Raw genomic sequence first — 288358 nt, forward strand, 5'->3', positions numbered from 1 at the left:
TCAAAAGTAAATCCTTCTGTGAAGCCTTCTAATTTTCCAGACACATCCCTTTCTTGTCCTCACAACTGCTTTCTATATATTTCTTTTTCAGTGGTGATCACATTGTAAACTGGATATTTTTTTCCTTTCACTTTTATTGAGATATAATTGGCATACAGCACTGTGTGAGTTTAGGGTGTACAACATAATGACTTACATATATTGTGGGATGATTACCACAATAAGTTAATACCCATCATCTCATATAGATTAAAAAAGAAAAAAGAAAAACTATTTTTCCCTTGTGATGGGAAATTTTAGAATTCATTCTCTTAGCAACTTTCAAATATATCATATAGCAGTGTTAACTGTCATCCTCATGTTGTACATTCCATCCTCCACACTTATGTATCCTGTAACTGGAAGTTTGTTCCTTTTGAACACCTTCATTCAATTCTCCTAACTGCTCCCCTCAACTCCTGCCTCTGGTAACAACTAGTCAGTTCTCTGTATCTGAGTTGATTTGTTTTTAGATTCCACATATATGTAAGATCACACAGTGATTTTCTTTCTCCGTTTGACTTAGTTCTCTTAACATAATGCCTTCAAGGTCCATCCATGTGGTTGCAAATGACAGTATTTCCTTTTTATGGCTGAATAATATTCCATTGTGTGTATATATACCACATTTTCTTAATCCTTGTGTTGTTAATGGAGCCTTAGGTTATTTGCATGTCTTGGTTATTGTAAATAATGCTGCAGTGAATGTGTGAGTGCAGATCTCTCTTCAACATGATGATTTAATTTCCTTTGCATGTATACCCAGAAGTGGAATTGCTGGAGCATGTAGTAGTTCTAGTTTTAATTTTTTGAGAAATCTATGTACTATTTTCCATAGTGGCTGTACTGGTTTATAGTTCCACCAGCAGGGCAGAAAGATTCCCTTTTCCCTACATCCTCACCAGCATTTGTAATCTCTTGTCTTTTTAAGAATAGCCATTCTAACAAGCATAACCTGGCATCTTATTGTGGTTTTCCATATCCCTAATGATTAGTGATGTTGAGCACTTTTTCAGGTACCTGTTGGCCATTTGTATGTCTTTAGATAAATATCCACGTCCTTTGCCTGTTTTTTAGATTGGATTATTGTTTTTTTGCTACTGAGTTGTATGAGTTTTTAAAATATATTTTGAGGCTTAGCCCCTTATTAGATATATGATTTGCAGATATTTTCTTCCATTCTGTCAGTTGCCTTGCAGTTGTTGATCATTTCTTTTGCTGTGCAGAAGTATTTGGTCTGATGTAGTCCCACTTGCTTGTTTTTGATTTTGTTGCTTGTCCTTTAGGTGTCATCTCCAAAAAAATCGCTATGAAGACCCATGTCAAGGAATTTTTTTCCTATGTTTTCTTTTAGCAGTTTTACGGTTTTAGTTCTTACATTTAAGTCTTTCAACCATTTCAGGTTAATTTTGTGCATGGTGTAAGATGTAGGTCTAGTTTCATTCTTTTATGTGAGTATCCAGTTTTCCCAGCACCATTTATTGAAGAAACTGTCTATTTTTCATTTGAGTGTTCATGATTCCCTGTCAAACACTAGTTGACCATATATGCATAGGTTTATTTCTAGATTCTCAATTTTAATCCTTTGGTTTATATCTCTTTCATTCCAGTATCATACTGTTTGGGTTAGTGTAGTGTTATAGTACAGCTTGAAATTAGGAAGTGTGATGCCTCCAGTTTATTCTTCTTTCTCAGGATTGCTTTGGCTATTTGGAGTCTTTTGTGATTTCATATAAATTTTAGGCTAGTTTTTCCTATGTCTGTATAAAAAAATGCCATTGGAATTTTGATAGGGATTGCATTGAATTTATAGATGGCTTTTGGTGGTATAGACATTTTAACAATATTAATCCTTCCCATCCATGAGCACAGACTATTTTTCTACTTATTTGCATCTTTGATTTCTTTCATCAATGTCTTATAGTTACAGAGTAGAGCTCTTTCATCTCCTTGGTTAAATTTTTTCCTAAAAATTTTATTATTTTTGATGCTATTGTAAATGGAAACTTCTTTTTTTCCCCCAGATCATTTGGTTAGTGTAAAGAAATTCTGCTGATTTTTGTATGTTAATTTTGTATCTTATAATTTTACTGAATGTGTTGATCAGATCCAACTGTGTTAGTGGAGTCTTTAGGGTTTTCTGTGTATAAAATCATCTCATCTGCAAAGAGCCAATTTTACTCCTTCTTTTCCAATTCTGATGCCTTTCATTTCTTTTTCTTGCCTGATTGCTCTGTCTTGGACTTTCAGTGCTATGATGAATACAAGTGGTGAGAAGGGCACACTTCTCTTGTGCCTGATTTTAGAGGGAAAGCTTTCAGCCTTTCACCACTGAGCATGATGTTAACTCTAGGCTTGTCATATATGGTTCTTATCATGCTAAGGTACATTCCTTCTGTGCCTAATTAGTTGAGAGTTTTTAATCATGAATGGATGTTGAATTTTGTTAAATGCTTTCCTGTGTCTACTGAGAAGATCATATAAATTTTTTCATTCTATTAGTGTGATGCATCACATTTATGAATTGGTGTGTGTTAAACCATCCTTGCGTCCCTGGAATAAATCCCACTTGATTATGGTGAATGATCCTTTTAATATGCTACTGAATTCAGTTCGCTAGTATTTTATTAAGAATTTTTGTATCTATGTTCTTCACGAATATTGGCCTCTAGTTTTATTTTCTTGTATTGTCCTTGTATGGCTTTGGTAGCAGGGTAATGCTAGCCTCATAAAAAAAAAAAACAAAAAACAAAAAAAACCAAACATTTAGAAGGTTCTCTCTTCTATTTTTTGGAAGAGTTTGAGAAAGTTTGATATTAATTCTTCTTTCAGTGTTTGGTAGAATTAACCAGTGAAGCCATTTGGTCCTGAATTTCTTCATTGGGAAGTTTTTCATTACTAATTCAATCTCCCTATTAATAATTGGTCTATTCAAGTTTTAACATTTTTTCCTGATTCAATCTTGGTGGGTTATATGTTTCTAAGAATTTATCCATTTCTTCTAGCTTTTCCAGTTTGTTGGCATATCACTGTTTATAGTAGCCTCTTACGATCCTTTGTAATTCTGTGAGATCAATTGCACTGTCTCCTCTTCCATTTATAGTTTTGTTGATTGGAGTCTTCTCTCTTTTTGCCTTGGTGAGTCTACCTAAAGGTTTGTCAGTTTTATTTATCTTTTCACAGAACCAACTCTTAGTTTTGTTAATCTTTTCTATTGTTTTCCTGTCCATTTTATTTCTGCTCTAATTTTTATTATTTTCTTCCTTTTGCTAACTTTAAAATTAGTATTTCTTTTTCTAGTTCCTTGAGATATAAAGTTAGGTTGTTTATTTGCAATATTTCCAGTTCCTTGAGGAGTGGGTTTATAACTATATACTTATCTCTTAGAAATGCTTTTGCTGTATCCCATAAGTTCTGGTATGCTATATTCCCATTTTTGTTTGTCTAAAGATAATTTTCCCCTGTAATTTGTTCTTTGAGTTATTGGTGGTTCAGGAAATGGCTATTTTTAATCGTTAGTAACTGTGAGAGAGATTGGCATGGGAGCTTAAAGATAGACAGGTGGGAAGTATTCCTCTCAAATGAATACAGGTGGAATATGAATACTGATTTGAGCAACAGATTATGGCAGAAGGGACACTGTGCCAGTTTGGGGCCTGTTAAGGGAGTGGCAGCTTCTAGTTAGGTCCGTTGTACTTTGACCAGGATGTTTGACTTTGCTGAGATCACTATGCTGTGAGAAAGTCCAAATGGACAGGTGTGTAAAGAGGCTCAGTAGAGAACTGAGGCCCAAGGTATGTGGCTGCAGCCGTCCCCTTATCTGAGCCACCCCAGCTGAGATCCAGACATAAGAAACCATTCCTAGTTAATCTTGTATTAATTGCTGACCCATAGAATCATGAGCTTATAAAATGATGGTGATTTTATGCCACTAAATTTTTGGATATTCATACGCAGCAATAGATCATTACAACAACCTTCACTATCCATGGATATTTTCTTGGTTCTACTCCTGCTACATTAGGTGCTATAATCTCACATTATTTTCCTATTATCTAAATACCGAGGGCTCAGACCTCTAATCCTTGTCTATCTGCACTGATTCCTGGAGAAATTTCCTTCAGTCTTAAGGCTTTAAATTCCATCCTTACACTATGACTTCCTAATTTACATCTGTAGATCTTACAGTATACCCAGTGGCCTCCTTGGACATCTCCATTTTAATGTCTAAGAGACATGTCACATTTAGCACATTCAAACTTAAGTCTTGATCTCCTTCACCAACACAGCAACTCTCCTACTGTTTTCCACCTAGATATATGGTACCAAGAGTCAACGAGTTTCTCAAATGAACATCATATATGTTACCTTTGATTCCTCTTTTTATCCCACAACTCACTTCAGTCCATCAGGAAGCACCGTTGACTCTACCTTAAAAATATATTCCATGCTGGGTGATGCTGTAAAACGTGGGTCACATCGTGTCATTTCCTGAAGTCAATCTTGCAAATGGCTTTTCTTCACACTTACAGCAAAATCTAAAACCCTTAGTATGACCCTGTATAACCTGGTTCCAGGTGACTTCTCCAACCTCACAGCCTTTCCCTTCCTTCCTTACTTTGTTCTAGCACGTTGGCCTTCTTCCTAGGGTCAGGCATCCCCAGCGGATCCCTGCCTCAGGGATGGAATTTTCCTTTTTCTTGTGTTTTCCCACAATTCACTTCTGAAATTCAGTCAGGTCTTGGTGAAAATGCCACATCCTCAGAATGTCCTCCTTGTCAGCCACAACTACAATAGGAACCCCTCTGCCCCTGTCATTCTCTCTGAAAGTTGCTTTATTTTCCAGCATTACACTTTTCACCACCTGAAATGACATACCAGTGTTTATTTATTTATTTGATTACTCGTTTATTGCCAGTACCATTATTATGTAAACTCTTTGAAGATAGGTTCTTTATCTTGTTCACTACTGTATCCCCAGTCCTGGAACAGTGCCTGGGGACACTACATACTGATTGACTAAATAAACTCCTTGAGAGCAGAGACTAGGTTATTCATCTTTAAATTCTTCCACTCACAGCCTTGAATACTTCTTGACAAAAATTAGATAGTCAAGGAATATTTATAAACATGTTGAAATCAAGTCTGGAAGTGATTCATAACAATTTCTGAAGCTGTCTTCTTTCAATTAAATTCTTTAATCAGGTCATTTGGGAGAGCAAATACCATCATTTCTGGTAGCAAAGGTTCTGGTTTCCATCTTCTTAAGTGCCCAGCAATTCTGCATGTTCAACATTCCTATTGCTGAGGGGCTCCTTGGGTAAGGTTCACTTTGTTTTGGTAAGTGTGCAAAAATTGTGATATTTGACTATCTTTGATGTTTTTGTCATCATTTGGAAGATACACTGACCATGCATAGAAGTATTCTGAGTGAATTGTTTCTTAGACTTTAGATGCAAATCTGAGTTATAACAGAACAACAGGGAAGAAGTGTTCTCTTGAGATGCATTTTCAGGATCTCATTTAATTGGTAAGGCAAGGCCCATTTATATTCCTGACTACATAGCATGCTTGTGAAAAGGTATATTTTAAAAATCAAAAACCTGAAATTCTCAAACATTAGTAGGGCCTCTACATGCCTCTTGAGCCATATGTATATTTTTAAACTTGATTTCTAGACAGAGAAATCTTCCTAGGGATTTCTTCGTATTCTTGTATTCTGGGGGAGTTCATGACAGCCTTGTGCTATCAGGAACACAACAGCATGTTTGGATCATTACTCTTCACTGATAAAGTTGTCTTTCTTAACCAACTCTACATCCCCTTTTGTATTTCAATTTTACTACAATATTAAACACTGAAGAAATGACAGTGCTAATTTTTCACCTACTTCTTTCATGTGCTTCCTTTATTTTACCAAATGAATTACTCAATAAATTTTGCGTATGGTTCATTAATCCTCAGTTGTGTGCCTTTATCCCCCCCCCCCTTTTAGAGGTAAAAATATGGTGTGCTGTATTTCTAAATAACCCCCCCCCCTTTTTTTGGTTGTTATTTTGCCTTTTCCCTGAGGTATAATTGGATTTTTCAGTCATATATCTCAAAATATATACCACCAACTGAGTTGGAAAAATGTAGCATTACAAAGTTTAAATGCAACAATTCTGTACATTCAAATAAAATATTACACTGAGATGTATTATCTTAGTCTGCCAAAAAGCCACTTTAGTGTTTCAGACAACAAATTGCTCATGGTACATTTTCTACTCCAACATCTTCCCGAACTGAAGAAAAATAAAAGGTACAATTTCGACTATCAGTAACGATTTGCTTCTTTTTATGGCACATTTCAGATTTTCTTTATGTGGGTGACTTAATTTCACAAAGTACGTTTTATCTTCGTGTCTACATGTACCTTACCTATCATGTTTCTGCAGTTATGAAAATGAACAGATGTCAAGCCTAAAAGCTCCTATTTTTGAATCCATGAATTATAGTGAATTATACCTTATTTCTTTGAAGCCGTGTTGTATAGTGTGAAGAGTAGGTATCTTGGGACCAGATTGTTCAGAATCTCATCTCTGCTCTGCCACCTCCTAGACTTGGATGAGTTACATAACCACCCTGTGCTTCAGTTTCCTCATCAGTAAAGTAGGCATGGTAATAGCACCAACCTCACGGGGATGAGTTGAGCTTTACTTGAAAAATATGTGTAAAATACTGAGATTATGTACTCTGTAAGTAATAGCTAGTTTTATGTCTAAAAAACTGTTTATCCAAAATAGAATATTTGTTAGATCCTTACTATATATCAGCTATTGTACCTTGCACATGTCTGTGGTCATGACATACATGGTCTGCATACTTTGAATTTAAAAGCTGTATAAAAGGTACAAAGCCACTTACACGAGCACTGCTCACCATCACCACTGCTACCATCCTCTTCCATTATCTCTTGCCTCCAAACTGGTGCCCACCCCATCCCCACCCTCTCTTCCTTTAGCCCTACAGCCTATTCTCAATGCAGCAGACAGAGGAATGTTTTTAAAAGGTTAGTTTGATCATGTTACATCTCTACTGAAAACGCAGTGTGGCCCCTATGTCACACAGATCAATGCTGATTCCTTAGACTGGTTTGCTGTGATCTGCTAATTCCTCTCTGCTCTCCTGTGCTCCTGCATACCTTGCTTAGTCTGTCCCAGCCAGACTGGCATCCTCACTATGTCGCAATCCCAACCAGGCACGCTCCCAGCTCGGGGTCTTTGCACTAGCTATTCTCTCTTCCCGAGACCCTCTTCCTCTAGAAAGCCACATGACTAATGTCCTTACCTCCTCAAATTTTTACAAAAATACCACCTTCTTTATGAGGCCTACCCTGACTGCTCTATTTAAAATTGCAGTCTGCCTCCTGCCCCAATATTTTCAAACCCACTGAATATGCTCTATTTTCTCTCTTTTCCCATAGCACATACAACCTACCAGAATATTTATGATACCTTGGTTTTCTGTCCCCCCCCCCATCAGAATGTTAGCTCCAACACGACAGGATTTGTTTTGTTAACTCATATATCCCAAGAATGCAGAGCAGTGCCTGACACTTAGCAGTACTCAGTAAATACTTGTGCAAATCAAAATTTTCAACAAATATACTAGGTCAGAGTGTTTCAATTCAGTATGTTCTTTTTAAAATAAACAGCATTAGGGAAGAAAGAAAGAAAGAAAGAAAGCAAGCAAGCAAGCAAGCAAGCAAGCAAGAAAGCAACTTTACATTTATTCCGAAGTGTGTCATTATACAGAATAATATTAGGGTCTATTCATATTGATAGACTTTTTTAGTCATTTATGTTCTTTTGAGTATCTTTAAAGTTGGCAAGTATTGATCTTTATGGGATAATGTCATTCTTTGGAAACAATCAAAAGTGACTATGTGGAAATGAATAAATTGGTCAAGACAGTATTTTCAGGAAGGAAGGAAGGAACTCAAATAATAAGACCAATTAACTTGAGACACTAGCGAGTTGGCAGTTTCAAAATACTCTGGTCAGTGAAGGAGAACACTGGTCCACATCCCAAAGATTACTTTGAATATTGACATTTATTTTGATATAGAAGACTCATAAGTTTTAAAAATCTCAGTAAATTTTAGTTTTCCATACATAAAAACCAATAACATGATTCTATTATAGGGATTTACCAACTCAAAGTTCCCCCATGAGCTCAAAATAAACATTTTAAGGCTTACACATTTGGATCAGGGCCCAAGAAGACAGTATAATATAGCAGAAAGAGCACATGCTTAAAGTCATGTAGACCTCAAGTCATTCCCCACCTTAACCTCCTTATATTGTGTGATGTTGGAGAACGAACTTAAATTCTGATTCTCAGGTTTTTTCCACTTGTAAAATAAGCATAAATATCCCCAGCCGACAATAAATATCACACAATTAAACATGGCAGAATGAAAAAGTACATATAGTAGCAAGCACCAGGGCCAGCTCAGGAAACCCACAAGTAAGCCACTAATCCTACCAGCTGGTGGGTAGAGGGTTTTGTTCACATTATCACAGTCAGTCCTTGAAACAAGCCTGTGAGGTAGGTTGCAGTAATTTATCTTGGAGGTAAGGAAATTAGAATTTTGGGAGCTTAATACAAACAAGGGTTCATTCACTTCTCCCTTTCCCGTTGGAACACTGAGTAGATTTTATTAGCTTCAAGAGTACTGTGAGAATAGTCTATTGGTGCATCTGTGGTTTTCCTCCGACAAGACGTAAAACTGAAGAAAGCTGTTAAGTAGATTTAGTAGAAATCCAATCTACAAAATGTTCTGTTTCGTTTTAATTTAGGGCAGCGTGCATTTTGTGTGTATAATGTGGATTACATTAGCTATTCAATTTATATCTTCAACATACATGGGTAGGTTACTTTGCATTTTGGTGCTTGTCTCTCCAGTTGTATAGATTTGGAAATCACTCATCAGTCTACTCGACATCTTAAAGACTGAAAGCAATTGTAAAATTCACTAAAATTATTTTGGAAATAGATATGATAGTCAGTGTTTTGTCCATTCTGGAAAAGATCCAGAAGTTAAGAGAAATATGACATGGAGAAAATAATGGAATAGCTGAAAATCTGTACAAAGAAAGACACACATTTGTTTAGATTTAATTTATGTCATTAAAGTCATTAGTTTTAAGAGGAGTGTTTTCATTTCTCTGCCTGTTCATAACGATGCCAGCAGGTGTGATATTAAGTGGGAGTGGATTCTCTGATTTTAAGCTTCTCAAGATAATGTACAAACGTTTGTCCCTGGAGGTACCTTTGATATGCTCTGGGGCACACTCTTCATAGACGAGGACACTGGGACTCAGAGAACAGAAGTGTCATTCCAAGACCACTCCATCAATAAGGGATAGAACAGAAAAAGAGCCAGGGCTCCGGCCACCTACCCCTTCTTGTTTGCTTTCCTATACCCTACAAAATTTCTCAATAAAATCAAATCTATGAATCTTGGACTCAAGGCAGGCTTGTAACTGTCCAGGACAATAGTAGAAAAGTGTGATGAGCAGTGCCGAACTGGTGAGATACCAAATGAGGCCTTTCTTCATCTTAGGGGGAAAAACACCTGGGAAAAAAAATTCCACTAACGGCTTCCAAATGCCCTGAGAAGCACCTCTTGACTCTTGACAGGCACAGATAAGATGTACAACATTTATAAGACACCGAAAATTCAGGGGGTTTTTCAGAATTAGCCTGGAGGTTAAAGACCTCTAGATGTTGGCCAAAAAAGTGAGTTAACACAGATTGGAAGGTGAACGTCTTGCTATTTAAAGGTTGCCCAGGTAGAATCAGATGCTTGGTTTTGCCCCCCATTGGCCTTTGAATCCTTCAGGAAAGAGACTGAGCTTTCTTGTTTTCTAACAGTCAAGGCTTAGCATAATGTTTTTTTTTGCCACAGTGCCTAATAATTAATTACGGATTAAAGAAATGTCAATTGCCTCTAACACAGAGGTGGACTGTGTTAGAAATTATCCCAACAAATGATAAGATCACAGCTGTTTATTAGGATGCTTTCAACCATCACAACATTCAGCCTTTTGGCCTTTTCCATAGATAAACCTCTGTCCCAGAGGCCATGGGTATAACTCCTCACTGAGGTGCTTCCAAGCTGTCCTCTTTTTTCTGAATAATCAATGTCCCCCTGTGAGGAGTCAGAAAAAATTCTAGGCTTCTGCAAGTTTACAAATATTTCAAGAAACTTCAATATATCAGATTCCAAATTTTAAACTGCTGAATTGTGCGTGTGAAAAATAATTATTTTCCAATACTATTTTCCAGGTGATTCATTTAAAAATGACTTTGTCTAATGTGATGGTGTGTGAATAAGAATACAAGTCCTCAGGGCAGGCCTGGGAAGAATCCTGTACGTGGACTTTTAATAAGCCCCCTGGGAATCTGATGTATTTATTCTTAATACATTAAAAAATGTATGATCCAACACACTTATATTTAAGGAGGCATCCATTGTATGGAAAGCTTTTCTTCTTTTTCTTTGCCATTTCATAGCATCAAATCTTCCTCTCTAATTTAAAATATTCTTCCCTGACAACCATGTACCGTCAAAGCTTTAAGAGTTCATTGCTGTTTGATTTTAGAAAATCGGATGTACAAATGCAAGTTTGATTATACTAAGTAAGGAAAAAAATTGTATTAATGTTACTATTAAGATGGTTGTCAAAGACAACTGACCTTAAAAATCATGATATTACAAATGAAACCAGACAAACAGTCCCTTGAGAAAAAACAAGAGCAACAGAGGGAGAAACCTTGGGCTTATGTGGCCACAAAGTCAAAGTGAGATTTCCTGAATGTCAAAGCAATGAAGCAGGCTGTAACGTTTTTATTGTGAAAAGATTATCAGGGATCAGCCTGTATATTGGCCAGAATGACATAATTTCCTTTGACCATTGAGTTCTTTAGGCCAAACATGTCAGTAACTGCTCTATGCAAGTACTATGGGGGAGGATTATTATTAAAAGGATTTTTAAAAATATATTACCTGTTTTGAGATAGAAATACACTCATGTCAAAAACAATCATTGTCTAGTATCATTGCTATTACTGTTTTCTGATATTGCTCCTTGCTTCTGATACTGTTCTGAAAGCTACTCTTTACATTTATCCTGGGCATTTAAAGTAAGTCAGGGAATTTTTATAACCCTAGATTATAATGACATTTGTCATTACTCATGGCTTGTGTTGCGTGAATATAAAAGTCACCCTCAGGGAATGTGGGAACAGGTGAAATAAAACATCAGAGTTTTGAGGTCTCGGGAAAAAAAGATATATGAATTCCAAGCTTTGTTGTCATTAAGTAGCATCATAACGTATACTAAAATTGCATGTAAAATAGGGCAGTGTAGTTAACATTTATCATTAACAGAATTCCAAAGCAGATTTTTCAAAATATGATTTTTCACTCATTAGGTAAAAGACAAAATGTTCTCGGTAGAAGGCAGCAGAGAGCTCAGAGAGACTGGCATCTTTTATTTTGTTTTCGTAGCTTGTATTTCTAATTAGCCTTGTAAGAAGGGAATCTTGCTTGCAACTTGAAAACATTTATCACACATTTATCTGAGCATGACAGAGGCTTGTGAACTAGTGATAGCAGAATTGGGTAGATTCATACCTGGCTGAACGACTTGCTGGACTCTGCCTTTGACTTTTTCTTGAATTATCTCATTATCTAATTGACAAATCACAGAAAATGGAAATGGATATCTTATTCATTCATTGACAAAATCTGAGGCCAACAGTTTTCAACAATCTGAAACAATAGAGGTTTAATAGCTTGAAACCTACAGGATATATACAAAAACTTCTACTTGAAGTTCACCTGAAGAAGAGCAGGATGGAGATACCATTTTTTAGCACAATGTGCACCAGGAGCAAAAGAGTTCTACTATGCAGTTTGTAAAAGTTTTTGCTGCCCTAGGCTACAGAAGCAGAAGGAAAAGGAGCTTGATTGTCTTGTTACAGCATTTTGGAACTTCACCTTTTATACTTTATCAGTGTTGGGCATCAGACCCAGGAAGCAAGTATCAGACTTGAGTATATGCAAATAAGAATGGCTAGGGTGGTAGGTGAAACCCAAATTGTTTCACAGTGTAAATGGCTGAAAGAATTGGGGATACTTGAGTGGGAATGAATGAATGTGATACTGTAAATGTGGAACTGGACTTCCTTCAATATGCCCTAGTAGTGGGCAGATCTAGGGTTCAAGGGCAAATGCTAAAGGGTGGATTCTAGTTCAACAGAAGGCAAAAATTTTAAAAGATTTGATGTAATTGAATAGGGCAACTCAAGTTGTTGTTCAAGAAAATATTAGACTCAAAATGGTGGAGACGATAGCACTGAATCATCACATCAAATAAGGCTGTAGATTAGATCCCTGGGTTTTTTAACTGCGCCCTCTGGAGTATTCACGTTCAAGGTGCACCTGTGGAAGTGTTGGAGGATGGGAGATATTTCCTGGGTAGATGCCTCGGGCTCACAGTCCACTTCTGTTTGTTTGGATTTCGGTTCCTTACAAGAATGTTTTTTTTTTTTTTTCCTAAGCTAAAGTTTCCATGGTTGAAAAAAAGAGAAAAGGAAAATGATTAGATGATAATTTATCTCTTCTAGACTTCGGATTCCACCTTGTTGCAACAACTGAGATAGTGTTTTTTAAAAAAATCTGAAAAAGATACCTCTTTAGAGAGTTTCAGAAAATTATTACATCTCCAAGTTTGTGCACCCAGCATGCTCAAAACCTCTCTCTCTCTCATAAGGAAGTATGCATTTTAAGAACCCTCATCACTCAGGGCTGAGTATTTTCTTTGCTGATTTGTCTCATATATGACTATGATCCTCCTGCTTGTTTAAAAAAATTTGTTTTACAGTTCAAATGTCCTTTTAAATGAACTTTATGTAAAATTAAGCTAAATATCAAACACCCAGTTATCCCTCCAGGGTAATCAGGAGAGCTGCTTTCCTCCAATCATCAGTCTAGTTCCAGGTCACCAGGTACAGAGTCAATCCAAGGAGGGACTCAGGTGAACCCAAAGCTCAGAGTAAATCCTTTTAGGTCAAGACTGTGTGTGGATATGTATCTCCGCATTTAAAGCTAAAATACCCCCACTTAATTGTATCTGTTGTAACATTCTGTCTAAAGTCAATAACAAAAGAAAGAAATTATTATACAGTTATCAAAAATGGAATCAATCATGTGAAAGGTGTGTCAGTCCCTAAAAGCACATGCTTTCAGCAAATACTTACTGAGCACCTTTCATCTGTCAGACGTGGTTCTAAGTCCGACAGACACACATAACCTTATGAAGGTTATATTCTAACAGGGAAATTCAGACAGTATACAAGTAAACATGTCAGGTGGTAACAGGTGCTATTGAGAAAGTCAATGGGTGGAGAACCGTGGGGGCTGCTGTTTTCTATAGATGTAGGAAAAAATAAGGTCAACAAGCAACAGCAAAGAGTGCCTGCGTCAGGATGCTTGTGTGGGAAGAGTAGGTGGCCCGTTTCCATAATGCTCAGGCCTCAAAGATTTCGTGTCGAGCACGTGCCAGCTGCTGCTTTAGCAGCTCTCTTCCTTCACTGTGCATCTTTTGTTTTGTGGTTTGGTTTCCTTTTGACTTCCTGGAGATACCCAGGGTTCTGCAGGACTATGTTACCTGCAACTCCCCCAGCCCCTCCACTGAGTGAGCTTTTGCTAAAATAGCTCTAAAATGGTTTTACTTCTCTTCTTCTTAGCCCACAAACATGCTTTTTCTTCAAAATTCTTTTCCAGTCTATATACATTTTTCTGCTGAAGAACATTCACTCTCATATCTTCACTTTTTTATAAACATGTTAACTCTGTCACTGATGTATATGACCTTATTTATTTTTTCTTTCTCTACATAATAAAATAGTAATGAACAGCTAAGGACAGCATCTGCTTCCTTAAGAAAGGACTGGAGATAAAATTTGTTTTTCACATTTTTACTAATTTTTTTAAAAAAATGATAAATCCAAGAAATGCTCTGTATATCATAGGGGAAAAATGTATTCGTTTGAATTTTTCAATTAATCTCTTCAAACAAATATTACATTGTATTGATTAAGAAATTATATAGAGAATGATTGTCATTGGGAAAAGTTGCATAAGTATAAAAACAAGTTGTATAAATAATATCATTGCTTAAAGTATAAAGTAGATTGTTGGTAAGGTTTATATTAGACTGTGGAACAGACACCAGAGTTATATGTAACATTTCCAGTTTTTAAATAAAGAAGTGTATAATGACCTCTCTCCTCCCACATCTTGTTAAATGCTTTTGACTGTGGTGTCTCTGTCCAGCAAGCATATGTTATTTTCATTTTTAAGCATCTGGAAAAGGTGAAGGGACAAAGAGATGATATGGGAGCCTTTTCTTAAGAGTTAGAGGGCATTTGAAAATATGTTAAAGCATAATCAGGAATGTGTTACTCAGAGTGGATTTAAAGATCCCATTCAGTTGTAAGAGTCTTATAAAATGTGTTTTGTTGCTGTTGGCTTATTACTGATACTTAAGTATTTTATGATTCCAGATTCATTCTTCTGCGTTACTATGAAAATATCTTTGGATGGTTAACACATCAATCTTTGTATATCTATTAGAAATAAGAGTTAATGTTATGATTTATAGTGTGTACTGTGCACTCACAAATAGCCCTGTATTATGTCTAATTTTGAATCAGTTGACTTTGACCTAGATTCACACCTGAATTTCAGGGCATTAAAAAAAGAATCAGTAGGTTAAAAGCCACTTGAGGAGGTAACATACTGAGAGGAAAGAGCTCTGAAAAATAGATAAAATTAAAAAGAAGGACCTTTGGGTTAGGCCTGCCATGTCATTGAGGTGATTCACTGTCATTTCAGGCAACTCAGTGAAGGCCTCTGGAGCACCGTCCCTCGTGGGTGTCAATCCAGACTGACAACTGTGAATGCCTCGGAGACCAAGTAAGTGTGGAAGTGGCCAGGGTGAGACAAAAATGGGGGGAACCCTGGTGAACTGGAGACACATGGCCTTCCCAAAGGTATGAAGCTCAAAATTTTGAAACCTGGTGATAGCTGTGGTATCCCTTTTAACTCAAACACTCCGTGCATTTGTGCTGGGTTCTCAAACCAAGTCAACATGTGTTTATGAGGTATCTGAAGTATGAAACCTTGCTGTGACTTGAGAGAGACAGCATGAAATTGAGTAATGGTTTCTGCTTTTGCAGTGTACAGTTTAGCTAAAGAGATCAAACAGGGCAAGGGGATAAAGAGGATAGTTTTTCAAGTGTCAGGGAAAACACACTAATTATTTAACAAAACATAAGTGTGTATCCTCTCAAAAACCGTGGGCACATGTCACCAAGCGCTGGAGGCATTTTAGGAATGGAAATACCCTCTAGCCTGAAGGGCTGAGGAAAGACTTCCCTGAAGAGGTGAAGTTCAAGACTCGGGTGTAAGATCTGGACTGGGACGGCACAGGGCGGCTTCCCAAGAAAGGAGTTTAACTTCTGGGAGACCTGCTGTAAGCACTATTAAGAGTCTGGCTTTTTTGTTTCTTGGTTCATGTTAGTGGTGGATTCTTATTAGGAAAATGAGTGGTAAAATTATCACTTAGACTCTTCAGAGTATTCTGATATCAACCAAGCATTTGGTTGTGGTGTATACATTTTGGCGTTGAAAATGGAAACTTTTGCACAGATTTACTTAGTTAATAAACACATTCATTTGATCACAACAAACTAAATGTATCACCATTGTATTTGCATCTTTATCCCACTAAGCATCTGTTTTCTCTACACTGTTGTCTCTAGTTATAATCTTTCTTTCTTCAGCAAAACATCTTTCACCACTGTCTCCAAATGCCAGGAAATGCAGGATGATGAAGCAGGATGTGTCCAGAGAGATGATGTAATGACTAACACTGGTATTAGGCTTTTTCATTTGCAGTGCTTTTCACATGCATTTGAAACATTTATTCCTTTAAGGAATTCCATAGCATAAGTTGTATCCTTCATATTACAACAGAAGAAGATTCAAAAGAGAAGACATTTTCATGTCTATTAAGTGTGATTAACACAGTCGAGCACACAGTAGGATTGCTATAGAAAGCATTACAGTTAGACCTGGAAGATAGCATAGTCCATTACCTCTCTTGTCATTCATTTATTCACTTAGTACTTATTGAGCACTTCCAACTTCCCAGTTAAGTTACAAGCACTGTTTTAAGTTACACAGTAGTAAGCAAGACAGACAAGGTTATTATTACTTTCTACACTCTATAAAGGAAATCTGCTCATAGTTTACTTATCTTAGGACTCAGACCTTTGGATTTCCAAGCTGTGTTCTTTCCCCTATACTGACTGTATCCACACAAGTATTTGGTTGAATACTTCTGATGCTAGCTCAAGAATCACTTTGATCCAGGGAAGATAAAATAAATGTTCCTAAAATAAGGTGAGATCTCCAAAATACGAGTTGAATACAGATAAAACAAAAATCACAAGATGTTTATGATGGGGGTAAATGCTCAGGGCAATTCTCGCTGCCAAGAATGGATCTTATTTTGTTTTCATGGTTGTTGTGTGACCAAAAATCTATGTACTCAGATGCATTTTGCTCTTTGTTAGCCTCCCATTATGTTACACCTCTGTTTAACTTGGGAGCCCTATGTTACAGAAAGGTGTACTGCAAGAAGAAAGAGGACTGTGAATAAGGTACAAATATAAGAAATAAAGGTGCCTTTTGTTTGTGTATACAACTGCCTTTCACAGCAATGATACTGCATACATCTTTGTCATCATTTCACGGCAATAATATAATGGGAGGCAAATATTATTACTCAAACTTAAATGACAAAATTATCTTAAATATTACTAAGGCTCACCTAGGGATTGTTTCTCCTGAATAAGCATATAGAAAAGACACTTTATTCCAGTTACTCTAGAAAGATCACACCTGGTGCTAAACGCATGGTTCAAGAACCACGGTGCATTAGCGTAGCAGTTAGGTTATTAATCATGGATGTCAAGTCCTTTCTGCTAATTAACCTTAATTGAGCTCTCTGTTATGGAAGCACCATTTCCAATGAAGCAACTTAGCAGTAATACCAAAATAACAGCATGGTAAAACCCAGGATTAACACTGCTTTCTGTACTTGAATACCAATGCCTAATGCACTTTGCTGTAGTACAAAATCTTATATCTTCTATCAAAGTTTAAAAATTACGTAGAGTGAAAACTGGTAGAATAAATATAAAATTTGCATAAGAAAATGACTTAGGAAAGCATTTTTGATACAACATATGTGTCTGTATTTTATATTAAAGCAACTAGAATATGCCATTTATAATACAAAATTTTTTTTTACAGATTCCAAGATTAAAATCTCATATTATCCATTAGTTAATGTGACTGTAAACTTAGTCATGCTTGAAACTAAATCTTTATTTCATTTATGTTCAGTATTATTTTCAATAGTACCACAATATGTCCATTAGAATAGAATTCTGCAATAGGCAGCTTTATTAATCTGCCTGGAGAAATGCAGTGCAATTAATTCTAAATTTGATAACAAGCAAGCACTTCAAATGTTCAATAGGTTATTTATTAAAAAGAAAATCAAAAAGAAATAAGCTTTACTGCCAATGAACAGAATGCTTGGATTTAAAAATGGCCAGAAGGCTACTGGTATTAATAAGCTTTGTCAAATTCGTTTTCAGACATGCATGGAGGAGTTTGTACTATTTTTTTGTTCATGTCACAGTGTCTGTCAAGAGAAGAGCTCAGATACCTTGGGGAAAGCTTTCTGATGTGCAAGTATTTGAAAATAAAAAGGCAAAGACAGACATTTAGCTGATTCACAAAGGAACGGAAACCCCTGAAGAATCTTGAGAAAAATTAAAGCAGTAACAATGAAAGTGTTAGGAGAAGGTTTAACCATTGACATAAATTTGGGCAAGAACAACAAATACAAATATTGGTGATAAAAGTGCTAGAAACTAAAGTTTAAATTAGCATGAATAAGGGTTTACACAGTACGAATGAGGCAACCCAGGTCATGAGTGTATGTATCTCACGGACCGTTCGTTGACGCTGTATTTAGAGCTAGAATGTAAACATCAAACAAGTGGCCCAATTTCACTAGCTAGTAACACACATTGTCAACAACGTTTGACCATAGGATCTTGATGAATATGATAGAACACTCCTCTAGGCACCTGAAACTTGGGTTCAGATAACAGTTCTGCCATGTAACAGGTGGGTAACTAGGGACAAATTACTTAAGATCCTTATCTTTCACCCACGATATCCAGTAGATCTTTCTGTGATGACGTCAGTGTTGTACACGTGTGCTGTCCAGTGAGGCAGCCACTAGCCACACGTGGCTCTGGAGCTCTTGACAGCTGGCCAGTGCAACAGAGGCACTGAATTTTTCATTTTAGTTACTGTAATTAATTTAAAGAGCCACAGATGGCTAGGGTCTACTAAATTGGACAGCACAGGACAGCCTCAGGTGGTTTCTTCTGTGAAATGGCAATGGTAATAAATCTGATTCAAATACGATGCTTCCAGTTGCAAGGGAGAGAAAACTCTGCTCAGAATTTAGACAATAAAGGAAATGTTACTGGCTCCTTTTCACTGAGAAGTCCAAGAGTGGGAAGTGTTGAGCAGAGTTCAATCAGGGCATCTCTATTTTTCCCCCAGTACTCTTGCTTTCCCTTTGTTTTTGTGTCTGGCCCCTGCCCTTATGCTGGCTTCACTGATGGTCGCAGTCTGGCTGCTGGAAGCAGCAGGAGTTGTGCACTTCTCATTCATGTCAGTAGGAGAGTGAGGAAGAGCACTGCCTCCCACATCCACTTAAAAGACCTGGGCTTTGCTCTGACAAAATCAGTCTGAAACAGATCAGCAGATCCAGGCGAAGGCTGTGTGTTGCTTGGCTTGTACCTGGTTTCCTGCCCATCCCCAAACTAATTACTTGGCAAGCATAAGGAGATTTTTGATGAATGTGGGAACTAAAGGTTGAATTGGGAGAAATGGTGTTTTCTCAAAGAGAATCTGGAAGCTATTAGGCAGTAGGAAGATAGGGAATGAATGCTGGATAGGTGGCTGATCATTTTAATGTAATCAGTGGCATGTGGATAAACCACCTAACAGCGTCTAATATGTCATACGCCTGGTTCACATACCACCCTCTGCCCGTGTACCCTAGGCAACTATCTCAACCCTTCCGTGTCTTAGTGTTCTTACATGGGAATAGGTGACTGTTAGGTTCCTTCCAGCACTTAAAAATCTGTTAATGTTGGAATGTAACCTCAGGGCATAGGAATAGGTGTGTCAAAGGAAGGTTAATTTCATTGGAAGGCAGTGAATGGCTACAGCCAACAAAATACAATTGGGTGCCCTGGAACCACTCCATGGAGGTGGCCCAGGTGACAGTCTGTCAGCAAATAGAGGAAAGATGATTTACTGTGCCCATGTCTCAGGTTCAGCTTCCAGTCCTATCTCTGTTACCCTCAAGCAGATGAACAGATAATAACAACCAATAGCATGTAGCCTTTAGCTCAATGATGTGAGAGACTCATCTGAGGCCTGCCCCTGAAAATTGAAATTTAATTTTCTAGACAGGGATGCAGGCATATTTTTTTTAAGTGCTTTTAATGTGTAGCAGTAGTTGAAAAGTACTACTCAAGTGATTTTCAGATAAACAGGAAGTGGAATCAGGGGCCTATGCAACACTATTCGGTGTCTAGTAGCAGGCTGTAATTAAATGATGTGAAGATAAGATAGCAAATAACTAACGTTAGAACTATGCAAAATTTCTTCAGTGGAAGGATGAAGAGCACAAAAATAAATACTTTTTTAAAATCTGGAAAAAAACCGCAGATAACTGTTTCTCACTCTCAAGATTTTAAAATATCATGAATTCTATAAGAGATGAAGATTTGATATTTTGTTAGCAGAACTAAGGTAAGAAATTATGGAGGAAAATGAAGCCATAGCAGATATTAAAACCAAATTAGAAGTCAGAGAGAGCAGATCTGGCAGAAAATCAAGTCAATAACATGCAAGAAGTATTTAAAAAGAACAGCAGAGAAGACAGAGAAAAAGCACCACGATGGAAGTTACTAGAAAAGATGAGATTGGGAGAACAAACAGTGCATGTACATGGAGGGAACATAGTAACATTTGTTAGTATAGACGATGATTTTCATTAAATGAAAGAAAGTGTAACTCCTCAGGTTTTGTAGGTCCACCGTGTGCCAGAAAAAAAAGATTTAAAAATTGCGAATAATGAATCATATCCTTGTTAATTTCATTATATTTCAAAGATAACCAAAAAACCTTAAAGTCCATGTACCTTTTCTCTATTATATTTCCATTTGCCTAGGCTGATATCTTGTAATACATAGCTATTTGATGAATATTTGTTGAATAAACAAATTTTTTAAAAAGGTTTATTAGTAAAATCACTTATTCTAAAATATTAGATTACTAAAGATAATGATGCACTTTTCCAATTTTGTAGGAGCTGAGTCATCTATAAATTTATCTAGAAATTTTATTCCCACATTTATAGAAAGAACTACATTTTCAAATAGTGTACATTCATATTTACTATTAGTGTACTCTATACATGTATAGTGTTAACCCATGCACTTTTTTGTACACATGAATTTAAAGATCTAAAGAGAAAATTAAAATACATAATTATGATTAAAATAAGTCCTATGATCAGAGAAAGAAATAAATAGGAGGACATTCTGTACAATTATTTTTTGATCATACTAACAAGTATCTCCACTTTATTAACAATTTAAAGGAATTGCTATTTTATCAATTAATTTTTAAATATTTTTTCCATTTCACCATAATTCTGCTGTCCTTAGGTGAATCTTCTGTTCTTTATCAAACTTCTTAAAAAATTGATTTTATTTTAATCATTTCTTCTGTGTAAACTTTGTCTCATCTCATAGGTTTTGATAAGGAACATTTTTATACTTCACTTGGCTTTGGGGGTTTTTGTTTTGTTTTGTTTTTATTTAATAAGTAGATATTCCATTCACACTTACTATAATGAGGAAAATATTTGGCATTAGTTTGATTATTGGTATTTTTGTTTTTTTCTTTTTATGGTTCTGAAGTATTCCCTTTATACTTCTTTTGTTCTATGATCTGTGTTTGCTCAGTTACACCTCACCCCTAGTAATTTGGAGTATATTAATTCTGTTATTTGTTTTATTATTAGTTGTTTTTCTACATCATAGTGATGTACTTTCTCAATTTACTGGGTTCTAGCAACAACTAGTCTATTGATTCTCTTCCATGGAAACTCAAAATACAAGCCATTTTTAGCAAATGATTCTCAAAAACTGGTGACTGAATGAAGAAACAGGCACTTCCATGTACATTTCATGGGAGAGTAAATGTTCAAATCCTTTTTGGAGGCAATTTAGCAGTTTTTCAACTGTTGATACTCCATGGCCCAATAATTTCAGTTTTAAGAATCTAAAAGAGATGCAGAAGCGCAAAAAGATGTTTGTACAGTGGTGATTCCATTATGAAGAACCGTGTGTGTTATGGAAAAAAAATAGAAAAATATAAATACATATCCACTTGAGGATTGATAAATATACATGTATGTGTATATGTGCATGTGTGGTGTGTGTATCTTGATAAAATACATATCTTGATAAAAATATATATCTTAAAATGATAAGAAAAAGTGTTAGCCATCATTACTTTTGGGGAGAAGCATAGAAATAAGAAGTAACAAGAGGAAATTATATTTTATGCCATATTGTTTTAAATGTTTGCAATGATACTATATTAACAAATATCTTTAAAGTTATTTTTTAAAATACTAATTTGGAAAAATAAACATTAAAATATAGCCAGGAGAATTTCAAAAATGAAGAACAATGGGGTGGAAAGAATTTGCCCCAATAAACATTAAAGTAGTATGCTTGACAAAGAGATCATTTTGGAAAAGATTTGATTACTAACTCACACCATAAACCTAAGTAAATTTTAGATTTATCAACTATTACAATAACAAAACGTTTATAAAATCAATAGAAGGAAATATTGCTTGTTACTTTAATTATTTTGGGTTTGGAATGGTCTTTCTGAACACGAAACTCCAGCCAGAAACCAGAACAACAACAACAGTTACATGGTTTGACTACATAACAATTAAAACATTCTGTGTGAACAACATGCCATATATAGATTGTAAAAGACATAAAACAATTTTTCTAAAAAGTATTTACAATATCAGTAGTAAAAAATTAATAACATAATGTGCAAAGTGTTCTTACCAATTAATAATAAGAGATAAATGTGCCAAAAGAAGAAGATAAATGGCACATGTGTGACATCTTTCCTGTCTTTGTAATTGCAAATCCCAAGGTTTTGCCTTCAATGATCCCAAAGAGCTTATGGCACACAACCAGAATTCCACCCACCATAGATTTTCATACTTTTCTCAAGAGGAAATTAAACTTTAGAAGCTTAACAGATATTTGTCCTTCCTTACACAAAGCTTCCCTTAGCAACAGAATTTTTTCCAAGAGGAGAGAAGAGTAAAACGTTTTGGCGTTAATTTAAACCAATACTGCCAATTGCTATTTTCTTATTTCCTCTGGTCATTCTAGATAGTTGAATATTGGAAACTTGAAGACAAACGTGTTTTCCTCCCTGATGCCTTCCTGTATTTGGCAAGCACTGATGCTGTTCTGGGATTCTTGGGACCAATAAAATTTCATTTGCTCATTCTTAATTGGAGAGACATTTCACAGAAAGAACATCCACCTTTTTGTTGTTTGAGCAAAATAGCTCATGAAGCTTGCTCTAGATAACTGATGAATTTGGTCAGATACTGTTTTTAGCAAGTCAAGATATTAGTGAAAGTATAGAACTCAAACCCCTGTTTTGAAATGTTTGCTGGAGGTAGTTAGGGATTACCACCGAAGCATTTACCATAGTAGGAAATACTTTAATGAGTGCAAAAGATAAGCCCTGGCAGAAAGAAATCATGATTCAACAAACATTTTTTGAGTTTATACTGTGTGCCAAGTTCTCTTCCAAATACTATGAGACAAAGCCAGCAGACCATATAGAGGTTAGCATGTGAACAAGGAAGACATCAGATGGTATTAAATGCTGTGGAATTATACTGATGCCAAAGAGAAAAATGTCAGTTCTTAGTCACTAGCATTTATCATGTTTGTTTATACTTCACAGTAAATATGTATATATACACATACATACGTACGTATGTACTTGCAAATATTTCAGAGGGTTTACCATGTTACCAAGAATGTTGTTAAGCATTTACATATATTGTTTCACTTGATCCTCATACTGATCCTAACTTGATAGGTATGGATCTAGATGTAGATAGATGCTTGCATAAGCACATTTTTATAACTTGCTTTATGGTCCATTCTAGATTATAATTTCATGGAGAGAAGAAATCATGTCTTGCTATTCGTTTTCTCTATGCTTTTTTCTTTTTGTTCTTTTTAAACTTCAATCCCTACCCCTTCTACCAACATTAAATAACCCATCTCCCTACATGAAGATTTCTTCCTCCAATTCCCAGCAATAAGTAGTGTTTGGGAAGACATATCCAGCTAACTTTCTGTGCATTTATATAATACATATGTCAATGTTAACGTTAAATAAGGGGGAGGGTATAGCTCAGTAATAAAGCACATGCTTAGCATGCACGAAGTCCTAAGTTCAGTCCCCAGTACCTCCATCAAAATAAATAAGTAAATAAATAAACCTAATTACCTCCTCCCAAAGCAAAAACAAACAAAAATAAACATTAAATGTATTTATAAATAAGGATATACTGACTTGTAACATGCTTTTTAACTTAATAATAGAACTTGATGGCTTTGTTTTTCTTTATCAGTCTGTATGTGACTATCTCATTCTTTTTTAAGATTTACGTCATTTTCATTGAGTGGGTGAGAGATACTGTATTAAAACCTTTCCAAGGGATGGACACTTAGGACTTTAACAGTCTTTCTCTGTATGAGCAGTGTTGTAGAAAACACCTTTGCATATACATCTTTGTACTCACGTGGGCTTATTTCTGTGGGATGTATTTCTTCAGGTGGAATTGCTAGAAATAATGGGAGGCCATTTACCTTTTACAGACACTGTTAAGTTGCCTTTTATGTTTTTGTCAACTTACAGTTCTACTAACCTTTCTCCATATCTTTGGCAACGTTTGATAACATAAATTTTTTTTTGCCATTTTGAAAATTTTTACATTTCATTTCTTGTATTTCCAGTATAAGTGTGTATGGTTATATACCTTTTTCTTCTGTGAACTGTTTGTTCATATTCTTTACCTATATTTTATTTTTCTTAATGACTTGTTGGAGTTACTTATATATTCTAAAACTTGGTCCTATGTATATTCATTATATTACAAATATGTTTTTCTCAACGTGTCTTTTTAACAGTAGCAAACACACATACTGTGGACAAGCACTGTCTTAGATACTTTACATATTAACTCATTTACTGTTCGCAATAGTCCTATGAAGAAGGTTCTGTTATTATGTTCATTTTACACATAAAAAACTGAAGCATGGAGCAGTTCCATAATTTACCAAGGTCACATAACCAAATGGCAGAACTCTTTTGGAGCTCTGACTCCAAAATCTACTTTTAACTACTCAATTATCTTCATAGTATCTGTTAGAAAATTCAAAAACTGTATGTAGAAATAAATCAGTTTCCTTTTCTTCCTTTATAGAATCTGGGTTTTGTAGCTTTTATGAGAAGACTTTTTACCACATACGAGTTATGAACATAGTTTTCACAAATGCTTTCTATGATTTGGGGTTATTTTATGCTTAGCTACTTAGCTAAAATTCTTTTGGTGAATGATGTGAAATCTGGAAATATTATTTTTTTCCAAGTGGATAGCTAATACTAAAAAATTTATTGACTGGGCTTTTTCTCTCAATTGAACATTCTTTATTATAAACTAAAAAATTATCTACGTGTGGGTCCACTTCAATACCCTGTGCCTTTTGCTTATTTGCCTGTTCCTGCACTAGAACTTAAATGTTTTCATTACTATAGTTGACAGTATGCTAGATACTGTGTAAGGGAAGACATCCTTACTGTGATTATTTCTTTAAAATTTTCATGACCATCCTGCATTTTTTCCTTTCAAATGAACTTTCACCCTATGAACTCCTTTATGAAACATCCTGTTTTTATTTTTGGAGGAATGTACTAACTATGTAGACTAATTTGGGGAAAACTGTTGTATTAGATCTTTCTAATCAAGAACATGGTTTGAAATCTGCTATATCCTTCAGTAAAGTTTAATACATTTTACTATTGTAGATTTTTCACATTTATTGTCAGTCTTATTCTTTAGCATCTTTGGTTTTGTTACTGTAAAATTTTTTTCTTATGGTGATATTCTTATTTTTCCATGATGGTTTCAAATTAGCTGTTGCTAGTACTTGAAAAACTTTTGAGTTTATTTGTTTACCTTTCTTATTTCTTTCTCTTTTTTTTTAAGGATGATTGAAGTTTAAATTTTATTACAGAGTAGTAATTGCCTTTCCAAACAAGTTTTTCAGTTTGAATTTCCACTGGCAGTACAGGGCAGAGCCCACTTCCCAGAGTCCCATTTTATTTGCCCATTTTTCTGTAGGTTTGTTTATCTTTAATTACTGTATAAGAGTTTACACACACACACACAGACACACACACACATACACACACTGGATATAAGTCCGTACCAATTGTGTCTTTTGAATATGTTTTATATATTTCTGCCCCATTTCTTACTTGCCTTTTTGGTGTTTAATTGAAGCATAGTTGATTTACAATGTTGTCTGAGTATGTGGTATACAGCACAGTGACTCAGTTTTAATGCATGTATTCTTTTACATATTCTTTTCCATTATGGTTTATTACAGAATATTGAATATAGTTCCCTGTGCTATGCACTAGGACCTTGTTGTTTATGTTATATGTATATGGTAGTTGTATCTGCTAATCCCAAACTCCTAATTTATTCCTCCCATACTCGCTTTCCCCTTTGGTAACCATAAACTTGTTTCCTATGTCTGTGAATTTGTTTTTGTTTCATAAATAATTTTATATCATATTTTAGATTCCACATATAAGGGATATCATATGGTATTTATTTTGTCTTTCTGATTTAGTATAATAATCACTAGGTCCATCCATGTTGCTGCAAATGGCATTATTTCATTCTTTTTATGGCTGAGTAGTATTCCATTGTGTCTGTGTATGTATGTGTGTGTGTGTGTATATACATATATATATAATGTGTGTGTGTGTGTATATATATATATCACATCTTTATCCATTACTCTGTCCATGGACATTTAGGTTGCTTCCATATCTTGGCTATTGTAAATAGTGCTGCTGTGAACATTGGGGTGCATGTATCTTTTTGAATTAGAGTTTTCTCTGAATATATGCCCAGGAGTAGGATTGCTGGATCAGATGGCAACTCTATTTTTAGTTTTCGAAGGAACCCCCACAGTGGCTGCACCAATTTAGATTCCCACCAGCAAAGGGAGGTCTCCCTTTCTCCACACCCTTTCCAGCATTTACTATTCATAGGCTTTTTAATAATGATCATTCTCACTTGTGTAAGGTAATACCTTATTGTAGTTTTGATTTGCATTTATCTGGTAATTAGTGATGTTGAGCATCTTTTCATGTGCATATTGGCCTCTGTATGTCTTCTTTGGAGAAATGTCTGTTTAGGTCTTCTGCCCATTTTTTGATTGGGTTGTTTGTCTTCAATATTGAGTTATATGAGCTGTTTGTATATTTTGGAAATTAAGCCCTTGTCAGTCTCTTGATTTGCAAATATTTTTTCCCAGTCCATAGGTTGTCTTTATGTTCTGTTTATGATTTCCTTTGCTGTGCAAAAGCTTATAAGTTTGAATAGGTCCCATTTATTTTTGCATCTATTTCTATTGCCTTGGGAGACTGACCTAAGAAAACATTGGTACAAGTTAATATCAGAGGTTTTGCCTATATTCTCTTCTAGGAGTTCTATGGTGTCACATCTTATATTTGTCTTTAAGCCATTTTGAGTTTATTTTTGTGTATGATGTGAGGGAGAGTTCGTTGATTTACATGCAGCTGTCCAGCTTTCCCAACACCACTTGCTGAAGAGACTGTCTTTTCTCCATTGTATATTCTTGCCTTCTTTGTCATAGTGACCACGACATAGGTGTGTGGGCATATTTCTGGGCTGTCTATTCTGTTCCGTTGATCTTTATGTCTGTTGTTGTGCCAATACAATGTTATTTTGATTACTGTAGTTCTGTAGTATCGTCCAGTGCCTTGGAGGCTTATGCCTCCAAGCTTTGTTCTTTTTCTTCTTTGACAATTCTGGGTCTTTTATGGCTCCACGTATATTATAGGATCATTTGTTCTAGTTCTGTGAAAAATGCCATGGGTAATTTGATAGGTATCGCATTAAACCTGTAGATTTCTTTGGGTAGTATGGCCATTTTAACAGTATTAATTCTTTCAATCTAAGAGCATGAGATCTTTCCATTTCTTTAAATCATCTTCAATTTCTTTAATCAGTGTTTTATTGCTCTCGGCACGTAAGTCTTTCACCTCCTTGTTCAGATTTATTTCTAAGTATTTTACTTTTTGATGCTGTTTTAAAAGGGGTTGTATTTTAACTTTCCCTTTCTGTCATTTCATTGTTAGTATAAAGAAATGCAACAGATTTCTGTATGTTAATCTTATATCCTGTTACCTTGCTGAATTCATTTGTTAGTTCTAGTAGTTTTTGTGTAGAGTCTTTAGAGTTTTATATATATATACATACATACATACACACACACACACACAATATACTACATATATATATATATATATATATATATATATATATATATATATATAGTATCATCATCTGCATATAATGACATATAATGACAATTTTACCTCTTCTCTTCCAATTTGAATACTTTTATTTCTTTTTCTCTTCTGATTGCTCTGGTTAGGACTTTTAATACTAGGTTGAATAGAAGTGGTAAGAATGGACATCCTTGTCTTGTTCCAGATTTTAGTGGGAAGGCTTTCAGCTTTTCACTGTTGAGTGTTATGTTGGTTGTTGGTTTGTCATAAATAGCTTTTATGTTGTGATATATTCCCAGTTTTTGTCATGAATGGTATTGAATTTTATCAAATGCTTTTTTTCTGCATCTACTGAGGTGATTGTGTGGTTTTTGTCATTCTTTTGTTGATGTGATGTATCACATGGTTGATCTGCATGTGTTGAACCATCCTTGTGACCCTGAGATGAATCCAGCTTGATCTTGGTGTATGATCTTTTTATGCATTGTTGGATTCAGTTTGCTACTGTTTTGTTGAGAATTTTTGCATCTATATTCATCATAGATATTGGCCTATAATTTTCTTTTTTGGTATTGTCTTAGTCTGGTTTAGGTAACAGGGTGATGGTGGCTTTATAGAATGACTTTGAAAGTGTTTCCTCCTCTTCAATCTTTTGGAAGAGTTTGAGAAAGATGGATATAAGTTTTTTTGTGTGTGTTCTCCACTGAAACCATCTAGTTCTGGAACTTACATTTGCTGGGAGTTTTTAAATTACCAATTCTATTTCACTTCTAATGATCAGTCTGTTCAAATGATCTGTTTCTTCCTGATTCAGTTTTGGTGGCTGTATGTTTCTAGAAATTTGTCCATTTCTTCTAGGTTGTCCAACTTGTTAGCATATAATTGTTCATAGTATTCTCTTATGGTTTTTGTATTTCTGCAGTATTGGTTGTTATTTTTCCTCTTTTGTTTCTTGTTTTGTTTATTTGGGTCCTCTCTCTGTTTTTCTTGGTGAGGCTCGCCAGAGGTTTATTGATTTTGTTTACCCTTTCAAAGAACCATCTCCTGGTTTTATTGATTTTTTTCTATTATTTTTAATTCCTATTTTATCAATTTCCTCTCTGATCTTTATTATTTCCATTCTTCTGCTGACTTTAGGGGGGTGTGTTGTTTTTCTTTTCTAATTCTTTTAGGTTGTAGGTTGTTTATTTGAGATTATTCTTGTATTTTGAGGAAGGCCTGTGAATCATCCATTCATGACAGAAACTCTTACCGAACCACCCTCTGTGCTGGTCCCTGTCAGTTCTGCTTTCCCCAGTTCGGCTGCTGCTCTCTCCTCTAAGCCTCTTAAGCTCCCTTTCTGTGCTGATCTCCTCTCCAGTGAAGGGGCTTCCAGGGTAAGGAAACCTGTCCTCTTTCACAGCTCCGTACCAGGGGCACAAGTTCCAACCCAATTCCTTTTTTTTTTCTTTCTTCCTACCCAGTTATATCGTGATCTTTCTTGCAAGTTTGGGTCTATGAGCACTTCTGCCAGCATTCAGCAGGTATTCTATGAGAATAGTTTCACATATAGATGTATTTTTTATGTATTTATGGGAAGAGGTAAATTCCATGTTCTTCTGTTCCACCATCTTGATCCAGCTCCTACCTTTCTTATTAATACTAGGAGTTTTTAATTTAATTTTCTTGGATTTTCTAGATAAATTATTATATGGAAAAAATGACAGTTTTGTCCCTTCCTTTCAAAACTTTAATATATACATTTTTATTGCTTTATGTTAGTTTTATTGCATTAACTAAAATCTCTACTGTATCATTGAAGGGTATCAGTGATACTCAATATCCTCTTCACATTCCTGACTTTAACAGGAATGGCCCTAAGGCATCAAAGTATTAGAAATCAAATTTTAATGTATGACTTCTCATATACAATATATCAAAATTAATCATGTTGTTTCCTGTAGATTTTTAGAAAATACCCTTTATCAGGTGTGGAAAGTTTCATATATATGAAACCTTATTAGATAGACTAATTAGTACTATTTGTACAAAAAATAATGCTTCAATGCATTTGTTTACATACCTGTTCAAGAGGGTCCCTGGGATATATTCCTGAGAGTTGGTTTCCTGGATGAGTTACTTACATACTGCTGGTCTGTAACAAATGTTACACACTATTCACCCCAAATTTAGTAGTTTAAAACAACAAGCTTTTTAAAAAAATCTCAGAATTCTTGTGAGCCCTGAGCTTGGTAGCAGTTTAGTGGGGTGTGGTCCAGCTCTAAGCTATGTCGGCAGTTGTCTTAAATCTCACCTGAGGAGGGACTTATTTCCAATCTCACTCACATGTCCAAAGGCATCATTTTCTCACCACAGGGATCTCCCCAGAGGGCCAGTTACAGTGGCAGCTGTGTTCCCCCAGAGTGAGCCGTGCTCAGAGAGAGTGAACCATGAGACTGTCCAAGATGGAAATCCCAGTCTTCTGTAACCTAATCTCAGAAGTGGTAGGCAATATTGCTGCCAGATTCTATTGGACATACAGACCAACCAAGGTCCAAGGGTAACCACTGTCCTGGTTTGCCTTGGATTAAGGGATTTTTCAGATTTTAATAATGTGACTTTCTGGCCTTAAAAATAGTTAAGTCCCAAGTACACCTGGATGGTTGGTTACTTTACCTGGTACAGTATGGATGGGGATTATACAAGGGTGTCAATACTAGGAGGGAGAGAATCAGAGTCATCTTGGAAGCTCACAACCATACTAGGTCATTAATTATGCCCAAATGCAGTTTCAAAAATTATTTCCAGATTATCTTCCAGATTGGCTACCATAATTTTACACTCCCACCAGCTATCCATGAGAGTACATGACACAAGTCATCTAAAAGAGTGAAACACTGGATTCTTATTTATTAAGGTTTATCTCATATTGTTCATCTTTTCTTTCATTATCAATACAGTCTAGAAGTTCTTTTCATGATATTCTAGCTTAATAATTTACTCTTCATTTGTGTATTTTCTGCTATTCAGACATTTGCATAAAGATCTAGCAAAGTTACAGTTCTGCCTATTTTGATGTATAATATTATAAAATATTTAATAATTATCTAGTTACAAGCCAGTTAATGTCAACATAGACAAAAGGAGAGAGCAAGAGAAGTGAGCTTTAAAAACTTGTATGAGAAAACAAATATTGAAAATAAACTGAGTTTTCATTTCAAGAAGTTAGAAAAAGTAAGAATAAGCCCAAACTACCAGGAAATAAAAAGTGGTAAAGATAATTGCAGAATTCAGTGACATTAAGCTCTGAGACAGACAAAAAGAGAGCAGAGAATGAAGAGACATTTATAAAAGTTAAAGGCTTTTGTTTGTTTTAATTCATTCTCTTTTGCTTACTCCCAGATCCCTTTGCCCCAGCAACCATGATAATCATTCTATTCTGTTTAATGTGTAATTTTTGTTTATATGTATTCCTGTAAATGTGTGTCCACTATATTTTATTGATATATTTCCATAAGTTTTGTCTAACTCTCCTCCTCCATGAATATCAGTGCAAAGAAGATCTTGAAGATCCTCATACATGCTCCCTGTGGATTCTCTATCTCTCTCATCTATTTTTCTATAAAAGGAAAGGGAGGATTTATATACCCAGAGGTAGAATTGCTGGATCACTAAATATGCTTAGTTTGTATAATTGGGGTCACACTGATCTCCAGAGGGACAACTCTAGTCTGTACTCCCATCATCAGTGAATGAGATTTGCTTTCCCTCTTCATTCTTGTCAACACTTGACCCTGCCCAAAACTTGCTGGTCTAATCACTGTATAATAATACCTTATTATTAAATCAGTTTGCATTTCTATGATTATTAATGATGCTGAGTATTTGTTTACATGTTTTTACTGGCTTTTTGGATATTCTAAGCTTTTTCTTTTAAGATAATAAAACAAACCCTTGGCAAAATTAATCAAGGTAAAAGAGAGAAAGTTAAAATAAACAATACACAGAGTAAAGAAAAGATGTAAGTACAGGAGGGGAAAAAACTAAAAACAAAATTCTAAAAGTTTTAGAGAGAAAGACAATCAGATAAAAGGAGATAGATAAATAAATAAATAAATAAATAAATAAGTAAGTAAGTAAGTAAGTAAGTAAATAAATGAAATCAGAGTTTTGGATTTCTCATCATCAACACCAGATGCTGGAAGATAATGTGGCAATATATTCAATGTTTGTTGGAAAATGACTTTGAATCTAGAATTCTGTCCTCAGTCTAATTATCCTTTGGTTGTGAAGGTGAATTAAAGACATTTTCAGACATGGAAAATCTGAAAAGTGTACTCTCCTTAGACTTCCCCTGAAAGAATTACTTACGAGTAACTGGCTCCTAGTTCCCTATATGTGTGACTCTACCACTGCCCCTTAGGACAGTCCCCACCCCCTCCTTGGCACTTGTCTTGACTCCTTCCTGCATAGGAAACAAAGGAGAGAAAGAGGGTGTTTCTGTAGATTCAGAGCAAACACAGCTGTGTCCTCCACCAGGTTGATTCTGTTCTAAATATGCTTGATGTCTCAGCAGCGGAGTTAGGACATATTTAAAAGACTGCTCTGCTTTCTGCTAGCTCTTCCAGAATTTGGCATCTGCTTGTTTGTCCTTCTCACATCTTTGACCTACTGAATTCATATTTTAATAGGCTCCATTCTGAGCTGACATCTACCTTACGCTGTTCCACAGGACAAAATGTTATTAGGTTAAAAAAAAAACCAAAAACAACACTGTTTTGAGGCTGACAGAGGTAAAGGGACCTTCCCTGAGGAATTCCCCAGGTTTTACTACATCATTGTGCGCCTGAAGTTCCCTCTAAGAAGGGAGGATAAAATGCAACGCAATGTTACCAAATAAATTTGGTCGTAAAGCCATAGGGCACAGAGGTGATCCTGCAGGTTTAGTGCTTTAAAGAACCGCTTTGGAAAATTCTGATCTGGAATTTTGTGGCCTTGACTTTGACTCTTGTTCTTTTGATGTGCAATATCAAAACATTAAAAACTCCATCCTCTATTCTCCACCCAGTACCTAGTGAACAGCGTACATACAGTAAATGTTCCATAGAACAATAATTGAATGAAGGAATTCATTATTATAAAAATACTTTAGGAGTTGGATATGAATTTTGTGGTAAGCCATTGCTTACATTTATTCTGGAATGTAATTTCACTCAGAAACTGATCGTTTCCAGAGGGGGAAAAATACTAGGCGCTTTCTTTTTTTATTGACATATGGTTGACATATGATGTACAGTATTATGTAAGTTACTTGTGTACAGTATAGTGATTCACAATTTTCAAGGTTATACTCAATGTATAGCTATTATAAAATATTGGCTATATTTCCCATGTTCTATAATATATCCTTGTAGCTTATTTTATATGTAATAGTTTATACCTAATATTACCTCTTAATCCCTTACCCCTATATTTCTCTTCCCCCTTTCCCTCTCCCCACTAGTAACCACTGGTTTCTTCCCTGTACTCTGTCTCTGTGAGTCTGCTTCTTCTTTGTTATATTCACTAGTTTGTTGTGTTTTTTAGATTCTATGTATAAGTCCATATTAGTGATATCATACAGTACTTGTTTTTCTCAGTGTGACTTATTTCACTTGGCATGATACCCTCCAAATCCATCCATGTTGCTGCAAATAACAAAATTTCATTCTCTTCTCTAGCTGAGTAGTATTCCATCATTTTTGTATACCACATCTTCTTTATCCATTCATCTGTTGATGGACACGTAGGTTGCTTCCATATCATGGCAACTGCAAATAATGCTGCTATGAACATTGGGGTGCATGTATTTTTTTCAAATTAGTGTTTTTGGTTTTTTCAGGTACATACTCAGGAGTGGAATTGCTGTATCATATGGTAATTCTGTTTTTAGTTTTTTAAGGAACCTTTTGTACTGTTTTCCACAGTGGCTGCACCAGTTTACATTCCCATCAATGTACACGAAGATTCCCTTTTCTTCACATCCTCACCAACATTTGTTGTTTATGTTACTTTTGCTAACAGCCATTCTGACAGGTGTGAGGTAATATCTCATTGTGGTTTTAATATCCCTGATCATTAGCAATGCTGAGCATCTTTTCTTGTGCCTGTTGGCCATCTACATGTCCTCTTTGGAAAAATGTCTTTCAGTTCTTCTGCCTACTTTTTAATTGAATTGTTTGTGTGTTTTTTCTTTGAAGTTGAATATATAGACTGTTTACATATGTTGGAAATTAACCCCTTATCTGTCATATTCTTTGCAAATAGTTTCTCCCACTCAGCAGGTTGTCTTTTCATTTTGTGGATGCTTTCCTTTGCTGTGCAAAAGCTTTTGAGTTTAATTAGACCCTGTTTGTCTATTTTTGCTTTTATTTCCTTTGCTTTAGGAGACAGATCCAAAAAAATATTGCTATGATTTATGTCAAAGGGTGTTCTGCCTATGTTTTCCTCTAGGAATTTTAGGGGCTTGGGTCTTACATTTAGGGCTTTAGTCCATTTTGAGTTTATTTTTGTACATGATGTTAGAGAATGTTCTAACTTCATTCTTTTACATGTAGCTGTCCAGTTTTCCCAACACCACTTATTGAAGAGTGGTATCTTTTCTCCATTGTCTGTCTTCCATCCTTTGTTGTAGATTAATTGATCATAAATGTGTGGGTTTATTTCTGGGCCTTCTATCCTGTTCCATTGATCTATGTGTCTGTTTTTTGTGCCAGTACCATACTGTTTTGATTACTGTAGCTTTGTAGTATAGACTGAAGTCAAGGAGTGTGATTTCTCCAGCTTCCTTCCTCTTTCTCAAGACTGTTTTGCCTATTTGGGGCCTTTTGTGTTTCCATGTAAATTTTAAAATTATTTTCTCTAGTTCTAGGAAAAATGCCATTGGTATTTTGATAGGGATTGCATTGAATCTGCAGATTGCCTTGGACAGTATGGTCATCTTAACAATATTGATTCTTCTAATACGAGAACACAGTATATCTTTTCATATGTTTGTGTCATCTTCAGTTTCCTTCATCAGTGCCTTACAGTTTTCTGAATACAGTTCTTTTACTTCCTTAGGCACATTTATTTCTAGGTATTTTATTCTTTTTGATGTGATGATAAATGAGATTGTTTCCTTAATTTCATTTTCTGATTGTTTGTTGATAGTGTATAGAAATGCAACAGATTTCTGCATATTAATTTTGTCTCCTGTAACTTTACCAAATTCATTGATGAGCTCTGGTAGTTTTCTGATGGTGCTTTTTGGGTTGTCTGTATATAGTATCATGTCATCTGCAAACAGTGACAGTTTTACTTCTTTTTTTTCCAATTTAGATTCATTTTATTTTTCTCATATGATTGCTGTGGCTAGAACTTCCAATACTATGTTGAATAACAGTGGTGAGAGTGGGCATCCTTGTCTTGTTCCTGATCTTAGAGGAAATGCTTTTAGCTTTTCACTGTTGAGTATGATGTTAGCTATGGGCTTGTCATATATGGCCTTTATTATGTTGAGGTATATTCCCTCCATGCCTACTTTCTGGAGAGTTTTTATTATAAATGGAAGTTGAATTTGTCAAAAGCTCTTTCTGCATCTATTGAGATGATCTTATGGCTTTTATTCAATTTGTTAATGTGATTTATCACATTGATTGATTTGCAGATATTGAAATATCCTTGTGTCCCTGGGATAAATCTTACTTGATCATGGTGTATGATCCTTTTAATGTATTGTTGGATTAGGTTAGCTAATATTTTACTGAGGGTTTTTGCATCTATGTCCATCAGTGATATTGGCCTTTGATTTTCTTTTTTTTTTGTGATATCTTTTTCTGGTTTTGGTTTCAGAATGACGCTGGCCTCCTCTGAAATTTTTTGGAATAGTTAGGCCACTTCTAATTTCATGATGTCCTGTCTGTGAAACAAAATTCACTAAAAGCCCTTAACTCTGTAAACGTAGTCAAAATCCTCTACTCTTTAAGCAGCTTGCTGTTGCAGAAGGCAATGGTCATTTTCTTTAGCTTCAGGCACATCATCATTCTGGATTCTTGGGCCTTATCTGCAAAACAATCTGTATTGATTTAAATTTGCATTGTGCTTCATTATATAAGTCTGAAATATTTATATATCTATTAGGTTTACCGGGCTCAGCACTTGGATTTTATGTTTTTAAAAGTCAGAGTCCATATCTTCCGTTTCCTCTCTACCTTAACGTACAGTTTTTTTTTTCTCTTCAAGATTGATGTGTTCTTTAAAATTGCTCAGATTTGTAATGGATTTGTATCCATTAGGATACAAGTATATGGGATTATAAAATGGAAAATTACTGTCAATAGATTCTAAGTAAATGGAAGGGCTGTTCTGAAATTTAGAGGGTGATTATAACAAACACTTGCAACACCCAGCTGAAAAAACAAAACTCCTTGGTTTATGTGACCATCAAAATATCTGATCTGTTTTGGAAAAAATAATGATAAAATTAAAGTAACCAGGCAAAATTCATGAATTTGCCCTCTCTACTATTTCTTTTCCACTACCTCCTTTTCCAAAATACCAGAAACTTTTGTTTCCCTTATCAGCAAGAAGCAGACAGTAAGGTATGGGGTCCTACAGAACTGACATGTTTAGAGCTTGAGAAAATGACTTCTCTCTTAATTTGTAAAACTGTGCACATTGCTCCCCACCTCCTTGGGTTGATGTACAGAAGGATTACACAAGATGAAGTATGTAAAGCAAAGTGTGTAGCTCAGCGTGAGTGCTTTACAATGATTAATTCTTCCACTTTGCCACACACCCATCTCCATAGTGCTTGTTCTAAAAAAACATTTCTTGACAAAATGTCTATTTATGTTAAAAAGTTAACTTCCTTTCCTCTAAACAAACCCTTACCTGCATTCAGCTTCCTTTTCCCACTTTTTTCCTATTATTTGAACCGCATTTAGGCAGAAAAATCCTTATATAACATACCTCTGTGTTCTCAGTCAGTAGACTTCACGTAAGTCACTTGAGCCTTTTATTCCACTTTATTTGCAGTTCTAACGGTTGCAGAATTCACGAAGGATTTGGCATCCTAACCGTGGGGTGAAAGGTTGGAAATTTGCTGTTTTCAAATATTCTTACTCCTCTTCAACCTAGGTTTTTAAAGATTATTTTTCTAGCCTTTCTTTGTTGAAACAATTGAATGCTCACCAAAGTGCTTTTCATCATAGTGAATTAGACTTGGATAAACAAAAAAAAAATTGCAATTAAGAAAGCTTTCTGTTTGCTTCTATTTTTATGGACGATTGTAAAGTTGATGTGAGCTCTTACAGAATGTTCAGCTATGGTAGTTGGAATTGCACGCCCTAATTTCAGTTCACTGCCTCCTAACAGCTAAAAAATGCATGGAGCAAAGACTTTCAACTCCAGTCTTGGACCCTAGTTGCTCCCTTCTCTTTCTCCAAGTAAAAATTCCTGACACATTTAGCTCTTCTGAATCTGTATGTGCACATAAAGAGAGAGGTTGGGGAGAGGGAGGGGGCACTTTGAGTAAGGGAAGAGGTGGGGACAGAAGGGATGGGAGGCAAGATTTTCTGATCAGAACCAAAGAGATTACTAAAAGTGAGATGGGATAGCTAAATGAAGACATTTTCCTTTAGAAAAGCCACAAATTACTTTTTCAAAGCTTGAATTAATAGGCCCTTTACAACAGTGTTTCTCTGTGACTGTTCAGTTGTCAAAATGGAAATCTGTAGACTGTCAGTTCCTTTTTAGCTGGAAAAAAAATATATGACCACACGAAGCCCCTTTTAAGACATTCCTCCAGTGCAAGCATTTAAAATAATTTCTCAAAGGAAAGTACTATATTCTGAGTGAATAGCATGACATTATGAACTGCATCTAACATAAGATTTTGCTTCGACAGGCCCGTCAATGCTCCTTAGTTCCACTGTAATGAAATGAAAATCATGTGAGCTGGAAAGAAATATCTTGCTCACCCTGATACTCTTTATTAACTGTGGAATTGTACTATTTTCTTCACCATGGCAACAAAAGCACAGAGTGGAGTTAGCTTTCACCTTCTTTGCACAAGGTGATGGGGAAAAACAGTAACAAAGAAAAGTGAAGCAAACACAGATTTCAGGAAACAAGGAGTTAAGGAAGCCATGAACCCAGGCCAGTGTGAGCTCAATGACCAGCATTAAGGGCCCTATTCCAAACAGTTTCCTAGACTAGGCAATGTGACCCAGAGAAAAGACTTTCACTTTATATCTGATAAAATCCCAGAATGGGTGACTTTTAATGTCAGCCTGTCAACTGAAAGACCAATTTAAATGATCTCATTTTACATTAAGGTTAATGTCAGTGAAAAGATTTGATTGACCAGTAATCTTGAAATAAGGATCTGAATTACTCATATGCAGTGTCGTTGAAAAGCAAAAAATTTGTTCTCATCAGCAAGTACAATTCTTTCAGTGATTTTTTAGAGAATCAAAGCTGATTTGCATTATGATACATTTTAGCCACAACTGTTTTTCCCAGAAAATAGAGTTTGGCTTAAAATGTCAGATATTCTATAGTCTGTTCAATTTGCATTGTTCAACATATTCAAAGCCATTCATCTTCCTCTGACATTCTGAGGTCCATAATGGGTTGTCTTTCCCTAGGACATGCTGGTACAGGCCAACCTACCAGAATTGGGCCAACTGATTATTCCCTATTCAGGGAGAAGGGTCAAGAGTCACATTAGAGTTTTGTTTTGTCACCTGAGAAGCAATGTAAGAATTAGTAAATAAGTACTAGCTAAATAGGAATCAAATCGTTACACTGCAGCTAGAAAGCCAAAACATTTCATTAAATCACGGGACTTGACTGATGTGGAATTCTAAAGATTAAAAAGAAAATCAATTTGGCCATTTATCTTAAATAAACAAGGTGACAAATACTCTATATTGTGTTATTGGCACTCAGTTTTTAGTATCATGTTTTATTAAAAGCGAATTTGGTGCTTAAATTGAGGGGAAAGGTTCAAAATAGTATTTTAAAAATAGAAAACTAGGTTGCGAGGACTTTCAGAAAGACGTTGAAGAAAATGCCGATTTAAATAACTGCCCTCTTTGAAGCTCCAAAATAGCAAAAAGAATTCCACTAATAGAAATAGACTCACAGACAGAGAATACAGACTTGTGGTTACCAGGGGGGAGGAGGGTGGGAAGGGATAGACTGGGATTTCAAAATTGTAGAATAGACTACACTGTATAGCACAGGGGAATATACACAAAATGTTATGATAACTCACAGAGAAAAAAATGTGACAATGAGTGTGTATATGTCCATGAATAACTGAAAAATTGTGCTGAACACTGGAATTTGACACAACATTGTAAAATGATTATAAATCAATAAAAAAATGTTAAAAAAAAAAAAAGAAAAAGTAATGGTAGCAAAGTGATACTATAAAAGTCAAAATCGAATTGATGGTCACAGCATAATTTGGAGCAAACTGAGCATGTTAAGTGTCAGCACGCAGGTCCCATAAATGAGACTCTGGTCAGCACTTGGGGGAGTCAGTGAGGCTCAGAGTTACGAGTTGTTAAGCCCTCACTGCATACCAGGGCCTGCATCATTTCACTGACTCCTTTTAATAAGTGGGTGCTATTAGCTTCTTAATTTTATAGATGATAAAAGTAAGGTTTTTTGCCCAAGGTCGCATAGCTGCATTGCTAGAATTTGCTGAGATTTTAACGCAGGTTTCTTTAGCTATAAAACATTCCTTGAGTGACTAAGTAATACAGGCTTCCAAGGAGGAAGTTCTGGAGTACCTTACTTGTGACCCTGAACTTGGAAGGAGAGTAGTTGGAAGTGTGGTACACCATGGAAGACAGAGTACCCCGGTAACAAATGGTCCAGGCAGAGAGGGCTACAATAGCATGGGCACGTGGACGAGCAAGGCAGAGAAGGAAAAGGCAGTGTGAGAGCCACGTTCTTGTTTGTTTCCTTAGCGCCATAGTCTGACCAGGAGAGAATGGGCCTAGAAGCGAGTCTGGGTTGGAGAGAGATGCAGAATAGGAGGTCAATGCCCGCCTGCTAAGTGATAGACCAAAGAGAAAATATGAACTGAGCCACCGAGTGTAAAACTGCTGATCCATGAGACGGCAGGAAGATGTGGTCCCCCCAAACATAACTGGGCTGCTCAGAAAAGCCAGAAGAAAGGTCAAATCCAATGCGATTCCCACAGGTTGGGTTGTGTGCCCTAACCTGGTGGAGCTGGCTTGCCTTCCAGGCAGAGTTACAACAGATACAAAAGCACATAAAGAAGTCGTTAGATTTTAGTTGTTACATTAATTCAGATTCCAGCTTGGGTGGCTCGAGGAGTCTCAGAATCTCTTGCACTGGGTCCTGTGAAATCCAATTGTGTCCTTCTTTAGGAAAAACACATGAGTAGTTTCATGTCCAAAGTCATGGTGCCAATAATTCATATTATGGCTGAGTTCACAAAATTGATCGAGTTGTAATATAAGTAAGTTACTTTTAAGCTCTGAGATTCTTTCTAATCAAAAGTTCTATGATCCCTTAGGACTACCGAGTTTATCAGAAGCCACGGGCGGACTAGAATAATCTCCCCTTCACAAGAGATTAAAGATTTTGTGGGTTAAGTCTAGGCTGGAGAAGACATACCAGCTTTAAGTTTAGCACTGTGACTTTTACTTATACAACACTGATTTTGGAGGCTAGGAGACAGCTTTCAGTTTGAGGTGGTGTTGGATGTGCTCAGTGGTTTAACTGTAGCTTTTTGTTAACTTGCAGCAATTAGGTAGCAGCATAAAGATAAATTACAAATGTTTTTACTTCTAACAGTTATACACGTTCACTATATAATATTTAAAAATCATTGCATCAAGTGAAAAAAAATTAAATTGCTCAGCAGTATCCTCTGATAACTGTATTAATTTTTCAGTTTGTTTCTGTTACAGTTGTGAGACCTTCTGATCTCTCCCACTAAACAGTAAACCTCCTCATTATAGGAATTTTGTTTCTTTTATCTTGATATCCTTGAGCTTTCCATAAATGTTTTATAAATATAGACTTTCCTCTTGTAGCAACAGTGGACTATTGGTTTTTGCAAAGTTCTGCATCTTTTCTGACAACAACTCCTTGTGTTTGATACAGCTGTTTTTTACCTAAAACCACACTGAATAAGTATCGGAAGTGATATTTGATCTCATGGTTCAGATTTGATTATATACCATATTTTAGAATTGTGTTGATTAAATGCTCCACCAGAGGTGGCAGGGAACCTACTAAAATGATCCTACCATTAATGTGCATAATTATTATACCAACTAATTAAATGAAGGAAAAAAATGCATCTGAACGGAGTCAAGTGTGCTCTTTTCAGGAGCTTTAAACATTATCCTTATAAATATATGCACCCTTTTCAGGGACTTCTTCATGTATCCAAAGTCTAGCACCACTGCAAGTCCATCTCATCATATATTGTGAATGGATGGGGACTGAATACATTAATATTTATGACATAAAGGAGGATGCAAATATCATACACTCTTCATGACTTAGGAGGTGGCTAGCTGGGATAGAATGCATCATATTTTTCCCATTAAATTGAATGAGTTTTTTTTAATGCAATAGCTTTTCATTCGGTGGCAGATTTTTTTAGCAATAAATTAAAGTGGATTGGTGAATTCTTGAATTAATGAATTGCATCAAGAGGACACTGGCCTGAGCTAAGATTTAAGCATGTCGGTACTGAGGGGTTGACTGGACCCAGGCACCTATGAGCGTGAGTTGGTTTTTATGGCAGAAAGAGAACCTACTGGGAGGTAATTTTACATGGGACTATCCACTTGCAGAGACGAAACACAGTGAATGGAGAAGAGTGTATGATGAATGGTCCCAGCCCAGGCCTATGAAAAACATCAGAGCTCTTGGCTGAGAGGAGCAAAAGTGGAAGCTGAGGACAGTTCTCATGGGGACTTTGAAGCATTTTCCTCCTGAGGTGTGACGTAGAATGGGCTGATGCCTGTCCTTCATCCACCTTTTTTATTGGCACCCAGCTACCCCGCACCCATCCTGCACTGTGAGGGTTCTAGGGCACTCATTGGTGGTGGTGCTGGAAAGGGCATCATCACTGTCTGGGCAAATAGCTTCTACAGTAGGCTGAGTAACAGACCCCTAATACCCACATCCTAATTCCCGGAGCCTTGAGTGTATTATTGCTATGGATTGAATGTTCGTGTCCCCCTCAAATTCGTATGTTAAAGCCTTAGCCCCCAGTATGATAGTTGGAGGTGAGGCCTCTCAGAGACAATCTGGGTTAGATTCAGTCATGTGGTCTGAGCCGGCAGGATGTAATTAATACCCTTATAAAAAGAGAGACAGGAGAGTAGTCTCTCTCGCTCTCTCGGACTTCCCAGTTTTCCATACTGTGAGAAATAAGTGTTTGTTGTTTAAGCTACTCGGTTTGCAGTATTTTGTTAACAGTAGCTCAAACTGACGAAGACAGTTACCTTTGCAGACATGATTTAGTTGAAGATCTTGAGGTGGGGAGATTTTCAAGGTGGGCTTAGTGTTACTGCAAGGGTCCTCATGAGGAGGAGGCAGGAAGATTGGAGTGACAAAAGGAGGTGACAAAGGAAGCAGAGATCGTAGTGAGGTGCTTTGTAGATGGAGGAAGGAGCCATAAGACAAGGAACGCAGGCAGCTTCTAGAAGCTGGAAAATGCAAGGTGATAGTCTCTCTCAGGCCCCAAGAAGGAACACAGCTCTGCCAGTATCTTTTTTTCTTTTTCCATTTTTCTTTCATTTTTTCCCCCATTCTCTTTTTTTCTTCCAGTTTTACTGAGATATAATTGACACCGAGCACTCTCTAAGGTATACAATGTAATGATTTAACTCATATACATCATGATATGCTTTCCACAGTAAATTTAGTGAACATCCATCACCTCATACAGGTACAAAATAAAAGAAAAAAAATACCTTTTCTTTGAAATGAGAACTCTTAGGATTTACTCTCTTAAACATATGTGTCATATAACATACAGTGTTCATCAGAGTAATCATATTGTACATTACATCCGAAGTACTTATTTATCTTGTAACTGGAAGTTTGTACCTTTAACCACCTTCATCCAATTCCCCCTTCCCCCGCCTTAAACCATTTTAAGTTCAAATCTGTAGCTTCTGCCCATCAGCTCTGATTTTGCTCTTTAGACAACACAAAACTACTCCAGTCTCTCTTGTGGCATCTGCCAACTTCTTGATTTTAACCCCATAAAACCCATTTTGTACTTCTGACCTCCAGAATTATAAGTTGGCATTGTTTTAAACCACTGAGCTTGTGATAATTTGTTACAGCAACAATAGGAAATTACAGCTCTTCAGGACAGACACACATGGGTGGTGGTCAGCAGATTCAGGAGCACCCACTGGAGACTTGGTGGAAAAAACAGTAGTGCCCTGTCAGGGGACACATGGGAGACCTACTCTGGGACCTCCCAGAAAGTCTTGGGTCAGAGGACTTGGCAGGGGCCTGAGACTGTGTGTTGCATTTGGGGGCAGTGAGCCATCGAGATTGGAATTAATAACTACTCAGCAGTAAAAAGAATGAACTACTAATACACACAACATCACGCGTGAATCTCAAAAACAGAATGTTAAGCAATAGAAACTAGAAATTTAAAAATCCGGATTATAAGAATAATCATGTAGAATCTGTATGCAGATAAAGCAAATCTATGGTGATAGAAATCAGGTGGTGGTTGGAGGCAGAGTGAGGAGAGAAAGAAATTGACTAAATGGAGGCAAAGGGTTTCTGGGATGATGGAAATCTACGCTATGTTGCGTGCTGGTTACACTAGTATGTAAAACTGTCAGAACTAACTGAGCTGAACCCTCTAGACTGGTGCATTTTTTTGCATGTTAATTATATCTCAATGAATAAAAGAAGGTCCTTTACTCCAAAAAAAAATTTTTTTAATCGTAATTAATAATCTGGCCTTAGTTGTACACACAGACCAGTAAAGCAAGAGGACATTCCAGTTACAGAGTATTTCAAACTGAGCTGACTAGCAAGTAATCTTACTTAAGTCACCAGCCTCAGCTTGAACAGCTTACCTGTTATTGTTGGAAGCAGCGGGTCCTCATTGCAGCCCTCCCCTCCCCTCCCCACTATGATCTGTCATCCAGAGTCATTCACTTTTCCTACAGGGCAAATGAGGCCTGAAAAGCACAATCAAAACCAATGCCTCACTCTAGGGAAAGCAAACTGGTTTTCTGACACTCTTGGTGGTTTGGGGAGTTGTATAACCCGAGAGATACCACCTGAGCTCTGAATCTATGAGGTACTCATTCTGGATGAGAACTGCTACATATTTGGCAACCGGACTCAGTTAAGAGTACTTAAGGTTGAAGGAGGTGGGAGGTGGGGCATGGCCCTGGGTCATCACTGATAATTATAGCTGTAGCTTCCAATGGTAACAGCAACTGGGGAAAAGTTAGCAAGCTGTAGCAACCTCCCATGAGAACTACCTATGACTCAGTGTTCTCTCCAGTGCCTCAGTACTGGAAACAGACGTGCCATCATTTGCAAGAGATAAAATTATACTTGTGAGTGCAGTAGTCCTTTTAAACTCCCAAACTTTGCAAACTCCCCATTGCTTAATAATACTTACTGATAATTTAATGAACATCACCACTGCGTAGAGAAATTAGCCAAAATTACTACTTGCACTTTATTTGTTGTGAATTCCCAGGCTAGATAACTCATAGGGTTGCAATCACTCGACATTATCAGTTATCTAAAAATTATTAAGGGGATTTAGAAAAAAATACATATGAGTCATTGCAGACTGTTCCACGTACAATTATGATAAAAGCCCCTTACATATGCTTTATTATGCAGCTTATTTTAATAACACATTAAAACAGTGACTATTTGTTTTATTGTGCTATAAATTCTTTCCACTTGGCCTGCAAGTTCCTAAAATAACATTTCAAGATTAAAATGAATTTTATTTCCTAGTTTCTAATGGTTATAATTAAGAGGCTAGATTTTGAACCAGACTCTTCTCTAAAGGTGCATGGATAGGCATCAGTATGGGTACCAGTAATGTCAAGTGAGGGCCAGTTAAGGTTAAAGGTGTTTCTGGCTGAATTTCGGTCTAGTTCTTATTTTTCTTTTGACATCACAAGCACTTGCTACATCAGAGGACATTTGACATTATAGCAACACAAGTATGTTAGCACCCATGTAACTCCTTGCAGGGTCACGTGAAGGTGTGAAGATTGTGCTGGGAGCAATAATTGAGCTCATCCATACAACATCACCTCCAGGCACAACTGTAAAGTAGGAATGGTGTTTCTCTTCTTCTTCTCCCTTAGTGACTTCCCCTTCAGGGTTTTTTCATCTTTCACTGTACCCCGCAGAGATAGTAGTACCCTTCTCTGCTCTGACCCTTCTGGGGCCCTACTTGGCTCTTCACATAAATTCACTCTGTGTGTTTCCCACCATGACAGCAGAAAGCACATCAGTTCAGAGGTACATTGTCTAGCATATACGGCTCTCGAAATGCATGTGTTAGATAAAGGTGAATACATGCTTAAATAAATACATATGCATGAAGGAGCTATAAAATGAATAGGCTTCCTTCCCCAAGCATCATCTCATACTTGGGGTCCTTCTCTTTACTGACTTTCCCGTCTTACATTGATGCTCAAGATGACTCTGCCCACCCACCCACAGTTATATTATAGCTGGAGAAATACACACACACACACACACACACACACACACACACACACACACACACACACACACAGAAAGATCATAAAATATATTTAATGAAATGTGATATATGTGACATATAGTTATTGTCATATATTATGTACATGGCAACAGAAGAGTGCTATCATTTCCTTTGGTGGGTGGTAGGGCAGCAAAGATGCACTGAAATATAGTAGAACACACACATTTTAAGGGTCAAATGACCCTGGGCTTGAATCCCAACTACGTCCCTAATTCTCTAACGTGGGCAAAGTACTTAACATCTCAGTGTCTCAACTTCCTTATCTGTAAAATGGGAATGTTATTATGTACCTTTAAGAAAGTGTTATCAAGGCCTTATTTATAGATCAATCCTAAATCTCGCAGTTAGTCCTCCTGTTGAAGGAGGAGACTTATAAGTCATTCCCACAGCTATAGGGGAAACAAAAATGCAGAACATTGATATTCCTAGAGGAATGACTTGATGAACAAAAGGCATTTAGCAGAGCACATGGAAGGAACTCACTCCTCAGTGTTGCAACTGCTAAACAACCATAGGCAGAAGCTGGAGATCTTGTCCTCTTAGCAATGAAGGTTTTGATCTAATGAACAGATTCATGGGCAGAACCAAAATGGGACAGTCTAAGTTCAGCAGAGCCCGTACAACACAAACAACACAATTCTGTCAAATAGAAGAGAGAGAGAGTTTCTTAATCCTACTTGGTAAAGGGTTTTATCAGTTTCTAATGAGTAGATAAAAAAAAATTCAGAACATTGGATACTATTTTTAGTTCCATAATTGCTACTCCATGAGAAGCCATGAAAATTCCTCTGGATTAATTATTTCAACCAAGTTTTGTTTTCCACTCAGCTGCAGAAATAAGATTTTTCGTCTAAGAGTCTCCCACCTGATTGTAGTTCTAGTATCTCCAGATGTGTTGGCCATTCCTAAGGCACAGAAATGGGTTTTTATGTCCTACACAGAGAACTTTTTGGTCTCGTCAAGATTAGTTTTCACTCTAAAAGTCGGAGAAGGAGAATCAGTGTTAACTCCATATTCAAATAAGATCTGGAAACTTCATTGTAACTTCGTCCTCCCAGACTCTAGAGTCAGCAATCAAGTTATAGAGGAAATGGTGGCAAACCTCCAGTTTTCCACAATTTCACTTGTTTGGGCAGTCTGTCAAAATACATTATAATAATGGTTCTCAAAAGGAATCATTGGATAACTCAACAGTCATCCCTGGGGGCGGGGGGAAGTGGCATTTGGCAATATCTGGAGACATTTTTATTTGTCACAACTGAGTAAATGCCACTGGTACATAGTGAGTAGAGGCCAAGAATGCTACTAAAATTCCTACAGTGCTCACAATTCCGAAAAGAATTATCTGGTCCAAAATGCCAGTAGCGGTAAGTTGGGAAACCCTGCATGACAGTAACGTGTGCTGCATTTAACCACACTGACCCACCCGAGGCGGAACACCATGTTGTAACACGGGTTTTGAGTGTGGATTCCCTGCTCCTCCAACTGAGGTATCGTGTGTCATATTATAGGGATTCTACAGGAAGGGGATTCTTATGATTCTTCATAGATAGAAAGTTGCCTAAAATGACTGTCAATTTGAGGCTCAGTAATGTCAAATGAGTTTCAAAACATTTTTCACAAATATTGCATTGGAATGTTTTTATAGTTTTCTGAAAGCTGCATTTAAAATTTCAAGATCTGGTATACAGTCTCTCCTTGCAAGCTATCTGCAGTGCAACCTTAACAAAGGCCCTTAGCATCCATGAGCTTTGCTGCTTGCGTTTACAAAATGAACTGAAACATACCTGTCTACTTCAGGGGTGGTATTAAGCAAAACAAACAAAACTGAAATGGCATATGTAGAATCACTTTCATAAGTGTAAAATAAACATAAGATATTATAGTGTCTTTTTAATATATAACATTCCATTTGAGTAATCAAGCAACTGATTTTATGACCTTTTCTTTTTCAAGAATCATTACATCAATTTTTCAGATAATTTAAAGACCTTATACATTTCTAAAATAAGCACTTAGGATCTTAGACCACACCATCAATGTTACTTTATGGAAAGGAATACAAACACAAACTTCAAACTTAATTTGATGGAGTAGTTGCTATCAGGCACAATTTTAATTTAAATAAATGGCACCTTAGCTTTTATACTTATTTGCTTATATATATGTGTGTATATATATAAAATGTAAATATATATATATATACATGCCCCTTGGCTCCCAAAGTCAGGACAATTTTAATTTGTCAGAAAAGATGGTTGTTTTTTGAGACTTTAAGCCAAGAACTTGCTCTTATTGTACAATCACAAATACTGCTTAGAGGATTAAATCTATAATCAAAATATACAATAAAAAGAAATAATGCTAAGTACATATTATATACTGAGAAAAGGCAAGTTGATGTACTGAATAAGAAGTATACACTCAAATGCCTGTAGAGGACCAGGTATGAGGCAGAGAAGGGCATATGCCACTCACCTCTAAGCCAGTGTTGTCATGTGGGATAATTGGCCTCATACTTCCAGATCTTAGAGTTTTTAAAGAAAAACCAGAAATCTTGATGTGAACTTTCCATATTTTTAAAGCATCCACAGAGCAAATTTTGGCCAATGACTGTCTGAAACCACTATTCTAAATAAACAGTTTAAAGACAATACTTTTCACCCCAATGTCCCAATCATTAAAAAAGAAAAAAAGTTTGATGAGTGATCATTTCCATTGTTCCCTAGTAAAGTCCCTCTAAGGGACAAGGGCAAGAGAAATCATGGAAAGTCTGCACAGTAACCCAGAACCTGTCTTCAAGACCCTGATGCCTCGGCAGCCTCTTCTTACCCGCCATCCCAAAGGCCCTCAGGCGAGAAGACCAGGATCTCACAGAGGTCTGAAAATACTTGCCATAGAATGTAGCCCTCTCGTAGAAATAAACCATTTAATCATGTTTATGTCAGTTCCATAACCATTGCTCCTCTTGAGAATGATTCAGCTTTAAATTCAAGAGAAACAATCAGACATATGCTGATTCAGGTTAAAAGGAAATACTGCAAAGTTACAGTAAGTATTTCAACAAGTCCCTTCAAATAATCTACATTATGTATGCATTGTTTACTGAGCTATATGCAATATGCACAGTTTCGATAATTTATATAACATTTACTGCATAAGGTTTAATACTCCACTCTTAGCACCTTTAACAGCTATAACAACTGTAGTGTATTGGACATTTCAACCATGTGATAGTCAACCAATCAGAACGTCTATTAGAGGCATAATTTTGATTTTAATAATGTTGTCATATTCTCTAATTTGCAATCATTTCCATTGAATTCATATCTGCTAATATTCAGAGCACTTTCCCCGAGTTTTATGTCCAAAAAAATGCCTTTGAAACATAACAAAAAATTCATTCTGTCGCCACTTGTCTTTGGAAGCAGCTGTTGATGATAAATCCTGAATTATTCAACTTTGTTTCAGACGTGCACCTCAGCAGGATTACTATCGATCACTGTAGGGTTACAGGGAAAAAATAGTGAAAACCCCAAACCACTCTGAAAAAAATGCAGATTGCTGACACCTTTACAGCGTGTGCTGGAATTCAAACCAGCATAGACAAAGAACCACACAGATTGGTTTGTTTACTAGGTAAACATACACCCAACCAGTCCTATATTTCTTCCATCCAGATTCACCTCTCAAACCACCATTTTCAAGGCAAGTCTCAAGACCTCCAAATACCAAACACACAATAACTAACAGGACACTAGAGTGAAAATGCTAATTAATAAAAAGCAATCCAAGAGTCAATGTACATTATTAATTAATTATTGAATCTGGCACTGTAGAAGATGAGAGAGTAGTGGAAATCATGGTCCTTGCTCTCATGTGGAGATCTAGAAAAGGCTAAATACACCTGGGTCAGTCAGAGAGCTACTTACTGTGCTATGGCATTAGCAGGTAGCAGATACCCATAGCAGAGGGGAGAGGTCTGAAATGGTCAGAGACTACTTCTTGGGATACACAGAGTTTGATGTTTACCCTTAAGAATCCCTGCTTACAATTGCTTTGTTAGTTACAGCGAAGCCCAGGTTCTGAGGTTTATTTATCTTGCATGACGAAGTTAGCTATAAATCATATGATGTACCTAACTTTCAAAAATATGTGACTCTAAGGTTAGGTTTTTGGTTTTTTTGCTTTCATTTTACAAGGCAACCACATCATTTACTTCTGTTGTCATTTCAGTTAATAATAATACAAGGCTTACACACATTAAAAATAAATACTTTAATGTGACGTATATATGCTTAGTTTTATGACATGGCTTTGGTGGGATCAAATCCTAATTATATTGCTAGAGACTGAACTTCAATTTAATCTGCAATCTGTTACCCAGTAGCAGCAGTGGGCATGGTAGATAAAACCTACTAGGTCATGTGTCCTAGTGAATAATAGAAACATAAGATTAAATTATTTTTGTGTAAATTATAAACATGCCAGGATGGCATAGTGTATATGGTGTAGACATACATATATGCATATATTAGGTATATAATATATGTATACATATATATAATTATTAAAAGAAATGTACTTGTTTTATGATATTTCTTCAAATGTAATAAGCAGTTTGTGTATATTTAAGTGTATGTGTGTGTGTGCAGGTGTAGTGACCACATGAGAAAATCTTAGTATAATGCAACATATTTTTGAAAAATCTTTGGTGGGATAAGTGGGAGCAGGATAAGCAAGAACTGAAAATAATCAAAAGTTGAGAAATTCTGTCTCTTTCCATGAAATAACAAATGAAAAGGGAACCAAAATACATTTTATACATGCAAAGTCCAACATTTATTGAGTAATGTTTCCAGAAGAGAAACAGTTTTAAAAGCCTAAAATTATTATTTATAATATAAATAGCCAAATGCAGAAAGCACAAAAGTTTTAATAAATATTATTTTGTATAAATATCAACCAGGTTAAGTGGTTGGTAGTATTGTTCAAGTCGTCTGTGTATTTACTAAGTTTTTTTTTGTCTAATTGGCCTAATTGCTGAAAGATATTAAGATCTCCAAATGATCTAGAAATTATGTTTTAATTCTCTCAATTTTTTATTTCATATATTTTCATATATGTTTAAGCTCTATTAATTATATATTCATTTAAGATTGTTATATCTTCCTAGTGAATTGCTCCTCTATTATTTAGAAATGCCCCTATTTGTATCTGATAATACTGTTTGTCTCAATGTGTTCTTTATCTACTACTAATATATGCAGTCCAGCCTTTTTAGTCTCACTGTTCACATGGAATATCATTCTCCATACATTGACCTGAGGTTTATGTTGAAAGTACATTACTTTTAGATTACACTAGAGTTGGGTCTTGCTTTTTTTTCTTTTTTTTTTTTTAACCCATTCTGACCCCCTGTCACTTTTAACTGGATTATTTAGACCATTAACACTTAATGCAATTTTTTTATATTGTTGGCTTAAGACCTACAATTTCACTGGTTTTTGTTTGTTTGTCAACTCTTTTTTGTTCCCCTGTTCTTCCTTTCCTGCTTTCTCTAGGACAAACTGAATATTTTTTAAAATTCCATTTTTAATTTATTGACTTTTTAGCTATATATTTTTAAAATTTTATTTATTTATTTATTTATTTGGAGCAGAGAAAAGTTTATTGCTGGGCTGAGCATGGAGAATGGATGGCTTATGACCAAACAACCCTGAACTCCCCAGAGGGTTTCTTACCTATGCATTTTGTGTTGTGTTTTAATAGTTACTTTGTGTTTTACAGTGTACTTCCTAAACTTTTCACAGTTTACGTAGCTGTTATTGTTCTGCTTCATGTAAAAATATGAAAATCTGGCAAATATGTAGTTTGATTTAACTCCTCCCCACCATGTTACATGACCATATGTATTGCACTATGTATATTACAAATTACATAATTTAATCTTATCTTTTTAATAATAGTCATATGTATCCTAAAGGATTAAGAAGAAGCAATAGTCTTTTACATTGTCAAACATTGATTATTGAACATGAAGTTTGGAAGAGATGCAAAGAATGGGCTAACTCTAGCACACCACTGAAATGCAAAGCACTTCTTATTTCTGAGGATGAGTTCTCACTCTTCTTTACAACACTGGGTTTTCTCAGTGGCCCAAGAATATCTTCTGCCATTAGTATGGCCTAAGAATATATATTGCTTATTCTTCATGAGAAATTTTTATTGGCAAGCCTTATCTTTTAAAACTCTATTCAAGGTGTCTGGATCTGTAGAAGCATATACTTAAAAAGACTTGAGTATCCTCTATCTCAACCATTTCATTTTAGAGTTGCAGAAACTGAGACCCAGGGGAATTAAATGATCTAAGTAAAGCCATGTAACTAATTAATAGACAAATTTAGATTAGAATATAAGTCTCCTGACTTCTGGAGGTCAATTCTTGCCTGAAGTTTAGGTGTTTTTCATGCAGTAAAGGTGGTATCTTACACTCTAGTGTCTCCTTATTGTCACCAGACTGTAAAAGCCTTTTTAAAAAATCTGATTTTGAATGTCCTTAGGTGGGGAATAGGATATCTATAGATGCTTCAGTATTATCCACCTTTCTATTTCATTTGTGAAAGCCAATTTACATATTCATGTATCTCAGAAAACACTCAAATTTATAAGTACTCAATTAATGCCAAATGAAGAATCAGGATATCAAACACTTAGGTTTTCTTTCCTTAGATTAGGGTGAACAACTGTTCTGTTTTGCCCAAGACTGCCCTGATTTTAGAACTGAAAATTTTGCATTCTGAGAAACTTCTTAGTCCTGGACAAATCAGAATGGTTGATTACTCTTAGCTAGCCATTTTTTCCCTAAGTAAAAATATTTTTTTATGAAAATAATAGCCAAGTATTAATGATTAATATTTTCATCTCTCTGGTAGAATTTAAAAAATTAACACTGTATTGTAAATTGAAATTTGCTAAGAGAGTAGAACTTAACTTACTTTTGTTCTCACCAAAAATTATAAAAAGATAAATATGTGAAGTGCTAGAGGTGTTAATTACCCAGATGGGAGGAATCCTTTCAAAATGTACACACATATCAGTTCATCACAATGTACACTTTAAACATTTTAAAAATTTATCTGTTAATTATACTTCAATAAAGCTAAAAAAATAAAATAAATCTGGATTGTCTGAAAAGTAAAAGAATAACTTAAATAATTAAAACAGCTCTGTAAAATCTGTGAACCTTCTCTCAAGAAACTGGTAATGTAATATATCATGACCTAATTATACTCTTAGTTCATTTCTTAATCCTGAAGTGTACTCATTATGATCTGTTCTTGAGAATGAATGACTATACTTACTTTTGCTCCAGTAATAGTTCAGTATTTTGAGACACACTCTAGCCTTCAGAAAGGATCTCCGGTACCTCAAGTTCTATCAATAGCTCTCTGTGGAAGAAATCACTACTCTTCTTCAGTCCTTTTGATAAGTGTGCCTCCCTTGGAACGTTTTGCCCTGTGAGAACCTGCCAGTGATGCTCTTCTGGGTGGTCTTCCTTCCTACAGGAACCTCCTCTAAGACCCTAACCCCAATTTTTTTCAAGGCTAACTGATGTCATAATTTGTTTTGTTAGTTTGTCTTAATTAAGGTAAACTCTAGCTACAACCACTCCACCCTCAAGTTTCCAGAATTTAAGGTGCTCGTGAATAATATATGCATCCATGTATTGAACCCCTCCCTGTAGCTTTACCTGTCCCCTTCCCCTTCTCCAAGCTGCTTCAGGTCTCAGGTAGACCTTGGATTTCTCAGGGGAGTTTTGCCTCTCTCTCTCTCTCCCCAACATATTTTAAAATACATTTAAATGGAGAACAGAATACACTTTTGGCTTTGCTTTTTACTATTTAAAATAATGGTAGTGGCCACGTGGATGGATTTGAAAGAATAAGATAATATAGGTATGAGTAACACCAGAAGGAGGGAATGGGTGTTGGAGGAGGAGGAGAAAGGGGAGAGGTGAAGGTGCAGAGTAGAGAGAAGAGGAAATAACCCTTACCTTCTTTCTTATCTTCTCGCTCTGTCTTGGTAGAAGTCCCTGATTCTGTGTTTACCTCTCCATTTGAAATCTTCTCAATCTAAAGTATCTGCTATGTGATAAAATTGGTTTTTAAAATATCATCTTTATTTCGTGTGCCGTATCCTGAATATTGGAATGAGGTAGAACAGCAAGAATTTTGTATTAATTAAACTGCTTTTTAAATAGTTGCAAGTCGGACTTTGAAATTATGATGTAAATTTATGCAGAAAATGCAAATCAGAAGGTTCCTCAGTTTTGATGTAATAAAATCTGGTACTGTTATTATAAACTCCTACCATTTTCTCCCCAGCTCCATTGAAAGATGAAAGTGCCAAGCACTGTCTTTTTTCAGCTCTTCCCCTTGGAATTCCTGTCATTCTTATTTAGCATACCTTATTTCTTCATGGAAATAGCACTGTTTGGTTTATTAAAAATTCATGGGACACAATTTTCTCTTGAGTACATAGGGCCTAAGGCTTTCAACCACGTCTATGTTATTGCCTAAAAACTTACCTATATTTAAAAGATTCATGAATTTAGAGACTTACTATTGGCCAAGTGTCAGCAAAGCCTTTTTTAAAGTTATAAAACACAGGATTAGAAAAAACTATAGAGGGTCATTCATTCTGTCTTTACTCCTGGAAAAACTTGCCCTGCGTTAATCAAAACTGATAAATAACTAATCTTACTATTAAAAAAAAGAAGTCACCCCTCACTTTGGTATATAGATATTTCAGTGAAGAAGCCTATTTCTCATGGAATGATGCCTTTTGTTACAATAACAATTCTGTTTTTTTTTTTTTCTCTTACCAGATAGTTTTTAAGTAGCCTCTGTGCTTCAAAACTCCTCTTTCAAAATTTTCATTATTATGTTTCCTGATCTATTCTTAAAGTTTATTTTTTTAATTTTCAGAGCCTCAGGTTTCTAATTTTATTTGTGAACTTTAAAATACTCTTATACAAGTTATCTGGGGATAAAGAATTTTTTTAAAAACTCTAGATTTCTGTGTTGGAATGATCAAAATTATTTACGTATTCTTCCGTATTTATATTTATGTAAGTAAAGGGGCCTGCATTTGACCTATTCCTTTTCTTTTTAAAACATTATAATCAATTTTAATAAAACATGCATAACATAAAGTATACCATCTTAACCATTTTAAAGTGTACATTTCTGTGATAGTAGGCACATATAGTCCACATTAGGCAATCAAGATTTTAAATACCCAATTACCAACCTAGATAATATCTGACTTCTTTGATCCCACAGCTTTCAGTATGTTTCATGAATTTTATACTGTTTTGTATTGTTTATTTTATAACCCAAGCACCTAGCACAGAGCTTGCTAGTCAATAAATGGTAAAAGATTAAGGATTCCAATAAACTGAAGATCCGCAAAGGGATCATCAGAGTTTGGAGCCTGAATTTTTGTGAAATGAAGCTGAAAACCCAAACTGCTCTATTAAAAGCTACATTTTATAATCTGATTCTCATCAGCTATTATTAACATTGTCTAAGATTCAAATACTTCTTTTATTGAGTGTCTGCTCAATGGATCTTAGAACTAGATATCATTATTTCCCTGGGGACAAAGCCAGTCAAAATTACTCATCTAGATGATTCTATCATTTCATCCCTTCGGGGCTACAAGCCTATCTAGAAGAGAACATCTTTAGATGGCAGAGACTTTTACCCCGATCTGAAGTCTTAAAAAGAATTTAAAATCATATTTTCAGCATTGGCATTTTTTTAAGTCTAACATGAATAATTGCAATCACTTATTAAATACATACTATGTTCCAAGAACTGTGCTAAAAAAGCATTTTGCAGACCCCATTTCATGTAATCTTAGCAATAACCCTGTCAGGTCCTTACCTTCATTGTACAGATGAGGAAGCTGAGTCTTAGATTAAATGGCTTACCCAAATTTGCAAAGCTAGAGAGTAGCAGAAATGAGATTTCATCTAGTCTGTCTGATTTCAAAGCCTTGTTTTTTTTTTTAAACTATGTCAATATTTTCTACAGATTGATGACCTTCAATTCACTTGTTAATACTGATGAGAACTGAAGCTTTGAATAAGCATTAAAGTGAAAGCTAAAAAACATCTTTTTAAAAATGAGAGTACAGAAAGGCATTAGTTAAATTGCAATGAATAATTTGAGGGATGGAAGCATTTCAGTGTTGTGCTCAGTCTCAGAAAGTAGAGGACCCATATGGATATAGAGTACATTTCCTTGCCATTGAAGAGAATCATGCTTTTGTCATCACAGAAAGCTGACTGTATTTTAAGTGTATATTTATATGTTTTATATATTAATAGATTTATGTGATAATATTTTATATCTGTATTACATATAGATGTTTGAAAAAGATCGTATAACCATATTTTTTATATAATTGTGCTGAAAAACATGTAAAATTTACCATCTTATCTATTTGAGTATATAGTTCAGTAGTTTTAAGGATATTCACATTGTTGTGCGACCAATCTCCAAAAGTTCTTCATCTTGCAAAACTAAAACTTTATACCTGTTAAAACACAAGTCCTTATTGATCGCTCCCCACCCCGCCCTCCACTCTTGGAAACCACCATTTAACTTTCATTTCTATGAATCTGACTACTCTAAATACGTTGTGTAAGTGGAATCATACAGTATTTGTGCGTGTGTGTGTGTGACTGGTTTATTTTACTTAGCTTAATATCCTTGGTGTTCATCCATGTTGCAACATGTATCAAAGTTCCCTTTTTTAAATTGAATTATAGTTAATTTATAATATTGTGGTAGTTTCAAGTGTACAGCAAAGTGATTCAGTTATATATATATATATGCACATATAAATATTTTAGGGTTTTTTCCATTATAGCTTATTACAAGATACTGAATATAATTCCATGTGCTATGCAGTAAATCCTTGTTGCTTATCTATTTTATGTATAGTAGTTTGTATCTATTAATCCCATATTCCTATTTTCCCCTTTCCTCCCCTCTGTTCTCTGTGGTAACCGTAAGTTTGTTTTCTATGTTTGTGAGTCTATTTCTGCTTTATAGATAGATTCGTTTGTATTATTTTTTAGATTCCACATAAAATGATATCATATAATATTTGTCTTCCTCTGTATGACTTACTTCACTAAGTATAGTATTCTCTAGGTCCGTTTATGTTGCTGCAAATGGTAATATTTCATTCTTTTTTTATGGCTGAGTAATATTCGTGTGTGTGCGTGTGTGTGTGTGTGTGTACCACATCTTCTTAAGCCAGTTGTCTGATGATGGGCACTTGGAGTTGTTTCCATGTCTTGGCTATTGTAGATAATGCTGCTGTGAACATTGGGGTGCATGTATCCTTTAGAATTAGTTTTCGTCTTTTCCAGATATATACCCAGGAGTGGGATTGCTGGAACATATGATGGCTTTATTTTTGTTTTTTAAGAAACTTCCATTGCTGGTTTCCATAATAACTGCATCAGTTTATATTCTCACCAACAGTGTAGGAGGGTCCCCTTTCCTCCACACCCTCTCCAGCATTTATTATTTGTAGACCTTTTGATGATGGCCATCCTGACTGGTGTGAGGTAGTACCTCATTGTGGTTTTGACTTGCATTTCTCCAATAATTAGCGATGTTGAGCATCTTTTTATGTGCTTGTTTGGCCATCTGTATATCTTCTTTGGAAAAATGTCTGTTCAGTTCTTCTGCCAATTTTTTGAATGGGGTTTTTTTTTTCAATATTGAGTTGTATGAGCTGATTGTATATTTTAGTTATTAACTCTTTGTCATTTCCACCATTTGCAAATATTTTCTCCCAGTCCATAGGTTATCTTTTCATTTTGTTCATGGTTTTCTTTGCTGTGCAAAAACTTTTAAGTTGAATTAGGTCCATTTGTTTATTTTTGCTTTTTTTTTTTTTTTTTTTGCCTTGGAAGACTGATCTAAGAAAATATTGCCATGATTTATGGCAGAGGATATTTTGCCTATGTTCCCTTCTAGGAGTTTTATGGTGTTGTGTTTTATATTTAGGTCTTTAAATCATTTTTGAGTTTATTTTTATAAAAGATGTAAGATAGTGTTCAATTTCTTTGATTTACATATAGCTGTCCAGTGTCCCAGCCACTTGTTGAAGAGACTGTCTTTTCTCTATTGTATATTCTCATCTCCTTTTCATAGATTAATTGATCATAAGTGCATAGGTTTATTTCTGGGCTCTCTGTTCCTTCCATTGATCTATGTGTCTATTTTTGTGCCAGTACCATGCTGTTTTGATTATGGTAGCTTTGTAGTATGTCTGAAGTCTGGTGGGATTATACCTCCAGCTTTGTTCTTTGTCCCTTCCTTTTTAAGACTGAATAGTATCCCATTGTATTATATACATATACACTGTTTAACCATTTATCAGTTGATTTGGGATGCTTCCATCTTTTGGCTACTGTAAAAAGTACTACTGTGAACATGGGTATACTTTGCTTTCTATTATTTTGTGTATATATTCAAAAGTGGAATTGCTATATTGTATGGTGATTGTATTTTTCATTTTTCCAAGAACCACCATACTGTTTTATATAGCAGCTGTATCATTTTACATTCCTACTAATGCACAAGGGTTTCTATTTCTCCACATCCTCACTGACACTTTTTATTTTCAGTTTGTTTGTTTGTTTTTTAATAATAGCCATCCTAGTGGATGTGAGGTGATACCTCATTGTAGTTATGATTTGCATTTCCCTAGTGATTCATGATGTTGATCTTTTCATATGCTTACTGGCCATTTATTTATTATCTTTAGAGAAATATTTATTCAAATCCTCCGCCCATTCTGTAAATTGGGTTGGGCTTCTTTGGTGGTGAGTTATACAAGCCAACTGTATTCTTACTACAGTTTATATTTATACTTACAGCCTTCTATAAGAATAACCATAAGTAATCCAAGATAAGAAACCAAAACATTAAACAGAACTGAAAGTGTATTAGTGTCCTCTTCCCTTGTTAAATGTGTACACAGGAACCTTTTTTTTTTTAATGTAGACTGATTTAAAATGCATAAACATTTGGTAAACATAAGGAAGCATTTACTTTATTTTGATTTCTAATATATTCTTATAGTCACATGGCAGAATATTAGTAGGACTAATACTCAAATTAGAATAGATTTTAGATACCATCTAATCCAATTCCCACATTTTGCAGATAAGGAAACATTAAAGAAGAGAGAATATTTGCTACATAGATAATTAATGGCGCAACTGGGCCTGGAAGCCTGGAGCCCAGGTCTCCAATTGGTGCTGCTTTTCCACCTTCTGCACTGCTGTCCCTGAGTAGAATCAAGCTGAGCCTGTTGTCTTGGGAATTTACTGAATTAGGATCCCAAACACCTACGTTGTGTTCTTGCTCTTGCTACTTACTAGTTGTACTACCTTTAGCAAGACAGTCAACTGCAGTGATATTGAGTATTTCCCATCAGTAAACAAGCATGAAAACACTTGCCTTGTCCAATATCAATGGTGACTGTGAAGTTCCAAATGAGACAGAATATGTGAAATCAATCTGAAAATGTATGTGTTGTGTATTGGCTTAACAGGATTTCAAATCCACTTGTTTATGACTTAAGTGAAGTTGTTTTAGTCTGCTTGTTTATGACAAAGATGACAAAAACAAAGGCTTTTAGAAGTAAAGTTGTGATACAAGAATGAAGTAAGTTGTGCTGGGATGTCATCATCTCATCTGTGGTCCTAGATAAGCACTTAGTAGCTCAGCTGCTGAGGGGCCCTGCTGGGAGCTTACTGATAGGAACACGTGGAGAACCACCTATGGCAAGGGGACATTTAGACTGTAAATGCTGAGAGCTTGTGAGGAATATCTGAGAGAGACTGTTTCAGTCTGGGCAAAAGCTACTTTTTGCTGATATAGCTCTCTGAAGATCTTGGGATAATTTTTCCTGCTAATACCAGACTACTCTTGGTGGGCAATGATGTTAAGCCATGCAGCAGTCTTAGGAAGAGAAGGGACATCTATTCCAGCCTGGATGAGACACTTCCTCATAGGCGGTGGTGCAAGCCAGACAATGGTCCATCGAGTGATAACCCTCGAGCAGCCTAGCCTGCCCCCAACACCAGCGCCCTCATTCCCTAGCAATGTGCTCTAGCCATATGGGCTTTGATTTTTAACTGTGGCAGCTGGACATCAGCTCTTGGTTGGTTAAACCGTCTCTCCCAAGTCCCAGCTTATACAAAGGTACACCTCAGACTAAACTTGGTCTTTATTTCTTTAATCTCCCTATGTCTGGAACATAGTCTTGTATTATACTGTATGCAAGTAGAAGGCGGTATTACTATTAACATATAATTTTTGTTAAGTGATGTATTAGGATGAAGACCAAAATTGAGAATCTAGATACCTACTTGAATTTTAATCTTACATTTATCTCTAAGTATCTGTGCCTATAAAGTGGCTAATTTTACCTGACACATATGAAATCTTCAACAACTCTTCCCTTTTCTGTCTGGATTTCAGTCTCTTCATCTGAAAAATGAGAAAGCTGAGCTAGATGATAGCTACAGACCAATCCAACCGAAACACCTGTGACGCCATGAAACGGCATGTCCTGTATGGATCCATAGCACCTAAAAAGGCTTCTGAGTCTATTAAATGTGTATACCCTGGGCCATAGTAACATAGACATGGTCCTTATGCTCCATATCTAGGCAAACAAACAAAAAACCCTCTATTTTATAAAGCCCTGCTCACTAGATCCCTGAATTTCCATGTATTTCTTCCTCAAAGGTCACTTTTTCCCAAATCTAAAAGTAGAATAAGGGTTTCTCTCATCTTCTTACTCCCACAACAACAACAAAAAAACCCCCAACTCCTTTAAAGAGCATATACTGTGTGTTTACCTCCCAGATCACCTGCTCATGGCTGAGTAAATTTGGACAAGGCATTATGTCCCTTAGGACTTCGGTTCCATAAATGTACAAGGTGGGAGTATCATTTTCTACCTTCTAGAGTTATGGCCAGGACTGAGTGGGATGTCCTCTGTCTGGCACCTTACATAGAGCCAGACAGAGAGCAGATGCTCATTAAATGTTAATTTCCCTCCTTTCCCTCGTGGAATAATCACAATTAGGGAAACTGGGTCCACAAAGAAGGCCAGATTCCTTATAATAGGGATGCTGCTCATGAGAATTACTTAAGGAAGAAGGGCATCTAGCAAATTACACAAGTTTTTTCCCCCCCCAGTTGATGATTCATGGAAATGCTGGCTCCTTGGGGGGCCATGGGCCATGAGCCAGGACACATGGACACCTAGAGCAGGGATGCTACTGAAGAGGTAAGGAAGAAATATAAATGGAAGCCGAGCCTTCAAATCTCTTATCAGTGGACCAAGAAAAATGAATTGCTTTACAGTGAGTGAGGTCTGGCAGCTCAGAATCTAAATTTTCAAAAGGTAGCTGTGTAGAATCTTTTTCTTGAGGGCCAGGTATTTCTGGCATGGCTGAGGAAACTCTTTAAAGGAGTTAATCTGAGTCTGAAAGAAACAGTCAAATTAAATGGCAAATATAAACTTCACAAGAAGGCCCACACATAAAGGAACTCTATAGAGTAATTGTATTCATGATCATAGGCCTCTGTTAAAATGTAAGTGTGTTTAACCAATATCCATAGCCCTTCTCTCTGTCACCGTCTCTGACAAATGCACTTGTGGTTATTTCAAATGGATTTTTATTTAGAAAATAGTCCACGATAAATCTATCCAAACCAAATCATTGATCAAGATACTTGGATTTGCGGTAGATCAGTTTTGGACCCAGGATCCAGGATGACAGAATCCCCAGACTTTTTCACTGTCTGTTCTGGGTGCTGATTCTCCAAATCAGTTTTTTTCTGTCTGGGTGATGATAATTTTTACTCTAAGTGTTTCTTAACCCCAGTTCTGTCACATCTTGAGCTGGGTAATTCTTTGGGGGTTGTCCTATCCATTATGAGATACTTAGCAGCACTTCTGATCTCAAACCCCCAGATGCCAATAGCATCACACCCCTTCAATTGTGACCATCAAAAATGTCTCCAGACAATGTCAGATGTCCCCTGGGAGACAAAAAAATCATCCCAATGAAAATCACTGTCCCTAACAGAAGGAAAGGTGTGCTCATTTCCAGGTATAAAAGCTGCTTACCTATCTACTATCCTACACAAGGTGTTTGGTTCTCCAAAAAAAAAAAAAAAAAAAAAAAAAAAAAAATCACAAGGCATATGAAGAGGGAGGGACTACTTTGAAGAGGAAAAACAGACATGAAAGGCAGACTCAGGTATTACCCAGATGTTGGAATTTATGGAGAGGGGTTTAAAAGAACTATAATATGTTAATTGCTCTAATGGGAAAGGTAGACAACATGCAAAATCAGATAATTTCAGCAGAAAGATAGAAACTATAAAAATAACCATTTGAAAATGCTAGAAATCAAAACCAGAAATGAAGAATGACTTTAATGGACTCATCAGTCAACTGGACACAGTTAAGGAAAGAATCAGTTATCTTGAAAAGCTATTAAAGATCACACAAGATGGAAAGTAGCTTGTAACTTTGTTCTTTAAGTGGCAAACTTTAAAAAAAATCTTGTAAGTATTATGGAATAATGGGATTTATTCATTTCCATTTTAGTTTCGTATACTTCTCTGGGTCATACTTAGCTGTTATCATTTCTTACACTTTAAGGCCATCCTCTTTGATTCCTAAAGAATCAAAGTGCTTCCTAAAAAATTTTTTCATATATGCTCTGTGGTTAAATTTTATAAGTTCAATATTGTTTGTGGTTTATCTACACTTACTTGAAAATCTGGTTCAAAAATTTGAAGATCTTTCTTTACTGTCTTTTATATTTTCCATTGTTGCTTATGGGGAAACTGACTGTATTCTGATTTGTTTCTTTTGTAGGCAAGCTGTTTCCTTTTTCTGGATACTCTTAGAAATTTCTCTTTTCCCCTATTGTTCTGATTTCGCCAGGAATTGACAAAGTCATTTGTCATTAATTCTACATTCTTGGTGAGCTCTTTTAATCCAGAGATTATATGTTTATTAAACACTGGGAATTGTTCTTTGATTTTTGTAATGTTTTATTAAATATTTTCTTCTCTCTCTATTCTCTGTATTCTCCTTCTGAAACTTCACTGGAACTTTTCTAATGCTGGGTCTAATTTCAGAGTGTTGATTTTTTCTTAATTTTCAATGACTTTTTATTTGTACTATAAATTCTGAGAGATTTCTTTCATTTTCCAAATTATCAACTTGGTCATAAGGCATGTTCAGTTTACTACTTGGTCGGTCCATTCGACATATTAGTTCAGCCATCACTTTTTTTTTTAGACCTATGCTATATTTTTGTATTACTTTTTTTAAGTTGAAGTTTAGTCAGTTTACAACGCTGTGTCAATCTTTGGTGTACAGCATAATGCCTCAGTCATACATATACATACATATATTCGTTTTCATATTCTTTTTCGCCATAGGCTACTACAAGATATTGAATATAGTTCCCCATGCTATACAGAAGAAATTTGTTATATATCCATTTTATATATAGTAGTTAGTATCTGCAAATCTAAAACTCCCAACTTACCCCTTCCACCCCTTGCCCCCTGTTGGTAACCATAAGCTTATTTTTTTATGTCTGAGTCTGTTTCTGTTTTGTACAAAAGTTCATTTATGTCTGTTTTTTTTTTTAGATTCTACATATAAATAATATTATATGTATTTTTCTTTGTCTTTCCGGCTTACTTCACTTAGAATAACATTCTCCAGGGCCGTCCATGTTGCTGCAAATGGCATTATTTTATTCTTTTTTGTTGCTGAGTAGTATTCCATTGTATACATATACCAGAGCTGCTTTATCCAGTCATCTTCAATGGACATTTAGGTTGTTTCCATGTCTTGGCTATTGTAAATAGTGCTTCTATGAACATTGGGGTGCATGTGTCTTTTTGAATTCGAGTTCGCTCCAGATATATGCCCAAGAGTAGGATTGCTGGATCATGTGGTAAGTCTATTTAGTGTTTTTAGGAAACTCCATACTGTTTTCCATAGTGGCTGCACCAGACTACATTCCCACTAGCAGTATAGAAGGGTTCCCTTTTCTCCACACCCTCTCCAGCATTTATCCTTGGTGGACTTTTGAATGATGGCCTTTCTACTGGTGTGAGGTGATACCTCATTGTAGTTTTGGTTTTAATTTCTCTGATAATTAGCAATATTGAACATTTTTTCATGTGCCTATTGGCCATCTGTATGTCTTCATTAGAGAATTGCTCGTTTAGGTCTTCTGCCCATTTTTGGGATTGCAGCCATCATTTTAAAAATTTCAGGTATTATTTCTTCTCTAATCTTGAGGGAATCCTCTTCTATATTTTTACTTATTCATAGTAGTATTTTCTTACTTACACTGTAGATAAAAATTCTGTCTATTTCTATAAATGCATTAATTAGAAAATTTTGAAAATTCTCTTATTTTCTAAATTATTCAATATTTTCTGCCTCTGAGGTCAATTGCTCTGTATGCTTTGTTTTTGTTCTTCTCATTTGTGGATTTTGGTTTTGATTGTGATCATTGTTCAGTTTTAGTCTTTCCTATCTTAAAACATTTCTGACTCAAGGAAATAAAGTAGGAGAAAGGATGGGCTCACTTACCTGAATAGAAGATGATGGGTGGGTGGAGAAAATTCTCCCTCCTGCTCTGTCATGTTGTATGTGTGATAATTTGCATCAGCGTAAGTGGTTATGGTGATATTTGTTGAATGAGGGTAGAGCTAGTGGCAGCATTCTATACTGACTGTTCCTGATGCACAGTGTACCTAGGTTCTTGACTGTTCTACAGATCTCCTATTGATCCATGTGCTGGCTAAAATTCTTCCAAAAAGTCCTTCACTGTTTAAGGTTTCAGTTGTCTGAAAGAACTCTAACAAATAATGGATATCCTTCTCTGATGTTCATAGAAATGAACGAAGGACTACTTTATTAGACACAACTCTGGAAATTGTATGGATCCATGTCTCCCAGTGCGCCTCCATTTATGGGAGGGGAGCCTTCAGCTTCTGTGTGAGTGAAGAATGAATGTGGAGAGAAGGCTTCCCTATACAGGAGAAGCACAGTGCCCTATATTTGGCATTATAAAGAGGGCTTCACAGTGAGGGTGGAAAGTTTTAGTCAGTTTCACTCCTAAGCAGAAGTGCCTTTCTCTTTTTACCCCAGTCCTCTTCCCTTCCTTCTCTCCTCTTGTGTGTTTAGAAGAGTTCTGGTAACTGCTGTATTTCTGCTCTTTCTTCCAGTCTCTGCTCTTGGCCCCTTTATGAAATAAACAGGAACTGGGAAGGACTCAGTTATCCCATTTGTTAAGAATGTGATTATTTATCTTTGTTAAGAATGTGATTCTTTTATCTTTGTATTGATTGAATCTGAGTTTGTAGCTAGAGTATCTTGCCCTGTGGTTTCCTCTGATTAGATTTCACCACCAATTAATTCCACCCATTTTTGTCTTATAAAATGTCTATAAAGCTTGGATGTCTGATGCCACTTCCTTTCCAGAATTGATATACTTCATGATTGTTATTGTTATTATTATTATTTAAACACTTTTCTACATTCCAGTGGGAACTTGGGAGAGACGGGAGAGAGTATATGTGCTCAGTCACCGTCTGATTTTGCCATTACATGAAATTTCCAGTGATTCTCAGTCTTGGCTGTACCTTGGAGGGTTTTTTAAAAAATACTAGTGCCAGAAGCTCAGTCCCAAAGATGGTGATTTATTTAGTCTGGAGTGGAACCCAGGCATCAGTAGTATTTTAAAGCTCCCTAGGTGATTGTAATGTGAAGTCAAGTTGGAGAACAACTCTTCTAAGCAAATATATTGCCATGTTTAAAGAGGAGTGAATTCTCAAACTTTAGTCTCGTAAAAATACTCAGAGGAGATTCTGGGATTCCCTACTCAATATGCTGATTAGGTAGGAGTCTGATTATTGCTTCTACTTTAGATATCCTAAAGGGAAACAGGGACCTGAAATTTCCTTCACCAGTTTCTGAATGCTTCTGTTTCTTTCTGCCTTTATTTTTGTGCCTTCACCCTTATACCTATCAAAGGCAGATAAAGATACTATGACACAGCTTAAAAATCCTCAATGCTATGACCCAAGAAGCTACCCACCAACATTCAATTGATACTGACATTTAATATGTGCCTTATATGTTATTCCCAACCTGGCCCATCCCAGAAGTTCTTAACTACAAGGTGGTTTACCTTCCCAGGCCCATTTTAATGGCTCATTCTGAGGTTCCTTATTTTTCAAAGGTAGTCAGTTTTTCAAAATTAATGACCTATCAAACAATACAAACAATCACAGACATCATTTTCATCAAGAAAATTAGGGCAATTGTTTTTTCACACTTGAAAAGCAACCTTGTACTAATACTTTGCCATTTTTTTTAAGATGAAATTGATGAAAGGACCCAACTTACAACTCTTTACAAAGAATGTGAGTTTCTTGAGGTCAGAAAAGAACTCATCTTTATGCCCTTATGGAGTATAAATAAGTTTAGCACTTCTCTAAAATTAGAATATGCTTACAAAGCTCGAAGACTGCCTCTCAGAAGACACTGTAAAACTGAAGAATCTTTTTCCATCTTGGTGGTAAGGACTGCTGCACAGATTCTTAACTGACATGGAAGTAATGGGCTTCCAGGTAGCCGGTCACACTAAAAGTCGAATATTTTCAAATTTTATAAAAACTTATAGAGACATTAAATTTCAAGTTTTATTATAGTCTATTATCTAAGAGAGTACATTTTCCACAAACTAAAATTCTAGTATTTGTCTAAGATAATTTTAATCTCATGTCCTTAAAATCAGGAGATCCAAAATTTAAAAATTTTAAACACAGGTAATTTTAAGTGTTTATATTAGAAATATTAAAAAATGGAATATATCTGATTTTTATCCTGTTTTTAAACATGGATTCATATTCTACATAAAGTGTGTAGTCCCTTTTAATTATATTCTATTTAACACAACCACACATCTAATTTATTAACTCTTAATTATATAGTACAGAAGCAGCCAAAAAAACCAAAACTCTTCTGTTTATTGCTGGAAATTTTCCCATAGAAAGAAGTGAAGTGCAGAATGTTTTGAGAGCATGTAATTAAGAAATCAGTATCTAAATTTCACTTAAATAAAATGTGGGGCAAAGGCATATGTTTATATCCTTTCTATGAGATTCATAAAATCCTGTCTGGAAAACATTTCCTGGTGCACTGCAAGGTGGGAAAGTAAGATGAATTTAATTTGCATCATAAAAACTGGACAGAAACTATTTCAGAAAAAAAGGTGATAGTGACTGAAAGACTGGGCACCAAAATTTGGGGGAAGAGTGTGTCAAAATGTCTGAGGATAATGTCTATTGACTATGTAATACTGGTTTGTAAGAGCAACAACACATAGGATTCACTCACTCCTCTTTAAACTTGAGGTATTTTAAAAGTTTATGTCTAGAATTCAAAGGAAATCTATGAACAGCTTACATGATCACATAATATACTAATATTATAAATTAATAAGCTGAAACAATGCACAAAAGATATATGCAGTGAAAGTGTTTATTTCTTAACCAAATCTTTAAAACACCCTTAGCCCTCCTTAGCCCTGAAGGCAGTGAGCAAATATTTTTGCTCACAAATGAAAGAACATCTCTACATTAATTATTAAAAGGGCAAGAACAGGAACTCTTACAGAGCTACAAGAAAAAAAATCAAACAAAACCAACTTCATAAATTTTCAGCCGAATTTACCACCTGTGGCTAATAAAGTAGAGCCAGCGCAGAATCTAGCCTTCCTCACCAATGCCTCAGTCTCTTTAACTCTTTAAAAGCTTTATTTCCACTAGTTACTTTAACTGCACTCAGAATGACTGGGATTTTGATGTGCATATATACAATAAATGTATATATATGTATTTTTTTTCCTCATTTAGAAAGTATCAACCCTGATCCATGGAAAGTTATGAATGTCTTTTTATGTATTTGCCTCAGTAATAAGTTTAAAACCAGTGAAATTATACAATTCAATCTTTAGATTTTTCTATGTTCAAATTCATAATAGTGAGAACATTTGTAACAATATTTAAATTTCAGAAACATGGGATAAACAATATACTAGGAAATTAGCAAATTTCATAATGCCAGAATGTTTGACAAGACAAAAAATGAGAAGCAAATTCACTTCTTACAGCTCATTAAATATCATAAAATAATTTTTAATTGTTGACGCTAATAGTTATTGTGTTCTGCACTTTTTAAAACAAAATATTTGTTTTATATCTATGCATGTCAATTCAGAAAATTAAATGAGTATTTTTCTGTCAATGACTCATATATATTTTTATCAGGTAGTTTTGAAAATACCATACTAATCCAAGGGAAAAGCTTTGAGTAAGTGTGCATAGGGATCACGTATAATTTGTCAATAAAGTCCACTAAACATTCAGGCTTTGATACCATGTTTCGTGAGGAGAGAAATAAATATCAAAGGTTAAACACCTATAAACCCTATCTTAGGTGAGAAAAGAAGAAAGAAAACATCTTCCTCCAATCACTGAAAAGCTTGTGAGGTTGTTTAGACTTGAAATTTGACCTTAAGGATGACTTTTTGGCTTCTAGCTCTGTATGTTTAATAGCAAATTTATGGGACTATCAAAATACAACCTACTGGCATCACCAAGAAATAACAAAAATATAATATGAAAAAAAAAGATGAAGAAACATTGAGCTGGAATAAGAACTGACATTAAACAGCTCACTTAATATAAGGCAGAGTGAATGAAAAGAGAATTATGCCTGCAAATCCTCGTATTGAAATCCTACAAGAAAACCACCACCACTACAAAACGCACAAAGTGTCTTAGATATCAGGACAAAAATATTATGCTGGTCATAATTATGTGGCATTAAACATATCACAAAATACATAGGTAACAGTAAAAAGTTTTACTTGGACAACAGTTGATAGATTTAAATGTTTATAGAAGTAGTGAACAATTAAAATGAGTAAATTAGAAAGCTTTCAACTAAAACAATTTTTGAAAGGCAGTACAGTAGAATAAAGAAGCTAAAGGTGAAACAGAAATTGATGAATGGAAAGCAAAGAAAGAAGAGAACTCATAATAAATCTAAGGACTGGTTCTGTAAAATACCAATGAAATAAGGAAAGCTCATCGGGGCTAATCAAAAGAAAGAGATGGGTATACACACACTATAGAGACAGAGATAAGAAATGAGAGATCATGAGAGGGGAGGGGGGATCTGGCTGTATATCTGTATACAGAAGAGCATGGAGTTCATGGCACTGCTGTATAAAATTCTATATAAATATATTGGAAAATATATTTCAAATAGACGATTCTCTACCTAATTGATGGAAGAAAGAATGTATTTGGAAAGAAACAAGGAAATTGACTAAAACCTATTTTAGCTACTAGAAGAATATAACTCAGTTGAAAAAAAAATCTCCTAGATACCAGTAATAAGCCTTTATGGAAATATAATGGAAAACTGCCACTCATAATATCAATAAAAATTTTTTTAAAGTGATTAAACATAAGTTATGAAAATTTATATAAATATACAAAAGTTTTCTGTGAAGCAAAAAAAGTTTTAAATAAGTAGAAAAATATACAGTGTTTATGCATGGAAAAACTCAATATTAAATTTTTCATTCTTTTCAAATTGACAACAATGTTTAATGTAATAAAATTCATGTAACAAAGTAAGATTGTAGAAAACTTGAGCAATTGATACTTAAGTTCACCTGGAAAAATGACAACAGCCTGGGAAATTTTGTAAAAGGAAAGTTGAAAGACAGGAGTTATCCTATCATGTGTTTAAAGTGCATTATAAAACTACAATAATTTAACATCATGGAACTCCTGAATGGAAAAGAAAAAACCGTAACTGAAGCGCCATATTTGAAACAACAAAAATTTCAGAAACCAAATATATCTAAATATAAAAATTTAGTGTATCAATGGTGGCACTTCATCCCAGTGGGAAATTATCCAGTAAGTGATCTGAAACAATTAATATCCTGTTTAGGAAAAGTTAAAATAAATTCCTATCTTATATTGCAAACCAAAACTAATTCCAGTTAGAACAAAGATTTTAAAATTTAAAAAAGATTAGTGTTTAACCACATATAAACATTATGTTAAAAACATGAAACTCTAAACCTACACAATAGGAAAAAACATTTGCAACAAACATACCAAGCTGTTAGTAGTCTTAAAATACAAAAACCTCAAATAAACCATTCTAAACCATGTCCAACATTCCAATAGAAAAATAGTCCAAAAACTTGCACAGGCAATTTCCAAAGGATATAATGCAAATGATCAAAAATGTGAAAAACTGAGGTGGTCACTGCTGTCTTTGCATGCCTGGCATCTCTTTACTGTGGAACTGCATCCTCCACATTGTGTGATTCTGCTGGAACCAGCAACAGTAAACCATGTACTCCTGACCACTGTGTGTACATATTGTGTGACCTATGCTGTTCCAACCAAACTCTTGCCCAGGAACTGTCATCCTAAGTGAGACATAAAGGGGTGCAAAGTAATTGATGCCAAATCATTTAAAGGCAGCACCGTAGAAGAGAAGGCTCACAAATGCACACTCCTTTTCCATGTCACATTCCGTAAGTTATTTCCACTAACCCTTTCCTTATTTAAGGTATTCAGAATCTGTTTCTTTAAATCAAAAACCTTCAGTGATACAAACTGTTGAATCTCACTAATGATCAAAGAAATATAAATTAAAACAACTATCATCATTTTGTCCAAATGTTTAGTAAATATCAAAACAAATAATAGGCAAAAGGGTCTATGTATGAGAAAGAAAACTATGAAAAGCTTTCATATGCATTGAATTTTTTTTATATTTTGTTTTTAAAAAATGATATAAAGAGGATAAAGTGGGGAAAAAAAGAATTCATTTTCTAAGCTCACTTCTCGGACTGAACACAACTTTTTCCATTAATTTTTCAAGCAAATATTTTTTTAAAGCCTAACAAGGATTATGTATTAGGTCCCTTCGGGGAAGAGATGCAAACAAGGTTTAGGTAATTTCAGAAGATTTATAAACATGTAAACAGGGTTCAGAGAAATCAACAGGCAATAGTGCACTACCCTGGGGCTAGCAACAGCTGGAAGCCATTACTCCTGGGCCTGAAGCAGCAATACAGGGAGGGCCACAGAAATGGGGAGAGTAGCTGTTTGGAGCTGTGGCCTTCAGTAAGGTTTTGTCACCTTCCCTGGAATACTAAAACACTTTGGAATAAGAAGAGGAATATAAAGTGTCAGACTTAGATGAGGGGGGCTGAGGGTTGTTTGGAAAACCTAAAATATATTCTTAAATGTATACTTCATTCTAAAATCAGTTCACCATTTCTAAGTGGATATTATTTTCTGAAATCTGCATATATAATCTCTAATATTTTCATCTTTATTCTTTGTAAATATATGTTTTTCAATTAAAAATTATGTAAAATTTAGAAGATGGATTTGGGGGGAGAAAAGTATGAGCAGAGGGCCAAGAGCAATTCTGATTCCAATTTTGTGTTCTGGACAAAAATGATTAGAAGCCATATGTATTTTGTAATTGGGTTTCAGTGTCCCATTTTGATAGTTACCTAAGAAGGTAATGTCTGAGCTAAGACTGTATGGTGAGAATCGATCAGAAAATCAAAATAGTAAGTCCAGCAGTTTATTGGAGCTGACTAGTTACTAGCTCCTAAGAATTGACTGTTAAATTTTTAGGAATTTTGCAGGCTGGTTGTTAAACACAGTCTGTGTTTAAAATTAAATTATACTAAGTAATAATTATAACTACATTATATACAAAGGTAATAAATATTTGAAACCATCACTTTCTAATTGTTACATTATGTTTTTGCTCTTGAGGCTGTTTACAACTAATGAATCTGTATGGAAGGAATACTGTATAAGGACGCTACTGCTTTTCTTCCCCACCTCACATTTAATGATTTCAGACTGGTACCTTGGAGTTAGATATGGTGAAAGTCCTTTTTATACAATGGGATTGACAATTTTTTACAAATTAGAGGGCTGTTTTGTTTTTCTCAGAATCAATTGTTAAATGTTTACCAGCATACCGGTTGAAAAATGAGCAGTAGACTGGGAAAATAAAAACTTGAATACTCTAAGCAAAAAGTCCTGCATAAATAGTGAAGAAAGTGGTGTAGTGGTATCAGGAGTAGCAGCAGTGGTAGTAGTGGTAGTGGAGGTAACGGTGGTGGTGGTGCAGTGATGGTAATGGTGGTATTAGTTGTAAAACTATCTTATTAAGTGCTAGGATGCAGAGTCACATTCAATCCTCATAAAAACCCTATAAGGCAGATAATATTAATAATTTCCATTTTCCCAATAAGGGGACTGTTGCCTAGGGAGGTTAAAGAACTTGCCTATGGGCTCACAGCAGCAGAGCTGAGCTGTAATCCTGAGCATGCTGGACCAGATAGTTTAAACTCTTAATCACCGCATACTGGGTCTTTGGTATGATACACTGAAGCATCAATTTAGGGGGTGGGAAATGATGATAAATTGCCTGGAGAGGTGAGCAAAAGTCAGAACATAAAGCACTTGCAACAAAATAATAGTAATAATCCTTCCGAGAGTCCATTATATGGTGAGTAATAAACTAAGAACTTAATACACTTCACCACAGGATCCCTCGCAATTAGCAGTTAACTACCCTTCATTATTTTAGCATGACTTTATTGTTTTGATAAAAAAGCACATGTTCATTATACTGAAATAAAAAATAAGAAAGCTTAAAATATGCAAATACTCAACTGTGAAATAATTATCATTAATATATGAAAATCATTCTACACATCACTACACACATACATACAAATAGCAGGTGTTACATAGACAGATACATAGAAGTGTAATTCAGAGAAGTGATATTCTGAATCTATGTTCTTACTGAGCTTTTTATTTTACATTTTAAATTTATATTAAAAAATTGCAAAGATAGTACAGAGTCTTCTCATACACCTCACACCACCCAGATGGCTTCACTGGTGAATTCTATCAATTCTAAAAATTCAAGAAAGAATAATACCAGTGGTTCACAAACTCTCCCAGGAAATAGAAGCAGAAGGAACACTTCCTGACTCATCTGTTGAGGCCAGCATTACCCTAGTAATAAAATCAAATAAAGACATTACAGGAAAGAAAAACTATAGATCAATCTCTCTGATAAACATAAATGGAAAATCCTTGACAAAATACTAGCAAAATCAAATGTTTAAATACTGGCAAATCCATAATGTATAATAAGAATTATACACCATAACCTAGTGAGATGTATTCCAAGTATATAAAGCTGGTTAAACATTTTAAATATAATCCACCATATTAACAGGGTAAAGAAGAAAAACATCGTGATCACATCAATTGACACAGAAAAAAACATTTGACAAAATTCAATGCTCATTCATGTTGAAAACTCTCAGCAAACTAAGAATACCAAGTAATTTCCTCAACATGATAAGAAACATCAAAAAAAACCTATGGAGAGATTGGTAAAATTGGTGAGAAATTGGAGACTTTGCTCCTAAGATCATGAACACGGCAAAAATATCCTCTCTTACCACTTCTATTCAACATCTTACCGGAAATTTTAGCTAGGAGAGTAAGAGCAAAAGATACACGGAAAAGAAGGAAGGAGAAAATAAACAAAATACAGGTCAGAAAGGAAGAAATAAAGCTGTTCATATATGACATGCTTATTGATGCAAAAAGTACCAAGAATCAACAAAAAAGACCCCTTCTGGAACAAATAAGTGAGGATAGCAAGGTTGCAGGATACAAAGTTAATACACAAAAGTCAGTTACTTTCCTATGTGCTAGCAATGAACAATTATAAATTAAAAAGTTTTAAAGCAATGCCGTTTATAATAGCACCAAAAAATAAAATATTAGATGTAAATCTAAGAAAATATGTGCAAAATCTATATGTGGAAAACAACAAAATTCTGTGACAGAAATCAAAGATCTAAATAAACAGTCATGTTGTGGATTGGAAGACTCATTACTAAGATGTCAATTCTTCCCAACTTTGTTAATAGATTTAGTGCAATCCCCAACAAAATCCAAGGAAACGATTTTATAGATATCAATAAACTGATTCTCAAGTTTGTATGGGAAGGCAAAGTCTTGGGAAGCCAACATAGTACTGAAGAAGAAAACAAATCTGGAGGACTTTTCACTACCAGATTTTAAGATCTGCAAAAAAGCTGTAGTTATCAAACCAGCATGGTACTGGTGAAAGAGCAGACACCTAGGTGGACAGAACAGAGTCCAAAAAAAAAAAAGAAAAAATCCACACAAATATGGACGACTGATCATGGATAAAGCAGCAAAGGCAATTTAATGGTGAAGGAATAGGTTTTTTTCCAGCAGTGGTACTGGAACAGTTGGATGTCTATATGTAAACAAATGAATCTAGACACAAACTTTACATCATACACAAAAAATTAACTCAAAATGGATCATAGACCTAAATGTAAAATGCAAAATTATAAAACTTCTAAAAGGAAACAGTAGAAGAAATCTATGTGGCCTTATAATTGGTGATGAAATTTTAGACACACACCAGAAGCATGATTCATAAAAGTTAATTGGTAAGTTGGACTTTATTAAAATTAAAAACTTCTGCTCTTTAAAATACTGTTAAAATGAAAAGACAGAGTGAGAGAAAAGAGTAAAACACATATCTGATAAGACATATCAAAATATACAAATAACTCTTAAAATTCAACAATAAAAAAACAAAAATGGACAGATCTGAATATTCATCTCACTACATAAGACATGAAATGGAAAACAGGGATATGGAAAGATACTCAACATTGTATGCTATTAGGGAATTGCAAATAGATTAAAACAGCAATGAGATAACACTGCAGACCTATTAGAATAGCTAAAATCCAAAACAGCTGACAGCACCAACTGCTGGTGTGGATATGAAGCAACAGGAACTCTCATTCATTACTGGTTGCAAATGCAAAATGGCACAGGCCCTTTAGAAGACAGTTTGGTAGCTTCTTTCACCTTTTGATGTCCCACAGTTCTTAAATGTTCTGTTTTGAGGGGTCTTTTCTCTCTTTGCATTTTAGTTTGCAGGTAAGTTTCTATGGATCTGTCTTCAGGCTCACCTAATCTCACATCAATTATGTTGTCTTTTTTGATGAGCCATCAAAGATATTCTTCATTTCTTTTACAGTTTTTCTTGTCTAACATTTCCTTGTGATTCTTTCTTAGAGTTTCTGTCTTAGCTTACATTACCCATATATTCTTGCATGTTCCGTACTTTCTTCCTGGGGGCCCCTTAAAATATTACTCATAGTTATTTTACATTCCCTGTCTGATAATTTCAGCATCTCTAGCATATCTGATTCTGATAATTGCTTTGTTTCTTCAGACTGTATTTTTTCTTGCCTTGTAATTTTTTTTGAAAGTCAGACATGTTGTATCAGGTAATGGGAACTGAGGTAAATAGGCCTTTAGTGTGAACATTTATGTTAACGTGACTAGGCTTTGGGCTATGTTCAGTGTTTGCTGTAGCTCTACAGACCAGAGACTCCAGATTCCTCTAGTGTCCTTTGTTTTGCCTTCTCTCTTGGCTTTGGGCTTTCCTACTCCTTATCTTCCTCTGAGAGAGTCTGTGTCTTACAGCTATTTCAGCTACAACCCACTGTTATCCTACTGGAGTCCTGTTAGTGTGGAGAGAGGAAATGCTTTATCATTAACTCAATAAAATGTCATTCAATTAAATGTCGGTGTCTCAGGTTTTTAGTTTTTTTCCATCTTCTCTACTCCCTTTCCTGGTTGCAGATTCCTGGTCTATTTCTTTTAACACCCAAGGCTATTAGACAGAAAGCCTTGACCTTGGGTGAGAGAAGTTTGGAGGCACCTGGAGGTAGAGAAAGAGCATTCCCCCGGCAAGGGTAATGCTCTTCTAAGGCTTATAACATTTCCATTGTTATTTCTGCAGCTATTCAGCCATCATGTTCTATGAAACAGACAGTACACACATAGGCTTTTTACCCTGGCTTTTCCTTTTCTAATATCTTTATTTTGATTCATTTCGTCATCAGCTGGATTCGGCATTAAATGGTAGTTTGTTTGTTTTAAAGAAGGCTTTATATGCTGCGCTCCCTGGGTTGTTTTATGTTTTAAAATGTGGTTCTGAAGCTTTTATATTTTAATAATGTCATGAGCTCGTGGAGACATTCTGTTTCTCTCAGAACTTTGGAAATATTGTTTCTTTCTCCTGGCTCTGAATTATATTATGGAGAAATAAGAGAGGAAATTTGTTCTCTTTGGGAAGTGATAAAACATAACCAGGATATGTATAGGTGATGTTCTGTGTCCATTTTCCCTGTAACAGTCCTTTCTTTCAATCTTCCTTAATTTTAGGTAGGTTTTCTGTATGAAATCTTTGAACACTTTTTATATTCTATTTGTCCATTTCTTGACTTAGGTCTGGCCTCTAGACATAGTATCTTCTTTCCAATTGCTTTAATTCATTTGTTTTTTCTTATTCTATCCATTTGATTATGTCAAACTACTCTTATCAGTAATTTGAGTTTGTTACAGCTTTTTGTTCCTACTTCTTATTTCTTAATTCTATAACGATATTATTTGATCCTCAGTGTTTTTCTTGACCCTTTAATTTCCCCATTTCCATCTCATCCTGGTATCTTGTCTTTGGATTACTATTTTCCTGAATTTATGTTCTGACTAAATTCCACAGAGTAAAGCAACAGTGAGTAATGCTCCTTGTTCTCTGAGGTGTTTTTTTTCCCCCAAATTGGCTGACACTTTCTGAAGTTTATAACATTAGCTGTATCCCTATTTTAGTTTGATTATTGCTGAAAGGGGGGATTTTTTAATGGTTTTAATTTGGAGTTGTTGCCTTCATTGTTTTTCATTAACTTCATTTGGGAAATATTTGATTATCTTTTATAACATATTTATGCCTGAAACAGCATCTATGACACTTGCTTTCTCTTTATCCAAATTTTCTTTTCTTCTTCCGTTCCTCCTCTCTTCCTTCCCTTCTTTTGATTTTGAATTACATAAAATTCTAATTTTAAACCATGTTTGACCTATGAAAACAGCAGTTCAAACTATACAAGATACAGAATCATATTGAGTTGAAATTTCAAGCCAATAATCTGATGTTAATTTGCCAAATATCAAGATGGTGTTTAATCATATTTCTAAAAATCCTCCACTGAAAGCTCTCTTGTCCTGTGAGCTATGAGATATGGGCTGGTTGCTAAGTAAACTGAAACAATGTAACTGTGGGTTATAGGGTTGTGCAGGTTATGAGTACAGCATGATTTTTTTTAAATCCTACATTATTTTGTAATCCATGTGTCTTGATAAAGGTTAAGGAAGGCACTGGAAATTTATGCCCACTCTACTAGCCATTGAATTATTGACCCTAACCTGTTAAACTATATCTTTTATCTGAGATAAATGAATAAATGCTACCAACATAGGTGTATTTCCAAATACTTCTTTTCTGCTGATCCACTGATTCAAGAAGTACTTACGCCCTCATATGTGCAGGACCTAGTCAGCTAGGTCCACTCTAGCCTTCTTGATTTGCTGCCACACTGCTGCCTTCGGTTTTTAGGACTAATAAATTGATGTCCTACCTCAATATTCAAAAGAATTTTTCTGGAAGCTCTGCTTGCTTGGTAGAGAATCCAAAACTCAGACATGCCCCACCTTTACCTAGAGGATTCCACACCACTGCCCTGCCCTGATTGTCATTTATCAGGATCTTAAGTCCCCACATTGCTCCTCCTACTACTAATGTCATTGTGATTAAGAAATTGCAGCTCTGTTTGCTGTTTCCTTCCAACCTGTCTCCATGTAGTCAAGAAGAGCTCACTACTACCATTAGAACTAGAAAAATGAAGACCAAAAGAGAAGGATTAATATCCATTCTCTTTAAAAGAAAATACTCTCATTACTCAATAAAATACAGTCTTGCCCTAGGGCTTCAACAAGACAGTAACAGCACTGCAGAGTCTCCCACCTTTTGGTCCGTATTTTTGGCCTTCTTGTTTAATTACCAGAATTACAGGGTCCTAGTCTTTAAAGATAACTTAATCCAACTTCTTTTGTTTTGAAGATGAGAAATTAAAAGATAATGATTTTTTTCTTACATCTATATTGAATATAATTGACATAAAATATAGTTACTTAAAATGTACAATTTGGTAAGTTTAGGTATTTGTTTATACCCAACCCTCCTTGCCTGAACTCTCACCATTGGTGTGTTTTTTGTCACTGTAGGTTAGTTGCATTTTATAGAGTTTTATATAAATGAAATTATACTATACATACTCTTTTTTGTCTTTTTTTGTATTGCATAATTATTTGAGGCTCATCCTGTTATGAATCCTTTTTTTGCTGAGCAATATTCCCTTGTATGAATATACCACAAACTTGTTTATCCTTTCACCTATGGATGGAGATTAAAGTTGTTTTCAAGTAAAGTTGATGTGAATATTCGTGTATAAGTCTTGGAATATACATGCTTTCGTTTCTCTCGGGTAAATACCTACGAGTGGAATGGTTAGATCACATGATAGTTGGGTATTGAGCTTTCAAAAATAACTTTAAAGAAAGTAGGTTGTGCCACTTTCCATGGTATTGAAAGTGCCATTTCACATTCCCGTCAGCATTGTAAGAGAGCTCCAGTCCCTCCACATCCTTGACAACACCTATTATGCTCAGTGTTCTTATTTTTTTCTATCATTTTGTGTATCTCACATTTTTTATTCCTAATTTCTTCACTGTTTTCCTAGCATAAATTCCTGGAATCTGAAGCTAAAAAGATGACATTTGTTTTTCTTTGTAATTAAAGTTTTTTTAATTGAAGCATAGTTGATTTACAATATTATATTAGTTTCAGGTGTATAGCAAAATGATTCAGTATTTTTAGAGATTAAAAGTTAAAAGTTATTATAAGATAATGGCTGTAATTCCCTGTGTGGTATGCTTGTTGCTTATCTATTTTATACATAGCAGTTTGTATCTCTTAATCCCATACCCGTCTTGCCCCTCACCTCTTTCCTCTCCCCACTGGTGACCACTAGTTTGTTCTCTATACCTGTGAGTCTGTTTCTGTCTTGCTACATACATTTGCTTGTTTTATTTTTTTAGATTCCATATATTAGTGGTATCATACAGTATTTGTCTTTCTCAGTCTGACTTATTTCAGCAAGAATAATGGTCTCTAGGTCCATCCATGTAACTACAAATAGCAGAACTTCAGTCTTTTTTATGGCTGAGTAACATTGCATTGTGTAAATACACCACAGCTTCTTTATCCAGTCATCTGTTGATAGACACTTGGGTTGCTTCCACGTCTTGGCTATTGTAAATAGTGCTGCTCTGAACATTGGGATGCATGTATCTTTTTGAATTAGTGTCTTCAGGGGTTTTTTTTGTTTCTATTTTTTGTTTTTGGATTATATACCCAGGAGTGGAATTGCTGGATCATATGGTAGTTCTATTTTTATTTTCTTAAGGCATCTCCATACTGGTTTCTATGGTGGCTGCACCAATTTGCATCTTCACCAACAGTGCACAGGGGTTCCTTTTATTCACATCCTCACCAACATTTGTTATTTGTAGAATTTTTGATGATAGCCGTTCTGGCAGGTGTGAGGATATCTCATTGTGGTTTTGATTTGTATTTCTCTAATAATTAGCAGTGTTGGGCATACTTCCATGTGCCTGTTGGCCATCCGTATGTCTTCTTTGGAAAAATGTCCATTCAAATCTTCTGCCCATTTTTTTATTGTTTTTTTTTTATTGAGTTGTATGAGCTGTGTTTATGTATGTATGTGTATATGTGTATATGTACATGTGTGTGTGTATATATACATGTATGTGTATATATATATATATATATATATATATATATATATATATATATATATATATGATATTAACCCCTTGTTGGTTGCATCATTTGCAGATATTTTTTTCCCATTCTGCAGGTTGTCTTTCATTTTGTCGACGGTTCCCTTTGCTGTACAAAAGCTTTTAAGTCTGATTAGGTCCCATTCGTTAATTTTTGCTTTTATTTCTTTTACCTTAGGAGACTGATCCAAGAAAATATTGCTGCAATTTATGTCAAAGAGTGTTCTGCCTATGTTCTCTTCTTGGAGTTGTATGGTTTCTGCTGTTATGTTTAGGTGTTTAAATCATTTTGAGTTTATTTTTGTATATGATGTAAGGGAATGTTCTAATCTCATTGTTTTACATGTGGATGTCCAGTTTTCCCAGCACCACTTGTTGAATAGACTGTCTTTTCTCCATTGTATATTCTTGCCTCCTTTGTCGTGGATTAATTGACCATAAGTGTGTGGGTTTGTTTCTGGGCTCTCTATTCTGCTCCTTGATCACAAGCAGAGTCCAGGCTTCTCTCAGCCCTCCTGTTAGTCCAAACAGTGCTCCAACCAGCCAGAGGGGCTTGTCTCCCTCATGTAGGACCCCAGGGCTGGGGCATCCACTCTGTGACTCACTGCTCAATCCCCAGGGCAGGTCGCTGCCCATGTTTTCTCCCATTTCCTCTTAGTCGCTTTTCAGGGGGTACAAGTCCTTTTTCCTCTCTAACTACCCAATTACATGTGGATCTTTCTTACAGCCTTGATTGTATGGGAGTCCTTCTACCAGTTTCCAGTTCGTTTTTAGTGAAGATCGATCCACATGTAGATGTATTTTTGATGTGTTTGTAGGGAGAGGTGGGCTCCACATCCTCTTACTCTGCCATCTTCGTTTATCTTAGTCTTTAATTTTAAGCATTGCTGTGATATGTAATGATATCTCTTTGTGGTTTTAATTTTTCATTTTAAAAGAAAAATGATGTTGGACTTACTTTCATGTGTTTATTTACCGTCCACAGATCTTGCTTTTGGAAGTATATACTCAAATTGTTTGCCTAAATATTTACTGGACTTTTTTTTATTGTTGGGTTTTAAGAGTTTCTGATATATATATTCTGGATATAAGTCCTTTATCAAATATATAACTTACAGATTTTTTTTCCAATCTATAGATTGTCTTTTTATTCTTTTAATAGTGTCTCTTAAAAAGCAGAAGTTTTTAATGAGGTCCAGTTTATCAATTAGTTCTTTTATGAACTGTGCTTTTGATGTCATATCAAAGGACTCTTTGCCTAACCCAAGTTCATAGAGGATTTTTTACTAGGTTTTCTTCTATAAATTTTATAACTTTAGGTTTTACATGTAGGAGTATGATAAATTTTCAGGTAATTTTTATATAGGTTACAAGTGTTTTTCAAAACTTTTTTTCTGGATATGCATATCAAATTATTCCAACACCATTTTTTGAAGAGTATACTTCCTCCGTTGAATTGCCTTTGCACCTTTCAAATCAATTTTTTATACATATTCATATAGGTGATCTATACCTTCTGTCTGTCTACCTTGACACCTATAAACATTGTCTTAAATACTGTAGCTTCCTAATGAGTCTTAAAATTAGTTCGTGTGGGTCCTGCAGTTTTTTCTTTTCAACAGCGTCTTGGCTATTCTAAATCCTTTGAATTTCCATAGGAATTTTGGAATTATCTTGTCAATTCTACAACAACAACAAAAAGCCTGCTAAGATTTTGAATAGAATTGCATTGAATCATTTTGTGGAGCACTTACATCTTAACAATACTAAGTTTAATAGCATATGAACACACTATATATCTCTCTATTAATTTAGGTCTTTTATTTCTCTCAGCATATACTAAGAAAACAATTGATTACTAGTCCAGCCTGAAGCACTTTGGAAACACAAGCTTTTGCTTTCACATTCATTTTCATTTATTTTAACTCTTGTTAACCATCACTATCCTGTTCAACTTATCTTAAGCTGTTTCAGTCTAACCCCGCTTCCTGGACACACCCTCCATGACGAGTCTCTTCAGATAGGCTTCTTTAGCTATTCGCTACAGCTACCATTCTGCTGTTATTTCTCATCTCATTATGAGAAGTAATTCTCTGGAATTTGGTGGCGGGAATACCGCAAAGACAGGAATGGCAAGAGCACTCAGGTTCATAGTGCAGGTTTAATGTGTACAAAGCACTTTCAGGTGATGAGCTATGACTGAACCACCTCGTACCAGAGGCTCCCTGGGCTTTCTCAGTGAATCTGAAGCCAAAGTTCTTTAGGAATTGAAAGCAAACAGGTAAGCTGTGAATGCTCCAATCGCCTCCTTGGACTGTAGTAAGCATGTGAGAACGCGAAGGCTACATTAAAATTAAACTGAATTTCTAACATTCTTGTGAACCAGAGGCCAATCTGAGCCAAATATATCCTCTCCTGATTCAGTAAACCCCTTTCAGCCCCTTGGTTCACTATAGGAATCATAAAAACCAAAACATGGTTACTCTTTATTAGTAAACTACTGATCTACTTTCTTTTTGATCAAACACATAGGTCATTTGAGGACATTTTATTTATCAGAGTTGGAGAGAAGAGTCTAGAAACAAACTGCCTGTTCTCATAGAGGATTCTAATTTGTTATGTCAAGATCCCATTTTTCTTTCCCATCACATCCCAGCTGACCTCTGTGTTAAAACTTGGCCACTGCTGCTCTGAAGCAGAAGTTGAAAGCTGGAAGTTTTCAATTTTTTTTGTTTTTAATATTCTTTGTTTAACTTTGTTGTCCTTAGAGTTAATCTTCTGGTTTAAAGCAAATGCTATGTATGCAAAAAGACATCTTCATCATCACCATGAGACATTTTGGCTAAAACATACTGAGAACCTACTTTTACTCCCAAATATAATTTTATTTTACTAAATAGAAAATTTGAATTTAAAAGAATACAGTCACATTTGTATTGCTCACTAAGCATCTTTTAATTTTTGCTGTGCAGTGTGGTATTCAGCTTTTTCATATGGCTTGTAAAAATCCAGGAAATTCCACTGAAATGAAAAATAATTCTAATCTTGCAGAACTTTTCATGTTGATGGTCTGGAATGCTAGAATATTCTAGAAAATCTTAAACATTCATGCATCTTAATTAATTAAGATAACACCAATTAATTATATGGATAATATTTGAAGTTCAGGTAATAGCCAAATGTTTAACAAAACATTTTCACCTGTAATGCTTGGATAAAAGTCTTACAGAAGATCTTGAGTTTGCTAATACTTAATTTTACTTTTCTATGGCTGGAGTGTCTTCTTTTTAATTGCTTCATCTAGTAAAAACATACAACAAAATTAAGTCTCTAGTTCTTGTATCTTACCCTACAATTTTGTGCAAAATGCAATCCCTAATAATAGAAACACTCAACACAGCAAGAAGTAATCCTCTGTAAATAAGATAACCTTTATCCAAGTGGTCACTTAATTATGTTCAAATGAGAAAAAAATCTAAGATAAATTGGTACTGGGGAGTTATGTACTTTTGTGTCTCTGTGTTCTAGTTTTTTTATACTTGAAGTATAGTTGATTTATGTGTTATTTTCAGCTGTATAGCAAAGTGACTCAGTTATATATATATATATATATCATACATACATATATATATACACACACACATATACATGTATGTATATACCATATCTTCTTTAGCCATTCAACTGTCAATGGACATTTAGGTTGCTTCCATGTCTTGGCTATTGTAAACAGTGCTGCTGTGAACGTTGGGGTGCACGTATCTACTTTTCTATTCATCGACAGATAGATAGATAGATAGATAGATAGATAGATAGATAGATAAAGATAGATACACACACACACACACACATCAGGGAGCGTAATTCCTCCAGCTTCCGTCTTCTTTCTCAAAATTGTTTTAGCTATTCAGGGTTTTTTGTGTTTCCATACAAATTTTAAAATTAGTTCTGTGAAAAATGCCATTGGTAATTTGATAGGGATTGCATTGAATCTGTAGGTTGCTTTGTGTAGTATGGTCATTTTGAAAATACTGCTTCTTCCAGTCCAAGATCACTGTATATCTTTCCATGTATTTGTGTCATGTTCAGTTTCTTTCATCAGTGTCTTACAGTTTTCAGAGTACGGATCTTTTGCCTCATTAGGTAGGTTTATTTCTAGGGATTTTTTTTTTTTTTGATGCAATGGTAAATGGGATTGTTTCCTATGTGTTCTACTTATTTATGAGAAGAAGAGAAAAAGTTTAAACAGTTATTTAATTACATTATAAGGACATCTGAATTCAATAAAATCTTTGAGAAAGTCCAGAATTTTTATAGTAAGATATATATTACAGTTTGTTATTAATTACAAAGAAACTTTAGTATTTGGTGTCTTCTTTTCCATCGTATCAGTGTCATTTTGCAACCTAAAACATCTGGATACACAGAATCTGTGAATTAAATAAATAATAATATGAAAAAAACCTCTCTGCCATTATAAGAACAACAATAAAAATAGTTTAAAAAACCACAGAGACTCCAAGATCATCAGCTTCGTGGAAACAAGGATTTTTGTTTCATACACTGATGCACGCAAGCCGTCCAATAGTGTCTGGCACATACTAGGTCTTCAGTATTTATTGAATGAATAAACCTTGTGGACTATTTCAAGGTCTAATCAGAAATGTATGATTTTCATTCCCTATAATAAAAAAAAACGATGAAAGTTGAGCCACACATCACATATAGAAAATAGAAAAACAAAGGAGAGCTAAGGAAAGAAGTAAAAAGAAAAAATAAGAGAAGATAAAATAGACTTGATATTAGAGAATGGAAAAATCAGTTATTTTGATTAGAAAGAGAAATGGGTCTAGGGATGTTATACCCTCCCATACTGGAAAAGAACACCAATGAGAGTCATAGAAAAGAAAACTAATCTTCATTGGGATTAAGAGGCTTCTGATAGACTAACTGGAGCCCAGCATGCATTAAATGCCTGCACGTACCTGTTTGGGTAGAGTCTGGGAAGTAGGAAAAGAACGTTAGGAAGGAATACAAATTTAAAGCAGTAAGTTAAATCCTGTTGACTCTAAATAATTGGTGTATCATAATATGTATCCAGTATTGACTTAAAGCCCTGTCATCCCCATAAACACAAATACTATAATTCTCTACAGTAGGCTAACGGGAAGATGGTAATGAGCAAAGAATAAATGAGAACAGGATGAACAGACAATCCAAAGTGGAGATCTACCTCCACCTTATGTGTAAGGGAAGCTGTGAAGTCATGTTCATAACTGGTTGAAAATCACTTACACATTCACCTGAGGCTGGCTTTACCAGCCATGGATCCAAGTTGCTGGGAGAAGTAGGGCAGTCGCCATCTCACAGAGGGCCTGAGTTGCGGCTTCAGGGAGCTCTGTCCGAACATGATGCGATCCAGTGACTAGAGGTTTGAAGAACAGAGTTTTCCTTCACCTCTCACAATAAAGTACACACAAAAAAAGAGCAGAACCCCTAGCTGAAATTGGGCTGGGGTTTAGTGCATACGACAATCAAGAAATCATAACAGAAATCTGGTCATAAGTTAAGGTTTGGGAGGAGGACAGATGGCTGGTGAATGTATACAAAAACAACTACTTCGGGTACTCTGTGAGCCAAGCCAATTCCAACTCTACCTACTAGATCAAATAAACGTATGTCCACACTCACATGTAGAAAATCCGTGTAGAAAATGCACAGCAAGACAGCCTGTGTATTCAATGTCTTTGATACCCATAAATAGAAAGGTCCCATACCAAATACCCCTTGAACCATGGGTTGACCTGAAATTCCATGCCTATATTTTATGGGTTAAAAACATTACTAATTACCAATATTGAATAAATTAAGGGGGAAAAAATCAATTGTGAATGAATAAGCAAATAGCATATCTCATTGCTAATCCCCTCCATTGTTTTATGCCCGTATGACTCATGTAACATTTATAAAGCAGAACCTGGTTTTCCTAAAAAAATCCTGCAGAGAATTAAAGAATGCTTTCAAAATTAAAAAAAAAAAAAAAGAAAATAATTATTTTCTGCTCCTCTGAGTAGAGAATAGAACTGAGTAGGTGTAGTGTGCTGCCACCTTTATTTCTACTGGAGGTGACTGGAGTCACCCTGGACCATATTCCATTTTCTGGCCTTTGACTTGAGGCCCCTCACATGCATGTTCTATTTCCCACCACTCCAGAGTCACTGGTAACATGACAACTTTCCACATGCAAAAGTAAAATTAATAAACTTATATTATTTATGTCTGGGTTTTTTAAAAAAACATACATCAGAGGGAGCTTACACTATGCAAATGCTCAGCTGCCAACACAGCCCAGATGGGCTCAGGAACAGAGAATGATGTAGATCGGCAGGACCAGAGCAGTCTGTGGGAAGTCTGGGCAGAAGATCTGATGCATAAGACAGTAAAGGACTATTGAATGCTCCATGATAGATGTGCTTGTTCCCTTGCCCAGATGCCCTTGAATAAAGACATTTTGATCTCCAAGGCTGACCTGAAAAAAGATAGTTTAATCTAGTTTTGAAAGAATAGCCCTACTGCACAAACACTGGCTCACAACGTTAAAAAATATCAACTAAAATAGCAAAGGGCATTCATATCTCATTAAACCAGCTATCATATTTGATATTCCACTTAATTGAGTATTTCTTAATTTGTTCAAAATTGCACGAGCCTGCTGTGTTAAGTCCATTATTGCATATGGGAATACCCACTTTCAGAAGAGAGACAGAAAAAAGTGTTAACCTGCTTGCTCTTGGTTTTTTCTTTTCCCACCTCTACCTTATTCCCAAACTGCAGTTCACACTTACTTGCTCCCATTTCTTTAATTTTCTCTTCTTCTGCCGTTCTTTCTTCCTAGTTCTCATTTTCCTATGCTCGGCTCACTTTTCTTTCTATGGCTGCCTTAGGACTCAGCTTTTTTAGCTAGTTAGTGATATCACTAACCAGCCTTTGACTCCAAGAGACTCAATATATAAACAGACAACAGCCAGATCAAATATAAAAACATCTCTGACCCACAATCTACAGCAACCAGTCCAGGAAGCCAAACCACAATTTCTGTAGCAACTCGTCCCAAATAATCAGGACTTGATTGATAACTGATAACCTCCATATTTGTACCCACTTTGAACTTAGGGCCACCTGGAGAAAGCCAAATAGGCACCCATAACCAATCACATAGGATGCCCTACTTCTAATTTGCCTGCCTCCAGCCTCCCCCACACCAGCAGCCTCCAATCAGGGCACATCTGAAGCCTTCCTTTTCTTCCGGTATAAAGCTTTCCCACTCTGCCTGCCTTTGAGTCTCTACTAAAACACAAATGATGGTAGCTGACTCCCTTGCCATAGCAAGCCCTGAATAAATAGTCTTTGCTTGTTCTCATTTGGGTGAACTTTATTTCCACAGTTTTTTCGTTTCACAAAATTGCCAATTACAGAAATTCTTTGAATAAATACCACGGCCTTGGCTTTTCTGGAGGCATTAGCTCTCTAGCTCCTTCCTTCAATTCCTCACTTTACCCAAACGCAGGCTATCCTTTAGGAGCCTTTAGAAAGAACCTCTTTTTTTTTTTTAACTACATGTTTTATTAGACTGAAAAATGGTGAAATATTATTTAAATTGAATGTGCATCAATTCTTGTTCCTAAGCTAAAAAATAAAATCGTAAATTTGTTCCCATAAGTATAACAGGATGTCTAATAATGCTTACTTCATCTATCAATGAACATATTCTGAAAAGTCATTTGGTCTTGTGTCAAATAGATACTATAAAAATAGAATGGGCTTTTTGTCTGAAACTATTATGTAAGGCCTCAGAGTTTTCTAGTAGTTTAATGCTTTCCATTCTATTCACGTCTTTGTTGATGTGAAATGTAAAACGGAATAACCTTATATATGCATATTGGGACTTCTAACAGGTAAGGGTTTCCATGGATACTTTTATACAGCCAGAGTTTGTGTGTGACGAAAAGCATTCATTTCTACTTCTAAGCAATTCTGTTCTGATAAAGAACTCCTGCCAATCATTTCATACGTCTTGACTTTCTTAAAGAATAAAAATAATACGTATCATATGTGCTATGTTGTAAGTCATGAGATAGTCTGTCTCAGTAACCTTTCAATCATCTGGCCTATTCTAGGAGTGCCTTGTAATTTTGTTAAAGCTTGAAAAATCTAAGAAGGTTTTGTAAGCAAATTTTAATTAGTTTAAAGTATTGTCTTCTAGACCTGTATAAAGCATTTCTCTCTCTTTTTTTAAGGGGTGGTCATAATTTAGGCAGTTTAAATTACCCAATTACCAATGCTAAAAGAAAGGTTTATCTCTTACTTAAAATAGCATTTGGAACAGTTTAATCTTCTGTTGTATCTTGACTTGAAAATTTTCAAAAGTCTTTGACTGAATCTTATTTCCTGACATGCCAGCCAAATGAAATTTTCTCCTACCTTCCTATCTTTTGGAGAAACATCTCAAAAACGATGTAAGATTTCAGTTCATGGAGTAGCTGGAGCCCTGTGGTGGCAACAACTGAGCGATGACTGGCGGGTCACTTCTGTCCCCTTGCTGGCAACAGCAATGCCAGGAAAAGGCCGAAAGAATGTCCATCTGTTTCTAACAAGTCCACAAAAGAGCCTCAGGGGCTCCCAGTGCAGGCTGTCTGTAGAACCTTGGCCACACCCTCCTCCCACCCTCCTGATCTGTAGATCCTCCTCTTGCTGAAGGCATCTCTCAGGATGCCTTCCAGCCCTTCCTCCGTCACAGCGTCTTGCTGCTGAAGCAGATGTTTTGTTTCCTGACTCGTGCAATCATTCCCCTTTGCTTGTGGCTGAGACTCCTGGCTTCATTTTAGTTGTGTCATTTTGTATGTTTTTTTAAAAAGTTGTACACATTTTTGTTTGTTTAAAAGTAGTTACTTAGAACAGGAACAGAAAGGGGCTTAAGCTTCATCACCTTCCAGGTAATGCACCTCTAGAAGAACCATAGTAAGGCCTGACCCCCACCACTGCTAGGTTAAATTTTAAGCCCTATAGTTTATGTTCTTATTAGTGTTCTTACTTTATGTACTTATGTTTATTCTCTTATCTTTTTTATTGAAGTAGTCAGTTTACAATGTTGCAACAATTTCTGGTGTACAGCATAATGTTTCAGTCATACATATATATATATATGTATTCCTTTTCATATTCTTTTTCATTATAGGATACTACACGATATTGAATATAGTTCCCTGTGCTATACAGAAGAAACTTGTTTATCTATTTTATATATAGTTATTAGTATCTGCAAATCTCAAACTCCTAATCTATCCCTTCCTACCCCCTTCCCCCGCTGGTAACCATAAGTTTGTTTTCTTTCTGTGAATCTGTTTCTGTTTTGTAAATAAGTTTGTCTTTTTTTTTAGATTCCACATATAAATGATATCGTATGGTATTTTTCTCTCTCTTTCTGGCTTATATCACTTAGAGTATTTGTTCACTTTTAAAAGAACAAGGATCAAACTCCTTAAAATGTTATATGGAGTCCATGATGGTCAGTCACATTGATGCCATCCTTTGAAGTTTAATTTCCAGAAAGTTCCTTCCACATATAAAATAGTCTCTGAACTGCTGTTCTCCATTTCATTTTGTTCTTTCATGCTTCCAAACCTTAGCACTTTCTATTCCTTTGCCCAGAATGTCCTGCCAGCTCACCTTCCTCTCACCCTTTTTTCCCAATATTCACCCATCAGACTCCTCCTGATCATTAAGAGACACTGTTAGCATCAGCTCTTCCGTGAAGAACACAGAATACACTGCTTATACTCCCGCACTCCCAAAAGTCAGGAATCCTTTACTCCGCACTTCAGTACCTGTCCTGCATTCCTCCAGTGCAGCAGTGTCACACTGGATTACACGCCTTTTCTGATATGTCAGTTTCTCCACAGAAAACTCAGATCATTTTAGGGAGGTAACACTGGAATCAGGATCATGAGAATTGAGTGTGAGGACAAGTTTTGTCAGTCCTTCACTGTATAATTTGAAAACTGGCTGTTCTAAGCTATAAACCGAGGGACCTGGATCATATGACACCTGAAATCCCTCCCAACCCTAATGTTCTATAATTCTTTGGTTCTCAAATAGCATCCAGAGTATGTACGTGTAATAGTGTATTTTTAAATACACTATTTAATAAATATTTATAGAACTCCAACTATATGCCTAGAACTGTGCTAGATTTTTTTTGAAAGATAATCAATGTTTGCCTTCATGGTTTATAAGAATTAGGCCTATTTAGAGTTACCTTGATAGATTTAAGCAAACAGAATATTAAAATATAGGAGAAAAAATACTCAGCACACTGCAAGAATTATATGTTTTAATAACTGAAAAATGTAACAAGCTACTTCATATGGTGTAAGTCAAAAAGTCAAGATATTTGCTCAAATGCTTTCATTAACTGTGAAAATGTTTGCAGAAACCATGAGTTTTGATAAGACAAGTCTGTTGATACAGTTTTTATTTATTTCTCATGGCAAGATGTCTAAAAAAAAATCTAATTAACTTGGGTTCAAAGTGAAAGCATGTCTTTTCAGATTTCCACGAAGTCCAGAGAGAGAGAGTGTATGTGTGTGGGTGTGTGTAGGTGGGTAGGCTCTAGTGTTCCAAATCTGTATATTCCACTTGTTTGGCTTCTTTTGGTCAATAACAAATTCATTCAGTAAGCACATTTTACCCCTACTTCCTACAAAATACTGTGTTGGCACCATGGATGCAAAAGGTCACATGAGGCTCTGGAATCCAAACCTAGAAAAAAAAAAGGGGGGGGGGTGCAGGTCCTGGACAAATCAGCCCATGAAAGATCTCTGTGCACCCCTGCTCCCTAGTTCTCATCAACACCAAGGAAAATATTCACAGTAATAATAATAATATTCAATACCTTGCATTTGCAATTTGCCAAGGATTTTCATATCAACTCAGTAATCAGTGATGATAAGTTTTTGACCATCAATTTTTTCCATGATAACTTCTTCAAAACTTCTTTAACTACAGCAGAGTCAGTCATCTTTCATTTTGCATATTCACAGTTTGCTCTGCTTACCTCTATTCAGGCAGCTGTCCAGTGGGTAGGTATTATCATTTTCCTTGGTTCACCGAAGAGGAAAGGAGGAGGCAGAAGTGGTAAATAAGCTGTGTAAGTTCACACAGCTCGGAAGTGGTACCACTGGAATTTAAGTCCAGGAAATCTAACTCCCAAGTCAGTGCTGCTCAATACCGCATTGTCATTTTATCCTGGGGGAATTAGAACCTAGAAATTTAAAAAGGACACATGCAGCTTTGAGGGAGAGTTGGAGTCTATAAAGAGAGAACGCTTTGGTCTTGAATATGTGATTTATGGGCCAATTAGATGCATGCAGTTGAGCCTTGGGTCTTTTTAGTACCAGCCAATGAACCTTCTCCTCCCTTCTAAGCCAGCGCCTAGCACCCAGAGCTCCAGGCATCTTAGATTCTGAAAATGGATCTGTCCCTCTGCTGAGATTTGTTCCAGCCCAGAAATAGCTCTTCCACTTAAGGGGGAATGTAAAGAACTCTTAACAAACCGTAGTTAGTTACCCTGGGGGAGAACAGTCTAGTAGAGAAAACCAAGAGACTGTGTACAGAAGTTAAAGTATAACAAAGACTTAAACACCAGTGCAATTAAGAGCCAGTGAGTGTCACCACTGACAGTAGGCAATGCATTGTTCCACTGCTCAGAGAGGGAGAATCCCTTTGCAGTTACGCAGTGTTGAAGGAAATAGAGCCATGGGTTCAGCCTGCAAAGTCTGATGCATTTCACCAACTAGGGAGTGGAGGGGAACATTCTTGGTGAAAGGAACAATGAAAGCAAAAATGTGACATGAGAAATATGCTTTGCGTTCTCAAATGAGGGTCCTGAAATACCACTTTTGGAAAAGCAGGTTGGATTACAGTGGTGGCAGCAGAATCAAGAACGGTTCAAGGTGCAAGTTTGGAAATGAAAAGACAGAGCTCTCAGTGATTCCTAACTTGTGGAGCGAATCAAAACAGAAGCCTTTTTATGGGTACAGCATTCAGATTCTGCCATGGATCTGAGTTAAGAGATTCCTGCTTATTTGTCTTACTGGCGTCAAAACTGTTAGATGCTTGTAATTAAGTCACTTTTAGAATTCTGCCACCTTCAGCCACCTGGAGATTAATGTAGGCCCCCATATTCTGGAGAGGGCATAGGAATGCGGTGACAAATGCAGTGTATACTTTTATTTAATTGAGAAAGAATTAGCTGCCATCTTTCAATGTTTGCTTCCATTAAAAAAAAAAAAACCCGCAGATTTCTAAAAGGATATTTGGTGCATTAAAACAAATCAAAACAATGTAAGAAAAGACAAACACAAAACATTTTTTTAATTGCTCTGAATTCCACCACCAAAAAGACCTCCATTTTAAACATCTTACAAGTATATGCTTTCTTTTCTTAGGCGGATTGATTTGTCTCTTTACTTATTTATAATTTGTAATAAATGTGTAGATTTGCCATGGCATTATTTTTCTTTTCCTCATACTTGAAGGACCATGTCCAGACCTTTATTTGTATGATACTGTGCAGCAGTTACTGTATAACTTCTCACTATTCTCATTCACTCATAATCATTCTCTCTCTGTCTCATTTTCCCTCTGAGGTATCTGCGTGTGTGAGTATCTGTGTGTGTGCTTCTGTCTTCCTTCAGTGGACTTTCCCAGGGGAAGGAGACTCAGTAAGTAAGGGCTAAGGTGGGAGCATACTTGGTTCTGACGTCTCTCTTCTGAGATTTGGCTCAATGTCCTAGACCAGGGTTTTGTAAGTCTGGAGGTGCACCCGATTCTCGTAGAGGGTGAGGTGGGGTGGGAGGAGAGAATACCATTCTACCTTGGACCAATTTCCAAGTGCCGAGTGTCACAGAAGGAATTTTATTTCTGAGAGCATCAACTTCCTTTTTTATTTTCCTCATTTTACCTGTAGTTTCTGGTAGCAACTTCCACTGTGGCCCTATACAGGAGAAGACAGGGTTAATTATAGCTTGTTTTTCTGAATATCTAGGAATATTGTGAGAATATCAGGATTTAGTCAGTGCACCAAACTGACTTCTGGATTTGGAAGCACTTTGAACCCCACTTGTGCTGCCTTCCTTCTCCAAAACCTTCCACTCCCCTCCAAAACCTGTTTCTTTCCTTGATTGTGTTCCTGAAGCTTGCATGGTCACAGTACGTGCCCTCCCTTGTTTTTATTGTTAGAGTATATAGATATAATGCAGAAGTCCAGAGTCTGGTAATAACGGATATCCCTGGAACTATCGAGAACCTCTGTTCCAAGAATTCCTCTCGTCCAGCTTTTTATTTCTCTTTATGTGCTCCTCTTCTTAACATCAAGAAGAGAAATAGTTTCTCACTTGAGCCACATTTAGAATTGGGAGAAGCCCCAGCTAAGGTTCCAGCTAGACTCTTAAATCTTCTGACACTTTAACCAATGAGTGGCCTTTCTTCTTTTCTCAAGACTATATAAGAAGTTGATTTATTAGACACTAATCTCTCCTAAGATCCTTGAACTAAATTACGTTTTTCTGGGGCACGCTTTAGAGGATACTGCCCTTACAAAGACCATGGCAGAGTGTCAAGACATAATAAATAGCTGATTACAGTGTACCTACTCTGACAGTACTTTTAAGGAAACTGAATACCACTTATTTTTTTTAAATATCATAAAGGCATAATACAAATGTCTAGAGTTATCTGAGATTAAACAAATTAATCATTTTATGCCATGCTACAGAGGATTTGGAAAGGAATATACATTGTAAGTGAAGAATTAGAAGACAAGTAACAGTAATTCAGAGATGCTAAGACAAGTCAATGATGATTGATAGGTAATGAACTAAGGAAATAGTTATGCATTTAAGTGGTAAAATTAGATATTAGAAACAACCTAAATAGCCAACAATAGTGAAATATTTAAATAAATTTTGTAATGTCCATATAATGGAATATTACACAGCCATTATTTAGGTAATGTGTATATAAGATGATTTCAATTGTGCAAATAATATACATATTTGAATAAATGGGAAAAAATTACACTAACATTTTAGGAGGATTTATTTCTAGATTGTGGACTTTGGGATAACTTTCTTTTTTATACTTTGTGATGTTTAATGAACACACATTACTCTTAAAGGAGGAGATATATATTTTACATCAGTTAACAATAATGAAGCATCAATGAAAGAAATGTTTATCAGAATAAAGAGAGCTGGGAAAAGATTAAGATGCACTTTCAATGTAAAAACTGCAAACATTTTGCCAGGAGACCAAGGCTGTAAATAGATTAAAAAATGGAGCTTTTAATTCCTAGATATCTCTCTAGATGAAAAGAAATAAAGATTTTCCTATGACTAGAATGAAATGAAAAGTCACATTTTAACTAAGTAGTAGTTGAAAATGAGTGAGTACCAGTGAATGAAATTTAGAGTAACAAAATTTTAGAGTTAGTTAAGACTTCAGCAGTCATCGAATCCAACCTTTTGAGAGGGTCAAGAATCCCTTCTTTGGTACACTGGAGAAGTGGGCATCCAATTTGTTTGAATACCTGCAGTGGACACACAGCTGACCACCTTAGACACAGTCTACTCTACCCCTTCGCAATTCTAGGTGTTAGAAAGTTCTCTTTTATGTGGAATTGAAATTGGAGTCCAGTAACTTCCATATGTTTATTCTTGAAGAGTACTAAAAATGGGTAAGAATAAGTTTTTAAGCAGTAAAAATATTGATATATTTCCATAGAGGTTTGGAGAGAAAATCGGAAAGTTTTATACTTGTGAAGTCAATTTCAATTTCCTCTTCTTTACAACAGTGTTTCTAATATTTGATAACAGACCCCTTTTAAATCCTCCCTTTGCCCCAGAATGATTATCTTCCATAAGACATGACATGGTTTCCAAACCCCTGACAGCCCAGGGAATCCTCCTTTAGAAGCCATGTTGAACTGTTCTGTCAACAAATTGGTAAATCTGGGAGCTGTTTCCCGTCGTCTCCTTCCTTATGTGGTTCTGCGTTAGAGCAACCAAAAGAGGAAGCCGCGTAAGATTCAAAAGGCAGGAAGAAGTCGTGGTCATTATTTCTGCAGGCCTTAGCAGGCAAATGGAGTGATGGACAGATACAGAAGTGCTTAGAGGGTTTCACTTGGCCCTCACTCTCCTCTGCACCACATCCTCACTCCTGATCCTGGTACCCCAGAATAGCCCCAGTCCCCAACTAGTCACCTGGGGGAAGACACACTGACGTGGTAACAACACAGAGGGAACAACCAGTGCTGTCTCTTAAAGGTATAACATCAGCCACATATGCAATTTTAAATTTTCTAGTAGCCACATAGAAAAGGTAAAAAGAAACAAGTCAGTTTTAATAATCTATTTTATATAACCTAACATAATTAAGGATGTATTCTTTCAACACATAAACAATAAAAAATGGTTAATGAAACAGAAGGGAAGCCAGTGTACTAAAAACGGTGAGTGAAAAGGAAGGTAGCAGGGGACGAAGTGAAAATGCAACCAAGAACCTGTTTGTAGAGGGCACTGTAGACCACAGTAATGGTGTGGGATTTTCCAGGGTGTAATGAGACATTTGAGTAGAGGGATGGCATGAGCTGACTTCTACTTTTAAATAGTTTTGGTTGTTCAGTGGAGAATAAACTTTAAGGGAGCAAATCTGGACGTGGAGAGCAATGAGGAGGATTTTGCAGTGTCTTAGGTAAAAGATGAGGGGGGCTTGGACTAGGGTTATAGCGTAAAAAAGATAAGTTATGGAAAATCTGTGATAGTTTCAGGGTAGAACTGACAAAATTGGCCCATGGTTGAATGTGTGAGAGAGAGAAGCAAGACTTAGAGATGGTGCCTATCTTTTTGGATTAAGCACTTAGGGATGACAGTGCCGTTGACCATGAGGAGGGAGACTGTTACCGAGTCAAAACTCGGTATCCCATATATCCCATATATTTCAGGCTGTAGGCAACATTCTTTTACACAAAGGTGCAGAACCAGTGCGACTAAGCCCAGGAAACTGAGCACAGGGTTGAAGCCGAAGGAAGAGATCTAATATGGAGTCAGATTGGTTCTTTTCTACTTAAAAGACTAAGAAAAAAACTGTTTATTTTGTTTGGCTTTATCATAAAATATGATTTTAAATATTGATTCTTTGTCATTTTGATAAGCATATCATTAAGTCACAGACATAAATCTTGAACTGAGGAGAGCTGACTATAGAGTTTTATGGTTCCATTCAGCTTGATACCCAAGCATTTAACATTACATCCAGAACACAGTTAATTCATCTTACTCCACTACTTACTATCATTTACACATCTTGTCCATAAGTATAAAATTCATTCAGCATCATGTTTCATTTATGGCATTACTTTGATCTCCCAAACTAGTAGCTTCATTTCTTCCTTCCCTACTTAGCCTGGACCATTTCAGTGGGTTCTTGCCTATATCCTCCAGTCTCTCAACCCCCTCTTTCCGGCTCATCTGAGTCACCAGTCCCTAACCTGTGACTAGTCCAACTATCTGTTTGCTCAACAGATACTTCAAAGCTGCCGAATGCTGCTGGAGAAACACTGCATAACTGGATTGCTTGAACTTACCACATATTTACCATTTCCAGCCTCAACTCAGTCCACAGTGTTGTTGGGCAGTGCTTTCATTGCCTCTATTAAGATAACTTTCCCAATCACTAAGGTTATCATTTTATGTTTTTGCATTCCTCCTCGAACTTTCACTTTTATACACAGGAGAAAAAAAGTATTGCTTGCTGGAAAACAAAATGAGTACTCCAGGTAATTAATTTATTCACATTTTCTCCTCCAACTACAACATTATATATATTGACACTCATCCTCACCCACCACATTCAAACCTTCTTGCATTCATCTCCAAATGTCTCTTCCAGATGGTGCTGCATCATCAATTTCTCCCTCTTCATTGACTGCTTTTCTTTCCTCAGTAAATATGCTTAAGTCTCCTCTCATCCTAAAGAAAATCTTCTTCACTCCTTTGTCCTTCTTAAGCTACTACATCTGTCTCTGTCCTTCTTTCACTGCAGATTTCATCAGGAAGTTTCATAATCCACTATAATCACATCCCTCTGCTGAACCTGTTCTTCCCAAAGTCTTTAGTGACCCCCAGGTCTTAAATTCAACTATTTATTATACTTCTTTTATTCCATTTATCATCTCTGTAGCCCATTTATCATCTCTGTAGCATTTAGTGCTGTTGACCACAGTCTCTTTCTTGAATTTCTCATCTCTGGCCCTCACTCCTCTGATCAATTCTAGATATTCTTGATTGATCCATCTTCCTTCACAATCACTTGCAGATGGTACTTTGAGACCTTCCCACATATTTCTTTTCCTCTCGTGCACATTCCTCTCCTTGAGTGATGTTACTCACCTAGACAGTCTACTTTCACCTACCATGGTAGCTGAGAAAATGTGCTGTTGCAATCTCCTACTGTGAGGAGCAAAGTTGACTAAGAGCCCTACCTCCTGCCCTTACAGATCAGCCACCACATTGGCACCAAGGCCGTGCTTCCCCTGGCTGCTCCCAGTCAATTGAGTTTGATTGAGTTTGGTTGGATTCTAGTGCAGACTCAGGATGCTCTTTTGGCTCTAGGACTCCACTGAGCCTGGAGAAAACTTTCTTAGGATTGTGCTGCCATCTGAGACTCTTCCCATGCAAACCTCCTTCCTTCCCTCGCTCCTTATTACAAGTGTTAAACCAGCATTGTGGTCTAAAGGATTTCCCTGCCTTTCTTCTTCTCCCTCATGAATATTTCCCCCGATAATTCTCTTGCACACTTGATCTCAACTTGGCAACTACTTCTTAGAGGATCAGATTCCACCCACCAGTACACCGACAGCTGACAAATATATCCCCAGTTCCTACCCTGAGCTGAAGATTTATATAACTGATCACTCAATAACTTCTCCAGGTGATTCAAATATATCTCAAATTCAATACATTGCATATGAAATTCCTTATTTGCCATGCACTCATATTGCTTTCCAGCAATTCTTGCCTCATGTAGTTGCACCATCATCCATCCAACTGTTCTCTCCTGCTCATCATCCCCTCTTCCATGTGCTTAACTCAGGCATTCATTAAACTATTTGGGACGGGTGCCCTGTCAATTATAGACACCTGGCTTTCTGTCTGGCCCCTCTCCAATTCTGTACTCACAAAAGGCTCTCTACAAGCTGGCTCCCTCATATCTTTGCCTGCTTTATCACTGTCAGTCTTCTCGTCCACCCATCATTCTATACTTCCTTCCACTCACTAATTAAATATTCCACACTTGCTCATGGCTCTGAGTCCTTGAAGGTGCTATTTTAGTATCCTCTACTGTCGCTGTTGCTCAACTTCTACACATTTTTCAAGGTGCAACTCAAATGTTATTTACTTGAGGCTCCACTCCCAAACCAGCTACTACCATAGACAAAGATAGCAAATCTTCCCTTTTTATTATCTTAGGACACCTATAGACTCCAATTACAGCACTCTTTTCTTGTATTTTGCTACAGTTATGTGTATAATCTGTCCCTGTCACTATCTTCTAAGACTTTGAAGAATGAACTATGTATTATTAGTCTGTATCTGTCCAGTTCCTTGAATGGTGCCTCCATCATAATAGGTATTCAATAAATATTTGTGGAATTAACTGAAGCAGCAAAGATTAAGTAAAGTTATATATTGATTGGACTTTTCTTGAGAAATGCATGCTAACTTTTAATGATTATCTCAGTGTTTCTTAAATGCTTGAAAATAACCTACTTTTTTTTTTTTTTTTTTTTTTTTGCTGCCTCTATCAAAACAGATAGGTTTGAGGCCACCACTCAAAGTCTGAATCAAAACCCAGGGCTAAATCTATAATTTTCTTAAGAAAGAGCAATGTTAGCCAGACACAAACTTATTTGAGCAAATCCAGTGCTGATAGTATGAAGGTTTTTAAGGAAGAGTTTGTTTTGAGACATATTTGTCACAGAGGCAAGACGAGGGTGACATCAATCTTAGAAACTGGCACAAATACTCCACAAATAATTACTGAATATCTGCTATGATGGATGCACTTTTGTGCTGGATACAAAAGTGCATTCTGTTTGGTTAGAGAAGTAGAATGGGTTTGATGTAAGCTTTAGAACTGTGTTCAATGCTTTGAATCGGCCACAGATTGGCTGACTTTCAAAGCATGAGGCTGTCACTGACTGGTCAGCTTTCACAAATGTAATCACTGAAGCAAGGTATCATTGAGCAGGAAATTTTTAAAATCAATTCTGGTAATCTGTTAGAACCGTGGCTACAAAACAGTCAATAATTGATTAGACAGATGTAAAACCATTTAGGTGGAGGTTTCTGTGACACTATAGAACAACCAGTTTGCTATGAGCGGCGTGAGACCCTCTGACACTCCTGACTTCTTCCCTTAGTTCAGTTAGGGTCTCTAATGTACTCCAGGCTCACGAAAGCACAGACACACACATGCTTTATTCCTACAACCAGCTGATTAGATACAGGAATACAATAATAAATGCCACTGCTTGGTGTCACACAGTCTCCCCTGTAGGGTTTATCTTTTACTGAGAGGGATAGATCAGTGAAAATATTAGTGCAAGGAACTCTCTGAATTGGGGACTGTCTGTCCATAAGGCTGATTTTATTTCAGGTTTGTTAAGTAATGATCAACTTGAGAGCTGTAACACAAGAACTCATGTTTGCTGAGCCAGGTATTTTGAGTTATTCCAAACGAAGCACACAGAGAGCAGAAAAGTGAGCCAACACATATGTAACATGTTAATAATTCTTTACATATTATCAATTAATCTCCAAAACCACCAAGTAGGTAGGTGTTATGTTCTTATGTTCATTTCTATGAAACAAAGTGGAACTTAAAGGGGTTTAGTAAATTTTTCAATGTCATGAAGCTTGGAAGTGACAAAATTAGAATTTAAATACAGGTTTCTTTCTTTTTTTTTGTTTTTTAATTGAAGTATAGTCAGTTACAATGTGTCAATTTCTGGTGTACAGCATGTCCCAGTCATGTATGTGTATGTATATATATTCATTTTCATATACTTTTTCATTGAAGGTTATTACAAGATGTTGAATATAGTTCCCTGTGCTATAAAGGAGAAACTTGGTTTTTTATCTATTTTTATATATAGTGGTTAATATTTGCAAATCTCAAACTCCCAAATTTATCCCTTCCCACTCCCTTTCCCCCAATAACCATAAGATTCTTTACTATGTCTGCGAGTCTTTCTGTTTTGTAGATGAGTTCATTACTATCCTTTTGTTTCCAATATGAGTGATATCAAATGTATTTTTTTTCTCTTTCTGGCTTACTTCACTTAGAATGATGATCTCCATGTTGCTGCAAATGGCATTATTTTATTCTTTTTATGGCTGAGTAGTATTCCATTGTATAAATATACCACATCTTCTTTATCCAGTCATCTGTCAATGGATATTTAGGTTGCATATAGTGCTGCTATGAACATTGGGGTGTGTGTATCTTTTTGAATTAGAGTTCCCTTTGAGTATATGCCCAGGAATGGGATTGCTGGATCATATGGTAAGTCTATTCCTAGTCTTTTGAGGAATCTCCATTACTGTTTTCCATAATGGCTGCACCAAACTGCATTCCCACCAGCAGTGTAGGAGGGTTCCCTTTTCTCCATAGCCTCTCCAGCATTTATCATTTGTGGACTTTTGAATGATGGCCATACAGACTGGTGTGAGGCGATACCTCATTGTAGTTTTGATTTGCATTTCTGATAATTAGCGATATTGAGCATTTTTTCATGTGCCTATTGGCCATTTGTATGTCTTCATTAGAGAATTGTTTAATTCTTCTGCCCATTTTTGGATTGGGTTGTTTTTTTCTTAAGTTGTATGAGCTGTTTATATATTCTAGAAATTAAGCCCGTGTCAGTCTCGTCATTTGCAAATATTTTCTCCTATTCCATTGGTTGTCTTCTTGTTTTGCTTATGGTTTCCTTTGCTGTGCAAAACTCGTAAGTTTAATTAGGCCCCATTTGTTTATTTTTGCTTTTATTTCTATTGCTTGGGTAGACTGCCCTAGGAGAACATTGCTAAGATTTATGTCAGGGGATGTTTTACCTATGTTTTCTTCTAGGAAGTTTATAGTGCCTTGTCTTATATTTAAGTCTTTAAGCCATTTTGAGTTTATTTTTGTGTATGATGTGAAGGAGCGTTCTAACTTCATTGATTTACATGCTGCTATCCAGTTTTCCCAACATAACTTGCTGAAAAGACTGTCTTTTCTCCACTGTATATTCTTGCCTCCTTTGTCAAAGATTAATTGACCATAGGTCTGTGGGTTCATTTCTGGGCGCTCTATTTTGTTCCATTGGTCCATCTGTCTGTTTTTGTACCAATACCATGCTGTCTTGATTATTCTAGCTCTGTAGTATTGTCTGAAGTCTGGGAGGGTTATTCCTCCAGCTTCATTCTTTTTCTTCAGTTTTGCTTTGGCAATTCTGGGTCTTTTGTGATTCCATATAAATTTTATTATTGTTTGTTCTAGTTCTGTGAAAAATGTCACCGGTAATTTGATAGGATCTCATTAAGTCTGTAGCTTGCCTTGGGCAGTATGGCCATTTTAACAATATTGATTCTTCCAATCCAAGGGCATGGGATATCCTTCCGTTTCTTTAAGTCATCTTTAGTTTCCTTAATCAACGTTTTGCAGTTGTATAAGTCTTTCACCTCCATGGTCAGATTTATTCCTAAGTGTTGTATTGTTTTGGATGTGATTTTAAAAGGGGCTGTTTCTTTACTTTCTTTTTCTGATATTTCATTGTTAAGTGTAAAGAAATGCAACTGTGAATCCAGGTTTCTATTTCAATAGTCAAGAAAACATTCCCCCTGAACTGTACTCCCTGCCCCCAAGGAAAAGTGGAATACCTCCACTCTGAAGAAATCAGTCTGGAGAGAGCATGCAGTGGAGATTGGGGGAATCACTACCAGTCATCCAGACCTGGAAAAACAGTTGTGCTAAAATTTATATTTCTGAACCTCTTACTCATTGGCTGGGGTGTTTTGTTTTGTTTTTTTGATTACTCACAAAACAAAAACTAAAATATTCTTACATTTTAGAAAGTTACCCGAACTCCAAATGCCTGCTGTTCTCACACAAACGTTTGCTGTGCAGAAAGCCACACCACAAGAAATTGTGGTGTAATTAGGTTCCAGTTGGTATATATAAATGGCCACTTCAACATACTCATTTTTCAAAAAGCTACATGACTCAATAATGCCATCTCTCTCTCTCTACCTCACACATTTTTAAAAAATGACTGAAATAAATATACAAAGCTGTATCAAAATATGAAAAACAAATATGGCTAGCTTAAATTTATTGAGATTTTCTAGGAGTCATATGTGCTACTAAGCACTAACTTAAAACAAGGATAGGGGCATAAAAACAGAGAAGAATGGAGTTAATTATTTTTTTAAATGCATACAATAAAGTCCTGTTCACTAATGTTGGATGGATCACAAATTTGACTCTAGGTATTTTAAGTTCTATTTAAGAACAAAGATTTGGTGTTACTCTTAGTAATACAATTAATTCAGATTGGCAATTAAAAATGATAATGTAAAAAGTCAAAGACCGGAGTAAAAAATGATAGCACAGTTAGTATATAAAAGTTGAAAATAAAATCAGACCATCAGAAGAAGCACAACTTTTTCTTGATACTAAGCCAGTAAGCTAATTTCTTTTGTGAATATTCAGAAATATGGCATTGAACAATGGCCTTAAAAATATCTACTTCCATTAAATTGCTTGTATAGCATCTTCTGAATATCCCAGCACCTTGAGTATTTCAACATATTTCTACTGACAATGAGTGACAAACGTTGCCTAGCATATTCAGTATACTAAATAAAGATTCTGGTTTTCTAAACTATTTATTTTTGAATAGGTAACATGTAGAACAGAACACAAAGAACAGAGTGAAAGTCTCTCCTAATTGTGTCCTCCAGCACCCCAGTTCCCAATGGAAGGGAAATAATATTAAATACTATAATTTTAGAAAAGTTCTCTGAAATAAAGGAAGGCCTGGATCTGTAATATTGAATAGATCCATCTTTTATCTCAGAAAATCAATCCAGAACAGTCGACTGTGAGACATATCCTAGTAAGAGTATTGAACTTTAGAAGTAAAGATAAGAACCCTCTGTGTTTCCAGGCAGAATCAAAAAGTCACTTAGAAAGAACAGAAATTCAGGTTGGCATCAGACTTAAGGTCATCAACAATCAAAGCAAGAAAGCACTGCAACACCCCATAAACTTCAAAAAAGGAGGGGTAAATAAAAGATTTTATATACAGCCAAGCTGTTCTTCAAATATTGTGGTGACCCATCTTTCCTGGGGAATCTACTAACAGATGAACTTCATTTAACAAAGAAGTGATTAAGGGAACTAGCAAAAGAACTAGTACTGAGGATTAAATATACAATTGACCGTTGATCAATATGGAGGTTTGGGGTACTGACTATTCACATATAACTTCACAGTCAGCACTCTGTAGGCAGGTCCACATCTGGGGATTCAGTCATCCATGGATGGTGTAGTACTATGGTACATACTTAGTGGGGAAAAAATTCCACATATAAGTGGACCCCCACAGTTCAAGCACCTGTTGTTCAAACGTCAACTGTACATAATTGTAGATCTAAGACTAACAGGTAAGAATGAGAAAGAAAGCCTAGTATGTAAATATTCTTTGTCAAAGTCAAAGTAACACACACACACACAAAACTGAGAAATGAAAGAAAAAGAAAATAGTATATGGTCACTGACTGCTGCAAAGGTAATAGGTAGAAATAAAAGGAAACCATCTAAAGCTGACAATATAGTTGACATCTAACCAAGGACGAAAGGGACTAAAAGTATTAAAAGTATCAAAATAAGATAATAATTGTTTTAAATATATATCTTAAACACAAAAATATTACAATATAGTAGAAGTTTAATTGAAAAGCAAACAATACAGGCTACTTAATGAAAGTCACATAGTAAATAAACATAATTCTGTTACAAAAGACCAAACTTACCCGTCATACTGATAAATGTAAATAGGCTCAATTTATCTATCTAAAAATTTTTTTTAGATTGGCTTACAAATCAAAACCAGAGTAAGGAATATTCCTCAAGACACATGATGTCATTTCTTCCAAAAGTCATTGTCATTCCTCTGCATTTTCCTGCCCTGAGCATTTGCCAGTATCGGCTTTGTTCCTGTTTATACTCTACACTTGCAAAATATGTTTTTAATCCCTCCAATCTTACTATTCCAAATTAAGTCTTCCAAAGCAGTTTAGCATTGGATGTTTATTAAAGTAGAGGAAAATATGGGCAAATGTTGGGTTTTGAGGGAAAGAATCCATTATGTAATGCATTTTATTCTTAAATGCTAAGTGGTTCCAGGCTTTCCCTTTCTGTTTCTTATGGAATTGCATCAGCTTTTTAAGGCTAAATACAAGAGATCAGAAGAAAAAAAAAAACCACATCAGGAAAAGATACTTATTTAAAAATTATCTTAAAAGTCTCTATTTCCTTGCTATGCTATCACAGGTAAATCACTAATCTCAGCCTTTTCCAAAATTTTGCATCCTTCCTACATTGCAGATAATTAATAATCAGCTACTTTAAAAGCTATTTATAAGCAATGTATAGTATGGATGCTCACAATCATATCTTACAGAATTTTCACTGACTTTTACGTTAAATAACATTACCATATGGAAAAAAATAGAATATATAGATAGAAAAATAAAGCCCAATAATTAAATCAGCCACAATTCCACCACAACACTGTTGTAAATGTTTCCGTATATATAGATACATGCACAGCAGCCACCAGACCTGCAAGCAGCCTGCTGCCCCTTCTCTGTCTACCTCTTTGATTTGCAAATGGAGATGGAAAACGAGGCTCGGAAGGAAAAAGTCAGAGCAAAGGCTCTAGTTGCATCATAGGTACTGACACCTGGGGACCTTTAGTGCGGCTCTTACCAGGCCAGAGGGTTAAATACTGAATGAAAAGCATCCTTAGATAAATTGTAATCTACTTAGACTTTTAATAGGGAGTCATTTGTATCCTCCTAGTTTTCTATCAGAGAATCAGAAACAGAAAATAATATTTCTCTAAAATATTGATGTATGTGGTTTTTCAAATAATAAAAATTATAAGTAATAGATATTCAATGCAACAAAAAATTAGATGATACAGAAAAGTACAGAAAGAAATTTAAAATCCCACATTTATCACTCACTCTGCCACCATATTTTACATCAACAAATCATTTTGACATGTTTTTAGTGCCCGAGAGAACTGACCCTTAACTGCAAATATCGGGATGTTACCTGGAGAGGAAGTGGACCATTAACCTACTACTGTGTCCTCTCACCTTCTTAGTAAGGGTCAGCCAGGATTGGTCCTTGACTACAATTTAGTCACAATTATATTGTACAATGGCTAAGTATTAATTATTACGTATTTGATATTAAGTATTAATGTCTAAGTATTAATTGCTCCAGCTAAAATTTTTTTACCAGTGATATGAAATTAATTTGGTTACTAAATATCCAGCTTTCACAACTATAACATTTTTCTTAATTCCACATATTTATTTGAATTAGGCCAGATGATTCTTGAGTTTCCTCTAGCACTAAAATGTGGTGGCAGTTCCCTGAAAAGCAATGTAAAAAGAAACTAAGACAGCACTGTAAATAAGTTAGCTTTTTGTGAGATTTTCTCAAAGTTATCAAAAAATCAATTCAAGCGTTTTCTTCTAATGCATTTTGACGTTTACTCTTTCAGTATAAAAGCTGGTTACCATATGCAAAAGCATATTCTTAATAATTGATGTTGTTTACTTTGAATGTGATTACTCATAGAAGGCTGGAGAAATGAATCAATACTTGCTTAGCTTCTCCAAAATAAATCAGAGATAATTGTTAAAGTAATGCACATTAATTTAGGCTGTCAAATTAATTTCCCAACACCTCCTTATGCTACAAGAGTCTTAATTAAGAAATAACTAAGGTTGCCTTCCCTTATTACAGGTACTGCTGAGCCACTGGCTCTGAACAAAGTCATTTAACTCCTTTGATGTATGTGATTTAAAGAACACCAGAGAAAATCTACACCCCATTAGTTATGCTGTACATTTGTAAAGGGAATTGGCAGTTTGCAAAATGCTTCCATGCTCTTTCTGCAAACTGTGTCCAGTTCTGTAAGATGCAACATGGGCCTCCTACAAAGCTATTTCAGTACTGTGTGGAGCCCCACAGAGGGTCCAGTCTCAAGTTCCTTAATTTTAAGAGGATTACTGACTAATAGAGTGCCTCAGAGAGAGAAAAGTGAGTGATGTAGTCTATGGACATTATGATAAGAGGGAAGTTTGAAGGAATTGGGAAGATTTAAGAAAAGAAGGGGTATAATAATTGGAACATCCTGTCTTGTTTGAATGTATGGTATATGGCAGAGGGCTTAATCCTTTATCTTGTTCAGATGGCAGGATCAGCTCTGATAATTGATAATCACAAGGAAGTAAATAATGATAGAGAGGGCTGCCTCACTCAGGAGTGCGCTTCCTGGTACCAAGCTTCCCTTGAAGGACCACTTAGGAGGGGTGAAGGCTGACACTGAGGGACAGTTCTCCGAGGCCCACAGTCTCAGGCTTTCAAGCCTGCCTAGCATGAGGAAACCTGTCCTTCTTGGTCCATCCCACACCTTGACTCTTGTTACCAACATTAGATGGACATTTCAAAACTCCAAAAGACAGGTGACTTGTCAGAAGTCCTCTCAGTCCCTCATTACATGCCAAGCTATGCTTAGGGATTACCCAGTGCAGTTCTGTAGAACTGGCCATTGCCAGGGTACAGACCAGGCCGTTGGAGAGCACGTGTGAGTCTAAGGGCACCATTCCCCCTCCCCAGAGTTTAAGGAGAGCACTGCAGTTCTTTACAGGCTGCTACACTCTGTCCATCCACCTAGTCTAGCGCTTACTATATAATTCTTTGTTACTTTGTACAACATGCTTCTTTAAGAGCAGAGGCTCTTCTGTTTATCCTTATAGCACCGTAACTTATCCAAGTGTTGGCATTTATTAGATACTCAGCATGTGCTTAGTGGAGGAATAAATGTATTCCATTCCAAACAGGCATTGCCTCAGTGCAGGCACTACAGCAATGGCAAGATACAGAGAATTAAAATAAGGTTCAGTCCTTGCCCTTAAGATGTACTAAAAAATCAGAATAAATATGAATGAGTGCGGATACCAATAACGGGTGGAGTTTTGACTTTTAAGATTCCTTTCAACTCTAAGATTCTATAAATCCACCTTTCCTTCCTCAATTAAAATAGCTTCAATGCAAGGGCATGAAAAGTGTCCATACTCTTTTAGGATTTTCCTAGGTTTTAATCTACCGTAGGTAATACAGCTCAGCTTCTAGCAAATCAAATAATGTGAGGAGTCAATCTATAGATAAAGCATGAAGTTAGAGTTGGGAACAAAAGGTCTTGGTAGAAATTAGTGTTGAAACCATATAAAATGCTCTTTTCTCATATTGAGGAAAAAAAAGACTTTCTGGTTCTGGAATGTAAAGTGTATGGTAATTTATATACTACTGGAAGAATTCAAACTACTAAATCTATATTAAAAATAATAAACAAGTTCCTACTATATAGCACAGAGAACTATATTCAGTATCCTTTAGTAACCTATAGTGAAAAAGAATATGAAAAGGAATATATATATGGATGACTGAAATATTATGCTGTACACCAGAAATTGACACAACATTGTAAACTGACTATACTTCAATTAAAAAAATAAAAAAGACTGTCTGAAATTATTAAAAAAAAAATACTGACATAATGTTTACTCTCCCACTTAACATTTACAGATTAAATCTGTTCATTTATAATGTAGTTACTTTCATTGTTCATGTTTTACAGAGCATGAAACAGGACATAGAACGAAGTCATTTGCCCCTGGATTATGAAGTAGAAAGCAGTGCACATAGGTAGTGAAGCACTGGAGTTTACATTCATAACCACTTCACTGTATTGCCTCTTCTGATAATCTCCTAGATCACGATAAGAATTTTATTTCTTACATCATATTAAGATTCTTTCTGCTAGCTTTTTCATAATCCAGAATCAGTAACCCTTGATTAGCCTTGCTTCTGATGCATTCGTGAACAAAGACAAGCCTAGGCTTTGAGGGAAACTGCAAAGCAATGAAACAGAGCCCCTTAACAGGAAAACAGTTGCTGGGATTCTAGCCCCTTACTCAGTTTCTCTGGTATCATTTATGTAAACTCAGACAATGATCACCCTCTGTGCCCCATGCCCCATGCCGATGTGCGAAAGGACACAGTTGTATCAAATAATAACTGATTATTTGATTAAATGACAATGGACTACTCTACACAGTCACACACGCACAAAAGCCAACTAACCAACTGTTTTGCTAAACCATTTTGATTTACTGGGGGTTAAGTTGCTTACTCTGAAAAGCAAGGTGCATTTCAGTTTGGAATTGCAAGATCTTTTTTTTCACTTAGTTTCACACGTATTCTGTTTTTCACTTTGCGCTCTAAATAGTTAGCTAATTGGGACTATTTAACAGATTGTATATGTGGCTGCTGAGGGTAATTGTATCTTAACAACTGAAGGGGTTTTTACTTAATTTGTGAGTTGGTTCATGGTTTGGTTGAGAATGACCTTGCCTCCTACAGTTGGCATCAAAGAGTCAGGCAGAAGCTGAAGCGTTCCTGACTGTAGGAGGTGAAGCTCATTCATATTCCTTTGTAAACAAATTAACAGTTGCCAGTGTTTTCATCCCACAAAATCACCTTAGCAACATGGATGTAGAAACAGCACGAACCTTCCTCGGAACCTCCAGTTGTTCCCAGCACCAGGAGACAGCAACAAACCTGACCGGCAAAATTCTCCACTTATTTTCATCCTGAAAATGAGTGTCAGAATTTCCATGAAACATTATAGAGCCCAATGTTTAAAAAAAAAAAAAAAAAAAAAAAAAAAAAAAAAAAAAGCTCAACTACTCTCGTATATACAATAGTTATTTCTCAATAGAGCTTTATATACTTTTAAAATTTTTTCCTGACATGGTTTGACCAAGTTTAAATTAATTTTAGCCCAAAAAGAAAAGGAGGATCTATTTCCAAGTAACTTAGGAAATTAGGCTGGGCTACTTTGAATTGTGGGCCACTGATGATAGTTACCTTGTATTCTTCTGTGTGTGAGGAATATGAACGTTGCAGAGTAGAGAAAGGTACAGCCAGAGTCTAGTCATGAAGCCCACCTGAGAGCCTTGGGGCAGAGGAAACCTGGGGCAGGACAAACCTTGCCAGACAGCTGATGTCAGAAATCTGTACCAAATGTCTATGAATCTGTTTCTGTTTTATAAATAAGTTCATTTGTGTCTTTTTTGAAGATTCCACATATAAGTGATATCATATGGTATTTTTCTGTCTTTTCCTGGCTTACTTCACTTAATATGATGATCTCCAGGTCCATGCATGTTGCTGCAAATAGCATTATTTTATTCTTTTTATGGCTTAGTAGTATTCCATTGCATAAATATACCACAACTTCTTTATCCAGTCATCTGTCAATGGACATTTGGATTGTTTCCATGTCTTGGCTATTGTAAATAGTGCTGCTATGAACATTGGGGTGCAGGTGTCTTTTTGAATTAGAGTTCCCTCCAGATATATGCCTCACAGACACAGAAAACAAACTTATGGTTATCAGAGGGGAAAGGAGGTGGGAAGGGATAGACTAGGAGTTCAAGATTTGTAGATACTATTATATATAAAACAAATAAACAACATGTTTCTTCTGTATAGCACAGGGAACTATATTCAATATCTTGTAGTAACCTATAATGAAAAAGAACATGAAAAGGAATATATGTGTGTATATGGATGACTGGAACATTGTGCTGTACACCAGAAATTGACACAACACTGTAAACTGACTATACAGCTATTTATTATTTTTTCTCCCTTTTTAAATAGAAGTATAGTCAAAACAAAAAAAAAAGGGGGAATCTGTACAAAATGTCCCAGATAGCTGTGTTTTGTGTGCTTTCCTGTCCACTCATCCTTCCCACATAGAGAGGCAAGAAACCTGTTTATGGATTTCTTAGAGTTTTGTATGCTGCTGATCTTCACTCTAGACAAAGGAGAACTAGTTAGGCTGAAGCACAATGTATTTAAGACTGCCCCTGGGCCTTGGCCACCTATAGCTCTGTCTTCACTCTTTAGTGTCTTGTCTGTCTCTTTGCATTCCTGAAAAGTTTTATTCCTCATGCAAATATTCCACATAGTTCAAGAAACCAGTAGTAAGAATTTTATGTTTACAAATTTAGCAGAGGGTTTACACCAATATTCAGAGTGAAGGAAAAGCAGACCATCATAAGAAAAAGCACTTCCATGTCTTCACCACTGTCGCTCTTCAGTCTGTGAGGACTTGCATTTTCATTGCTGCATTAGTTCATAGAATGTCTAATTACTAGTGTCTGTGTTTAAAAGTTGTAAAAATATTTTTAATGGTTTTAATGAATTGAGATATCATAAGCGCTACTTACCCATTTTTCTGTCTTGCACTGGTGTGAGGAAAATCCACGCTGGCCTTGCTGGAGAGAGAGGCATCACGGCGTGTGTCCCTGGCACCCCATAGTAGAAGAACCATCTTTAAAACGGTACAAAGCCTGGGACTTTAAACACTACGTGAAATGCAAAGAGTAAAAACGACTGGATGCTACCGGTGCCCTTATAAACTGGAAAACAACTAGTGACACAGACCAAGAGCCTTAAAGAAGCTCTTGAACAATTTTGTAACACAAATCTAGTGTCTTAGGTTGGGTTCCCCAAGAAACAAATTGAGGCAGATTTTCCTTCAGGAATTTTATTAGAGAGTCCCCTTGCGAGGAGCATCTGTGGGGAATAATAGAAGCAGGGCTGAGTAGAGAGTGAAGTTGAATGAGGTCGCACGAGGGCCTCGGCAAATCCCACAATCTGAATCTTGTATAGCTCTTCAGAGAATCCCCAAATTTTATACCACCACCACCTCCTCCCTCTAGGAGAAGTTCCTAGAGGTGGGTAGCCATGGGGGAGGAGACCTAACATTGGGCAAGGCAGCTCCCATCTCTTGAGGCAATTCCTAGGGAAGGACTCAGCTGTGTACCAATATCAACCACACTCACAGCAGCTAGGGAAACGAGGGCCTTGGTCCTAACGTGGGGATCTGGGCAGCAGACCACAGCATGCACTAGAGTCCAGAACTTGCAAAATTCAGATCCACTTGGTTCATATAAGTTCACCATCTAGAATCATCTTTTCTAGGGTTCTGGCCTGATGCACAGGATGGAGGTTGGTGGGAGCAGCTACAGCCCTCACCACTGAAGCTGGTCTCGGGAACACAACATGGGATACGCATCTCCTTTCTTTACTCCATTCCCATCTAGGTTGTCTTCAGTCTCAAAAAGCACACTCCCTGGTCTAATCAGGTAATGCACGCCTTCATTCCTAAAAGTTCTGATCCTCTGATGACCATGCACTTCTTAAACTGTGGTGTTGGTACTTGACCATTTACTGTCAACATCTGGTAAGGAGTACCAAGAAACACCCCACTGGATCACCTGGTTAAGGTATTCCTGCTCCCCAACTGTGTCATCGTGGCGGTGCTACCTACTCCTGATCATCAGGGTCCATCAGCTCACCCAGGATGGCGGCTCCTTTCTTGGCCTCTGGCACATGGAATCTGAAGTGCTGGTTGATTAAGAAGCAAAAAGATCTTAAAGTCCTGCAGGTAAAAGCATTCATCTTCTGAGAACAGAACCTCTGGACCTGCAAAGCTTGTCATTGTAGTCAGAGGCACATCATAGTCAGGAGTGATAGTAAACTTTCCCATCGTGTCTCCTGGGGACACAGCACTATATAGTGGTCACTAACTCAGGATGTATCCTATATTCTGAGGATGGCACCCCATCTTTGCAGGGTATTATCTCCAAACTTAGGTTTCAGCTATACTTTCAAAAGGCAGTTTCATCGCCCTGTATAAATCTAGTCCCTTTTGAGTGGTATGGTCTGTTGTAGGAATAGTGTATTCTGTTGTCTTAAGTCCACTGCCAACCTCTTTTGCTTTAAAGTGGTCCTTGGTCTGCAGGTACAATACCAAGTCTGTGGATCCAATGTTCTGTAAACACTGGAGATGGCTGAGGCCCTACAAGGGGGAAATTCAAACCCATATCTGGAATATATACTGATTTCAGTAAAGAAAAATGGCTGCCTTTTTCAGGATGTAACTGACTTGCCACCAAGTGACTTCTTGGTCTCTTTAGAAGACGGTGCCCTGTCAGGTCTCTGTATTGTTCTTTGCTGCTGGCTGGTTGGATATCGGGCAGCAGTAGGTAGCTAGATCAGCCACAGTGACCGAGTCCGCGATGCTGACTGGACCCAGGCAGAGTTTCCATCCCTGACATCATGGATACTCTGTTCCCGCTCTCGTGCCAGCACTGCGGTTGCTGACAGCAGAGGCTGGCTGTCACGTGTCTGCCAGCAGCAGACAGAGCCGTTCTGTCTGTCTCGCTTTCAGTGCCTCTTTCATGGTAAAAGGAACGGCGGGTGTTCAAGTCCATGGACCTTCACGAGCTGTGCTCACTTCCAGAGGCCCATCCTAGGCCTCTTCCTCAGGCCTCCTTTCCCCCAAAGTTTCCATCTTTCTCCTTTCCAATTTCTGATCAAGCAGCCACACCCAATGCCACTGATTAGAAGTCCATGTACAGGTTAAACTGGGGCCATTTCTCCTTCCGTATAAATCAGGTATCCTGGTGCATGCCTGAAGCTCTGCCCGTGGATATTCACTCCTTACCTCTTTCAGGGCCGCGGCTGAATGGGACTATAATAAAGCAGTGGTCCACTTGGAGCTTGTACTTGAAGGTGGAGATTAACCACCCATGAGCCAAACTATCTATCACGCCCACTTCTTTAAGCCTTTGGATCTCTTTCCACTATCTGCATGGCAGTTTGGAATTTCTAGCTCAGCTGGGAAGGGCCATCCCTTTTACCAGGTTTCTACAAGCTAACAAGTAGCTTATTAGCACCAATTCCCAGGGTCCTTGCCAGCATCTTATGTCCTGTATCATTTCCAAATCAATAATTTCTCCCTTCTGCAACTTCGTACTCTCTCCCCCTTGACTCAGCATGCTCAGAATCCAGCCCTCCTAGCTCCTGACAGCACACGTTTTCTAAGTCCGAGGATAGTCCCTTTCCTCCCCTAACAGGCCCAGCACTTCCCATACCACGTTACCTTGTCTCTTGACTGCAGTCTTTGTTGTCTGGTGGCCAAGAGAAAACATGTCGGCAGATCAGAAGAGAGGAAGGTGCATGTTGCTTTGCAAAACAAGGCTTTTAAACTATTTTTCAAGCAAAGAGGGAGTGGTAACTTTCAGTGGGCATTTATGCAGAACCAGATTGTCCAGAAAAACCTAGAATTAAGACTTTTTTAGTGTATCAACTCAGATGTCCCCATCACAAATCTCAGGGTGTCACTCCTTCCTAATCAGAATCTGACATTAGCATCATAGACTTGCCTTGTAGGGGCAGAGAACTCAACTTTGTCCGGAGAGCCACTACGCTTACAATGAACTCTTCAGGTTTTCCTGACCTTTCATAGCAGGAGGCAGACATATATATCGCCACCAAGGAGACTATCTAACCTTCATATTTTGTCCTAAATTGATGATATATTGCCCTCAGCCTTTCATTATCGTTCTCCAGTGAGTATAGTAGAAAAAAATAATTTTTCCTCCACCATTTTGAATTTTTGCTGAGACTCCTATAATAAAAGACAGATTAATAAAAGAAAAACAACAAATTTACCATGTATAACTCATGGTATATATGGGAGATACTCAGGTTAAAATGAGTAATTTTCCAAGGTCAGTTAGAATTTAGACTTCAGAGCCATTTTAATAGGGAAAGGGGAGGGGCATGTGGGACTCTTAGGGAAGACTAAATGATTTTTAGGAAAGATGAATGAACCCTTAGAAGAACAGATGGGAGGTGTCATATTTGATGACAAAGTTTGGGTGCGGTGTCACCTTCTGTTCTCTCCTGTGACAAGGAAGAGAGAACAGACAGGGAGGGGATCTGTGACAGCTGAGTCCCTTTTAGAGGATCTATCTTTAGGCAAATAAGGGCACTTCAGGGAAATCCTCTCCCTGCATTTGCTGTTTCTTAAGTGCCTGTAGCTCAAAATAATCAATATACTAAAGCGTCGTATTTTACGGCAGCATATCCTGAACTCCTGCATCATATTTCGGAGTGGCATATTCTGCTACCCTTCAAAGGCATTGATGGAATAAGTCATCTGATTCTCCTTTTCTTATCATTACTGTTCTTCCCAGACCTTTATGATGCCTACGGTAGTTCCTACTCCCATACCAGTTTACCGCCTGTGGGAGTTTAACAGTCGCACCACTACAGTAGGCTGGGGGCTGCCCATAATCTACCCATCACCAGTGACAGGGTCCTTCCTCCCAGCCAACTGGTCGGTGACCCAGCTCCAGAGTCACCTGAGTCTCCTTTGTAGGCTCAGTCGTGGCATTAATAGCCTGAGGTGAGATTCCTCAAGAAACCGACCCTGAGCTGGAGAACTGCATCCAGGTGGTTTTTTGGAGATATTCTGAGGAATAACACCCATAAGGGAGTAAAGGAAGCAGCGTTGGGCAGAGGGAGAAATTAAACTGGAAGCAGTTGGAACAGAAGTCTCGGCTGGTCATGCGGAGAGCTCTGAAACTGGACTGGCCTGCCCAAATGGTGCGTAGGAGGAGGCTGGGCTGAGGGCGACTAAGGGTCAGTTTTGCAACTTCCTACATTGAAGAGTCATTGAAATGTGGGCTTCTTATAACACTGGCAAAGCAGCTCCTTTCCCTCCAGGGCAAGTCCTAGGGAGAGACTGCCTGCCGAGCGCTCTCAGCAGGCCACGGCCCTGGAGGTGAGGAGGAGAGCTTCGTTCTGAAGGGGAATCTGGGCCATGCACCGAAGACTTTACTTTCGGTTTTGAGTGTCTGATACGATTTAGGGGCAACATATTTGCTCTCTAATTTATTTTACTAGGTTAATATTTTTAAAGCTTGTAAACCCTTACCACAGACAATATAAGAGGAGCTAATTTTAGAGCTATGCAGGGCAAGAGGGAAAATTCAACCTAGAACTACAAACTACAGAAGACTCAGAAGTACATGACCTACATCCTAAATAATCAAGGATGGACTGTGTTGGGGAATCATCAAGTGCCTTTGTGCTAAGAGCCTAGTTTCTTATTTTATGAGTAGCCAGAAACTTGGATTTTTACAAGAGGAAAGGAACGCTCTGTTCTTATCTGACATTCTTGAGAGGCCTGTGGTAAAGTAGTTCATGGTGAGATTCTTTTGCAGTTAAAAAAAAAAAAAAGTCAGATTCCTGACTGCATGAAGACCTCGGATGAGCAAATGTAGTGTCAGGAGGTTTCCCTGGGGCTTATTCAAGTCTAGAAAGGGCCTGGAAAGCTTGTATACAAGGCAATTGTGTTTCAGAATCTTATTCTCTGTCTCATACTTGGGGGGGGGGTGTGTGTGTGTTTTACCATGATCAGGCAATGGCCAGCAATAAATAGACTGAAATAATGGACTAGGAAATAGGAGTTACAACTCTGATGATTTCTGCTATGATAACAAGAAGGGGAAAAAAACACCAAGCAGGGTATCCTAAAGAAAACCGTATAAGCAACTAAACAAAATAACCAAAGAGAAGAGGATGGAGTAGACTTCAGAATGAGAACTTGCATCTGTGCACAGTGGTAGTCTTAAATTCTGGCAAGAGGTGTTAAGGGGAACCTGGGCCAAAGAAAATGAGGGGCTCTCAGATCATTCTCAGGCTAAAAAGCATCTAATTAGGGTTTTTTTTTTTTTAATGAATTGACTTAAATTTGAGATGGAAATAATTATCTTTGTTTGGTAATAAAGCAACTTAGAAGTCATTGAGCTGTCATAACTGTGCACTTGGACTTGTCATGTTACTAATTTCCTCCCTTAGACATCCAGTTATAAACACATCTAATAATATTTAAATGCACAAAAATGACTATGTCACTAAGGTATTCACTTCCTCTTACCTTGTTTGTTCACTCATCCCTACTATGTCGCAGACATTGCCAGGTATAAGGGATAAAAGATGACTAAGAAACAATTCCTGTCCTCAGGGAACTCAGTGCAGTAAGGTACACAGACCTAAGTAAAGGTGATACCAGCTACAGGAAAATATAGAAGAGTCGTTCAATAGGACGCTTAGTGACTACCTACTATGCCCCAGGTTCTAATATTCATAAAATAGGGATAAAACATGGTACATATTCTCAGTGAACTCACGGGAGGGGATATCTTATCTGGACTCATTTGACTGAACAAGAGGGACATCTCATCATCAGACTGGTGATGAGTGAGCATGGGTGAGCTCATGATGGGTGAGCATGTATATGTTTTAGGTAAGTTTCATACTTAACGACTAATTGTCCAAGTGAAATAGGAGATTTTCACCTGCTCAACGTGCCAAGGGGAGTATTGACTTCCTCAAGTAGTACTCAGTGTAGGAGCTGAGAAGAGAAATTGTAGATTAGCAGGCTGGAATCATGCCATGAGGGCAGCGATAGAAAGGGACTATGAGAGCTGAGGAGATTGGCAAGAGAACAGTTCAAGTCCATAGATTCTTGTGTTCTTGATAGCTGAACACCATAGATCATGGGGTCTAAGCAAAGTCAGGAACAAAATGAAGGTGGCACATAGTTGAGAAATTGGAAGAAAATGAATCAATCAAGTAAATTTAACTTTTCATGAGGCCAATGAGTATACTGGGGTGACAGAGCAAGAGCTGGAAAGATGGGAGGTCATGGTTTGATGGTTAGTTGTTGAACTTTGATGTTTCAAAGGAGGAGACTCCCAAGTTACGACAGGGGTAAGTGAATATGAAGGCCTGTGGCGGTACAGAGATCAGAGAACCATGAGGGCAAGCGCATTGGAGAGGTCATCCATTTGAAGTTGAGAGTAAGCCAGGATGATGGTGGAAGTTGGGGTGGAGAGGAAGGTCGGGGGTTGGCTGCCCACCTCAGTGGAAGGATGACCATCACCCAGTAGCTCACTTGTCAGGGGTCCCTCAGAATCACATCAGTGGGTATATTCCCTTGCCTGGAGGAGAAGGTAAGGATGCTGGTGAGAATTACCTTCTCACTGGCCCAGTTTGATCTCCGCCCTTGTTATTCCTGTCAGAAAGATCTAAGGTCTCTAAATGAGCACCGAAGAGCAATCGTTCTCAATACAAGGACAGGAAGTTAGTGTAACCTCAAAGACCTTTTTACTTTATTGTGTTAATTTCCTCTTTAAAAAGTATTTTCTGCATGACTGTTTCCTAATAAGAAGGATGTGGGGCAACAGGAAACTCACTGTCTGGGTCTCAAAAAATCTTTATGACCCAGTTCTATCTCCTGGATGAGTTGTCATGCAGACAATTCACCTAACATCCCTCAACCCATCCCAGAAAAAGCAGGAGCATCTAGAAGCTAATCTGAGGCAGGAAAAAACACACTGTGTTAAAGAAAGTAAAAGAAAACTACTGAGATTAGAGAAAGACAGGGGAGGTTGCACCTCAGAGAGTGGTTAAGACAGTCAAATGCGTAGTGGGTATGAAATTGCTTCTGTACTGGAATACCCAGACAGGTATGTCATTGTGGTTTTTTTTTTTCCAGCAAGTGAGATGCTGAGAGTTACTTTAGCTTCCTGTGTCATTGAGGACACAGTTAGGAAGACAGACTAAGACTTTCAAACAGAAGGATTTAGTTACACAGCTTCCTCAGTTTAGGTCACTAAGAAATGACAACGTGGGACAAGGATTTGGGTGCAGGTGATGTTTTTGAAGGTATGCTCTTTAAGAAAAGCTTGTGAGGGAGAGAGCAAATCAGGTTGGAGAAGAGGAAAGGGCCAAGCAAGGATGCGGTCAGGTCAGACAGGGGGCGCTCTGTAACATAAACCCCACCACAAAACCGTCCCTTGCTTGACACAAAGTGCTCAGTGTTTCATAACCTGGACCCGTCATCACTGGCTGTGGCTGCTCTGTCTGCTGCCATGAGTTCAGTCTCAGAGAAGGGGGCTAGTTTTGAGCTCTCAGCAGTCAAGGCTCATGGCAACAGGGCGATGGGTACACCAGGCCAGTAAGGGGACTTGGAGGTGGCGTATCTCCTGCAAAAGCTGGTGGAAAAACAGAGAATCCTAAGAGGGGATGGTGAGGCCACCCAGAGTTTGACAAGAGCAGGTCATCTAGAGAGACGACCAGAGGAAGTGGTATTACAAGAGCCCACAAGCCAGGCCACTGAGGGGGAGGTAGACATGGTAGGCATGGACCAGAAAGAGCTGGGACCACAGGAAGAGGGGCTGCCTGGCAGAAATCAGAGCTATGGAAGAGATGCTGCCAGAAATGCCATGAAAATCAGAAGGAGGAGGGGGAGAGGAAGGAGGAGGAGGAAGGAGAAGGAAAAAAAAACTACACCATTGCTATCATCCCACCCCGTGACCCTAATCTTGCTTCCCATTGGATGAATGAACCTACCTAGAGCCTGGGGAAGGTAATTCCTTGCCATTCAAACCAGGGCAGAAGTTTGGAAACAGATCTCAGAGCCAACAGGAGGTTAACTGGGTGCCCCCTAGAGAAACTGAGGGCATCTGCCCTTAGGAAGGTGAGCTCCATTGTCTGAGAACAGTGTGTTCAGATATCAGATTCTCTGCATTTAGGGACTCTTTGGATTTGGGTAGGAAAAGCTTAGGATGCTGAGTCTCTGAAGCGACAGCCACCCAAATCAGTTGTGACCAGGAGCTCCAGAGCCAGTGTGCAACCTCAAAGCTTACTCTGCATAAGGAAGTAGATTTATAAGACCAGTTTTTATTAATTTCTGCTGACTATTTTGAGGATATATATACATCTCCTCTAACTACATACCTTTGCTACTTTCTAAAGGAGTAAAATTCTATTTACAGGAAATTGGTGAGGGCGAGGGTACCAGGGAGACTTAGAACTTTCAGTCATCTTCAGAAAAGAAAAGAGAATTTACAAAGCCGTTCTTGATCTTAAACCTATGTTAGCAACCCAACTTTGGCAATAGCATAGATGGTTCCTGGGAAATGGAAACCAAAATGATAGTTGGGAAAAAAAAAATGATATAAAAAGTAAAATAGGCCAAGAGAGCACACAGGTTTGGGAAATTAAATACCTTGCCTTTTTATCTTTCATTCCTCACGTAAAATTGATTCCTGTGTTTGAAACCTACTCTGAGTTTTGTTTTTTTTATTGATCACATTGCCTCTTGTCAAAAAAACATCTAGCAAGGTATTATCACATTGCTCTCCAATGCAACTATAAAAATGTGCATTGTGTGATAACTTGCAAGATACTCATCTACACCTAAAAGAAATGATCTATGGACATTTTGATGAAATGCTTTATCCCAATCTCATGCTTGGCTGGTGGTATTTTATAGGTCCATTTGGAAATAGGTTCATTTTTTTAAACTTTTTTTCAAGGTGGTGATGAAAAACAGGTCATTTATAACTTGATAATACCATACTTAGGTACTTCATTGTCTTGGGACTCACATATCTTGATTGAATTTAAAACATCACTATTTGAGTCTTCGTAAGTATTTGCAAGTCGATATTTCTCTTCCTATTAATGAAGATGAAAGGATTCTAGAGGCAGAAAATTATAATCAATGCAAGAGGTACTGCTTGTTCCCCTGAGGAGCCTACAAAGATCCAATCCATGTTTTCGCTCAAGAACTTTTTGAAGTGCTCGAAGCAACTGTTAAAGCATCTGGGATGTCTGGTGGTTTAAACAGTCCTTTCTGAGAAATATGAAACATTAACTTTCTAAAAATGGCATGATAGAAAGAATGAAACGGACTAATGTACAGGAGTGGTCTGAGGGTGACAAACAAGTGACATATGAGGAGGAGCGTGGTCTGCTTTTGATTTTTTCACTTTAAAAACTCCCCTTTCACATCCCTAACAGCATCATTCTTTTTTTTTTTTTTTTTTTCTGTTTTAATATCACATGATGGTGGGAAATGACAAGAAAGAGAATGCTGAGAAAGTAGAATGCTGTGGGGGCAGAGTATGGTGGGATTTTAAATAGAATAGAGAAGGCATTACCTCTCGTCCAGTGCCGTGGGTCCGCCGTGCACGGTGTAAGCAGCAGGGTCCTGGGCAGAAAGTCGTGTTTGGAGGTCATCTAGTCTCCCTTACATCCTTTAAGCGAAATTGTACCTGATGTAAGATAGAACATAGGAGACCTATGAGAAAAATCCCCTGACGTCACCCTGAACTATGGTGAAAGATTCTCTCCACTGCTACCCCATCCCCATTATCACAAAAGCTCCAAATACATGGTTTGATTTCTACAAGTTACTGAAACCAAGTAACCTGTGAATTTTCTGTTACCTCTCGGGTCCATCACCTTCATCAGCCAGGAGTATCTTTTGGGCTCCTGCCTTGTGGGACACACTGACCTGCACTATAGGGGGTGCAAAAGGGGGAGGGGAACGGGCTCTGCCAGCCAGGAGCTTCCAGCCTCCCCCCTCCATCTGACTGGCCTGCTACTCTCCCCTTCCTCCTTCCAGCGACTCCACCGTCCTTGAAGACTGAGCACAAGTGCCCCCTCTCTGAGTTCCCCAGTCATAGCTGCTCCCTTTCTGGAATCAGGAACCACAAAAGTAGAGAAAGGGCGTTACCATAGGCTAGAGTGTCCGGGAGATACTTCAGAAACAAACAGACATGAAAAGCTCAGCCTAAAAGAGTCAGCCAGAGTGGTTCAAGTATGGAGGGGTAGAACAGATAAACAGCAAGGTCCTACTGCACAGCACAGGGACTATATTCAATGCCCTGTCATGCCTATAATGAAAAAGAACATGAAAATATAAATATATACGCATAACTGAATCACTATGCTGTACACCAGAAATTAACACAACATTATAAATTGACTATACTTCAATTAAAAAAAAAAGTATGGAGGGGTAGGAAAGATCTTCTAGTGATGAGAATGATACATGAAAGGTACAGAGGTGTGAAATTAAAAAGCCAGTCTGTGTTCTGGTTAAACCATTGAGGAAAAAATTCTGTGTAGGAAAATAGTGATGGCAGGGATCAGTGGTTCTCAAATTTTAGATCAGTGTTGTCCAAGAGAGGTGTAATGCAAGCCATATATGCAGTTTCAGATTTTCTGGCAGGCACATTAAAAAAAGAAGTAGGTGAAATTCATTTTAACAATGTATTTTTTAATCCAACTTGCCCAATATATCATTTCAATGTGTGATTAATTTAAAATATCATCTATGTGATTTTCACATTCTATTTTTGTACTAGGTCTTCAAAGTTTATTGGGTGCTTGGCATTACAGCCCATCTCAGTTTGGACTGGGCCACATTTCAAGTGCTCAATAGCCACAGGTAGCTAGTGGCTACCATCTTGGACAGCACAGCTTTGAAGTACATCAGAATCTTGTTAAAACGCAGATTGCTGGTTTCACTCCCAGAGCTTCTGATTTACGAGATCTGGGGTAGGGACCAATCATTTGCATGTCTAACAAGCTCCCAGCTGATGCAGATGCTACTGGTCTAGAATCACACTCTGAGGGCCACGAGTTTAGATAATTGGTTCTCAAGCCTGACTGCAAGTTAGAAAAAAGCAAGGGGAAAAAAAAAAAAAAAAAGCCACCCATCCTCCAGGCCCCACAGCAGGCCACTTAAACCACAAACTCTAGAGGTCAGGCCCCAGGGGAATTGATCTTTTAAAAAGTTTCCCAGGGGATTTTAATTATTAGCCAGGTTAGAGAACCACAGAAGAGGGAGGAGAAAAGGCCAGAAAGATGTTTTAGCAAACAAAGGATGGCTAAATCGAAAAAACAGAAAAATACACTAAATCTTCTAAGTAACAGGGAGCCTCAAGAGGCCTTTAAACAGGGCAGTGCTATATAGTGAAAGCATTATTTTCTTGAGTTGCTTGCAATGGTAGTGACCTGTATCAGGAAAAGTTCAGAGAGAGGTTTAAAATGGTTCAAGAGTTCGATGAGTTTGCGGCAATGGAAGGAGGGGAAATAAGAGTTACACGTACTCGGTTCAGTTACATAACTATTCTGCAGCATGCTGGGCGAAGGGTAAGAGGCAAATACCAACAGGCAACTTGTGTTATTTGTTTAGTTCAGCAGAGAGCGATAATACAGCAGCCACCAGTGAAATGCCTATGAAAGCCATGTCAGAAAGGCAACAAGAAAGGTGGGATGGGGTAAAGAAACCACTAGGAATACATTCATCCTGTGAATGACAGAAGCTTCCTTTTGGTTAACATTTGCTAGGCCTGATCCCTAGGGGGCAGTCCCCTCCAGATAGTATCTGCCCCCTTGCTCATTCTTGCCCACACACTTACACTTAAAATTTGTTTTTTTCCCTTTTTTTTTTTAAATTGAAGTATAGTTGATTTACAGTGTTGTGTTAGTTTCAGGTTACAGCAAAGTGATTCACTTATTTTTATATATATATGTATTCCTTTTCATATTCTTTTTCACTGTAGGTGATTACAAGGTATTGAATATAGTTCCCTGTGCTCTACAGTAGGACCTTGTTGTTTATCTGTTTTATATATAGTAGTGTGTATTTGTTAATCCCAAAATCCCAATTTTTCCCTCAGGCCAGACCTGGAACAGTCTTTAGGACTCCTAGTATCTAGGCAAGAGTGTTCTTCTGTGTCTGAGTCTCTGGCTTCAGGCTGAAACTTGGAGAAAATGAATTATCAAAAGTACTTGAAGTCAATGGAAACTATAAACAAAAGCCAACACAAGTCAGTGGTTCCTGGAGAAACAGTCCCCATTTTGGGAAGACTAGAGATGGAGGTGTTGGTGGGTGGGTGAACTAGCATAAAGTCACGACGAAAACAAGATTTCACAGCCTGAAAGCACATTATCCATCAAGTACCACAGACACACACCCTGTGAGAGCAGGCGTGGACTGTTGCCAATATGCCACAGAATTTAAATTACATACAAGCACTCGGGAAAAGCCACAACAATAAATGACAGTCCTGGTATGTAGTGATTTCACATATCACCTCAAATGTGAAATGTAACTTACTGTGGTTTAGTACATGCTTTAACAAAAGAAGTAGCCAACAGAAAATATCTAAGGTACCGAGTATAGATACCAGCCAGTACATGTTTAAATCAGTTGTTTCATGTCGATTGTAATTTATATCCATCCTTCCTCCTCCCCTCTATGTTAGAATTTGCGCAGAGTCTACAAAGCCTGTTAATAGGAAGCTTGATAAGATTCTTAATGAGACTTTAAGACTAAGCTGCCATTACAGCTACCGAATCCTGGGTTCCTTGTTCTCCATCTTCTATTTTCTTTCTGTTCCCTTGGCATCACCGTTTCCTCATCTGTATTCTTAAAATATTCCCGCTGAGCCCACTAACAAATTGCCAAGCCAGACTGGCAACTTAATTGCATCCTTGAGCCTTAATCTTAATTCTGAAGATTCTTCTTTCTTTTTCCAACATGTCCCCTAAAATTGCTGGTTCAAATATTGTGATGAGCCAGAGATCCTATTTTCCTGTAAGTAAATTACCACACTCCCCGACCCATGGTCGGCCGGCTACAGCAAACCTATATGTTCCCCCTAGGAAATCATCATACTATCTTTATTGGTAATATCTAAACTCACATTGGCGTTTTAGCCATAAATTTAAAATCACTTTTGATTTCTGGGAGAAGGAATTATTCTGAAACCAGTTAACCTCAAAGATTCTGGATTCTACTAATCTCCATAGTCCTGTGAATGAAAAATACTGCAAGCCATATCAGTAAACAAAGAGTGCTGTGGCCATCAAATCATCAGCCACTGCCACTACTCCCACTTCAACTTTTCCAAGTCCAACTACATTTGGACGTAAAGCTTAAAATACACAGATGATGAGTAAGTTCACTATTTTAAATGACATTAATGAAAATGTTCCATCAAGCCCTTGCCAAGACAGAAGTGAATCAGAACATTTATACTGTAAAATTAATGAAATTAAAGGAAAAAAAACATTTCTTAAATCTTCAAATAGGAGTTAGATGTACTCTAAGCACTTCTTTAGGTGTTCAAGCCTGTTCTAACTCAGATAGGTCTAATAGTTCTAATGCAACGCAACTTGGCAAATATTTCCCAGAACAAGGTGAAATTCATTGGATTTCTTCAAGGTGCTATGTTTTATAAGTCTGGACAATGCTTTCATCAGAGCTTGAATTTCTGGAAAAGAACTGCTCTTGCTAGAACTCTGAGTAGGCGTTAGAACATTCATTCTGGGTAAACTTTTTTACAGTGTAATCTGTCAAAAAATAGCTACAGCAGATACAATATCCGAACTTACACATCATTAGTATTTTTTGGAGCCTCCTAAAAGAACTCTTGCAGGGATCAGCACTCATGAATATTAAACATAAAGGATAAAACTCTTGTAAGTAATCGCTGCCCTTTAAGTACTTTACTTGGTTAAGTAAATCTTTTGTATCTATCAGCTAATTCTCAACTGGATCTTAATTCTTTTCCAATGAGCTGGCTCCCCACTCAGACAGCATGCAGATCACAGCTTGGCTGTGAACCCACGCAGCAAAATTAAGCTGTGCAAATATTAGCCCACAATACGGAGCTGTAGGAAAGACCTTGACTTGTACTGTGGTGCGGAATGGAGCCCAGAAGTCTTTGGTGGGACTGCACCGGTGTATTATACTTCATGTTTGGGTTGATGGATAAAAAAAGAGAAAAAAAGGAAATAAAGTCTTACAGCAAATTTTGATTCAAATTCTAGAGAGTAGTTACTAACAGGAAAAAATCTACATCCAAAGCCTAACTACAAAGCATAATATTTAGGACTCCAGACACAAAGGAAAATTATAAAGGATGCCTTATTAATTTTCAGATATTTTTACCAGTCCTGTAATGAGGAATCTATAATATTAGTTATTGAGAAAGAAAAATAAGCCAGGCTACAGGCCATTCATTCTACCTTACTAGAATCCATGTTAGCTCTCTTTTTTCAGTTTAGGGTTTTTTGTTTTTTTTTTTGCTTCTGTCTAAACCAGAGCCCATCAAAGTATCAACCTTCACTCAACTGATTTTTATCACCAGGCTTGAAAGCAAGATGTATTTATTTATTTTTGCTAGATACTGGTTTCTAGAAAAACGTCTAACGCTTAGTAAATGCTCAGCAAATATATGCTGTAAAGAACTCATAACAAAATGGATATAGATGATATCACATGATCTATACAGAGTTAATGGAGACATAAAAGACTTTCTCCCATGCCATGACTTCTAAGTTGATTTGTGGGCCCTCAATGCTTGAATAATCTGTTTGTGCAGGAACTAAATCTGAATGTGGAGAAAAAGTAAATCCTACACTGGGACTTAATTGACTATTAAGAATTAGGGTTATTTATGAAACAAGCAAACAAACAAAAACCAGCCTGTATGCATCTTGTTAGTACTGCCAAACAATTCATGCAAACCTCTAACAGATTTTTTTTACCGTCCAAATACTACTAACTGGCCTAACATGTAAGTCTTTGCTTTAAAGTCTTTTTGCATCTGTGCCCTTAGAAACTGGTATTATTTATTTAAATTGACAGATGTTTTTGTTTTAATTTAAAATGTAACACAGTTAATGTAGAACACTTGGAATATAAAGATATCTTTGAAAAATTCTAAATCTTTAGTCCTCCATATGCAAGGAAAATATTAGCAATTTAGTTATGATCTTATTATTATTTCTTTAATACATAGAAATGACAAGGCTTACTCACGTCAGAACCCCTCTAGGGAAGCCTCTCTCTAGGGCTTCACTTTTTTGTATTGATAGTCAAAAATACGTAGGAAAAAAATTCAAGGACATATATCATGTGTTCAAAGTATTTCTGACAGTAGAATCCTTATTTTATTGTACACATTTTGTATTGTTTGAATTATTTAAATGAGATGTGTTTAAGAGAAAACACTTTAAAAGAGTTAAACAGTAACTTAAAATGAGGGTAATACCACCTAAAAATGTAAAAGTATTATACAGTCTAACATTATTTTCTCTTTTACTACTAGGATATCCAAAACTCATTCTATATTGAATTGTAGTAGCTAACCTAGAATGAAACTCATAAGGAAACTTGTGGGGTTTTTAAAATATTATTCTCATTATCACCTTTACATTAAATTTGGACACTTCTTACTTTATTTTTTAATTGTAATTTGCTTCAACTTTTTTTTGTTGTTTTTCAAATTTTTGTTTGGAGAAATAGATGACTATAAACTAATTAAAATACAAAACCAGAAAAAAATCTAACTTAGCTATCAAAACTCAGACGAACCAACCCATACGATATTTAAGACCTTATGAAGAAAGTTGCTTTAAGTATCAAGGCCTATTACCCCAGAAGATGCCAACCCCAAAATTAAAATCATATTTCACCAATTTCAGTAAGCCACGTTCACAGGCACTTGTCCCACCTGCTCTTTTCAGAATGTCTTTCTTCTGCAAAATTTCCCCCACCATCCACCCATGCCATCCAGAAGTCCCCAGGGAATGTCGCACATGAGCTGAGAAGCCAGCAACATTATGACAATATGCCTCCCTTTGGAGGTGTTCTTCCCTTTGGCACAAAGGCTAAATGGAAGCTCCTCCACACTCCCCAGTGCCAGCAGTTGCAGGGTGTTCCTTCCTTAGGTGAGCAGCCTACCTTCCCACCTCCTTTTCCTCCCGGTGCTCCTTCTTCTGTTTTTGCACTTCTGTTGAATTCCACCATTCCTTTGGGTGCTCCGGCTTCCTCTGGTGACTATACCACTTCCCTGAATTTCCTTCTGTCCCCTGCTGCCAGCCACAGCTGCCACCTCCACTGGCTTGACCAGCAACTTCTTTGTCCATTGGTTCAAGTCTCACCTGCCCGCTGAGTCCTGTGTTCAGTGCTGCACTGCGCTCCGTAGTGGAGACTAGAGAGGACCCCTCTCCCATTTAGGGTTATACTCTGTTAGAGGAGAGACAAAGAAATGCGCTTGTGACCTGATGGCCAGTTTACAGGAACACAATATTTCCTCTTTTTAATTACAGAGTGTCTCCTCTGGGGAATGTAGATATGAAGGAAGAATTGAGGGACTGCAACAGGAGATAAATACTGGGCTCTATGCAGCCTGTTCCCCACTTAGGCCCAAGGATTTGATATTGATTTCACTAGTTGTCTGACATCCTCTTCCCTGAGCATCAATTCTCTTCCAGCAGAAGCCCCATTCTGCCATGCAATTAAGCCTCAGGGAGAATGCCCATTAATTTCGCAGATACCACCAGAACTGTCAGAATTCCAAGGGTGTACCTGGCTTAGGCTCAAGCCAAAAACTCCATTAGAGATACAAATAAATGCCTTGAATAAATAAGGAGCAATCCCATATCTTTGAGTGGGAAACTAAATATTATTCACAAGATCAATTTTTTTCTAAATTAAGTAATAGCTTTAATCCATCAAGTGTTACCAGCATGGCAAACATAAAATAAAGTTATAGTACATTTAATATTTAAGTTAATATGACTCTGATCCCTATCTGCTCATCATGAAGTTACATAGTTACATGGTTGAGACCAAACTTTTCAGCCTGAATCTGAGCCAGGTACACCTCTGGAATTCTGACTGGTCTGGTAATGTGCCTTGATTATCTTCCCAAGAAGGATCTGGTCCCTAATTTTAATTAAACCAGATTAATAGGGGGGAAATATTCCCTTTATTCATAAACTTCTTATATGTTTTGGCTCATAAACTTATTTACAATTATATATTATAATGCATAATTATTAGTTATGTAATTATTGGCCACTAAGATTATGCCATTATCAGCAAAAGTAAATAATTCTTCCATTAAGTTGCTGCGTTTAATTTACTCACATGGCACTGGCCACATTTATTCTTTAAACTTCTTGGGAGTTTCCCTGAAATTATTTGTGATATGATTGACATGACATTGTATTAGTTTTAGGTGTGCAGCATGATTTGATATATGTATCCTGTAATTTAACTTATTTAACTACCTGTCTTCTTGTGTCCTATGGTACCTCTTAGTTAATCAGTTCAAAGATAGTCATCAACAAATGAAGGTTACAAAGCCAACCTGTTGAGAAGGGAAAATGTGAGTGGATAATAATCTGACTCTGAAAAGACTTTTAATAATCAACATATTCAAAAGTCAAAGAAGAAACAACATTTCAGTGAAGTGAAACTTGCTTTAGCTTAATTGGAAGCCTCAGGGTAAACCTTTAGTATTTTTGGAAACACTCTAAACTGAGTAGAATTCTAAAACATTACCAAGCTAGTTTAAATGTTTTAAAATGCCAGGAGGGAGGGGATAGAGTGGTCTTAAAAGTTTTTATAGATGGGTGGTTGATCTTTTCTAATAATTCATTAGAAAAATATGCTCAATCTTTCATGGTAGGAAAATGCCAGTAAAAAGAGAACCATCAGCTGCTCAGTTTTATGTTTAAATAGGAAAGAGTCTAATTGACTGCAGAATAAAAGATAGCATGCATAACCTTTTAAAAAATTATCAAAAGCATTGTCCTTGATGTTAGCCTGACATTATTCCCTTTGATTAGTCAAAAATAACGTTGTGGACTTCCATAGCACTTTTCTTCATAGGAACCAGAGAACTTGCCTTAAAAAAACGCCAGTCTCCCACTATATAAGGATGAAGGTGGAAGGGACTTGCATTCTTGCTAATGAATAGAACTGCTGTCTTTAAAACAAAAACAAAAACTAACAAGTCCACCTGTGGCCCACACTCCTCGGCCATCTCTATTCCCCCTCCTTCCTGTACCCACCTCATGACAAGTGATGGCCCTCCACACCCAGCTCAGTGTCTCTTAACAGGCCAGAGGAAAGCACCAAATCCAGCCACAAATGGCCACGATCAGGAAGCCATGTTAGCCTGCAGCTTTCTGCACCCTGGAAACCAAAGAAACTCCTCTTAGGCAGGAACAAGGACTCTCAAGGCATGTTGGTTCTTTCTTCCATCATTTCTCCATTTATTCAGCTAACATCTGCTGAACCCCTACTATGTATAAGGCTCTGTAATAAGTACCAGAAAATCAACACTGAGCGAGATCCACGAGGGCCCTGCCCTCATGAAGCTAACATTCTAGCTGGGGAGATCGGTATTAACTAATGAATTACCTAATTGTTAAAGTAAAATTGTGAAATATATTATGAAGGAGAAACAGTGGGTGCTGTGGAAGCAGAGATGGATGAATCTGACTGGAGGGTCAGAGATAGCTTCCTGGAGACATGTGATCTGGGCTCTGGAATAGCAGCAAGAATTAACTAGGCTAAAATAGGAGGAAGGATATTCTAGGAAGGCCACAGATTGTTCCAAGATCCTGAAGTGGACAGAAAAACAATATTGATTATTGTTGTATTTTGAGGAAGACCATGTGGAAGTATTTCATAAAAGGTAAAACACGGAAAAAAAAAAAGGTTAGTGATTACTTCTCCTGGTTATTACTACTGTTGTTATTGTCTGGTTTTAGTGGAGAATCGGGGCTGTATTTTTCTCTCACTGCTTTTAACAGTAAGTTAGATCACCCTTTTCTACATCTTGGCAATATCGTGAACAGGCACAGTAATTATTTAGAAAATTACAATTTAAGATTAAATCACACTTTCAGTACCATATCTAATTCAGGGTCTACTCCCACAATGCCACCCCTATGCTCTTATGCCCCCCTCCCCCTGCTCAGGCCAGATCTGTGGCTTGAGAAGGTTTGTTGGTCTTTTATTCTTCCTCGCTTACTTGATGTGGTACTGGCACTGTCGGGGTCATGGGGATGGAAGAGAGTTGGAGGACAAGGATATTTAGGTGCAGAGAGAGAGAGAGAGAGAGAGAGAGAGAGAGAGAGAGAGAGAGAGAGAGTTAAAGGAAAAAGTCAAAGTCTTACTTGTCTAGGGCTGTTATAATCTACCTGTGTCCTCAGTGATGACAGGTTCTAAATGTAGGCTCTTTCCTAGAGAACATTGAGGTTTGTCTGAAGACCCCCTCTTGGACCTCTACAGGGCACCATTCCCTCACACAGGTGATAACCTTTCCTGCTGACCTCTCATGACCCCTCTCAGCTCTGCACCTTCCACTCTCATCTCGGTGAACACAGACTCAACTAAGACCTTCACACCCCATGAACCATCTCCTTCAACAGGATCCTGTCAAGATGGCATAGTGGCTATTTTCAGTGGATTTACTTGACCCATAGAAATTTGCATTCGTGCTGTTGATATCAAAGTGCCCTCTTTTCTCCTCCCTCTGTAATGGACAGCTCCAACCTACCTCAGACTTCAAAATCCCGACCAAATGCAGGCAACAGTCTCTCTGTCAGTATACCTCCCCAAATGCTCTAAAGTTCAGGGTAGCCTAAGGTATAACAATGCATTTATGCAGTTCAGTAAATATCCAGCTAGGGAATAAAATTCCATTCTCTTCTCTTGAGGGGGGAAAAAACAACAGCACAAACAAAACAACATCAAAATTTTTAAAAACCTCTTTAGAAAGCCCCTCATCTTGTCTTAAGGGAGGGAAGAATATGACAAAGCAAACTTCCTCTTTAAATTTCCTATGTTCTCTTAAATAGGCTGAAGTAATGGACACAAAGCACTGGGAAACAATGGGAAAAGGACCATTTTACATTCTATCACAGAAATGTCAGTTATTCTTATTTGTTGTTTTCTTTTTCTTCTCATTATCATCATCATTTTTACTATTGTTGTGTTTATTATTTAGGGAACACTAAGGCACAAATATTGTGAAATTAAATTCTTTCCCACTGAAAATTGTATAGTGGATGCTGCCTAGAGGGCCCTACCCCAGCCTCTGGGAGTATTTCCAGCAGAGAGCCCTTAGTTGTCCACACACTTTGGAACTTGTATTGACTGAGGAGAGTCACCTCACCCAGAGTCACATCACATTCCCCATTGGGTAGTCTTCAACCAGTTACTGGTTGATACGGAGATATAAAGCCTGGTCCTCTTCCCTTACTTGGAAGAACTTGAAAGAGATACCTCAGTTCCACAGCTCCTCATGGGTCGGCTGAGGCATTCACTGAGATGACATTGTAGCCCAGCTTCTTCCTCAGTCCAGGCCTCCTTCACCCCATTCCATCCACATGGGTAGATCCCAAGACCACTCCTCACACAATGTCTGCACACTAATCTCCATCTCAAGATCTCTTTCTGAGAGCATCCAACCTGTGACAGACCATGAATAAGTAAAGAATAACCACTATTTCCACCTCTATTAAACATGCTGCTAAGGTCCTAGAACAATGCAAAGACAAGAAAAAGGAATAAAAGATGTAAAGATTGCAAAGGAGAAAATAAAATTGTCATTATTTACAGACAATGTGATTGTAAAGAGAAAATCCTCAATAACCTACAAATAAAGTATTAGACTCAATAAAAAAAAAACTTTAGCAAGATTCCTGGATAGTATAATTTTTATATTCCAACCAAAAAATTCAATTTGAGTCTTTCAAAATATGCCATTTACCAGAATATAAAAATAATCTAAGAATAAATCAAATCAATGATTTTAAGGTAATCATTCAAAAAAAAAGTATTATTGAGAGTAATTAAAGAAGACCTAAGTGAACAGAAAGATAAACCACAATTATGAATTGGAAGACTCGATACTTTACAAAGATGTCAATTCTCTTCTAATTATTATAAATTCAGTGCAGTGTCAATTGCATCAATCAGTAATTATCATGATAAAGCTGTGTAACAAGCCATCCCCAAACTCAGTATCACATGACAATAGTCATTTATTTCCCTTCCAGGGATCTATGGATTAGTGCTTGATCTAGGTGAGGTTCAGCTGGATCCACATTGGCTCTAGAAGAGAGTTAGACCAGGCCTGTTTCGTCTGTTTTTCATTGCTAGAATGAACACCTTTGAGTACTTTTCTGTTTGTGTATTATAACAATGGAAATTAAAAATTTTTTAATTTTTGTGATATTGAACTATAAAGTCCAGAAAAGGTTTTAAAGTTTAACAAATAGATTATATTAAAAAAAATTATAGGAGCAAGTATAGAACTTTTCCTATAAGCATTCAAAACCCTGAAATTAATTTTTAAGGATAATTACTCTTTATTAGACTATCTCTATAAATCCATAGCAGATTCCTAGGTTTCTTTTATGTCCACTAGCAAATATAATGAATTTTTATTTAAGGAAAAAATTAAAATTTTTATTACATTTATTAATTAACTTTTATTGAATTCTTACTTTATACCAGGCCTGGAGATAGTCAGCATTGTGGGTGACACTGTTTTATGGAATAGAGAGGGTACTTTCTCTCAAGAATCTAACAATTAGGTTGAGAAAAATAAAACAAAATGTTCAGAATAACTAGTTTGAGTGAGAAGAGGACTGTTTCCATCTGAATAAGGGAATATTTCTTACAAATACTTTATTTGAAATATCCATGAAAAATACCTACAGATTTGAAATGCCACTGCCTCACTGTTACATTTTCACATTGAAATTACTTTTAATGTGAATATAGCTGTCTTCTGAAATTTTTTTATAACCAGAGTAAACATGCTAATAATGTTTTGCTTTTTCACACCTCACTTATGAATTTTTCATATATGTATCAGCATATTCTACATTTTTGACTCTTTAATGGCAATATAGTGTTTACTCTTATCTGTTGATCACTCAGTTATGTTCACAATTTTTCAGGCTTGATTTATTTCCAAATGTTTAGTGTTAAAACTTTTCCATCTTCAAAAGTATGTATATGTGTGTGTATTCTCATTTTGGGTTATTTTCTCAGAGTGTATTTTTAAAATGTTTATTTTCAAGAGATTTAGATTTACCAAAAATTGTGAGGCTAGCACAAGAAATGTGATTTATTTCATGTGTATGCAAACCTTTTCTCACCGTGCAGGGGACCCTAGAGGGTGAGTACACTCTCCAAAAGGGTTCTCCATCCTGGAATCCATTGCCTTCAGAGATCCATGAAATTGCTAAAATCCTGAATCACCATGTGAAACTCAGATTTATTGCTACACTTGAGGCTTGAATCTTCCAGCTCATCCAAATAAGTTTTTCGTCCCTGCATATGTTGTAAGTGACCATATTTTTGGAATAACTTAAGTCGATGGTAAGAATGATTTTTAAAAATGACACAGGAACTCCATTTACTGAGAACCTAAGTGTCAGGCACTGTATTTAGACACATTACATATGTTATGTCATTTAATCCCAACAATAATCCTAATGGATTAAACCTAATGGAAGTAATGGAACTCTATTTATAAGGAAGAGAGTTCAGAGTATCTGGTTCAAAGTATCAAAGGAGTCATTGAATTCCTTGAGATTGTTTAGCTGCAAATCACACCACAGTTCTACTCCAAACTAAATAAAGCTTGAATCCAGGTCACAGTCAATAACTGTCTTTCATAATTTGTTAAACATATGTGCTATACCCAAGGGAAAAAAAAAACAGACTAAAATTATTGGACTTCTACTGTGGGTCAAATTTGTTGAAAACCTACCTTTATTTGTAGCCTAAATATGCCAATAAATTTAAAGGCACATGCAATTTTTAACCAGAGGACAGCTAATTTGCACACTTCACATGTTTTGTTTTTCTCAACAAAGACTAATCTGGTCATAAATATTTTATGAAACCTTCATGTGTTGTAGCAGAGTTTAATTTTCATACATACTAGAATTCAGCTGGGACAAAGCATTGTAATATCTGGGCTTTATATTTACAAAAGCCATTCGATGGCGAATCAACATTAAAATGGGCTTTAACATTTCCTGGGATGGCAGCGGTGATCTGTAGGGTAACTAAGGACCTAAGTTAGCAAGGAAAACAGTATCTTGTTCCTTTCATGTCTTTTAAGTCCATGCTTAGTTTTCCTAAATTTCGTATTTGAAAAACATCCATATGTTTTTTTTGGAGATTTTACTTTTAAACGCTCCCGTTTTATTTCTTTCTTAGCATTTATTTTAGTGAAGGCATATCTTGGCCACTTAAAAACTTTCAATTAAATAACTGCAAACAAATCTTTGGTATGCCAGAGAGAAAAAAATAGATTTCACAATTGGTTATGAAGCCCCACATCTGTCTTTTTAAGGGACTGATTAGGAAAAGACATATTCTTCTCTCTCTTTTGATCTAAAAAGGGTTTAAAGAAGTAAACAAAGCACAAAAGCTAGAACTGGTCTGATGGGAGCATTCAGAACCAAAGGCACTTCTCCCCTTAGGTGCTGAGCACCAGGAGTCAGGCAGAGTCCCGAGTATATTGTGAGAAACCGTGCGTTTTATGATAGAGACTGGAAAGTGTAAGAACAGGTGGCGTGAGTGAGAAGATTCTGCTTAATAGAAGAGGAGGAGACTCCTGAGAATTTGGGGTGCCATATGTTAATAACAGTTGCCGTGGTCCTCGTATTTGTATCTCTTTAAAAGTAGAGAATATGAATGAATATTATTCCTTTTTGGGTCCAGAGACTATAATAAGAAGGACACTGCTCCTGGATTAATTTAGGGGTGATAGCTTAATAAGCCTTACATATGTATCAAGAAAATTCTCTAACTTGAGTTTATAAGTTAAAATTTAAGGAGGAAGGATGTAGCTCAGTGGTAGAATGTGTGCTTGGCATGCACAAGGTCCTGGTTTCAATCCCCAGTACCTCTGTTAAAAAATAAATAAATAAACCTAATCCCCCCCCCCAAAAAAATAAAATTGCACAAAAAATAAAATGTTCTAAAAATTTTTTTAATTTAAAAACATATTTCCATGTCAATAATTATAAATCTTTATCACTTGTATATGCTGCAAAGTATTCTATAGTGTGAATGGAACATACTTATCATTCCTCTATTTCTGGTCTGATAGGCTCTTTCTAGATTTTCATTATTGTCAACACAATGACAAGTTATATAACTCTGAACATCTATCTTCCTATTCCTTTGAAAACCTGGTGAGTCAAAGATCTTGAATATTTTTAAGCTTTTGGATATACATTCCAAATTGTCCTCCATGGAAGTCTGTAACAATTTATACCATCAACAGCAGCATATGGAGGTCCTATTTTCTTACTTGGCGTATTTCTGTGACATAAATTAATGTGTAAATACATGATTATCCAGGATTTTTATCTAAAATGAGAGTGAAGCTTCACCATTCTTCCAACCTCCCATCCAAGCTGACATCCAGGAAATATAAATTGCCTGGGTTTGCTCAAATATGAATGGATTGTCTTTAATATGTGCCACTCAAATTACTTCCTTAGATGTAGGCAGTTCGCAGAGTCTATTTGAATCTTCTTGTCAATACCCAGACAGTACTCAGAAGAGCACAGTTCTGAACTTACCCTTGCAAGATGTCTTAGAAGTGTCTGTTCTCAGCTGCAGCATCCCTTCCTCCTTTGATCTGCAGGATTCCTAAACCTGTTTTGGCATAAAATGTGTCATGTGGTATGGATAGCTGAACATTGTCATGGGAATTCTGAAAATTAAAATTAAAGGGGCACAAAGCATAGAATAGTTTGCAAATATGTATTTCATCTAGAAGCTGGGCTTTGACACAAGTGTAACCTCAGCTGATGTTCTGGTAATTAAGCCTGTATTTTCTTATTTTCACCCCTTACCTCAAATTTTCTACAGATCTCCTTACTAGTAAACAAGAGTATCTCTGAGCATGTTTATTTTGGTAAAGTTTTCTTAAAAAAAAAAAAAAAAAGTCTTCTTTTCAACTGTAGGATTTCCCCAGTGTGTGGATTTTCTGGTGGATTTCTGCCATCTGGGTGATAGTTGAGACCTTTCCACAATACTGGGAAAACAAAGTAGAAACTGAAAATAAACTCTGCCGAAAGGTCAGGACCCAATAATAAAGAAATGAGAGTAAGCAGTCAAGGTAAAAAACAAATACAAAATAGAATACCCCATAATCGTACGTTAGTTCTTGCATTTTCTTTCTTAGCCAAATAAGAAATTACTGAACGAAAACGGCATAGAACAAGGGCAATCTTATGATGTTTTATAAATTAAGAAGTGAAATTTTAACAGCACAGAACGCTCTGGCCACAGATAAGGAACAATAAGGAACTGAAGTTGCCCTTGTCTTTTTTTAGTCCCTTAACCATGTGAGGGACCATGGGCGAAGCAAGGTGGAGAAAGACAAGCCCTAATCCACAGAGTCTGGAATCTGCCTCTTAGAAATTCAAGATGATTTACAGCTAATTTTACCTGTCTTAAAACCTCTCCACAGAGGAATCACACAGATCTCTAGGCAATTTCATGCTCACTACAGAGATGAGAAAGCTAAAACACTTAAAAAAAAAAAAATACAATCAATCAGGGAGAGAATTGGTCACAAAACCCTGCTTTTCTTTTCTCCTCCACGGGTCTCTGATAATTTGGAATCTGGAGTTTTTCTTTACTGAGAAGAATAAGAAAAGAGAACCTGTAGGAATATTTGCACCTACCTAAGTCTCCAGTTTAAATGAAATCATTATCTCAGAGGGTGTTATTCAATATTTTTCTTAGTTGGAAATATTTTTTCTATTTTTTTCTTTCTTTTGTTTGTGTAAATCCTTGGGTTTTTTTCCCCCCCCCCCGACCCCAAATCTTTAAGGAATTAAAGAACTTACTTGAAGTGCACAAACGAATTGAGATTTCCTAGAAAATAGAATTTTAAAAAATATTTATTGAAGTCGTGATTCATAGTCTCCAGAGCCTGACATAACTGCCCCCCGCCTGGCCCTTTGAACTCATCTCCCCCTACTCTTTCCCTTTTCTGCTCCAGATAGGTCTCCAAGCCTTCAATTCTCCACACTCCTTCCTGCTTCAGGCTTTTAGCCATCCTGTTCTGTCTGCTCAGAGGACTGTGTCCCCAGTTCACATGGCTGTCTCTTTCTTGTCATTTAGATTTGAGCTCAAATGTTCCATTTTTAGAAAGTTTACTTTGTCATTCTCTGGTCAAATGATAATTTTCAAAAAAAAAGTTAAAATCAGGACTCTCAAACTAATGCTGAATTAGTATTAAAATGTTTAACTCATTAATAAGAAAATAATTAAGATGATAAGGCTTGCTTTTTCCAAGGGGAATTTGTGGAATAAATGTGCGTATATCATCCAAAAAGGTATAATGAAGTGAATTTGCTATGTTAGACACAAAACTGGTTATATCCTATAGGACAATGAAACCATGAAATTTAGGGTTACATTCTCTGCCAGATAGAACCCCATGGGTATTTCAATTGGACAATTGTCTTCATGTTAATATGTAACTTTGCAGAGTCTGGACCCTAATCACTAGTAAATACCAAGTCAAACAAAGTTATATTCTTTCTTACCCTGTACCCTGAGCCCTCAAAACAATGCCTGACATATAGTAAGTGCTCAAAAGAGATTTGGGGGGATGGGGGTGATAGGGTGAACAACAATGTTTTAGTGAAAGCAGCTAATGCATGGAAATTAGAAAGCAGAGGAAACTGAGTGGTTGCAAAGCGAAACCATGAACAAAGAAGACAGAAAAATAGAAGGTAATAAATAATGGTGCTGAATAATATACATACTCTGTGTTTCAGAAGGACTGTCAGGATGGTAACATCCACAAAAAAGTGTAACTTCCAACTACTGAAAGTTTGACAAATACACTGGAAATATTTATGGCTAAATTTGATGCTAAGAAAGCGCTATAAAGATAGAACCCTTCTTAAACAGCATTTAGGAAGAAGTATAAAGTATGTTTTAATGTTCCTGTTACAGAATTTTACTATGGTGTGTTATGTTTATTCTAAGAGAAAATTATAGGTGAAAATATGAATGGACACTTGAAATTTACTTAAAGGAGAAAACCATTTTATTAAGTACTTACTGTGTTTACAGACTATCTCTCACTGTAATTTATGACATCTGGCCTCTGCTCTTCATGAAAACCCCTTTCTCCTAGTTTGATGAGTGGTAGATAGATCTGTTATTTACATATTTGAAAGGCATGGCATTAGCCTATGGTGGAACAAAAGAGGAGTTAGCACTTCTTTTCTGTTTTTTTTTTAAATTTTTATTTTTGCCTGAGTCTTATTAACTCACTAGTGTATTGAAGATGCGATAGCAATCCCCCAAAACATTGAGAATTGACTCACTCGCTCTCCCAGTGAAGTGATGACATTTTCCCCAGTAGTGTTTCCCTCTCTATTGTTTTCTCTGCACTTGGCTCTTATCATCCCAAAAGTTAACTCACGGATGTCTGAAAACAGACCAGGGGAAAAGAGGGGGGATTTTGTAAGACGTATAATTCTTTAAGGAATTTTTCAGCCTTTACCCCCAAACAGAATTAAACAAAGAGAGGAGGAAATATTAGATTGATAAGCCTGTTTTAAGTTGAGGGGTAAGTAAGAAGTAAACACATTTTATCCAATTCAAAATTCTTAACAATGAAACACTGTGTGTGTGTGTGTAGAAATAAACGAGAAGCTTGATGGTGTTATTACTTCAATTCCTGCTTAGTTTTATAAACTTAAAAACTGAGTTAAACATTATTTAACTCCTCTGAAACTTTGGTTGGCTTTGGGTTTGTAGGAAGAAGACTCAAACGATAAGGAACAGCTGCAGTGGAAGAATTTGCATTCCTTTCCATGCAATTATGATAAATATTTTTTTTTCTAATTAGGGGAGCAGTTAGTCAATGTTAAGCTCTTCCACTGAACTTTCATTTCCAATAAAAAGAAAACATAAAACAAATAATTACTAGAGGGCTTGGGAATTTTTATGGTGCTTAATCATTGACATGACATTTCTGTGAAAAATGGTTAGTTTCTTTTTGAGGAACTGAAAAGCTTTTTATAGAATCTCAAAATCTTCCACAAATAAAAAAAAAGAAAAAGCAAGTGGCAGACAAATTGTACCAGTATGACTTTTATGTAAAGTTTGAAGACATGCAAAACTAAACAGTATTTTTAAGGGATACTTGCATAAGTAGTGAAATTATTGAGAAAAACAAAGAAACGTCATCACAAAATTCAGGATAACTATCTCAATTAGCTTTTAAAAATGCCTTATATTCCTGTTTCCATTGTTTTGCTTCTATTATTATGGTACACTAATAACCCTAAAATTCCTTATGTAGAAATAGTTAAAAATGTCAAATAGAATGTTTTTTAATTGATGGACTAATAGCTTAAAAAGTTGAGCCTGTGCTCTGCATCCAGGAACAAAATAGAAGCAGAAAACCCCAGAGGTATGAAAGACTGAGTGTGCAGCCCAACCCGAGGACATCAGTGGGGTTCACACAGGTAGCCTGGAGCATGAGACACCTGAGCAGAGCAAGATAAAACGTTGGAACCCATCCCACGTAAAGCTGAGACTTTAGTAATATTACGTGTATAAAGCAAAATGATCTATTCAAAAACAATTCTAACCATGGTAGACTAAAAAGAAAACTGTCTAATCTCTGTGTTTCAGTTAACAGAAAAAAGTCTACACGATTTAGCAAGGACAAACCAGCCCACATGCCTAGAATCACATGTCCATGTGGTCTGAAAACATTCCAAGAAGTATCTTATTAAATAGTAGTGGATGACACAGTAGCGTCAGCACCCTAGCAAAAATAAATGCTTATTCAGTCTCAATCCAGTCCCCACAGAATAACAGCAATCAAGGATTTATAATTACCAACACACACACACACACAATAGAACAACAGTAGGAATCAAGAGCCACAACACAGCAAAACCAAAGACTTCAAATACTGAAATCATTAGATACTGAATATAAAATAAATATATGTTTACTATGTTTAAAGATATAAAAGAAATTAAAAAAAAGAGACGTTAGGAGAAAGAGACTATCAAAAATGTCCAAATACATTTGAAAAAGTGGAACTCTTATAAATAGATAACAATTAAAATAGATGGATTCAATGGCAGATTAAGCCAACCTAAAAAGAGAACTAATGACATGGAAAACAGACCTGATGGCATAATGTAATATGTACTGTGGGGGAAAGAAAGACAAGAAAAAGCAGAGCAGGGAAGGGAGGCGCAGGAGTACAGGTGGAGGAAGGGAAGCCGGGTGCTATTTTGAGAGCAACCAGAGTAGGTGTTGCTGAGAAAAAGGTGAGGAGCGAGCCAGATGGATAATGGTGTTCCAGGCAGAAGGAACAGCCGTTAGTTGAAAGATGAACCAAATCAGAGCAGTCACAGTACACAGAAATGAATGAATGCTGGGGATAAAACAAAGATCCTATGAGCTTCCAGAGAAAGAAAAAATATGGTCCCAAAGTTTATTTTCAGACTTTCAAGTCTCAAAAATTTACCTCCCTTGCTCCCTTCCCTTGAAAACCTTTGGGAAATATAGTCTACCAAAATAAGGAAATAAACCAAGAAAGAGGAAGTCCTGGCATAGAACAGTGCTGATCCAACAGAGGAGCATGATGCGGGGAATCCCAAGGATGGCGCAGAAGAAAGGTTCCCCCGTGGGGGCTGTGCACTAGGCACAAAGAACACCCAGTGTGGTTGGGGGTAGGTTTGACAACTCTGACAGGGACTTCTGAGAGAATACCAGACACGCCTGGCTCCTAAGAAGAGATCTAGGAAACTGAGAAAAGGTCTACAGCTAGACTTTTAAGTACATGGGGAAAAACAGCAAATGAAAAGCCAGAAGGCACACAGCAGTCCTAGGGAAACAACAAACTGTATAGAAAAGAGTGTCAGTCGTGGCTCCCCACCTGCCTCGGTTGTAAATGAGGCTCTCTGAGGATGCAAATCCTGCTAATATGATGTGGAGTAATCCTTGGGGACTGAGGGAGGACAGCATGGAGACTGGATGTGCAGTCAAGAGATAATGCCTGAGACTGAAAAATCAGAAAGTAGTAACAAAGGGATGTTATTTAGAAAAGAAGTTATCATTACCAAATTACCAAAATCAATCACCTGACAGAGGTAGACATGCACGCAGAGGGTGAAGGTTGTAGAGACAATGGAGAAGAGGAAGGCGTACTGCCACTTTTCTTAACGAAACTCTGAGTCTGTTAGTGCTTTTATTAACAAAATATGAGATCCCTATATATAAAAGCAAATTTTCTAGTAGCCACATTTCAGAAAAAGTCAAAAGAAACAAGTAAAATTGTCATATTATGTTTTATTTAACCAAATCTATCCAAAATACTTCAAGCAGTAATCATTACCAAAAAATTTATTTAAAAGGTATTTAACTTCCTTTTTTTTTTTTTTTTCATACTAAGTCTGAAATCCAGGGTGTATTTTATCCTTGTAGCACATCTAAATTAGGACTGGCCGCATTTCAAGTGCTCAAGAGCCACTCAAGGCTAGAACTACCTTATGCAACATTCTAACTCTGAACTGTACGCATGCATAATTTTGATAAGTTTTTTAAAATTTGTAAAGCACTGATATGGACAGTTTGTCCAGTCATTTTGTGAATGCAGAATGCAATAATGCCATCAAAACAAGGGGCCAGATCATTGAAAAGACCAGGAAAAATTGAATTTTTGTGAGCAAACCTCATGAAAAAGTGAAATTGTGGATTTTTCATTCCCCATCAGAGCAGGCGATCTCATCACTCCTATGAACTACTCTTTATATATTACATTTCACATATGTTTACAATCCATTCCCTTTCCCTTAGAGGTGAAGAAACCAATTCAGATAAGTGATTTGCCCAAATTTAATCAGTTAATAAGCAGCAAAGCTGGATTCAAATTCAGACAGTCTGACACCGCCAACCACAATCTTCACCACCGTGCACTGCATCACCATCTCAACATGTGGGTGATTTTCATTAAAGATGATACATGTCTAAGTAAGTGTATTACTCACTGTGATCTGAATGTAACGTTTACTCGCATAGCAGTGAAAAGACCATCAAGGTAATTCTACTTCTTGGTGAAGAAATTCAGAGGAAATATCCCTACTTTGACCATTTGGAGTAATTTGTGACTTTTTGTTTTGTTTTGGGAAGAAAGTAATTTAAGATTGATTGACTGATTGATTGAAATGGATGTACTGGGGATTGAACCCTCCCCCTACTTTTTTCTGTTTTGTATTTTTGTAATTTGTGACTTCGAGTGAAGTAATTTGGTTTCAAACTATACAGCCATCAAAATAAGTTTGAAACAGAAGAATTATATTTCTCAACAAACTGTCAGTGCCTTTCAGGAGTTATGCAGTTAGATGGAGTTTTTACAACTAATGAATCCAATTTAACAATAGATTCAACTATATTGACTTTCTGTGACTGTGTAATAAATAGCCCAGAAATGCATATGGCTTAAAACTACAAACACTTGTTATCTCACAGTTGTTCTGTGTGAGTCAGAATCAAGATGCAGCTTAACTGGGTGCAGTCAAGGTTTTGGCCAGGACTGTGGGCATCTCAAGGCTGCACAGAGGAGGCTATGCTTGCAAGCCTACTTGTGGCTGTTGAGGGTCTAAGGGCCTCTCTGACTGTTGGCCAGAGGCATCAGCTCCTTGCTGCATGGGCCCCATCTTTCAGCTACTTGTGACATGTTAACTTGCCTCCCCCAGAATGAGGGCTCTGAGGGGTAGGGCCAGACAAGCAAGCCAGGAGTCATGGCCTTTCTGTAAGCTAATCTCAGAAGTGACATCCCATCACTTCTGCTGTATTCTGTTCACTAAATGCAGGTCACTAGATCCAGCCCACAGTCAAAGAGAGGAGATCACAAAGGGCATGTATACCAGGAGGCAGAGATCAGTAGGGCCAGTCTAGAGACTGCCAACCACAATGATAAGTACTAATTCAACACTCATGAAAAGATGCAACTCCTTTCCAACATCCATTCATCCATGAGTAATCACTGGGCGCCTACTTTGTGCCAGGCTCTAGAAATCTGGGGAGCCAAACATATTCTCATGGCCTTCCCAAAACCTACAGTCTAATAACTTCAAAATTAAACACCTAAATGATTTTGATCAAAATGAATAAAATGTTTTAAACATCAAGAAAACCGTTCAAGAGCTTCTAACTGCCCTGTCTTAACTGCTGTGCTTATAAAGCAAACACCAGTGACCTTTTAGTAAAGCTGAAGAGTCACCTGGTCTTCCTAGGTCATAACTCTCTTATCCCCTCGCTTGTTTACAGACTTCCCAGCTCAGTGAGAGCCTGAGTGCTCTACTTTAATTTCTGTACTGACAATACAGCGTAAGTCCTGCAAATCAGACGTTTAACCTCGCACAGTGGTGGAAAGAAAAGCTGCTCAAGAATTTAGCCCCTTGACTGTCCCTCTAAACCATAAACTAACAGAAAATCTGTGAGGTCAGCAAAGCTCAATTCAGATCTCATGACCACTTTTTGTCCTCTAACCAAAAACTTAAGAAGTTTTTGACAAGCGCTGAAACAGGATGATTCAGTGATTGCAAAATAGATAAACACATGGTCAGCAATTGAAGGAGGCTGCAAATTTTATTTCTAGAGCTCTTGAAGTTCCTTCTGCTATCTTTATCAGGCTCTCCCCTCAGTGAATACTTCATATGGTGCCAAGTGTCCATATTCTTACACTCTTGATGTTTCTCAAGAGAGCTCACTAGTAAGTTTTATTGTCGTATTAGAAATCGTAACATCTTCAGATTTTTAAAGTCACCAGTTTGAGTAGATACACACACAGTAGCTTCTTATACGCACGCACACACACACAGCCCCCACTCCTTGTCACCCAGTAGAGGTCGCATCAGGCCAAGGAAGTTCCAACGTATGTCTTCATTGTCTCACTTCTGTCTTATTCATTAACAAAAGCAAAACTAATAACTAATATTTGTGTACGATCTACTCATTCATTAACTGCACTCGTAGGCTGGCTACAGATACAAGAGTTTGGTCACAGTCCGTGAGGCATTCCATGAGAATCAATTGGCCATATGGAATCTACGGTAACGAATAGCATATGTTTTACTGTTATTAGTGACAAGTGGCTTCCTGCCTTTGGATGGCACACCCACACATTTCGAAGCTGATTGTTTAACACTTACCAGCACACTGCTGAGTTGTGCTGGCCTGAGTAATGCTCACCCAGGTCAAAACTTCCCTAGCAGATACTGTTGATACACCTGCTCTAAAGAACCCCTGCTCTGTGTATCCAAATCAGCACAGGTAAGTCCAAAACAAGGAGAGGATGGTCAAAGCTCATATTTTAAGCCCAGCATCAACTTTTCTGTTTGGCTGCATGCCTTTTAGGACTAGCTGCTTAAAAATCAAATTCTTTTACAACGTCCGTGAATAGGCGTTCTCACACAGTAGTTCATGACAGTTCTACACATCTATGAAAATAAGCCTCGGGAAAATGGATTGGGTTTTAAAATAATCACAAATAATGATTCCACCTTTTTAAAAATGAACTTTTAAAAAACTGACTTAGATTTAAACTTCAGGAAAAATGGTCAACATATACAGACTTTCACACACAAAAGAAACATGGTTCTGGGGGAGTCAGGGGAGAGGAAGGCGGTTTGGGTTTGGGATTTGGCAGCACAAATTTGAAGGAAGGAAGTTGTTGAAGGTGAGAGATGCATTCTGTCTCAGTGAAACAGTTTGATGTCAAATTTGGGGAGGTAGATAAAACAATGGATCTACTAAATTATCTTTCATTATCTTGGTTGGCTGAAATGCAGACCAGTTTCTAGGAATTTTCTTTTTGTCTGTTTCAAATGCCGTATTCTATTGAACACACATGAAAAATGCCTGGGAAAACAGCAGAGACATGCACAATCCATAATAACAATAAAATAGAGCTACCTTATTGTGTTTAATTCGAAGCCCTCCTTTCGCATATTATTTGGTCCAGGATTTATTTGAAACCAGCCAGGGACTTGCTGAATTCCTCTCATGAATAAATTCCCAAGGCTCGGCATGAGCTGCAGGGCCCAGTCAGCTTTGTTCACAGCTGAGCCTCCCAGTTCCCTCTGCCTTTAGCTACTGTTTAACACCAGCTGTTTGTTCTTTCTGGTCCTCCTCCTTCTCTGCCTCCTCCAGGTCTCATTTTAAAAACCTACCCCATAGATACCCTTTTCAATCCCTGAGTTGCCTTGGCAACTCTCAAAGATAGGATAGCTCACAGCTTCCCAGTCTAATTCCATCACATCCCTCAATTGGTTTTGTGAAGTTAAGCCTTTTATGAGCAGTCAGATATTCCTTAGAGCTGGAATCAGGGGTTGGCTCACTCTGAATTGTGTTTAGAGATCCTCACGGGGTGATTTCCTGTGTACCTCCTCCACGCGCTCTCCTTGCAAGGTGCCTTTCCCTCACACCAGGAAGCAGAACCAGATTGTTATACAACCCATTTCCATCCTTCCCTCCATTCTTTTTCACCTTTACCTGGAAGGTTTACATTTTTCAAGTCTTTTGGCTGCCCTGCCCTTTGGCATCTTCTAAAGGTTGGCAAGGTTCCTTGGTTGGCAGTAATTATCAGGGTTGACAAGTTTTCAACTACAGGTCCTCAAATGAGAATCAAAATGTTCATGTCTGAAGCCAACTATTTCACTGTATAGGGTGTTTGCAGAGAACACAGAGATAGATCATTCTTTACATTTTGAGAGGAGAAAATCACCTCTGGCCCACCTTTTCACCCAAGAAGTGCTACCACACAACAGACGGTGCCGCCTGCCAACAAGGTCAGTCTAAATTACTTCATCTAGACTGGCTGAGGAAGGCTGCCCAGATGCAATTACCTGGCTCTTCTGATTTGTAGAAAGTTAGGCTAGCTTTGAAAAAATTAGGTGGGGACAAATTTTTGTCTTGATAATTTGACAGCCCTCTTTTGAAAATCTAGTTCTGATTTTTAAAGCATTTAACATAATAAGGCATAGAAACAACTAAGAAGATTGTTTATTGCACAAAATATGTGAATTCACTAAGCATTTAACATCACACTGAAGACGGTTGTATATAAAGAAACACCATCTTGAGCTGGCTTACTCTCTCATAAGACCAAATTGAATTAGATTTTTATCCTGTAATTTAGGCTGAATTAAACCAATAGTTGTCTATTATACATTTACAATGAATGCAGAAGCAAGGCAATGAACATGGAATTGTTGTAAAGGAACAAATCACACCTACAATGTGACAGATGGAAACATTTTCTTGAGTATTAATTCAATTTGGAGTGGCCATTTTGGGGCTGTCACTGTTGTGATACAGCAGACACTGCCTCTACGAGTCTAATGGGAGTTGTGAATTTCACACTGAACATCTACCTTCTTTTTAACTTCTTTTTTTCAAAATACATGTACACTACATATTTTTTTCTCTCTTTTTTTTTTTTTTTTTTGTGGGGGAGGTAATTAAGCTTATTTATTTACTTTTTATTGGAGGTACTGGGGATTGAACCCAGGACCTAGTGCATGCTAAGCATGTGCTCTGCCACCGAGCTATACCCTCTACCCTGCATGCTTTTGACAACGTGCTAAGCAGGCTGATCTAAGCAACATTTACTGCCTGCAGTGAATTTAGAGAAAAGAGACAGACCTCACGTCTTCAGTCTCTGAGGTGGTCATTCTGGAAAATTTTGCAATTCTGCTTTCCAACAATTTCTTAATCTTCAAAGAATTGAACACTTTGTAATTCTGTTGCCCTCACAACTTGAAAACAACAAACATACAACGGATTCAACAAAAATGATCTGTGATCATACAGGATTTGTTTACTTGTTTTTAAAGCCATAAGCTCATGAAAGATTATTTTTATTATGTCATGGCCTATGAGTGATAGTTTCATGAAATTTTGATATAAGACTGAGAAAAAACTGACATTGGCATTGTCCTGGAAAACCTAGCAAAAAATTTTCCAGCCCATCTCTTAAGTCAAAACTGTAAGTCAGATACTTCAATTTACTGGTTTAATCGTAGGAGGGACATTCAAAGCATATCATAAGGGAAATAAAGTTGCTGAAATTTGCTTGTATACTAAGCAATCTCTGTTATAGCACCTTACAGATTATTTCAACAAATAGAATGGTCCTGAAACTGTCAGCATTACTGAAAAGTGTGGTCATATTTTCAGACAGTAGAATCATTGCCCATTCCTCTCTTATGTATTAATAATTACAGGAGCAGGTTTCTAAGGAGATAACGTTTATTGTTTCTGTACCAGCCTACCACATAAAAATGTTTCCTTATAATGCTGTCTAGGTGGCTCTTGGTAGCATCCACTTGTTTTTAAGACTGATTTACTGCCGGAAACTCTTTCTCTGTGCCTCACTCCAGTCACTCTTTCTGTAATTTGTTCTTGTTATGTTTTCAGTGAAAGGAGAGGTTAGCAAGTTATTCTTCCTCGTATAGAACTCAGCATGAATATGGCTGCTTTTATTTTGAAAGGCAAGTAACACTCCCTACCTGCTGGTTTGTTTCTTCCGTTGTATGTCCATGGAGAAAAATAGGTTTTTTTTTAAAGTGTAAGTCAAGTCTTTTATATTTACTGAAAATGCTATCCAATTTAGTTTGTTGCGAAGGACATAAACAAGACTTTGAAGTCTTTCTGATATGAAGAGATATAAATCTCTATTTTATGATGAGCTCTTCAGTCCCTCTTGCTTATGTTTCCAAAGTAATAAAACAAAACAAAACATCCTTGCAAATAGCTTCTAACCTGAATATACATTTTTGCCACCCGTTACTCCAGTGAAGCCATTTATCATAATTAAAGATTGAAATTCCAGTGGGGTTTCTTTATGAAAGTGAATTAACTTTACAAAAACATCCTTAAGGAATTGTTCGAGGCTCCCTAGTTGTGTTAATGAGGTCATTTTTTTCTGTTAACATTTGGTGCAAACATGCCTTTATCTTAGTCTTCTCCATTTCCACGTCAGGGACGGAGTTGCCCCAGCCCAAACAGAGCCACAATCCTTGCTGACTTCTCTCCTCGGGCCTCATATCGAAATCCAAACAACCGGTTCATACTATATAGCACAGGGAACTCTATTCATTATCTTGTAGTAATTTATGGTGAAAGGAATATGAAAATGAGTATATGTATGTTCCTATATGACTGAAACATTGTGCTGTACACCAGAAATTGACAATGTTGTAAACTGACCATACTTCAATTAAAAAAAAAAAAAATCCAGCAGCAAGGCCTGTCCCCAGTACCTCTGATCACTTTTTACCACCTTCACTCTTACTGTCTTGGTCCTGTAACAGCATCCCCTCTCTCAGCTTTCCTACGGTCTATTCTCCACTCAGCACTCAAAGGGGTCTTTAAAAAATGTCAATCAGACCATGCCCTTTCCTCTGCTTTAAAACAGACCAATGGCTTCCTATCAAGCGTAAAACAGGCTCCATATTCTTGACCATGGCCATCACGACCTGGCCGTGCCTGCCCCTCCATGCTCGCCTCTAACCACAGCCCTCCGTGCTCACTTAAGCTGGGCCACCGTGGCTTCTCACTCATCCTCTCCTCGCACACTCAGATCACGGGCCCCTGGGCCTTTTTCTCACACTTCCTTCTGCCAAGAAGGCTCTTCCCGACCACTGCTTATTGCCATACCTCACCGTGCACCAGATACCACCTCCTCAGAGAGGTTGTTCCTGAACATTTTCTTTATCTTCCCTCACTTACTGAACTGTTTGTGTAACGTTTATTGCCATAGGAACTACGTTTTTTTTTTTTCCCTTGTCTGCTTCTCTTACTAAAATGGAAGTTTCATAAGCGCATAGACTTAGAATATTTTACTTCTGTGTCCTACAACAGTCAAGCAGAATCTGTTACCTAGGAAGCATTCAGTAAGTGTTTGTTGACTGAATAAACAGATGAGCACTTACCCTTTCAAAGATGGGTTCCACTTTTAAAATCCCATTCACTTGTTTACTGTGTCTTTCTTATTTACCTCATGTCTCTAAGAAACAAAAAAATTACTCTTGATTTACCCTAAAATATTTCTGTTAGCACTGTTAAGAGAAGAGAAGTGAACATTTGGAAAAAGCTACCTAATTTGTAGTGTAAAACAAAGTAATGTACAATCAGAAGTTTTATATAAAAAACAAATCACATTTTGAAGTAGGGTTCCTTCTGGAAACAGCCTAAATGTGCATCAACAGATGACTGGATAAAGATGATATGGTATATTTATACAATGGAATACTATTCAGCCATAAAAACTGACAACATAACGCCATTTGCAGCAACATGGATGCTCCTGGAGAATGTCATTCTAAGTGAATTAAGCCAGAAAGAGAAAGAAAAATACCATATGAGATCACTCATATGTGGAATATAAAACAAACAAACAAACAAACAAAGCATAAATACAAAACAGAAATAGACTCATAGATATAGAATACAAACTTGTGGTTGCCAAGGGGGCAGGGGGTGGGAAGGGATAGACAGGGATTTCAAAATTGTCGAATAGATAAACAAGATTATACTGTATAGCACAGGGAAATATATTCAAGATCTTATGGTAGCTCACAGAGAAAAAAATGTGACAATGAATATATATATATATTCATGTATAACTGAGAAATTATGCTCTACACTGGAATTTGACACATTGTAAAATGATTATAAATCAGTAAAAAATGTTAAAAAAAGAAAAAAATCATAGTATTTCTTATGTATTAGGTTAATTTCCATTATTCAAATAAATCTAAGTCTCAAAATCCCCACTTAAAGGTGTTTAAAAAATCTCCCTTTGATATTGACTTTAAGGCCATTTCTCTTTGGTAGTTTAAATTCAATAATTATGTCATTTGTCATCACCAAGAATGTTTTAAATTAGATATCCTATTAGTAATATGACAATCTAAAAACTGATGAATGTCAGTGACAAATAATTCTGATGTCATTTTTCTTTAATACACTCATTAGGGACCATCTATAAATCCCAGAAAAAGTCTCAGAGAGCCCTAGATAAATAGTGTATTCTCCCCCGATGGCAAAAAACTGATCAAAATTCTAGGCAGGTTGAGGCTTATTTTTCCTTTATCTGAATTGATCAGTCTGTTATTGTGAGCTTAAATCAAGGCACTTTGCCTGAGTTTTCCAGCACAATCATTATTGTAAATTTAATATGCAGAAAATGGTTTGAAGGGACCTAAAGTGACAAAACAATATAGGATCTTTTTGACCTAAAACTCTGGTTTATTAAGAATTTAAGTTGTGATAATAACAATGAAAATAATAAAAGTAATAATGTTTAGTTTTTGGGTACAATTAGGAAGAAAACATACTAAATTTAGTGGTTGCTCTAGTGCTCTGTCTCTGTGTTATAATTTTCACCCCCTAATAAATTAATGACTTGAAGTATTTTCTTTTCATCAGTGCATCCTGGCCTGATAACTATAAATCAGCATTCTCCCAAGTGTGCTCTGCAGAATGTTAACCTTCGAATGTTTAAAGATATTTTGCAAATAATGACAATATTAATGATGATGATGATGATGATGAAGTTCCTTATTGGGAAAGATTGAGCTAATCAAAATTTAGTCTCTTTGCTGCAGGACTTCTCAGAGCCTTGAATATGCTAAAATAAATTGTACATTTCCAAGAGGAATTAGATATCAATCTCCCAAATTATCTGACCACTGAACCATTATTTTAAGGAATATCTTTTGGATAAATGTTTCAGAAAACTGCTTCTGTAATTCATTATCTGCACACTTTTGCTATTTAGTTGTGACATTTCTTGGATGGTAGGGCTTTCCCATCGACTTTGTGGACAGTGATTTCAGGAGAAATGTGGTGATCATAACTGGTCTCTTCTACCTTCTACTTGACCTCTGAAATTCCAGTGCTTCATCATCTATTATTCATTGTTAAATATTATTCATTATTAAACAATAACTCAGTTATGTGGTCCCAGACCTTCTTAGTGACAAATCCGAAGTACTCTTTCCTTCCTTTATCCCATTTAATGTGGGGGTGTTGGGGGGTGGGACAGGTATCTGGTGCAATTGATCCCTCACTTATTGCTTGAAATTCTTTAATTCTTGGTTCTTCTACTTCTTTGAGACTTTTCTCTGTTTTCTGTACAATCCCATTTTCTCTGCTCCTTATATGTGCATCCAATTTTTGCTAGCCTTTTCTTTCTCTGCATTCTCTCCCTGTCTTATTCATATTTATCCCTTCAAATGCCATTATATACTGATGGCTCACAAAGCTAAATCTGAGATCTGATTGCCCACAAAACCTCTCCACTTGAATGTGTAACTTCCAATTAACAGCCCTCTTCACTATAGTGTCTAAAGAAACTTCAAATTCAAGTTGCAAAAAACTTGATTCATCATCACCCCACCCACCACTTAACAAACTTCCTAATCTTCACTGAGTGTTGAGTTCACAAAAATTATCATGGAAGATAGTGTGATATGGGGGGGGGACATTTAGCTTGGAGACAGATTGCTGGAGTTCCAGTTACATGGCTTCATTAATGACTTACATAACCCTGGGTAAATCAGTTCACAATTCTGGATCTCAGTTCTTTCATGTATAGAACATTAGATAATCCTCTACTTCTTTGTTGTCATCTTTCACTGAGTCTATTATCTACCTTCATCCTTGGAAGATTTTTAGCTCCTGGCTCAATGGCACTCTATCCAACACTATCCTTGGTGATTTAATACATTTGTATTAGCCTTCCAACATCCTTATCACTTAATTCTCAGAATTCCTTTACTCCAATGGTCACATCCTTAAATACCTCAGCCACTTGCTCCCTAGGTTGAATCGTAGACCTTGTCACTACAAATAAACAACCCCTCTAAAAATCTGAATTCCAAGCACTCATTCGTGTATCTTACTCCCTCCTCAGTTCTTCAGCTGCACTGAGACCTACAATCCACTGATCCAAATGCTTTTCCTAGGGCATTCCTCTCTGTCCTCCCCTCCAAAAAAAAAAAAAAAAAAAAATTACTTATCATCTGAGAAGACTCAATTCCATGGCCAAGTCCAATGGTATCCCCTTGAACCCACCCTGAACTCCCCTATCCTTCTCTTTTTTGTACTCATTTGGCTACACCCCTACCCTGGATAAATTCAGTTCTTCCCTTGACTCATTAATTGCTTTGATGCAGGTAACGTTGCTGGAGGAAAACATACAATTATCTAATATGTTAATTACCTATCTCCCCTTATTGGAATGTAAACTCTATGTGGGGAGGAGTTTTTTTTTCTACTGTGTTAAATGATATATGCCCGGCATCTAGAACAGTGCTTTTCATCCAGTAAGTACTTAATAAACACCTGATGAATGAATAAATCAAGCATATGTGCTCATAATTCACACATTTCATGGACTCAGCCTGTGAATATGTAAAAACCCATTTCTTCCACTGTAAAGAGCCCATATATTTGGGAGAGGCATGTCTAGCTTTCAAAAGGATTGATTAGTGAATTCTTTGTATTTCTCTTCAAAGCAGCCCTAAGCATATTTGCAAATTATTTAATCTAAAGTTAATATTTTCACTTTGATTTTGGAGCTTTTATATCAAATATGTGATGATTTGCAGGAACCATGGCATTTTCCTGCCTTAAAGCTTTGAAATAATTGTATCTTTAACTAATTCATTATTGTAACAGGGGAAGTTTAGGCTAGAACGTTACAATATTCATGTTTTAATGATGAGAGGCGGCCAGCAAGATTCCAGCATCCATAGCAGCATGAAGTTCTTCTTTTCATCTCTTAAGTGTCCAAAGGTGATCATTACTTTTCTTTACATTATTATATCAGAGTTTATCACAGAGGTAAAGCACATGTTCTAGCATTCAAGTGAAGTGAAGATATTTAAGGCAGAAATAGACACAGTTACCACTGAACCCCACCCCCACCCCCAGGGAACTTCCTCCTCCCCCAAATGAAGGAATTTATAGCTCTGTTCAGAAGCAAAGGGATTATAAACAAAAATCAAAATATTACTTGCTAATTAAAACTTTCAACTAGTTGGGAGGGAAAACAACTATGATATGCAATCTTAGTCATTAAAATGATGCCATAAAATCTTAGGGAAGTAATTGGAGTATCAGTGAGATCCAGACAAGTCCTAAGACGTTCAGCCTCACTGAAAGAAATTTTTTAGGCAACAGAATTTACAAAAGAGGGATAATGAAAGAGATAGAGACCCAAAGACAACACAGCAAAAGTTCATGTGAGAGTGCTAGATCTTTTTTAAAAAGGGAAGTTATATTGTTTTCACTATTTTTACATAGATTTAAAATATTTCATAATTAGAATAACTAAGGTTAAAAAAGAGAAATCATGAGATGGATTTAAAGAGATGATAAACTGTAGGATTAAAGGGCTTGAAGTCTAAGTTCTGCTTAAAGCTGTTTTGTCGTATGTGACTTGTTAGTTGTGTTAATTAACAGATGACTAGGAAAGGGCTCACCAAACAATCTATCCCCCAAAACTATTTTTATCTACTTATAAAATCTTTTCTGCATGCTTAGCATGCACAAGGTCCTGAGTTCAATACCCAGTACCTCCATCAAAAGTAAGTAAGTAAACCTAATTACCCGCCCCCCCAAAAAAAGATCAAAAAAAAAAAAAAAAAAAAAAAAGAAAGAAAAACCTTTTCACGTATCTGTGACCTAAAACTAATTCTTTGATGTTACTGGGTGCCATGTACTTAAGGAAAACTGGCTCTTATTTTGTAGGAACCAGTAGTCCATTGATTTTTATGTTACATCTATGATAAGACTCACCAATCTTATAGTTTTCATTTCCCCTTCCATTCTGCCAAAATAATTACCACAGCAGCAACATAAATAATAATAACAGCAACAACACCTGTCATACCAAGAACTGTCCTAAATACGACATATTTAATGTATTTAGTCCTCATATCAATCTTATGAAGTGGATACTGTTAGTATCCTTTTCTTACAGTTCAGAAAGCTGAGTTACAGGGAGATAAGAAATTTGCTCAGGATCATAGCTGGTCCCAGGTTTTGTGCTCTTAAATGTTATACTGCCTTTCGATCATGGCTCTAGGAAGTTAAGGAGTTTTTATTTACTATACACTATAATTTATTTATGCTCTAAATAGTTATTCTGTTTCACTCAGGTAGGTGTTAGGGATTTTAGTGAACCCAGGAAGAGAGAATTAAATAAGCAATAACACGAGATAAGAGTTATGGTGCTGGAAGTATCAGGACTTGTCAGGAACAGCAAGAAGAGCTAAGCCAGTGTAAGGAGAATATGATTTCTTGCCAAAGACAGAATTCATCCAAATGACAAAAAAGGCAGAGAGTCCACTATTCCATGCTGGTGACAGTGAGCTCTGAATGAGTGAAGCAAGAGAAAAGGTGGCCAGAGGGTGACTATGCATCAAACTCCAACCAAAGATAAAGAAATCACAAAGTATAAAAGCCAGCTAAGAGCATGCCATTTCCCCAGGGTCCTTGCAGGAAGTCAGGGCAAATTCAGATTTCTTATTGTGGTGGACACAGAGATGTACTGCCCAGAATCCCCTCCACAGAAGGACCTGCTGCCCAACTGTGTGAGGTCAGCAAAGGTCCAGCCATCAACTCCTTCCAGTCTGCCCCAGCTGTAAAGGATGACCTTCCCTAAATCACCTCCTTCACTATTTTTACATAGATTTAAAATATTTCATAATTAGAATAACTAAGGTTAAAAAAGAGAAATCATGAGATGGATTTAAAGAGATGATAAACTGTAGGATTAAAGGGCTTGAAGTCTAAGTTCTGCTTAAAGCTGTTTTGTCGTATGTGACTTGTTATAATTATTAGATAATTATTCCAAGATGAAAATAAGTGTAATTTTATAGTCAAGACATGAAACAACCTAAAAGTCAATTGACAGATGACTAGATAAAGAAGTTGTGGTATATTTATACAATGGAATATTACTTAGCCATAAAAAAGAATAAAATAATGCCATTTGCAGCAACATGGATGGACCTAAAGATTGTCATTCTAAGTGAAGCAAGCCAGAAAGAAAGAAAAATACCATATATCACTCATATGTAGAATCTAAAAAAAAAAAAAAAAAAAAAGACAAATGAACTTATTTACAAAACAGAAACAGATTCACAGACATAGAAAAACTTATGGTTACCAAGGGGAAAGGGGATGGGAAAGGATAAATGGGGAGTTTGAGATTTGCAGATGCTGACTACTATATATAAAATAGATAAACAAAAAGTTTATATTGTATAGCACAGGGAACTATATTCAATATCTTGTAGTAATGTATAATGAAAAAATATGAAAATGAATATATGTATGACTGAAACATGCTGTGCATCAGAAATTGACACAACATTGTAAACTGACTATACTTCAATAAAAAAAGTGAAAAAGTGTAGTTTTATTTTATATTAAAAGCAAGTAAACTCAGGTAATTTTCTTCAGTTTCTGGATTTTGATTTAGACAATCTGTTTGGATCAGATTACATTATGTGTATCTAAATCACACATGTATGTGAAATACCTAACAGTCTCCTGTCCTTTAATGATTATTTTGACATTTTTGTAAAAGTAATTTCTTGATATTGAGATTTTCTGTTTCAATGCTTGCCAAAAAGGAGTTGATTTATGAACATCCATGAACACATAGTTTACCTGAGCACAAATCCCCAAGGCTCCCATTGAAAAAACACCCAGATTTGTTTGTCACAGCTATCTTGTCCTCTGTTTCTTGTTTGGAGGTGACAGAAGTCAAGGCCCCCTGCCTCCTTTTGCCTCATTTCCAGTAGCTTTCCCCATCCCAACTTATCCTCATTCTAAATTGTTCCCTCTGAACTCATCATCATGAAATCAGCACTGTGTCTAAACTTATACAGTGAAAAACAAAAGTGAGAGAAGACAGAAAATAAATGAATAGAAATCCAGGAAATTATTATCCAAGGAAGGAGTAGAAGGGACTAGTAAAAAGCAAAAGCAGATAGATGTTAAGTGTAGCTGGGTTTTTTGGAACAGTTCAAGAACAAATCAAAACTCCCCCAAATCTCCAGGATCTATAATGATTTACCATAATTATTTTCTGAACGTAAACAAGAAGCAATCACTTATGTTTACAGCCAGACATCTAGTTTCAGCAAATTTGGATTTTCCCCCATTTCTCTCTCAGAAATCACCCAAAAACAGCAAGTAAAGGAAGAAACAAAATGCAAACTCCATGTTTAAAAATAAATAAAACCCCAAATCAGTACACAAGTGGAAGGGCTACTAAAAACAGTGAAGATCAAATAGGCATGAAGGAAGATGTGAAAGGAAAATGTCTAATGTTCCATATTCTCAGAAAATAGGGCAGAACTCATTCACTCTTCCCAAAAAAACCCAAAAACAAACAAACAAAAATCCTACATGATTTAGCTACATTTTTCTCTGACTTTCTATTTAGGCTAAATGAGACTTGAGATCTGGATGAAAAATCAAAGTTATTAAAATTTGTTTAGACTTAAAATTAACCATGTCTCTAGCTCAAAACAAAAAATAAGAAGTGGCTAAGTATAGAGAGCTATATTGCAAAATTACTCTTTTTTTTTTCTAATCAACTAAATAATGTCCTGTAAAACTATAAGACATACGAAATCCTAGGAAAAATATGAAGAAGTTAGCTTGCTTTTATATTATTAATCTTTACCTCTTTCATACAGGAGATGAGAAAAAGGAGGCTTACTATTTTGTAAACATTCTGATAGGTGTCGCGTTTTATGTATCCCATTGTTTGGAGAGTCACCTTGATAGGAACCGTTGAACTGAACACTGGCCTCCTCCAGCCACTGTTACCGTGCTGTGGTATTAATACAGTTCAAAGCTTGAGTTCAATGCCTCAATGTGCCCAGAAACTTTACTGAGAGGAAAACTCTCCTGTTTTCAGACTAAGCTACCAAATCAGCCATTTTATAAACCAACAAATGAAACTGAGCGACCATCTCTGCTGCTGAAGAGTGAATCCATATAATAACAACAAATAATTAGGTAGATAACACTGATGTGGACAAAGCTTTGGTGTGGTTCCAACTTTGCTGTATTAATGAATCCCCTCAAGAAAGGCTAATAAGGTGACAAGCCAGCCTGCCAGTTCTACCATGACTCACGCCCATACTGCCTTTCTCGGATATATTTAAAATACGGCTAGCTTGTATGTTTTTTATTTCCCCAAAATACTACATTAAAATAGAGTTAGAAAATCAAGGATATTAAATCATTTTTCTAAGCCCTCGAGCAACAATGCTTTTAGGATTTATATTAAATCATATTTCCAACAACCACTTCATAATAACCAGCACTTTAGAAACAAGAGATCAATATGCCTGTACTCCAAAAGAATCACATTGATAAATGCTTTTTAAATTAACAACCAGAAAAAAAAAAGCCCAACTTGAATATGGTTTCTAATTATTTGGGAACCCAAAGCTGATTATATTTTTTTAATAAGTTTTACTGCCTAAAATACCGTGGTTTATTAAACAAATATTTTTGAGCACTCACTTTGTGCCAGACCATTGGAATGCATCAATGAATTTAACGAAAATTCCTACCCCTGATCCTTATGAGGGAGCTACTCTGTATCTTGACTGTGATGATGGTCACACAAATCTACACACGTGATACAATCCCCTGGAACTGAATACATGCACAAAGCATTCATGGAACATTAGGGGAATCAGACTAAGGTAGATGAACTCATTCAATGGCAGCTTTCTGGTTATGCTATTGGCTCACTGTTTTGTATGATGTTATCACTGGAGGAAGCTGGGTGACAGTATATAGGATCTCTGCCGATTTTTAACATGTAATTGTAAGAAATAATACAATCATTTGAAAATAAAAGGTTTTTTTTTAAATTCCTTATCTTCAGAGCTTAAATTCTAGTGTCTGGAGACACAAAAAATAACAAACACAGTAAATGAATAAATTATAAAGTAGTCTAGAAAGTAATTAAGTATTATAGAAGAAAATCAGGGTAAGGGGAACTAGGTCTATTATGAAGATGGTATTTGAGCAAAGACAGAGCGGAGTGGAAACGCTCTGGGGAAAGCACTTAGTGGAGGAAACAGCATGGCAAAGACTCCACAGCAGGCGATGAACTTGAGCATTTAAAGAGTTACAAGGGGCCAGCTGGAGGAGAGGACAAGCCTCAGGTGATGGCGTCAGGGAATTATGAAGCACCTAAGTGCAGAGGCTCTTGGAGGCCACTGTAAGGACTTTGGCTTTTTCTCTGAGTTGGAAAGTCTATGGAAGATCAAGGATCTCACTGGCTCCCGTGTTAAAAATAGAGTGTAGGGGAAAGAAGAGTGAAAGCCGAGAGACCTGTCGGGAGGCTAATGCAGGCATCCAGAAGAGAGAATTGATGATTTGGATAGGACACAATGAGAACTATGGCAAAATCTAGCAATTTATTACTTTTGTATGGTGACTTGCCCAGCAGTGCTTAATATGACAATTGCAGTTTTCAAAGACTCACAATGTATTTCCAAGGAGAACTACATATAATCAGATTATGCAATGTCTATTTGTATAAATTACAAATTTTGCTTTTTGCAATAAGAAATCATAAAGATCCTATTTGTAAACTGTAAGTCTTTATGAAACACCAAACGCTTAAACAAAGTCTTGCCATATGAGATTCAGAAAACTTCTACTACCCTCACTTCCCTATTTTTTTCTTTTTTTTCTTTTCCATTATACCTATTCTGATTGTTTAGAATACAAAGGAGGCTTGCTGTCCACATACCTTTTGCTCACCTGATTGAAGCAGGCTAGGTCAGGACCACTGGCTGGGAACTCTGGCGCCCTCTACTGACTCAATCAGAGGGCCAACAAGAAACCAGATTCATCTGTCCCATATAATAAGAAAAATCAAAAGAAGAAAAATTTTCTGTATGTTATCCAAGTGTGGTGTTATCCAAGAAAAACATCTTTAAAGCTTTTGAAAAACACAGATGCCCGCACTGTCTATTGTTTAGAAACTGAACATTCTTACAGGTTGAATACGGTAGAGACTGAGCCCATTCTGTTTCTCTACCACTGTGATTTCACTCTGAGTAGATTACAGGTGCTTTATTGACTGTTTATATGGCCCATAAACAATACCTCCTTAAAATCATTAAAATATATGCACTTGCTTGCTAAAATTACAAATGCAATTTTGAAATAATTCAGTCTCTTCAGTATTCAAAAGCAGATGCCCTTTTGAAAATGTCATTTATCCTGAAGTTCTCCCAGCCAGGTGGAAAAGTTTTAACACAATTAAATGTGAATAAAGTGGAAGTAGAATAAAAATGTATTATGTGATAGAATAAAAAGCAACATTCTCCTTAAAGAATTCTTGAAAGCAACAGAAAAAGCTGCATATTCATACAGTGAAGATTGCTTCTAGTTTCTTTGTAGCAATATGATATTGACAATGAAACTGTTTACTCATATGACCCTAGATATGAAAAGAAAATAATCTCAGCATTATTAATTCTGTGAAAACCTCCACACTTTAACATCTTTCAACCTCAGGCTTCTGTTTTCCTGTTCCCAGACATCACAGCAGGGGGAGTCGCCTCCTACGCGAAGCTTTTCTTCAGCCAAGAGGTGCTTCCTATGATAGAATATTTCTTTATGCTTCTCTAGATGTCATAATCCCTAAGAAGTGAAACTAAATGAAGATTTTAAAATTCTCTGTAACTTCCTGTCCTGTTCACAAATCAATCTATAAAAGTAGACATGAATTTGACTTAAAAGAATATACCAAGTAGGAAAAAAACCCACATAACTCAGAGATGCAGATTCCACAAACTCAGTGTTTTTACACATTAACAAATAACTTGGTTATGCATTATTTATTTGCACATTAATTTTGTAAATGAATAATATACATACTGCATCACATTCAGGGTGATATAGGCTGAGGCTTTAAATTTGGAGCAATAAAATACTACGCTTTCTGGACACATTCATTGTATTGTCAATATTGACAATAGGTCTTTCTAAACATTTTGGAAATAATGCTTCATTTAAAAAATTGTGGGGGAGGGCATAGCTCAGTGGTAGAGTGCTTAGCATGCACAAGGTCCTGGGTTCAGTCCCCAGTACCTCCATTAAAATAGATAGATAGATAGATAGATAGATAGATAGATAGATAGATAGATAGATAACCTAATTACCTCCCCACCAAGAAAAATAATTTTTTAACTAATTAATTAAAAAAAGTGTTATAGAAACTGCTTCCTTTGGTTTATTCAGTACCTGGTATTTATAGCAGAAACAAGCCTTTCTTTTCAATTTTTAAATAATCAAAAAGAGAAGAAAATAATCTCTTTTGCTACTTTCTATTAACTGTATGTCTCCTCAGAGTAGGAAACGTGCCTTAAATTGTGTCTATATCTGAATAAATCTTTTACAACTAAGTACCTCAAACTGTCACTTCACTACTTTGCAAAGAAAAAATGATTTGATCTGTAGAGTTCAGAATTTATTTCTTCTCCCTCTTTGCTGATCTCCAAGCGAGTTAACACATTACAGTAATATGCTCCTCTTTTCCTGCCGCCAGCTCTATCCAAACAAAACAAATTACTGCACTTTTTGCTGCTGGTCAACCTTCTGTGTAATCATCATCACATGACATTTTTCTGTAGTCTCCAAAGAGACTCAGTTTGAGATGCAACTCCTACATGGTTATCACTCGGGCTCCATCTCCCTGTAATCTCATGACTACTCCCTCTCTGTGACCTTATTCCTATCTTTGCCGCTCTCTCAACTTGCAACCTATTAAGTTCGGGTTCCCAATTTGGAAGTCTGTACCCACACACTCACTCTTCTCTCCGCCTCTCCTATCATTCATTCTGCCGTCCCCTGCTGCCTACGATATGACTTTGCAAACATTATCTTCACACTCTGCAAATGCAACCTTGTTTTCCTTCAATTTCCTAGTAAATCAAATCCATATGCCTTACTTAAGAGCCTGTATCTCCCGTTCATCAGTCGATCCTCTCACGCAGCTTCTCAGATAGAAGTTCTACTGATTCACATCTCTCAAACATGGAGGCAGGAAGTCAGGAACCCCAGAGATTAGAGTCTGAGATTGACACAGGCAAGAGTGCAGAACTGATCAAGGGCTTGCAAGCTGTCTTATCAGCAAGACTTACTCTCCCCCCAGGTTCTCCACATATTCTCAGATTATAGTAGAAACCAAAGCAGAATATGAAGTACCAGTAGCTGATATGGTAACATGATACTGACTGCTGTAATCTGCCCCACTAACGGAGGAGCAACTAGACGTGGTGGCACTGCCTCTCTGCCATTTAGTCTTAAACTGCTTCTTATTATCACTCTTTGGAAATACAATATTGACAATGAAAGGACCTACTCATTTGTTTTTCTACCTTTGTCCCTTTACTCTGAGAACACTGCAGGTACTTCAATACTGTATTAAGCACACTGGTCCTGTCACGCTGGAGGTCATGTTGCGTCTGTTGGTATCACGCCAGGAAAGAACTGCTGTTGGCTTTACATCTCCTGAGTCGCCCAACGCAGTATTCTGAACATAATAAACTTACGTAGAAGGACAGTGTGGTGTGCACCTGCCAGTTCATGGGATTTTTGTTCTCCAACCCATCAACCCATGTTTTCGTGTGATTATCATTAAATAATGAATTTGCATATAACCCTTCCAATCCAAAGCACACACATGTGCATGAGTGTACACACAATTTTTTTTTTTTTTTGTAGTTTTTAATCTTACATCCAGGACCTCCACAATCAGTTTCTTGTTGATTTCTCTGCTCTCATTTCCCTTTATATCTCTACACAAATCAGCAATCGCAGCACGGAGAGTGGCTTTTCACCTTTGCCAATTTCTGGGTTTGGGGAATTCTAGGACTTCTTTATAAACGTCAAAGCCAGAGCAGACTAGAGAACGTGGATAAAACACTCCACATTTTTTAACCCCACAGTGACACCATCAAAGGTCAATAGCAGAAGCAACAGTGCCTGGAAATTCTCTTTCCTGTCCTCGTCTTATTTACTTTATTTGCATTTAATACAATAGCCAGAAGGCAAGAGATGCTGTTGGTGGGGCAAAAAGGGAGAATGTGCAGAGTTTTGACAGGTTTTTATCTAGACTTCCTGAAAAGTGCACTGTCTCTAAGCTACACTCACTCTTACAGTTAGAAGGATGTAAGCAGACCAGAGTTCTGCATGTTTGTTTTGTCTCTCCCTTCTCACAAAGTCTGGCTGACCTCTGGGCAGTTTTTTCTAAATTTATTAGCTTAACTTCTATTTCTAAAAGAGAAGGGGGAAAATACCATATAAGATGATATATGCTAAATTCCAACTGAATATGCATATTAAATTAAATAATTACTATGTGCGTATTCTTCAGAGTAACAATCCATCACAAAAGGTCAGGCCAAAATATATACTTAATTCACAGCTCCCGCAAACTACACTTGTAAATCACTTCCCAGAATCAGATTTTCCTTGAGAGCTACAGACTTTCAATACCACCCAGCTAACTCAATGTCTCTGTACTATGACTACGATTTTTTTTCCTTAGTGGAACATATGCCCTTGTATTGAGTGTTTTTTCCTGTGATAATGAAATCAGTTTGAAGCAAAACCTACTGGAATGTACCCTTCAGTCGCTGCTGTGTACACAGCATCTCAAAGGCTCAGAATAACAGGGAGCACTTACTGTGCTCCGAAGCCTGTGAGTCCGCCGGGGCAGCTCTGCTCCGCACGCCCAAATCCTCCTGGGACCGGCTGAGATGTGTTTCTTTTGCGGGCCGTGGCAGAGAGCAAGAGAGCAAAGCCTATCAGTTAAGTTCTATTCGAGCCTCTGCTTTGGTTTAAGTCGGCTAACAACCCGCGGCCAAAATAAGTCATGTAGCCAAGTTCAAAGGCAACAACAGGGGTGGAAGGGACTGGAATATATCCACCTTTAGAGAAAGAAATTGCAAAGCTACAGGCAAAGGAGGTGGATACAGGAAGAGATTTAGACCCAGGGCCAAGAATTCAATCTACCCATTTTCTAAATCAGCGAGTAAACAAAGTGCCACGGATGATAATAAGAGGAGGTATGCGTTCATATGACTTCGCTCATATGTGGAGTATAAAAACAAACAATAAATACTTTAATAAAAACACGTAGATACAGAACAGAGCAGTGGTTAGCGGAGGGGAAGGGTTGGGTGAGATAAAATTGGATAAAAGGGGTCAGCTGAGTGGAGATGGATGGACACTACAGTTTTGGTGGTGAGCACACCGTAGTGTATATGGAAGAAGAAATATAATGTTGTACACGTGAAACCTATATGATGTTATGAAGCAATGTTACCTCAATAAATATAAATGTTAAAAACAGGTTAGTTTAGAGACTTTAAAGAGTTAACATATTTTATATACAGCATCTTATTTAAGCCACACAACCATCCTGTAAGTAAATCATTACGAATAGAAACTATCCTTATGACGCGTGACAAACTGAGGTTTAGAGAGTTTCAGTGACTGGCCCAAAGGTATGCAGCTAGCAATCAATAGAACAGGAATCTTGATCAGTATCTACCTCTGTGTTAGAAATAAAATGTGTATGGGACTGAAGACATAATTTTTTAAATCTGAAATTACAAAAATTTAAACCAGCTAAAGCACACACACTTCCTTCTGAGAAAAAGGAGATCTGGCTTCCAGAAGCTCTCGATGTACACTTTACCTACTTGTGTCCAAAGAAGAAACACAACACCCGTCCACAACCCCAGCTACAGACGCATCATGGGAGGATTTTTGTTGGCTGGACTGAGTCTACCCCTAGACTGATAGCTGTGTTTGGGGGTGCAGGGTGCTGTGACCAGACCAGCCTGAGACAGGGACCTGCCCCACCAATCGCTGTAGCCAAGGAGTTGATTACAATGAGGTTCTCATAACAATTACGTGGGGCTGAGGAGCAGTGAGAGAGAGGAATAATGCTGGTCCCACAAAGAAGAGACAGATAAAACAGTTCATGATAATGATCACTAAATTGCAATAGCTATTTAGCATATTAATTTCAAAATGTTCTCAGTGGTCAATATACTTGTTCCTTCTCCAATGGTCAAAAATTATTTTTTCCTTCTTCATTAAGCAACCATATTCCAAGTGTTTACTTGATTAAGAGCAATTCTGTCTTTGAGAACTGTCATAATCTTAACGTGCATTGTTCCTGAGTGTTCTGACAATCAATGCTGGATTTGTAATGTGAATCAAATCTTCTTATATTCATCCACAGTACAGACCTGTCATTGAAAACAGGTATGGTGAAAATAAATTCTTTCAGGAATGAGCTTTATCAACATGTGGGAAGAGAAATATAAGAAGCAGCAGGAAAGATTACACATTTTTAGAAATCAAATTGTTCTATTTGTTTTAGCAAATCATATATCCTACAAGTCTTTAAGAGCCTGACTTCAAAGTTGAAGGAAGAGAATTTTATCTTGAACAAGAAATCCCTTTCAGACAGGATAATTTTTCTGCAGAGAGGAAAGGGTGTTTATTTTGATCCCACCTTCTGACCCTGGTAATATCACCAGCCTAGCACCATGAGCTGTGCCATCAGGCACGTGTGTACATGTGGCTAAAACAATAAATGTGTTGAATGTAGCAGTCTCGTCAGATTAGACCTGTGAGACATGTTCTCATTTTTCCCTTTCCCCTTTACCTAGGAGTCTGGAAATTTGAACATGTAAAATATGGGTATCTTCGCAGGAGAGCAATAATGGAAGGGTTCATAGAAAAATAGTCTGATCAGGTGAAACGGGCCCACGGTTCTGGGAGACTGACTTGGACACCCAGGTCACTTCACCTCTCTGAGTTGTAGTTCCTCTTGTTCAAAATAAAGATGAATTTGAATAATAACCAACTTAGAGGATTGTTGTAAAGAATAAAACACCTATTTTAAAAGTATTTTAAGTTGCAAAGAACCAAACACTCCAAAAGTTATGTAATAAATATATATTGTCAGATGACACGGCTGGTATTAATCCTAGCCCCATCAGATTTAAGAAATACAGGGTGACATTTTTTCCCATTTATAAGTGATAAGGGTGTCCTGAACAAATTAATAAGAACTTAGAAGGCTTGTTTAATCTATTTAAAGAAATGAAGTCATTTTTTGGAATGATGAAACAAATTACCAATTTGAAATGAATCATCCCTTTATGGAAACTGGTCAAAGCAAGATCTACCATTCTAAATGAAAAATTAACTTTGTTAGCAAATTCTAGTTACTGAATATAACTGCAAGTCACAAAAGTAAATTTCAAAAAAAGATAATGATATAATTATTGTCATCATTTTAAAAGTTTACATCCTATATGTAAAGAAATATTTATAATAAATGATATGCAGTCTAGTTTTTCTATATTATGAAAATGAATACAAGTATATATATGTATGACTGAAGCATAATGCTGTACAACAGAAATTGACACATTGACACTTCAAATTAAAAAAAAATATGAGGAAGGGTTGAATGAACGAGGGTATAAATGAAAGAAGATCGGCCATTAATTGATAATCACTGAAAGACAGGGTTTCATTCTCTGCACTTTTATGTGTGTTTGCAAATTTCTACATTTGAAAAGTGTTGTTAACATTCAAGGTTCACACTTCCTCAAATTTGAAGTGGCTAAGTTCATACATGTGTGTATGATTTTGTGCGTGTGAATGCTTTAAGTCAATTTTCACGGGTACTACTTTCCCAGGAAATTGACAGAGATACTTTAACATAGGCTGGAATATCTAGCAATAATCGTACCATGATAATACATTATACAAATATATATAAAAAAAATAAAAGATATTTTTAAGAGAGAATGAGAAGAGAAATCATTAAACAAACAGCCTTGATGACACACCCCAGACCTTAGTTCCCTCGACAGTTTATAACTCCATGGAACACACTGACTTTGGCCTCTAGAAAGACTAGTACTAGTTAGAGCCCCACTGGGGTAGCTGACTCCTTTTTCCAAGCTGGCCTTCCAAACAGCACACACTGCACATGGGAGAAAAAGTAGGCAGGTGCTTCCAGATCTGTCCAGCAGAACTGCCACCAGGGACATTTTTTCTTACTTTCCTTAGTTTTTCCTCTCCTTCTACGTCTCCCGCAGCATACAACAAACATCCTTGACTACAGCCTTGCCACGTGAGATGTTCCTACTCTTGAGACAATTCCATACAGCAAAATGTGCGTCGCCCGCAGCAGGTCAGGGCTGAGCCGTAAGCGTGGGAAACAATGAAACCCAAGATGGACAGATGCCATCCCTACCCTCAGACAATGCGTTCTCTCAGGAAATGAGTCACTTTGAATGTACTGAGTTTTAAGCAGGTGAAGGGCAGGGAGCTATGGGAGTGCAGAGCAGAGTCACTGCCCTGCTGTGCGCTGGATTCCCGGGGTTCTGCTGAGCCCCAAGAGCCCCATGACAAATCTCCTGGGTTTTAGACACGTGGTAAACAATTCTGCCTGTGATATATCAAACTTTAAGTTGCACAATTTCTGATGAAGAAAACGTTTCAAATTATTCACCAATCAAGGTTTTAATTTCTTTAGATAATAATTAAAATAAATGAATGTACTTTTTGTGTGTGTAGCAGCATGAACCGATATTGTGGGGGTGTTGGTTCTTCTGGATCTTGCATTCTGACAGCCTGAGATTCTACCAAAGCCTGCTACTTACTTACCCCTTTCAGGAAAACCTCGCTGACTCCATCTGGACTAGCCTTATCCTTCTAGGTTGGCCTCTGCACCTGTGAATGCCTGTTGCCCATGGGTGATCTCTCAGCGCACCTGCTGTATAGTTATGTCAGTCTGAACTCTTGGAGGTTCAAGGAAGCAACAGTAGGAACAGCTGTGAATCGGCAATCAAATGATGTCATGATGACCTGGTCTCTTTTCATCTGTTACTTACAGTTCTCTCTGTCTGCGGTTCTCATTCCCAGGCTAGCCCTTTCTAAGTGTGGGAGGCTGCTAGTTGTCCCAAATTTGAAATCCAAAAAGAGGAGAGACCTTGTCTCAGTATTCACATATCAAATTTTATGAAAGGGCTCTGATTGGAATTGTTAGACTTGTGTTCTTATCCTTGAGCCAATTTGTGGGTTCCATGAAGTAAACACGGAGCGATGGAAGCGTTCTCTCTCAAAGACACACTTACTGCGCAGACAGAAGTGTCAGTGCAAGGATTTTATGAACATTTGGTTGTGTCCATCTCCTCTAAGGGACTACATGCTAGCCAAAAAGCTGTGTCTTACTAATCTTTTTATACTCAGTAAAGGGCCCACCCTTATTAGGTATTCAACAAATGCTGATTAAATAAATATGTAAAAGAATGTCAATAACCATCTAGGAAGAAAAGAGAGAGGAGGACAGACTGTGCTGAAATAAATTCTGAAGCACATCAGAGCGGATGAGTGCCGGGGTTGCCCACGCCAGACAATGCGCAGAGGATCAGAAGTGTTAAGTGAGAATAAGTAGCGCTTCACCTTTAAATCTTTTTGAAAATGTTTTTAAGAGGATATGCTGCCTTACTACTCAGCTGACATCAGACACAGAGAGGCTTCATTTAAATCTTTCTCTCTTTTTAATAACAGATAAGAATGCTCACGGGATGATTAAAATTGTACCATATCCCTTTAGTTTTGTGCTAACTCTGCCACCGAATCACTGAAAGTTCTACTCTGGGATGCGTTAGAGATCTGGGGCTCAAGGTACAAGCTGCAGAACCGGAAGCCTCACTGACTTCAGCTTAACTTTCAGAAACTTTGACAGTGAAAGTATTCAAAGGCAGAAAATCCTATGCCATGTGTGTTATACCCTGATGTTAAGTGTTTACATAATGAGAGAATATATCATATTACATTGGGGGCAGTGGTGACAGTTCAAGGCGCCCAGCAATCATAAACAGGACCACAAACAGAGTTTCAAGGAAGGGAGAGTGTGATTTAATCATCAGGTGCCCAGAGAGGTTGAGGAGACTGGAGCAGTACATGAGAGAATTATTTGTTACTGGGGACCTTTAAGACATGAAGGGCAGTTGAAACAGGAGCAAGTCATATGGTAAGAGAGACATTATTGAAGCCAAGTAGCCCAGGGTAATTTTTTCAAGATATTTAGTAGCAAAGAGTAAAGGAAGCTGCAGAGCTGCAGAGAAAGTGGTAGCGTTTTTTTAGTCTGTTTGTTTTCATTTGCTTCTATAAATAAGGAAAGGTTGATGGTGTTTGTAGGTAGAGGGGAAGGGCCAGTCAAGGGAGTGGATTATTTCAGGATAGAGGAACTATTTTGTGGAGGAAAACCCTGGAGAAGGTGAAAGGGGATGTGTTATAGCAGAGCTGAACAGATTACTGTAGGTAAGGAAGAAAAGCCAAAGGCCTGAGGAATGCATTTCTTTTATATTAGATCATTGTTATTTTAAAAAGATGCATTAGCCAGATAATTTCCATGCCCAAGTAATTCAGACAACAGTAAACAACCATTTTTACATTTGCATTCCTTAAAAAAAAAAGAAACTAAGATTATATTGGAAAAGTTCAATAATAAAAATGGTTTCTTCTATGTAGGCCATTATAAAATAAAAAGGGTAATATAAACATACAATGCACAGCGGGCAGGGTATGGCTCAGTGGCAGAGCACATGCTTAGCATGCACAAAGTCCTGGGTTCAATTCCCCAGTACCTGTATTTAAATAAACAAACAAACAAATAAATAAATAAATCTAACTACTCCCCCCCAAAAAAACCCAAAAAATCCAACCAAATAAATATAAAGGCATTAAAATCTGAAAAAAAAAAAAATATATATATATATATATTCACACACACACACACAAACACACACAAAGCCAAATACGGGAGAATTAAACATACTAAAACATTGGGAAAACAAAATAATCAGATTATTTAAAAATAGAATTCAGGAATCTCCATACTGTTTTCCATAACGGCTGCACCAAACTGCATTCCCACCAGCTGTGCAGGAGGGCTCCCTTTTCTCCACAGCCTCTCCAGTATTTGTCATTTGTGGACTTTTGAATGATGGCCATTCTGACAGGTGTGAGGTGATACCTCACTGCAGTTTTGATTTGCATTTCTCTGATAATTTGTAATACTGAACATTTTTTCATGTGCCTGTTGGCCATTTGTATGTCTTCATTGGAGAATTGCTTGTTTAGGTCTTCTGTCCATTTTTGGGTTGGGTTGTTTGTTTTTTTATTATTAAGATATATGAGTATGATCTAGCAATTCCACTCCTGGGCATATATGCAGAGATAACCTTGATTCAAAAAGATACATGCACCCCAATGTTCACAGCAGCACTATTTATAATAGCCAAGATATGGAAACAAACTAAATGTCCATTGACAGATGACTGGAAAAGAATATATATTTATACAATGGAGTACTACTCAGACATAAAAAAGAACAAAATAAATACATGGATGGATCTGGAGCTCATCATTCTAAGTGAACTAAGCCAGAAAGAGAAAGAAAAATGCTCTATGATATCACTTATATGTGGAATCTGGAAAAAAAAAAAAGACAAATGAATTTGTCTATAAAACAGAAACAGACTCATAGACATAGAAACACTTAGGTTATCAGAGGAGGAAGCGGGTGGTGTGAAGGGATAAATTGGGATTCAAGATTTGCAGATACTAATATATATGAAATAGACAAACAGCAAGTTCATACTCTATAGCACAGGGAACTATATTCAATATCTTGCAGTAACTTATGGTGGAAAAGAATATGAAAGTGAACATATGTATGTCCATGTATGACTGAAGTGTTATGCTGTACATGAGAAATTGATACAACATTGTAAACGGACTATACTTCAATAAATATATATATATATATATATATATATATATATATATATATATATATATATATATATATATATCACAGAAGAATTCATAATATTCAGAGTCAATGCCCCAAAAAACAAATACACAATATAAAATTAAAGGACATTAATACAAAGGACATTCACAGATGTCTGTAGCTGTTACTTACTGTGCTATGGGACTAAAACACTTACAAGAACTTAGCATCTTTCTTTAGGAGAGTGAATCCTATGCAGAAGAAACATGTAGAAAAGCAGGGGAAAAATACCTCTTTATTAATGTGTTCCAGGAAACAGCCTATCCACACCAATAGAAAAGCAGCAGTGGCGGGGGAGGGGTGAACTGATTATTCACCCTGGGGAGGTACAGCAGTTCTTTGAGAACAGTTGAGGGGTTTTTTTTTGTTTTGTTTTTTTAATTAATGTATTCAGTGCGCTAATGCAAATACACTTTTCAATCCAAAGGTTAAGTCACCAAAAAACAAAAATGAGGGTAGTAATTTGACTTTAACCCTTATGATGATGAAGGACAAGTGAGTTTAAGGCAGCTCTATGAGAATCAACAAAATATGAAACCATCCCCAAAACAAATAATGCATAACTGTTTATGGCAGTCCTCTCCATTTTTATTCCTGTGTTGGGAAAGGTTCTGGTTATATCACATAATAAAAATAAATCAGACAAACATGATCGTATTAAAGTGAGGGCATGAGCTCATCAGTCAAAAATGCACTATCGTTGTTTTCCAACTGGCTCCACACCTGGAAGCAAACTTAGTCACCGTCCTCATCTCATCATCACTGCCAGAAGTTTTGAGAAACTGCCTAAGACAGGAGCCACGGGACTTCAAAAGCCCAGATTCAAACTGATAAATAGCTGAACTCTACTATTTGCTAAAGGGTTCAGCATTATTTAGATCCTTTTAAGTTGGGGAAACTGCTTAAGATTCACTGTGATTGAATCTTACCCCTTCCAAAATATTGCTGAGTGCACTAAGCAAACCAATTCCTAGGGATTTCCCACATGTGATGACTGCCAGTGCCTCTATTAAGCTCCTCCTGCCTCACCAGCCTGGAGATCAAGTGAGGTCATGTAACAAAAACTCCCTCCTGACAAAAGATTCTCTTCAGGATTTCAGGTAGTCCTCAGGACACCCCTCCAAGTGTCCCCAGACAGATCAGCTCGTGTGCTTCCAATGCAGCCTCTATGTGAGGCCTGGCACCCATGAAGCCATTTGGGGGATGCTGGTCACCACAGCCCAGGCCCTACGTGAGATGCCAAAGGCACGTGCCCTCCTTTGAGCCTCTGACCTCAGAGGTGCATAGTTCCTTCCTTGCTCACCCAGGAGATCTCTTTTCTGCCTCAGTCTATGTTGAAGGTGAATATGTTATTTTCTTTTTTTTTTTTTTTTGCAATTTTTGTTTATTTATAGAAGTAAAATTGATTTACAGTGTTTCAGGTATGTAGCAAAATGGTTCAGTTATACATTTATATATATTCTTTTTCAGATTCTTTTCCATTATAAATTATTACAAGATATTGGAAGTAGTTCCCTGTGCTATACAGTAAGCCCTTGTTGTTTATCTATTTTATATATAGCAGTGTGCATCTCTTAATCCCAAATTCCTAATTTTTTCCTCATCCCCTAGAATTTACTTTCCTAGCTTGACCAGTTGCAAGAGTGAAAGGAGGCTGTAATTAATAGTTATTGAAAGACAGAAGAATAAACTTCACCTATCCACAGGCAAACCAGGACTCACAGTCAGCGACGTGACTGCTTTCCCACCCGGGGCGCGCAGGCCGTGGGCCTGGCTCCTGGCCCCTCACCAGTGCCTGAGCTAACACAGCTCTTTCAGCTCCCTCCTTTCCTCCACAGGCCTTGGGCTTAGTCTCTAGGGGTGGGAGGTGGGGGGAGGGCCAGGGAGGAGATGCCCTGTCGTCCTTTCCATTGTCCCCGAGTCTCACTCCAGCTGCCCACACACCAGCCTCCACTTCCTCCCTCCCCCAAGACACACCCACACTAAGATGTCCAAAATAAATCCAAAAATAAGACACCACTGGGTGGCAAGCCCAGTCTAAGCTCAGTAAGCAACACATTGACCCAATGGAAAACAAAAAAAGGCAGAGAGGATAACCTTTCCTCCACCAAGGCCAATTAATAAGTTTGCCTATTGTGAATGTATAGAAAGATCTCTGAATTACAGCCCATCTCTTTGTCATTAAATATTCCTCATTGCATCTGCCCTGTAGCTGGAAAATTTTACAACAAAGCAAAGTTGGTGAAATAATATCTATATGGCATTATTGAGCCAGGGTAAAGGGAGTTACACTAATGGTAATAATAATATAATAATGTTGTCTTCAAAAGAGAAGCTGAGATCAGAAATAACAATTTCCTACCAGGAAAGCATCTGTGAAACTTCTTTAATAATGATTATTTAAAATGAATATATCAAACCCATTTATTAACATTTATTGACTGTGGGTAACCCATAAAAAATTAATGATCACAGTCTAAGAGTTAAGTGTGTATATTCCACAAGAGATTCCCACGTCTTTCAATAGAGTTTTTAATAATAGCCTATGTAACAGTTTTCTGAAGCAGAAAGCTTTAGGGACAGATTACGACCCATTTGTAAGCACAGCGTATATAGAAAATAGTTGTAGTGGAGACCTTAACAAAGATATTACTTTGCTTTCATTTTGCATTCAAAATAAGACCATGACATTTGGTTAATTAAATAAACAGACTACTCACTTTAGGTTTGTTTCATTAATCTAGATTGTCCCTAAGGAACAGAGAAAATGACATTAAGCAAACAAAAAGCACAGGATCTTTGCACATGTTGGTTGCTCAATGAACGTGGTTTGATTTGATAACTTTGAAGTGTCCCCTCAACCAGACAGGCAATGTCACATCTCTTGAGATAGGATCCTGATTTTAGGCTCAAAAACTAAGGGCATCATTTCTGAGAGTGGAAGAGGCGTGCAATTTCTCTGGCTGCTTTTCTAGGCTCAACGAGAAGCTTCACAGGGATGGAGCCCAGCCCTGAAGTGGGGGAGAGAAGGGGCAAATGATAACATGAAGTCTGTGAATAATGGAACAGTTCAGTTTGAATCCAGATCCGGACAGCATGCTGCAAAACTGGAGTTCTTAATAGGAGCTCCCATGAGGTCACTGGAAGGGCAGTGTTATCAGGCAGGATACATCAGACCCCCGCCAAAGGAGTCTCTCCTCCTCTTCATAACTTCCCTGACTTTCTCAATGCCTGAAATTCCACCCTTAAAGCGTCACTGTTTTAGGTCATGAAGTCTTTTTGGTCTTCTAGAATTTCCCATCAAAATGAAAATTGCCCCTGGGAAGATTAGATATTTAATCCAGTATTTCCAGAAATATAGAATTACAGCCTCTCAAAATTCTTCATGAGGGGAAAAAAAGAAAGCTCTATGATCAAAGAAATTTGGTAACTGCTCCATACTTTGTTAACTCTTTAACCTTCACAATGCCAAAAAAAGTATTAAATAAAGGCTTTGATAGTGCAGATAAATATATATATATATATATATATATATATATATGTATATATATAATTGTTTTATCCCATATTTGCAAAATTACTTTAACTAGAAAATAATTCAAATATTTTCTGGCATCCAGATTACTGTACTATCAACTCACAGTGAATCAGCAGGGTCTGGAAACACGGACAATGTCATCAGCAGTTAGGGAGCCAGGAATAGTTACTGGGTGACTGGACCCATTGTCACTGCAGGTATCCACTGGATATTATTGAATAATATCAACAGTGTCAGTATTTTTCTAAATTTTTTACCACCATTGAAAAGCATGTATCATGGTGCATACATTTAAGAATTTGTCATATCCATTATTAGAGAAATAAGATAAGCCCCATGTAAAAGCTGAAGAAGGAAATCCTTGACTGACTAATGATTAGGTTCTACAGTATGCTTTTGAATTTGGGGAAAGAAGTGGAATTAAGCTAAACTTTGAGGTTTGGGTGGCATTTGAATGGGCCAAGGAAGGAGGGTGGAGGGCAGGGGGAACAATGAAAGCAAAGGAGGGGTGGTGGGCACCAGGATCCACTGCCAGAACAAACCATTCCTGAAGCTGGAAGAAAAACTAGAGCCACTACATTCAGTCAGTAACTGCATTCTGCAGCCCAGCATGGGGCTCACCATAGACCTGCTTCCACGGAGTCCTTCTCAATAGGAGATGCCTCGGGCAAGAGCTGCTGCCAAAAAGCACAGCTAGGACCCACTGACAGCAACCTGGAACCACCAGACAAGCCAACAGAAAAACTGCCTCTGACCAGCCACCGCCAAAAGGAACTATCACTTCAGGAAGCAGCAAATAAACAGGCTGAAGTTGCCTTATTACTCAAGAGTTCCAGCCTTCTCATGATCTCTTGGCAACACCCAAAATACATTCTGGTTTTGAACAGAGTTGTGGTTGTGAAAATGCCCTGCTCAGATCTCGTGCTGCCGGGAAACAGGATTGCCTGGTGTCCGGATGCCACCCCTCTGGATCCGCAGCACATCTGATCTCAGGCTACAGTTCCCGTGAGTGCTGCAAGCCAGTGACTGAGCATGCGGAGGGTTTGGGAAGCCCATTCCTGGGATGCAGGACTGTTCTGATGGCCAGTTTGGGTGCAAGATTTCCCACTGACCTGAACATTTCTTGGAACTGTGCTGAAGCCTGGGACTCTTCCTGTCCACCCTTCCTTCCTTCTCTGTCTCCTTCATAGGAGTCAGCCCAGCATTGTGATCGGAAGGCTCTCCTGGCCGTCTTCAGATGCTTCTCTTTATCCCTCCCCTTATTCTTCTCAGGCATTTCCCCTGATACATTTCCTGCACATCTAATCTCAGCTTGGTGTCTGCTTCTTAGGGGACCCCAACTAACACAGATACCCAGCTCTGACACAGGCCACTCTGAGGTTTCACTCTCTTGGAGTTTAGATGAAGTCTTTCTCTCTCACAAGTGTCCTGACCCTTTGCAATCACATAAAGAAGGAAAGGCTCTCCATCTCCCGTTGCCACCTTTCCCCGACAGTGACCGCCAGGCCCACATCTGCCCTTCTTCCTGAAAGAGGTTCGATTTGCAAAGGATCTTGTGATTTTATAATAGCAAAGAAAAGTTAATCAGCACTGGGAAATTGATCACTGAATAAAATGAAAGAGAATATACTGCAAAATAGAAGAACTTGTCTAAAATTATCTCTTGAAGAGCCTAAAAGAAGGCAGTACTAATTTTTCAGTCAGCAAATAGTTACTGTTTTTTTCATACTTAGTGTATTAATTAGATTCCGAGGGCTGCATGATAGAGTACCACAAACCAAGTGGCTTTGACCAGCAGAAATTTATTCTCTCAAACAGTTTTGGAGGCTGGACGTCTGATATCAAGGGGTCTCTCAGGGCCATTCTCTCTATGAAGGCTCTTGGGGAGAATCTCTTCTGTTTTTTTTTCTTAGCTGCCGGTGTTGCCAATAATCCTTGGTATTTCTTGGCTTATCATGCATGAGTCCAGTCCCTGCCTGGGTAGGCACATGGTTTTCTCCTTAGATGTCTTTATGTCTCCCTCCCTTATAAGGACACCAGTCGTAATGGATTAGGGCCCACCCTTGTGACCTCAACTTCACTTAAGTACATCTGCAAAGACATTATTTCAAAATAAGGTCACAGGTACCTATCTTCAGGGGAGATACAATTCAACCTGAACACCTGGGTGGGGGCATGTTTCTTTGAATGTAAAAATGGAAAACTGCATAATTAAATAAAATTTCTCAGTTGCTTGGGAGATAAGGAAACAAACAGTTCTACTTTGAGCTAGTGATTTGTGCTGCCAGTCGCACTGTGTCCTTACAGTATGTCTGATGTGTCCACATCCTCCACATCTTCAGATGCAGCTAGCAGCTGGCGCTTTGGGTCACTGCTGAATACTGCTAGACGGGAAATGAAACCAGTATGGGTCTTCTAAACATTGGCCTGTGGATGATATGAATTGATGGGCATGTTTATTACAATTAGTAAAAGCACTGCTGGTGTGAAGTAGTGACCTTTCTGGCTGAAATTAATTGAGTCCTTTCAACGACACTACTTGTACATGAATACACTTTCCTAATTCAGAGAAAAAAGATCTTAAAAATCACCAAATCAGCTGAAAAGGATTTCATGAAGCACTTTCTAGATAATAAATCACAGCACAGTTAGCCCTCACATATATATGACTAAGCATTTTGAGCAGCTTCCAAATTCCTGCCCATCCCATCTGCCACTGGGAAGTGAGTGCAGTAGGACAGGAAATTTAGCAAACAGTGTGGATGGGCTATTCAAAAATCATTCACAAATACCATTCTCCCTATTACAGAGGCTGTTAAAACCAAGAACTTGAACTCCTAGCTTTTTTCATGACTAGAGGTGGCTATGTGGTACACTTCTCACCAGTAATATGTAGGAAGAGTCACTGGGGAGGGCATCCACTCTCATTAAAAAAGATGGCCTCTTTAGGAAGAGTGTTCTTGCCAATTTGTCAATCTCCCATCTTCCTGCCAGGAATGTATATGTGATGTCTGGAGATGCAGCAGCCATCTTACGACCATGAGCTCAAAAGTTTCCACAGAAATAGGAGAACAAGACCATTGAAAGCAGAATAAAAAGCATCAAACTTGGATTTTAATACTGGATTGTGCAATGATTGAAATTGAACTTAGCTTCTATGACAGTGATTATCAACAGGGGGGCAATTTTGCCTTCCAGGTCACATTTGGCAGTGTCTGGAAACATTTTTGGTTGTCACAACTGTGTGAAAGGGAAGCTACTGGCATCAAGTGGAATAGAAACCAGGATGCTGCTAAACATTCTCCAATGCACAAGACAGCCTCTAGTAACAAAGAATTATTGAGGCCAAAATGTCAGTGGTGCTGAGATTAAGAAGCTCTAGTCTGTAGGTCTCAATTTCTTTAATGTTATTAATGTTAATAAGGGAATTTTTAAAGGATGACATCCGTGTTTCCTTAAAAAATAGAAGTTAGTTTGAATATTCCTGACAAGAGAACACTTGAATTACAGCATACCCACATGCCAGCAATTTAAGATATCTTTTAAAATAATTGTTATGAGACTAAGTAACAACAGCAAAAGATGAATATGTATTAAGTGAAAAAAAATCAATATAAAAGTGTAGGCATTGAATGACTACTACTATTTTAAAAAGGAAAGTGAATATAAGTTATATAAGAAAGTGATGATAATAATTGTATTGAGAATTTTTTGTGACTTTGTTCCTGTCTATTTTGCAAAGGTTATTTAATGCGATTATGCTATGTTTATAATTTGGAAAATAATTTTTAAGGTAATTAACAGGAAGATTAAAATACTCAGTGTTTACTTCTTTGACATTTGTTAAGTTTCTTCTTTACAAAAGCAATATACAGGCTAATGAAATCGTTTATGCTACTGGATACCATTTTTACTGATTCATCATGTCTCAGCAACATTCTTTTCTAGTTCTTTATGGCTCCCTAAAGATAGAATTCTTGTAATTCAACTCCTAAGACCATTCCTCTCTAAGGTTTTTTGAAAACATCAGAACTACCTGCAACACTGAAGTGACTAGGTGAAAATCTGTCACTGTAAAAGTTTACCTTTGTTTTAGATTCCTGTGGCTGCTGTAACCAATCGCCACAACTGGATGGCTTAAAACAGCAGAAATTTATTATCTTACAGTTCTGGAGGACAGATGTCCAAAGCCAACATCACTGGACAAAAATCAAAGTGTCAGCAGGGCTGCACTTCCTCTGGGGGCTCTGGGGGAATTCCTTGCCTCTTGCAGCTGCTGGTGGCTATAGGCACTCTTTGGCTTGTGGCCTCTTCACTCCAGTCTGTGCCTCTGTCTTCATATGTCCTCCTCTGTGTAATTTTCAAGCCCCCTTCATGTCTCTTTTATAAGGAGCCATGGGGTCACACTGAGGGACCACGCAGATAACCCAGGATAATCTGCCCATCTCAAAATTCTTAATACAATCTCATGTGCAAAGACACTTTTCGCAAATAAGGTAAATAAAAAGTTCCAGAGATTAGGATCTGGTATCTTTGGGAGCCAGTATTCAATTTACTAGACTGTTACATAAAGAAAATACCAATTTAATTACTAATCTCATTGATAATTGGAGTTTCCATTCATACTTAGCTAGAAATTAAAATCTGGCAAGATCATCCAGTATCTTAATCCTAGGAAGGCAGAGTGAGAGTGAAGGACCTATTATCCTACTAAATGCAAGAAGCATGAAGTGAGAAATTTGAGGGAAACTAATTTTTTTTTTAAACACATCAATAGAAAGTGTTTTTTAAATTGTGAATTGACTACTAAAATTTGTTTTACCTGTATCAACATTTGAATAATGGCCCCTTATATCTAGAAATAGAAAGCTTAATACTGTTTTACCACATTTCAACAAGTATGAAGTGCCCTGAAAACTAATTTGAGTTTTAACCTTAACAGCACAGTTCAGTAAACACAGACTGAAATGACTAAAAAGGCAAGGACTGTACTTATTTTGCTTGAGTTGACTAAGAAGCTGAAAAGATCTTAATTACCTTTCCAATTAAAAGATATTTTAGCAAAATTATGAGAGTACACAAATAAAGCCCTAGAGCTTTCATTTCTTCTCCCAATTTGGTTAGTTTAATTCTTCAGATTTAATTTCAGAATAACCCCAACGAAGGTTTAAATTTGGGGGTACTTAAATGTGATAGCTGTTTTTCCATTTCTGTTTTCGGCCAGGAATATTTCTAAATCTAAGTATTAATTTTCATAATACTTGGGATATGTTTGCTCTTGAAATTTAAGAGCCTTTAATGCTATTCATCTAGTTACAATTACAGACTTCCCCTGGTATCCAAACTTTCCTAAGCTTAGTGGGGGTAAAGTGATGAAGCAATTACCTTAGGACATGTCTTGCTAATAGATGCACAGAGTAAATCAAGATAAAGCAGAGACACCCACAGACACCGTTCAAAGCTATGGTGGCTTCCTGCTGAGATGGCCTCTCACTGCTGCTTGGCTCAAGGTGCGCGCTGCCACTGGTAAGGGCTGCTGCAGAGCAAAGGCTGAGTGCTATTTTCACTTTTTTCCTTTTTTTGTAAAAGAGAAAAGCCTCTTTGGATTTTTTTTTTTCTCTTAGCAAAAACAGGTACTAATGTAGGTGTTTTGTAAAAGCAAAGAAAAATCAAAGAATACTTGTAATCAGTAAAACCTACTCAATCCCTTATCAGAGACAGGATTTGCAAATATTTTCTCCCATTACATGGGCTGCCTTTTCACTCTGTTGCTAGTGTCCTTTGATGCATAAAAATAACATGACACTATTTTAAGCCCAACTCATTTGATCTTTATATTCACACTCTTGATGAGGTAGGAACTTTTATTATCATCCCCATTTTACAGGTGAGGATAGTGAGACACAGGGTTTAAATAATGTGGACATATCCCATGGTAATGACTGAGCTTAGAGTTAGGTCTGTTACGGACTGATTATGTCCCCCCACAAATTCGTATGTTGAAACTTTAGCCTTCAATATAATGGTATTAGGAAGTGGAACCTTTGGGAACTAATTAGGATTAGATAAGATGAGGGTGGAGTGGGATTAAAGGCTTTACAAGAGTCATGAGAGAGCTCACATCTTCTCTCTGCTCTCCTCGTGTGAGGATATGATGAGAATTTGGCCATCTGTAACCAGGAAGAGCCTCTCACTAGAACCCCCAGTGCCTGTGAATGTGACCTTATTTGAAGATAGAGTCTTTCAAATGATCCAGTGAAGATGGGATCATTTGGGCAGGTCCTAATCCAATATGACTGTGTCCTAATAAAAGGGCAAAATTTGGACCTGAACACAGACATGAATAGAGGGAAGACTGTGTGAATACCCATCTCCATCCAAAGAACGCGTGAGCCACCAGAAGCTAGGAGAGAGGAATATAACAGAGTCTCCCCTAAAGTCCTCAGAAGGAACCAGCCCTGCTGAGACCCTGATTTCAGGCTTCTATTCTTGTCAACTGCAAGACAATAAATTTCTGCTGTTTAAGCCACCTAGTTTGTGGTACTTCGTAATGGCAGCCCCAGGAAATGAAACACTTTCCAAAAACTTGGAGGCAAGTATTTTGTGAACAGTTTCTCAAAGTCACCACTCTTGTCCTAATTTTCCTTCTGAGTTCTAGGCATACAATATAAACAGCATCTCATGACTACCCAACGATGATCCTGACTTTCCAGAATATTACTCTTCTCCCATCTCCCTTCTTTCCCACCTTTGGCCGCCAACTTGCAACCTTGGTAAATGAGGTGTCTGTGGCCCCAGCCACTCTGGCTAAAAACCACAAAGTCACCTTTGAGTCCTCATTTTCCGCCTCCTAGAAGCTGTCTCCATTTCTGTAACGCAAGAATCACGTGTGGTCCGTTAGTTCAGGAGACCGGTATCAGATCCCCCGACTTGGCAGCGGTTGTATCCCACTCTCCGAGCCCTGTCTGCAGACTCAGCTCTACCTGTTAGTCCGAAGGACTGGTGGCGCTTTAGCCCAAACGCTGGGATGCAGACTCAAGGGATCTTTGCCGTTCTCGCAATAGTATTGTGACCCAGAATCTGGGCACTGGCTGTTTTGGTTTTGGATTTTTTTTTCCCCCATATTTCAATAACCAAAAGTTTTGTGCAGCATCTTAATACACTTAAAACTGGCTTTCTACCTAAACCCCAGCCCAGAGGCTAGAGTTCTGGTAACTGCTCACATATGTCTAAGAGATCTAAGAGATCTAAGATTCCAACTCTTGCTCAGATCTGCATCAGACCCATCATGGCAACTCAACCACCAGCTAGGACCCCACTGTTAGGCCACATCGGAGATTCAGACTCAGCTTCTTTGTCTAATTTAGTGCCACTGTCCATTTTCTTTTTTAATTAGCTCCAGTGTATTTAACAATTTGTAGTTCAAAGAGCTCACTTAATCTATTTTCTTATTTAATCCTAACAGCCTTTTAAAAAATCCAGAATTCTGAGAAGTGAAATAACTCACACGAGCTCGTGTAGTTAGCATTTGTTGCATCAACGCTCAGCTTTCCACCTCCTGGCTCTGAGTGCCACCATGCTCTCTGCTTTGCGAGACATTGCAGGCTCCCACGTTTCTGGAATCTATTGATCAGACAACTTTTCAGCCTGTGTCAGCTCCATGGGGGCGTCCAGTTCCAGGTCCCTATCTCTCCTCATCTGCCCTCCCCTGCCATAGACGACTGACCCGTGCTCTATTATACCCAAAGATTTGACAGATGACTGCTTTTGAAGTGACCTAAGACTAATGACCCCTCCCCCTTCTCAAAAAGCTGAAAACGATTTAAGAGATTGCAGAACAGCATAGCCCCAGAAACAGGTATGCAAGCTGCAAAGTGTAAGGTAAACACAATCTTCCTATGTAGAAGGCATATTTTCAGAGAAGGTTTTAAAGATGATATAATGAGATTCCATGCAGTGCCAGGGTGAGCTGCAATCGTGAGAGGAGAGGGCACAAATGCTGACTCCTGAGTAAGTGACCACCTAGGATGAATTTCTGTCTTCAGTGTTTTGTCTACTTTTCCATTTCAAGATGATGAATGTTAATCTTTTATTAATCCTCTCTTTCTTACTTAATACCAACAGGGAGCATGCTATTACAGTTGTTAAGGAAAAGAAAGCCAGGAAGTATATGAAATTCTCTATATTTTTAGATACTGGGGAGTCTATAGGTTTTGTTTTTTAATAATACTCCTTATATATTCACTTTTTAAACAAATTATGACTGAAAATGAGTGTGTCACTTTTCAATTTCCTGCCCTGCCCTGTGAGATGCTGGAGGTGGCGGGGGGTGGGTGGGAAGGCACAGAGGGGAAGATCATGGGCTCTGGAGCAGGACTGCTTTCCACAAGGTGGGAATCTTGCCCCCACCCCCCATCATTAGCAGTGACCTTGAGCAAGTTACTTAACCTCTCTTATTTTCCTCACTATAAAATGGAGCTATTAATAGTACGCTTGCTGCAGCGTTGTTGGGAAGATTAAATAATTCATGTAAGTAAAGTGTCTAGGACAGCACTTTGCCTATAGGACGGGCTATTTAACCATTCGCTGTCTCTGTGCAGAGGAATGAGGAAGTGGCAGTCCCAGGTCCCTGGAGGAATCATTACTGCAGGGTGGTCGGAGGAGAGTTAAAAATGAAGACTCCGGAAAGCTCACACTATTAGTTGCCATGGAATGTCTCCCTCCTCCCTCCTGTTATACAACACATGTAAATAATTAGTTTTTATAAGAGACCAGCCTTTCAACCTATTAAATAGGTATGACCCTCAGTGTTAGTTAGAAGATGCCAGCCACCTGACTTAGATACAGAGTGAACAAATACTGTTGTAGGAAGAGTAGTCAGTCATTAAGAAGAAAAACTTGGCAGCAGGTGTAGGATCAGAGCAGCTTGCCAAACACAATTTCTTGAAAAAGACAAGATGAAGGCCCATTATTATTTGTCTCCTGTGGTCCACTTATAATGGTTAACGAATTAAAGGTCTGTGATGAGCTATGTCTTCCTGGGTTTTCTCTGTATACTCTTAAAACTTACAATCTGAGTCAACTGGCACAGAAAGTCAAGAAAATGATTAATCAAAACAACAGCATCATTGTACCACATCTTGTGCTTCTGAGTTACTTTTTTACAATGAAAAAACAGTGCTTCCTATGACAGTGTCAGGTTATACAGACTCCTTAATATAATGTATACAGAATTATTCTTATCTTATCTACTCACTTATCAATTTTTATAAAAACTGAGCCTTCAATCAGAAACATTTTAACAAATGGTATTATATTATTTCTTTAGATTACAATGTAACTTAAAAATTTAAAAATTAAAATACAAACACTATTTAGAGATATAAACTAATGCTATATAAATAAAAATAAAGCTGACACAATTATATCAATTACCATGTAAAAATTATATAGGTACACTGTTAAGGAAAAGAAAGAGCCAGGAAATATATGAAATTAAATTTTTTGGTATAGTTTTAAATTATTATAATACTCCTTATTTATTCACTTTTTAAACAAATTGAAAATGAGTGTGTCACTTCTCAAAGTCCTATGCAGAGTTAGATTACAAGAGAAGCAATCACCATAAAAAATAAAGGCCAGGAATAAGAATTTATTTAAAGAGGGAAAAAAAAGGAGACATTGATTAAGTGAAATTTCACTGTCTTGATGAATTAATTTCAGTTTCCCCTGTGGTCTTGATATACACAATTTTGTGATACAACATTATCATATGCAGAGCTTTTAACAGACCACAAAGTCAAGCTGGGAAAGGCCGATTAAACTGGTTCTTTTTGGATTGTTAAAAGCAAGATTGAATGTCCAGTGGTGAGACTCCTGTTCTGATAAACTCTTCTTTATCTAAATACCTGCCTTTCTCCTAATCTCCTTGCCTCCACCAGCCCTGAAGACAGCAGCTGTGCCATCTGATAGGCGATAAACCCTTGTGCCTGTTTTTCTACCCTTGTTGAAGAAAACCTTTGAATTTGTAACTTGGACCAAAGATACATATCAAGCAATCTTTGGCTGCCAGGAATTCAAAAGTGGGCCATGGCAGCCGCTGCTGGAATCTGGTCTCTCTGCTTCTATTTGTTTAAAAGAAAAAAAAAAGTTTCAGCATGGAATACTTCACTGAAGTTTAGTGCACTTAACCAGAAAGATCCTGAAATACCTTCTGCAGAAATTTATTTAAACTATGTGGCAGGTCTGCTGAAGAAAAGCTATTCAAATGTTACCGATGATGCCCAAGATCCCATTACAGTTCTCACGTATGTTAACACAGTTTCTAACCTAACACCGCAAAGTGGATTTTGCTTTTGAGAAGTCAACTCAAAGGAGCCCCAACACCGAATCTCAAGTTAAAGTGACATTCTAAAGTTAGACTGATCAAAATTTGTTTTAGGACTTTTTTTCCCCTCAAGTTTTAAAAATGCACCTCATCTCACAAGAAATGTTAAAACATTTATTAACTTACTAGCATTCATTTCCATTAAAAAGCGATTAAAAAAAAGTTTTATTTCCACATTCCAAAGACCCAAAGATCAAGGAGTTGAGGGTTTTTACCTTCAGTTAGGCAAATTTATCCAGTGGGGAATTGTCTTCAGCAATTTTTCTTCCCCAGATTTGGCTCTTGCCTGCAATTTTTCTCCTTAGGCTGCTGTCCTGCTCTCCCTTCCTTCATTGTCTCCAAGCTCCCTTGACTTGGGACATCAGACTAACCTGACTGATGAATAAACCCATGGTCTCTGAAAAGACCCCAGGAAATACGAATTCAACCGGGCTCTTTCTAAACTTAACTTCTCCCCTGTACTCCTGAATAATTTTGCCCCCATAGTGGCAGTCAGTGGGTCACTGATTGTTAATTCACTGGTGACAAGTACATTTAGCATTTTTCTCCCTGGCATTTAAAACCTCTTGTTCTCCTTCCTTTATTAATATTCAGCCAAAATTTATTGAGCACCAAACATGATGCAAAGTGTTGAGGGCTGAATACCACAGAAATGATAACCAAAAGGGCCATGGTGCAAATAATGCAGAAGTAAATGGGAATGTTTCATGAAAGCAAGGACCATGTCTGGTTGTCTTTTTGGCTTCCTCAAGGGGCCAGTTTCCAGGTAACGAACATCTGTTTCGGACCCATTAAAAATTGGAGTGTAATCCCTGCACTGGAGAGACGAAATGAGTCCACAACGCCCTGTTTAGAAAGTTGAAATAAAACAAGGTTTGGGAAGTTGCTGTAATCCATAAATAATGAAATCTCTACTGCTAACCTTTGAAGATTTCTATCAAAATCAAAATAGTAATCAAGGTGAAAGTACTTTGCTAACGAGGAAAACCGCACAAATTAATGAATCATTATTCACAAGTGAGTAACCACTAAAAATACCTAATGAGATCTCTTATTCTTTTCTTTGAAAAATCAGATTGAAAGGGCCTAAAGGGTAAAGAAATTACCAAGGAGAAATCAGAAGATTGTTTAAATTTATCTTCCCGACAGGACCGCCTTTGAAACACTGGCATTTACTTTAGACTAAAAGTTGTTCATTTCTCTCTCTCTTTTGCATGTATTGAAATTGTTTAATTCTATGTGGCACATTTCAGAGTCTGTGTTCACTGCCGTTTAAACCCTCCTCTGCTCCCCAGATGTGGTAGACAAGGGAACATTGCAGGATCAGGCGCTGCCTTGGTCACTAGCTTTCAAACAATTTACAGCTGCCTTATTTTTTCTGTCCAAATTTGTCTACTTCATTTTACTATAGCCTGAAACTCTGCCAATTGGAAAGTCACTTGAGTTAACAAATAGACACTTCTGAAATTGAAGACCGCTCTGGCAGGGCTAAATTGAATACCTTTCAAGGGAATACACTATTTGCCAACTCGGGGCTAGGACCTGCAGGTAGATGAGGAAGGTATCTGTGAAGATGAAGAAAACACAGACCCTGCCCACCTGAAACCACCATCTGGTAGGGAGAAGAGGTGTACACACCGATAGTTACACAACAATGTGTTATATGTCATAATAAAAATAGATTATGATTTTTTTTTCAGAGTGATTTCTCAAGGTGTGAGCAAAGGCTTCACTATGAGTGTGACTTCAGAGCCAGACCTCGGAGGGTCGACAGAAGTTCCCACATCAGAGAGAGGGGTCAAAGCGTTCCACGCAGACGGCCTGGTCTGCACAAGGGCAAAAGGGCAGAAAAGGACCTTGCTTGCTTGGTAATAAGGAAACAAATGTCCTGGCCAGAGGGTGTGTAGTGCACGTGAGAATCACAGAGCTGATGAGAAGCAAGATCTGATGCGGAGATGACAGCCAGGCGGCCGAGGATTTAACAAGTCGAGTTTAAAAGATTAAATGATTTCTCTTCATCAAAGGTAAGACAGGGAAATGTTGGAACTGAGGTGACAGGCCCAGATCTGTATTTTCTAAAGAATATTCTGCCAACAGCACTTCTTAGTGAATCACATTTAATTTTTCTTAAGAACTAGCTAGAAAGCTATGCCCTGGAAATGGGAAGGCAGGAAGGAAACGTTAGACACAGCAGAATGTGCGATGCTTTGGCCTAAGGTTGTTCTGCAGATTTTGAACAAAACAGGGATTCAGCGCACTTGAGAGGGACAGAGTGGGAGGCAAAAAGAGATTTTAGCAAGTGTGAAGTTAGACATAGGTTGTTTTAGGGGGAGGGTAGAGCTCAGTGGTAGAGTGCATCCTTAGCATACACAAGGTCCTGAGTTCAATCCCCAGCACTTCCATTAAAAAATAATAATAATAATAAATAAACTCAATTACCTCCCCTCCACTCCCCCAAAAAACACATGGGTTGTTTCAAAGCAGGGTTGGCAAAGTGTGGCCTGTGGGCCAAATCCAGCCTTCTGTCTGCTTTGCCCAGTACAGCTAAGAGTGTTTCAACATTTTAAAATGGGTGAGAAAAAAAATCAAAAGACGTACAATATTTGTGACGCATGAACATTATACAGAATTCAAATCTCAGTATCTGTTAGTGAGGTTTTACTCTGACACAGCTGGGCTCATGTTTACACGTCGTCTCTGGCTGTTTTCACACCACAGCAGCAGAGCTGAATGCTTGTGACAGGGACGGTGTAGCCTGAAAAGCCCAAAATATTTACTACCTGGCCCTTTACAGGAAAAGTTGACAGAGATGTCCAAAGAAAGCTGTAAAATGTAGAACCTGGGAAGCCAGCCCTCTGCCTTCGTCCCATCACTGGGTCCCGGAAGGTATGTGTGACCTGCAAGTAATGGACATGTGTGTGCCCCCTGGGGTGCTGTAGAAGCTTTGCAAAGACTAGGGGGTTTGTTCCTCTGGTCTATTCAGGCTCAGGGATATAGTCCCTCTCTGACAAACCCCGTCCCTATGCCCCACTTTCCTGCACCAGAGATCCACCACCACCCAGAATCCATAACTTTGAATCTATCTATGAGCATTATGATTCAGCTGTCTTTAAACAGTTTACAAAAGGATTTGATGGGCTAGTTTGGGAATTTACGAAAATGCACTCCAAATTGCAGGCACTGATGTGCAAAAGGACTTCTAAATACAGCCTCTTGGTAAATTGTGGACCCGTATGTAGTGGCTTAGAGGATCGTGGAATTTTCATTCATGTGGTTGAGCCTAAGTCAATGTGACTTAACAGTGTTAAGACTCATAAAAGATGACTAGGGCTTGGAAGCACGCCAGTAAAGATTTCCTGATGACTACGTGCTGGCTAGTTCAGATTATTGTTGGAAAGCTAGTGAATGAAGCAGACAGGATGTAACACTAGAGATTAGTTTTATGAATTGGAATGTATCACTGATTTCAAGTTACATCTGGAAGAAAAGATATTGGGGTGGAGACTGCAGAAGGTGCAGATTAGTTCACAGGACTTAAATTAAAATGCCTTGCTTGATAAAATTCATATGGAGCCACTCTGTAGAAACATTTCTAGTTTTTCACACTTAAAAGCACTAAATTAAATGTTTTAGAATTTCTTTTAGTGCATTGCAGAAACACTTATATAGTGCTTATGAGGTGCCTAAAGCCAAGACTGGTCCTGGTGATACAAAAATAGATGAAATATGGTCTCTTTCCTCAAAAAAAAGTACTGTTACAGAGAGAAAACCAGAAGAGAAAAACTAACTAACTAAATAAATAAGGCAAAAAATTTCATGGAGAAAATCAAAGAATTGTCTTGTTCAGTTTTGAAATAAAGGGAGTAGTCATTTCAAGATAAATAGATGACTGGTATACAATGAAACACTACTCAACAATAAAAAAAAGAACAAAATAATGCCATTTGCAGCAACATGGATGGACCTAGAGATCATCTTTATAAGTGAAGCAAGCCAGAAAGAAAAATACTGTATATCATTCATATGTGGAATCTAAAAAAAAGGAAAAAGAAAAGAAAAGAGGACGCTAATGAACTCATCTACAAAACAGAAACAGACTCATATAGTAAAGAATCTTATGGTTACCAGGGGAAAGGGAGTGAGAAGGGATAAATTTGGGAATCTGAGATTTGCAAATGTTAACCACCATATATAAAAATAGACAAAAAAGCAAATTTCTTCTGTATAGTACAGGAAACTATATTCAATATCTTGTAATAGCCTTTAATGAAAATGAATATATGTATATATATGCTTGACTGGGACATTATGCTGTACATCAGAAATTGACACATTGTAACTGACTATACTGCAATAAAAAATAAATAAATAAAATTGATGGATAAAAAAAGATAAACATGCTAACATCTATAAAGCATCTGGGATTTCTTAGCAGAAGGATGCTAAGCCAATACAAAAATTATCAAAGACCAAGTCAATCTCTATCTTTAATTCCAGACACAGTAGAGGTGAAAAGACTTAGTACCTTTTGGTCATTGATCCTAAAGTTGGAGAGGGCAATCCGAGTCAAACCTCAGATTCGAGGGCAACTGGACCCACTGCAGATACCAAAATCCACGCATGCTCAAGTCTCTTATTCGCCCCCAGTGTCAGCAGACTCCGCAACTGTGGATTCATTCAATGACAGATCCAGGTTGTAACTATTACACGATCTGTGGCTGATTGAATCTTTGGATGCAGAACCCCGTGGATACCGAGGGCCTGTATACTTACTGAAAAATATCCGTGTACAAGTGGACTCGCCCAGTTCAGACCCACATAGTTCAAGGTAAGCTACCACCTGACAGTCATCAGAATCCTGACTTAGTTAATTCTGTATCCCCAGAAGTTAATACCATGCAATAGATGCAAAAAGGGCTTAATACATCTGTTGAAAAAATGATTTTCACTACTTTATTGTGAACCCAAATTTTGAATGTGTTTGGAAAATAAAATTCTGAAACTGGTTTTAGTCCATTCTAGCCTATGGTCAAAACAGTACTATTTTGGCTACATTAAGTTACAAAACAGTGTGAGGCCAGAAGCTTGCCACTGGCAAGTATTAACCCTCCGTATTGAGCAAAGGAAGAAAGTTCCAAAAACTCAACACATCATTTGAATTTATTATTCTGCCCCACCTTGATAAGTATGATGGGAACTTCCGAGACTCTTGTGAAAAGAAACTGCTTTAAAATATCCATCATGAGCATGATTAACTCTGTTAAATCGAACAATCATAATAATAATAAACTCTAACATAATAGGTGTAATATAATACAATGTGTTAGCATAATGATATATACAATGTGAAGAACAGGTATGTCCCAGACACTGTGTGATCACATTAAAAATATTACTTAACAATTGCTCACGATGTTTTAGTTTTATTGTTGTGGTTATCCACATTTACTGGGAAGAACAATGGTGCAAATAAACCAAAACTATTTCTTCTGAAACTTGGAATTAATTGCACAAATCTTCATTCAGCAACAGATTTTCTTTCCTTGAATTAAATCTGCCCTTGTTGGTTTTGTTTTTTAACTACTCATTCATTCATAAATGTATTCATTAGAAACATTCATTCAACCAAACATGTAGTGAGCTTAATCAATGAGGTCTTCCCTTGTATTTTTAGGACTGGACTAAACATTTAAATATATCTTGATCCCTGTCCTCAAGGAGATCACAGTCTACAAGGCAAGGCAGAAAGACAAATCAGATTAAGGTGACTGCCACAGCACAGGTATGCTTGGGTCCAGTGAGGTAGAGTTTCCAGTCCACAATTCATTATCTGACATACATCTCAAAAATGTTCTCCTAGAACAGTCTACTCAAGCAATAAAAATAAAAGCAAGAATAAACAAATGGGACCTAATGAAACTTACAAGCTTCTGCACAGCAAAGGAGACCATAAATAAAACAAAAAGACAACCTATGGAATGGGAGAAAATTTTTGCAAATGAAACCGACAAAGGCTTGATCTCCAGAATATATAAGCAGCTCATACGACTTAATCCAGTCCACAATTCAGTGTTAAGAAAAGCTTCCCTTAAAAGAGGCGGTGCTTAGGCAAAAATTTTAAGAAATTAGAAAAGTTTAGCTAGGTAAGGGAGGTGGGAGCCAGAACCATTCCAAGCAGAGGAAACATGAGAAAACATAACATTTTTCATGTCAAAAAAAAATGAAAAAACATTTTTGGCTGAAACAAAGGATACATGTTGGGTGTCTTATTTGGCTGCTTCAAAATATGATGCAGAGATAAGGATTCAGTCTATCAGTGAGGGGATCTGGAAACACTGGGAGGTCGCTGGGAAAGGAAAAGCATCCACATAGGTTACTTTATCAAGTCTGTTACCACTGTGGTAAATGTGGATAAATGGAGAATTCTGGGAGTTGACATAGGACATAGGCCTCAGAGTTATCTGAACAGAGGACAGGGAAGTTGGAATACTTATTTACGTGTCCATATTTGGTACCTGTTGGTTGAAGACAGCTAGAGAAGACCGACCTCAGGCAGCTGGAAGTCAGTCTCATTAAAATGGTAAGACCTTGGGATGTGGGGGAGAGGGGCAGAGAGGGAGCTGGGAACACCAACGCCACTTGCTGCGATTGGCAGGCCTAGAAACTAGATAGGCAGGGGTGGACAGAGAAGCGGTTTTCATATTATGCAAATGAGCTCTGCCCTTAATATCACAGCTTTTGAAATGTTTTAAAAAAGAGGTATGGGAAGTCAGGTAAGGGAAATAGGCTTTGTTTCATAAGGTTGGTTTCTGCTAGCTCTTTGCAGGCTGGGACAGAAGGCGCTACGCTAATTTAGAAGTTACTGCAGTTCTCACAAAAAGCATGCTGGCCTGAGCTAAGGTAGTGGCAGGGGGGATGTGGAAGAGTGGGAGGAGTAGGGAGAAATCAAGGTGAAGGAATTCTGAATTCCTGTGGGAGGAGGAGATGGAGGACTCAGAGATTCCAGGTTTTTGTCTCAGAAAACTAAGAAGGCAGTACCTTTCACCCAGATTGAGAATTCCAAGAGAAGGAGAAAAGTGAAGGAATGATCAATGAGATCAGATTTGGAAATTCTGTGTGTGCATCAGGCTGGATAAATCCAGAAGTCAGCACACATGTCTGAGCTGGAAACAAAGCTCTGAGCATTCTCAGACTATAAATGGTGGTTGAGCCCATGCAGCAGACACTATCTAAGGAGGCTCCAGGCTTCTCGAAGACGAAGAAGTAAAGGTCTAATGGGGAGCAAGGCAGGAAAGCAATGATGGGACGGAAGCATTGACATAAAATGCTGCAGCAGATTTAAACTTTAGGGGAAATGAGAAAATTCTACCCAGAGAGTCTTTTGATCTCAAACATAAAGGAAGATTAAGTACTTATTAGTAGATGACTAGGGACTGGAGCATTCCTGGTAGGATGACCTGTTGCAAAGACAAGTTTAAGAGGGCAAATCGTGGAACTTGAGATAAGCTAAAGCAGGCTAAAGTTTGCTTTTCCTTTATCCCTGAAGAAGGCACTCCCTGAAAATGAATACGAACTCTCTGAGTGCAGGAACAATCTTCTAATCCCCAGTAACCAGCACATATTAGGTGCTCAATAAAAGTTGGTCAGAATGATGGGGTCTGTTCAGATCAACTTGATCAACAAGAAACACTTGCCATTAGGTCATTTTATTCACTCAATAATTATTTAATTCAACTACTATACAAATTGCAAGTCCCCATAGCTATTCCTTAAGGCCAGGGGCCCCATCAGAACACCCAGCAGGCAAACAATGTTTACCATGGTGTCCTTAGTTAAGGGAAACAATAGTCTATTTAAATAAAAAGACATCTGATTCAGACTTTTATTTACATAAACAGGCTCTTCCCTTAGTCCTGATTAGACAAGTCCTATTATAAACATATTCTGTCTAAACTAGCCCACCTACTGTTTGCCTTAATTTGTTGCCCCTGACCTCTAGTAGCTTCTTATTTCCCTAACACCTGCCATAGCACCCGATTCAGAGCACTAGTTGTGTAGTATTTGTTGACTAACTCTCAGGAATTTGTTGACTTACGAATAAAATAAGGACTTCAGTATTCTAAAGTTTTCTGCATCATGGTGGTGAATCTATTTTTCTTTCTATTTTTTTTTTTTTTTTTTTTGGACTACACAGAAATCCTCCACTCTTCTTGTAAAAGTACTACTATTTTGCTTTAGAAATCTACCCCACAGCCAAGTCACTGGATACAGTCCTAGAAGGTGTCCCTATGTTACTCTCTTTCCCCCCTGGCCAGGATACGGAAACATGACCATGGCAGGCAAAGCCTATACATTTTAAATGTAATTTGAAATTTGAATAAAGTAACACAGGAGCTGAAGATGGTAGGTCCTTCCTATTCTGCAACATATCTGGAAGTACTTATCTTTTCTTAACACTGGGTCTTCAGATTTATTTTTGACTTTATTTTATAAATTGCAATAAATTTTGTTTTAGCTTAACTCTGAATTAGATTGTGTTACTTGTAACCAAAGAATTCTAATCACACATAGTTCTAAAATTTGGGGGGGAGGGTATAGCTCAGGGGTAGAGCGTGTGCCCAGCCTACAGGAGGTCCTGGGTTCAATCCCCAGCACCCCTATTAAAGATAAAAAATAAAAAAACTTATTACCCCCTCCCCTCCCCACCCCCCCAAAAAAAAGAAAAAGAAAAAATTCTATGAGATCTAGTAAGAGAGAGGAGATAAGTAGGAAATACCAAAAGCACACCGCGTGGAGAGGCAGATTAAAATATAAAACCAAAAGATAAGTGTTACCAAATTAATTTTTTTTAACCAAAAGATGAGTTTTGTAGGGTTTTTTTGTGTTTTTGTTTTTGTAATTGAAGTACCATCAGTTACAACGTGTCCATGTCTGGTGTACAGCACAGTGCCCTCGTCTCTGTCATGCATATGTATACATACATTTGTTTTCATATTGAGTTGTGTAGTTTTTGATCATTAAGTGTGAGCCTTCAGTTAGTGGCTTTCAAGTTTGGAGGGCATAATGATCACCTGGGACACTTGTTTTCCCTTGGGTCTCCAGGCCCTGCACCCAGAGGTCCTGATTCTGTTGGTCCACGTGGGGCCTGGGAATATGCATAACCACAAGCTTCTCAGATGCCTCACAGACCATGCTTTGGAAACCACTGCTTCAGGTTCTGCTGTACATGAAAAATGGCAGCTGGTCAGATCTGTGAGCACAGCAAAACAGGCCTTAACCCGCGCAGTTTTGCTCAACAACCCCAAACTTCTTGTCACAGCAACAGTCTCACGAAATGTTCTAGCTTTGCCCGTGACAACGGCGTCAAGTGGATTGTCAGATCTATTAATATAATAAAACAAAGACTAATTTCAATTTTCATTTTGTTGAACAAGGGCCAATGAAATTATAAGAGGGAGAACTTAGAAAACTAAAACCATCACCTTTATTTTATAATCCAGTTTTTGTGATTTAGAGAAAAGCACTTATCATATGGGTATAATCGTATTTCCTGTTGATCTTTCACACACCTGTGTTTATTCAAAATACCAATATTTCCATGGGAAAAAAAACTCTCTAATAAAGGATGAAAATGCATTATTACAGAGAATCCCACAAAGTCGAGGTGAGGTGGTGCCAAGACATTAGTAGGTTACTAGACCAATTCTACAGGTAAAGTTATCTGTGGGGCCAAAATATGCGTAAAACGTGTAATTTCATTACACTTATTTGAAAAATGGAGGTTACTTTTTCAAAAGCCAAAGTAACAGAAAAAATGGATCCCACGTGTTTCTACCTTAGCATTCTTACATAGCAAAAAAAATGACAAATGCTTTTCAAAAAACGTGGTTAATGCTTTCACAGATAAATCTTTATATAAAAAAAATAATAAAATAAAATAAAAGCTATAAGACAGATATGTTACAGGAAATAGCCAAGGCCTGTCTGTGTTCATATGCAATGCCTAGTTTTGGTTAAACTGCTGTTTTAAGTATTTTTGTAATATTTTATACTATTTAATTTGTAATCATTATGCAAATATAGTATTCCATAGATAACATGTACAACTTTTAAACTGGAAACAAAGAACAGTATTTTGTTTAAATTTTAAATTCAATTCAATATGATTCAAAAATTGCTTCTTGAAAACCCACAAGATGCTCCTTACTCCACTAGACTTGGGGAGGGGGGGAAGTATAAAGTGAAAGATTTTATCATACAACTCTGAAAAACGAGAGATTCAAAAGTAGATTTTAAAAACCAAGGCATGGTAAAGAGAAATATGAGGCCATGGTTGTAGACTTTGGAGCCCAGCACACAGTCCTCAGGGAAGCCCATGTGACAGCACTAAAGTTAACAGAATACCTCTGTTCTGCCTCCTGCACATCGCACTCACAGGGCTTAAACAGGAGAGAAAATCTGCAGTAAAAACTAGTGTCTGAGCCCTGAACTGATATTTAGGAATTAGCCATGGACTTGGAGAAGCACTTTTCATTATTTATATATGAGCTTACTAATCAAAAAACTCCAAGAAACAATAAACACAGATTTTTTTTTATTAGAACCTCAGGCTTAAAAACAAAAAAGTTGTTTTGGTCTGTGCTGCTGGTTCATGTGACAATCACAATTGACCACATGGGCTGTAACTTTTACCAAACATTTACCAAACATCTCCTTTCTGCAGACAGGACTAGACGAGATTGAAGGGGAATTGTCTTTCCTGTAACCCTTCTTTGCACTATTTTGCATTGGTCTTTGGCTTTTCCTTCCCAGTAATCTTCATATATCTGATAATCCTTACTTTTGACAATAGTTCTCAAACTGACCATGGAGAACAAGGGTAGGTTCAACTGCTTCCTTGATTAGCACCAGGAATATGGGAAATTTTACTTCGATTCCACGTGACTCAGCAATCATTTATTGGATAGCCATGTGATGCTCAGTACTCCGTTAGATACTAGGAAGGGTGCAAAAGATGAATAACAGGATTCCTGCCCGCTAGGAGCTGGAAATCCTGTTGGAAGGTAGATAAGAACTAGATGGAGTCTGGGAGATGACAGGCGAAGCTGTGGGGATGGAGGGTGTTAATGGTGGTGTGTCCCTTAGCAAGGAGCTGTTTCTTGTCATTAGACTCGCTTTTGTTTTTACTAATATATGCATCGTATGTCTCTTGGCTTACACTTGTTTTTAATACTCAAGAGAATAGCAGTAGGAATATTCTTATGAAAACCAGGCAAGACAGTCTTCAGCAGAGTAGAAATGAGCACATTATGAGGAGATGGTTGTCTTGGTGCTGGAAGGAGGCTGGATTACGTAAAGCAGGTGTGGATAATAAAGGAAAGGAATTCCCTATCTGTTGGAATGTACATCTGGATGGTTCTCCTGTCCAAAAAAAAAAAATGGTGATCTTCAGACTCCTTTAACCCTGCGGCAAATTTTAATGAAAATAATACATGGTTGGCCATTTCAAAATCTTGCCCAACCAGGGTCAAACATAGAATTATCAGTAATGAGTAATCAACTGAGAAATGAAGTTTGAAGGAGAAGTACAAAACAGAATTGAGCTCCAGGGAAACGAATTTTTTCCCAGTTTGGAGCTAGGGCAACCTCACGTAACCTCTGGCCTCGTCTGTTTTTTTGCGAGGACTGATCACAACATTGTCATCTGCTTTCTCTCTGCTAAAGGTGACTTCCTACTGACTGAAGATATAAATCAGTTTGGTACTACCATCAAAATGATAGGGTTTTAATGTATTAATTTTATTCATGGCTGTGTGAGCCATTTGGCTCCAACAGAAAATGCTACAGAGCTTTGGCATCGTTTTTCTTGGTGAAGGAGGCAATTGGAGATGGAAAACAGCTCACTCAGAGCTCATGGGTCAGATTAAACGATTTCGTAAGCAATCAATTAGACAACGCTTTAGCAAGCAGAAAGGCTGTGGGAATTTACTGTGTAAAAGGAGGATGACAAACATAGAAGACTAATTAGTAATCAAGAGAACAGAATATTGTTTTTCTAAAAACAGTCAGGAATTAGACCTCCTAGAAGACAAGTTGTAACAAGTCAATGAGGCAGGAGAACTGGTTAGAATAATGTTGGCTCAAGTTTGTAGAGTAAAATGCTTCATTTTGTTTCATACCATTTCCTTTTTTAGAACTCCTTCTATATGCAGTGTAAATAATATAGGTTCCCAGAGAGGAGAGATTCCTTGGCAAGCCTTTACTAGGCAATTCAAAGCCATGTTTTGAGCACCCATCTGGTTCCAAGCACCATTCTAGTCTCTGAGGCTACAGTGGGCTATATCTAGCTTCTATCCAGAGTTCTATGGGCTTTCCAGTCAAGACCCAGATCTAGGTTGTCAAATTGCCTTTGCTTTCAGGAAATAAGAAAGTCCCACCCAAGGACCTCAGCACCATTCTCTCCTTCTCTCCATCCTCAAGTTACAGCCTCTGCACATGTGCACACACATACAGGAGCCTCCACAACTTACCACCCACCACGCTTCAATTCCTTGTTTATGTACCAGGTAAAGCCCAGCCTGCAGCCAGAGATGCGGTTAGGCTAGAGAGCTCTTGCCCAGGGGGCTTCAGGAAAATCAAATCATCTGTTCCACACTCCATCAAAGTCCTCTATCAGAGTAAAATGCACCAAAAATGGTGGCAATATTTCAGCTGATGTTTTAAAAAAATTAGTATACCACAATCAGACTTTTTCAGAGATGCCCTCATTTCTAAATAAATTTGATATGAAGAATGCCAGCTCTACAGGACTGATGAAGAAACAAAGTCATTTTACTTAGCCTAACAGTGCTTCCCAAACCCTGCCATATTATGGGACACAGAAATTTATAGCATTTGAATGGCACGCTGGGGTAAAAGAACACTTTTGAAGATGGACTGACCAGAGGCTCTGATGCCTCCAGTCCATTGGAAACAATATCTCAGCATCCCTGTAACCTATTCACGTGCATCGTTTGGAAAGCTCTGATCTAAGAATTTGATTGTGAAGTATTTTATTCATACCCCGGAAATACCTGAGGTGTTTTTCTAACCCCTCCTCGACCCACCAGTTTCAGTGTGACTAGGCTCTGTCATCAGAGGCGAGGCTTACAATGGGAGATAGCTGTTGGAACAATTTGTTTTTTTTTACAGACTGGATTGTGTCATAAATTCTCAGGTGACATAGACAGAAAAATCACTGAAATTCTGAGCAGGGGCTTACCAGCTCAGCCCTTTTGCTTTACCAACCAGAAAACAAAGCACAGAGGTCACACAGTAGTGTTTTTATGGAGGGAAGTTATGAAACTAGATGTAGGTCATGATCTCTTAGCTTTCGGTCTTGGGCTTTTTGCACTGCACTGGTGGTTTCAGACTGGCAGCAACGGCATCACCTGAGAACTTGTCAGAAACGCGACTTCTCAGGCACCACCCCAGACCAAGTGGACTGGAAGCTCCAGGGCTGATGCCCAGCAAGCTGTGTTTTCACAAGGTCTCCAGGTGGTTCGGATGCACACTGACGTTTGAGAACCACTACACCCCAACATGGCTCTGCTCTAGAAGGCTCGAGACCCCGATGTGGACAAGACTGTACCTGTGCAGTGAGAAAGCCAAGCTGGAACGTTCTCGTGTGGAGTGAGGGCTCACTGTGACAGGGGAGAGGGACCCTGGGGTTAAACATCAGAAGTAGCAAAAGGTTAATGGTAGAAGGGAGGTTCCAAATTCAGGGCCTAAGTGGGAACTTCAATTCTCTAAGTATCACCAGGCCTTTTATGGCCTAGCCTTTACTTCCATCTTAACCTCTTCAATGAAAGTATCAATTTCTGCAGATTGGGAACTTAAAGGGTGTATTTCTAACTTTATAATGAAAACCAGTAGGAGAAAAAAAAAGTGTCACTTTTCAAAATTGACCTTTGTTGCTTCTTGTGTTAAACATAATTATTTTGAAAATGACAAACCTCTCTAAGTTTAGTTTGTATAACTTGTGAAAGATTAAGGGGAAGGGAGGGGAAAAAAAAAATCTCAGATGAGGCAAGGTTGAGTTTGCATATTTGACATCATTACTGTTAAATTCCTTTGCCCTGAAAAACACTAAAATTTCTTTTCCATGTGACTCACTAGCAAATTTCTCTTCCTTAGATGTTGGTCCTGCACTGTGTGGATCAGGGATATCAAATAACAAAAAATATGGAAAAAAAAAAAAAAGCACAGCTTATGTTTTAGTCTAAGAATAAGGAACTAAACAAGCAGAAAATCCCCTTTTCATGATCGAGAAACTCATGTTAAGCTTAGCAATATTAGTAGCATTAAAATACTTTTATATTATGTCCTGAGGATATCCATGAATAATAAAAGCTACAGCCAACACTGTCGCCATTAGTTAAATGTGGTTCATACAAAGATCTCATAAACTGCTTCTAAAAGCTACCCTACATTCCTCTCATTTCCTTTTATCCCCGTCTATCCTTTCTAAAGATGTGGACTCATATTTCTGGATAATGCCTTTTAAACTCTTTGTCAAATATTTACTCAATAACTAGCAACTACCATAGGAAAACACAACTCTCTCAGCCCCTGAAACCATAACGTACGAGATAATTATCAGGGCTATGTTCTCAATTTGTCAGAGAGTTTTCTATTTACCACCCCAAACTGAAGCCATTTCAGTAGTTGAGGTTGTAGGTACAGGTAGAGTAAGAATTTGGTAGGCGATACTGTGAAATGAAATGAAGGCCTTGTAGTTAAAAGTTTGTTATTATTTAAGAAAGTTTACTCTGGTCTCTGTGTCTTTCCTTTGCAAAGTATACTTTTTTCTTTTTAGATGTGGAGATATAATTAGAACTCTGTGTTTTAAGCTTCCAAAATTGTGGAAAAGAATGCAATTTATGTGCTTAAGTCTTTAGGCCTAACACAGTAATACGGTGCTCAGGTTTCTAAAAACCTTGCCTGCACAGAAAGCCATAATGCTTCAGGCTTACACCAGAGTGGTGCCAGTGTGTTTGCTGAGATAGTTCTCAGGACTTATCTTTCGAGCATCAGCAGTCTTTTAAATGCACTAACCAACTCCACACTCATACGATTTTCCATGAGAAGTAGAGGATGTCATGAAGTGTACTGCAGGTAACCTGCACTGATATAAAAAAAGGTGCTGTTATTTTCTGCTCTGAAGGGTAAAGTTAGAGAGAGATGGAGAAAAGGAACATTTTGTTTAATAATTACCATTTTGAGAGCTGATCCAGCTTTTGTGGATAAAAGAAAAATTTAATTGTGTGAACAAAACATTGAAAATCTCTCTCTACTGCACAGCAGTGACCATTAATCTCTCTCCTTTAATGAATACTCTGATGGGAGGCCAGGCTTCTGGTTTTCTAAGGCAGCTACTTAATGACAAGCAATTTAGATTCATTCCTATCACAACTGAATTCATTGCAACTTCCCTACCAAAGCCCTGGTATCAAGTTGTGTTGTTATGATCAGACATGTTAAGGAAAACAAAATGCATTTTTAATAACTCCTCTTCCATCACAGCTTTATTTTTTTTCAAGTCTCTGATCCGAAGTTACTTTCAAATACACTTTATGAGAATAATCAGACTAATTAATTTTCTTCATGGGCAGCAGACTCTGCATCTTTACTCCTCTTATGCCTGTCCTTCCTCTTCCTCAATATTGCTGAGGCACTCTGAAAAATTATCAAATACTTAATGATTCTAAAGATCTTTGTCTCATTTCTATTACCTCTAGGAAAAATGGAAAAGAAAGGGAAGTCCTATTTGTAGTGAACCTACTGTGTCAAACACAGATGTGGAATTTTTACACATAGTCCATGTGAATGCTATAATCCTAAGAGGCAGTTGTTGTTGCACCCATTTTGCAGAGGAGGAAACTGAGGCCCAGAGAGACTTAGCGATAGATATAATGGGGCAAAATGGCGTTTAAACCTAGAGTTTGTAACTCCAAAGCTCATGCTTTTTGTAACCTAAGGAAAATATTACCCCTGGGATTTTTATTTATGTTAATTACAATTATACTTTTACATAAAAATACATTTAACGACTAATATTTTCAAAGCACTATTGCATACATCATCCCATTTCAAGGCGGCTGGCAGAACAGAGGGCTGGGGGCGGGTGTTGTGAGGATTAGTAATACTGTATACAAAGTATAATATCCAGTGTTAGACAAGCGCTCAGTTGTTGCTATTATTATTACTATTGATCCTCCCAGCAGGCTTAGAAGTCAGGGAGTACAGCTGTTATCATGCCCTCTTGACAGACTTTCTCTACAAAGATTAATCCCACTCACATTTTACTCCACAAGCAAGAATTACTTTAATTTTTATTTACAGGGCATTTACTTACAGGAATCTCAAAACCCCATGTTCAACTTCAATTTGTTTGCAATGCAGGCAGGCAGGGAATGGAAGGCAGGCAGGTGTGAGATGGGCTTAGGATCTTTCCCAGCCGAGTCAAAAATGGAAATTTTGCCTTCTGTCTCCAAAATGAGCCTCCTTTCCACGGCCCCGAAGGGATGCAGGAGGATTTGCTTTCTCCTAGGTGCCATCATCCTCTTCCTCCCGGGGTAACGTGGGGAGAGCCCTTCCTTCCGTTCCTTGCTCGCGCCGGGAGGGAGCGCGCCCGGAGCCGCGCAGACCACGCGTGTGGACCGCGGGCAGCGCCGTTATCACCACGCAGAGCGGCGGTCCTGCCCTCCGGATGGCAGGCAGAGAAGCGCAGGAGAAGTGCTGGGTATCAGTGACTCACAGCAAGACAGGAAGTCTCAAGCAGACCCACCCTTCCTTCCTGCCCTCCGCACCAGCTGAGCTGCAGAACCACAGGCCACAAGGAGCCTAGAATCTTGGTGAGAAGTGCTGCAGCCACAGACAGAGACCGGGTCACTGCAGTTTGTAGGCTCGCTAAATGGACTCAATGTCATGACCCGGCTGCCGGGAAAGCACATTCTCTTCCTCCCAGAGAGCACATGTTTTTCTGTTGAGATTTTTGCTTTTCACCTTTGCCCAGTATCTTCCCGGTATATTCTGGCCTTTGCATTGTTCTTAAACATGAAAACAACGGACTTGACACAGTTCAGATGAGTGGTCCTTTACACTCTGTTTTTGAAACTTGCAAAAAAATGCTATCGATCGTCATCATCAAGCAATGCCTTGGCAATGTAAAATGGCAGAGCGCGTCTCTCCAGCAGAAAATTTGTACACACGTTTACAGTGGATTTTTGAACCCAGTGTAAAATTGCTTCCAAGTTACATCATGTTTCTCTTCATAAGAGCAGCAAATGACGATGACCGAGATAAAGGCTAACGACTATTACCGGCGAGGACTGCTCAAAGCACTTGGTATGTTTTAAGTCATCTAAGTCTTCCAACTAGCCTTTGAGATAAACATTATTATTATTCTCCTTTTACAGACGAGGAGGCTGTCAAAGTGAATGAAAGCCTCTTCACCGTCTCCCCAAATTGTTTTTAAACCTCACAAATAATCAACAAAACAAAGCTCAAACAAAAAATAGAAAATAAAAACGAAGTTGCTGCTTACAGTGATTTGTTGTACGAGTCAAATAAATGACACAAAATGATTATATACATGTTTCCCACATTTGGCCAAGTTCAGTTAGTGTATTTCCAATTCATTCATTAAACTGTAAAAAAAAAAAAAACACCCCTACAGAAAAGTCAAGTCAAAACTCTGAAATGAGTCATTACAGCAGACCAAATTTGTCAGTATCTTTCATCAAGGCCACTTCCCTTTCTACCTGTAGGGCAGCAACACCAGAAAGTGACAGAAGTCTGCATTCCTATGTGTCTAGGAAAAAAATAAGCCTTAGGTTGAAAAACCATTTATTGTATATGTTATACAAACACACACACACGCAGTTCTCATCTTTTATTTTCCTGCTGTCTCCAAGCTCAACTCACACCCCACGTTCCAGCCATGCCAACACACTTCTAGTGCACTTGTTCCTTGTTCAGTGTCTTTGAAAGGAGTGCTGTTTGTCTGAAAGCCATCTCCCTCTCTGTTCCACCCAGTGAGTGCCTGCAGGATTCAGAATCCTCTCCATCTGCTCCTACACTGAGAGCATTTATTGAAACCTATTATGAGGTAGATACGGGGAGGTGGGGGAGGGAACAGGGTTACTGTCCTGATGAAACTTTCTGCAGAGAGAGAAAAACAAAGCTCAGAAAGAAAAAAGAATGGAGGAGGGAGGGAAGGAAGGAAAGCAGTAAGAAAGCAAGGGAAGGGAGGGTGGCACTAACTCATCGTGGCTGGTGTGACGTAGGACCTGTGATGCTGAGCGACATCATCGGGTGTGATGAATCCAGCCATCTAAGCTGAGCTCTGAATGAGAAGGAGCCCGTCATGCAGAGACAGGAACTACCAGTTCAAAGCGCTAAGCCAGAAAGCAAGCCTGGTTCCCAAGACTGAAAGGAGCCAGTGTAACTGAGGTGCCAGCGGAGGGCAAGGCGGCCACCCGATCCCACTGGCTTTGTAAGGCCTGTAAGAAGTTTAAACTGAACATTTAAAGCAGAGGACTGATGGACTCTTAATATATTGCAACAAATCGCTCTGGCTGTTGAGTGCATGTTGGGCTTCAGGGTCTCAGGCGTAGAAACAGGAAGACAAGTTAGGACACAGGTAACGGAGGAGTTAAGGCAGATTCTTCATATTCACACAGCATTTTGCAGAGACTTAACATCATTCTTTAAAAACTGATACTTTTTTTTTGTCTTCTACTTAGGCAGTAAGATCCTTGAAAGCAGAAATGAAACCTCATTCCCCAACAAACATTCCCCGCATGAATACATAAATGGGATGAATGAATGAGTAAAATAAGGTCCCTGTCCTCGGAAAGCTTAAATTCTCCGAAACAACAGACATCCATCTCCCCAAGTAACCAGACTGCAGAGCGGGTTCCTTACGCTGTGGAACAGACAGAAAGCATCACATGCGAGGGCAGAAGAGGGAGAACGCGGATCATCCAGCCCAGGGTGTGATCCCGAATCAGCGTTTAACAGCAGGATGTTAACACCAGGTGACAGGAGTTTGACAAATGGAATCAGCTTCCCCTTCCGATGCCTCCCAGTTTCAGATAAGGGCTGTGTTTAGACTCTGAGTTCTGGGTCAGCATGCAACTCAATGAAGCTATGGAGAAATTATTTATCTCCACTGGACTATTAAGTAAAAAGTCAACAAGGGTGTCAGATTACTTCTGGATTATTCACATTACAGCAAAACCCTGACATCTGGGTGAAGTGCACATGTTCTAAATGTTTCTTCTTGGAAATTGTAAGGTCAACCCTGAGGACAAGCCACTGTGTTTCTCGTGTCTTCCCTTCCTCCTCTTCTGTAGTTCACTCTCCCAGGGGCTGCCCTGCCTCCACCCTCCTGTTCAGAGCCCTCAAGTTGCACAAATGTAATCAAGGCCTTTTTCCCTGGGTCCCTTTCCCTTTCTGTTTCACTCCCCCTTCCCCAACCTACCTCAACTAACTAACTATGTGAGTATGCATGTTTCTATCTATCTATCTATCATCTGTTTGGTTTTGCCCCATAACAAAACACCACAAAATTTGATTTAAAACAACCATTTATAATGTCTCTCAATTCTGTGAGTGATCTGACTAGCTTTTCTGGGGCTGACTGATCTAAAATGGCCTTCCTTTCCTGTCTGGGGATACAGCCAGGGCAGCTGAGATGCTTAAGGCCTTTCTTCATGTGGTCTCATCCTCAAGGACTTTTGTCCACATGGTGACAGAAAGATTCCCAGCAGCAGGAGAGGGAAAACCCTTTTGGAAGCACTTTTCAAGGATCTGTACCACATTTTCTAATAGGCTCAAGGAAGTATAACTGTCCAAGCCCAGGTCCAAGGGATAGGGAAATAAATTCAAGTCCTTAACAGGTGACATGGCAAAAGTTCTGAGGTGGGAAGCCCTATAAAAGACCAGCAGGACCCCCAAGCAGGGCCACTACTCTCCTGCCGGCACCATCCGGTTCCCTGGCCCTGAGGCTCTATCTCACTTTTTGCCTCTGAAACGGATTACTTACCCCTAAAATTCATTGGTTCCCTGAGCTCACTTCTGATTGGTTTTTCCTTCACTCCTGATTGGTTATTACTCTCACTTCTGATTGGTCCACTTCCCTAACTTCTGATTGGTCCATTTGTAGTACTTCATTTGCATGGAGCTCACTCCTGATTAGTTTATTTCTCTCACTCCTGATTGGTCATTTCTACAAAGCTTGTTCCTGGTTGGTCAACTTCTGTTATACTTTATTTGCATATGATGTTGCAAAGTGTGAAACTGGCAGCCTATAAAGGCCTGTGTAAACCTACAGACAGGGTCCAGAGCTTGGGGTGTTAACTCTCTGGGCCTCCTGGCCTAATAAACCTGAGTTCTCCAACTCTCAGAGTGCTGCTTGGCCTCTTGCCCGGATCCAGGTTGCTGTCACAACTGAGCTGTAACACCGAGCTGTAACACGTTTTTCCGCAACAGTTCCACTGTAAAGGGATATACATACAGGGATTTAAGGAGTCTGTGACCATTTTGTGATCCATTGCACTATCATTTCAGACTAATTCCATACATTTAATTCACACTAAGGTGATAGGGACCCCTGACAAGGGGATTTCCTTCTCGACTTGGCAAAATATCTCACCCCAAGGGAATCAACGTCTGGAGTCAGAACTGCAGGCTCCGTGGCAGAGGAGCAAGAACAGTTCTGCAAAGGCCTCTCTGGCAGCCCTTCCAGGCCTGATCTGCCTGAGCACAGATTCCTCCACCCTTAGAGAGTTACTTCACAGTGTGCTTGACAGGCATGATTTGACACACGGAAGGGAGTATGTCTATCACTTGACCTTATCAAATACCCGGTATATAACTGCTCAGTAAGTATTGATTGAACTTGTTAATTTGTGTGTGTGTGTGTACACGAGTGTATCAGGAGAGAAGCAGGAAGTGGGAGCATGCACAAACACTAGCTCCATTCCAAATACTCCCCTAGGGAGCCAAGACACAGTGTGGCAGAGTGGAACTGACTCGGGCTTGAGTCAGGTGAACATACTACCTATGAGCAAATTTCTTAACCTCTCTAAACCTCAGTGTCCTACTCTATAAAATGGGCATAATAATACCTTTGCTACAGAGTCATTGTAAAGATTAAAAAGAATGATATACGTGGAATACCTAGACCAACACATGACACATTAGAGATATTTGGTAATTAGCAGGGAGCAGAAGCCAAGTCTAGCTTCCCACCCAAATTCCGTTCCTCACTCCTTCCTTCAGCCCTAGTGCCACTTTCCCTTGGTGGTCTGCCTCCTTCCACCTACCAGCCCTTGCCTAGCCCAGTCAGAGAAATGAGTATGGCAGGGACTGGGGAAATTCACCTGCAACTCTAGGATCTGTCAGCAAGCTGTCCTTCCAGCTGTGGCAGGGGAAGGAAATCAAAGCAACGGGAAAGACTGACCAGTTAGTCTTACCTCTAACAGTAAGCCTTTGCTATTCACTGTCTGCCATTGTAGTGCTGCGGAAACTCACAACAGAGGCAACTGCCTGCACCCAGATTTGGCCAGCAGCAGCATTTGTGCATTTGGCATTCAGGAGGTATGGATATGTTTCAGTTAAAGGCTGTAGACAGAACACACGCCTTTCCTTCTCCGCCTTCCCACCTCACCTTCCACTCAAATATTTGTTTTAAAAAATACAAGTGAAATAAATTCATAATCAATCCCAGCACCACGGAATTAAAAATTTCTATTTATTTCTCTAGGATGTGGGAGGATGGGATCATAAGACTGTCTGGATTAAATGTCAGCTCAGTCAGTGGTAAGCTGTATGGTTTTGAGCAGCTCTGTTTTCTTATGAAATGTGGAAAATGATAGGACCTATCTCATTGGGTTGTTGTGTGGACTGGTCAAGATATATGAAGCACCTAGGATACTTCCTGGAGCACAGCTCAATAAAAGTTAGATTTCATTGTTATAAGCCAGAAGCTAAGGAATTTACAGCTTAGAAATTACATAGAAGATGGACACAAAGCTTGGAATTGGCAAGAATTCTAGGAGAAAGTGAAGGAGAAATCAAGGGTATGAGTTTAATGTTAACAGAAAAAGTATGAGAATCTATCTTCACCCCATTCCTTACTCCCACATCTGTATGCAGGGATGATGTGTACTCTCATTAAGCTAAAACCAAAGAAGTTTTCTCTAAAGAAGTTGAATAACTTGCCTACGAAGGGCTAAGGCTTCTGTTGTGGGATACATGGAGGGGAAAAAAAAAAAAAAAGGGATCCACACCTAGGCACCTTTCCTGAAACTTCACTATATCAAAGATAAGAGTCTCAACATTTTTGAAAGAAGAAACAGATTATCTATAAAGAAATGAGAATTGACTGGTGTCAATCTCCTCCCCAGCAAAATTGGTTGCTGGAAGATAATGGAAAATGCTTTCAAAGTTCTGATGGAAAATTGAAACTAGAATTATATACCTATCTAAATTATTTTTTAAGTCCAAAAGACATTTTTAGACATGCAAGAGCTTAGAAAATTTTATCCGTCATGCATTCTTTCTGGAAAAAAAAAATACTGCAGAAGGTACTCGAGCAAAAAGAAAAAGTAATCCAAGAAAAATCAGGTCCTGGCAGCCAAGAAAAACGTGAACATGACAACCAAGAAAAAGGAAATCTATGAAAAGTGATTATTAGATGAAAGTTGTTCAGCAAGCTTAGAAAATCAACAGTCCAAGATAAAAAGGTAATCCAAAGGCTCTGAAGAGTAAGTCCTCCAGTTAAAATATTCCTACAGGAGAGATTATTAATAAACCAGATGATCTTTGACAAAATGAAAGCGTACTATAATTCTGTCCACAAGAAAACAATTTAGAAATTTCAAATAAGTAACATGTATAAAGAAATCATGGTGTAAACATAAAACAGGTCCTTCATATATTTTGACCAGTCCACACAATGTAAAATATATATTATATTATATAAAACAATATAATATCATGTGATATTTAATACATTGAAAAAGAAAAATCAATTTGACCTTAACACTCGCAATATTCTTCTTCAGCTAGTGTAAGTTTATGAACACAAGGTTATATTTCCTTCTTTATGGGTTAAATCATGCTACTTTGTACCTTAACAATGTTCACAGTATTTTGATAGTGAAAAAGCTTTTTACTTAAAAATTATTTTTTGACTCAACCTATTGGCAAAGGGTAGAATAATCTACCATTTAGAACAACCCAAGAGATAGAAACACTGACAGTGTAAAAAGCTGGGGCCTGTCAATAGAGGAGAGATGAAGAAAGCATGTGGGACATTCATTTTCTCCTTTTATGTGATTGTGAATACAAATTTTTGAAGTTGATGGATCAAGAAAGAAATTAATATTATTTACAGATATCAAGGTCACCTCTCAGGGACTGTTGTCTCATGAGAAATTGGATTGATGATGGACACTCTGTGTATCTCACAGCAGCTTTGCCATGAGTGTCAAATACAATTAGAGGTGTGGGAGCATTGGGGAAAATGATAGTGTTTTTATCATCAGAGCACATAGCTTTATGTGGAATCTAAAACAAAGGAAAAAAAAGAGGACACTAATGAACTCATCTACAAAAAAGAAACAGACTCACAGACATAGTAAACAATTTTATGGTTACCAGGGAAAGAGGGTAGGAAAAGATAAATTTGGGAGTTTGAGATTTGCAAATGTTAGCCACTATATATAAAAATAGATTTTAAAAGTTTCTTCTGTATAGCACAGGAAACTAATTTACATGCAATATAATGTGTATGTGCAGTTGAACTGTAATAATTCTAACTAATAAAGCTGAAAAAGGGAAAAAATCTTGTAATAACCTTTAATGAAAAAGAATATGAAAATATATATATTATATGCATGACTGGGATATTGTGCTGTACATGAGAAATCGACACATTGTAACTGACTGTATTTCAATTAAAAAAAAAAAGCACGCAGATTTTATAGAAGTTTGGCCATTTGCTCATGCATCCTAACAGCAAATCAAAGCATATTAAATACATCCAGTTACTTTCATCAGCTTTCTGCTCTGTGCAGTTCTCATAGTTTCTGTTCCATGTAGAATCATAGGACTTTAAAGTTAAAAAGGATTTCAAAGACTCTTAAGTTTACCTTCTTCATTTCAAAGATGAGGAAACTGAGGCCACATAACGTTAACTGACTTGATAAAGTCAAAGAGCAGTGAAATGACAAATTAGTCCTAAAACAAAGTGTCCTGAGTCCTAAGGCAATGTTTTTCTGCTACATAGATAAAGCAATGGCCCCAAAATAATATATAGTTGACCTTTGAACAACACTAGTTTGAACTGCTGGAGTCAACTTATATATGGATTTTTTTTTTTTCCCAGTCAGTCCGTACTAAGTACTTCATGATCTGTGGTTGGCTGAATCTATGTATGGAGTGCCGACTATAAAGGCACACTCTGATTTTCAACTGCGCGGGGTCAGCGCCCCTAACCACCCTCGTCCCTGCCCAGTTGCTCAAGAGTCAACTGTTTAATAGTAAGTCCAGATAATAAGTTGAGTCTGTACGATTTCAGGAAAAACAGTTAGAACCTTGTAGTTTCATATGATCAAGAAATGTCCATGGTATAAATAAGTCTGCAATTCTAACTTGTAAAGGTTTACTCCATAACTTGTATATAGTTGTAACTATTTTATTATAGAAGATTCACTGATTTAATTGTTGTATATGCAAATGTAGTCTTTTCAAGTAGATTTACAAATTATGATATGGAGTTGTATGTCTCCTACTTCCTCTTTGTCCAGACTCATAGGGCTACAGCAAAGCTTTCTATAAAAGTGAGTTAGCTTATTGCTTCTCTTTCGTATTTTTTAAGTTTGTGTTTGAAATGATTTCAAACTTATAGAAAAGTTGTAAGAACAGTATGAAAAACACCTGATTCCCATCTAGTGAGACTTAGCAAATGCTAACATTTCTTTCTCGCGCTCATCTACCTATCCATCTGTCCATCTATTTATCTGCATTCTATATATTACACAGTTTTAAAATGTATGTAATTTTTCTGATCCATGTGAGAGGTTTCACACATCATGCCCCTTTATCCCTTCATACCTGACTTTATGTTTCCCAAGAACAAGATTTCTCTTTTACCTGGTAACAGTACAGTTACCAAATTCAGGGCACTTAAACACTGATGTAACACTCTGAAGGCTACATCAGTTGTACCAATAATATATTCTTTTCAGTTTTTCTTTTCCCCAATTGGATATTGTCTAGGATGACATACCGCAGTTTGCAGTCACATCTGTTTAGACTCATTTAATTTAGAACTGTTCCTCGGCCTTCCTTTGTCTTTCATGCCATTGGCAGTTCTGATGAACACAGGCCAGTTATTTCATTGAATATCCTGATTAAAGTTGGGGTTTCTGTTGTTTCCTGGTGATTAAGCTCAGACTACCGATTTTTGATTGGACGGCTACATGGCTGATGCTGTATCTTTCTCACAGTTTCACACTGGGCAGCACCGGATGGAGCTGCCTCTTATTGGTGATTAACATTAATCCACTCGTTTAAGATCTTATCCCATTTCTCCACCATACAGTATTTCCCCGATTGTAATTATTAAGTAATTTGTGAAGAGACAGTTTGAAACTATGTAAATATCTTGTTCCTCATCAAATTTTCTGCCCCTAGATTAAGCCTATTGATCATTCCAGCTGGAATCAGTTTCACTGGGATGGTTGCAAAATGGTAATTTACATTTTATTTATCTATTAGCCTTCTCCATCTACCAGGCAGTAAAGAACAGCTTTCTCTTCTTCCTTATTTATTAACAGTTTGGACCCATGGATTCTTGTTTTATGCAGTCATATTCCATTAATGCACCTCTCTTTTCTCGCTCTCTCTCTTATGCCCAGATTGTCTTATATTTGGCTTCTTGGAACTCATTCAGGCTGGCTTCTGTGTACTTTTGACATGTTCTCATCATTTTTTGAGCACGTCCTTATTTCTAGCATAAAAAGAAAAAAAAAATCACAGGCTCATGGTGTACCTTCACTGCTGTTGCCCAGGAATCAGCCATTCTCGAGAAGCCCTCAGCCCTTTCAGTGGGAACTGGTATTTAGCCTGATTGGATTTTGAAGTTGACATCACAAGGTCAGTCATGTCCTTCTGAAATAAATCTCCTAGTTTGAGTAGAAAATAATCAGAACTGAGAAGACATTGCTCAGTTCTCATCCAGAATGGAAATACTCTGTGCTTGATTTCTCTTTTTTCCCCCCCAGAATTAGGTAGTAGATGTGAGAAATGAATCCATCGCAAAAAAGTGTGCTGAAGTGCATATGAAGGAAACATTTTAATTACCACATAAAATCAGTCTACAAAACAAATCAGTTCAATTAAAAATCTAGTATTTTAAGTGAGTTGAAAATCACTATAATTCCAAGTGAAAATATAAGTTGTGTCTTGGCGTTCTTCAAAATGGCTCACTTGAAAATAGTTATATAAACACAAACTCAAAATATGTTTTTAAGCACATGATAGGAAATACATAATATGAAAACACCAATTATGAAATATCAGATTTAAAATACTTAGTGTTTGGCATATGGTAGGTGCTAACATTTTTATGAAAGACTTAGGGAGATTTAAGAAAAAAGGTGGCCACTCATAAGAACTCACAAAAATATGTATATGCAACATGTCAAATTGTACATATGTATGTAACAGAATGCCACATATGCCCTCTCTACCTGAATAGTGTATGGACAATTTCCAATTTAAACTCCATTTCTTTCAAAATTTGATTTTTTTAAAGAGTCAGCTGAGAAAGCAAAAAATACAGATGAGAGAGCAGGATGTCAAACATGATGTTACAAAGACAGGCTGGAGTGCATGTTGTCTTTGCCCAAGAAAAGCAGACCAGTCGAAAGCAGAGCATCTCAGCAGTAGCCTTTCATTGTGAAACCAGCTTGTGGCAATACCTCTTCTCCAGCCGAGAGGCAATTAAATATCTAAGAATGGACAATCCTCCAACTGCTTCACAAGTGTTAAAATCAGCACCAAAACATGGTGTAACTCACCATATGTTGTAATTAAATGTAGGAACTCACACTTCCGTGTAGCCATAAAACCTCTGGGGAGGGCGGTTGCACCATCAACCCGAGATCAGACAGCGATGTGGGAGACATACCCTCCTTCACACACTTACAAACACAGCCTCAGACAATCCCTTGGTTTGTTTCAGATTCCCCAGGCTTCTCAGCTACATTTGTAATAGCGAGAAAGAAATTTTGATCAAAAGAAACCGCAGAGCAAGACAGGAGTCCAGGAGCATGACTAGACTAGAGTTTCCAGGTCCCGCTGTTTTCTTTCAAGTAATGAAATAAGTGAACATAAAAGAGGAGTCCAGGTTGAAGACAGAAAGGAGGCTGGGCAAGAAGTGGCAATAAGACACCAGCTCGGAAGGACCAAGGTGAGCTGTGCCGACCTGCCAAGTCTTGCTCATTTAGAGGGAGGCTCCCTCCTATTGGTAAAACTACAGAGATGTTTAAAAAAAAAAAAAATTTCCCTAGTGCTCTAGGAGATTACAGCATACCACAGTGAAAACATTTTGGGATCCAATTGTTAACGGATGGAAATATCCCTTGGACAAATGGTCTCTGCTGGAGAAGCTATTCATTGACCAGACTCACTGTCAGCAGCACCTCTCACCAGGTGTTCAGCAGGAAGTGCCACCTTCCGGGAAGACTCAGCTCAGCAGGAAGTGGCAGCTGGTGAGGGGAATAACCTGATTTACCTGCTCAGGGAAGGGATAGTGCTGGGAACAGAGTGGATAAACTCTAATTACATTCTGCAACAGAGCGAGGAGGAATTAACCCAGAAGCAAGTGGGGCCAGAAGCTGTGGAGCTGGCTCTCTGCTGTCTACCTGGGGATGTGGAGGAGGGAGGCCTCGGCACACTGGCTCACCACGGCCACATTCCCAGGGAGGAGAATCAGCCCACGGGGTGGGGGTGGGGGGGGGGGGAGCCAGGGGTGACCCAGGAGGACAGAGGCCCTGCCCTGGAGCCCTGCAATGTGTCTACCTTTCCACAGCCCAGGGCACATAGAGTTGCAAGGGAGGTGAGGACTCCCTGTGGGGCGGAAGGAAGTGAAGAGAAAGATCCAGTTGACCTGCAAGTCATGACCTGGTGACTCAGCTTGGGAGCCTTCCACTTATTGTTTGACTTGAGCTCCCCAGGAGGGAAGAGGACCAGTCGGCACTGTCCCACCACTGAGGCCATGTAACTCGTCTCGGGGTCTCCCTCTCTGTCCCTGCCTCTGGTTAATTTATGGTGGGTCCTTGTGGAGGCTGGCTAATGCCACGATTGATTTTTATGTACTGTAATTCATTTACAAAATAGAGAGCTGTGTTCCCTACACACCCATCGACCGTCCTCTCATAATCTCCCTTTCCCCAGCCCCTTACTCTTTCCCTCTATGAGAAAGTGACAAGTAAGCAAGTGATAGAAAGGGCTCCTTTTAGCAAATTTGCAGAGTATTACAGGAGGTAGGCTGTTTCAGTCCATTTCCTATATTTTTTATAGCGACAGTGTCATTATCATTGATGTTCAGAATGGAGGTCTGCACAATTGCAAATTCCACAGCCTGAAGGACTAAATTATATTCATTATAGATGTATTGCTATTCCTTTTATTGAATTAAGATTTTTGACAATCCATGTGTAACATACTCGGCAGTGGTGATAATAAAGTAGAAAACCCCATTCTTCAGGGAAGCTTCCTGAGTCAGTTACTGAGAGGAACAGGGAAGAACAATAACGGTCTGGGGTTCCTCTGGAAGGCTGTTCTTACAAACAGGATGAGTGCAGAGTAGATGAGCTGAAAAGCAAGGGCAGAATTCTCATCCTGGGTTTGAATCTCTAGTTGTAAAAAGGAAAGGAAAGGATGATCATTTAAAAAATACTATTACAAGGGTCAATATTCTCTGTAATGATAAACCTCAATCCTTTCTGCCTTTATTCACTTTTGTATACATTCTCATAAGATAGGGACAGGCTGAGGAGCGAATCGTGGCATTTGAACATAGATGAGTTAACAAAGGGTCACCAAATACTCTTTTTTTAAAGGAAGGTGGAGAGAAGGGTAAAATTGCCTGGTTTGATTGCCTGATGTAGATGATAAGTGAAAACTGGATTTAATTATAAAGATAATGATAACTAATAGCACTGGAAAGCAATGAGATTTTAACGTTAAGCCTAGTGCCCAGAGTTATGGACCCATCGTTTTAAAATAGACTAAGCTACCAATTGCATGAAAACTTTCAGAGACCCTCCAAGCAAATTTTAAATCACAAAATGATGCAATAAGGGATAATTCAACTTTTACCTCTTCTCTGAATCGTGTGTATCTGTAGGCACTTAATATCAAAAAGCACTCAAGCTGTTCTGGAGTTCAATATGGGAAGAAGTGTAAGTTTATAGCTGATTCAGCCAAGCAGATCTTACCATGGTAGAAACAAATTTAGAATTTTACAAGTGAATATTTAATTGTTTAAAAGTCAAAGGTTGGGGGGTGAGGGGGGTCAGGGGGAGAGGGTATAGCTCAGTGGTAGAGCACATGTTTAGCATGCACAAGGTCCTGGGTTCAATCCCCAGTACCTCCATTTAAAAATTTTTTTTTAGTGGTTAAAATTGTAAATTAAAAATTGTTTAAAATGCCAAAGGCAAGAAGTCCCTTCCTCTAATTTACTAGTATTAGAAAAACTATATGTGATATTTAAAATTTGACAGTAGCATTTAAAAGAATGGTTACAAATGCCAGTTGAGGGGACCAGAGTCACAGCTCTTACTGACCTGGGAAATCATAAATTTTCAAAGCACTGTTCTCAAATCCAACCTATTATTGGCCACAGAGCTCCTCAGAGCAAAGTTTTTACACGTCCCTGGGACAAGTTGGTGAATCTCAATCACCTATGAAGTGAGATGCCTGGAGTTAGTGACCAGATTGACAGATCATAGCCCTGCCTCTCTTCACTTTTGCAGGCAGGTGAAAGGAAGGGTTGATACCACTTGTGTAGACAGCAGTTTTGTGCTAAAGTCACAAGTGAAGGCACGCAGTCCCTTTCTATTACCTTCTGTTTCCTTTCTATGGAGGAGAAAATCTAGGCTTCAACAAAAGCTTAGAAGTGGTTGAAAACTGAATCCATTTCTCAAGATGAATAGTACTGAAGTACTAGGCAACATAATAATTCATTAATACAATAGTTCAGTAAACAGTATTAGTATGGATTTGAAAAAATTATAAATAAGATATGGTTAAGTGTTACTATTTATAAATCATCAACCGTTTAAAAAGTTTGAATTCTTACAAACTATACGTGCCTTTTAAAAAATATATATTTTAATTGAAGTATAGTCAGTTCACAATGTGTCAGTTTCTGGTGTACAGCATAACGCTTCAGTCATATGTGTACATACATATATTTGTTTTCGTATTCTTTTTCACCATAAGTTACTACAAGATATTGAACATCGTTTCCTGCGCTATATATACACGCCTTTAAAGTTGTACAGAATTTCATTTTGAGTTTTCTATTAAACTTCATTTTGCCTCATTAATGCTAAAGCCTGATTTTCAAAGTGGATTTAAAAGCAGCCAGCCCACACATAGTTGTCCTAAAAGGAGTTAGGCAGGAATGTGATGTGACATTTCAGGTCCTATTTTTGTTTAAAAAGTATGTCTGTGTTAAAGTAGTTATAATGCTGAGAACTGTGACTGGAATTTTTTTTTTAATTCTGGTTTGTTTTCACTTGTTTTCTAATGGTTATACAATGTTTATAATTTTTACAATCAGATAAAAATATGTGAAAAATATCCAGTGCTGAACCAAACCCTAAAGAGAGGCTTTCCCCTGCCCACCAGCACACCCAGATACGCCCATGCAATGAGCAGAAGAGATGAACATACTCACTATGCAGCTAGGATTTAAGAGCCCGTGGTACATCAGATGCTGTGTTAAGTCCTGGATAGTTACGGAGCATCCTTCATCCCTTGAGCCTATAACCTCTTTCTGAAAATACTCTTTATCCATAGCTTTTCCCCATCAGAAGAGGAACAACATGAATAATTATTACCCGGACCCAAATTTCAAATCCACAAAAGCCAAAATTTAAAATAAGACCTCAAAAGGAACTGGACCCTGAGTCAAAACTAGGGTAAAGCAAAGTGAAATTAATCTAAACTGAGTATATATCTATCATTGCTGGTTTTGTTTATTAGTTTTATTATTTTTTTAAGAAAGAACTAAAGAAAGGAGAATCATTTTGATTAAGTGTCAACTTTCTGCCAGGCATTAAGTATCGCAATTTACAAGCTGAACATAATTTAATCTGCATGATAATTGTGTAGTATATATCATTCCTTATGTTTCAAATGAAGAAACTGAGTCCTAAAGAGTTTAACAAACTTGACCAAGTCACCCAGCTGATGGAAGCAGAGCTAGAATTATATCTGCTTGTTCTGATTTCAAAGACAAACTGACTATCAATTTCTTACAACTACTGAAAAGGGGAGTAGGAGGGGCATGAGGTGAAGTACCAAATACTATATAATTAGAACTGATAATTTATTACATTGAAGTTTCCTGTTTAAAACTTTTTCCCCCTCAATCACTTACTTTACCAAGGCAACCAAAGAAATAGAAAACAAATGAGTAATTAATATTGACTTTGCCTAAGGGTAGAAAATATTAGGAATCTTAAAACAGACAAAATATTGGAGCAGAAAAGACACAGGGGTCAAAACTCCCAGCTAATTTATAAGAAAATAAGCCCATGAAAAATTGAGAATGTTCTATGGTAAAATTGTATTAAAGTATTATCAACATCTCTTGTTTTATTAATAATTCCTTCTGATATTCACTGTAGCTTAAGAAGCTAAGCTTTATAAGACACTAAAACTTAAAAAAAAACGACTTGAGCTTCACTCACAGAATTTTGCAACAACTACAAAGTATTGAGTCAAATTTTAAAATTAAAAAAATTCCAAATACCTGGTCCAGCCATAATCATTTAAACTCAGTTATCTCTAATTATCAGGAAGGAGCTTCATTTGGCCACTAAGTATGTATTTTGACTAAATCACAACTTACACTCTGGAGTATAATTTTCCTGTTTTAAAACAATAGGGATTAGGTAGCTAAATATTCAGTGACTCTGAAAACAGTGAATCTATCAGTTTTATTCTGATTTTTTTTTTATGTAGGTTGTAGGGAAAAGCAAGAATTTTATTTTTGCTTCAGAAATTTTTATTCACAATGCATCCTATTGCATGATAAAGAAAATATGGGGAAAATGATGTTTTTCGGAATAGGCATGTATGCATAATATCACATTATAAATAAAACATTTTTAATTGACTTTGTTGTAATGATGCTAACCAGAGCTGGGGGTGTGAGACAGAGAAGGTCAGTGACAAGGAAGGCTTGGTGCTCTCGTACACCCATCAGTCTCTCCTCCCTCCATCCTTAACGGTTCTACCAGCAAGAGCAGATAGCTCAGCTCCTCTCACTTTAGCACATATCCCTCCAGCAGTATGTTGTCATTTTTCCTTCTCCTTTGACACAAACCTTCCTGTTCCCTGAAATGTATTCGTACTGGAGGAACAAAGCATTTGCTATCTGACTACAGAAAGCCATAGTATTTCTTGAAAGTGGTGTTATTGTTATTGGCATTTGAGGTGGGACTTACTGGCTGGCAAGTCATTTAGCAACACTGACCCTGAGTTCTGAATGCCAGCGACCACCCCCTTCCCAACTGTAACAAGCTAAATAAAACAAACCACGCTACATATTTCCATGACCTTCAGGGAGGACGTATTTCCCTGATTGTCAATCACTAGTTTAAGCCACCTGCCACATTTACTATCTAGGAAACTGAGCCACAGAATGATGCACAACTTGTTTAAGATCATAAAGTTAGTATTTTTTTTTTAAACGTACCCTTCTCCATACCAAGAAGAGACTTGTGATGCATAACCAGACACTGTTATTTGAAGTACTTTTTCCAGAGGTACGAATGGTTTTGAATGTAGGTATTAACTTCTGTGATAGTGAGTGGAAGGCAGAGCGGTCACCACTGCTGCAATGTTTACTTAAAGGACTTAATAGCAAATATCTGTGATGGTTACACTATCAACAATTTGTTAGGTCAGTGGTTCTCAAAGTGAGATGTGCAAACCTCTGAGACCCTTTCAGAACCTCCACTAAGCCAAAACTGTTTTTATAATAATACTAAAAGGTTGTTTGCCTTTTTATTATGTCAGCATTTAAACCCACAATGCAAAAGAAATGTCAGGGAAAAAAACCTGCGCTAGTGCCTTAGCGTAAATCAAGGCAAGGACACCAAGTTGTACTTACTAGTAGTCATCGTGTTCCACACCACTAGGCACTTGTACTTAGAAAAAAATTGAAGAAAGGATATCACACATAGAAATACACTTAAATACTCTGTGTAACAAAAGTGGAAATAAGCATAAAGCACTTCTGCATACAGACATACAAATGGTTTTCTCCGGGAGAAGCTCTTGTGTGATTGTTCGAGTTATGAGTTAAACTAGCCTTGTTAATATAGCACTATTTTTACTTGAAGGAATGATTGAAAGACTATGGTAATTCAGACTTGGGTATTTAGAAATATTTTCTAAAAAATATAAGCCTGTAACTTAGGGTGGCCAACCATCTTTGTTTGCCTGGGATTAAAGGGTTTGGGGACACAGGTATTTTCAGTGCTAAAATAGCAAAAGTCCCGAGCAAAGTGGGGCACTTTATTGTCACTTCAGGAAAACAACCAGCAGTATGTGTCACCAATGATGGTAAATTCAAACCTTTCAAGCAAAAGCTAGAATTTAGGAAAACTTGTATCTTCTACTCTGAGCTTGTCAGTTTCCTGATAAAGACTTTTTGGATGAGATTGGAAATTCTGCTAGTGGCAAATACTAAGCTAATTTTTTGATAGTGTATAATGAAATATATTAACATTTGCAAAATTAACATTTTGCAAAATTAGTGAATCAAGATTTTCCAAATAATCAGTGCATGATGTTACAGAATTCATTCAAAGTGCAAGATAGCCAGTGGATTTTAACATACCAGACAAGTTCACTGATATGTTTTCAGATTCACATTGAAACCAAATTTTAAGAAACTACCATTTGAAATGTTTGAGTGTAATATCAAATAAGAATATCCACAATTATCTGAAAAAAAAAGAAAAAGCCATTTCCAACTACATAGCTAAGTGAGACCAAATTTTCTTTTTGTAATTTGAATCAAAGCAATATTATCAAAACACACTGAATCTAGAAACAAATGGGAATCCAAATTTTTAAAAATTAATCCAGACGTTAAGGGGATGTGAAAAAATAAAGTGTTGTTCTTCTCACTAGTTGTGTTTTAGAAAATAGTTATTTCTTCATTAAAACATATTTTAGATGTTACTGTGAAATAATTTACTTTTTAATTAGATACTTAAAATTTTCTGTTTCTAGTATCATGATTAATAGATACAACCTACAAGAAAACAAAAACTTTTTTTTTGATTCTCAATAATTAGTAAAAGCAAAGAGGTGTTTTAAGACTGAAGTATTTGAGAAACATCATGGTACATGGTTAATGCTATTTTTATCCAATTCCATTCTTTCCAAAATATTACTCTCTTGGAACACTAATATTCTAGTTCCACAGACTTTTTTCATTTTAATTTTGAAAAATCTGCTCTGTTAAAAATAAAAAAAAAAAATTTCCAGGGGACCTCTGATTGTCAGTCATTAAAATTCCCCCCTCCCCAAAAAAGAGACAGAGAGAGAGACTCACTCCTTAATCTTTAATATAATAATGTCTGGGTGATTCTTCAACACAGTAAGAACCACGAACTATGCTAGGAGGAATTTTTTAAAACTTTTGTAAGATTCTACTACCAAGTTCCATTGAGTCAATTAATTTAAATATTGGCTTCTTGAAAGACACAGTCTTTGATGAATTCCTGAGGTTATATCATGTTTTATGGGAAAATTTAGCTAAAATTTAACTGGTTCCTGGCGTCTTTTCCAGAATTCACTGATGGGTGTCCTAGAGAAAAGCCTCAGCTACTTCTTAGAGCTCTTTACCTGCTCTGTGATATCACTGTAGATAGATGCTTTAGCACTGTCAAAGATGAGGAACTCTACCCTCCAGACAGTAAGGCTCCCTGAGAGGTCAGTGTTACACACCCAAGCCAGCATGCCTGCCTTTACTAGCTATGTGTTCGTAGGCATGACTCTTAAGTTCCCTTGACTCTGTTTCTTCATTTGTAAAGAGTACCAACGTCGAGGTCAAGTTTTTAGAAGAATAGTGGCACATAGAAATACTCAGCAAGTATTAGCTTTTATTTTAAGAATAAATTAAGGAAAAGTCAGCTTGCAAGAATGAACTCAGATTAGAATCATAGAAATGCAGTGATTATCTATAAATATGATGTCCATTATTGAGACACTTATAAGAACAGAATGTGTGATAGGGGTTAATGATTTGATGGACCTGAAGATCTAGAAATTAGCATATAATGAGAAGTTTCTGTCTAATCAACAGTTGCAAACATTTTTAAAAATTCTAAGTGCGAAGAATGTCTTCATTCTTAGGCAGATTAATACCAATATTATTTTTATACCTTTCAGTGTTTGGATTACTTTTATATCATGAATTACAACTTCATGAGTTAAAACATAGTTAAAAGCCAAATTACTATGAATCTCAATTTTTAAGAATATCAATGTATACATTTTATTTTTTGTATATTTATCTGTGGCAGTTACATTTTATCAGTTTTTTATAAAAAATGCAGATTCATCATCTCAAAATATTATATATTGTCATATTTGTAAATGTTTTCTATCTTGCTACGTTTCCAGTTTCTTTTGTCAAATGACCTTAATTTGTCAACTAGAGAGAGATGTTAAAAAAAATCCTTTTCCTAGGCAGTATTCTCCTTGCTATAGCATATTAAAATGCACATTATGTATCATATAAATGCAACATGCTGCTATTAGAGATCACATTAACTTTAATAGATGAAAACAAAAAGCAAATATAACTTGGCAAACAATATTTTTTTCTTGCAACCAAATGTGTCAGCATTATTGTAGATAAAATCTGATGTAATCCTGACTTCATCACATTTGAGATTCTGATATATCAGTGCTGCTTTCAGAAATGATCACAAACTGTCTTTCTGCTACTAAACCTGGTACCATATAAATGATAAGCTGGTTCTGGGGAGCAACTGTTACATTGCTTTCTCATTCTCTCTTCAGATGGAAATATATTAGGCCTGAGTGTTATGTTCCATCACCTTGAATAGATGTTTTAATAATGCATAAAACAATTATATATGACTGCTGGTTTGGTCTGCAAACTTTAACTTTATGGTGGTGAACTAGTTAAAGTTATGGCTTAGCTCTGTAATAAACCACCAACGGATTACAAAGAAACATTTAGTCCCCCTCCTAAAATTCAACAGGGGCATGACTGGTGGGAGCACTGTATGTTCAGAATAATGGTCACATAGAACACTGTATGTACAATAGGTCATTCTCCATTTCTAATTTCATAAATTTTAAGCCAATATTATATGTTATATATGTGTGTGTGTGTGTATATATATATATATGTATAAATTTTTAAAAACCAAAGTTCTTCTTTCTAAAGAAGAACATAAGTTCATGTGACCAATGCACAGTGAGGCCAAACAATACCAAAACATCAGAGTTTGGAACAGAGAAATGTTTATCACAGGGCCTAGCAAGGAGAATGAATGGCTCGTGCCCTTCCAAACCCCCAAACTCCCCTAAGGGTTTCAGCCCAGCATTTTTAAAATAAAAAAACAGCTGAGGGAGGGGCGTCCTAGGATATGTGATCAGCTGTGCACAATTCCCTGGTTGATGGTGATCAGTCCTTAGGTGCCAAAAGGTCTGGGGGCTACGTGCTCATGATCATTTAGTAGTTGAGTCCTTTCATTTGGTGGCGGTTTTTAGCATTAAAAAAACTCTCAGGAAATAAGCCATGAGCTACTATTATCTGGGTACTTCAGAGAGGAGCTACAGCAGAGATTATGGGGGAGGGGTCTGTCCCGGGAAAGCCTCACCAGGTCCTGCTCAGTTACAATTTCCCCGTTTTCTTTGATCCTCCTCAGTCTAGAGGAGAACAGGTGTTGGACAAGAAGGGGAATGATATTTTGGATACAGAGGTTAATCATAAACTCAGCAGGGGAACTCAGTTTCAATCTCCAGTCCTGTTTCATCCTTCCCCAGATCTCTCAGGGGTTGGGGTGATGACCGCTCTGGCTACTTCCTGCTGAAACGGGGCATAGTCCTGCCTTGATTTGGGGAATGGGCACCGAGTTGTAAACACTCCCAAGTTCCATGTCCTGGATCCAAGTCTTGTATGATTAGGATCTCATTCCCCGAGGAATTCAGGAGAATAAGCCTGAAAACCAGTCTGGACCTGGCACTTTGGGGAGACTTGCAGCCAAGTAGCCAGTTGTCTAGTCTCATCTGAGTAGGTTTTAACTTTTGATGTGGTATTAGCAACACATAACAAGAGCTACTGACCACTACACGTCTCCTTTTTTTTTTCTTTTGCTAACATCTGATTTAAAGCAACTTTATTCTCCAAAATTAATTACAAGAGAAGACCTTGAGGTCACATGGTTACAGCTACCATGTGCCAGCAGACACTACTTTGAGAGTGGCTGGTGGCCTTCTGAGTATGACACAGCTCAGAAAACTAGACTTCTCAACAATCCAGGAACGTGTCTGAAACCACGTCCACAACAGCCACCTAGTTTTACCTTGGGTGTATGAGCCACAACTACTCCATTTTGACTTTCAAATACATTTCCCTCAGTTAGGCCAAAGCAAATGTACAATGTATGTCCAAAAGGCCATAAAAGAGGCTACTTTGGTCAGTAAAGTTTAAGTCAAACCACGCAGAAGCCAGAATGACCTCCCCATACCTCAATATATGCAGATTTTTTCATCATTTCCTTTTTTGATTACAAATCTTTCAAAAGACAGCATTGATAATCAAAATATCTGTCCCTCAATGTTAGGCCTCCTTTATATTTGTCTAGTTATCCATGTTGGGGGAAGTCAGGTATCCTGGACGGGCACAGAGGTACGTTAATGGGGAAACACTTCACAGACCATACATTTGATCACTTATACCCAACTGTTACGCAAGCACATGTGCTTCAGCTGTAGACTTAAAGCAAGCATTTTTATACATCATGAGTAGTTATACTCTGACAACTCCATTGGCAAATGTTCTTTCTATCCTAAACTTTGGGGGCAACACTGATATGGAGATAAATATTTGGTAAATAATTCAATTTAAAAATATAGATCAAAAGCCAGTAATGCTTCAGACAACCAAACGTTATATCCATATTCATCAGTTCACTCACTTTTATGCAATCAATCCTTTTTAGCAACAGTTTTATGAAATCAGTTTTCATTAGACTTTTTAAATATCCTACCCAGCTCAGCAGCATGATTTAAAAGAAACCTGCATTTGTCAAAAAGTCCCTTTTATAAATCCTCTTGATTTATAAAATCCCACAAAGCATCAGCTCAACTGTCTTTGACAAAAGACTTAAAAAGGCAAGATAAAAGATCCGATTAAAACGTTTTTGACAAAGAAGCTTAATCAAGTTGCTGTGACATACAGCATTCCAAGATAACAACCAGAACCATGACTGACAGTGCCACACCAGGACATACCAAACTTTCAGAAATGCTATATAATTTCTAGAAAGTCCACATCAACCTTTATTCATACCATACAATCTAAGGAGGCTTACTCATTTGACGATGCAGAATTCAACATACCAACCAATCCTAGTTAAGTATTTTTTTCTGAAGCATCCTAAAGTTAGCTGAAGTCAAAAGAACATTATTTAGAATTTGATGGGAAGTTTGTCAAAAATATCAAAAAGTTTCATATGATCTGTTATCAGAAGTGCTCTAAGTAAACTTGTTCTCTTAACAAAGAGGAACCGCATCTAGTCCTCTAGCAGCCTACTTTTAATAACAAAATCCACTTACCTAATTAAGTGGAATCTGATCTCAGCCCAACCATGCACAAAACTCCTTTTCTATGGCTCCCTTTCTACAAACTTTCCACAAACTTCTGTATCCATATTAGTTCTCCTCTTATATTTTTCCCCATCTAGAGGCAACCAACTCCAGGACCACATCATTTTCTTCTCCCTTAACAAAATGCAATTCCATTCCTCATACTGTTTTTACTCAAAACATATATCCTACTTGTGCACTGAAATGTTTCCTTTTATTATTTTCAGTTGCTTTAATGACATTTAAATTAGAAACTTCAACTATTAAATACCTTAATTTCTAGTGAAAACCAAGAAATAAACAATTATGAACTTATACATCAGCATTCTGTAGATTGGCAAACATAAATACCAATAATAATTTCTAAACTCATAGTTTTTGTAGAAAACATCTCAGTGTGGCACCAAATATATGTAATAATAGTCCTAGACACCTTTAAACAGTTACTCTGTAAAGGGAAGCCAATGTTCAGTAAATAATGTTTTGTTATCTTATTTGTTTGGTAATAACCTGACTATTCAATAAACTTCCATCATTTAACTTAATTTAGCACAACTCTAAAATTCCAAGTTACCAAATATTTAGAGATCATTTTTAAGTAAACATTCCTGAAACAAAATTATTTCTAAAGCGTTCACCCAAAAACTCTTCTCATTTGTATATAATTTACTTACAAGAATTTCCTAATTTTCTTTCTGCTAACAAATCTGCAACAGAAACATGAACTTATTAACCTTCAGTAAACCTACAATAAAAGACGTCTGTATTGATTATACCAACAAGCTTAAGCTAGCTTTAATATCAGATATCAATTCAATATTGAATATTTCCTAGATCACATGAACCTGAAATTTTTTCTGTCTAGCTTCTTTTATACTTAGAAGTATTGATTTGTAAGCACTTACTTTTAAGTCAGTTAAATAAAGCTCATTCACAAGTTAATTTTTTACATAAAGACAGACAAAACCATAGATCTCAAATTTTCCACTTAATTACCAAAAAAATTTTTTTTTCCTTGAGAGCTCAGGTAGATCATTTAAATCTCAAAGGCACAGGAAGAGAAATGCAAATTCCACCTCTAACTGCTTTTACAAAACTCAACCATCTTGGCTATTTTCAGGGATTTTTTTTTCCAGTTCCTAAATATCTAGTAGACAATAATATACATATCATTCACTCGCATTCACATGCTCACTGCCAGCAAAACAGAACAGGATTTGGACTCAGATACAAACACACAAACACAAACATACCCAAGATAAAAGGCAAATTACAAAAGGCCCCCTTTGATGTAACAGCAGAGCCATCATGGGCCATTGTTCTCCAGATCTCAGGGGAGTACTGAGCCCACACAGTGTGACAATAAAAAATACCATTTTCTTTTATTTATGGGAGCATAGCTGAAGACCTCCGAATTTTGCAAAATAAACCCTAGAAATACTATAAGATGGAACAGAGCCCTGACTATCTATACTTAATTATTCAGACAATGTTAATCAAATACCAAGCAAGCAATAATTTAAAACGGTCTCTCAGAGTCACAGTTCCCTAGCCCCAAAAGGGAGATTCCCAACCAGTCCCCCATTAATCCAAAAGGGGAGAACCCCAACCAGTGCCCATCAGAGTGAAGCTGAATGAAGGGCCAAGGCTAGAAAGGGAAAATCCCTGCCAAGGCTCCCCGCAGGTGACACCAATGCAATGCCCCGGTGCCATCACATGTGAGTCCTGTTACTCCCCAAAGATGCCTCAACCGGCCAGTGTAGGTACTAACACCCACACGTACAAACAACAAACATGGTCCCACAAACAAAAGTTCTCCCTAAAGAGAACGAAGTGGCTCCCAATGAGCCCAGAACATCTCCCTTCCCAGAAGGGAATGAGCTCAGGCGGAGCGGGCAGAATTTTCCCATCCTGGGCAAACCAGAGTGGCTCACCCCAAAATGACACACACAAAAGTACAAACAACAAATAAGGTATGGTTGCACAATCAGAGGGGGTGTAGAACCACAGTTCTACTTCCACTCCCAAACGGAGGCCTCCAAACAAACTGGCCCAGCTCTGGAAAGCGAACAGACCCATGGTGGCTCACAGTGAGCCCAGAGCAGCTCTTTTCCCACAAGGGAATGAGCCCAGATGACGCGGAAAGATTTCCCAGCCTGAGCAAGCTGGAGCCACTCACCCCAGGTGACTCCGAATGTGGACCACAGCTCCGGACGTTTCTGGGCTCCAAGTAGCCTGATGGCACAGCAGCTCTGGATGTTCCTGGGCTCCGAACAGCCTGGCGCTGTGGGACGGCCGGAGCCTGTCAGAGTCCCTTCCAGTTCCCAGGAGCAGAGTGAGCCCCGGCAGCTGCTGGGACTGAGGAAAGGGGCTGCCCCCGGCGGGGGTCAGCTTACCCCGGCGCACAGACTCCTAGGCGGGCTTTATCAAAGTTGTTACTGAGAGCTAGCTCATGGACCCACAGTGGCTGGGCCCTACGCACAGCGAGGCCAAACAAACTGAAACATCAGAGTTCAGAGCTGAGAAAGGTTTATTGCAGGACTTTGCAGGGCTGAGCAAGGAGGGCAAGCAGCTACTGCCCAGGAAAAAAAAAAAAAAAAAAAGCCTCTGAATTCCCCAAGGAGTTTCAGCTGAGCCTTTTTAAAGTCCAGTGGAGGGAGGGGCATCCCAGGGTATGTGATCAGCTGTGCACAATTCTCTGATTGATTGATGGTGCTCAAGACAGGTGCCAGAAGGTCTGAGGGCTACATGCTCATGATAAACAAGTAGTTAATTTTTTTCCATTTGGTGGTGGTTTTTAGCACCTGTAAAACTCAGGAAACATGCATGAGGTACATTATCTGAGTACTTCAGAGAAGAGCTACAGCAGAGGTTATGGGGAGGGCTCTGTCCCAGGAAGTCCCCATAGGTCCTGCTCAGTTACAAAATCACTTATTTTTCTTTTCATAAATATTCTATAGGCTCTATTTACATAATTGCACTTTTTTGAAATAATGTGGTATGTATTGCTATGCTAACGCCCTAAACATCTTTCTAAAACAATGTTAGATCATTAACATGAACTTATGTTAAAAGAAAAGTTAAACATAACCTTGAATCTATGTTGGGGACTTTTTCTGCTTGCCTGGCATCTCTCTAGAGCACCACTCCTCTCCAATTCTCAATCCATGTCCTTCTGGTTTGATAACCTCAAACCTGAATCTAGGGGAAGCCTGTGAGAATTCTAGAGCCAAGTAGCAGTAGCCACAATGGGTAATTGGGACTGAGCCAATTAGAATGAGTTCCAGTTGTGGGCTGGAGTTATCCAGAACATCTAAAGTAGCAGGATATGCTACCCTGCCCAAGAGTAAAGCCCATAAGAAGCATGCGATGCTGACCACCGGAGAAAGGGAAATTCAGTCCTGTATCGTCTGAGGCTCTGGATCCATCACTGCCCAAATTCAAGTAACTTCTGAATTTTTTAGTTGCACAAGAAAATAATTCTCTTTTGTGTTTTAAGGGGCTTTGAGCTAGTTTCTGCTGCTTGCAAGGAAGAATGCCCTCATTAATATAATCCATTACTCTAGCAAATTAAAGAAAAAAATGTTTATACTCAACATGGGTGAGACTGAGAAATCTGATGCTCCACATACACCAGGGGATGGTAAATAATTTTAAAGGTTTGGAAAGCAGTATGAATATAAAAAATATTTTAATATTTTGTTTAAGAATAGCATATGACAGGTGAATAATTATTAATTGCAGTTATATATGACCTCAAAGTATTAAATGCAACCTAAGTCTTACCTGTAGGGCAATGACTAAGTACATGATAGTATGTCAATATATTATGCAAACTTTAAATTACAAAAATTATGCAAAAAAGAAATTCATGCTGCAATATTAAGTGAAAGGGATCAAAAAATTGCACTTATTGTAATAATATCAGCTATATAAAGTGATATATAGAGACAAGCAATTCTCAACCCTGATTGCACGTTAGAATCTCCTGGGAAGTGTTAGAAATGTAAAAAAAGTTGATACCTTCGAATTTCTGATTTAATTGGGCTAGGATAGAGCCTGGTTCTCGGGAGTTTTCTAAAGCTCCCTAGGTGCTTTTGGTGGGCAACCATTAGCAAAAGCTTTAGGATTGGGGGGGGGGGAGAAAAATAAGCCCCTCACAACAAGTCAAGAATTATTTCATTTTTATACATTCACTTATTCACAACTTGAAATATTCACATAATCGAGGGTTCTTCTTTGTGTTGACATTTCTCATCCATGGTTAAACCTCAAAGCAGTTCAGGTTTTGATCATTTTTCTGGTGACTAAAACAAAATAGCAGGTTAATTATGTCCTGGAATAGAACAGGTCAGAAAGGAAGGATTGGGGGGCATCTTTTTAGGTATGAATTAATTCATGAATACAACAAAATCTGGAGTATCTCGGTCTCCTGTTTTAATAATTTTAATGGTTCTGCTATTACATTTGCAAATTGAATTGTTTTCAATAGGCATCTTACAGCGTGAATCACAGAGGCATACATGCGTTCTGCCTCACTCCTGCCTCACTCTTTTGTTGGACCCTCCTCCTCTCAAAGTTGGAGAAACCCAGGCAGGGTTCAGACCTCAGCTCTCCACACACACACTGCCTAGCTGACCCATGCAAATGACTGGCAACGATCTGTCTCTAGCCTGACCTCTTTCCTAAACTGCATATATCCGGTTGCCTCCTCAAAAATCTCCACTTAAATGTCTAATAAGCATCTTAACCTGAACCAAAACCAAACTCTTAATTTTTGCACCCAAATTTGCTTCTCCTCCAATGCCCCACTTCTCACCACTCACCTATCTGAAGCAAACCTCAGTATCATCCTTGACTCTCAGTCTCAACCCACATCCAGTTCATCAGCCCATCCCGTTGGCTCTACCATATATCTTGGGCTCAACTCACTTCCCATCAACTTCAATTTATTCCAAGCCATCAGGAACTAATAGCCATCCTGCTTTTACTCTTACCCTCATTGTCTAAATTAGGTCATTTCTTTCCCTAGCTCACAAGCCTCCAATAGCTTTCTATCATAATCAAAACAAAACTGCTGTCTTCACCCCTGCTGACCGGGCTCTGAGTGATCTGGGGTCTGACTAACTCTCTGACTTCCTCTCTCATGCTCTCCCATGTCTCACTGAGCCCCAAGCTCACAAGCTTCCTCACAGGTACCAAAACCTGTCCTAGCCTGAGCGCCTTTTCTCTGGCTGCTCCTTCTGCCTGAATTTCTCTAACCCCAGATCACTGCATGGCTCAATACTCCCCACCCTCACTTCTCTCCAGTGTCTCCTCAGAGAGGCCTTTCCTGAAAACCTATCTAAAACACTTCTCACCGCCCACATCACTCACTATCCCTTTAAGAGGCTTAATTTTTCTCCATAGCACTTCTCACTACCTGATGTTATGAATGTATCTGCTCTTGTCTGTACTCCCCATAATCTCCATGAAGTCAGGGACTGGATGAGTTTTATTCACTGCTGTAAGCTTTAAAACCGTCCCTGGCACATAGTAGGCAGTGAATAAATGTCTGTGGAATTACTGAATGAATCCATCAATGAGGAAACAGTAAGTCAGTGAACATACATATTCTTTTTTTTTTAGAGCAGTTTCAGGTTCACAGCAAAATTGAGCAGAAGATAATGAGATTTCCCATTAACCACTACATATGCACAGTCCTCCCTGGTACCAACATCTGGTACCAAATTGGTACATTTGTTACAATCAATGACTCTGCACTGACCTATCCTCATCATCCCAAGCCCACAGTATACAGGGTTCACTCTTGGTTGTGTATATTCTATGGCAGGACTAGGAAGGATTAAATTGGTGATATTCTCTGGCCAGCTTGAAAGCAATGTCCGGCAACTCTCACTACCATTGCTTGTAATTTTGGTGACAATCACTAGTTCAGGCCACTTTATTAACTTTCTAATTCATCTCCGTGCCTCTAGGTGACCTTCTTGAACCCACCCTCCTCAATGCTTCTTACATAAACCTGAGTTTCAAATTCTTTTACTCTTATGTTGGCTGGTTATGTAGGTAAAGACAACAAACAAGGAAATTGTGTTATTTAAACTTGGAAATTCCCATTCTAATTGTGGCTCTTATTTGTATTCTGGCCCTAAACAAGCCCATATTAGTTTACTAGGGCTGCCATAAAAAAGTACCTTGGACTAGGTGGATTAACAGAAGTTTATTTTCTCACAGTTCTGGAGGCTAGAATTCTGAGATCAAGCACTGGTTTCTTCTGAGACCTCTCTCCTTGGCTTGTAGATGTGTCTTCACATGGTCTTTGGTCTGCACAGGTTTGTGTCCTAATTTCCTTTTCTTATCAGTCAAATTACATTAAAGCCCACCCTAATGACCTCATTTTAACTTAATTACCTTTATAAAGACCTTATCTTCAAATAAAGTAACATTCTCAAATACTGGGAGTTAAGACTGCAACGTATGAATTTTGAGGAACACAATTCAGCCCATAACAATGCCTACTTTTCCAGAGAGCTGGCATAAATTACTGAAAACTAAATATATGAACCCTATCATAATTATAAGTCATAGCCTAATGAATTAGACTTTTTGGAAATAACACAATTATTTATACCCAAATGTGTGTTAAAAGAAGTTTTCCGCAAATTAAATATAACAGAATCCCAAGTCACAACTTAACTTTGAGGATGAAAAATAGAATAGATAAATGAATCCTTTATAATGACTTTTCTATTCCACATAGATGAAACGATATTTTTAAAAAAGAGAGTTCATTTGCAATCTCTCAGTGAAGGTATGGCCAAGTGCCAAACAAACAAAAAATTTTGGAGTGAAATGGTATTTAAAAGTTAACTTATGATCCAATCATCCCACTCCTAGGCATATATATGGAAGGAACTTTAATTTGAAAAGATACATGCACCCCAACATTCCTAACAACACTACTTACAATAGCCAAGACATGGAAACAACCTAAATGTCCATTGACAGATGACTGGATAAAGAAGATGTGGTATATTTATACAATGGGATACTACTCAGAGCCATAAAAAGGAATAAAATAATGCCATTCGCAGCAACATGGATGGACCTGGAGATGGTCATTCTAAATGAAGTAATCCAGAAAGAGAAAGAAAAATAGCATATAATATCACTCATATGTTAAATCAAAAAAAAAAAAAAAAAAAAAAGACACAAATGAACTTATTTATAAAGCAGAAACAGACTCACAGACATAGAAAACAAACCAGGGGGGTCAGGGGGTGCAAAGGGATAAATGGGGAGTTTGAGATTAGCAGATACTAACTACTATATATAAAATGGATACACAAATTTCTTCTGTACAGCACTGGGAACTATATTCAACATCTTGTAGTAACCTATAATGAAAAAGCATATGAAAATGAATATATGTATGTATATGTATGACTGAAACATTATGCTGTACACCAGACAACATTGTAAACTGACTATACTTCAATTAAAAAAAATTTTTTTAAGTTAATTTAAACAGCAGTAACTTAAATTGAATAAAATTTGAAAATGCAATGCATAAACTTGATAGTACTAAGGCCACTAATTCAAATTAAAAATCTAGGTTAGTTTAATAAATGTGTCACTTAAAAAAAAAATTAACATCATTATTTTCTAAACCCAAGATCAGCATTTTCATTTTGCTATTATCATCTGCCAATTTGCAGACAGACTGGTCCCTGAATCTATTTCTGTATCAGAGCAGACCTGGGAAATAATAGAACACAAGTAATTTATAAAAGTTATGGGTTATATATTTCACTCCTGGATTCCAAGATTTGTTCTTTTAATATTTAATTTTTTAATGGAAATGTTTGGAGAAAAAAAACAATTCAAAATAGATACTATAAACTTTAGAATAGGTTTATCCACAGTTAAATTTGTTTAAGAGCTATACTTAAATAAGTGATTGGGTAGGAAATCATTTAAAAATAAAAACAGACTGTAGCACCACCTGCTCTCCTAGTAAATCATTTCTCCTATAGCATTAAAGGACAGAGATCATCTGTTACGCATTTCCTTGATTTTAGTGATTAGTACAAGATGTAAGTAATAAATCAAATTTTCCTTACAGCTTTACCTTCTGGCACTACAAAAAAAATTGATAAAACTCCATAATTTTTAAAGCACAGTGACATTGATGTGAATCAAAGTTTTAAGAATTTTTGAATGAAAATTTTAAATGCTGTAAAAATTATTGATGTATAGTTTAATCTGTTTGCAACCAATAGCCAAAGAGATGAATTCTGAAGTGCCAAGCCTGAGTTATTCACCATAAAACGCCTTGTTTAATGTTTCTTTAATGAAATCAAATCGTTAAGATAATGAAAATAAAGAGAAAGGTCAAGTCACTGAGGATAAGCCACTTAACCTTCTATCTTACTGCATATAACAGCACAGAGTAAGAAACCAATCTTCATAAATTGAATTTATTTCATATTCCTAATGCTTATGAATAAATCATCTTCTGTAATTAAATAATGTGTGCTGCCTCTCTGAAAACCCTCCTATCAGTTGTTAGGGTTGGTTTGTGTTTTCCGGATTTGATATATATCTGCTGGCCTCTCCCCGTGGAGTCCGAGCGGAGTGCTGTACCCCTCGGCGCTCCCTGAATCTGAGTAGCCGAGAAACAAAGGGAGAAGGAGAAGCTAATAAAGACTCCAGCAGTAAAACAGCTCGAGATCATGCTCTCCATTCCTTAAAGTAGCCTGAAATTACATTTTATTTCTCACAAAAGAAAGCAACAGGTAATGTCGCTGTACTGTTATTAACGCCCTCCCACACGCTCCATTTTTCCAGAAATCTAATTCAGATGCGGAACTTGTGGGTGCGTGGACACGCACTGCCATCGGCACACAACAAAAAGCCCCTTTTACGTGTCTTTTGCTCCAAATAATTTTTTTCTATTTCTGAAATATAACTGTCCTCAGATTTGCAAATTTTAAAATATATTTGTGGAGGGAGGTAGAGCACATGCTTAGCATGCATGAGGTCCTGGGTTCAATCCCCAGCACCTCCCTTAAAAAAAATCAATCAGTCAATCTATCTGTCTGTCTATCTATCATCCATCTCTATCTATAGATATTAAATAATATATATTTGAAAGGAGGGAATTCAGAGTAACAGCCCCTACTACCTTTTAGCATTATGCTTAAAGCACATTTAAAACTCATCCTCATCCTTCTGGAATTTTGCTGATTTTCACCTGAGAAGTACATATAAATTTGAGGCTTTTCTTTTACTCCAGTTTTGTTCTATGTTCGTCTGAAGCCAAATGGGGATGGTTCAAGCCTGTTTTGGGTAACTAAAGTAAATCAAAAAGAAAAGGTAAGCGTTTTATTTTCTCCAGATAAAACTTAGCCCGCTTCTCATTGTTTTCTGCACAATAAGACATTTCAAGCTAAAAAGCAACTTTCACTGTGGTCATATATCCTATAAGAGCAGTTCTCTGCAGTTTTACTGCAGGAACACTTATAATGATGATGCTCTCGCTAGAGACAGACTCCCAAGCACAATCCCTAGAACGCTCTTACCCCATTCCTTTTTTCTCTTCTCAAGAGAACCCATCAGAATGCAAGTGAATAAGAAGGGCTAACCATGAATAGACTCTGTTTTGTAAAGCAAACAAAGTAACCATTGCTCAAACTTTCATAATGTAATTACTATTGGTAAATAGTTACGTGTGATACATGGATGTATTACAACCCTGTGGTGGGGAATTATGTTTAGATTTTTTTTTTAAATAAAATTTTCCTGGGTATATTCAATTTAAAAAACAGACCCCACTGTTCCTGTTAAATATACCGAAAATTTTTTACTTGTATTTTAAAGCTACTAAAAACAATTTTCCCATTAAAAAAGAAAAAACTGAGAAAATACAGTCAGTTTTATATCCCAGTATCTGAGACTACAATAGCCATCTCATTGTTTTGTTCCAGGTTGTCTACCATTTCCACAACAATCTTTCAAAATTATCTGACTTTGACACCAATTATTTAAAAATCTGAAATGCTTGAATGGGTGGCGTTAAGATGAATGCTTTATAAGCTCCTTCCTGTTACTCTTTCAAACCTAAAGCATAAGTCACTGAAGCCATCCTCTGATTAAAACGCTGCATATTACAGTTTGATTCAACAGAAGAATAAATGAAAAGCTCCCTTCAATAAGATGTCTCCATCACATTTACCAACATATACCCAAGGTATGTAATTAAAAAATTAAGACTTTTATCTTTTAACTCTCGCTAAGGAAGCCCTTTTGTTAATGTTAGCTAGGCACCCAAATTTTCATTTTTAGTAGTTTGTGTTTGCAGCATTTACAATCGGAAACTTCTGAAATAACTGTTGCAAATTAATTGACCCCACTTAATCCTACAGCAAAGTAGGTACTAAGAAATATAAAACTAATCCCTAAGCAGTGAATTAACTTTCAACAAAAAGCCAGAATAGGGGCATCTTACCTAAGTGAACAGGAGACAAACATAATGCTCCTTCAGTGAGGATGGTGACACCACTGGACAGTCTACAAACTAATGAGGGAATGAAGAAGAAAAGCATTCCAGATTAAGATGTCTGGTGGTGAGTGAACACCTGTAACTTGCTGACCAATGTTTACTAGGCTGCATTCTCCTTTCTCCCCTTCACAGCCACATGATGATGCGTGATTGCTTTATATTTGCAATAGACCTGACTTCGGGGAAAATATTCTGGCCACACTTTGAACCATGATTATTTGAATAAGAGTTCTATCTATGAGTGTGTGGGAAAGTTTCTGGGAAAAAAGAAATTAGAGAAATGCCTTCTTGGACAAGTGATTTGTATGCTTCAAATGCTATGTTAAAGTTCAAGTTAAATAATTCTTTTATAAATTAATTTATAGGTAAATTAATTGAGTCATCATTTTTTTTTTTTTTTAGCTATAACCCCAACATGGTGGCAGGGCTTTACAAAAGGCTTTATTCGTTGGAGTAGTTAGATATTAAATGGAGATGAACAGAATGGAGGATTCAATGGGAAAATATTAAGTCTCTTCACCAAACATAGTACAAACAGTAGTCTCTAAGTATTCTGGGCGGGGCTTGGTTCCAGGACCTCCTCAGATACCAAAATCCTTGTTTTTGTTTTTCTGCATGGAGGTACTGGGGATTGAAACCAGGACCTTGCTCATGCTAAGCACACGCTCTACCTCTGAGCTATACCCTCCTCCCGAAATCCTTGGATATGCATATAATTTATAGTTGGCCCTCCATGTATGAGGTTCCTCTGTAAAGGCAGTTTCTCCGTGTCCTTGGTCCCAGCTCCTCCGATTCAACCAAGGATTGTTTAATATTTCGGTATTTGCTGTTCAAAGAAATCCATGTGGATTATCCTTAGAAAGTACTGAAGAGGAAACCCGTAGAAACAAACTATTATGCAAAGGTTAGCTGTAGCATAATAGTTTCATTTGAGAAATTAGACTTGAAATGAATCTATTTATACATTAATGCTAGCATTGTTTTTATGCTGAATATTTATTAGTCTCATTATTTAAAAAACTGCACAATAAAATCATGAAAAAAATGCAACTTCTTCATAACTAGAAATATATATTAACTATATCCAGAGCAGAGACTCAGAAACAGCATTGACAGTTGCCTCTAATGAACTACAGACATTTGGATTCGAATTTTGTAAACAATGATTATGATGGTCAAAAAATGAAAAAAGAAAAAGATTAAAATGTCTTTCATTAACAGAATGAAAATACAGAATAGGAAAACCAAAAGTACAATAATCACAACATACCAACTATTTAATATTAGAATGTAATATAACCTACCTTTTTTCTTCAGCGGTAACAACCTGAGTCACAGTTGTATTCCTTGTAGAAACATTTGAAACTAGTTGGCATTTCAGGAGCAGCAGCAGTATAGGAGGCACGCACATGAGAGTAAGAACATGATCTTTGAAGACAGAGAGCAGATATATTAGAAAATCACCTCAGTGACATTTTTTCCTGGACCGCCCCATAAATTATTTAACTTCTCTGGGTTTGTGAAAGAAGGAATGTTACCTACATGTAGGAGTGTTCTGAAGCTTATATGAGACTGTGTACCTGGCACAGAGGAGTTGCTAAACAAGCCATTGCGGTTGATCGTTGCAGCTGATAGACAGAGGTGTTTGCGAATCAGCCAGAAATTCAACAGAAGCACAGGGGGCCATCCAGAATTTAAGTGGCATATAAAATAACACTTCCACCAATAAAAAACAGATTTATATATGTTAGGAGAAATGAACACAGATTTACATAACTCATTAAAAATACAGACTTATCTATACTACTAAGAGAGACTTAATTCAATCACAAACATTCAAGTCACTAAACTCTAAATATTGGAACTATCAAAATCTTTTTAAATATGCCTTCAAACAGAATGCAAAATTCATTTTTTTAGTGTTCTTTCAATAAGCAAACATTTTTCCATGGGAATGTAATAAGCTGTATTGGTCAGGCCATAAAAATTAAGCTATTATGGAAAAGTTATTTTTAAATATAACTTCCTTAATTACAAACACATTAAAAATTTAGAATCTAAATTTTTAGAGTTTTTGTAAATTATTAATGAAAACAACTATAGCTCTACTGGCTTAAATTGTGTTGTGAGTAATGATCAAAATCCTACCTGCAGCTTTTAAAAAGAACTGTAAATTTTCCCTGATGCTTATTATCTTTATGTATATCACCACATGGATATGTATAGTATAACCTAAAATAACTTAATCTTATCTGGAAGGCCTACAATTTAATTATAAATCGAATGCAAAAAAATGCCATTCTTTCCCTGGCACTCCAGGTTTCCCTAGTTCCTATTATTCCCTCAAATATATATTTTATTAAGAGGGAAAAAAGTACATTGAACAGTTCAACTGACATTGAACTGTGTCATATTTAATTGATATCCAGACTCTTAAAACATATCATTATAAAATAAATTTAGTTTGAAAATCACTCTCATAATATTCATAAAATGGAAGCCGATTTTGAGTGACACGAAATTTCTAAGTGCTGACATTCACTTGTAAAAGAGAACTGAAGAATTCAGGGTAGTCAAAATGAATCATTAGGAATTAGACACATTTTCAAACTTCTTAATTTAAAAGAGATGCCAACTTTTCAATTTTAGTATCTTGTTTCCATTATTGAAAAAATACATAATACCTCCTCCTAAGTCCAAATGCTTTACCTTGAGAAACAATTATTTTTTAATGCTTTTTTCATAATCTTTTTTTCTGCAATGAAACCCTTGAACTCTAGAGACATTATTTTATCTTGAGAAGTTGCCTGCATGTGAATCAAAAAAGATAGGAAAGAGAACAAGACACATAGCTATAAAACTCAGTTATGTGTTGCACTGTACACACCTCAGATGCTCTAAGTGAGGTCCATGGCCAGCAGCTTCTGCATCATCACAGAGCTTGTCAGAATCTCAGAATCTCAGACCTACTCAGTGAGAACCTGCATTTTAGTAATATCTGAGAGTGATTTGCATACATATTAAATTTTTATCTGTGATGGTAAAACAATCTAATACACTGCTTTTAGAAACATCCAATTCTTAGATCTTATCAATAATGAAGTTAAGTTGATTCAGTGATGAAGTTACTCTATGTACATACTAAAAACTAGGAAATCAGAGCTGAAAGTCACTTTAGAACTGTAATTTCCCATGAAACTCCACTTCTAGGAGAAGTAGTTGGGGGGAGAAAAGTCTATTCCAGATGTTCTATCCTGAAGCTGTCTCTTCGCTATCACTCAGCCTTCACTTTTTCTTTTTTGAGCCCAAAAAGCCAATTTCAGGAAACAGTCAATTACATTAGAAAAAAGCTTTCTACCAAAGTGAGATTATTAAAGACATTAAACTCTTAATTAAGAAAGAGATCACACAATTATTTGGCTTTATTTCACGGAGGAAGAAACAACTGTGTGCTATTTCTTACCACACCATACAGGTATACTAAGTAAACTTTGTCATGTAATTCTAAGAATACTATGTTTAGGGACAAAATAAACCAGTTGTTCTCAGTATGAAAGCAATAGATGGTCATCCAAATTCCTCAAGAAAGTTATACTGAGTTTTTATCTCCTTTTAAAGAGTAGATGATTACTTGAAGTTCTAGAGAATCAGAAATAGTTCAAACAGAGCTCCACAGGAAGTAGGAAATAAGGCTCATCATGTCCTACCCAAGAGAATCTGAACAGCTGTTCTTTAATTTGGGAGGCTGGCTGATGACTGTGACAAGTGATGCCTAAGACTTAACTGCGTTGGAGTCGGAACATTTTTTATTCCCTATTTGACGAAATGGAAGAGAGGAGAGATTAACTACAGGGAAGAGAGATGTGGAGACAGAGATAGCCCCCCCCTCCATCCTTTATGTAGTAACATTGATTCGGTGGTAGGAAATTAGTGTATACACATACACACACACACACACACATACACACAGAAACAACTGTCTAAAGCATGCTCTCATCCTTTTGTAGCCCATTCATCACAATGGGATTGAGCAAATCATCCCTCCAATTGCCACAAGATTCACCCACTTCATGCTAAGACACCTTGTGGCTGCTATGCCCCACCTTCATTTCTAGTCCTTCCTCAGTGCTAACCTTGAGGTCATCAAAACAGTTTTCTTACAAGACTCGATTTAAAATGGAGGCAATTAAAAAGTGATTTTGAAATTTTCTGAGGAAGTCCTAACGCAGTTCAGAGTATATCATTTTCATCCACGCCTGATTTTTCCACATTGTCACTTAAAACACAATTACATGATTTGTGCTGAGGGGTCTGAGTTTTTCCTATAATCGTTCAAGAATGCAAAGTAGATTAATTAAATTGGGGGGGGGGAATTTATCTTTATTACCAGTTAAAAGGAGATTAATATATTTTCTCTAATTTACAGAATTAGAGAACTTAATCATGGCTTTATGATAAAGCACACACGCTTCTGAAAAAGTGAATTAACAGCAAAGAACGCATAGTGCATTATCTCCATTCATTGTCTCCCAGTACATATTTTAACTCCTTCCTCTCAATGAAGACGATAACGTTTTTTGTTAGCTCCACAAGCAGTCATCAAACAGCTACTACACAGAAAAGTGTTTTTGCAATTTGTCCTGAGAAGCCCATTTTATCAGGAAGATAATATTAGTAAGTTTTAGAATTGCCTTTTTAAAATGGTATTGTAATTCAAATGTTATTTGAATATACAGATCGGATCTCCATGCACAAAATAGAAGGCTTGGTGGTTCAGAACTGGGATTGTAGATGTCACGAACATGGGCTGATTCTGGAATGAGAAATTAAAATACAATATAAACAAGAGCCAGATGAAACATCAGCAAGTTATCAATTCTTTACTCCTGCAGTTGTTTTTAGAATCACTGTGAGGTTAAGCCAACATCCTCTTTTCAAGGCGTGTCCCAAAAGCAGTCTGCAGCGGAGGTTATGCTGAACTGGGAGTTGGCAACCTGGTTTTATGTCCATCTTAGCCATTAGCTAACTTTGTTGGGCAAATCACACTTCTGGGCTCCAGCATTATCAGCTTTAACTATCTCAGTGATTCTCAAGTTGAAGACAAGCAGCATCAGTACCACCTGGGAATTTGCTAGAAATGTTGCTTCCCTGCCTCCATCCTGTACCTACGGAATTAGAAACTCTGGGCTTCAGCAATATATGTTTTAACAAGCCATCCAGATGACTCTGATGCACTCTCAAGTTGGATTATATGATCTCTTAAGTTTCTTCTAGTTGTGAGGCAATTAGCAAGTAGAACCACCTATTCATGAACTTAAAGGTTTAATAAGTTAAGGATTACGTCTTACTGAGCCCCAATGCCTAAAATGTTTCAATAAATGAATGAACAATTGGGGACATCAGCTCCATGGTAAAGTAATCTCATCCCCCCACAAATTCCAATTACGACTTGTCTATGACTATTTTATGGTAAATACCACCCTTTTATTACTGTCACCCTGTTATTACTGTCATTTGGGTATATGCCTTATCTTTTCTACACAACAGGCACCATTCATAACAGATTTTCCTTCATATGTCACATAGAACAGTGGCTCTCACACTTTAAGCATGGATAAACACATCTGGAACATGCATTAAAACACATTGTTCCGCCTCACCCTTAGAGTTTCTGATAGAGTAGATCCAGGTGTCCAAATTAAAAAAAAAATTATTTAAGAAACATCCAGTCCATGATAATACAAATTCAAACCGTTACCTAGTAGTTATTTGTATTATAAAATAATTTAGCTGTTACTGAATGATTCAAAGGTGGGTCCATTAAATAGTAAGTTTTTTAAATGCATCTTAAGTATGATTTAATTTTTATACACAGTTTTCCCCCAAATCATACTCACTGCATAAATTAAGGCATACCTGTATTAGGAAAAAATCCAGTGCAGAGTAGGGCAAAGGTTTATAACACAATATACTAGTTTCCTAAAAGTTCTAAAGCTCTTTTAACTTTGCTTCCGGTAACTTTACAGAAAATTTAAGTCGCATTAACACTGTAATAGCATTGCCATTCCAAGCTATACATTTTAAGAACTGATGAATAAAAGCAGGCCACAAATTTCCATTCTGCAACATTTGCCTGCAGTTGCTGCAGAACTTTGAAATACTCCAACTTTGCTGTGGTAATTGTGACCTACTTTAAGCGTTGCTGTCAAACTGACTTCCATTCCCCTTGTGACTAATTGTTCATTCATTGATTCAACTAATGCTGAGTGTTGATTCACAACAAGCTCTCCAGTAGGCACTGGGGTTAAAAGGGTGAGTCCTTGCGCTTACAGACTTACCTTCCAGTGGAGGAAATCAGTAATAAAACTCAATGTATAAACATATTAAATATATTGAAGGCACAGATGGTATCTTATTCTTGGTACAGTACTTATTTGGTGCCCAATATTTAATTGACTACATAAATGTATTCTTCATGGTTTGCAGATGGCCATGTCCTTAAAATAAAACAAGGACATAGCATCTTATAATACAGTATTCTAATCAAATAGTTTAAAAAAGTTCTGATACTTATTTTTTGAGACTCTAACTCAAGATCTATAATGTCAGTTAAGAAACTTCATTCATACATACTATACATCATGAATTTACATGCTCAATTTAATATTTTTTTTCTGATTCAAAACATAGTAAAATATTATGGCTGAAATCCTAAGTAAATCCTTCTTCTATTACTTGGCAATCCACCGATTCTCAGTCTGTGGAGTCTACAAACACAGCATCACTCCCCACCTTCCTCTACCTTCTATTCCTGGAAACCAAACACTTAATCTAAGGAAAGATGAAAGTTAATTAGAGTTATATTGCATATATTATCCATGGCATGAAGCAGGGAGTTATATAAGAGAGGTAAATTATGGTTGCTATGGGAATCATAATTTAGTATTTGGGACAAAATCTTTAACTCTATTCAGGTCAACTACAATTTTTTAAAGAATAATACCAAGAGAAAAATACTCTGAAAGATCAATTTTTAAAATACATTTATAGAGATTTCATTTTTGCTCCAAAATGCACATAAAGAATCGCCAAGAAAATACCTGTTTCACAAACTCGAATAAGGGAATGAAATTTCAGTGGCACTGATACTGACAGCGATCATAAAATCACTCTTTCTTTACAGCAGTCATTATTTGATTATTTATGATAAAATATTTCACTGCTTAATGAAACCAGGCTCTATACAAAGTTTGAATTCTGATACTAAAAATGTGAAAATTAGGTTCCTGTAATCTATTTAAGTTCTGATCTGTAATACTTTAAACTCCATTTGGAATTCATTGCAGACAACAAAATCTGTTCATTTTCTCTGGCAAATGAAAGATTGTGCTCTCAATAGTCAAAGAGGGCCAGGCTTGGGAAGTAGGAAAAGAAGATAATTTAGGCGATCTGAAATTTTTTTCTCATGAAAATTGGCAGTTCTCACTGAATGGCACTGTGTTATCATTCTGATAATTTTTATCACATAATTTTTTTAAACTGCATAAAATGCTTCTAGGAGGCCAACTTTTTGTGTATTTATTTCTGGTATGTTATCTACTTTACACATTATCCCAAACTGTTAACACCAAAAAAAGCACTGTAGGCCCATTGTGCGTGTATTTTTGATGCTTTACTATAGGCTGGTACAAATCAATTATAGTACTTGTAATCAAGCAGGTAAATATTTTGCCAAAATCACCACCACCATGATAAATCCAAACAACCACTGTATGACTTTTGGATAATTCACATACAAGCTTTTTTTTTTTTTCTATTCATGAAATGCCACTCTTCCAAGGAAAGAGTTAAAAAGGAAAATTATTAGTAATTTTGCTACAAAACGTAAACTAGAGAGAGTTCATGATAATACTTTGACCAAATAGTCAAATGATAATTAATCAAGGAAAAGGGTGAATTTCATTTCCACTAAAAACGTTGCATTGAAAATCATTTCTAAGGTATAAAAGGTAAATGCAAATAATGACATTGCAAAACATCCTACACGATTAATTTATTTGTTTACATTTATGACACATATATTTCTTGGCTATGAGCTATAGTGATTCATAACTGAATACTTCTCTCATTATAGACTTTTTAATTAGAAAGAAAATGTAATACTCCCCAAAGCCAATGAAACCTAGAGTTAAAAATAGTTGCCGAACAGCACAGATTATAAAAGGGGGAAACAGAGAATAAGAAAAATAAGAAATTTAGATATACCAAATCTGTTTTCTCCATCTTAACTGTGATCACATTACCAATTAAATTGGACGTTTCCATTTTCAACTTAATACAAAGATAGAACAGAGAGTGAAATATCTCTGTTAACACCATCCATGCTAATACAAGATTGCTCGCAACTTCAAGAAGCAAGTTTCAGCTACCCAAATCATTCAGCTACCCAAATACACTTTCACCAAACAGTACTTTTTATTGTAAAGAATTATTTTATTTACTGCCTACCTTTCTTAGAGACTCTTCTAGCTGGTTAGAACCTTTGGATGGGCTTGGAGACTGTTCTCGTTCAGGTACAGAGCTGTCACGCCTCCTACTTACTAGGAATGTGAGATTTCCAAATGTGCCCCTGTGAAGTGTAGAATCATAATTGTCCCATCAGATAGGGTCTCTTGTTGCTTGAAGTTTTTAGAGGTATACTGCAGAGGTTTTAAGATATCTGTTTCAAATAAAACTTAAGATCAAAAACAATCGTGACTGGTTCCGAGTGAATTAAGGAGCATGGTCATTGAGTTAATTTCACATTAATGAACTTGCTGACAGGAAATACTTAATGCTGTACTTCAGGGGTTGGCAAGCACAGCGTAGGCGCTCACTAAAGACCGCTGGATTCCAGAGGAACCTCGTTACAAGGCAACCACCACTGCCTCTGCTGCCCGCTTCTTGACAGCCTGGCGGGGGGTTTGGGCACAGGTAGGTGTGTGCAATTAAACAACAGGGGTCTGCTCTGGACATACTCAAGTCATCTGCTCTAGAGGTGGCTAAGAAAAAGGAAGACAAGGGAAGGAAGGAGGAACTGTAAAAGTGAAAATAAAGAGGGATGGGAGGCATAGAACACATCCTTTCTACCCCAAAGTGAGGAGTTCAGGTGTGAAATAAGGGCCTGGATTAATGGGAAAGAGATTGAGAGGTGAAGTGGAGGAAGCTGGGTGAGGCTGAAAACCTTCCAGACGTCTCCCAGTGGAGGTTTAGGGACCCCAAACAAAGCTGCAACACTGCTGCCGTCAACATCCCTTTCGGGATTCCTCCTGTACTTCTAGGTTCCTCTACTTAGAATCAGCATGCCCCCGGGTACCCTCCGACCCCAGCCAGAGCATACCTTCCTTTTGAATCACATTCCTTCTTCTTTCAGGTAACTAAAATCACCAGGAAACCTCAGTCCCTCAAAACTGTGTTTTTCTCTTAGGTGTGACTTTAATGAGTTGAGGAAAGTGCTATTGTCCCAAGCACAACAGAGAACACTGATATTTTAAAAGAGAAGCATTCATGGCAGTGCTCCGGAGGAAGGAAAAGTCTTAACTGCTCCCAGGTTCAACCCGTCTCTGTCCTGGTTTGTGCTTTCTCCAACTGCACCCAGTCAGTTTCAGAGTAGTGGTTCTCAACTGTTAAGCAGCACCCACTCCCCCTCCTCCCCGGGAATTCGTTGGCAATGTCTGCAGACTTTTCTGGTTGTCACAACTCGGGTGGGAAGGGGTGCCACTGGCATCTAGTGGGTAGAGGCCAGGGATGCTGCTGAGCATCCTGAAACACACAGGACAGCTTCACAAACAAGAATTATCCACCCCCCCAATATTAATAGCACAGAGGTTGGACAACTCAGAGTTAAGAGTGGACTTCATTACAGTAGCGTTACCTCCTAGCCCATAGGCTTCTCCACCTCTGGCCAGCAGAAGCCCTAAGCCTCAGTAAATCCTGCGTCATGGTGAATCAGACTTGGACACGAGGAAATCCTCTAGGGTTGGAAGAATGCAGGAATGAGGGTGTGGGCGGAGGAATGATTCCACCTCAGCCTGCAGTGACTCCCTTCTCAGCTCTGTCCCACTCTCCTGCCTTGGCACCCAGAGTACTGAGCCCGCCTGCGGAACACTGCCAAAATGATGGAGGAAAATATTCCATTGCCCCTACCACTATTTATGCCTCCTCAGTGATGAAATAAAAGCTGGTTTGTACAAAAATGCAGGAAAACTGTTTTGCCCTCCAGATTAGTTTTTTTCTTTTTTTATTACTGGCCCCACCTTTCAAGGTATAAAATTCTCTCAAAGAAAGGGTCTTTGGGTTATTTCTCATTTTTTTTTGGCCTCAGCAAAAGATTAATGAGGAAGAAGAGATGGTCTGGAAATATTTTCCTGCTGTTTTAAGTATATGAAAATGAATGTTCCTATGATTGAATTCATTTTTAAAAAATTTCCTTTATCATTTTAAAAAATGAAATGCAAAGGCTATACTCATACCAAAGGGTAATATCTGTTTAGTGGGTAATCTCCCCTAACTAGTAGGATCTGTTTCAGTCTGGACCTCAAACTGCGTGAAAAATGCTTTTTCCTTTACATTATTACATGGAAAACACATTTATATAGCCATTAGTTAAGCAGTTCTTAGATTTTTTTTATCAATTAACATTGATTACACTTGTGACAGAGAAAACAGTTTGCATAAAGCCAATGTGGATGAATGAAACAATATACAAAAAGACAAATAACATGTAACATGATAAGGTAAAGCTAAGATAACCAAACTCAGAGTAAAGAGCTTCCACCTCAAGCCTTTTTTTCTACTAGAGGCTGAATGATGTTGAAATCCAACTTAGAGATATATTTGCAATTCTCTTAACTAATTACAATGTAGAGTGGAAAACTATCTAAAATATGTTTTTAAAATATATCTTATTGACATGTATGTTCTTACAGAATTACGCTGGTACTAGTACAGATCTCTAGAGGGTCTTTTCTTGAAAGAGATGTAATTCAACATAATGTTAGCCTTTAGAGAGAATATTTTGAAATATTAACGTGTATAATATTAAGTAACATTAAAATATTCTGAGTTCATGACTCAACCCAGATTTTATAAATGCTCGGATGTAAAATGTGAAGGCCTTTACTTTAGCTATAAAACATACTAAGTTTGCATCTCATAAATGGTTGTATAATAATCAGATTTTTTTAAAAATTACTTATTTCAGATGAATGATTCTGCTGTCTGTAATTCTATAATTTTCCACATTTAAGAAGTATGTTATTAAATTCATGAGATAGTCTACCCCAAATAGTCACTAGAAATCATTTTGCAGACTGCAGGAGGTTAGTAACGACAGCCCCTTCACTTCGTAAGGTTTTGCAATAATTGTTATTATTAGTCCCTCTCGTAGCTTGCTGCCCAGCCTTTCTTTCTGGTTGCCTTCTTCCAATAAGCACTAAAGGCGTGAGAGCAAGAGCTTCTGTATAAGATAACTATAAGCTTAGCAAACTTAAAACATAAGCTTAATTCTTTGGCACACTCATTTTTAGGAGATTATCTTTTTTAAAAGAAAATACTCTACCCTGAATCTTCTTTACACGAGGAACCCCCAAAGACCTTACGCCAACAATCGCTTCTTTACAAATATAACCTAAATTGTCCTTTTCTTTTTTGTTTTCTCATTAAAAAAAGAAAAAAGGCAGGGAACAAATTTCGCTTTGTTTTCTCATTAAACAAAGAAAGAAGGCAGGGAACAAATTTCGTTAAGTCTTTTTTTCCATTTTCCCTTCTTCCTTTTGACATGAAAATATAAAAGTAAACGGACTTCTTAATTTCTAAATACTCAATTTTAGCTAATCTCCAAAAGTGAGTTGGAAACAGTGCAGTAGATTACAGAGTTCCACATGCAACAAACCTGTTAGTTACTTCAGCCTTATGGGATCTAGTTTTGTTTGCATATCCACACACCTTTCAAAGTAAAGTTCCAATTTTTAACAAATTTACCTACGCTATTGCCTGCCAGATGGCCCCAAAGGATTCTGTTATAATTGGTGGCACAGGTAACTGTGCTTTTCCATATACTCCTACTGTTTAATATACAATATATTCTCACAGCTTATGGTGATAAAAGCACAAAGTTGTTGCTCTCTTGCCCGGCTCCCGCCTATTTAAGGATTAGTCCTTACACCACAGCTAACAGTATGTGCTTAATAAATGCTTGAATAATTGAACAATGAATGAATCAACTACAGCAATGTTTACCAATTTCCACTGTAACCATATTCTTAAGACAACCAAGGAACAATCTCCAGCTTTTTTGGGCACCTGTATTCTCAGTGCATCAATATTCTCGTCTACTTTTAAAAAATGTTTTTGCTATATTCACACAATTACCACAAATCAACCAACCACACATTCTGAAACCTGTGATAAACTTAGGTATACATAATTTTGCCAGGTAATTCATTTAAAGTGTAAAAAATAGCAAGTTTAGTCAATTGGACAAAAAAGCATGTGCTTTCTACTTCCCTATTTTAAGAAAAATATTTCCTCAGAGATTTAAGACCAAAGGAAAAATATAAATAGCTGCTCCCTCCAATTTGCAAAACAGATTAACACTCACAGTTCCAGCAGAGTAAGATGTGTAATAAGACAAGATGTGTGACATTGTTTTATGCTGTGCATTGTTCCAGAATGGATAACCACAGAACTACATGACACTGAATTGAATGATTCCTGGAAAGTCTGATACGAAACTGAATGTATGTATTTACACACACACCCCCCTATACATATAGACACACACATGTGCTTACTATGACCTGAAGATTTAAATTCTTAAATACAAATTCTTTTTTTAAAATCCTTGCTAGGGAGCAAAGTTAAACTTCTTGCCTTTTAATTTTGAAGTAAGAGAAGACAAACCCTTGAACCCTTTATCAAAGACATTCTTCTCAAAATTGTTTTTTTTTTTTTGAGAAAATGTTGATTCTGATTATTTAGGCCATTCTCCTATTCTGATCATTTATTCATGTCTGTTACCTTCTGAATTAACACCAAAACCCACAACCAAACTGTTCACAGACTAATGTGACAATGGTCACTCAGCCAGCAATGTGTCTATCCCATTCATACTCCACAGTTTACAGTCTCAGCGTCACTGGTATATGTCCTCAGTGGCTATAGATTTCAGCCAAGATTGTGCCATGACTTTGTGGTAGGCAGCACTATAAAATGTGTGACATGGGTCTTAAGTCTGTATCTCTAAATATTTACGTAGCTCTTAGTGAAGTACTCATTCGGAGCTTGGGCTAGATCATTGGGTCTCAGAATGTAGTCCCTGGAACAGCTGTATCAGCATCACCTGGAAACTTGTTAGAAATGAAAATTATGAGACCACACCCAGACATACTGGGTAAGAAACTAAAGGAAGGGCCAAGACTCGTTTTCACTCCACGTGGTTTTGATACACGGTCAAGTTTGAGATACTCTGGCCCAGACGCTCCCTCAAGCCTTCTCCAACTAGCAAAATCCTACTGTCGGCAGATCAAGTGTATCTTCTAGAACTAGCACCATGTTCAATTAAATACCTTTGATTACTCCCAGTAGTCTGAGTAAAACATCATAACCAAAAATGTCACATTCTATTTGTAATACTTAAACTTTGCTACATTTTCACCAGGACGAAATTCATACTGGCAGGCTTTTCCCAATTAAGTAGACACTGTGACCAGTGTTTGAACTCATTTTAACTAACCGCGGTGATCTCCAAATTAAACCCTCATATTTGTAAGTAGGGGGCTTATTCTAGTTGTGAAAAGTAAAGAGATCCTTTTATGACAGTTAAGGTCCAGGCATTTTTTTTTACCTATTTCTTTAGACCAACTGTGACATATAGTGTTCTCTCACTTTCCCAGCCCATCTGTGAGAAATACGGGAACTTATCTCAAAGGGGGGTGCAATCACATGCTGGTGAACGCACTTAATAAAACTACCTGAACAGTTCAAGTCAATGAGGCATTTTAGGATTCCTACCGACAGGAAAGGTTAACAAACCAGGCAGCATGAAACCTCACACACTGAAAGAATTCTAACCCCCAACAGACCTGGTCCTAAAATGTGATTCACTGGAGTCTACTTCAGCAGTTAACAAGGGGGACATTGTTGTACTGAAGAACCGTAACTCCCAAACATGAAAACGTTAGACTTCCCATGATACCTTCAACTTCTCTGAGGCCGTTACAAAAGGGAGAAGAAAAACAATCCTTTGAAATGACATCAAGCTTCATGACAGTCAGGGACCAAAAGGAAAAGCTGTTAAAAAACAGCAGGGGTCAAGTTTAAAAGTTAACTTTTGCTCCCCAAGATAAAGGTTCCTTTCCCACCCAGTTTTTGTTTTGACAGGTGACTGCCTTCCAGCAAACTCCTCCCTCCCCCGCCCCGCCTTCCTTTAACACTCTTAAGACAGCCCAACTTTTCTGCGGAAACAAAGGCTCTTATCTCTTCACACCGAAATACCAGAAGGGGTTCTTACTCACCAAGTAAACTGACATATTCTTAAAAACAAATGTCCCTAATTTCTCTCAACTTTGTCAAATATCAGAGAAGTCTACAAAACTCAGTACTCTTTTCCTGCTCCAGGCACACACACAAAATTGTTTTCATTGAGAATCCAGAAAGCATTTATTTTACAGTACTCAGTAAAAGCATATTAAAATCTTCTGCCTTGCCATCCCAGACCTATAAAGAATTTAGTCATGTAAGTGACTAAATCCTGTGTGAAGATGATTAATGCAACCAGCAACCAATTTCCCATTTTCAAAAATTCCCTGTCAGGAGTATACACACTTCTTAAGTTAGATACTTGGCAGCATTTTATGTCAAAAGGCTTCCAAAAAACCAAAACAAAATCAGAAGGAAGTCACTAAATGCCTCTTAAAAAAATCCTTGACGTAGTATTTGATATATGTTTTCAGAATTTTCAACACTTTAGATCTACAGGAGCAACTAAATTTACAGAAATGAAGGAATGAACCTTTGCAAAGGCATAAATTGGAATAATTTCTCCTAATTTCTATATTTAGCGTACATACACTGCCTTCCAAATGAGTTTCATACTAAACTTAAGTGGGATCATGAGTGAACAAAATGGCCCGAGGACCAAACCCAGGCAGAACTCTCCATTCCTTGTCCATGCTGGAATTCTGAGATGTCGCCTGGGCAAAGGACACAACATTTTAAGGCAAGATATGTTAACACAGCTTTAAAGAAACCTGTGGCCTGTAATTTCTTTTGGTTTCCTCTACAGAATAAATCTGTCAAAAGACGCTTCAGAAGATTTCATCTATACCTGTTGGGCCTAAGGTATATCAAGTGCTCTCGACAGCCAGTTGCACAACTTTTTTTATTTGATGGAGGTTATATTAGTAAAGCGGCCCTTAAGAAAAATAAAATACAAAATAAAAAGCTCACACTGCCTCCTGCTGTTAGTAGGAAAACTTCAGAGGTCAAAATGGTCCACAAACTGCACAGTGTAATGAGAGCAAGAGGCTTGTCTTAGTTTTTTCTTTTTCTCTTCTTTTGTAACCTAATGATCTATTTCCAAATCAAAGCCTTTAGGGTGGATACTGTCCACAACCCATACAAATGTACTGCAGGCAACACTTCTAGGTAAGACATCGGAATTGCAAATTATCTTCCCCAAGCATGCTTTTGACTGTATGTGATGTAATCTAAACAAAACAAAACAAACAAACCAGAAGGAGAAGAAGAAATAAAGAAAAGAAAAAGGAAAATTAAAAGCACTTCTTTGCCTGGCCAGGTGGATGGTTACTTTCCCACATCTTAGCAGTTAGTTTCTCCCCGTCCCTACCTGAGACAAACTGCTCCAAGGCAGCAGAACAGATTCAATATCCTATTCATCTTGTAATCACAGGGTATGGTCTTACCCCAGGGCATCCTCACCTTGACTTTTTTCCATGTTTAAGGAGTTGGGAGTAATGTCACCCAACTTGTCACTGAGACACTTCTTTCTTTAAAATTTGACAAACCACTCCTGGGGGCACCGTGCACCTACCTGCCCCTGTCCTCCTCAGCCATGATACTGTATTAAATCACTGAATATGGAAACAAAAACACAAACAATAGTTTTGGATTTGTTTCTTTAAAAATGACAACTGTATTCAAAAATCTTAAAATGAAGAGACAATGATTAAATGAGTGTCTGGAATCAAAAATTACAAGTTGTTAGAATTCTCATGGCACATCACAACAGTAAAATTTTGCTCTTGGCTTCTGGAGGAACACCCTATAACAGAATATCAAAACTTAAAAAAATAATATAAAAGGGGCGCTAAATACCTGGACATTGGAACAAAATGAAGCAAAACAAAAATAAAAACAAAAAAGAAAGGAAAAAAAAAAAACAACCCAACCCATTGCAAGACAAGTAAAAGGCTGGAAATAATAAAGAAATTCACCAAACAACAGGCCCTATTGTCCTGGCTCCTTCAGGAAGATTACTGAAAGGAAACTGGGAAGTGGTTTGGGGGAACAGCAAATTCTGGGATCTGGTGGGAAGTTCACAGGTTGGCACCGGCTGGAACAGCTGAGTTTTGAAGGCACTCTGCAGACACAGGGGTGCTGGGGGCCCTGAATCACATTTGTGAAGTCTTTGTACTGTATTTTAAAGAGCTAGTCATCAAAACCTGTTACTGCCAACCAGTGAGAACAAAAAGCTAACTATAAACACACACACACACACACGCACGCACACACAACAGTACACACAAGAATGTGCAGATCTGTAACATTTTTTTTCACAGCTGATAAAAAAAAATACTACCGTTCTCCCCCAGACTCCCCTTTGATACAGTAGGTAAACAAAATAGATTTTTTTTTTCCACAAATATCAGCAGACACTTTCTGGCACCCCACACTGTATTGGCATCAGTGTTAACAGTCCCAGTTCAGATGTGCAATACTTCAGATTGGATACACTGTAACAAGAATCCAACTTTGCATAGACATCCTCAGAATCGCAATCAGTCACGGGGTTGCCCTTCCAAGCTGGCAGAAAAGGAACCCGATCTTAATTTCCAGTTACTCCTGGAAAACAAGGAAAAAACAAAAGTTTCTTCCTCTCCTCCTGCTCCTTCATTTGGTTCTCCGGACTTCCTTCCGTGTATTTAAAACTTGGAACTAGAAAAACGGTTGTTGACAGAAAAAAAAAAATCCCCCCCCTTTCCACCTTCTCCCCGTCCTCTTCCTCCCCCACCCCATTTTTTTCTTTCCAGGCTGAAACTTTCGCTGGCCGGTGTCAAACTGCCAGTACAGCGCCCTAACGGCTGCTTCAACGGGGAAATAATGCGTCAACCAAAATCAATGAGAAACGTACAAGCCGCAAAGAGCCACATTTCCACCGGGTCTCCGATGGTCAGGACGGGACACCCCCTCGGACACGGGGCAGAGGCAAGGGACTCGGCCATGGAGGCCAGCCGGGCTCCCAGAACACTCTGGCCAATGCAAAGTCGTCTCCAATCTCAAAGCAAGAAGAGAAATCACATTTAGAGAGTCGGGTGCGTTTGGCTTTTGTGCGCAGAGCGCGGCCGGCGCGCGGCGGCCGCGGGCGCCTCAGAGGATCACGCAGGCCGAGCAGCAGCCCTCGTCGCCGTTGGGCTGCGCCGCGTAGTTCATCTGCCGCACGATCTCGGCGAACAGCTCGTCCACCGAGGCTTTGTTTTTGGCAGACGTCTCCATGAAGGGGCAGCTCCACTCCTCGGCCAGGGCCTTGCCCTCGCCGTAGGAGACCTCGCGTTCGCCCTCCAGGTCCACCTTGTTGCCTACCAGGATCATGGGCACGCGCTCGTACCGCTTCACGCGGATGATCTGGTCCCGCATGGGCTTAATATCCTGGAAGCTCTGCTGGTTAACGAGGCTGTAGACGAGGATGAAGCCCTGGCCGTTCTTGATATACAGGTCCCGCATGGACGCGAACTGCTCCGTGCCTGCCGTGTCCAGAATCTCCAGCACCGACGGCGACGAGTCCACCTCGATCTCTTTGCGGTAGAAGTCCTCGATGGTGGGGTCGTACTTCTCGATGAAGGAGCCGGTCACGAACTGCACCGTGAGCGCGGACTTACCCACGCCGCCCGAGCCCAGCACCACCACTTTGTACTCTCTCATGGCTCCGTCGGCGCTCTCGCCGCGCCTGCCGCGGCCCCGTCGGGGCTGCGCGCCGGAGGAAGGCTGGGCTTGGTGGCTGGACTTCTCTCCTTCCTCAGATCCGCAGGAAAAACTCAGGAGAGGATGGTGGAGCAGCGCTGGGCGCGGAAATCACCGAGCGGGCGCCGGGCTGGCCAGTGGCGGCGGCGCGTCCCTAAGGCGCGGGACCGGGGCCCCGCAGCAGCCCACGGCGGCAGCGGCAGCTTGGGCGGCGGATCGGGAGGACAATGCCGGCAGCCGGTGCAAGGCGACGGCTGCAGCTTCTCGCCGCAGCAGCCCGAGAGGACGAGGAGGCGGCGGCGGCGGGCTGCGGAGGCGGCTGCTAATTGCGCGCCGGACCAGGACGCGCGTGGCATGAGTCCCTGCAGAGCGTGCGCCCACCGCCACGGCCCATCGAGCTCTCTCCCGCAGCCTCCGCGGGGCGAGGGCTTCCTACTCGCCGCGCGCAGCCCGGCCCGCCCCGCCTCGGCGAGCATGCCCAGTGCGCCGCCGCCGCCGCCGCCGGCCGCGCCAGCCGGATCCCCTACTCCTGGTTTTCCGGGGGGCCGGGAGGGGGCGGGACTAGGGGTGGAGCTCGCGATTTGAGTCCGGACTAGCGGATTCCGGAGAGGCGCGAGTCTAGGAGCTGGATGAGAAAAGTGTTGGGGTCAGTAGGCGTTTGAGATCGGCTGGGAGAGCTCCAGTGGGAGGATGGAGGCCGCCTTCTTTCGAGGCTCTGGGGTTCGTGCATAGGGGCTCCGGCTCCGCAAGAAAAGGGTGGGCGCAGCGGGCCACCCCGGGAGTGAAGTGGCCTGGGCTCTTGCTCCCCCCATTATCCAAAGCCCGTGAACTCCACTCCCTGAGCTTCTGGTGGTTGTGCGTCCTCGGGCCGTCTCCAAAGGAATTTTGGGTGAATGACTGGAGGGCGGAGCACCTTCCCCCACCCAAGGCACAGCTCTTTCTACCCAGCCTTCTCTGTCTGACTCTTTCCACACTTCATCCCCAGACAAAGAAAACAGGAACACTGGGCCTGAAACCCTGTCCCCACGAGGGAAGGGGTAGTCTCCAGCGACCGGAGCCCTCTCCCGGCTAGGGCTCGGCGGACCCCACCCACCTCCCCACTTGGCTAGGGCCAAAACCCGGAGAGCAGATCGCGTCCTGACCCAGAAGTGGCGGCGGCGCCTGCAACTAGTCGGGGCATGCTCAGTGGGCTGAGCAGGTTTTGGGGCTTGAAAGTAGGAAGCCTGTGCACCGCACACCCACACTCCAGCTCAAATTACCTCTCCCAAGCTCAGGACCCATTGGTCCCGGGGCCCAAATCGCACACCCTCGAATGTCCTCCCATTGGTTACTGCCAAGGATTTTTCAGTTTGGGCTGCTTCATTGGCTAAAAAGTAGCCTCCGCTGGTGATTGGTTATTTATAGAGATTGAGTTGAGAGGCGGAGGCACAGCTGTTCTTTCTCTGCTACTCCCCCGCCCCCTTCCTCCCACTTCCCCAACCTAGTCGTTTTGAAGCTAAGAGTGAAAAAACAAGAGGAATTTAGGCGGAGAGCTCGGAGCTAAATATAGTCCTTTGTTGGTATTTTCGAGAGAGTCTGACTTCTCAGTGCCTAGTCACGACTGTCCGTTAAAGGGAGCTGGTTACAGTTCTTGGTCCTCAAGAAACAGCAAAGTTTCCAAATTTTTTCTTTTCTTTTTTGCAGGGAAGGGGAGGGGCTAGGATGTGGAAGTGGGCCACTCTGAATTCATCTCACCCGGGGGTGGGGGTGGGGGAATGCCCAGGCTTGCCTTTAGAAAAACGTCTTTGCTTTGGGGCGGGCATTCGTTAGACTGGGCTCGGCTCACACTCAAGGGAGGTACCAGAGAGATGCCTCGACTTGCTCGAGTCTCTCTCCCTCCTCGCGGAGGAGAGATGTCAAGACCTGTCAAAAGACTGAGCGACGTTAGCATGAGCCCCAGGGCGAAAGGGTGGGAGGGGACCAAGCTGCGTCAACCCTGGCTCCGTATCCTGCCTTTTTTATTCGATGCCACTTCCCACTGGTTTAACCGTCCGCATCGGAGGGATAAACCAGGCCGTGTGCTAACTCTTGGTTTCAGTTCCCTAGTCCCGCGGTGACTCACGGTGACGTTTGCGAGTTAACCTTTTACGACCCCCCAGCCGTAGCTCGCAGAGTGCAAGGCTGCAGCGTGAAGTCCTGGCCAAGGGACCCGGCAGGTCTCGGGCAGCAGCCAACGCCTTGGGTAGGGTGGGTGGAGCCCATCTCTGCGCCTGGCCCCCCTATTTAGTGTAGAGAGGGGCTATCAGAGTGCTTGGCTTTAGTTATGCTAATATAATTCTCCAGAAACCTTTCAAGGCAGATTCACCTAATACAGCTGGAGAGAACCTCACCTTTACCCAGCGTTTAATGTCTGCCAGGCGTTTTATATAAGCTATCTTATTTACTCCTCATAAAAATAATTATACCTATTTTGAGGATGAGGGAACGGAGCCCTTAAGATGTTGGGTAACTGGCCTGAGGTTACACAGCTAGTGAGTGTCCACGCTAGGATCCCAACCCAAGCGTTTCGCTGCAGAATCTGGTCTTGTAACCATCAGGCAATACTACCTTCTCACCAGCAGGTTCCCAGATTTTACTCTGTTTTAGGTTGAATCCTGAGGTAGTGTGATCACACTGGCTCTTAAACCTAAGCGAGAGGGACCTCTGCCCACGGCCACCCTAGGGCTCTCATCTGACAGTGCCCCTTCCCACAGGATCAGGGAGCTTGAACCTCGAGACCATGCCCCAGTCAGCATTCTGGAATCCCCTGCCTAGTGTACCGAACCCTCTTTCAAGATCTGCTTGGACCTCTAAACTCACTCCTGAGTGCAGGTATGGGTTTTTCTTGGAGTGTGGATGGTGCTTGGACCTCAGGGCTGAAAGGTGTCCTCCTAGGCACTTTGGGCTCATCCTACGCGCAGGAAGAGGGGTCCCTTGGAGTCCACTTTCCCTTCCCTATCGGCTTCCAGCCTGGACCTTGGAAGAGTCCGAGAATTCGTGATTCACACTTGACCATCCAGGTCCTTGCAAAGAAGTATTTGTCAAGGTGGGAGGATAGACCATATTTTAACAGCTTGCTATCTTGATCTATAACTGAAATACTTAGGTGAATGCTGTGTAGGCCTGTTTGTCCTCTTGCCCACAAACAGGTGTGGTTCTGAGTGTAATACAGTAGAAGATGTTTTGCCCTTACAGGCCAGGTTCCAATCTCAGGTATTGGATATCAGGTATTTTCTGTGACCTTCGGCAAGCCCCTTAGGTGTTCCTGACCTTAGTTTCCCTATCTGTAAAGTGGTGATAATAAAATCTGCCCCACCCACCTAGCCACCTGAGGAACCCTGGAGAGAATCTAATGACCAAATCCCTCGTTTTACATCAGAGCGAGCTGAGCAGAATTAGAACCCTGGTGTCCCGGTTACCTTTTGCATGGTGCCAGCCTGTCTTCAGGGATCCTAATTATCAGATCATGGATGGAAGCATGTTTTTAAGGTGGCAGTGCCCCATAAATCCATGATGATTACAACCCAGGTGGCCTGACAGCCCTATCTGGAAGATATCATCTTCAGGATTCTGGGTAGCCCTGGGAATTTTTGAATCTTGGTGGCCTCTTGGGTACCAAAGAGCTGCCACACTTTGAATACTTTCTATTATGGATTCCTTGATAGCAATTTTTTTATTACACTCAGATGGTCTCCCACAGAAAGATTTCCGCTGGGGCTTTGGGATTCAAAATGAAGTAATGAATGAAATTCCTGATGCATAAATGTTTAAAGTTAGTCACTTCCTCCTGTGAAATTTGTTAGGAGTCTTTCATGTACCTCACTTACAGTATGACTCATAATCCTGTACCATATCCAAGTATCCTGTCCCGTAATTATGTACATGTCTACATTTTGTCACCCTAAGCACCCTGTGAACTCCTTGAGTTCAGGGACCGTATCTGGTTTGTCTTTGGAGCCACCTCTGTCCCTCATAACACCTGGTGGAGTGCCTATGTAGGAGGCCCTCAATTAATTACTTATGAGTATATGAATGGCATTTTATCCCTTTTCCAAACTCTCTTTGTGATAAAAGATATATTAATTCTTGGTGAGACATAACATTTTCTGGATCCTTAGAAAAATCATACTAATGTTTCAGTCTCTCTGGGTCATAAAGATGCTGGGGTGATAAAGTCTACCCTTATATGGGTGAAAACACTAAGTCAGTGATCTCTGGGGCAGGGGGAAATACCAAAGCACCCAGTGGATAAACCCTTTCTTTGAAGAATACTTCACATTTGCAGATGACATGAAAAGGCATGTCTAGAAAACAATCTGAAGTAAAAGTTACCAGGTTAAGGAGTACTTAATCTTCGGTATTGACCACTACATAAACAATGTTCACTTGCTGGCCTTTGCTCACACCGAGAGCCACTGTGACACTGGTGCTGGGCCTTCAAAGAATTAGAGGGTTTGCTACAACATGAGTCTTTTAAGTCCTCCAGAAAGTAAGTGCCCACCTGTCCTCTTCATTTATACAAAGAAGAGGTTTATTTAATCATGTTCATACTTTTAGCTGGTGTCACCTACAGGTAAACAAATAATTCTAAAAAATTCTCCTAATTTTGAAAATATCAAGGGTAAATTGAGGGTGACCATGTATCATTATTTTGAAGGGAAGTATTGGCATAAGAGTAACTGTGCCTTGCAGCGTTCTCAGTAAATATTTACATAACTGAACATGTTATAACATAATCAGGGATCAGTAGGCTTAGGGTATTTTATTTTAAAATAGTCCCCAGTAATACCCCTTAAAAGATTTCAGAAGTCAACCAAAACACCATCATTTCATACTCTTCTTATTGTACTTTGTGCAGCCAACTTGTAGGAACAATGGCTTGTACAACTTGTAAAGAGATTTTGTATCTTTATACCTTAAAAATGTCCTAAAATCCTACCATGGTAACTAAAGAGAGACTAGTTCTATAATTTCACTGTCTGCCTCTATCACTTGTACTCTGATTGATTCCTTTCTCCTTTTTAAATGATTTTTCAAAGGAAAGTATAAGAGAGTCTTAAATTTTATATTAAATAACTTCTTAAAATCATTCCAGCTTTTTACAAACTTTTTGATAGGCCCAAACAAAGAAATAGAAGAATCAAAATAGCTATTAATCTCAAGGCTGTTTATCAGATTAGAATTGAATAGTGATCTCAACATACATATTAATACACTGTGTTATTTTTGGTAATAAAAACCACTCATGTCTCCATACAGATGGTACCATGGGCTGAAGTGTCACACACATCTAGGCTAATACCACACAGCTCCTCAGTGGATTTCAGTTCTATCAGAAACTTTCACTAATGGTTTGGCCTATTTTTGTTCTTTTACCTTATTTTTAAAAAAGAAGAAAAATTAAAAGTCTCTTCTAGGTGACCTGACCTTCTCTATTAGGACTTAGATTTGCCCGAGACCCTGTTCCGCAGAGAAGAGAACACGGGTGGCTCAGAGCGCCACTTTCATGTGATGAATGTACTCTCACGCAAGGGAAATTTCCAAGAGATTTCATTGATCCTGCTCTTCTTAGTTGAAAGCGCAATTTCACATCTTAGCCTGTTCAAGATTTGTGTCTTCAGGACCTGTGTTCCAGAGAAACAAATACAGCCAGAATGGGAGAAATGTCTTAGCTCCACTGAAAAGAATTTTTCTCTTACTTGCTTTTTTGGTCACCAACCACCAGATTAAAGGATTCCCCCCTTTCTCCTGCAGGGACAATAATCCAGCACTTCCCCTGATGCCGGGGGAAGCCTGTCACTCCTTTTGCATCAGTGGCTCCAATGAGTCCTTCAGACTTTGTGGTTTTGATGGAGACAATGAGAGTCTATGCTGAGGGAAAGGACGTTTCCTTTGTAAATTATTGTCAGCTGTGGGCTTTGGTTAAGGAATCTGCCACGGGGGGTTCTGTTTTACTGGCAGTTATACTATCTTGTGATGGGGAGTTACAGAAAGGATCTGTGGTGGTGGCTTAGGAAGATAACCCTCAAAACTACAGAATTCAGTCTATTTAAATAATTTTATGATTCTTATATTCAATTCTGTCATGGAAGTTTGTAACTCTTCTGAAATTTTTTACCTGTTTTAAAACTTGCATGTAAAAGAAAGATCACTGTCCTATTATTCAACTATTGTAATGTGAACATATTATCCCCAAAGTAAAAAAACCAAAGCCTTTCTGGTAAGGAATTTATCTCCTTAAAAAAACCTTATTACCTTGTAGAATATAGCTGTATGGAATTAAAAAGGAGTGCTTCTGGGAAACAAATCTTTCTGTGTTTCATATAAGCTTAATATTCTAATCAAGCAGTTGGCAAACTTTTTTTAGGAAAGGTCCAGATAGTGAATATTTCAGATTTGGCAGCCCTTACACCTCCATTGCAACTATTCAGTTCTGCCCCTGTAGCCTGAAAGCAGCCATAGACAATATGGAAATAAATGGGCATGGCTGTGTTCCAGTAATCTTTACAGAAGATTCTTTACAGAAACAGGTGGTGGGCTGCCTCTGGCCCGCAGGCTCATGGTTTGCCAATCTCTAAACCATGTATTAAGAAAAGATCTTCTTTTGTTGCTGGAGGCCAGAAGTTCTTATAAGCAAAATGAACTACTAATCTGTCATTGGATATCACCATAACTTTTGACCTTAATCTATAGTAAATTATTACTCTAATAGTAAATATTTCAACAGATATGATATAATTCTATATAATTTATGAAATATTCAGATTTCTATTTACACATGTAATATAAAATGTGTTCTCAGTAGTTAGTATCACCCATTTTTATTAGACTTCTCAACTCTTTATTATTGATTTGTAATTGTTGATTATATATTATGGTGATGTTATATAATGATAAGGATATTATCCTCTGTTAATCATATGGTTTGCAAATAACTATTAGTTTGTTATTAGTCTTTGTTTATGCTTTCTTTTTTTATTAACATTTAAAAAAATATTTCTACTTTGAACTTACTGATCTGTTTTCCTTTTTGGATTTTCTTTGCGGATTTCATGTCACAAATAGATGTCTCACAGTCCAAGACATTTTATACAACTACTGTTTTCTTCTAGCATTTTTAAGGTTGTATTTTTTATGGTTGCATGTGGCTTGTTTTCCAGCTGAAATATAATTCTGTAAATTATGCAGTAATGATTCAAGGTCAGTAAAGGTGGAGAAATCCAAGCAATAGGATGTCCACTAAATAGAAGTCATTGAGGAGAAGGCAGGGGAGGTGTCTGAAAACTCTGGTGGGAAGGCTGGGGAAGTATCTTTCTTCCTAAACAGGACAGAAAAAAAGCCAAGAGACCTGAAAACTGGAGCTGAGAAGGTGAAACTTTGAGAGAGCTCAGGCTGCAAATAATCTTCTATCTGTAAATAAAAATGGCAAGGCACCTGTGGAAAGGGAGGCCAGGTGTGGGTCTGGGAATAGGAGTAGAAATGAAACTGTTTCTAGCAGTGACTGTGCAGCACACAGCATGAAGTTGCTAAGCTGCTAAATTTGGGATACATAAATTTATGAAGATGCCAGTTCTGCTTTTTTTTTTTAATTAAGAAGGATATTGATAACTCCTCTTAAATCTGTCCAACCAGATTGTGCTAAAATTTCTGAAGGATTTTTCTCAATGCATGCACATAAATAATTAAAAAATTAACTCCACATCTCCCACCTGCCCATACCCTTAGTGAATATACACACACAGATCTGTGACTTATGTGATTAAAAATTCCATTACTAACGGGAAATTAAATGAACTCAATAAAACCCTCTTACTTATGTAGTCTCTTGAGTTTCTCTTTCTATTTTATGCTAAATTACAATAAAACCTTGGCTACCTAACCTCAGAGAATGAGTCGTTTTGAGTCGCTGAGTATTTGTCTAGGAAAGGTTGCTGTTGTATAGGATGTTCTGTCACAATAAGAAAGATAATTTATATTCTTTTCATTAGGTAAGTAGTCTATGTTTACTATAAAAATTTGGAATGTATAAAAAAGCAGAAAGAATAAAATAAAAATAACAAATTACCCCCAAACAAAACCTTAACACTTTCGTTAATATTCTTCTTGTGTTTTATCATAAAGTTATTTTTAAAAAATAGGAAACTACTTCTAGTTTTCTCATGGCTGTTTTAACCTACAGCTTAAGGCAGGCCTCTGGTATTCTGTAGACTGATCGAATAAGACAGCTATCTTAAGTACTTATTTATCGAAGAATTTTCCTCTCTTATTTAATGGGTTTTAATGGGAATATTTGTGTCTTGTATGCTCATGTTGTCCAGGAAGTTCTTTCTTGATCAAGTCCCCCAGGACAGCCTGGCTTGGGGTTGTCTGCCTGTTTGTTCTGAAGGTGGGACGTGGCATGTTCAAATTCATGACCTCTGGGGCAGCGGCACCGAGAGGCCGGTCTGCATCATTAACTAGTGAATCAAGGGCTTCAGCTGCATTCTCCCAAATGTTTTTGTCCCACTCCAGAGAGGATCTTCCTCTTTGTGGCAAGCAGTGCGGTTTGATGTGTCAGCACCACTCACAGCCAGGGCGGTGACTTCTGCATCATTAACAGGTTTGTGTTTTCTTTGTCACTTTGCACCCAGGCTCACATCTCACTTACCCAAAGTTCTTCCTGAGACTTAAAAGAAATCTGCCCCTCACTCTTTCCAAAATGTGTCCTTGCAGCATGTTTGGGAATTGACTTGTTCTCAAGGCTGCAAATTCTTTATCAGAAAAAAAAAAAAAAAAGATAATTTTGCTGACTTGGTTTCAGGCTGAAATGTTCTCTAAACAGTTCCCAGCATTTGATTTGAATAGAATACCAGGCATAAGCAATATTTCAAATTGTATTTTCATTGTAAGAATGAAATGGAAATTCCTGAATATTACATGCCTGATAAATCTTTCTCATTACATCTCATACGTAGTAAAATTTCCTGTCTTGAATAACACGTTTTCTATAGGCTGACCCAGGGAGTTAATATTCAGTGGCCAGGAGATAGAAATAATGTTCACAGATACCACTGTATTTCCTCTGGGTGAGCTGAATAATTGTGTGGAAAACAGAGTAGTTTTGTTATCCTGAAGTAAAGCCTCTGCTTCCGAAAAGATCCTTCATTAAATGTAAATAAAAATGGTGGGAGGAGGTTGGGTGTTATAAGACAGACGATCTTTGATTTTCCGAGCACTATTTGTACAGTGTAAGCAACAGGTTACATTCTGGGATGCTTTAGAATCATGCCATGTAATCTCCCATGTATTCAACTATCCGCCTCTTCTTATTCTGTTTAATTCAGATGAACTTTTATCAGAGTGCATGTTAAATTAGGCCAACTTTATATGACTTTAAGGTCTCAAGAATTACAGCTTGAGTGCTGCAATACAGCTAAGGTGCTGCATTCTAAGGTACAGGCAAGCCAGGGAAGGGAAGGTCCAGGACCCATAAATCGGGCCAGTAAAGGCACTGTTCTGTAAGGGACCAAGTTGCCACTGGAGAGGTAAGAGAAGAGATCATTGAGGGTCATAAATGTGATTTAAGGACAGCAGAAATCACCAGAGAGAAAGGGAGCTGCCTGTCCAATGTAGTGTCTACCCTTGGGACTATCCCAAGAAGGGCACCTAGAGGAGCCGTCTCTGGGCCACTGCAATGGCGATATGCCAGCAGCATTCCTTTCGGGCCTCCTGCTCCTGCAACATCCGATGCCAGGGCCTATACAGCTTTGGTGGCTGCAGCAGCCTGAGAGCCTGGGGTAGACCTCCGCCCACAGCAGCATGCATCCTCCTCAGCAGACAGCAGCAGAGTAACAGTCACTTTGGGCGCTGGAAGCTGCAGCTCGATGCAATCAGCTGACACAGGAGCGAAAGGAATGGTCCAACCCACAGGGCGGTCAGAGAGGCTGCTCAGGGAAAGGGCAGGGGAGACACCCCTCAGGGGTCTCAGGGCTATTTGCCAGGAATTGAGGAGGTCTGGACTTCCTGCACTGTTGTTAGAGACTAAAGCAAAATACTACTAATAAGATAAATGACCGTGATTGTCTTACTTCTCAGCTGAGTATGTAGGAATTCAGGTTACATGGAAATTGTTTAGAAATAGGTTTTTCTGAATGAGCCACAAAACTTAGAACACCCACTCTTTCCCTCAGGATTTTCTGTCTTTCTTTGTAGTGTCATCTAATGTTGCCTTATCCTACCAGAATTAGGAGTCCTTAAGGCTGCATTTAACTGGAAACCCAACTAAGGGTGGTGGGGCTAAACAAACAAAGGTTTATTCCTTACTAAACAAGAAGTCTGGATTGGAGTTCTTCTGGCCTAGGTTCAATAGCTCAGGAAAGAGACATGCAGTCCCAGAAATCAAGTCTGTTTCTGAGGCAGGAAGAAGGTGAGGATGGGAGAGTGGGCCAAGGATGCGCCAGGAGTTTTTGTTCTATCAAGAAACAAAACCTCAGGAGACTTCCAGTTAAATTTCCTTGGCCAGAGCTGCATAGAATATTCTTCTAGGTACAAGAGAGGCTGAGAAAATTTGTAATCAACTAATCTACCTTTTATAGTGGAGGAAACAAGGGAGAAATAAATGGAGAATTGTATTAGGTGAGCCAGCCCATAGTGTTTACCCCAAACACCAAAATACCCTTTAGAAACTCAGAATTTTTCAGGCAATTGAATTTTCACATAATTTTTTAATGCCTGTTCAATAAATATTGGGTGAGAGATAAGTATAACCTCTTTTCATTGAAAATCACATTAAAAAAGCTTTATTTGTTTTCATGTTTGGCAGTGTATATGATGTAAAGTTATGGTTAACCCAACCTTTTTTACACAAAAATCTGCAAAAAAAATTTTTTTGCATTGATGATTACTGATGTCCAACAGCTCATAAGAAGTAGAAAGAGTGCTGGCATTTTAGTCCGACAGACTTACTTTCAGGCTTTGGGTCAGTCTCCTTCTAGCTGTACAACTGGACAACTTATTTAATTTCTGAGGTAGCCCGTCTCCAAGATGGCTCCCACCGTTCCCATGTCCTGGCACTCACAGCCTTGAACAGTCCCCTCCCACAGCGATCAGGGTTGGTCTGTATGACCAACAGACCAGAAGTGATGGTATATCGCTTCCAAGGTTAAGTTATAAAAGACTGCAGCTTGGGTCTTGGGCTGTCTCTCTTGAATTTATCACTCTGAGAGAAGCCAGCTGCTGTATCTTTAGGACAACCAGGGGACCTTTGGGAGAGGCCCACTGACTGGGGACTGAGGTCCTTACTCCAGCTGCTGTGAGAACTGAGGCCTACGGGTAACCAAGAAGGCAAACCTGGGGGTTAACTCCCCAGCGTTGAGATGACTGCCTCCCCAGCTTGACTGCAACCTCATGAGAGGCCCTGAGCCAGACCTGTCCAGCTAAGCTCCTCCCAGAGTCTAATCCCCAGATACTGTGAGATAAAAAAAGTTTCTTATTTTAAGCTGCTAACATTTTGAGTAATCTGTTATACAGCAAAAGATAACTAATGCAACTTCTTTAAATGTCAATGTCATCATTTATAAACTGGGGGTATAAGTGGTGATTGTGAGGCTAATGATAATGTTCAGGAAACAGTTCTTGTAACATAATGAGGTCAAAGAAAATGTTAATTTAATGAATACTATTTGTTTGTGATCATTTCTACATGTTTACCCTCTTCAGAACTCTTTTTTTGTTTGTTTTAGATGAGCATAGTTTTTTAAAAAAGTCCTTGCCCTTTGCTTTTCACTCGTCCTGGAATGCATGTCATTGAACATAGTGGGCTCTGTCGCATGGCCTTAGCACCAGGGATGGTTTCGTTAGTTAAGGTCACTTGTGTTTAATAATGAATGCCTTTCCCAGAATGCTGAACTGTGGGGCCTGATGGGTCTTTAGTGGGTTACCAACTAAATAAAATATCACTCTATTGCCATAAATAGGTCCTGTCTTGCACTAGGAGGCTGGTGGTGACTTTAACACGCCGCCCTCAGGGAACACACCCTCATTGCTGAATCACTGTGTCAGGAGCTTGTGGTGAAGACGACTGCTTGCCGCCTTCGGCAGAGTTGGCCAGTTTTATTCACTTTGTCTCTAACCCTTGCCCCTTCCCACCGCCCCATCCATTTTTCATCACAGCCTCCATGACCACAGCCCAGCTGCTGCAAACTTTGCTACACGGGCTCAAATAGTCTCTTCTGTTTTTCCTTTTCCTTTTTAAAAATTATTTTATTTCTCATCTCCTGCTACTTCAATACCTTAATTCATCTGTGCCCCAAAAAGTGTGCATGTGTATAAGTGTACCTATCACACATTTATGTGTGTATACATACATATAAATATGTGTGTATCATATACAATTAGAACACTTTTGTTTTTCTTGGTCAACACAGCATGCCAGGAATCATTTCTGGTTCGTGGCACCGCCTTCACTGTCATTTATTGCTGGATGCTCAGGGCTGGCTTCTTTGCCCCGAAGCGGGGTTTTTCTGCCATCGAGGCTGTTGTTTTGGATTTTTAAGTTTGTTCTGTATCTGCAGTAGTTGCAAAAGTCTGAGGGCTCTGAAATACTGGTTTCTAGAGGGCAGGGATTTTCCTGTAGTGTTATTTATGGGTCCCAGGCTCTCACACTGTAATTGTCCTCAAGCTCAGCCTCCCAACTTGTCTCTCTGCTTCCAGTCTTGCTCTTCCCCCATTGGTACCAACGCATCCTGCGTGATCTAGCAGATAGAGCTCGTTAAAAATATTACTGAGAAAATGAGTGAATCACAACATGACGACTCTGAAACGCATCATGTTGAGGGAAAAAAGCCAGACACAACAGAAGCCAGACTGTAGAAATCTATTTATATAATGTTCATAAAAGACAAAATTAAGCTATTTTGTTCATGCATGTGTAATTAGGGAATATATTATAAAGAAAATAAAAAATAATGGTTTGCACTAGCGGGGAGAACAGTACATTTGGATGTGTTTCAGAATGATGGTTCAGACAGGAGAGGCTCCATAATTTGTGGGGCCCAATGCCAAAGGCAAAGGAAAGGTCCCTTGCTCAAACTTACTAAGAATTTCAAGATGCAACAACAGAGCATGGAACCGAGCAAGGATCCTGCTTAGTGCAGGGTTTGTGCCACTGCCCATGTTGCACCTCCATGAAGCCAGCCCTGATTTGAGAATTTCTGTGATTCTGATAATGCCTGCTTACTTGATTGACTGATTTATATTTGGGAGGAGAAGAGTCATACAGGTATTTGCTCCAGAAAAACCCTGAAATCAAGCATTTATGATATATGTGATTTTCTGTAAGTTTATTCTATTTTACAACTTTTTAAAAAATGCAGAAAAAAAAATCAGGACTGACCAGAGCACTTCCTGCTAAAAACCTAGAAGATGGCTTCCCACAGACGAAAATGTCTCTGCTGTGTGCTGTCTCCTGTACCCTCATTTGTTGCAGGGCCAGCTCAAGTGCCAGCTCACCTAGGAAACATCCTAGATTTCTTCCACAGAAATTCACCGTTTCCCTCCCTCTGTTCCCTTCACACCTTCTCCCTGTATTATATAGCACTTAACTTCTTGCCTCAAACCAGCGTTCTTTGAGGTGGTTGTTTGTTTTTTTGTTTTTTGTTTTTTCCTGATGAACATGAAATCTTGAGGAAATACTTCAGTCTTATTCATCCTTATCTTTGGGACTCCACAGGCATTAGATAAGTGATTGCTCAATTTAATTAAAGTTATGTCCAAAGATGATCGTAACCCATTATAAAACTCAAACACTCAAAATACCTACACAATGCAAGTCCTCACACTAAAGGTAAATGTTCTTCTGTAAACTAAGATATGTTCATTCACCTGGTGAAAATTTGAATTAGGTACCAAGTGTGTCATGATATCGTTCGACATTTTTCTGTTTCACATCTGAGATGAATCTCATAGCTATCTTTCTTAAGACTGCTTTGAGATCATAAGTTTAATATGCTATGGGGTGCGCTTTATGTAACAGACACTTGGATACCATTTTTTTTTTCACCAGAAACACATTTTAAAACAGTATTGCCCACTATTTTCTGATTTTTTCTTTTCTTTCTTTCTTTTTTTTGTTCCTGGCATATTTTTGCTCTAATACTTTAGGTTCTTCCGATAAACATGTTAATGTGACTTGGACATTTTCTTACAACAGACAGATGGGTGTGTTCTCTGAGTATTATTTCTAAAACGAAGAAAATGTTCCTCTTTACTAGCATCTGGGTAAGATTTGGAGTTCTGTTGCAGATTTAAAATATAGACAGAAGTAATCATCTCCCTTCCATGTAAGATGACTCTGCAAGTAATTTTTTTTTTTTGTATTTTTTCTCCTATGCCAAGCTTTGAAATCACAAATGAAGTATGGGTTCAGAAAAAAACACTGTATTTGGACATTTCTTTTCATCATTTATTTTTATGGATGTTATCCTGTCATACTACCCAGATGGCCAGGTTACAAGTCTGTGGTAACATAAAAGCCTTTTATATAGAAGTAAAACATTGATGAATAGACTTCTAAATGTATATACAAGTAAGTATATTTTATTTACCTTTACATGTAGTTTCACTCTACAATGCCTACCCAAATGAATTAGAACATTTGGCTGGCAAACATATGGGTATGCATTCAATGACACAGATATCCAGTAAAAACATCCAGTAGAAAAATATCTACCATTTCTACAGGGTAATTCATTTAAATCAACACAGAGATTTGAAATGATTCTTCTCTTCCTCTGCCAAGCAATCATACACAGGAGGGAAAAAATAAATCAACCCATCATTCTTTGCCAGAGATGATGGCCCTAAGAAAATGTGAAATTTCATTAAAGGATTATTTATGCCATGTTTATGCCATCCCTTTTATAATATTTATCACCTAATTACTGGAGATCAATGCCACAAATGCAATGAAACCTATTTTTAAAGGATTTTTGCTTCAGTATTTGATTCCTTAATAAATCTCAATGTATGATACGGGGCTTGGGGGGCTCTTACTGCTTCGGTGCTTTTCATTTGTTGTTGCCTTTCTTGAGGTATTCTTTTTTTTATTTTAATTTTTAAAAATTTATTTTAATTTTGGAGGGGAGTTAGTTAGGTTTACTTATTTATTTATTTATTTTTAGAGGAGGTACTGAGGATTGAACCCAGGACCTTGTGTATGCTAAGCATGCACTCTACCACCTGAGCTATACCTTCCCCCTGCCTGGGGTATCCTTATTCCAGCTCTTTCCATAGCTGGTTTTCTCTCATCCACTAAGATGTCACCTCTTCAGAGAAGCCATACCAAGCTCTAAGTTAACTGTACTCCCTTCTCCCTGAAGCATGTAGCCAGGTATTAATGCAAAGGACATGGCTTCCTCCATTTAGGCTGCTCTAACAAAATGCCACGGGCTGGGTGCCTTATAAAAAGCAAAAAGTCATTTTATCACAGATTTGGAGGCTGAGTCCAGGATCAGGGTGCCAGCATGGTCAGATTCTGGAGAAGACCCTCATCCAGGTCAGACTGCTGATTTCTCATTGTATCCTCATACGGTTGAATGAGCTAGGGAGCTCTGTGGGGTCTCTAATAAGGGCACTAATCCCATTCACAGGGGCTCCACCCTCAGGACCAAAGCACCTCCCAAAGGTCCCACTTCCTGATACTTTCACACTGGGCATTAGGATTTCAACATATGAATTTGGGGAAATTCAGACCACAGCAGGGCATGTGTATAAGCCAAATCTGACCCTTTTTTTTTTCTTTTGAACAGCCCATGAGCTAAGAATGGTTTTAACTTTTTAATGGTTAAAATAAATAAATCTTTCATGACATGAAAATCCTAGGAAATTCAAATTTTAGTGTCTCTATATGAAGTTTTATTGGAACGCAGCCAAGCTTTTCATGTATCTAGGACAGATAGAAGGACAGAATGAAGTGGTTGTCACAGAGATGATTTACCCACACACTGTCTCTTTAGCTTTTCACAGGAAGTTTGTCACCTCCTGATGTAGGCTATTTCAGCAAACACCTTGTTTCACTGCACTTATCAAAATCATAACCATTTTTAAGATTTATTCATTTATTATTTTTTGTTAAAATTATTTTTTATTTTATTATGAATGAAGCACAATATCTTTTCTTTTTTTTTACATTTCATAACCATTTAAAAAAATTAATTCACCTATTTATAAGCCTCATGAGGATGGAGATGTTATCTTTCTTGCATATGTTCAGATCAGAAAGTACATGGTTGTACTATGAGGAACCTAATAAGTATTTGTTGAGTGATTATAAAAATTTAAAACTGGGACTACAGCTTTGGGATAAAGCCCCTTACCTTATTTCCACATCCCTTTATACAGATGAGGCAGAATGGAGGAAACCCATTTCTTACTACAAGTGAAAAAAGCCATTTACAAGGTTTCAGACCATGCACAGAAAGGCACACAGAACAGAAATAGCACTACTTATGGACATTAATTTTCCCGTGAGTTCTCTAATCTCTGGTTGGCTTCCAGAGCATGGCAGATGCTCGGCCCACATAGAAGCTGGGTGACTCCACCATGTGGTTTCACTTCTGCATCAAGGCAAGCACCCAGGAAGAGTGGCAACCTCCCCAGATTCCACGCCCAGGACAGGGCCTTCTCCTCCAGCAATGCATTTCATTGACTGATACCCTTTCTGCTCACTTGAAGGCCTTACACCACACCCTATTATTTGGAGCTGAACTGTTTCCTAGAAATGCCAGAGGTCTTGGAATTTAACTCTAAAATTCAGCTATAGTCAATAGGACACAAATGTGTCTTTTAACCCTAAGATTCAAGAGACGTCCTACATAGATCTGAGTCTCCAGAGCCCAGTTTCTCCCAACTTAAATGGGGTTTGAGCTTCCACACGTGCTAATGAGAGCATGCCCAAGTGCCCTTGCAGGCAGGCCCACACTGATTTCAACCGCAGAGTCCGGAGAGAAGGGTGACCTTGATGCCAAGGAAACTTGCTGTTCAAGAATCACAGGACACTGTGGATTCACTCTTTTAGGAGGAAGTTCCATGAAAAGAAAAAACTGTACTCTCACTCAAAGGATGACACGACTATGAAGTTGACCCTGCCCTGGTGAAATCCGGCTAATGCGTTGTGCTCTTTGGTCAGGAGCTGTGCTGGGGAGCAGGTCATGATAAAGAAAGGCTAATAAACTTAGGTGACTTATTTAAATTCACTTAAACATACAGCGTACTAGCTAGTCTTCCTGGTGCTGTCAGGTGATTCACTGGCCACGGTTTCATAAATGTATCTCTGTGGCTTCTATGGAGATTTGCTGCCTGTTTGTAAAACCATGACTTGTTTTCTCCATGTATGGCAGCATTTTAGTGCAAAGTGCATGTCTATCTTCAGTGTTCAGTGGGGAACGGGTGAGGGATGGTTCACCAGTGGCCTCTCCAAGAAGGTGACTGGCTATAAATCTGAATAATCTTTAAGAGCCCTAAAATGAATTTCATGCATGCATATAATAGAAGCCAGATCATCTCAGATAGATTCTCTAAGTTTTATAAAAGAAATCTGGCCCTTATTAAATGATGGGTAACTGAGAGAACCTTTGATTTGCTTCTACATATTCCCGTAGCCTTAAGAGTTTTATAACCTAAATCCCATTAAAAAAAGATACATATGTGTACTGAGGGGTAGAGAAACTTCTAGAACCTCACTCCAGATGTTCACACTTGAACTAAGTATATGACTTGTGAGATGTACAGTAATAAGAACTCTGGGCTTGATTTTAGGGAGGGGAGGAGGGTTGGCAGCACTGAGCACAGTAACTTTCTCTTGAGGAGTTGGGACATTTTCTCCTTGCGGACAGTGTGAACTGTGTTTCCCCTTTTTCTTTGGCCTCCAGGAGTTACATTCAGAACTCAACTTTAATTCTCAGCGTTTCCATCGTGTACAGCTTGAAGGCCGCCTGTCTGGGTTCTAACCTTTCCTGTTCAGTGTCCTGGAGATTAGGCATACCACACTGCCTCGCTGGGCCTCAGAGCTCTCAAAAGTAAGACAAAAGTGGTTTCAAAGCATTTAGGAGTGAGCCGTGTTCCCATGGCCACCTCTGGAGGGCAAAGCTCTGGGACTGAGGGTCGGCTGGCTCCAGTCCCAAAGCAAAGATGATGCCATTTCTGCTGGTTTACACCCTAGAAAAAGACTTCCTTGGAAAACGTTGGTAGAACTTGAAAGCTCTTGTGCCCTCGTCATTTCTGAAGCCTCTCTCAGCTTTAAAAACTTTTAGACTAAGATTAGGGATCAAAAGATGGGCATTCTCATTCAGGTTCTTCCACTAACCTGCTGTGTAATTTAAGCAGGTCACTCTTCCATGCTGGACGTTTGTGTTTCTCATCTGTAAATTTAAGGGAATTGAATGCAGTGATTTGGCAGGTTGCTTCTGCTCTTAAAATGCTTTATCTCCTCTCTCCCTCTCACCTGATTTCCCAAGCATCTGCTCCTGTAGAATGTGGCCTCAGGCAGAGGGATCACAGGGACAGAAAGAGAGGAGGCTGACACAGTTTCCTCCCTGTTTTCTTTCCCACTGCTTTACACTGTGACCGGATTTATTTCAAGAAAAGCAAATAAAGAAAGGATAAGTAGAGGACTGGATAAGCAGAGACATAACATTTAACTCTGGAATCACTGTGAAACTGTTTTATTTGCTCAACAGAAGTTTCATGAAAATGACCTGAAAGCTACTGATAAAGGGCTGAGTCAGACTAGGATTACCTCACAGCATTGCAGTCTTACTTGTTTGCGGCCACGCAGACTGCTGACCTGACAGAACACGTTGGGGATTTCCTCCCCGCCAGCTTCCGCCTCGGTGACGCTTGGTCATGCTTTCCCTAACTGCCTGTCGGTTTCTGTAACACACCTTGTCGTGTGTGTCATAGGGGCCGGGCGGGGCAGTTTCACCGGACTTCTCTGCAAGAGTTTCCTTTGCTGAACCTCATACACTGTACCCTTGGGGCAACATTCTCTAAGTTACGACACAGTATCAAAAGGTTACGCCAAACTGTGTGCCTACTTCACTCTCTTGTAGCTCCGTGCATTCTTGTCCCATCACCACCAGAAGGGGGTGGGGTGTGGGGCAGATATTTGGGCTCCAGATGGAGTCTTAAGACTTACAAAGGGAAAGCTATTGACTCAGGGTTCTCAAGAGAGCCCAAAGGCACGCAGTAGGTACTGGCTCAGGCTTTAGAAGGGAAGGCCTGTACCAGTTGCTCCTATTGGTTATTACCTGGTCCACTCACATCTCCACACCCTCTGGCATTTGGTGAGATGTCAGGGTCTCTGACGTTCTTTCTAAATGTGCTTTAGGATCTGTCCTTAAAGGATTTTCCTCTTAAGAAGAGTTTCTTAGCTTTATCTCTAGTTCCTTTCTTCCCTTCAGCACCTTCTGTGAATTCCTTTTTGCAGATTACTTTTACCTCCAATTTTTTTTTTTTGCCACCCATGATTAAATCTCACCACTCTTCCTTTAGTCCCATGATCACACAAGAGCACCCCTTTACAATATCGGTGTGGATATTACAGTCAGATTCACCCCATGCCAACAGAGTAGTGAGGGCTTTTCATAGACATTTGGAAGCCAGGTAGTAATTACAGAGGTGACTACCGGACGAGAAGTAGTCCAATGGAGCTGTAAACATTAATCACCACATCAGAGAAATAGAATAATTTCTTCCTCTTCTATATATGCACAGGCTCTGGGTGGTCACATTAACCCTTTCTGAAGTTTTCTCCCCTTAAAGATTGTTCCTGAGAATATTTACTTAACCTAGCTGTTCAACCAAGTTTAACAAGTTGTTCAGTGAACCTAATTTTAGTTTAAAAAGAGGAAATTATTAGATTGATTTACCTGCAAACTCTGACTTCCTTAAAATTGGGTTGGGACACTGATGACATTAAAAAATCTACGTATATATTACATCCCTCTATGGCATCAATTTGATGTGCAGTATTTCTCGAACACTCCAAGAACAAACTCTGAAGTTAGAGAGTTCTGCTGTATGAAACAATTAGAATTGTCTGCTTTAATTTTTTAACTTAGGGGTAAATTTTCTCCTGAAAAAGAAGAACTTATGAGAAGTGTTAACACTTTAGAAAGGAAAGCAGTACAAAGGTAAAACTACTTAGAAAATATTTCATTTACAAAATATTTCTCCTTAACTGCTTATACAAAGATGTTAATAGTCTATTAGAATACTCTGACTCATAGATATTCAGTATGGACATCGTTTAAACCATTACTACAAACTGTTGATCAAAGTATTTATTTATTCATTGGCCTAGAAGAAAGGGGCCCCAGGTTCTCCTCATTTGGGTAGCTCTGTCTGAGGGACTTCCAAATGGTTTCTGGCATCAGTCAATCCAGCTTCGGCTAGCAGGTTAGCCGGAAAATGGTTTCTAGTAGTGCTTTCAAGTAGTAGGTTTCAAAGTGAAAGGCAAGCTTTGACAACAGACATAAGAAGATAATTCCAAGAAGGGAAGATGCTGAATGGTTTGCCACACAAATACAATACGGCAACACTTAACACTGATCCTATGATCAATAAAAACTTGTTCGTTAAGCAAGTGTTGACCATTGAGTGAATGGGCTCATTGAGACTGGTGAGTGCTGCAGAGCTCTGAGTCATTACCCCTTTAGTGGACCTTCAGCTCCTCTGCCTCCCTAATCCATGCTATCAGCTGTTACTGTCCTCAGCAGGCTCCTCCCTCACCTTCCTCTCCACGGCCAGGCTCAGTTCCTCTCTCCTGAGTTGTTATTGCAGCACCTGAGAGATAGATGACAGCTATAAGATAAGGGGGTGGGAAGGCAGGTAACTGCACATGGAAATCAGGGCTAGATGTACAGCAAGGAGAAGTTAGGAAGACAATTTAAAAACATATTCATTTTTCTACTTTAGGGAGACTCCACATAGTGCAGTTAGGCTTATCTTTGACAGGAAAATTTCCAGGAATTAATCTATTCCGTAAGAGAATTGGGACTCAGATGAGGTTAAAGCACTTTCCTGAATAAGATCAAGATGAGTCAACTAAAACACGATCAGCTCAACCAGGGAAATAGTCTAAATAGAAGTTCTAGTTGAAGAAAGGGATGGCCCAGAGAGTCATGAGGAGACCTTCGGAGTGCTCGACATGTTCACTATCTGGGGCGGGGTGACCGTTATATGGGTATATACTAATGACCTAAATGAAGAGGTAAACTGAGGCAAGGAATTGCAATTTAGGAAATGCTTGCTGTTCCAAGTTACAGGTGAGCCCCTTGAGAGTTTGGGGTGGGAACAGGGGCTGTATTTATGGACAAGCAGTGCGAAGAGAGGAAAATCTGGCTAGAGCTTAAGCAGTAAGTTCATTGGCTTGAGGATGGGGAAGAGATTCTTGGCAGATGTTCATGGTTCAGGCGGTAAGTCTCGGTCTTTCGTAAATCCAGCACTTAAGGGAAATCAGCCAGTCAGTTCTCAAGCTCCGTTCTGGGGGTGGATGCCTGAGATTCTCCATTTCATATCCTTTGGTTCCATTTTTGTCGGTCTCATTTGCAAATATTTTCTCCCATTCTGTAGCCTCTGGTTCCATTTTTGACTGAAATCCTTCCACAATACATACGTTAATTCCACCTACGTTTACATTTAAGATCAGGTAACTTTAGTTTTTATTGTGATAGAGCATCTTTAAACAAGAATATAAGCAATGTAACATGAATGATGAAACAGAATCCCGACCAATTACGCCAGTCCTCTGAGAAGCAATGACTGGTGTAGTGATGACACCAATAAAAGAGCAGAAGTACACACCTTAGAATCTAGGAAAAATGGCCTGTAGTGACCCATAATTTGGTACCATTTTCTAAGCAATTTCTAAGATGGAGTGATGGTAACTGAGGGAACCTGATAGCCAGCGGTAGAGGGGAGAGAGGCAGTCTACCAACCTCTGTCCAGAGATCTGATTCTTCAGTTGTACCCTCAGCATTTCACCTCCCCATTCTTAATTAGTAAGTTTGTTTTCTGGTAGGTACAACTCGTTTGAGTCTGAATGGCTTCACGAGCAGGTTTTCGGAGTCTGCTTCCTACTCCATGAGGCAGTCTTCAAAGATCTGGAGGAACTGGGCTACTTCTAACTCCTGGACCCATAATGGCCTCACCAACCTGCAAGTTCCAGTGTGATCAGCCTTCCTAAGGTCAATGCCGAGGACTTGGGAAGGATGTGGGAAGGGAAAGGGGGGGCAGATGATGTGGAATGTCGGGTCTTTCTATCTTACAAGGGGGAGAAAAGATAAAACTAATTAAATCGGTGTTAAAAATGCAACTCTCTAAATTCACATTTTTCCTTCGTGAAGTAATATTGCTACAGACACTAAATATGTTTCAAAACACTTGCTGTAAAACATTTGGTAGGGTGGCGTTGCGCATTAAAAGGAATATAAAGAAAAGCATCTGGAAATATGTGAAGATGGACTTCATTTCAATATGTTTAAGATGTAATGGTTACCAGATGTCAGTTTTAAGGGATTTTTGAAAATAGTATCTCTGAAGGACTGTGAGTTCATTCACTATACACTTTAGAATTTCCTAGGACAAATTTTCTATCACTATTTAATTATGGAATTAATGAAGAAATACATTTTAAGTGTGTGTGTGTATAATGCCAAAAATAATACTAGACATCCTAGAATAAAACAAAATAAACCAAAATAAAATAAGGAGCCACTGATAGGCAGTCTCAGGGAATAAAGTACATATTTAAATTTGCTCCAAATCCCAGTACAACCCAGAGTTAAACAGAAAGTTGAAAGTACCCAAGATTCTTTGGCTTAAACATAACTGTATGATAATCTATCGAATGTGGTAAGAGGAATGCAAAATTGCATTCTCTCCTGCTGACACATTTTGTTTGTCACCATACATACTTTTTATTAGCAATGACAGTATTTTAGCCCTCTTCTGTTTGTGCCTCACAAAATTGCTCCAATTTCATGTATTTTGTTGACAGGTAGGAACCTGTAATATTTTTTAGAAAATGTCAAGAGAAAACTGTTCCAATCATTTGCTTCCTAGGAAACAGTAGACATACAGAGGCTCCTTACATATATGCTGACTGGCTAAAAGGGAAATTCACTTCTGACCTGCCCAGGAAATGGAAAACACTCATCCATACGTGGCCCAGGCAGGCATTTATGTGTAAGGAGGTGATGGAGATTTGAAAGAATAAATCTCCCAAATTTCATAGTGTCTAGAGAAGCCCATATGTCATAAGGGTGAAAAATAGATACCTGTCATTGAAACAATCTCTTTTGAGAGAACTCACTCTGAGAAATAGATGAGAAGCTAATAAAAATTGAGGAAAAAAGAAAACAATTTATATTTTGTAATCTTGCATCTCAAATATAAAATAGAAACAAAAGTTTTCATAAAATATTCTTTCTAGTGCCTTCAATAACATGGCTAAATTGTAATAATGCAGACATCTTTGATATCATGCAATAGCAGGAAATTGTATATAAGACAGAAAAACAGTGAAGAGAATTCTTCAGGGCTGCCCTCAATCACACAAAAGCCAGAGCTCTAGTAAAACTGAAATAAAAGTGTCCGATCATTTTTAAAGTACGTTACAGCTTTATGTTTCCTAAAATTCACCAGTGATATCACAGGGCAAAGAGAGGCTAGTCCTGTGCTGAGGCTTTCTCTGTTTCTGGACTGTGATTTGGGTGTAGAGATCTCTCTCATCAGTTTAGGGAAGCAATTTAATTTTGCAAGCATTTATCAAACTGCAATTTTGTGGTCCCTTGCAATGAAAAATAGTAAAAAAAAAAAAAAAAAAAAAAAAAGCCAAAACAATGTGAACCATAACCCCAAGAAGCTTACAGAGGAGGCAGAGAGCCCTAGGAAGGGGACTGGAAGCTTGTTTTTTTATAACTTCCTGGTAGTTGACATTTGGTGAAAGACTCCAAAATATTTGATGGGTACTCATTTTGAAGGGCTTAGCTGTTCCTTATCAAAGTGGCAGAGTACAGGGTAGCACTTATTTACAGAGTACTTTCAGCAAAATTACTAATAGGGAACCCTGTTGTAAGGTGGCTGGGAAGTCATGGACTAACACTCAAGGTGGGAGCAAACCCTGCCATTTGCAATGCCTTTTCAACAATAACATGTTTCCACGTGTCCAGATAGTCCAAACCTTCCCTCAGGGGAAAAAAAAATCTAGAGGTTTTCAAAACGAATTTACTATGTTTCAGTTGGGCTTAAGGAAATGCTGATTTTTAAGACTTTAAGGATGGACAAGTGTATTAGAATTGTTTCCACCCAAACCTCCCAGTGGGATAGATAATAAAACCAGTCAACAGCTCTGTATAAACACTCAACTATTAACTCTGTATAAAAGGTTTTAGAAGAAGTTTCCTACCTAAAACAAATTTTTAGTCAAGACACTTTAATAACAACTTGTTTAAAAAAAAAAAAATCCCATTCCTTAACATTTCGTTTCTTGACACAGGATCCTTGAAAGAATACAATGTAGCTGGGAGGTCTTGTTTTCAGGTACACATGTATGTTTATGTTTCTATATAATTTGTATATTATATAAGCACATATAGCATATGTAAGATATCTAATTTTTAAAAAGACTGCCTCCAGAGTTCCACAGAGAGGGAAACTGCAAACTCAGAAGGTTCAAGGGACTTGGCAGAGTTTTTTGATGAAAACTTTTAGATTCTCATGGGGAACCGAACACACACTCTCCCTGCTAGTAGGATATTTCAGCTGGAATCTTCGTTACCATACTTCTAAGATTAGAGAGAAAGCTGTCTCATTACCCACAGGAATTCAACAATTGAAGACCAGGCCAAGTAAGTACCATGAAAACAGGTATGACATTCCAGTTTAAGAACTAGAAATAACACTACTAAATCCCTTGACTAAACACAGAGTAATGAGGCTTAATCTACCGTGCCAGTGGTTTCAGCAGATCTTTGGTACTCTGAACCAGGGTGTGGCCAGATAGTCTTGCCAATGAAAAGTCAATATTTGACCAATGTTTTGGCTCCTGGCCCCAACGTGTCAGCATGAGTGCCACGTCGGGGAAGAAGCAGGAGAGAAGAGACACTGCTGAGAACGTTCCCGTTATCGACTTCAGGCTTCAGTCTGTTCCACTCCTTAATTATCCCTCTGGGTTTACCAGCGACATGCCCTTTATTTCCTCTGGACATGTTTTCTAGTCATTGATTTCCAAACAGAGCTACTGATTGAAATAGTAGAGAAGCTAATCCCTTTAATGGAAAAACCCTGGCTGAAACTGGAAACAATCAACAGCCAAGGAAGAAAACTGATGAACTGAGTAATTACTCACATCCTGTTGTTAAAAAGTTACACACAGCTCGTGGAAAGGAAGCACCCTACCAATACATATTACGACATCCCAGTGTGTCAGGAGGGAGTCAAGGTGCACGGTAAACTGACCTTTGCAGACTGATGCGAACCCACGAGCTGTAATATACATCCCATGTCCCATTGGTTTTGCTCAGGATTGCCCACATTCTTTAATTTCTATGGTCTTTCCTGGGTACTCTTTGAACCACTTACCATGTTTCTTGGGCTAAAATAAAGTAGATTTAACACTATAGATAGGCCCTATTGCCTAGAGGAAGAAACTCTGGGGTGAAAACCATAATAGCCAGGTTCCTCTGGCTTTTGACTTTGTAACCAACTAACTTGGGCAAGTTACAACCTCTCAGTATCTCATTTTCTTCACCAGTCAAATGAGGATAATATTGCCTACCCTGCCTACTTGCCTCACAGAGTGATGATGAGAATCAAGAGAGATCGTTGATATGAAAAGATTTTGAAGTTAAAAGTGCTGTGTAAATGCAAGTGATTATTAGGGGTTGGGGGCAGGGAGGCTGCTGTGGCCAACTCAGCTGGAAAAACTACAGGCTGGGAGAGCTGCAAGGAACCTGAGAAATTGAGTCCAACCCCCTAATTTTGCAGATGGGAAAACTTTGACCCCCAAGAGTAGTAAAATGCACAGATAATTCCCATAATTTTAGATAATAATAGTAATTAGAGGGTTTATTCTAGGCCAGACAGTGTGCTAAGTGCTTTACATACATTATCTCATTTAATCTTCTCAATTTCCCTATTAGGTAGGTGTGAGACTAAGGTAAGTTACCTCCCCGAGGTCACATAACTAGTAACTGGAAGGGCTATGATTCCATGTGAAGAGTTTTTGATGCCAATGCTCTTAAACCACCTTGCTATGCCATCAAGAGTTGTGAACCTTTTTTCCAATGTGGCTAATGAACCTGAAAAAGCAATTTCTTTCTTCTCTCTGAGAGAAGCTACTCAGCCAATAGGTAGATAGCAAGCAGAACCATGAGTCCACATATAAGGGACCACACAAAAGGGATATATCCAGAAATACAGGACAAAGGATATATCCTATTTCTTAAGAGTTAACCTCCATCCTGGATAGCCTTCCCTTTGGTGTGCTAAAACTGCTACCTGGGTATCAGTAACAGTACACAGCCACACTAGTGTACTTATTTACAGTTTATAAGCCCTTTAACACGAACCGTAAGAAATGGCAAATGAAAAGCTTTCATATTGTAAGAGTTTCCTATGCTTTGCCATTTGCAGAGGTGGTAGCCAGCATCCCACACCAAATCAATCTAACCTCCGTAACCAACAGGATAGTGCAAAAATAATGGGGTGTGATTTCTTTTTAAATTCAATTCAAATTTCTAGTTCCAGTATTAGCCTGGATGATACGGACCAGTGACATTTTTGGGGCCTCCAGTCCCCCCTCTTTTCAAATGGGAGTCTGTAGCAGTTATCCTATGTATGACAGATTGGGGGAGGGGTGGGGGGCAGATAGCTTGTCTCTAGGCCTTCAAATCAGAGAACTGCACTCAAGGAGCTGTACCTAACGGACCACACCAATGAAGCCACATCAGCACCCTGATCTGACTGAGAAGATGAGGTTCTGAACTTTGTACTGGGATGAGACTTCTGGGGGCCTTGGGAAGGAGTGAATGGATTTTGTTTGTGGTAGGGATGTAAATCATTGCGGACCAGAGAGGACTGTGGTAGCCAGTCTCCATGTTGATCCCAATGATTCTCACTTCTTATTATTCATGCCCTTCTGAGGTCCACTCCTGCACTGACCTCCCAAATCAACAGCTTGTTATGCAAATGGTAGGCTCTAACTTTTGAGAACGGATCATGAGTCACTGCAGTTTCCTCTTTGCTTTCTATTGTATCACTTGCTCTGGGGGAAGCCAGGGGCCATGTACTGAGGACACTCAAGCAAACCTATGTCAAGGTCCTCGTGGGGAGGAGCTAAGGCTTTCTCCCAACAACCAGCATTAATTTGCCAGCCATGTAGGTGAACCATCTTTGAAAAACATAAAACATACTCCAAGCCCAGCCAAACCTTCAGATGCCTACAGCCTCAGCCAATACCTTACTGCAACCTTCCGGGAGACTCTGAGCCAGAACCAGCCAGCTGACCCATTCTTAAATCCCTGACCCTGTATGACATAATATACTTGTACTATTTTAAGTTGTCAAGATTTGGGAATAATTTGTTGTAGAGAAATAGATGCAGCAGAATATGAAACATGCTTATCTCAACCACTTAACCAACCTCAGAAATTATTTGTCAATCATAATTTTAGGATTGAGGAAGCTAAAATGGGAGGTTGGAATATTCATTTCAAATGAAGTATATGTGTGTGCATGTGTGTGTCTGTGTTTGTGGCCTTGAACTATTATAAATCATTATGTATCTAGATGTCAAGATGTGCTTTTTTCCTACCAATTTCTCCTGAGGTGGACTTGAGGATGACCAGTTACTTAACTGCTAAAAACTCTTCAAACAAGGGGACTTGGAAGGAATGAAAATGTATCTGTGAAGAGACTGAAAGTAACTTCTGTGTTCAAATTCCTCAGGGGCTTCTGAGCAAAAATTACCTCTTTTTACTATTTGTTCTTGCGGGAGGTGAGTAGAGAAATCTCATCCTTCACTGCAGAATTTTTAGAGGCAAAATGAAATGTGATAAGGTAGAGCCAACAATTAAAAGCTCACATGGGCTTCTCATGCTTGCCTCTTCCCCCCCTCTCTCCAACTGGTAAAAATTTAGAGCCTTATCCACCCCCTAGCATTATGACTTTTTAAGATCTCATTTTTGGTTTCTGGTTTTTCCTTTTAAAAAGGCTTAAATGTCCCCAAGACCAAGACTCTAACATCTTCAGGGAAGATCAATGACACTGGTATGGCGGGATTCATTTTGTTTTGGGGTAAGAGATCATTAAATTTGTAAAACATAATCAAACCATTTCAGAGAGTGTAAGGTTCCCAAATACATGCCGAGAAAAGAACAAGGTCTATGAAGCAAGACAGAGGCTTTTGAGAATTTTTTAAACAGCCAGAAAAACATAAAGAGAATTTATGATGATTCTTTTCCCAGACATTTCCAAAAATTTCCCACAGGTGATCTTTTTTTTTTCCCCCTAGTTGATGCCTTGTCTGTTTCCTGCATTGAAAAAACAAAACAAACAAACAAACCTCTGCTGGGTTCTTTCCAAGCCCTAAACCCTTTGATTTACCACGCTGAAAAGCACATACAACCTGGATTGTCCGAATACTCCTAGCTCACAAAAGAACAGAATTAGAGTCCTGGAGGATTTGTGCTGTGGTTCAACCCCAGATTCATCCTTTCAGAGGAATGGATAAATGGCTATCCCCACCGAGAAAAGAGAGTGGCTTTTCTGGTGCTGAGGAATGAGTGTGGAGCATAAAAGGTGGGTAGAAAAGAATAAGTGTATGATGTGATACTGTACAGAACGAAAGTCTAATTTTTCCCCAAATGAGAGCTGAACCACGAAGAAAACTGATTTCATTTTAGCAGACATTACTCTACTATTAGTTAATAAATTTCTATCCAAACATAACATAGACTTTCTGTCAAATATTGTTTACTCGTATTAAGTAAGAATTAACTATTGAATCAGAAATAATATGTCCCTGTAATCCAATTGTGTCTGATTCTCATCAAAGCCTAAAGCTCTTTTGGTTAAATTTTGACCATCAAGCATCACAGCATATATGTGTGTGTATATATTTATATATGTATTTATATATACACACACACACACATTTTTGAAGTATACTATATACATATATATACATGTAGATATATAAAGGGCACTAATCCTAAGTGCACAGCTAGATGAATTGTATGTACAATTCTGCCCATGCACCTTCCACCCAGAACGAGATACTAAGAAACTCCTTTGGCTCCTTCCCAGTAGGTAACTAGCCACCTCCACCCCAAGGTTATAACTATTCTTGCTACTGTCACCAAAGATTAGTTTCCCATAACCACGTTTTAAAATAAACCTCAAAACCTCATAAATAAGAATCTGTTGTTTCATGGCTTAAATGAATCAAAACTGTGATTACCATGAAGCATGTGAGAAAACATTTATACAAAATCTCCTTGCAAGATGCTGCTTCCTGGTCATTCTGAGGATACAAGGAGAGAGCAAAGGAGATTATCAAAGTCTACACCTGTCTATAGGGAGAAATGAAAATGCACATCTTGTGTGCTTTAAAAGAAAGTTGACCCTTTTCCCACAGGTGATATTGGAACCTTGTAAATAGGTGTGATCGCGTTGTTCAAAATCAGGGTGAATTAAAGACAAGACATAATTGCATAGCACAGTGCCAACTAGTCATATATTTCTTAACAAAAACTACAAATCCAAAACCCAGACATGCAAACTTTCCAGAGAGAGAGAGGCAGAGACAGATCAAAGTGTTATTTTTTAATCTGAACACTGTTAAGAATTTCTTGTTCTTGTTTTGAAATGACTTTACTTAGCTTAACCTTCATACATTAAGGTTGATTAATCCTGTGCACTTTATGTCCAGAATGTACTTTAGCTGATATTTGCTTGGTTGAGAGAACACTGTCATTGCTCTCATAGGAAATCTGTTTTGAAAACTACAGAAGAAAAAGTGCACCAGATATATAGCCACATTTTCAAAAGAGGGAAGAGAAAAGTTAAAAATAAAACACTCAGTAAAAGCTTGGTGTTTCACCTCAGCCTTTGTAAACAGCCTGCAACTTAGAGACAGGGAATTAAGAATTCCATGCTGAATTAGAAATTAAAAATAGATGCAGTAGTGAGAAATGCATTTAAGGCCCTGCCTACCCTGCAGTAAAAATTGTGTTCGGAAAAATTAGGATGATTGTTTCTAGCATGCTGTGAATACTATGGAAAGCAAGTTCACGTGCCCCACACACAGTGAGGCCGAAGGTTTATTGCTGGGCTGAGCAAGGAGAATGTGTGCCTCATGCCCTAAAAGTCCTCAACACCCCAAATGGCTTCAGCCCAGCAGTTATAAAGGTCAGCTGAGGGAGGGGCGTCCCGGGTGTGTGATCAGCTGTGCACAATTCTCTGGTTGATGGCGATCAATCCTTAGGTGCCAGAAGGTCTGCTACGTCCTCATGGTCATTAAGTAGTTGAGTCCTTCCATTCGGTGGTGGTTTTTAGCATCAAGAAAACTCAGGAAATAAGCATGAGCAACTATTATCTGGGTACTTCAGAGAGGAGCTACAGCAGAGATTATGGGGGAGGGGTCTGTCCTGGGAAGGTTCATGGGTCCTGCTCAGTTACAATTTCCCCGTTTTCTTTGATCCTCCTCAGTCTAGAGGAGAACAGGTGTTGGACAAGAAGGGGAATGATATTTTGGATACAGAGGTTAATCATAAACTCAGCAGGGGAACTCAGTTTCAATCTCCAGTCCTGTTTCATCCTTCCCCAGATCTCTCAGGGGTTGGGGTGATGACCGCTCTGGCTACTTCCTGCTGAAACGGGGCATAGTCCTGCCTTGATCTGGGGAATGGGCACCGAGTTGTAAACACTCCCAAGGTCCAGGTCCTGGATCCGAGTCTTGTATGATTAAGATCTCATTCCCTGAGGAATTCAGGAAAATAAGCCTGAAAACCAGTCTGGGCCTGGCACTTTGGGGAGATTTGTAGCCAGGTAGCCAGTTGTCTACTTTGATCTGAGTAGGTTTTAACTTTTGATGTGGTATTAACAATACATAACAAGAGCTACTGACCACTACACATCTCCTTTTTATTTTCTTGCTAACATCTGATTTAAAGCAATTTTATTCTCTAAAAATTTAATAATTACAAGAAGAGACCTTGAGGTCACATGGTTACAGCTACCATCTGCCAGCAGACACTGCTTTGAGTGGCTGGTGGCCTTCTGAGTATGACACAGCTCAGGAAACTAGACTTCTCAACAATCCAGGAACGTGTCTGAAACCATGTCCACAAAGGCCACCTAGTTTTACCTTGGGTGTATGAGCCAGAACTACTCCATTTTGACTTTCAAATGTATTCCCCTCCCTCAAGGCCAAAGGCAGATGTACAATGTATGTCCAAAAGGCCATAAAAGAGGCTGCTTTGGTCAGTAAAGTTTAAGTCAAACCATGCAGAAGGCAGAATGACCTCCCCATACCTCAATATGTGCAGATTTTTTCATCATTTCCTTTTTTGATTACAAATCTTTCAATAGACAGCATTGATAATCAAAATATCTGTCCCTCAATGTTAGGCCTCCTTTATATTTGTCTAGTTATCCATGTTGGGGGGAAGTCAGGTATCCTGGCCGGGTGCAGAGGAACGTTAATGGGGAAACACTTCACAGACCATACACTTGATCACTGATACCCAATTGTTATGCAAGCACATGTGCTTCTGCTGTAGACTTAAAGCAAGCATTTTTATACATCATGAGTAGTTACACTCTGACAACTCCATTAGAGAATTCTCTTTCTATCCTAAACTTTGGGGGCAACACTGATAGGGAGACAAACACTTGGTAAACAGTTTAATTAAAAAATATAGGTCAAAAAGGGGGATTGGAGGGATAAATCGGGAATTCAGGATTTGCAGATACTAACTACTATACAAAATAGATAAACAGCAAGATCCCACTGTATAGCACAGGGAATTATATTCAATACCTTGTAATACCCTATAGTGAAAAAGAATATGAAGAGGAATATATATATATATATATATATATATATATATATATATATATATATATATATATAAAACTGAATCACTATTCTATATACCAGAAATTAACACAACATTGTAAACTGACTATACTTCAATTAAAAAAAAATTTTTTTTTAAAAAGCGTAGGTCAAAAGCCAGCAATATCTCAGACAAAATCCAAAAAACCTACAATCCCATTAATCAGTTCACCCAATTCCATGCAACCAATTGCCCTTACCAACAGTTTCATGAGTTTCATGAAATCAGTCTCCACCAGATCCCTTAAATATCTTACCCAGTTCAGTAGTATAATCTAAAACTTTCACTTGTCACAAAGCCCCTGTTTTATGAATCCTCTTGAAGATGAAGCAGTCCCACAAAGCATCAGCTCAACTGTCTATAACAAAAGACTTTAAAAAGCAAGATAAAAGATCTGATTACAACGTTTTTGACAAAGAAGCTTAATCAAATTGCTGTGACATACAGCATTCCACGATAATAACCAGAATCATAACTGATAGCACCATACACCAGGACACAGCCAAATCTCAGACACTCCGCAGAGCTTCTAGAATGTCCACATCAACAGCATTTATTCATGTCACACAATCTGAGGAGGCTTAGCACTCGTTCAACAAAGCTTCCCGTGCAATTCAACACACCAACCAATCCTAGTTAGATGTGTTTCTCTGCGATGCCTCCGGGGCCCTCTGAAGCATCCCAAAGTTAGGGAAGCCAAAAGAACTTTAATTAGAATTTGATAGGTTTGTCAAAAATATCAGTAAGTTTCAAACAATCTGTTTTCAGAACATTCTAAGTAAACTTGTTCTCTTAGTAGGGAGGAACTGCATCTAGTCCTGTACCAACCTACTTTTAATAACAAAATCCATTTACCTAAGTAAGTTTAATCTCAGCCCAACCATGCACAAAACTCCTTTTTTTAGGGCTCTTTTTCTACAAACTTTCCACAACTTTCTGCATCTATATTAGTTGTCCCTTACTTTTTTCCCCAACCAGAAAAGTTACTTTTCCTTTAACAAAATGCAATTCTATTCCTCATACCTTTTTGTTTAACTCAAAACATTTATCTTAACTTTCCACTCTATATGAAATGACCTAGCTATTCAACTATTCAATAAACTTCCATCATTTAACTTAATTTAGCACAACTCTAAAATTTCAAATTACCAAATATCTGGAGAGATCATTTTTAAGTAGATATTGCTGAAACAATTATTTCTAAAAAGTTCACCCAAAAGCTTTTATCTCATTTGAATTTAATTCACTTGTAAGAATTTCACCACATCAATTTTCTTCTTTCTGCTGACAAACTCTGCAACAGAAATAACAGAAACTTACTGACCTTCAGTAAACCTAGGTGCAATAAAAGACATGTCTGTATTGATTACTACAAACTTAAGCTAGCTTTAATATCAGATATTAATTTATTACTGAATATTTCCTAGCTCCTGTGAAACTGAAATTTATTTTCTAGCTTCTTTTACACTTAGAAGTACTTAATTTGTAAGCACTTACTTTTAAGTCAGTTAAATAGGGCTCAATTACAAGTTAATTTTTACATAAAAGACAGAACCAGAGGTCTGTTTTTCCACTTGAGTTTACACCCCCCCCTCCTTTTTTTTTTTTATTGAGAGCCCAGGTTATATCATCTACATCTCAAAGGCACAGGAAGAGAAACGCAACTTCCTCCTGTGACTGCTTTTATAAAACCCAATCATCTTGGCTGTTTTCATAGATTTTTTTTTCCAGTTCCCAAATATCCACCAGACAATAGTATACCTATCATCTGCTCACATTCACATGCCTCACTTTCAGCAAAACCAGGAAGAGAGAACAGGATTTGGACTCAGGTAAAAACACATCCAAGATAAAAGCCAAATTGCAAAAGGCCCACTTTGATATAACAGCAGAGCCATCATGGGCCATTGTTCTCCAGGTCTCGGGAGTACTGAGCCCACACAGTGTGACAATAAAAAATACCATTTTCCTTTATTTATAGGAGCATAGCTGAAGACCTCTCAGTTCTGCAAAATATACTCCAGGGGACTATAAGATGGAACAGAGCTCTGATCATCCATATTTAATTATTCATAGCCAACGTTATCAAATATCAAGCAAACAACAATTTAATATGATCTCTGAGTCACAGTTCCCTAGCTTCAAAAGGGAAGATTCCCAACCAGTCCCCCATCAATCCAAAAGGCTAGAAAGGGAAAATCCCTAGCAAGGCTCCCCGCAGTGATGTCAGTGCAATAGGGAAGGATACCCTGGTGTTGTCTCCTGCGAGCCACGTTTCTCACCAAAGATGTCTCAACTGGCCAGTGTAGGTACTAACACCCACACGTACAAACAACAAACATGGTTCCACAAACAAAAGATCTTCTGAAAGAGAATGGAGTCAGAGTGGCTCCCAATGAGCCCAGACGAGCTCACTTCCTGGAGGGGAAAGAACCCAAGTTGAGCAGGTAGAATTTCCCAACCTGTGCAAACCAGAGTGGCTCACCCCAAAACGACATACACAAAAGCACAAACAACAAATAAGCTACAGTCTCACAATCAGAGGAGTAGTCTCAAAATACCATTTCAACTCCCAGACAGAGGCCTCCAAACAGACTGGCCCAGCTCTGGAAAGAGAGCGGACCCAGAGTGGCTCGCAGTGAGCCCCAAGTGGCTCAGTTCCAGCAAGAAAATGAGCCCAGATAAAGAGGAGAGAATTCCTGGCCTGTGCAAGCAGAAGCCACTCACCCCAGGCGACACCAAATGGGAACCGCGTCTCCAGACTCTTCTTGGCTCAAAACAGCATTGTGCGCCTGTCAGGGAGAGACCCTCCCAGTTTCGTGGAACCAGGTGGGCTCTGGCAGCTGCTGGAGACCCAGGGGAGGGGCTGCCCCAGCCGGGGTTGAAGTGCCATGAGTACAGACAGACTGCTAGGCTAGCTTTGCCAGAATTGTTACTGAATGCAAGTTCGTGTGCCCCACACACAGTGAGGCCAAACAATACTGAAACATCAGAGTTGGGGGCAGAGAAAGGTTAATTGCAGGGCCAGGCTAGGAGAACAAATACCTCACGCCCAAAGAAGCCCTAAGCTCCCAGAAGGGCTTCAGCTGAGCTTCTGTAGAGGCCAGTTGATGGAGGGGCGGCCCCAGGCATGTGATCAGCTGTGCACAATTCTCTGGTTGGTCGATGATGATCAGTACTTAGGTGCCAAAAGGCTTGGGAGCTACTTGCTCATGATCATCAGGTAGTTGAGTTTTTTCCATTGGGTGGTGGTTTTTAGCATCTGAAAAACTCAGGAAATGTGTATGAGATACTATTATCTGGGTACCTCAGAGAGGAACTGCAGCAGAGGTTATGAGGAAGGTCTGTATCTGCAAGGCCTGACAGGGTCCTGCTGGGTTACATTAACACAATTTCTCTGGCCAGGAAAGATAAAAATATAGATTTTTTTGGTTTATTATTTCAAAACTTACTAATTTTCTTACTGTTATAAATGCAGATGCAAGCATTTAACCTTTAACATGTATTTAGCCTTCTGTCTGTTTTATAATGAATTATGCTGAATAAAGTATGAAGTAGTGACATTTAAAGTATAGGTGATATTTTCATAGAGGATAACCTTATTTCAATGTGTTTGAGCTCAATTTTCATTATCAGTCTTACATTTAAAGTCCTGAAGTACAATTCCACGGAAGTTGTTAAATAGAGACTTACTTAAAAACTATCCAAAAAGAACATGGCCTGTCCCAAAACACACACCCACACACACATATAAGCAGGTGTAAACTTTGGAATATATTACCAAATAATAAAGGGGACTACTATAAAAAAAAAAACCAAGAATTATATGTCCTCTAATTTCAAAAGGGTAAACACTTCACAAATTAAAGCACGACAGTGTTTTGCCAATAGATCTCAGAAAACTATCCTTTGCTAGAGCGTATGTGGTAATATCTCAGTATATTCTGGAGTGGAAAATTCCTTAACCCTACTGAAATATGTTTAAATGAATGCATCTATAATTTTTGTTCCCTAAATAGGATTTTTCTACTCTTTATTTAGCTGTAAGATAGTAAGGGCAATCTCTTGACAATCAATTCACAGCATAAGGTTTG

The 288358-nt window shown here is 37.9% G+C and overlaps 1 protein-coding gene and 2 long non-coding RNA genes across 6 annotated transcripts; 1 reads left to right on the forward strand and 2 right to left on the reverse strand.

The window, feature by feature from the left end:
* Positions 1-81923: 81923 nt before the first annotated feature.
* On the reverse strand, positions 81924-203431 carry LOC123615974 (uncharacterized). Of its 4 annotated transcripts, none has more exons than XR_012508964.1 (8): positions 136946-137501; positions 135668-135743; positions 131334-131519; positions 129110-129233; positions 126990-127274; positions 110737-120495; positions 91083-109089; positions 81924-85394 (listed from the first exon to the last, which is right to left on the reverse strand). It is a non-coding gene; the product is annotated as an uncharacterized LOC123615974 (long non-coding RNA). The 4 variants fall into 4 exon arrangements; XR_012508962.1 differs by adding an exon at positions 128324-128403 and having other exon boundaries at positions 81924-109089; XR_006723829.2 differs by having other exon boundaries at positions 81924-109089.
* Positions 203432-250657: 47226 nt separating this feature from the next.
* RAP2B (RAP2B, member of RAS oncogene family) lies at positions 250658-252571 on the reverse strand. Its single transcript, XM_010952011.3, has one exon. It carries the CDS (start codon positions 252043-252045, stop codon positions 251494-251496), a length of 552 nt encoding a protein of 183 aa, XP_010950313.1. The 5' UTR covers positions 252046-252571; the 3' UTR covers positions 250658-251493.
* Positions 252572-253015: 444 nt separating this feature from the next.
* LOC123615987 (uncharacterized) lies at positions 253016-274447 on the forward strand. The gene is made up of 3 exons (XR_006723851.2): positions 253016-254934; positions 260614-260701; positions 274160-274447. It is a non-coding gene; the product is annotated as an uncharacterized LOC123615987 (long non-coding RNA).
* The last annotated feature ends 13911 nt before the right edge of the window (positions 274448-288358 follow it).

The sequence above is a fragment of the Camelus bactrianus genome, chromosome 1 (assembly GCF_048773025.1).
Source record: "Camelus bactrianus isolate YW-2024 breed Bactrian camel chromosome 1, ASM4877302v1, whole genome shotgun sequence".
NCBI lineage: Eukaryota > Metazoa > Chordata > Mammalia > Artiodactyla > Camelidae > Camelus > Camelus bactrianus.

Coding starts and splice junctions, on each gene's coding strand:
- RAP2B (XM_010952011.3), bottom strand. CDS start 252,045: ATGAGAGAGTACAAAGTGGTGGTGCTGGGCTCGGGCGGCGTGGGTAAG.